This window comes from Podarcis cretensis, assembly GCF_951804945.1.
Source record: "Podarcis cretensis genome assembly, chromosome: 7".
NCBI classification, from domain to species: domain Eukaryota; kingdom Metazoa; phylum Chordata; class Lepidosauria; order Squamata; family Lacertidae; genus Podarcis; species Podarcis cretensis.
This window is the reverse complement of record NC_137176.1, coordinates 78,176,755-78,416,032: the sequence shown is the minus strand read 5'-3', so window position 1 is coordinate 78,416,032 and position 239,278 is coordinate 78,176,755. Positions and strand designations below refer to the sequence as shown.

At 45.0% G+C, this 239,278-nt stretch overlaps 2 protein-coding genes and 2 long non-coding RNA genes across 10 annotated transcripts; all 4 read right to left on the bottom strand.

Annotated features, from left to right (window-relative positions):
• Window positions 1–9,459: 9,459 nt before the first annotated feature.
• COL14A1 (collagen type XIV alpha 1 chain) lies at window positions 9,460–147,660 on the bottom strand. Of its 5 annotated transcripts, XM_079984088.1 has the most exons (49): window positions 147,394–147,660; window positions 141,321–141,447; window positions 129,390–129,506; window positions 124,551–124,694; window positions 118,894–118,995; window positions 102,139–102,294; window positions 101,464–101,583; window positions 97,654–97,818; window positions 96,963–97,124; window positions 96,719–96,870; window positions 95,527–95,656; window positions 88,369–88,514; window positions 85,202–85,331; window positions 82,275–82,414; window positions 80,950–81,076; window positions 80,175–80,314; window positions 78,132–78,264; window positions 77,052–77,123; window positions 76,304–76,455; window positions 72,066–72,195; window positions 71,817–71,939; window positions 71,061–71,210; window positions 70,639–70,755; window positions 69,108–69,254; window positions 67,718–67,792; window positions 67,343–67,482; window positions 65,867–65,990; window positions 65,584–65,727; window positions 63,871–64,035; window positions 60,938–60,976; window positions 58,804–58,942; window positions 54,303–54,445; window positions 53,880–53,989; window positions 53,491–53,649; window positions 48,048–48,125; window positions 47,831–47,917; window positions 44,957–45,010; window positions 44,295–44,390; window positions 42,819–42,872; window positions 42,181–42,234; window positions 32,337–32,390; window positions 31,226–31,297; window positions 30,596–30,631; window positions 30,187–30,253; window positions 29,508–29,696; window positions 16,041–16,118; window positions 15,649–15,804; window positions 11,253–11,331; window positions 10,234–10,368 (listed from the first exon to the last, which is right to left on the bottom strand). In XM_079984088.1, exons 2-48 carry the CDS (start codon window positions 141,421–141,423, stop codon window positions 11,294–11,296), a joined length of 5,409 nt encoding a protein of 1,802 aa, XP_079840214.1. In that variant the 5' UTR covers window positions 141,424–141,447; window positions 147,394–147,660; the 3' UTR covers window positions 10,234–10,368; window positions 11,253–11,293. The 5 variants fall into 5 exon arrangements, with proteins under 5 accessions (XP_079840211.1, XP_079840212.1, XP_079840215.1 ...); XM_079984085.1 differs by lacking the exon at window positions 11,253–11,331 and having other exon boundaries at window positions 9,460–10,368; window positions 147,394–147,658; XM_079984086.1 differs by lacking the exon at window positions 11,253–11,331 and having other exon boundaries at window positions 9,460–10,368; window positions 76,313–76,455; window positions 147,394–147,658.
• Window positions 107,462–114,176, bottom strand: LOC307220615. The gene is made up of 3 exons (XR_013840992.1): window positions 113,514–114,176; window positions 112,335–112,682; window positions 107,462–107,521 (listed from the first exon to the last, which is right to left on the bottom strand). It is a non-coding gene; the product is annotated as an uncharacterized lncRNA (long non-coding RNA).
• Window positions 147,661–169,629: 21,969 nt separating the features above from the next.
• On the bottom strand, window positions 169,630–234,946 carry DEPTOR (DEP domain containing MTOR interacting protein). Of its 3 annotated transcripts, none has more exons than XM_079984425.1 (10): window positions 234,559–234,946; window positions 233,450–233,550; window positions 221,761–221,939; window positions 218,496–218,619; window positions 206,811–206,989; window positions 190,541–190,726; window positions 188,846–188,980; window positions 185,069–185,139; window positions 184,576–184,680; window positions 169,630–170,289 (listed from the first exon to the last, which is right to left on the bottom strand). In XM_079984425.1, exons 2-10 carry the CDS (start codon window positions 233,536–233,538, stop codon window positions 170,161–170,163), a joined length of 1,197 nt encoding a protein of 398 aa, XP_079840551.1. In that variant the 5' UTR covers window positions 233,539–233,550; window positions 234,559–234,946; the 3' UTR covers window positions 169,630–170,160. The 3 variants fall into 3 exon arrangements, with proteins under 3 accessions (XP_079840551.1, XP_079840553.1, XP_079840552.1); XM_079984427.1 differs by having other exon boundaries at window positions 233,450–233,545; XM_079984426.1 differs by lacking the exon at window positions 234,559–234,946 and adding an exon at window positions 234,005–234,281 and having other exon boundaries at window positions 233,450–233,858.
• Window positions 170,296–184,569, bottom strand: LOC307220585. The gene is made up of 3 exons (XR_013840955.1): window positions 181,405–184,569; window positions 170,783–181,059; window positions 170,296–170,479 (listed from the first exon to the last, which is right to left on the bottom strand). It is a non-coding gene; the product is annotated as an uncharacterized lncRNA (long non-coding RNA).
• Window positions 234,947–239,278: the final 4,332 nt, after the last annotated feature.

Genomic DNA, 239,278 nt, shown 5'->3' with positions numbered 1-239,278 from the left:
GTGCCGTGCTTCCTTTTGCCAAAAAGGAGAGTGAGGCTAAACTTGGATTCAGGGTCCCTTGTCTCACCTATAAGGTAGATTACCAGTGTATAAGTTCCATCACCAACCATTTATTGGGTAGCTAGCTATAGTTGGAATTTGTTTTGTTTGCTGCACTTTCTCCATAGGCCCCTAGAGCAGCATGCATGCAAACAATTAAAGCAGAAACAATAAAAATGCATGCAATTAAAGTACAAACAAAAATAAAAACCACAGCAATCCAGCTCAGTACACCACAATGCAGTAACCAGTTACCATATTTTTCGCTCTATAAGATGCTCCCAACCATAAGACGCACCTAGTTTTAGAGGAGGAAAACAAAAAAAAATATCTCTCCATCTCTGCGCAGCGCCATTCTCTCCATAAGACGCACACACAATTCCCCTTTTTAAGAGGAAAAAAGTGTGTCTTATGGAGCGAAAAACACAATACATAGAAGCAAGGAGACTAGAGAAGGAACACAGCAGTATTCTGATGCCCAACAAAAGAGAATGGTTTTCGCCATCCACTGAAAGACAAAAGTGTAGTGACAAGTAGATAGAAACACTCAGCACACTGCTGTTAGGTGCATAGCTCTGGATTAACGCCAGTGTAGTTAACTCGGGGTGTAGCTCTGTTCCTGAGGTCCGCTGGGCTGAAAAGCCTTGAAATGCCACTCTGCTTACGGGGAGAGTTTTGCAGCGGTGAAATGAGGTCTACTGTCGGACCTCTCCTCCAGCATATTGGAACAGTTCCAGGAGACTCTTTGACAGCAAAATTCCAGCCATGGAATGCAAGGTGTGTCTTGGCAGCATATGGAATGAGCACACCTAGACTGAATCTGAACTATTTGTTCGGCAGGAATCTTTTGAGAGGACAAGATCTGGTGTAAGTAATTCCCCTCCCATTGACTCCCAACAGAGGGGAGCGGTACAATGATTGCTTCTCTGGCCACGCTATTAATGTGTCTGTCTTGAGGTGTGGGTGTTTGGACCACCGGTAGACTGGGAGCAATGCTCAGCGCTGTTGAGATTCCCAGATTGCTCAGTCTATTGAAGAATGTATTTTGAACTGCTTCGGTAAAACGCAGCATCTTTTCCTAAACTACAGTGTAGGTGTTTGAGTTAGGCCCTCTCAGTCGTTCCTCCTGTGTTAAATGCTTCGGAGTTGCTCTGACTTCTTAGAACATCTGGCAAAATCGGCAACTCTCCTAAGATTAAAAAGTGACTGAGTTTTGGAAGAAATCTTGAAGCTACACATCTGCCTCTTGCTTCTTTTGGCACATGTATAAAATGATAAATAAAAATGTTCTAAAATCTGCAAAATGGGCATTCTTACTGAACTGTTTTCAGAGGGCATGAGGTTTTCTCCTTTCCTGGGTGCAACACACAAATCGAATATAGTTATCAAGGGTACAGGTATGATTTAGTTCTGACACAACAAAAAGTCAACCCCAGTGGCCATAACAAATGTTTTGGCAGTTGTTCCTGTTTTATGACATGCAGTTAGGTCTTAACACTGTTGGCTGGAGTTAAAGAAGCCAAGTTACGAGTGATAAATTTTGGCCAAGGGGAAAGAACGTGTGAGATTAATATGCGGTGTGAACTTCATACAGCCTGCATAGCACAGCCGTCATTAAAAATTATAGCTCACTGTTCATTATTATCATTCTCATGCAAAAGCTGTGGCTTGGGCACGCTGCCCTCCTGGTGAACTATGGTCAGTTTCTTTTTCTTTTCTTTTTTTTAAATAATTTTTATTAGTTTTCCAATTTTAAAACAAAACAACCACAACAACATAAAAACATCGACAAATACAAACAAACACACAAATATAAGTTCTTAACCTCATTTTCATAAGCCTCCTTTCTCGGGCTTCCCCATACCTCACCCTTTTTACATCCTTGTTTTACAATTTTTCAGCAACCATTTTAGCCAATTAAATTTAAATTTGTTATCTTTCTCAATTTCACCTTAAATCATCAAACATTTTCGGCTGTAATTCTGCATCTTCCTTCCCCTTGACATTTTAACACTCATCAATATTGTAACAGTTCTTAAGATAAGCTTTGAATGAACTATGGTCAGTTTCTCTCTGAGCATTTTCCCAAGTCTACTCAGTTGTCCACATAACTGTGCTCTATTGCTTCTTGAAAATCTTTGATCCAAGCTGGTCAAACAGGAATGTGTTACTTTCCACAGATAGGTAGGTAAGGCCAGCAGTATGCTCAAGTATACATAGGTCCTGCTTACGGAATGCAATGCATTCCCTGGAAATCATTGGGAGAGTGTTTGTATAACAATCCACGATTCCCATTGATACCTGTGGGAATATTTCTAATCTCTGCTTTGTCCAACCTCCCTCCCTCCCTCCCTCCCTGCATGGTCTGCCTGAAAATGATGGATGCCAAACAGCAAAGCACAAGCATGTAAGGAAATGGGCAAACTCTGGCTGTTTGGATATCTGAATGTGCAGAGTATTACAGCAAGGTTTGGGCATAATCCTATACAGTATCTTACTTTACTTTCTTTGTCTTTCTGAGTTCTCCCTCTGCTTGCTGTTGGGATAGTGAGCCATACTCAGTGAGGAAGTTTTTCAGAGAAAGTTCTGGCCCTCTCCTATTGTCAATCCTGCATAACTGTTTATGCAAATATTTACATTGCAGGCCATTTAGCAAATTGGTCTTGCACTGTGCGTAATCCTGCACAGCATATGAAATACTAGGAGCCGTTCCCTCTCACGTTTAATTTTGGGAGCAATTCCAAAAGGTCCTAGCATATCCTTGGATGCTGTCTACAGCCAGTCAGCGATTTACACTGCTTTCAGATTGCTTGTTAATACTGTATGCTTAGCTAATAGACCAGATATTCATCTAAGGTAAATCTTAATCACTGCAAAAAAAAAACCCCACCAGCTGCAATATTAGGTCATGATTTTGTGGGGCGCTGGGTTAAAACATACTGTCAAAATCTTGGACAGGATATTATGGAGTATGTAATTTTAGGAACCTTACCAGACCAACAAAAATCAGCATTAAGGAACATAATGTGGACCTATATGTGTGTCTACTGAGGCAATTTGGGCGCAGTGCATCTTTGGCCAGGGGTGTGTGTGCATACTAAGCCACTATACAGGGATTCCATTTCATTTTGGGTACAAAATTGATCTTTAGCCTACAAACTAAGATGTCTTCATTAAGAGGCAGCACTGATTTATTACCACCTCTAGTGCGTTGTTTTCCAGACTTTGCCATCTGGTGCAGTGTTTTTCCCTCCGAAACTGAAACCAGAGCCACACTTAATTCCCTTCATATTTGAAGGGACGCAGGTGGCGCGGTGGGTTAAACCACAGAGCCTAGCACTTGCCAGTCAGAAGGTTGGCGGTTCGAATCCCTGTGACAGGGTGAGCTCCCGTTGCTCGGTCCCTGCTCCTGCCAACCTAGCAGTTCGAAAGCGTGTCAAAATGCAAGTAGATAAATAGGTACCGCTCCGGCGGGAAGGTAAACAGCATTTCCGTGCACTGCTCTGGTTCACCAGAAGCAGCTTAGTCATGCTGACCACATGACCCGGAAGCTGTACACCGGCTCCTTCGGCCAATAAAGCGAGATGAGCGCCGCAACCCCAGAGTCAATCACGACTGGACCTAATGGTCAGGGGTCCCTTTACCTTTACCTTTATTCATATTTGATCCAGATTAACTGAGTTTCACTTCGTTTCATACCATCGTAGAACTGCAGCGTTGGAAGGGACCCAGAGGGTCATCCAATCCAACTTCCTGCATGGCAGGAATCGGCTAAACCAACCTTAGCTGGGAGCCAACCAATGTATCTGCTTAATTTGCCTAATCAGTTTCCAGAGCAATCGGAAGGACTCCTGGCAACTGTAGGATAGTGCACTTAACTAGTCCCTGCTAGTATCTTACTATTCCATTTGCCATTTACTGATGGATGGATCCTAATTTGGGCCAATTTGGACCAATGGTGACGTTTCTAGGGCAGCTCTCCCTGTGCTTATCAGATGCCGTGCAAGCTGTTGCTATGGCATCTTTGGTACCTCCTTACTCCCACTTGATGATGCATGTTTGTTGGTCTAGAGGAGGCAGATCACGGCAAGAGTATTGTTAGCCCAGAAATGGAAGCAAGAAGAAATCCCGACGAAAGAAGAATGGCAGACGAAACTAATGGACTACGCAGAATTAGATAAAATGACAGGAAGGATTTGAAACCTGTGGGACCAGAGATTCACAGAAGATTGGAAGAAATATATGAACTATTTGAAGAGCAACTGTAATCAACAAATTACGCTAGTAGGACTACAAGAAGTTTTGTAAGGAAAAATATATGAAACCTTGCAAAGTACAAAAAGAATAGAGATATTAGTTATGAGATTTAAATGTAATAGTGGAAGTAAGAAATGTATATCAAGTGGATAGATTGGAAAATTTTCAGATGTGATTGATGGAAGTAAAAAAAAAAGGTGTAAGATTTGAAAGTATGTTTAATTATTGTTGAAAATGATATGTTGAAAAATTAATAAAAATTTATATTTTAAAAAAAGAGGAGGCAAATCAGTACCAAATAGGTTCTCCTCACTCTCCCTGGCCCTGACTTCAATGCTTCTGACAGCCATAGAATGCTGGCTGCCCAACATGGTGATTTACTTTTTACGGCACATCTCAGGCCGTAAAACCTAACTTAACCTGGGGAGAAAACAGCAAAGACCTGATGAAGAGAGCACAGCAGAGAATCCTCTGGAAAAACAATCTCTCAAAGGACCTGTTGATGGCATTTTACCATTGTACTGTGGAGAGTGTATTAACTTATGGTCTGTGTGTGTGGTTTGGGAGCTGCACGGGCAGGGGAAAAATGCTGTCCAGGGTTGTAAAGACTGCAGAGAGAATAATTGGGTGCACTCTTCCCACCTTAGATCAAATCTATGCTGTGAGGTGCCATAAGAAAGCTGCAGAGATAGCGCAGGATAGTGCACAACCCGGAAATGATCTCTTTCAGCTTCTGCCTTCTGGAAGAAGGTACAGGGTTATAAAGACCAGGACTAGTCGCCTGAGAAACAGTTTCTACGCAAATGCAATTCTGGTTCTAAACGCAGCATAAGGAGTCTCTATAGTATATTGTATTTTAAAATGGGGTTTCAGAGTTTTTAGGGGGTTTTGAATGTTTTATATAGATGTCAGGGCTGCCCGAGGTCCCAGCTCACAAAGGACCAACGCCAGTCCGTTGTTATATACAAAAGTCTTTATTGAAACGCAGTTTCGATTTCAAAGCCACAGCGTGCAGCCCTACGTCTTAAACCCTAGACCGCTGAAGCTCCGTCTGAATCTCCACCCCCCAGACACCAGTTTAAGACTCTATTTTTTATATATATATAAAAAAATTTATTGAGTTTTCACATTTTATAAACACAGACACACACACACAGACAAAGACAACACATATAAAGTTTCTCTCATCCTTTACATATTATTTACATACCTCTCATCCTTTACATACATATATTATTTACATATCTCTCATCCTTTACATATTATTATTATTATATGTATATATTTTTAAAGAAATACTTAATTCTTAAAGTTTCATATCCTTACTTTCCTAACCCCAGTTCTTGACCTCCCCCCACCCCCCCTTCATACATCCTAATTCAATTAAATTAGCTCAGCAAGTTCATATCTCTCATCCTTTACATATTATTATTATATGTATATATTTTTAAAGAAATACTTAATTCTTATTACTTGGCCAAATTTTACTTATCCAGTTTTCTTATAAATATTAAATCCTTTTCTAAGGTCGACTCGAATTCCTTCCACGAATTTCCCTTTTATCTTAAAAATAGGTCATAATAATCAAACACAAAGGTCATAAACATATTTTTAAAAATTCTTTCCCCCCACCCCCGCTCCAGTTTCTGTCCCTTCCCAATGTCCCCATGTCCACAAAAACAGTTTTTAGCCTGGATTCCTCACATCTGAGGCCTTTAAATCTCTGTCAGTCTCTCTCTGCCGATTTTGTTGGTAGCCCTCTTTGTTGGTCCTCGGGTCTCGAAGGAGTTCTAGCTCAGTCTCATCTGATTTTCTTCCATCCAAAGTACTTGATACCAGCTGCTGCGAAAGGTCAGCTAATCCATACTCAAAGAGGGAGCCCCAATCATATTTCTTATCAGTTTAAGACTCTAGCCTTGCTCCACCTCTTCCTTTGCTCTTTCCTCCTCTGGGTCCGCCTGTCCGCTGGGGTCTTGTCCTTTCTAGGCTCTTCTGACGCTGAGTCCCCTGAGTCTTCCCCCTCCCTCCGGCGGGCTTTAGGACCTGGTTCCCAATCCGGGTTACCTGCTGTGCCCCGCGCCTGTACATTTGAACTTGGCGTGCGTGCTCAGCCGGCAACCTTCCTCCTAACCGTTACACTGCTCCTGTCACTGCTTCCCCCTTCGGGGAGGCTAGCTGGACCTGACTTCCCCTCCGTTCCCTCACTCTGCGATGGAGGCGTGGCCAGCCCTGATTCATCTTCTCTCCCTGCTGGAGGAGAAGCTGGTCCTGATACATGGGATTCTTCCCCCCCACCACGCTCTGGTGGAGGAGCTGGTCCTGATCTCTCACTGCTGCTTTGGGAGTCCCCGCTGGCCCCTTGCTTCTGGTGTGTCCCCCCTGGGACCCCCCTTGCCCTGGCCGTCGGCGCCCCCCTCTGGGAATCTTCTGATTCGCTGGAGAAGCTTATGGAATCTCTCAGGCCACTCTCATACTCCCCTATGCTGCCCTCAGATTCTTCCCCTTCACTCTCCATTTCCTCTCTCCCCTGTGCCTCTGCTCCTGAGCCCCTGACAATAGATTTTCAATTTCATTGTTCTGTATGGGACAATGACAATAAAGATATTGTATATTGTATATGTATATCTCTTGCAGCATCTTAGTTTGGGAAACACATACATGGACTTATTTCAGAAGCTGGCACTCATCTGACCTCGGGAGACAATGGAATGCAGTCAAACCATTGGAGAGCCACAATGCCTGCTGTGGCTGTAGAGACCAATGTAGGAGAGACATGTTTTGTTGAAGCCAAGGCAGGTGAAGGCCTCCGGTTGTGCTGATGCAGGTGTACCATGGTGTTTCTTCTGTCTGCGCTCCTCCTAGCCATCATTCCTCTGCTGGTCACTGCTGCAGATGCACAACCTGGCTGCCTCCAGGCACTGAGGTCGTCTGCAAGGGATTCCCACACAGCAGGGTTGATGTTGCCAGCCTTCACATCTTGTTTGCAGACATCTTTGTAGCGCAGAGTTGGTCTGCCAACAGGCCTTGTACCTGAAGCCAACTCCCTGCAGAGCACATCCTTGCCATCGTCCATTCTGGGGAGGTGACCAAGGCAACACAGATGAAACAAGAATGTGAACATGCTGGGAATGTGGACTTGGGAAAGCACATCTTTGTCCCTGCTATTTGCACTGGAAATAAAAGTTCCTCTTGGACCAAATGGAAGCTTTAGCCTCAATGCAAACAGCATGTGCTTGAGGCCTGATGATCTGGATCAGAACTCTAAGGTAAAGGTAAAGGGATCCCTGACCATTAGGTCCAGTCGTGACCAACTGGGGTTGCGCGTTCATCTCACTCTATAGGCCGAGGGAGCCGGCGTTTGTCCGCAGACAGCTTCCGGGTCATGTGGCCAGCATGACTAAGCCACTTCTGGTGAACCAGAGCAGCGCACAGAAATGCCATTTACCTTCCCGCCGGAGTGGTACCTATTTATCTACTTGCACTTTGATATGTTTTCGAACTGCTAGGTTGGCAGGAGCAGGGACTGAGCAACGGGAGCTCACCCCGTCACAGGGATTCGAACCACCGACGTTCTGATTGGCAAGCCCTAGGCTCTGTGGTTTAACCCACAGCGCCACCCACGTCCCTACTGCACGGCAAAGGGCCAAGGCCTCCTGTTCTAGATCCCAGTGTAGATCAAGCTACCAAGCCACCAATTTGCTTTTAAAATCTAGAAGAAAGACCCTCGTTTATTTCTTCTGGTGTGCAGAAGCTTGAGAAATCAGCATTTTCTGGCAAAGAATATCAGCATAAGAATGTACATACATCATGGCATGAAATGTAATCAGAATCAATTAATCTATATTATATCATTCCAACATTTCTGACATAAATTATCAGTGGGGAAAATAATCAGAGTCTTTCAGCAGCCTCAGATTTCCAACATATTCTGACCTAATTATAAGAGAATGAGAGGAATGAGTTGGCTACAAGGGACACCATTTCTGGAATAAATATGCAGCACATAGACATATGTGGCCATCTTGCTGGAGAATAGCTCATGGCAGTCTTTAAGCAAGTTTTATATGGGAAAAGGTTTTCACTTGCAGGGGAGGTATTTTCCTATAGTAATGCAATATACAGGCACGAGACATCTAAAACACTCAAGGCGAGCATGACTTCAGATAAACAAGATAGATGTTTGTAGCATACTAGGCTGGGGAAAAACAAAGATTAGATGGGTGATAAGTGGGAGTTATTGTACAACAAATGCCAGGTTGCTTACCTGCAACTGATGTTGTTCGAATGGTGCATTTGGGATCCATGCCAGCGTTGTGGAAAGTGCCAAAAACCAGCAACAGCATTGCCCCTCTGCTAAGGCAGAGAAACCCTCTGGAAACGTAGGGTGCTATTCAACTAGTGTGCCTCACAGAGGACACAGGAGGGACAGGGATGGTTGCCTGGGGCGCAAAATTGTTAGGGGGTGCAAAATTTCAACACCCAGTTGTGTCTCAATACAGCTGTGTGTTTCTGTCACTGGGCTCTGCTGGGCTTCTTCATGTGAACCAGGAAGTGACCACTCCAGACAACAAAACGACCCCTCTTTTCTTATCTCTGCGGCTGCGATCTCCTGGGTGAGGTGGATGCTGTTAGGCAGTTAAATGCACATGTGTACTCCATCCCTTTCCCTCCCTCCCACCCCCTTGGGTACTGGCAACCCACGCTACACCACTGCCATCAGTGCAAGGATTTATGCACTTACAACAGAACTTCCCGTCCTCTATTTCCCCCGTGCGTGCAACGTGTTCTCCCCAAATCTGTCCAGAACAGATTTAGGGTTGATGCAGCGGAGAGGTACATCTTGTGAGCTGTGAAATGGCCCTGAACTGTCTGACATACGTATCCCAATCCAGCAAAGAAAAACCTGTACATTGAATTAGAAGAGTCGTTCCGTTTTAAGCGAAGTTTGAAACATGTAAAATCATCTAGTCCAACTCCCAGCAATGCAGAAATCACATCTAAGAAGGCAAGCAGAAATACTTCCATGGACAGAGCAATCTCACAACTGGAACTTGCAAGGATTGTGGGATGGTGTGTGGTTTTTTTATAGATCTCAGCGACCCCCAGATTAAACTTCATACCACAGTCGTGGGCTCTTAAAAATAATAAATACAACAGACGAAATTATTTATAAAAGTTTGCCACGTTTATTTGTATATAAAATAGAGTAGTGATAGACCCACAATAAATTATTAGTGTGTTTCTAATAGGTATTTAATAAGAATGCTGTGGGAAGAAAATCCCACTTTATATAAATCTTCGAAGGAAATGATTAAAAATAAAATAAAATCAACCAACACAGTTGGCTTCAGAAGGGTTACTTTGCAAGTAAAGCACACAATCAAAATCCAGGCAGAGAAATTCAGAAAGCAAGAAATAGTGGAATGAGCTCCTTGACTTATTCAGATATAACAGCTGGTGATGGAGTGTTTTGAAATGTGCATCGAACCATTCTAATGCAATAACTACAAAGATCTACAGAAATGTCCCTTGGAGTTTCCATCTAACAATAAACCCCTACAAAGCTAATAACTTCTGGCATGCAATGTAATTAGCTATCCCCACCCCACCCCTCGTTCTGCCAAAGTGGTAATGTACAATATAATTTTTTCCCTTTAAGATATGAGCCTGTAAACAATTCCCACGACAACATTAGGCAACTGGACAGAGGCCTAAAAGATTCATGTATATAATGCACACAGAGAGAAAGAGAAATAGTTCGTTAAGAGGTTTTCTTAACCTTCCTCTTGAGCCTCAGAGAACTGGCGCTTCTTTTGGAGATTCTTCTTGAAAGCCGGCTTATTCCGGGGGATCTCAGTTCGAGAGCTCCCATTTCTTCCCGCACAGGTGTGAACTCTGGCTGAGCCAGGCGAGGTGCTGGGTAGGGGGACTGCGGGTGATGGTAGGATCCATGCACTAGATAAGGCTCTTGATCATCGTCATCGTAAAGGTCCTCGGAGTCATAGAGCTGGTAGGAGCTGTGCGGTAACGGCACGACAGGGATCTCTTGATCAGTTGGGTCCCCATAGCCACCTTAACTCGCCAAGAGGAGCCGCACAGTTAACGCAAGAGGAAAGCAAAATTGAAGCAATCGTTAGGAGCTTGGTTGAATATTGCTCTCTATAGAGCAACTTTCTTTCTCAACTTTGGGTCCCCAGATGTGGCTGGACTACAACTCCCATCATCCTTGACCGCTGGTCCTGCTAGCTAGGGATGATGGGAGTTGTAGTCCAATATCATCGAGTGGGGAGCCCAAGGCTGAGAAAGGCTGCTCTCGGCTGCTGCTTCTTACAAAGCCTTGCAAGATTAAATCAGCACCAGTGAATGGGGGAAGATTTATGATTATCTTCCTGTTAGTTGGAAACCGACACCAGCAGTAACAGTGCGCTAATTGTATTAGATATGAGTTGTCTGTTACACAGCGTGGTTAGGGGCAGGGGAAACATGGAGCAGCATAAGAACCAATAGACACAACCTAGCCTTGATTAAGTGTGTTTAGCCTTCATTTATTTCGGGGGGGGGGGGAGTTAAAGCAAATGACCCTGATTCGGTGGAAAATCCTGCATATGGGATCTGGCTGACTTGCTGGAGGCCTAAATAGGAACACTCCAACCTGCAATATTTTGTTGCCGTTCCCCCCTGTTTTGCTCTATCTCAAATAAGTGAAGCACTCCCTTTCCAAAAGCTCTCCCAGGGCTTCGATACAATCCTGTTCTGGATAACAGCCTGTCCAGTGGTTGTTTGTGCCTAGCAATGCGCACCGTGGAGAAATGTGCCAAGTGTTTTAATTCTAGCAGAAAGCATAAGAAAACCAGAGCAGGCATCCTTTGTTAGTGGTGATAATAATAATTATAATAATAATAATCAGTGTTGCTGGTGGGAAAGCATCAAGGCTGTTCAGTAGTTGCCATTCTGACCTTCATCCATATGAGAAAGAAAAACCAGACTCTACCCGATTTCACCTTCCGTATGGGTAGCCATTGTAAGGGAATGAGCCTTCGGAAATCGAAAATGAACCAAGATGAAGGGTGGGGGGAAGAGGGGGAGAGGGACAGGAGCAGGTGAACAACAGAGAAATACATACAGGTCAGTAAAACAAACAAAGGTCTCCAAGGCCAGTTCAACTACAGGTTAATCTTGTGACTTAAGCTGTACCCAAGACTGAGTCTCAAACTAATAAGTACAACCTAAAGCTTTGCTTCATGCTTTGCAAAGCGAAACAAGAAGGAATAAAAAACATTCACATGCAGCACATGAACTTGTGTCAAAGTTCCTACACCTTCCTTCCATGGCCCCTTGGATACCAAACAGTGTTTTTCAAGGTCCTCGATGAGTTTTTCCGTATCAGTTTGCTTACCATGGGAACGTCGTATGTTGTAGAGAATTCTGAGGCTTGGTTGACAATTCACCCAACAAACACACACACACATATGTTTGGCAGAAGATGATAATGCCAACAGTGGGTGCGGCCAAAGGCAAAAATGGGCGGAGCCAGTCAAAAATAATGCTCTCAAGGAACACCATTTGAAAACCACTGTTCAAGAAACGTCGTCAAGACACAATCTCTCCATGCAATGGGGGTATTTTAGACCGATTTCTTTCTTTCTTTCTTTTTTTAAAAAAAGACTGTCATTCATGAATTACAACTATATGCCCTGCTGATTCAGATTATTACAAGAGGCTTAGTTAGTGACACTCAGGTCTCCCATGCTGTTTAGACAAACATGAACGAGGAGCTTCTCAGCTAGGGATCTCCCAACCACCCAACCACCCAAGGCAGATCAGGTTAAAACCAGGAGATGGATGACACAAACAGACATTCAAGAAAGTTGGACTGGGTTATTTTAGACAATGTGACAATGGCACATGACAAGCACAAGAGACGAAGAAACAAAACGCCCTGCACTTCACACGCTCTTTGTTTCTTATATGTGGTTCTAATTGTTTCAGTTACAAGGTTAAAAGGTTGTTTTTCCTCTTTGAATGAGATAACTGGGCATGTTCCTGTTAGAATTCCTGCTCCATGATTGCAGTCATGGGATTGTTGTCTTTCACATGACGGTATATGTTTTGACTCCAAAAAGTGGGAAGTGATGGAGACAGGATGTTTGTGTTACTGTGTTCCATGAAGTGGGACTATTGTCCTTTGTTCTTTCTCTTTTTGCTGTCTGATGCTAGAGAGAGAGGGAGCCATGTTGCAGGACTCTGTGTGTGTTTATATGTAAATAAAGTAGATTAGCCAAAATGCTGAGTTGCTGAGGTCTGTCATGCAAGCTGCAAAGACTCTGTGGATCCCTAAGTGTGCCGGTGTCTGCTGGCATCGGTCGCTGAGATGTTCAGGCTGAAGAAAGCTTTTGAAGCTCCCGAACGATTGACCAGGAGGGAGGGAACATGCCAGTCAGGCATGTGTCTCTGCCAGGGTGCTACTCAAGTGTAGGACAAGCTCCTGACAGTTCCCTGACCCAATGAAGTAGACCACAATGTTTATGATTCCCCTCCTCAGCACTGTGGCTGTGCATGATTAGCTCTAGTTAGATATAGTGTTTAGCACTTATTGGCTGCTTGACAGGGACTGAGTGAGGACCATTTTCCTTTCCCTGCCCAACAGGCAACCAGAGCTATTCAAAGTCTGCAATGTAGACACACAGGTGTAGTTATGGCTGCTTAGCCTGTGTATGTGGTTCACACAGGGGAGCACTTCAGATTAATCAGTAATTTTTTTAAAGGTAGGCCTGAGGATTTATAACCATGTTTGGGAAGGATGCCTCTTTGTCCCCGCAGTTGCAATATCATTTTACGATGGTTCCCCTACTGTCACTCTCCAAAATAGTTTCTGCATTTCTGGAAGAGCGCAGGGCAGAAGAACGACAAGGCCATTCTGACGTGCTTCTCAGACCAGGGGAACATGAACATTTGGACACATGTAACGCTGGGCACTGTGACATCAGGGCTGAGTTGCGGTTAAGTGATGTGGCAGAGTTTCAGAAAGTTTGGGGCTTTTTAGTTTAGAGAAAAGGCAAGGAAGAGGTGATATATCGGAAATGTATAAAGGCATGGAGAAAGTGGATAGAGACGAGTTTTTCTCCCTCTCCCACTAACACTAGGACTCAAGGATATCCAATGGAGTTCAATGTCAGAGGATTCGGGACACATAAAATATATCGCTTCTTCAGGCAGAGGGCCTTCTCGGTAGTGGCATCCGCCCTGTGGAACGCCCTCCCACCAGATGTCAAAGAGAAAAATAACTACCAAACTTTTGGAAGACATCTGAAGGCAGCCCTGTTTAGGGAAGCTTTTAATGTTTAATAGGCTATTGTATTTTAGTGTTTTGTTGGAAGCTGCCCAGAGTGGCTGGGGAAACCCAGCCAGATGGGCGGGGTATAAATAATATATTATTATTATTATTATTATTATTATTATTATTATTATTACAATGCAGAGTTAAACTAAGCAGGTCGCTCCCACAGGAGACAGGGATGGCCATCAATTTAGATGGCTTTAACAGAGGGATTAAGACAAATCCACAGAGGAGAAGTTCCTTTGAGCCTCCTATGTGAACAGTATGATCAGTTGACATAATTTTCTCCCGCATTACACTAATGCTGCCACCATTGTGAAGGAAACCAGCAAGGGTTTTTTAGCCCAGTGGCAACAGCTCTCTGGAATTCTCTTTCCTTGGAATGGAAGCCTGCCTCAGTATTATGTTCTCATCTTTGGAACTCCCTGCTTTAGGACGGCCACCCTGGCTACTTTACTGACATTTTTAAAGATTAAAAGAAACCCTAAACTTCTCTAGGATTCACCTCCTTCAACTAAAAGTCCCTACAGTAAAAAAACATGCAAACATGCTCCACGGTTCTGTGATTTTAATATGGCTTTGTTGCTTTTGTGCGCATTGAGATTCTGCGCTTGGATTTCTTTTGAAATGTTTAAAATGGTATTGATGACTGATCAGGAAATGATTTATTTTTATTTGTGGACATGGAGGGGATGCTCAGACAGGTGTATCTGTGGGGAAGAGGAAACCACACTAACTTTGTATCCGTAGTGGCCCAGATGCACATTTGTGTCAGAATACAAGGGTGTGTACTTCAGTGCGCACACAGGTATGTGTCCAAATGCACTTTTGAGGGTCTTCAGAGAGAAGACCCTCTGTTTGCCTGTTTGCCTTCACTGCAGTGACCAAGTAGCTAAGCTGGTTAGGTTGCATGCCCCTATGACACCATCACATTTACAATGAGATCCCTGGTGGGCTGGGGCAATTACAGTGGTACCTCGGGTTACATACACTTCAGGTTACATACTCTTCAGGTTACAGACTCCGCAAACCCAGAAATAGTGCTTCAGGTTAAGAACTTTGCTTCAGGATGAGAACAGAAATCGTGCTCCGGTGGCGCAGCGGCAGTGGGAGGCCCCATTAGCTAAAGTGGTGCTTCAGGTTAAGAACAGTTTCAGGTTAAGTACAGACCTCCGGAACGAATTAAGTACTTAACCCGAGGTACCACTGTAATTACAAGGTCCTTTCAGGTAAAAAGAATAGCTCCAAAATCACTTGGGAGAGCAACAGGTCCAACTACGGGGTGTGTGTGTGTGTGTGTGTGTGTGTGTGTGTGTGTTGTTTCTGATTTTGCAGAACCTTTATATCATTCCCGAAGCCGCAACTTACTCACTGAAAATCGAGCATCACAAAAATTCAGTACAGCGCTAGGATCGTAAAGCTGGAAGGGACCACGAGGCTCAAACCCCCTACAATGTGGGAATATTTCACCCAACGTGGGTGTCAGGGAACTGCCATCAGCTCAGAGGCGAGAGGTGGAAGAGCAGTTGTGTTACAGGGAGCCTCCGAAGATCTTGCGAAGCAGTTCTTCCTCTGGCGAGGAGGGAAGCTCCGCCTCCAGTGGGGAAGGGGCGCAGGGTTCAGAAGATGCTAGGGAGAGCCTCAACATCGAGCCTGAGCAAACCAGAGGGGAGGGAAGTCCCCCTTTACCAGCGCCCGTTCTGCGCAGTAGTCTTCGGCGCAGAGAGGGCAGGAGAAGGTTGGGGGTCACACGGCTGTTATGCTGGGGAAGGTATAAGGACCGCCCACTCCCAGATTCTGCTCTGCACTGTAAAATAGTTTGTAAAGATAATAAAGCCTGGAAAAGACAGATTGGAGTCTTGCCTGTTTGTTCTCGAGCAACCACACCAGCACCTGACAGTGGGACTAGAACCCACGGCCCTGAGATTAAGACTCCCATGCTCTACTGACTGAGCTACCTCATTTTGAAGACATGTGTGTGGCGGGAGGAGGCTAACTCAGAAAAACATACTCACCACCTGTTCCGTATCCAGCACAGGAAGAGGGATCACAGTATCCCGGTTGCCCTGAGGCGCCATGCGGCCCAGGAACACCTGTATGGCCAGGTGGTCCTCTTGGACCTGGTGAACCTGGTGGTCCCGGGGTGCCTGTACGGCTTTCGCCTGGAGGCCCTGCACAGAACACAGAAACGGATGTCAGAACATCACCTTCCCACTGCTGCAGAATGAGACAGCAATGTCAGGTAAGGACTACCTAAGTAACCAGACGTGATTCCACACGTGTTCTTTATTATACATGGGCCAGACTTTACTTGTACCGACTGTTCTTTATTATGCGTGGGAATGCACATTTAATTGTACTGACCGTTGCATATCATTTGGGCATATGGTCACTACGGCGAATTTACCTGCTGCCCCTGGTGGGCCCCGAGGACCTTGGGTCCCGACACCTGGGCTCCCTCGCTCTCCCTTCTCTCCCGATAAACCTGTTAAGAGGAAAGGATAAAAATCAGAACAGATGGGGTGGTGTGGGGGAGAGTTGATTAATGCTTCTCCATGAGCATCTTTTATTAATTAAGAAAAGGAAGGGAGGCCAAGGAGAAATGGCTCTGTTGCGTCTTCTGTTACAGCCTCGTTGGAAGGTGTTGCTATAGCTAGTTTCCTGTTATACAGTGGTGCCTTGGGTTAAGAACTTAATTCGTTCTGGAGGTCCATTCTTAACCTGAAACTGTTCTTAACCTGAGGTACCACTTTAGCTAATGGGGCCTCCCGCTGCTGCCATGCCGCCGCCGCCCAATTTCTGTTCTCATCCTGAAGCAAAGTTCTTAACCCGAGGTACTATTTCTGGGCTAGCGGAGTCTGTAACCTGAAGCGTCTGTAACCCAAGGTACCACTGTAGTGGCTCTTTACGAAGTCCTGTTGGGCCACTTTAGAAGACATTGCTGACATACAGCAAAATAAAGACCCTTGCTGGATACAGTAGTCAGAGGTCGCTAACGTATTTATATTAAAGCTATGTCGATTCACACAACAGTTCTGGTTTGGCCTCCACTTTCTCATTGCATGATCTCCTCAAACTTCTGGTTAAAGCATAAATCCCAATTTTGTACTGTGGTACCTCGGGTTACACACGCTTCAGGTTACAGACACTTCAGGTTACAGACTCCGATAACCCAGAAATAGTGCCTCAGGTTAAGAACTTTACTTCAGGATGAAAACAGAAATTGTGTGGTGGTGGCGCAGCAGCGGTGGGAGGCCCCATTAGCTAAAGTGGTACCTCAGGTTAAGAACAGTTTCAGGTTAAGAACGGACCTCCAGGACGAATTAAGTACCTGAGGTACCACTTTACGCTATTGTTGACATTCATTTTAGCAGAGAGAAGAAACGCCATGGCGCATCTGCAGCGGCACAACCGGATGCCTTCATCTGCCCCAGCTGCAATAAAACATGTCTCTCCTGTATCGGTCTCTACAGCCATAGCAGGTGCTGTAACTCTCCAACAGTTTGACCTCACCCCGAATAGGACACACCTCCACTGTCTCTCAAGACAGGCAGACGCCAAAAATAAAACTAACATAGTTTGCTATGTTTGTCTTGAGCAACAAAAACAACAGAAGTGTCTTGTGGCACCTAAAAGACTAGTTGGCATCCCATTCCTACTTGAATCACACACCCAATATGATCCACATTTAAGCTTAAATAAGAATAAACTATACGTAAAGTGTCATTCTTAAACAGATATTGCATTTATTTGGAATGCTGTCAAACTGATATTATTTTTATTTCAGAATTGGTTTTATTAGAACCACAGAAATATATTCCATGTAGATTTTTGTGGTTCCAATATTTACATATTTAAGAGAAACAAACCAGCAAATTTCAAATGGACAGCATTACAAATACCTGCATCTGTCAAAGAATCAGGTTTGTTGTTCTGATCATTGAACAAACCGCATTTTCTTAAGAACATTGATGTCTTTCTTTAACTCTTAAGTAGCTAGCTCAAGGATTTTATTTTCCTCCTCTGAAACGTAGGAATATCAGAACACTTCCCATAATTTGATGTAACAGTGGCTATTGGATGTTCCTGTAAGCGCAACTCATTCCTTAAGCTGCAAAGGGATGGTTTTAGAATGTTTTTAACAAAAAAAAGGAGCTCAAATAGAGCAGGTGATGCAAGCTCAGCCCGTTAAACATAAAAACAATGTCTTCCTCCATTCCCTTTCACTGCTATAGCTTCGTGAAGTCACTAATCAATGCCAGAAGGTGCAATGGCTCTCATTTATGGCTCGATTATTACAGATGCCCAACTCTTTTGCACCCACCTGTACACAGTTTCTGCAGCGTTTAACTGCACAGCGGGAATATTTCTTCTAATTCAGCACAGTGTTAGACCCGGGTCAAGAAGAATCACCTCACTCACAGCCCAGAAAAGATGCTGAGCAGAGAAGGTGTGAAATTCTAAACTTCCCCTCGAAGAATAAAAAGGCCCCCGGCTGCCAGAATGATTTTGTTTAAAGAATGCGTTCTGTTTCCTTACAGCTCTCAAAGCACAAACCTACACGTGTGTCTCACCAGATCGCAAGCGCCAATGAGCATAACGGGTCTTGACCCCCAAGTACATGGGCAAAGGATTGCAACTTGAGGGGGGGCGGAATCTTCAAAAGACAACCAAGGGACCATGAAGTTTTCAGGGATAGATGCAGAAATTAGAGACTGCTCCTGTTGAAAAGTGACAGCAACCACAAAATTAAAAGACACCTGCTTCTTGAGAGAAAAGCAATGACCAACCTAGACAGCATCTTAAAAAGCAGAGACATCACCTTGCCAACAAAGGTCCGTATAGTTAAAGCTATGGTTTTCCCAGTAGTGATGTATGGAAGTGAGAGCTGGACCATAAAGAAGGCTGATCGCTGAAGAATTGATGCTTTTGAATTATGGTGCTGGAGGAGACTCTTGAGAGTCCCATGGACTGCAAGAAGATCAAACCTATCCATTCTGAAGGAAATCAGCCCTGAGTGCTCACTGGAAAGACAGATCGTGAAGCTGAGGCTCCAATACTTTGGCCACCTCATGAGAAGAGAAGACTCCCTGGAAAAGACCCTGATGTTGGGAAAGATGGAGGGCACAAGGAGAAGGGGATGACAGAGGACGAGATGGTTGGACAGTGTTCTTGAAGCTACCAGCATGAGTTTGACCAAACTGCGGGAGGCAGTGGAAGACAGGAGTGCCTGGCGTGCTCTGGTCCATGGGGTCACGAAGAATCGGACACGACTAAACGACTAAACAACAACAACCTGTTGAAAAAACACTTGCAGCATATCCCTTCCAACCACATTCTCTCTCCTATTATCTTTGCATACCTAAAATGAGTGGCCAAGATCATACACTCCCTTTCTCTTTCAATTTTTCTTTTTTAAAAAATATATATAATAAGATCACACTCTCGCAGGCCCCTTACAAGGTATGGTTTGTAGCAACAGTTCCCAACTTAAGCAAAATATATTAAGATTGAATTCATGTTGACATGGATAGTTGCCTTAAAACCCAAACTAACTAGTGGACGATAAGCTCCCGGGCCTCATCTGGGCGGAGAATGAGGCTGAATATCTTACAGTGTCGTTTCAGAGGCAAGACACAGTCAGGTGATTTGGCACAAGCAGAGCAAAGCTATTAGCAGAAACCAGGCCAAGCTCCTAGGCTGGTATCCCAGTGTTTTTGGAGTTTTTTTCGTTTCTTTCTTTTCTTTTCTTTTTTTTTTTTTGGACCGATGCTATCATATTCAAGCTTACAGGAAAGCTGAGGTCATGGCTTTCTGTTATAATTAAAGATTCAGATATGCATTCAGGAGGCCAGCTTTATGAAATGTGTGCTTTTAAACTCAGAAAGCAGGGAGTACAGGCAAGCGGCGAAAGCACCAGAGTGATTCTCCAGACCTCCGCCTGGACCTAGCGCTATTTGAAACATTTCTATTATTTATACTTTCAGAATCACGTGACCCCAGAGCAGGTGACAAGTCCATTCAAAATATAAAACAATTCTAACAGAATAAAGAGCAAGGAACACAGCACACCTACAAAAATTGACCGCAAAATCTTCAGCTCCATCTTACTAAAAAAAAACCCTAAGATTCCACACACACACAAAAAAAAACCTACAGCAAAAAGGTAGACATTTACATGATGCCAAAACCAGGCCTCTGAAGCCAGGTGGGATAGGACAAAACAACAACAACACGCATTTGTGGTATGAAAAGTTGCAGGATTTCAGCAAGATACACACTGAATGGAAATGAAGCGATACGTCTGCCCCAAAACTTTCGCAAGCAGCGGCCGGGGTCACATATAACTGCCCTGGAACCGTAAAGGTAAAGGGACCCCGACCATTAGGTCTAGTCGAGTTTGACTCTGGGGTTGCGGCGCTCATCTCGCTTTACTGGCCGAGGGAGCCGGCGTACGGCTTCCAGGTCATGTGGCCAGCATGACTAAACCGCTTCTGGCGAACCAGAGCAGCACAAGGAAATGCTGTTTACCTTCCCACCGGAGTGGTACCCATTTATCTAGCACTTTGAAGTGCTTTCGAACTACTAGGTTGGTAGGAGCTGGGACCGAGCAAGGAGAGCTCACCACGTTGCGGGGATATGAACCACCGACCTTCTGATCGGCAAGCCCTAGGCTCTGTGGTTTAGACCACAGTGCCACCTGCATCCCTGGAACCATAAGAAACCACAAATAAACTACCCTCCAAGTCTCCCAATTTTCCAGAGACAGTCCAGGAATTACGAAAGCTTCTGATTTTATCCAGGAATGTCCCTGCTTCCACCACCAATACCGCTGCCACCAAGGTCAGGGAGAAGAATGAGCTGGAGTTTATCCTGAGTAGTGAATTCGAGGGACTGTCCTGTTACCCCTCCATGGTCTCTGCCACTGGTCTCCTCCCTTGGGCAGCTTGTAGCAGCTGCTGGAGAGCTGCTGGGTGAGGAGGAGCCACCACCATCGAGGCCCAGCCTTGTATACTGCACTGTCTTGCTTTTCTTTATTTAAAAAATTGCTTTGTGCATCCATGTCTAACCTTGTTCCTTTCAAAAATTTATTTATTCATGTTTGTTTTTCTTTTTTGTAAATCTACTGAAGAATAAAATAAAATCAGGATTAAGGGGATTTCTAGGAAATGATATATAATGAACTGAAAAAGATGTTTAAAATAACTTTTGCAAAAAACCAAAACAAAAAAACCCAGAAGCTTTCCTTTTGGGAATTATAGGGACAGAACTACTCAAACTGTATAGAGATTTATTCATGTATGTGACTACAGCGGCAAGAATGTTATATGCCCAAAAATGGAAAGAAGAAGAAGTCCTGACAAAAGAAGAATAAATATAAAAACTAATATGAATATACAGAAATGGCGAAACTAACTGGGGGAAAATAAGAAATCAAGATAACAAAGTTTTTTATATAAAAGAATGGAAATTGTTTACTGAATATTTACAAACAAACTGTAAAGAGATAAGAACACTGGTCTGTATAGTTAAAGCTATGGTTTTCCCAGTAGTGATGTATGGAAGTGAGAGCTGGACCATAAAGGCTGATCACCGAAGAATTGATGCTTTTGAATTATGTTGCTGGAGGAGACTCTTGAGAGTCCCATGGACTGCAAGAAGATCCAACCTATCCATTCTTAAGGAAATCAGCCCTGAGTGCTCACTGAAAGGACAGATCGTGAAGCTGAGGCTCCAATACTTTGGCCACCTCATGAGAAGTGAAGACTCCCTGGAGAAGACCCTGATGCTGGGAAAGATGGAGGGCACAAGGAGAAGGGGATGACAGAGGACGAGATGGTTGGACAGTGTTCTCAAAGCTACTACAATGAGTTTGACCAAACCTGGGAGGCATTGGAAGACAGGAGTGCCTGGCGTGCTCTGGTCCATGGGGTCACGAAGAGTCGGACACGACTAAATGACTAAACAACAATAATGGGTGTCAACATCATGAATTCAGTCATAGTCAAGCCATTGCAAAGCTGCTTACTCGCTCGGTTGCTGGCAAGCTAACATAGTTTACCTCTCAGAATTACTAACTTTTTTTAAAAAAAAACCAACAAAAATTTGGAATTGTTCATGAGTATTAAAAATAACTTCTTATCAAGGAAGCATGTGCTTAGTGTCACTAAACTGCTAATGCAGGAATGAATTGTAAGCTATCTAATTTGGCAGAAGCACAAAAAAGGACTTCAGAGAGCCTTTCCCTTCCTTTGCATCATCTTGATTTCATCCCGCCTCTTATCTGCAGTGACAGGGCAGACTGATGGTGCTTTTTGGATAGGAAAAATGCTAATGAGGAGCTCATTTGCAGATAGGAACCAAAGGGAAGCGAAAAGGGAGAGAGCCTCCTTTCACGACAATTTCCACTGCTTTATTAAAACATAAATTATAGTCTTGTTTTACTGCATTCAGTTTAAAGATTAGCATTTTGTGGGCGTAGGAAGGATCAGAGAGTGTGCAGTACCTAAATAATCTGGAACATTATATCGGAAAAGGTGGGATACAAACGAAATAATCAAACAGAGATCAAGGAACACCTCTGCTAAATGCATTCCCACCAAAGCAATGAATCATCCGGGTGAAAATTCATCCCCTTTTGAACAGAACAGTTCTTCTAATAGTCCAAACACCTCTCTGCTCCCGCCCCAACTTCAACTTTAGCTGGTTTCTCCCAATTCCTTTTCACCACCTCGCCTGAAGAGTTACAGCTTCTCAGGCTGAGTGATTGCCCAAAACATGCATATCCAGTCAAATGAATATCTCCTAGCTATTTCGACATTATTTATGGCTTGTTTCTCTCCCCCCACCTCCACCCAAAGGACATTGAGTTCCAAATTCTCAAACAGCCTAAATAAAATTTTAGGCAGGAGACTCGCTGAGATCATATCTAATTTTAACAACAAGGAAGAATCCAGCTTGGGGGATGTGAAGCTAGCAGCCTAGCTCTGTCCTTTTGCTAGAACAACACAGTACTTATACCGGGGTTGCCATATGTCCTGAATTTTCTGGACATAGTCAGGATACTGCAATTGGAAGCAGTGGCCGGATAGAAATAGCTAAAAATGTCCGGGAAAATCCAGACATATGGCAACCCCTGTCAGCAATGTCGTTTATGGCGATTTTCCTTTAAAATATCTGCTCAAAAAACTTCAGTATAATTGTTATTGTTATTTGTACCCCACCCATCTGGCTGGGTTTCCCCAGCTATTCTGGGCAGCTTACAGCACATAATTGGTAAAACATTAGACATTAAAAATTTCCCGATACAGGGTTGCCTTCAGATGTCTTCTAAAAGTCAGATAGTTGCTTATTTCCTTGACATCTGATGAGAAGGTGTTCCACAGGGTGGGTGCTACTACTGAGAAGGCCCTCTGCCTGGTTCCCTGTAACCTCACTTCTCACAGGGAGGGAACCGTCAGAAGGCTCTCAGAGCTGGACCTCAGTGTCCGGGCTGGACGATGGGGATGGGATGCTCCTGAGGATGCTGGACTAGCTGAACCCTTGATCTGATCTACCAAGGCTCTGCTTATGTTCCTAATGGCACAATCAACTGGGAGGTTCAGTGCAAGTCCCACCAAAATGAACTGAAACTGTGCAGCAAGCTCAAGGGTGCTTATTTCCACGGGGCATTTGCAAGTCTACTCTGACATAAGCAGTTTTTAGCCCAAGGTCAGCTTTCTGAACTATGCAATGTAGTTGGCCCTACTTCTGCGTTGGCCCAGGACCAGTTTTTGACATTAGAAAGCATGGCCATTAATGCTGGTGGAGATGTTCTTATATATCAGTTCCAAGCAAGTCCTGCCAAAAAGTCTCTTTTGCTTTGACAGCTGTTTTAGCAACAGAAAGAACGAGAATGAGGGAACTTTGATCCCATGCCTTCTTCTCCTTCTTCTTTTCGTTATCGCAAACTATCGCTCCTTTGCAAAATCCCCTGGCAGGCTCCCTGCAAGCTACAGACAAGGCTATAAAGTTTGTTGTTGCGTGTTTGCGAATTGTTACTACAATCTGAAACATCGTTTGTCCTCCTTTATCTTGTACATCTGCCTAATCCTTGTGTTAAGTTCTCCACACTCCAAGACATTTGCTTAAGTGGCACAAATAATTATGCTTTTCAGGCAGTTTCTCCAGCATCCCACAACTCTTTAGCCCACCCCCTCTAACAGTGAATCGGTCCCTTTCTTGTCTCCAACTTCCCCTTTCCCTCCTACCTCAACGCTCTTTTCCCTTATACCACCAAACAATGTCACTCTTTGTTCAGCTTCGCCATAGAAACCCGGGGCTGACAAGCTCACCCTCCTAAATCTTTTCTCCTCTTACACTGAAGTAATTAGAATTATGGCCTCGGAGACTTTGGTTTTCTTTCCTTTTTCTTCTTCTTTTAAGTGGGAGGCAGTCTCAGAGGTCACTTAAAGGTTTCCTCATCAGAGCCAACAGCATGACTACTGAGCAAGATGTTTGACACACAGAAATGACCCAAGAGCTGCCATTACAGCATGCAAAATGGCTTTCACGCACAGGGAATATAAAACGCATTGCAACCCCCATATTGTGCACTCAAAGTCACTTAGGCTATAATACTATACACATGTTTACTTGGGAATAAGTCCCACTGAGCCCTGTGGGACTTACTAGCATCATTCTGTCAGTTGTATTTGCTCCCAAAAGACTCACGGTGCAATCCTTTGCATGTCTACTCAAAGGTAAGCACCGGTGGGTCATTTTTCAACCACATTTTACTGAAAGGAGACCCAATGAAAGTAATGAACACGACTAATTTGGGTCCAATGATTTCAATAGGTCTGAGTAAAATTTAGTTGAATAACAGTCATTGAGGTTAATGTGGCTTACTCCCGGGAAAAGTGTGCATTGGATTGCAAAACTATAGAAGTATCCTATGCCTGTTTACTCCAAAGTACGGTAAGTCCAAGCTTCTGTTGGAATGGTTAAGAATTTTGGACCAGTCGCATGTTCCAGACTGTTTCTCAGTGCATTGTAATAGTCTAAACTTACACCCAGGGCTGTGTGTTTATGCAGGATTTAAGCCTTAAACTAGTTAAGTGTCAGCAGGCTTAAAACTCCTTGAAGATATTGCCACCTCCACACAAACACACACACCCTTGCTTTTGTGCCCTCTGTACTGCTGCCCCTATAAGTTATTTTTGGCACATTACAGAGCAAACAACTAAAGCAAAACCACCACAAAGAGATTATAAGGAGGGAGGTGAGAGTTAAAGGTAACAATGGATGGACATGAAGACTCAGGGCCGATTAAAAAAAAACCCTACTTCTTCACACAGTGCATAAATTATGGAACTCACTCCCACAAGAGGCAATGGGGACCACCAATTTGGATGGCTTTAAAACAGGATTGGGCAAATACGTGAAGGACAAGGCTATTGACAGGTTCACACCATAATGGCTATGTTCTGCCTACACTTTCGGAGAACTACCTCTGAATACCAGTTGGTGGAAATCAAAGGCAGGCAGGGTGCTGTTGCGCTCATGTCCAGCTTGCAGGCTTCTCTCAGGCATCTGCTGAAATCTGGATGCCAGGCTAGGTGAGCCACAGGCCCAATCAAGCAGGCTTGTATTACGTTCTTATGTGAACAAATGCAATCGCAGGTAAAGGGACCATTAGGTCCAGTCATGGACGACTCTGGGGTTGCGGCGCTCATCTCGCTTTACTGGCCGAGGGAACCAGCGTACAGCTTCCGGGTCATGTGGCCAGCATGACTAAGCCGCTTCTGGTGAACCAGAGCAGCGCACGGAAATGCTGTTTACCTTCCCGCCAGAGCGGTACCTATTTATCTACTTGTACTTTGACGTGCTTTCAAACTGGCAGGAGCAAGGACCAAGCAATGGGAGCTCACCCCGTCCCAGGGATTCAAACCACTGACCTTCCAATTGGCAAGTCTTGGGTTCTGTGGTTTAATCCACAGCGCCACCCGCGTCCCAATCACAGGTACTTAGGATTTATTTCCACTCATTATGAGGACTCTAGGCAAAGGCATATGGTCCATGGACTCCTAGCGGTCTGAAATTTTCATTTGGGCTGTCTGCAGTGTGTTTGCAGGTTTTTGGTTGAAAATGAGAGGCAACGCATCCACTGCTTTAAATATTCACACAGGATGAGATAATTAAACACAGATTGTTAGGCAACGAATTTCAAGAACTTAGTCACCAAATAAGGGGCAGTGTCTGTGCAAATCTGGGGATGGTACGATGTGGATAGCCAATGGCGACTTATCTCTCCCGCTTGACCAACCTGAATCAACGCAGTGCATACATGCGAGTGAGACTGAATGTGCTACCTTTGGCATTGCTACAGGGGAGATTCCAGAAAATGCCACTCGCAGAGAGACGACGCCTCTCTGGACAAAGACATATAGCAGGCTTCCTCAACCTCGGCCCTCCAGATGTTTTGAGACTACAATTCCCATCATCGCTGACCACTGGTCCTGCTAGCTAGGGATATGGGAGTTGTAGGCCAAAAACATCTGGAGGGCCGAGGTTGAGGAAACTTGACATATAGAATCAGTTGTGCATGTTCTTTTGCATTGCCGCTTGATTCAGACAATTCCATCTAAGCTCATTAATCAGGTGGTTCTTAGTAGGGAGTAGCATTCAGATGAACGTAAGGCAGCCTTCCTTAGATCTACTTGGGACGGGGTTAAGATGGAGATAGCTGCCCGATTTCTGCAACACACAATGAGGATTAAGTGGATGTTATACATTATCTTAGGATGCAGGTGGCGCTGTGGGTTAAACCACAGAGCCTAGGGCTTGCTGATCAGAAGGTCGGCGGTTCAAATCCCCACGACGGGGTGAGGTCCTGTTGTTTGGTCCCTGCTCCTGCCAACCTAGCAGTACGAAAGCACGTCCAAGTGCAAGTAGATAAATAGGTACCGCTCCAGCAGGAAGGTAAACGGCGTTTCCGTGCGCTGCTCTGGTTCGCCAGAAGCAGCTTAGTCATGCTGGCCACATGACCCGGAAGCTGTCTGCAGACAAACGCCGGCTCCCTTGGCCTATAGAGCGAGATGAACGCCGCAATCCCAGAGTCATCCACGACTGGACCTAATGGTCAGGGGTCCCTTTACCTTTACCTTTATACATTATCTTAATTGTTAGATGCAGATTTTGCTGAGTAATTTTACTGTACTGAACCTTCCTGGAATCTTGTCTATATGCCAACCAAGGTTTGGGAATTGAGAAATATTCACATAGATTTTAAACTGTATTTTCATTGCTTCTTTTATTTCTAACCTTGTATTTTTGTTGTACTGCGACTTTGAATTCGGTGAAAAATAGCTATACCTGAAATACCTTCTTTCCCTCTCAAAATCCATTCCTTCCACAAAGTCTTTTTTTGGATAGCACAGATTGATTCTGTCTTCAAGTTACTTCAAGTTACTTCCCCCTTGCCATGCCCCCACACCCTCATTCAGGGGGAATGGTGGAAATCATTCATCATATAAGATCCATCATTCACAAATGGGGCTGCAATAATTTCAGGAGGCATATTAAAGGGAACACACACAGACTCCAACTTCCCTTAACTATCAATGGGAAGTAGTCAGCTGAAACTGCCTTAGCTCAGTTACAAAATCCCACCTGCTGTAAAGTTTGGAAAACAAGTTCCTTCCTGTTCAGCCTCAGTGCTACTGACTGGTGTTCAACTTTTATTTGTAGTTACTAAAATTACAAAATGAAACTAGGCCGTAAAAATTATGCAATTATATGAGAAAGACTGCACCAGCGAAGGAAAAATACAGTTCACTGGCTTTCCACTGTAACTATTTCCACAGGAAGAGCAGTGTTAGTCTGTTGCCGCAGAAAACAGCAGAAAAGTCTTTTGGGGCACCTTAATGTTTTATAATGGCATAAGCTTTCTGATGCTGCTGATGAAATGGACTCTAGTCTGCAAAAGTAGGTGCTAGTTTAAATTTGCTGGTCTTTACCAAAGACCCTTTGTTGTATTTGGGAGAAATTCAACATTGTGCTAAAGTGATCGTTCCTTCGTAGGAAGCATTTGGGCATGCCAGGTGGAATTATCCCCCCCTCCTATGGGGCAAGGGGGAAAACCCCATTGCATAAGGAACATCCTTGAACAGGGCCTACTTGGTTGCTGCCCCCAGGTTTTGGAACTCACACCCTAGAAAAGCTAGACTGGCTCCTTCCTCATTGCCCTTCCACTGGCAGATGAAGAACTTTCTTATTCCAACTGGCTCTGGGGAACTGACTGCTTTTAATTAAAGAGTTGGTGCCGTGCTATTTTTATGGTAATTATCTATAAGGTTTTAACAGATTTTTATATATGTCTATTGTTTAAATTCGATCAGTGTTTAATTATTTTTAATATGTTGTTTTCCTTTGTTTTTACTGGTTCCTGTTTTTATCTGTAACACATCTTCAGTCCCATCAGGGATAAATTTATTGGCATTTATTTATTTATTGGCATCCATCTGTCTCGAGAGATAATGGAGTGTGTCTCTGAAGTCAAACTGCTGCATTAGCAGCACTGAAGTGACCTCTATGGGACACAAGCCTGGGAAGTGAGTCTGGAGGTTCTGGGCTGCCCAGATGACAAGACCTCTTGGCCTCACTGATGTGGTCCAAAGGAAAACAGAGCAATATGTTTGGCACCAGTTTGGCTGCAGGAGTTGCTGGAAGGAGCCATATGAGGCGCCATTCAACTGTTTTAAGGACTTCAGTCCAGATTTGTGTAGGGTTTACTCCTTATCCCTGTCTTCTCCTGAAGAGGTCCTGCAAGGCAGCGGAGCTTTAGGATTAGAGTTTTCCTTCTCCTAGCTGGGCTACCTCCCCAGGTGGATGAGCCCCATCAGTCCCTCACTTCCCTCTACAGCACATGCAGAAACTGTTAGAATTCCTGCTCCATGATTGCAGTCATGGGATTTTTGTCTTTCACATGACGGTGTATATTTTGACTCCACAGAGTGGGACATGACGGAGACAGGATGTTTGTGTTACTGTGTTCCGTGAAGTGGGACTATTGTCCTTTGTTCTTTCTCTCTTTGCTGTCTGATGCTAGAGAGAGAGGGAGCCATGTTGCAGTGCTCCATGTGTGTTTATATGTAAATAAAGTAGATTAGCCCAAATGCTGAGTTGCTGAGGTCTGTCACACAATGCTGTGCAAACTCTGAGGATCCCCAAGTGTGCCGGTGTCGGTTGGCATCGGTCGCTGCAATGTTCGGGCTGAAGAAAGCTTTTGAAGCTCACGAATAATCGACCATGAGGGAGACATGCCAGTCGGGCATGTGTCTCTGCCAGGGTCCTACTCAAGTGTAGGCTGAATTCCTGACAGAAACTGCCTTCAGAGGGTCTACTCTAAGCACGACTTAGTTGAATGCAACCCCTAAGCTACAATCCTGACCCTACTTTCCTTGGACTAAGCCCCACTAAATTCAATTTGACTTACTTCTGAGTAGACATGGTTAAGATTATATATATATACACACACACCTATTCACCCAATGCCATGGAAAAAGGAAGGTTTGATAGGCTGTTATCAAGCAATTTGACCCCATTTTCATAAATGCTTTATACAGAATTATACTTGGCATGAAATACTCTTTCTGAAAGGCCAGTTCCCAAAAAGAAACTCTTAATAGTGCTGCTCAGAGATTAATTAATTTTGGAAAAAATCAGCATGGTTTTGTTTTGTTTTTTATCACACTCAATGCTATCCAGGAACTCAAAGCTATTTATATCTCTCCCACTTTTCATGTTCCCTCTGATGTCAGACATAAGTTTATTGTGTTTGGTGCCCTTCATGCAAGCTCCAGTTTTATAAATCTCGATGTTCACAACTCACCTCTTTCGCCAGGTCTTCCAGGCTGCCCGGGACTGCCTGGAAATCCTGGCCTTCCCGAAGATCCTTGTTCTCCTTGAGGTCCAGGTAACCCTTGCCTCCCTGGTTCACCGGGGGGTCCAGGGACAGTTCGTGTTGAGACAGACTGGCTTGGGATTTGATTTAAGATGGAGTTATACCTGGCCAGGTGACCTGCAAAGAAAGGCAGTGTCAGGTGTGTGGGCAGGAGCCAGGCCCTGTGACCAATAGGACTTTGCAGAACTGGGGCCTTCCTAAGTTTGTTCTGAAGAGGCAAGGCGCAGCCTCACAGGTGAGACTGATTGGTAACTCCTTGCTTCTTGATCCTTGGACCCTTGACTTCTTGACTCCTTGCTTCCTGACCCTCAGACCCTTGACTTCTTGACTCCCAGCTCTCTGACCCTCGGGTTCTTGACTCCTGGCTTCTGGAGCCCCATTCCTGCTCCCACCCTGCCATCTTGCCCCCGGTCCTCCCGTCCCCTGCTGGGACTTCGATCACCAGTGAACTGGACCGTGACAGACATATCCTTAAAAATTGCCCTTCAACAACTGGTCCAAATGAAGCGTTATTTTGACGGCCACCATAATTGGGCTGGTGAGTTGTTTGATCACAACTTCTACAACTGTGTTTTAGAACTGTAACACGGAAATTATTTTTACCTACCTTGGATAAGCTGTTCACATACTTGACGGGCTACTGCCCGTACCATGGCATGGGACTGGAGGTCTCCCTGTGTGATAAGAACATTGTAATAACATGTTAACACCTGTGAGCTCCCTTAGATGACCTTTAGACCCTTCCAAGTCTACAATTCTATGATTCCAGATTAATGGTTAATTGAGCCTTTGCCCTGATTAGTTTGCACATAGTAACCTTTGGCTTTCAACAGTACAATCCTATGCAATGTCCACTTAGAAGTAAGTCCCACCAAGTTTCTCAGGGCTGCTTTGGATGAAAGGTGAGCTGTAAATATAGTAGGCAAATGAATAGCTTTTTAAAAAGAATTAAAAACTACAGTAATTCATATGCCTGCTGCGCTCTCTGTACAGTTCTGTATTTACAATGCACTTACACGTTCACCCCTCTCGCCTTTTGGTCCTGGAAGTCCCTGCGGGGGGACAAAAAAGAATAAAAATTAATTTGTGCATGTGCCCTTTCTTCTGCTTCTGTGATTAATAGGGTTGTTTTTTTAATGTACTGACTGCAGGTCAGTGGGCCCGAACCATATTATAGGAGTAGTTATGACAATAGGATTGAATCGTATCTCACTGCACATTTCAAACAAAGCTTCAGAGTTTGGCAGGTGAAGGGCTAGTGTTGTATCATTGTGAGAAGCTGCAATGTGTCCGTGCAGATGTTTAGTTCCCTTGATCAAGGAAGGGTTGTTGTTTTTCCCAGCCTAAGGGCCACATTCCTTTCTAGGTGACAATCTGGGGGCCAGATCTACTGGGAAGAGTTGCTGTGCTCATAAGGCCTGGCACTGCTGAGCAGCTCTTGATTCTTCTAATAAAGGGTTAACTTCACTTACTCCATGTGATTTATTGCTGACCTGCTCCTGACACCACCTAGGCCCTGGAGGGAAGTTGTAATATGTACTGTTGTGAATCCTAAGGTAGAGCTTATCCTGTGTACTGAACTTGTGGTAAATATCTCAAAAAGGATGGCCATAGCGATACATTCAGTAAAGTGCTCTGCAACTTACAGGTGATCCAGCATCGCCTTGTGGCCCAACATTGCCGGTGACTCCTGGTACACCTGGAGCACCAGGTATTCCCTGCACAGAGAGAACAGGACAACACATCCATATACCAATTGAACCATACATTCCCATACAGATAAAGTTCATACCTGCCAAGGGCCCTGGGGAAAAAAACCAGGACATCCCTTTTTTTGCGCAAGATTACAGATGTCATTTTGGGTGTTGTAATCTCACATGCTCTCACACTGCGCTCTTGCCCTGAAAAAAGTACTTTTGGGGGGCCATGGTCCTGCATGGTACAAAAAATGCATGTTTCGGGATGCCACGCAAGATCTTGCCCCCCCCAGCACGTTTTTGGCATGGGCCACGTCCGGAAGCACGTTCCAGAAGACATGCACCCCAATTTTGAGTCCCCCAAAATTGGATGGTATTAAAGTTGTGTTCCATTTAAGTTTCCTAGTTGGCATTTTCTGACCCCAGAACTGAGGATGCACTCAATAGGTCTTGAGAATATGCCTAACCACCTCTGCAGAAGATGGTGAGCTGCAGCCTAAATTTAAGTTTGACACAAGTTGGAACATCAACAGGACTATGCACAACACCAAAGTAGTTTATTCATGGAGGCTTCCCTACATCCTCACAAATAGCTGTATGTTCTGGTGTTTAGCTAGCACATACCATGCTGTAGATACCTTTAAAAGGTAAAGGTACCCCTGACCGTTAGGTCCAGTCGTGGACAACTCTGGGGTTGCATATTCATCTTGCTGGCATTTGTCAGCATACAGCTTCTGGGTCATGTGGCCAGCATGACTAAGCCACTTCTGGTGAACCAGAGCAGCGCACGGAAATGCCATTTATCTTCCCCTCCGGAGCGGTACCTATTTATCTACTTGCACTTTGACGTGCTTTCGAACTGCTAGGTGGGCAGGAGCAGGGACCGAGTAACAGGAGCTCACCCCATTGTGGGGATTCGAACAGCCGACCTTCTGATCGGCAAGCCGTAGGCTCTGTGGTTTAGACCACAGCACCACCTGCGTCCCTTTACATAGTTAAACTTCCTACCATATCAAATACCCAATCCACGTTACCTAGAATTTGGTGTATTTTTACTTACCACAGGCCCTGGTGGCCCTTGAGGGCCAGTGGGTCCATCTTTGCCTGGCAGGCCCTAGATCAGAGGCAAGTACATAAATTAGAGTATTGCTTTTTATCCCACATAAGATGCAGGACCAATTTCCCATAGACTAGAACAGTATTGTTCACTAGACAAGGAAGGCCACGATCCCAGACACCACAGAACTCTTGATGTTCTCTACAGGATGTTCAGAACAAGCACAAAACCAATCAATTCATACAACCTGATTCATTTCTGCAAAGTTTTCAGGGTGGTTAGACGATGTTGACTTTTATTGAGCGTTTGTTCTGATCATTTTGTGGGGAGGTTATATATGATGTTGCGTCAAGCAATTGTTTATCCCGCCCTTTCCCCATTGCTTTCTTTGTCACCAAAAGCCTGTGGGGGTTTTTTTTTTGGGGGGGGAGAAGCAGGTTTGTTGTGCAATCAACTTGAATTGTGTGACCTGGTATTGTGCTGGTTTTCGATGGAATTCCGCTTGAAAATACAGTAGCAACTGTCTGAAAGTCCCCAAGGTCCAAGTAAACTCCAAAAGAACTAGGGATTTGCACGTGGGCAACATACAACACTGATGTGAGCTGGGCAGCCAAAGTTCAGAGCCAACAAAGTAAGTTAGGAATCTGTTTGTCCCTTTACCTGTTGGTGATTGCAAACCACAGTGCCACCTTCAGTTCTTTGAAGATGGGGGTGAATTAACTTTTCTGCCAATTCTTCTTCAAATGAGAGTGAAAAGATATGCTTCTACCTGAGTTTCTTTCTAGCTTTTATTTTAAAAGCATACAACATGATACGTTTTCAGGTTTTGCTGCTTTCTCTTGTTTAGCTGCTAAATAATATATCCATGCAAGCCTTCCGGGCATATTTACTTTGGCACTGTTTCTGTATCTTTTGGCCGTTGACAAATTTCCTCCTACTGTATTTTGTTAGGTGTGAAAATGGGTCTTTTATAAATTAAGTCAAGCAGCAGCCTGTTTGAAGTTGGGGAAGCAGCACTGCTTCTGCAGTCCCTCCAACAAGAGATACATGCCAGCCTTTAGAAACTTTCAGAAGCTGCTACGAAATGTTGCTTCCCGGATTATCAAATGGCAGGTATACATCTTAAACCAGAAATGCAGACTGCAGAGAAGGAAGGGGAATGCGTTTATATTGGGTGACTGCACCACCGCGTTAGATCTGTGAATTAGTGGGAAATATGGGACTTTTCAGATGTTAGAAAATAAAAGAAATTCTGTTCCTTCCCCTTAATGCTATACTTGTATTAGCCTCAAACCAGCTGTAGCAGCACAATACTTCATTCCCATTTATGATTTTTTTTTTGGGGGGGGGTGTTAGATTTTAAGATCAAAATTGGACCATAAGCAGAAAAATGGGGATTCCCAGTCCTGTATTTGCTGGCAACCCTGCCTGTGCAGATGGGAGGAAATCTGCAGGGAAGAAGACGTTGCAAGATATTTTTAACCCCTTCCCACCCATCGGTTTCCACCAGATTTGTTTTCTTCCAGCCAAACCTCTTTCCTGGCTCAGATTCTTTCAACATCTCCATTAGAATGCATTCAGATCTGTTGGATTCTGCACTCTGACCTCTGGTATGTCTCCCATTTGTGGGGAGAAGAGAGCGTTCCTTTCTATTTCTTTCGCCAGTGATGCGATCTATTTGGATACTGTTCCTTGAAGCAAGCAGTAGCCTTCAGCTTTTTCAGACCTGGGATCCAACCAAATCTGCAACAAGGCCCACTTTGACTTTTTAAAAATATGTTTTGGTTGGCCCGCCAGCCTCCATCTGTGTTTCTCCTACCCTCTCCTTTGTATTCCATCTTTTTCTTTAAATAAACGCAAACGGTGGTTGCAAATGCCGGGAGTCCCAGCCAACAAGTTGGAGCAATGAAGGAGATGAAAAGTTCCAGTGTGGGCTCAGGACCGTATCAGCTGCCACTCAGCGTGGCTGCGTCGACACAGTATTTCTGGTAAAAGACCCAAATCCAGGCGTAGGAACTCACTCAGTGCTGTTCTTGGAGCAAGGCACAGAAATTCTTGACTAAACGAAACTAACGTGGTGCGACTGCTGCCAAGTCAATCTTGGACACCATCTGCTCTCCAGAAACACACACACACAAACACAGGCACACACCCCTCATTCACAGCAGCGGCATTGTCTACTGAGCTGACAGACTAATGCAAGCCCTCGCTTCGCAGTGCCTGAATGCAGCGAAAGGCCCGCTACAATAACTGCATGTGGCAAGAAAGGGATTAAGCAAAGAGAGGCTTAGGGGAATAGATCTATATTACCACCTTTCTCATAAGTAACAGATGCCAGAATTCCCCTTGCTTTGAAGGGAGATGGGAAGGGTTTCTCTCAATATTCTCTGTACCTTGTACCTAAGAAGGGTTGCTCTCAAATATTATCTGCAGTAAATTCCTGTGCTTTTGTTGTTGTTGTTTAGTCGTTTAGTCGTGTCCGACTCTTCGTGACCCCATGGACCAGAGAACGCCAGGCACTCCTGTCCTCCACTGCCCCCCGCAGCTTGGTCAGACTCATGCTGGTAACCTCGAAAACACTATCCAACCATCTCGTCCTCTGTCGCCCCCTTCTCCTTGTGCCCTCCATCTTTCCCAACATCAGGGTCTTCTCCAGGGAGTCTTCTCTTCTCATGAGGTGGCCAAAGTACTGGAGCCTCAGCTTCACAATCTGTCCTTCCAGTGAGCACTCAGGGCTGATTTCCTTCAGAATGGAGAGGTTTGATCTTCTTGCAGTCCATGGGACTCTCAAGAGTCTCCTCCAGCACCATAATTCAAAAGCATCAATTCTTCGGCGATCAGCCTTCTTTATGGTCCAGCTCTCACTTCCATACATCACTACTGGGAAAACCATAGCTTTAACTATACGGACCTTTGTTGGCAAGGTGATGTCTCTACTTCTCAAGATGCTGTCTAGGCCTGTCATTGCCCTTCTCCCAAGAAGCAGGCGTCTTTTAATTTCGTGGCTGCTGTCACCATCTGCAGTGATCATGGAGCCCAAGAAAGTAAAATCTCTCACTGCCTCCATTTCTTCCTCTTCTATTTGCCAGGAGGTGATGGGACCAGTAGCCATGATCTTCGTTTTTTTGATGTTGAGCTTCAGACCATATTTTGCACTCTCCTCTTTCACCCTCAATAAAAGGTTCTTTAATTCCTCCTCACTTTCTGCCATCAAGGTTGTGTCATCTGCATATCTGAGGTTGTTGATATTTCTTCCGGCAATCTTAATTCCGGCTAGGGATTCATCCAGCCCAGCCTTTCGCATGATGAATTCTGCATATAAGTTAAATAAGCAGGGAGACAAAATGCAGCCTTGTCGTACTCCTTTCCCAATTTTGAACCAGTCAGTTGTTCCATATCCAGTTCTAACTGTAGCTTCTTGTCCCACATAGAGATTTCTCAGGAGACAGATGAGGTGATCAGGCACTCCCATTTCTTTAAGAACTTGCCATAGTTTGCCATGGTCGACACAGTCAAAGGCCTTTGCATAGTCAATGAAGCAGAAGTAAATGTCTTTCTGGAACTCTCTAGCTTTCTCCATAATCCAGCGCATGTTTGCAATTTGGTCTCTGGTTCCTCTGCCTCTTCTAAATCCAGCTTGCACTTCTGGGAGTTCTCGGTCCACATACTGCTTGAGCCTTCCTTGTAGAATTTTAAGCATAACCTTGCTAGCGTGAGAAATTAGTGCAATTGTGCGATAGTTGGAGCATTCTTTGGCACTGCCCTTCTTTGGGATTGGGATGTAGACTGATCTTCTCCAATCTTCTGGCCACTGCTGAGTTTTCCAAACTTGCTGGCATATTGAGTGTAGCACCTTAACAGCATCATCTTTTAAAATTTTAAATAGTTCAGCTGGAATACCATCACTTCCACTGGCCTTGCTATTTGCAGTGCTTTCTAAGGCCCATTTGACTTCACTCTCCAGGATGTCTGGCTCAAGGTCAGCAACCACACTACCTGGGGTATATGAGACATCCGTTTCTTTCTGGTATAATTCCTCTGTGTATTCTTGCCACCTCTTCTTGATGTCTTCTGCTTCTGTTAGGTCCTTTCCACTTTTGTCCTTTATTATGGAAATCTTTGTACGAAATGTTCCTTTCATATCTCCAATTTTCTTGAACAGATCTCTGGTTCTTCCCATTCTATTGCTTTCCTCTATTTCTTTGCATTGCTTGTTTAAGAAGGTCTTCTTGTCTCTCCTTGCTATTCTTTGGAAATCTGCATTCAATTTCCTGTACGTTTCACGATCTCCCTTGCATTTTGCTTGCCTTCTCTCCCCCGCTATTTGTAAGGCCTCATTGGACAGCCACTTTGCTTTCTTGCATTTCCTTTTCATTGGGATGGTTTTCGTTGCTGCCTCCTGTATAATGTTATGAGCCTCCATCCATAGTTCTTCAGGCACTCTGTCCACCAAATCTAAATCCTTAAACCTGTTCCTCACTTCCACTGTGTATTCATAAGGGATTTGACTTAGATTGTATCTTACCGGCCCAGTGGTTTTTCCTACTTTCTTCAGTTTAAGCTTGAATTTTGCTATAAGAAGCTGATGATCTGAGCCACAGTCAGCTCCAGGTCTTGTTTTTGCTGACTGTATAGAGCTTCTCCATCTTTGGCTGCAGAGAATATAATCAATCTGATTTCGATGCTGCCCATCTGGTGATGTCCATGTGTAGAGTCGTCTCTTGTGTTGTTGGAAAAGCGTGTTTGTGATGACCAGCTTGTCCTCTTGACAGAACTCTATTAGCCTTTGCCCTGCTTCGTTTTGATCTCCAAGGCCAATCTTGCCAGTTGTTCCTTTTATCTCTTGACTCCCTACTTTAGCATTCCAATCCCCTATAATGAGAAGAACATCCTTCTTTGGTGTCACTTCTATAAGGTGTTGTAAGTCTTCATAGAATTGGTCAATTTCAGTTTCTTCAGCACCAGTAGTTGGTGCATAAACTTGGATTACTGTGATGTTAAAAGGTCTGCCTTGGATTCGTATCGAGATCATTCTATCATTTTTGAGATTGCATCCCAGTACAGCTTTTGCCACTCTTTTGTTGACTATGAGGGCCACTCCATTTCTTTTACGGGTTTCTTGCCCACAGTAGTAGATATGATGGTCATCCAAACTGAATTCACCCATTCCCGTCCATTTTAGTTTACTGATGCCCAGGATGTCAATATTTATTCTTGCCATCTCATTTTTGACCACCTCCAACTTACCCATGTTCATGGTTCTTACATTCCAGGTTCCTATACAATATTTTTCTTTACAGCATTGGACTTTCCTTTCGCTTCCAGGCATATCCGCAACTGAGCGTCCTTTCGGCTTTGGCCCAGCCGCTTCATCAGCTCTGGATCTACTTGTACTTGCCCTCCGCTCTTCCCCAGTAGCATGTTGGACGCCTTCCGACCTGAGGGGCTCATCTTCCAGCGTCATAACTTTTATATGCCTGTTGTCTTTGTCCATGGAGTTTTCTTGGCAGGGATACTGGAGTGGCTTGCCGGTTCCTCCTCCAGGTGGATCACGTTTGGTCAAAACTCTCCACTATGACCTGTTCATCTTGGGTGCCCTGCTCGGCATAGTTTATAGCTTCTCTGAGTTCTTCAAGCCCCTTCGCCACGGCAAGGCAGTGATCCATGAAGGGGAATTCCTGTGCTAATCCTGTGCTAATCCTACTTCTGCAATTGTGGTCAGACAGTTAGCACACAGCCGGTGGCTGTTTGCTAAATCTGTCTGGCAGGTCAAGAGTCCATTTCCTGCCTTGTCAGCTAGCAAGAAACTGCAGCTGTTTGCAAATTTAACCAGGCCTGCTAAGGAGGCCGTTTCCTGCCTTGCGCTTCCTGCCTTAGTAATGCAAAGATAAGAAAGACACGAATAAGCAAAAGGGGAGGGGGAGTGCTTAGCCAGCAGAAAGACATGTATGAGGGAATGTTTAGCAAGCAATATAGATGTGCCATATAAGGGAATAAGTTGAACATTTGCCAGCTGATTGGAGAAGTTTGGGGAAGGAATGGGAGGGGGGAGAATGTTCAGAAAGTATAAGAAAGTTTGCTGAAGTGTATTGCTTCACAACCAGTTTTTCAGAACCTATTCTGCTGGTTGTCTCTGTGCACAGATTACAATAAACTCTTTTCTCCAAAGAAGAATCTTTCCTGGTGCTTTTTGCTCTCTCTTCGGTACTGGGGACGCGGGCGAACGATTTCCTGGCAAGGACAAGGTTCAGGCTACAGCTTATTCTTCGTGGTTTAAAAGCTTAATTCCAGAGGAGGTTCAGCAGGGCATATATAAGTTGAGAGGTTTGAGGACTGCAGAAGGTTTTTTTTTTGTGATGCTTAAATGAAGGGAGCAGAGAAAGAGCAAGAGGGAATTGCAGGAGCCCAAGATCTGTTTCAAGACATAGTCTAAGAGCTGATTGTTTTGAACAGCCCTGCAGTCCTGCTCTTAAAAAAAATCTCATGAAATTGGTACCATTGGTTTAAACAGAACTTCTTTCCATAGTTCTCTGCTTAGAATAATTACCTTAATGTGAGTTTGGAATGTGGTCTTATTTAATCCTGTTACCCAGTATGGTTAAGCAAACTCAAGAGTTATACCTCTGAAATCAAGGGACTTCTTAAAGGTAAAGGGACCCCTGACAATTAAGTCCAGTCATGAACGACACTGGGGTTGCGGTGCTCATCTCGCTTTACAGGTCGAGGGAACCAGCGTTTGTCCGCTTCCTCAGACAGTTTCCGGGTCATGTGGCCAGCATGACTAAGCAGCTTCTGGCGAAACCAGAGCAGCGCACAGAAATGCCATTTACCTTCCCGCCGGAGTGGTACCTATTTATCTACTTGCACTTTGATGTGATTTTGAACTGCTAGGTTGGCAGGAGCTGGGACTGAGCAATGGGAGCTCACCCCGTTGCGGGGATTCAAACAGCTGACCTTCCAATCAGCAAGCGGCACAGTGGTTTAACACACAGCAACCACTTCTTAGCTGTGCCCATTGTTTTTGATGGGTCTGTTCTGACTTGATATTCCTCAGTGGATTGAATCTAATTAAGGACAAAACCCCTCTTAAGGGTTTCTTACTTTATTAAAAAAAAAAACACCAAAAATTTGGCTTTTACCATCTTGAATCAGTCTCAAAACTGCAATCCAACCTGCCCTCAGCTATATATTTTATTGTATGTGCAATCCATCATGAAATTGATCTGTTTATTTCTGCAGGCTGGCTTGGGAAATGTGTTATAACTTCTTCCTTGTTGAAAGCACTAATCAGAAAACTTGAGATTAAAAAGAAAGAAAGAAAAATAAATCAACAGAAAGCGATTTATGTGATCGTATAATTACAGGGTGGGAAACAGCAGTAAACATTCACAATCTTTTTGCTGCTTGTCATATATTTGATTGTATGTTTTAAAACCTTAATAATTGTGTGTTGAGTCCCACAATGCCACCCCCCAAAAAATTCACACTTCACACATCAATTTTTGTTTAAGGTTTTTGGCATAATTTTGGCCACAGCTTTATTCAAAATACAAAAAATGTGAGTGGTTGCTTAGGCATTGGTTATGACTATCTGTCCTTGCCCTCAGGGACAGAGCTGGCCTTCCGGACACCAACGGAAGCCAGTGTGGGAAACAAGTATTGGGTGAGAAAATGAAGCTGGGCCCTCACTTCTCACCCTCATGTTCCTGTGGGGCTTGCACGGCCCAAGTCCGACGCCAGGGACAAGGACGAAAAGAATGGCAAGCCCCTGGATTCCTTTAACGGAATTCCCTTTCCGCACCACCATCGGAGGGGTAGGCACTTACCCCTCCACCAACCAATTTTAACCAATGCCTAATCGCCAACCTTACAAGTTGTGACGATTTGCTACGCAGTAGGCAAAAACCAAATGGCACCAGCCAATCAGCCAGATGGCAAAATTCCTACCAGGCCCCCGCTCCAAGGCAGATGACCCCATGGCAGGCATAGCAAGGTCAAGTGATCAAGAAACTCCCCCCCCCCCTATTAAAGGGAGGGAGGGCGGGTGATCCGGTGCAAAATGGCCAAGAGGACGCCCAACGTTGGGCGTCCTGTATTTAAAGACTCTGACCCCTCCTCCAAATTGGCATCAATCAAAACTCGCCAGCAACCCAATTTAACCACTTAAAGGCTTGGGTTCCTCCCAAAATCTGCCCAGTAACAGCAGGGTGGCTTGTCGTCACCCCAACCGCAACACGTGCTCTCTGTTATGGAGAACACGCTTTAAAGCAAAGGAAACAGAAAGCAAAAGGCAACTAGAGAAATCTTCCATCCAAGTTGGCAGTAGTCTTTCTCTTCCGCTCAAGCAGGTTCACATTGCTGCTTCTGCTATTTAAATAATGCCACGCAGGTGTAATGAAATGACAAGGTTTACACTTGACACTGGATGGGGTTCAACTTCCTTTCATCTGTTTTGAACACTCTGCTCCTGCCAGTTACGTGGGACATCTGAGCTGAAGGAAGACACACACTGGTCTCCGCAACCACCCAGGTGACTAAGGGCCACTGAGAGGCTGCATAATAGCAAGGGGGGAGGGAGAGATGAACCTGTCCCCATTCATTAGCCAGTGAAGAAGCAACTGCTTGTTTCTTCTTCTTCTTCTTCCCTCCCCATTCCTTTTTCCTTTTGTGTCATGTCTGTTAGACTGTGAGGTAAGGGATTGTTTTAAGGGGTGCTATGAGGTGTGTGTGGTGATTATGAGAAATGAAGGAAGATATTGGTGTCAGAAATGTTTGTGGGGGTTTTTTTGGAAGAAAAAGCTAGCCAGAAGTGGAGAAGGTATCTGAGCTATATTTCAGACAGCAAAATGGTTCATGCTGGAACTGGGTACAGCTCTTTAGGCAATATAGCAGAACACTGAGAAGAGCCCCTTTCTCTCTCTCTGCTCCATATTTCACATCTGGAATGAAATAATCTACTGCAATGCTCTCTACATGGGGCTACCTTTTAAGGTGGCCCAGAAACCACAACTAATCCAGAATGCGCCAGCTAGACTGGTGACTGGGAGTGGCTGCCAAGACCATATAACACCAGTCCTGAAAGACCTACATCGGCTCCCAGTACGTTTCCGAGCACAATTCAAAGTGTTGGTACTAACCTTTAAAGCCCTAAACAGCCTTGGCCCAGTATACCTGAAGGAGTGTCTTCACCCCCATCGTTCAGCCTGGACACTGAGGTCCAGCTCTGAGGGCCTTCTGGAGGTTCCCTCACTGTGAGAAGTGAGGTTACAGGGAACCAGGCAGAGGGCCTTCTCGGTAGTGGCTCTTGCCCTGTGGAATGCCCTCCCACCAGATGTCAAAGAAATAAACAACCATCTGATGTTTAGAAGACACCTGGACGCAGCCCTGTTTAGGGAAGTATTTAATGTATCGCGTTTTATTGTATTTTTAATATTTTGTTGGAAGCTGCCCAGAGTGCCTGGGGAAACCCAGCCAGATGAACAGGGTATAAATAAATTATTATTATTATTATTATTATTATTATTATTATTATTATTCAGATATTATAAGACGAAAGGCAACACACAGAAGAAAACATAGGAGACCGCTCAGATGAATTTCAGGCACTTAAATGTAGGTGGAATTTGTGCCAGTTCCTGTTGCTGTACAAACCTACAGTCAGTGTGTTGCTGGTCCAGAAAAAAGGAGCCACGGGCCAAGCTTTTCCTCGCCAGGATTTCTTGAGAAGCAGCCAATGTCACATGCACAAAACTGACTCACAGAAGTCCTGGGGTTGGAACATTAACTTAGAAAGGACAACCCAGAGGAAGGAGAAGAAGCAAAAGAGGAGTCACTTGTCCAGTCTTACCCTTTGGCCTTGGCTTCCATCTCGTCCTGGGGATCCAGATGCTCCTGGAACCCCCTGCATGAAAGATAACACATTTCAAAACATACAACAACATTCACCCTCTGCTCAGGGGCGTCTTGCCCATAGAGGCAAGTGGTGCGGGGCGCCAGGGTGCCATGTTCTGGAGGGCACCAGGGAAGTGGTGAGGTCTGGACGCGGCGCCTCCTGGCATCAGCTCACTGCCCTCGCCCGCCTCCGCCATGCCGCGCTGAAGCAGCTCTGCTCCTGGAGCCTCCACCTGCTGTGGCCACCACAGCACGGGTGCCAGAGAAGGGGCGGCAGCTGGGCACAGCACCTCCTGGCATCAGCTCGCCGCCCTCGCCTGCCTCGCTGAAGCAGCGCCGTGCCTGGAGCCTCTGCCTCTTCTGTACCAGAGGAGCCACCCTCCAGCTGCTGCCCGCCTCCTCCAGCCCCGCAAAACTGCCGGCAGTGCCATAAAAAGGAAACAGGGGGGCGGGGTGCCAGAGGAATCTTTGCACCACGGCGCCGGATACACTTAAGACGGCCCTGCCTCTGTTTGCAATTACAACGAGACAAACGGAGTCTCGTGAACAGGCATTTCCAGCAGTTTGAGAGCTGGGAAGCAGAGTCATACCAACCTGTAGGCCAGGGCGGCCCATTTCTCCAATTTCTCCCTTTTCACCAGATGTTCCCTGTTGATAAATGACCACAGAGTTAATCATACCAGTGGCACATTGTTTGTCCAGCTATCCCATTTCTTTCATCAAAATAGAGGTACAAAACTGTGAACTACAGATTTATTTCTGGGGAAGAAGAAGGGGAAAATAGCAAAGGTGAGCTACAAACATGAGGCACGGTCTAACCAGTTTTAGATTGCGTGGCAAGTCCCCCTCCCCCCTTGGGAAATAAAGGCACAGGGCACGGTATTTAAGGTTAATGGGCGGAAAAGGCCACAACTTTATTGATTGCAGGAATTGAGCGGTATTGGCTTAGGCATTGGTCCTAACAACTAACCGGCTTCAGCCCGATTGCATGAAGGCCGGTAAGGGTTAACCACCAGCAGGGGAAGTCCTGTTGATGCACATCAACTAGGAGCTCCCCTGGGGTCACCGCTCTTGGCGTGCCTTAGGCCCACACCTCCATAGGCTTCAGACAGGGCAACGCCCCCTGGAATCCTTTACCGTACTACCCTTATCTTTGGGGAAAGGTGATGGCGCTTCCTTCCCCCCATTGCATTTGCATAACAATACCCCTACCAATGCCTAACCGCCAATGCCGAGAAGTTGTGGCGATTTGCTACGAGGTAGGCGAAAAACCAAATGGCTGGTGCCAATTTGCCAAGTGGGAAAAATTCCTACCAGGCCCCTCAATGGCGACCAACTGAAGTCCATAACAAGGTCAGAGCAGAAAACTAAGGGCGGGCAGAGTGGGAAACCGGAGCAGCTGGAACGGCGAAGAGAGGGTGGTCCTCGGGTGCACCGGCCATAAATAGCCCAGGCCATGCCTCCCTGACTAGCCGATTGGCTGGACAGGGTGGTGACGCGCCCGAGGATTCCCTCATTCTCGCGGGGTCTGTGAGTCAGCCCCCGCGTGCGTGGGGAGGGCATGGGGCCGCAACCCCACCTCCTCTACAGCTCGGAAGTGGCTTTCTACCAATTCTACCAATTTCACGAGTAAAGAAAGCTCTTAATTCTCCCTCTGAAATCAATTGGAATTGAGCTTTTCTGGATCAAAAACATGAATAAAAAAAAGTGCTTTGAATGTGCTTTAAAGGTACAGTGTGTACTGACAGCCTTATGAGGGATAATTCTGTTCCCTTTTTTTGCTAACGATTTGGGAAGACGTTGAAAGACTCTCAAATCAGAGGAGACTAAACAAGATCCCAAATCTGCCTTCAACCAGGGCTTGAACTGTGTAACAAAATTCACCTGGGTCTTCCCGGTTTTTGTCAAATATTGCCCCCATAGGGCAGACCCTCCCGCCGTCCTCTGGAAGCACCTTGTGATTCTAACGCTGCTTTTTTGCAGCTCAAGTATTGCACTGTTTTGCAAAACCCGGCAACTCTAACTGCTATGGTGCAAATAAGACCAGGCTGTCAACTGTTCAGAACCTACCGGAGGTCCTTGGATGGAGTGCCCACTTGGTCCTTGGGGTCCAGGAGGCCCCTGAGGACCAGGAGCTCCAATTTCACCACGAGGTCCATCTGGTCCCTGGAACAAAAAAGGTCATCATATCATGAATCTCTATTAGAGGAACAGCCATCTACTCTGACTAGAAAGCCTCCAGCTCCCTCCAAACTAAACTAAAGTAACACATTAATTAACCCAACTGCTGAGGAGATCTAAGAAAGTTCTCCGCAAAGGCCTGGTTGGATCAAGCAAAATATTTACTGCATGTAGATCTGCTCCTAAATGAAAAATATTCCAATGGATACGTAACGCCAATGAATGTAATTCTACATTCATAAATTCTACATTCATAAAAAATATTCCAATGAATGCAATTCTACATTTTTCTGTAGAAATCCATGCAGTTATTAAAGACTCTTCCTCTCATCACCCTAACAGACAATGAAAGTTTCTGCAAATAGCATCTGTGGTTGAGGAAATGCAATGGAAAAGAGCGCAGACACAAGTCTCAAGTATCCCTTGCGTCAAGGGGAAAATCCCCGTGGACCTGGATTATACCTACAGAATATTCAAATCAATTTTTTTACTATGCAATCACAAACCCATTAAAAAGAAGAAGCAACAGAAGAAGCGACAAGACAAATTACCTTTGGGCCAAGGTCGCCTCGGTTACCTTTTGGACCTCGGAGACCTGGTCCACCCTGCAAAACACATTTAGAGTTAGGAGAAGTTGCTGCACATAATTTCCTCAAAATAGGTGGGCTCCTGTTCAGGTTAAAGCCATGCCTTCCTCCAGGAAACTCCATCCCATTCACTTCCTGTTTTGCCTTTCAGTTGACCCTCAGCATCCCATGGCTACTGAATCTTCACCATCCTCAACAGGCTAGCCTGGTTTTAGGATTTGTTGCCTTTCAGCAAATGTGCAGGCTCCCCAGTGCATGCTGTTACTTCTCTCTTGGTTCTTCATGTCCATGTTTTGGCTCTAGTCCTGGAGACACTCAGCACCCAAGTTCGTTTTTAGGGAGAGTGATGATATCCCGCTATCCCCAATACCTCCATTCTTCCTTTTTAAAGAAAAGTACATATTATTTTCCTCCCTAACTTATTAATGAAAGCAGTACATCAATCTTTGATAAAATGCCTTAAAAATGGAGACTAGGAAGCAGGTTATCTCCTCACATCAAGTTATGGTGCTGCTCTACAGCAGAGACCAGCAAACACATGAAGCTCAAACAAAGATGGGGGCGGGGATTCAGTTCCCAATTTTCATGCAGATATCCCTAATTCACACTTCTTGAATAGTGCACAAACTGAACTGCAGCTCTCCTTTTTACTTTCCTGAATTTTGCAATTGAGTCCTCTGACCGACTTGTACACAATTTGTAAATTTGTATAATTGGATTCCAACCCACTGGATGAAATCCAGTGCTTTAGGATATATCTCTCCCTCCCCTTTCCCAGCACTCTTTCTCTCCCTGTGTGCAACCAGCTCCCAACATTCTGTCAAACCTAAACATGACCAATAGCCAGAATTTGGAATGGGCCTTTACAAATGGAGGCTGGATTGCTAAACTAAGGGACATGAGGCAAGTGGTTTTTTGTTTGTTTGTTTTGCCATTTACTCTTCCGAGGAAAAGTAAACCACAAGGAACATGGTGAGTGAGACCAGTGGGTATAGGCTGGTATACAAATTTAATTAACAGCAGCAGCAGCAGCAGCAGCAGGATTTTCTGGGCTCAGTACACTGTATACAAAAAAGGACACATATTTAAAATTTCCACATGCTTCCACCTTGATTTGCCTGCCGACACACACGCACATAAGTGCATAGCTCTGAAAACCTGTATTTCTTTTTCCACATTTTGATTTAATTTGCTGAACTTAGACCAACTCCAATATTATTAGAGGGAATAAAAAGTCCAAATCACACTTGTTTTCTGTCCAAATTGAAACATGACGAGGAATTAGATTCCCTTCCCCCACCTCCGCCCTGTCTGCCTGGCTGATTTGGGTGGAATGAATGAGACATTTTATCTCCAGTGAAAATTTGTGGTGTGTTTCTCATGGGACTTTACTTAGCGTATCAGTAGACTTGAGAGTTTTTTTTTACAAGCCACAAGCATGCCTGCAAACCAAATTGTAACGCTTAATGTGTTTTAAAGGTATAGTGTGTATGCAGCCACAAATTTGTTTTAAAACATTTTTGGTCATCGTGTAGGATGACTTCTGTCAGGAGAGAGACAGGGGATATAGGTCCCTGCGTGATGGCGCTTGATTTCGACTTCAACCATCAGGTCAGGTTGATTTGATTTCTCTCCTTGTTCCGAAATGAAATCTACACTCACCCCTTCTTCCCTGGCAGTGGGTGCCATTTTGTGGTTTGCCTCAGGTGGCAAAATGTCTTGGCTTGGTCTGGCTAAACTGCAAACCAGCTGAGGCAACATAAACCACCAAACATACAAAACTATACAGTGGTACCTCGGGTTAAGAACTTACCGTATTTTTTGCCCTATAGGACGCTCCGTCCCATAGGACGCACCTAATTTTTTAAGAGGGAAATAAAGGAAACATTTTTTTCCTTTATTTCCCCCCCAAAAGCAGGTCGGGGAAACCGAAGCAGGTCAAGGAACAGCGGGATGGCGGCACTGCGCCTCCCTGCTGTCCCCCGAGCTTGTGGAGCCGGCCAATGTCTGCCCGGCGCGAGGGGCGCTCTGCTTCAGGGCGCCTTGCCCCCCGGGCGGCAGGCTGCTATCCGCAGCATGGGGAGCCCTGCGGGGAACTCCTGCAGGGCTCCCCACGCTGCGGATGTCTGTCTGGCGCGCGGGGCTCTCTGCTTCAGGGTGTTTTGCGCGCCGGGTGGCAGGCTGCTATCCGCAGTGTGGGAACTCCCGCAGGGCTGCTTAGGCTGCGGATGTGTTCCCGAAGCGCCGGGCGCTCTGCTTTCAGCGCGCCCGGTGCTCCGGGAAGCAAGCTGCTATCTGCAGGGCTGCCTAAGCTGCGGGTGTCTTCCTGAAGCCTGGAGAGCGAGAGGGGTGCGCACCAACCCATCTCGCTCTCCAAACTTCAGCGAAAGCCTGCATTTGCCCCATAGGACGCACCCAGATTTCACCTTCATTTTTAGAGGGGGAAATGTGCGTCCTATAGGGTGAAAAATACGGTAATTCGTTCTGGAGGTCCGTTCTTAACCTGAAACTGTTCTTAACCTGAGGTACCACTTTAGCTAATGGGGCCTCCCGCTGCCACCGCCGCACAATTTCTGTTCTCATCCTGAGGTAAAGTTCTTAACCCAAGGTACTATTTTTGGGTTAGTGGAGTCTGTAACCTGAAGCATCTGTAACCCGAGGTACCACTGTACTCAAAACATACTCAAAGCATCAGACCTTTCTTGGTTCAAATAAGTGCATGTTCAACTTTGTCAAGCATGAGATCAAACATGACATGCTGGTCCATGGCAGAGAACCAAAGCAAATACATTATTATTATTATTATTATTATTATTATTATTATTATTAAAACCTTACTGGTGGTCCAGGGGGTCCATTAGCTCCCTTGCTGACTTCAGAACAGGAGCAAGAATGAGGTAGGGCAGGGCAGCTTTCTTCATCCCTCTGGTGAGAAAAAGAAGGCCCTGTCATGGCTGGTTCGGTAGATTCCAAATTAGGCATTAATCTGCATCAATCTTAAATTAAATTAGAACCACATGTCACCAAACAGAAGTTTTAAAAAGCGAGAGCTTACCAAAGCTGGAAGTTCACAACATTTATCTCTGTTGGCCCATGAAGTGGTGCAGACGATGTCAAACATCTGCAGCTGGAACTGGTTTGGAAAAAGGGGAAATATAACATAAGATGTAGCCGCTTCAGAGGATCAGCGAAGGAGAGCCATCTCAAACAATAAAGGAATTGCCTTAGATTGCAGGATGGGGAGGGACCCTCCTGCCTACAGACCTAATTTGGTCTTCCTCACTTGCAGAGGCGTAGCAAGGTGAGGTGGTACCCGGTGCAGAAATTTTGTCACGCACCACCCCGTCTGTGACTCCCAAACCTACAGCAAGCCAGGGGAAGGAAGGGAGCTTTGCCACTGCTTGCTGTAGGCTTGGGAATCACAGGCAGGGGGCTGAATGTCACCCCCCCCAGGATGACACCCAATGCTGCCCACACCCCCTTGCTCCGCCCCTGCTCACTTGACCCACAAGGCTGTTTTGGCCGAGGCACATGCATCTGACCTCATATGTGATGTCAGACATGGAGCAGGTGGAGACATGTCTGGGCCAAAGGCACTTGCACAAGGCAATACAAGCACGATAAAGGTCTTGACAACCAGCTGATCCTTGGTGCGTCCATGGTCCTTTACAAGCCTCAACGATCAGCTGATTGCTCAGTTTGCAAAGCATGGAGCTATGCAGCTGCTGGCACAGATAAGGTAAAGGTAAAGGGACCTTTGACCATTAGGTCCAGTCATGGCCGACTCTGGGATTGCGGTGCTCATCTCGCTTTACTGGCCAAGGGAGCCGGCGTACAGCTTCCGGGTCATGTGGCCAGCATGACTAAGCCACTTCTGGCAAACCAGAGCAGCGCACAGAAACGCTGTTTATCTTCCCGCCAGAGTAGTACCTATTTATCTACTTGCACTTTAACATGCTTTCGAATTGCTAGGTTGGTAGGAGCAGGGACTGAGCAACGGGAGCTCCCCCTGTCGCAGGGATTCGAACCTGCCGACCTTCTGATCGGCAAGTCCTAGGCTCTGTGGTTTAACCCACAGCGCCACCCGCGTCCCTGTTGGCATAGATGCTTGGCTTTTAATAGTGTAGTGGTTTTGACTTGAAGCAATGCTTGCTCATCTGTACTGTACATTTAAAGGGGTATCATACCAGATTGAGCAGTCGTGGCTTCTCCCCCAAAGTATCCTGGAAACTAGTTTGTTAAGGCTGTGGCAAGATGTTAGGAGACCCCTGTTCTTCTCAGAGACCCACAATTCCCAGAAGGGTTTAGCAATCAATCCTTCTTCCCAAGGAACTTTTAACGTACTCCTTCTTGCTTTATGGCAGCTTCTTGTGTATAGGATTGCTTCCACAAGATCCTTACATTTCACATATTATAATATTTTTACAAACTTAATAAAAAGAGTGAATTTTAAAACTAGTATTTAGAAATATGTTCTATGTAAATCCTGTGTGTGTGTGTGTGTGTGTGTGCGCGCGCGCACGCGCTCGCGCTTAGGGGAATCACAGACTAAACATGATAAATTATTTTTTTACATCTTTTCAGCTGTTTCACATAATACGCCTCTTGTTGATACTTCTGGGTGCTCACAGGAATTCATCCCATCACAACAAATGAAAATGATATGCCCTTATTTCCTTATTGTATTTATTTATTTCACAACACTTTTATACTTCTTGTTTGTAATAAAAATCTCAAAGTGGGTTTCTTCTGTTTCATGGGTTAGTATTAATCAGACTAAGGATGCAATGTGATATTGCATTATTTTTTTTAGTAAATTACCAAGAAACAGTGGTTTGAATTGATTTATTACATTGATGCTGAAACCGGCTGAATCAGCCATTCTTCTGACTTTAAACTGTGACCTGGGTTGCTCTTTCTTATTCCAGCTGAGTGGCTAAACAAAGGTTTCTTTGTTTCTGAGGCATTTACTCTTGGACATTTACATTTAAACTTCACGTGGTCAAGATTCAGATGCAGACAAATCCATAGAAATCTGTGAAGGATTGGACCGAACAGCACTAAAACTCATGTGTGTGATTTGGACAGAATAAACAAACAGCCTCTCTAGGGTGCTTTAAGGAACACAACATAAATGCAAAAAATATACTGTCCTAATTTGCTGGTGTCCACATGCAAGCTCTTGCATGTGCATAAGCAGGCACATTCATGGAAGGGAGAGGAAAGAGCTCTACCTGAAGATGCAGAGAGGTCCTCTTCAAAGAATATAAATAGGGAAGCCTTTTTGTGGTCAGAATATGTTCGTGTGAGCATCACAGTCTGCACATATGCAGGGATCAGTTGTCTGGGGTGCTCTTTGAACTTGATAAGTTGATTTAAATATCACAAGGCCTAGCCATCATTGTTGTTGTTGTTTAGTCGTTTAGTTGTGTTTGACTCTTTGTGACCCCATGGACCAAAGCATGCCAGGCACTCCTGTTTTCCATGCCTCCCGCAGTTTGGCCAAACTCATGCTGGTAGCTTTGAGAACACTGTCCAACCATCTCGTCCTCTGTCGTCCCCTTCTCCTTGTGCCCTCCATCTTTCCCAACATCAGGGTCTTTTCCAGGGAGTCTTCTCTTCTCATGAGGTGGCCAAAGTATTGGAGCCTCAGCTTCAGGATCTGTCCTTCCAGTGAGCACTCAGGGCTGATTTCCTTCAGAATGGATAGGTTGGATCTTCTTGCAGGCCATGGGACTCTCAAGAGTCTCCTCCAGACCATAATTCAAAAGCATCAATTCTTCGGAGATCAGCCTTCTTTATTACTGAATATTGATGCTGCTTTGAAAGCATTGCAGTAGATTACAGCAAGTTTGAAGACGTTGGAGCTGCTGGAGTGCTATTTATTTTGATTAACAATGATTTCCGCTGCATTTCTCCATAGTAAGATAGTTCCTAATTTGTAATCAAGGTGCCAGGCATAGTTGAGAAAGCCACTTCCGACCTCAGGAGGAGGTGGTGTTGCGGGCTCCTGCCCCCAACACTCGCGCGGAGGCTGGGTCCCAGCCCTGCGCGATCTGGGGAATCCTCTGCTGCGTCATCTCCCTGGCCAGCCAATTGGCTGGCTTGGGGGTGTGTGGCTTGCCGCATCTAAGGCAAGCGTAGCAGAGGAGCTTCCTCTTTGCCGCCGAAAAGGCACTAGACATCCCCCTGGCTCAGAGAAGACATGAGCACATCTGGGGGTTTACCTGCCTGAACCATAGAAAGCATTAAACCTTTGGATCCTTGAATTTGCATCATACAACACAGGCTTTATTAATGTTTAGGATAACATTGTAACTGATGTAACTGAGTGTACATTACGGAGCTGTGTTTCGAAATGCATGCATGCGGACTTACATAACCACCAACCAATTCACTTGAAGGCAACCAGCATTTTTCTGTGGGTGTAGATTTTGCTATGTCATTTATCTTTCATACAGTTCTGATTCTCTTTAACAAAAGCCATCATTTCTTTCTTTTTCTTTCTACAAAAGGCCCTTTAACTGCAACCTTTTATAAGTTCATCTTTGTCTTTTGCTGTTGGAATGTAGTCACAAAGGTTGTTTTGTTCAATTGTTCTGTGAGGCCTGATGTATTCATTCCCATATTTAAGCCTGAGGCCTGAAAGCATTTCCTCTTCTTCTTCTTCTTCTTCTTCTTCTTCTTCTAGCATAATTTTGGGATAAATATTCCTGACAGGATCACACTTCAAAACAACCTTGACAGATTAGAGAACTGGGCCAAAACAAAGAAGATGAATTTTAACAGGGAGAAATGTAAAGTATTGCACTTGGGCAAAAAAAAAAATGAGAGGCACAAATACAAGATGGGTGACACCTGGCTTGAGAGCAGTACATGTGAAAAGGATCTGGGAGTCTTGGTTGACCACAAACTTGACATGAGCCAACAGTGTGACGCGGCAGCTAAAAAAGCCAATGCAATTCTGGGCTGCATCAATGGGAGTATAGCATCAAGATCAAGGGAAGTAATAGTGCCACTGTATTCTGCTCTGGTCAGACCTCACCTGGAGTACTGTGTCCAGTTCTGGGCACCACAGTTCAAGAAGGACACCGACAAACTGGAACGTGTCCAGAGGAGGGCAACCAAAATGGTCAAAGGCCTGGAAGCGATGCCTTATGAGGAACGGCTAAGGGAGCTGGGCATGTTTAACCTGGAGAAGAGGAGGTTAAGGGGTGATATGATAGCCATGTTCAAATATATAAAAGGATGTCACCTAGAGGAGGGAGAAAGGTTGTTTTCTGCTGCTCCAGAGAAGCGGACACGGAGCAATGGTTCCAAACTACAAGAAAGAAGATTCCACCTAAACATTAGGAAGAACTTCCTGACAGTAAGAGCTGTTCGACAGTGGAATTTGCTGCCAAGGAGTGTGGTGGAGTCTCTTCTTTGGAGGTCTTTAAGCAGAGGCTTGACAACCATATGTCAGGAGTGCTCTGATGGTGTTTCCTGCTTGGCAGGGGGTTGGACTCGATGGCCCTTGTGGTCTCTTCCAACTCTATGATTCTATGATTCCTTCAGAATGGATAGGCTTGATCTTCTTGCAGTCTACGGGACTCTCAAGAGTCTCCTCCAGCACCATAATTCAAAAGCATCAATTCTTCAGCGAACAGCCTTCTTCATGGTCCAGCTCTCACTTCCATACATCACTACTGGGAAAACCATAGCTTTAACAATACGGACCTTTGTTGGTAAGGTGATGTCTCTGCTTTTTAAGGTGCTGTCTAGGTTTGTCATTGCTTTTCTCCCAAGAAGCAGGTGTCTTTTAATTTCGTGACTGCTGTCACCATCTGCAGTGATCATGGAGCCCAAGAAAGTAAAATCTCTCACTGCCTCCATTTCTTCCCCTTCTATTTGCCAGGAAGTGATGGGACCAGTGGCCATGATCTTAGTTTTTTTGATGTTGAGCACCAGTGATTGACATCGCCATTCTGGGCATTGCGCTCAAGCAAGTGGTTGCCACACAACTCCAGAAACAATTAGATGGGACTAGTTTTCTAGATCCACCTTGATTAGGTTTCACCTTTGGTTGGGGGGGGATGGAAATGGTCCCAAGTGATGACTTTCACCGGGACAGGGAGAGCATAACCCTTAACATGCAAAGGATGATTGTTTTAGATTCTCAGCAGCTCCCATTATCACTGTCCAAGGTGCCCTTCTGGCGAAACTATTCAATGTGGGTGTTGTAGGCATCAATGTATCCAGGCATGGGATCATCCCTAGCATGTTAAGAACTTATTAAAAAGAGTTTTCCTGATACCCAAGGCAGATATTTAAATCTTCTCACTGTCAGCTTTCTATATGAGCCAGAATTTCTCAGGCAAACATTTCTTTAAATAACCAAACAGCAGCTTTTTTTCTCATTAAACGCATTACATCATGAACATTATATTAATATGGCAACCCTTTTAAAAAAAGAAAATGCTCTCTTTTAGCTCAAAACACCAAGCTGCTTCACTTACTGGTGCAGAGTTGTCCCTTGGCCCTCTCGATCGAACCATTCTTCCCAGTACCTCTATCCCATCAGAAGAAATATTGCCTGCTGCATTGATCATCTTCTCACCCACTTGTTTGCAATCAATCACAACTTTAGCTGTAGTTTTGCTGATGACAACATGCAACTGAGGGAAGAAAATTATGTGTTTAACACCAAAAAAATGAAAAGAAAGAAAGCCCAGGAAAGTACATATAGTTTTTTAATAAAATCAACAACAGATACACCTCCTAATTCCCCATTTTAGCACTACTTTCGGTAGAGACAAAGCGAAACCAGAAAAAAAGTATTCAGAATATTATCACTTCTTTTTACACAATCACATCCTTTCCCCCCAAATGTCTCAACAATTCTCACCTTATGGAAACTTCCATAAAATATTTTCTTTATATCAGGTCCTTCAAAAGTGACAGTCTGGAATTCACCTTTGTAGTCGTAATTGAAGAAAGTCAATGTTTTGCCACCATCTGTGGAGTGTGAGACAGAAAATGTTTCAGAGATATATGCTTACAGTGTTTTTTAAAGAAGGAACATCAACTTAGATACCTTCGAGTAATTTATTTTCTTTAAAGGCTTCATCAAAATGATAAAATAGAAAATAGAAATAGGTTCTCATAAAAGGGTGTGGGAACAATGTACAGGGGTACAAGTTATAACTTTATTTTGGGGTGTGGCAGGGAATTCAGTAATGGCTTTCTTTGTCTCCTTGAATGGGAAGGCAGAATATAAACAAACCAAATCAATCAATCAAGGTCCGAGATAAAGACACAATGAACATACTATCCAAAATAACTCCAACCAGTGGCTCATATTCTTCATTCAGAATCTCCCAGAGAGCAAACGGTTCCTCGGGCGTTTCAGGGAGTATACGGAAGAGAAACGTAATGGTATAATCTGAAGGAAGTCCCTCTGGGTGTAGATATCTGTAAAAGGAAAATAAGGCTCCAGAAACTGATGTCCTCACAGGAAATGGGGTCCTGAAAGCACACCTCCGCCCCACGCCCCAGTCGTAATTGCTTCTATCTTCTTGAATTAGCACTTCTGAGGTAAAAGGAAAGAACCAAAGAGCACTAATTTCAAACTGCTGCTTTTTTTACTGTTAGGTTTGTTGCTAATTTTTGTGGTTTATATCTTTTATTTGAAAGTCACCTTATGTATGATTTTATTATATGACGATGCATGCATGCATACATACATACATACATATGCATACACTCAACATGTACATTACCAAAAAGCAAACATAGTTCTCAATGCATTTGTGATATGCCCCTTCGCTGATCATTGGATGACAAAACCAGAAGGTTATGGAAAAGAAGACTGGTGCAGATAGGAAGTCTACTCGACTGAGTTTAGAAAGTAGTACAATGCTCTCACTGGCCTCATTCCAAAACGTTTAAACTGGGGAGCCTACGGTATTCTCAGTTTTACATATAACCACCTATTTCTCCTTTAAAACTTTTAATTAAATGACCTGGAGGTCTGGTTACAGTAGACTTCCCTATTCTAGTTAAGCTGCCCTTAAGCTGTTAGAAGATGAGTGGCCGACTGCCGCAAACTTTTTTATAATTATATTTCTGATGTCATTTCACACATCTTGAAACTGACATGCAGAAAAGAGTCTAACCACATTGCAGCCTTCAGACTTGCTCCCGTGGGGCAATTTCATCTCTTCAGGATGACTCCAGAGGAAGTGGTTTGAGGAGGGCAGCCAAGAAGAGATGCTTAATGCCTTTGCTGAAGCGAAGCCTATGATACAGTAACCACATTTCATAGGATTTCATTTCCTCCTCCAGTTACTTGACAGAGACCAACCAGAGAGTTACTGTGAGAGCTATCCACCTTGTGCACAACCCAAGACTCAACACCACTTAAGCAAATAAAACATCAAGCACAGTGTTGCGTCCCAGGTAGCATTTGCCGCTGTAGGGTTGAATTTGAACCTGTTGTGTTTCTCTGCAAGCACTGGAACACAGAATCTGAATTTCAGCGCAACTAAGCTGCACACGCCTAATCAGGTATGGCCCAAACTCAGTGGCAGTAATTTGTTCTCGCATGAATAAAGCAATCTTTTGTCTTGCTCTTACCTCAGAGGTTCAGAGGATCTTTCAAGAACATGTTTTTTAACAATGAATTAAACATATAAGACAGGGGGAAAGGCATCTTGTGAATGGAATAAAGACATTTCTTACTGTCTTTAACTCTCAGCTTGGGGAAGGCTGAAATAAGTGCTGTGTGTGCAGTGCCGACCTGTTTCGTTCCGGCTAAGCATGACTTACATTTGAAAAACAACATGGCATGCTCTACAGAAGGGATGGGGAAATATTTTCAGCTTGAGGGGCACATTTCCTTGTGAGAAACTTTCCAAGATCTGTTTGCCGGTAGTGTGGGGGATCAGAGGCAAAAGTGGGCAAAGCCAAAGCTAATAATAATAATAATAATAATAATAATAATAATAATAATAATATTTATTTATATCCCGCCCTCCCCAGCCGAAGCCGGGCTCAGAGCGGCTAACAACAGTAAAATGATAAAACATTCTAAAATCATTTCATTATAAAATTAATTCCAATCAAATTAATGGCAACCATTGGGCTAGAGTTCTGTGAGGATTGCCAAAGGAGGGGGTCAGGCTGTGCCCTGGCCAAAGGCCTGGTGGAACAGCTCTGTCTTGCAGGTCCTGCAGAAAGATGTCAAGTCCCGCAGGGCCCTAGTCTCTTGTGACAGAGCGTTCCACCAGATCGGGGCCACGGCCAAAAAAGCCCTGGCTCTGGTTGAGGCCAGCCTAACCTCCCTGTGGCATGGGACCCAGGCCTGACTCGTAACCTTTGTACACTAGGCTACATTTCTGTCACACGAAAGCCAGAGCTTTCTAAACCCCAAAACACACACGCCATCTCCATCCAGGCCATCAAGGGGAATTATCACAATCACATCAAGTCAAGAAAAAGGAGCCACGCGAGGAGGGCGCAGAGCAAGATCTGTAAAGGGTGGGGCCTGAGGAGAGGGAGGGTGGCCTGGGGAGCAGGTTTGTCCTAGGGAGAGTTCTGAAGCTCAGATGGAAAGACCTGAAAGGCCACATTTGTCCTAAGGTTCTCCACCAATGCAAGTGGTCTTGGGCAGGATTCACCTAACAAGCCTTGTCTGTGGTAAAGATTTCTGCTTGTGGAGAAAAACAACCCTGCAAGGACTTTTGCGGGGAGTGGATGGTCGTGGAGCATGCCCATTGTCCTTGCTGGGACAGGATAATACTATTATTACTACTGCTACTAATTTATTTGTACCCTGCCCATCTGGCTGGGTTTCGCAACAGAACATTAAAAACACGATAAAACATCAGTCATTAAAACTTTCCTAAACAGGGCTGCCTTCAGATGTCTTCTAAGAGTCAGATAGTTGTTTATTTCCTTGACATCTGATGGGAGGGCATTCCACAGAGTGGGTGCCACTACCGAGAAGGCCCTCTGCCTGGTTCCCTGTAACCTCACTTCATGCAGGGAGGGAACCGCCAGAAGGCCCTTGGAGCTGGACCTCAGTGTCCGGGCTGAAAGACAGAGTGGAGATGCTCCTTCAGGTATACTGGGCCGAGGCCATTTAGGGCTTTAAAGGTCAACACCAGCACTTTGAATTGTGCTCGCAAACATACTGGGAGCCAATGTAGGTCTTTCAGCCACATTGGGATACAGCTTCCTCCCATATGTCTCCTGCATCCCCTGAAATTGGCTTGGGTGTGGGAGCAGGAGAACACAGAGAACAGTGAACAGGGGGAGAGGGGGGATATTCCATCTGGCAAGCACAAATCATTGTGCAGACAGAATAATTGGAAGTGTGCCATGTTGAACCCACCCTGTAAGTTCCCACTTCTTCCAGCACTGAATGCCACGTTACATTCTGTGCTCTCTCACAAGCCTTGCCTTTTCTAATCACCACCATTTTCAGAATCCACACATGGGTTGAGTTAGCTTTATCTCTCCACTTAAGCAGCGTGTTTCCCTTCCCAAGTTAAATCCTGCTCTTGGACTCAACTTTCTCTGAAACTCAATATGCTCCTCTCTCGTGTTTTCAGCACTCAACCCTAATGCCAGAGTGTAACATATGACGAGGGGTTTTAATGAATACAGATATATATATATATATATATATATATATATATATATATAAAGGGGCAAGCACGTTGGTTTGGCCAAGGTAAAGATTAATACTGGTAACATTCCAGAGGCAGTCTGGGCAGACTTGCGTTACAGTAGAGATGCTCACTGTAAATGTTTGGAAGGAGGGTTCTGCCCACGACTTCTTCTTGGGAAGCAAGCAAAAGCTTGGTTCAAGAATAATAATACTATAGCTAGATGCCCTAATTCAGACAGCTTCGAGAACAGTGCTACTCACAGACCTTCCACTCGACCCCTTCCCCTGCCAATCAAATGACTGACAGGAGGCAGGAATGTGACATCTGGAGAACTAAGGAAATCCCCACTCGCCAGTAGTGGGGAGGGATTGTGCCTCCCAAGCCGATTTTGGAATTGGGATACTTATTTCATAATCAACCAGGTACACTGGGAGTGGGGAGAATTCCATAGATCTAGAGAAACTTGCACATGTGATGGGGGAAATTCTGCACATGGAAACATATTCTGTTGTGCAGAAGATCTTGCACTTGATTGTGCTCAAAGATGATAAATCTGGGAAAAACTGAGCATGTGAGTAAGTAACACACAAATAAGTAACTCACTGCTATTCTGCATTTTCCTGAACTGCAAGGTGCTGCAGTTTCTTCATTTCCTCTCCCCAAAAACACCGTCCTGTTTGCTTAGTGAGATTGCTTCATTTGCATCCATAAAAACCCTCACCTTTTCACCAGTGAAAACATTTACTGCCATGCCCCCAAATAACTTGAAACCTTTGCTATTTTTTGTAATGGTTAAATACCATACAGAGCTTCTGAGACAGGCCCAAAATAGATATTTTGCTACCTGAGGCAGAAACTCAAATGTCACTCTCTGTTACTCCAGAGGGTCTTCCAATCATTCAGAGCAGATTTTGGGGGTGCACAGTGAGGCTGCAGAGGGAGGAGAGGAATCAAAAGCCCCATGGGATCTCACTCACAATTTGTCACCCAAAATCTGAGCTTGAGGTGGATATCCTGTCTTGCCTAAAGGTAGGGCCCGCTCTTACAAATCCAGTATTCAGATGCAGATTTAGAAAATGTTGCTATGGTTTAGCTTCCATGAGCTTTGGCTATAATTACACCAACATATTTTAAGAATACATCTAGAGTTCATACTTGGTTGGCTGGGAAACCAAAGCATCCTTATGCAGTCTGTAGCAGGAGTAGGCATTAAATGTTCCAGGCTCCATAGAAACCCCTTCCACAGTTGCAAACTCTTTTTCCACCAAACCAAACATCTCCATCATTTTGAATCCTGAAAAACATAAGACGTGTCACTGACTTCTCTTAATGTGGCTTGGGAGTGAAAATGACTAAAGATTTATACCACCGCTAAGTTTACTAGCATGGGCACATTTCCCTGGGAACTTTCATACCACAAAACCCTATAAAATAATGTAAGAAGGTGGTCGTCAACTTGCTCAAGTGTCACATGTTTTAATGGTGCTTGAAAGGAAAAGTGGAAAAGGTTGTTAGCTAAAAGCGACTGGAAAATGGAGTTGCCTGGTGCTGAGTCAGGCCATTGCTTCAAGTAGCCCAGTACTGAATTCTCCTCCAACTGAAAGCTGCTGAACAAAATGGCAGGAAATGTAGGCGGCGGTGGCATCCATCTGTCTAGAGAGACAATGGAGTGTGCCTCCAGGGGATGAAGTCAAACCACTGCATTAGAAGCACTGAAGTGACTTTCTAAGGTATATTTGTCTGGGCAGCATGTATGGAGGTCCAAAGGGAGGCGAGCAATACATTTGGCACCAGCTTGGCTTAAGGAGTTGCTGGAAGGAGGCGTACAAGGCATCTGACAGGAATTAAACCTTTTTAAATACAAAGCATGAGCTCTAGAGAATGCATATTTATTTATACTGCTGTAAGTTGAGCAGCAGCAGCAGAAAACCCATGGAAAAAAATAGATTCACAATAGAACCATTATGGTCTTTCAGAGCTCGGGTTCTTCAATGGGGTTTGTGCATAAGAGGCCAGCTTGGCCTCGAGAATGAAGTATTTAGGTTGGAGACTTTGTTCCAAGGTCCTTAGTCTTCCCAAACTCTCCTGTGTGACCTTGATCAATCATTGACTGCATTCGGTGTAATGATAAACTATAGTTTATTGGTAAAGGAATGAGTCTCATGCTCACATTCTCTCCCTTCCCTGCTCCTGCAGTGTAGCTCTAAAAAGGTTGGAAGATTTCGGTTCCGTCTTCAGTTAGCCCCAGTTTAGTATTACATCTGAACCCTGACTGTGACTACTGTTGACTATGATTTATTGTTGGCTTCAGAGTTGGCTTGTTTCAGCAAACTATAGTTAAAACTAACCACCAGTTTGATCAGTATTGGACACGGTGCTAAATTGCAACTAGTCAAACGTAGAAGCAAAAGCTTCTGATCTCCTCAAGCCCTTGCCAAAGGGGAATAGAGGAGAACATGAGCCCAAGGTTTGCCCAGACACGTTCAGGCAACCATCAGCCATAAATCATTACTTCCAATGAAGCTGCTGTCTCTTATTATCTGAGCCCAGCAGTAATTTCCTAACTAGATTGGTTGCAAGCTGAAGTCCTGTAGTGTGTGTGTGTGTGTGTGTGTGCGTGCGTGTGTGTGTGTGATGCCATGAATGATTGACACGGCCCTGGCAGAGTGTGCCAGACAGTCTCATTATGTGACTACCCCTTTTAACAGTTGAACAATAAACCTTTCCAGAGCAGTAGTATTTTTAATGTATTTTTAATTTGTTGTTGGAAGCTGACCAGAGTGGCTGGGGAAACCCAGCCAGATAGGCGGGGTATAAATAATAAATTATTATTAAATTTGAGCTGAATCCTAGAACAAAAGGATCCAGAATGCAGCAGTCTGATTGGTCTGGAGGAGCCACCCAATCGAGCTCCAGGTGGAAGTGAATCAGTGACCTGATTGGCCTGCAGGAGCAGCCTGGAATTAGCCAATCATGCGGGGCCCATTGTGTAAGTAATGTATATATAGCTCGTATATTTCAAAAATTTTAGTAGTAGGCATGTCAGTTAGGGAAGGATCTGCAAATGAGAAATATAATCCTTTAAACAATTAACAGAAGATGAAGAGTCTGAGGGAGTGTTAGGGAAGCAGATACAGCAAGGTCTGCTCCAGTTAGTCTCTCTCCACTCCCAATTTCACGTGTTTAAATTTGTGCTTTAAACTTATAAGCCACCTCGGGTGCCTTGGCAGGAAGGCAATATAGAAATGTAAATGAAGGAAGGAAGAAGGAATATATGGAAATACTATACCTGCTAGGCTGTTGCCATCTTTATAAACCAATGGGCAAGCTGCAAAAAGGAAGAAGAGAATATCTTTAAGCCTTGAAAGAGAGAAAAAAATGGTTGGCTACACAACATATTTCTAAATGGAAACCAAAATCTGTGCTATGAGATCAATAGACACCAGGACCTTGATGTGTAGTTTGGCACTGTAAGAACACATGCGTGCGCACACAAAACAAAAACCCCGGTGAACATCAGTAAACAATGATAGTTTTACACTGTTGGTTTTAACTTCAGTCTGCAATAGTATTGTTTTAATTTGGTTCTTAGCTAATTTTATTATTGTGATTCACTCTGGGCTCCCTTTGGCAAGGAAGGGTGGATTATACCTTTTAATTAAGAAGCAATAAAAAATAGTAAGTGCTATGGGGAACCTCTGTTTTCATTCTAGTCCCTGTTAACTGTGGAAAAACAGTGCCTCAGAAACATTCCAGGGCTGTAGTTGTCATGACTCCCTCGACGCCTTCAGGTTGAGATGAGGAGGCTGCTCCTTCCCCTTCTCTTGTGGCAGAGAGAGCACTGTTGGAGTCTGGGCATGACTCAAAGCCACTGCCTGGGGTGGCTGCACAGGGCTCAGTTGGAGAAGAGGGTCTGACACTCTCTCCCCAGACAAGGCAACACCTCTGGAGAAGGAAGAAGATGCACCCACCCAAACATTGTACCCGCTTGCATCCTACGGGAATAGAGATTCTCTCACGTAAGGGCTTTGCCCCAACCTAGCTTTAAAGGCTGGCAGGTGAGCATGAATAACTTGTAGGAACAACCTGTGCAGTCTTGACACTGAGATCCAGCTCCAAGGGCCTTCTGGCGGTTTCCTCACTGTGAGAAGTGAGGTTACAAGGAACCAGGCAGAGGGCCTTCTCGGTAGTGGCACCCTCCGTGTGGAATGCTCTCCCATCAGATGTCAAGGAAATAACTACAGTGGTACCTCATGTTACGTTTGCTTCAGGTTGAATGTTTTCAGGTTGCGTCCCGCGGCAACTTGGAAGTACCGGAAAGGGTTACTTCCGGGTTTCGCCACTCAAGCATGCAGAGATGCGCAAAATGACGTCATGAGCATGCGCAGAAGTGGTGAATTGTGACCCGTGCACGTGCAGACGTGGGTTGTGTTCTGCTCATGTTGTGAATGGGCCTCCAGAACAGATCCCATTCGCAACCAGAGGTATCACTGTATCTGACTTTTAGAAGACACCTGAAGGCAGCCCTGTTTAGGGAAGTTTTTAATGTCTGATGTTTTATTATTCTTTTATATTTGTTGGAAACTGCCCAGAGTGGTTGGGGCAACCCAGTCAGATGGGTTCAAATAATAAAATTATGTTGTTGTTATCTTGGACTGGTGAACCTCGACCCGTGCTCCTAGACCAGGCTCTTCTTTGCCAACGCTATGCCTTGTGAGAGCTCTGAGACCGAATCGGCTCCTTTCCTGCTGCCGAGTCTGTACCATTACTCTGCTTCGATAAAGGCCACTTCCTTATTTACAAATAAGAGCATCTGCTGTCATGTTTTGGAGCCAGGGCAGCAGTGTAGAAACAACTTTAATCTGAAATGTGACAGGATGCACATTCTGCTACATAGGTTTGATTGCAAAAGGATTGCAAAAAAGGTGAAGTACATACCATATTTTTCGCCCCATAGGACGCACTTTTCCCCCTCCAAAAATGAAGGGGAAATGTGTGTGTCCCCTATGGGGTGAATGCAGGCTTTCGCTGAAGCCTGGAGAGCGAGAGGGGCCGAAGGCTGGGCGCGCTGAGCTCAGTGCGCCCAGACTTTGCGCAGCTCTCCACAAGGTGCGGGAGCCCTGTGCTGGGCTCCCACGGCTTGCGGAGAGTTGCCTGTTCTGGGGGCTGGGGTCGGAGGAAGCTCAGGCTTCCCCCACCCCAGCCCCGTGCCAGGGGGAGAAATAATTTTTTCCCCTTTATTTCCCCCCCAAAAAACTAGGTGCGCCTTATGGGACGGTGCGTCCTATAGGACGAAAAATACGGTAATTGTTCAGCGGCTTTTCCTTCGAATGCACAGAGTTCAACTGTTACTATCATACTGCAGGAGTATCATAAACTACCCCAGTTAGCAAAGCATCGTTTTTATATGCTGTTTGGGCAATAAACTTATTATTGAGGGGAAGTGCATGGAACAGGTCTCGGTGTTTCGATTTCTGGGAATGGAGTTGAGAGACGACCTAACCTGGGGAGAAAACAGCAAAGACCTGATGAAGAGAGCATAGCAGAGGTTATATTTTCTGAGAATCCTCCGGAAAAAACAATCTCTCAAAGGACCTGTTGATGGCATTTTACCATTGCACTGTGGAGAGCATATTAACTTATGGTCTGTGTATGTGGTTTGGGAGCTGCACGGTCAGGGAAAAAACAATACTATCCAGGGTTGTAAAGACTGCAGAGAGAATAATTGAGTGCAACTCTTCCCACCTTAGATCAAATCTATGCTGCCAGGTGCCATAAGAAAGCGGCAGAGATAGCGCAGGATAGTACGCACCCCGGAAATGATCTCTTTCAACTTCTGCCTTCTGGAAGAAGGTATAGGGTTATAAAGACCAGGACTAGCCTCCTGAGAAACAGTTTCTACACAAATGCAATTCTGGTTCTAAACACAGCATAAGGGGTCTCTATAGTATAGTGTATTTTATAGTATAGTGTATTTTATAGTATAGTATAGTATAGTATAGTATAGTATAGTATAGTGTATTTTAAAATGGGGTTTCAGAATTTTTAGGGGTTTTTATAGTATAGTATAATGTATTTTAAAATTGGGTTTCAGATTTTTTAGGGGTTTTTGAATGTTTTATGTAGTTTTTCAATTTCATTGTTCTGTATGGGACAATGACAAAAAAGATATCATATATCGTATAAACAGAAGCAGATAAAAATGAAGTCTTAATCGCTAACTTGCTGATGCTGTCTCGCAGACAAAAGTGATCAGTTCATCTTCAATCTTCTTAAAGGCATCAAAGTCGTCCACAAAGAAGACATGCCTGTCACTAGGCTTGCTGCCAATGTTAACCAGTTCTGAATAATCAGCATCTGCTACTCCAATGGCAAATATGCTGAACCCTAGGTTGGAGGGAGAAAAACACACATAAAAAATTCTTCAGATGCAACAACCGTTCTTCCTCTTGCGAATCTTTTAACTAAACGCAGTACGGAAAAATAAAACCAGTTTTCTCCATCGCTCACCAGAAGGCACAAATTCACTTCTCCGCCCCAATAAACATCAGCAGATTACTCTTTCAGCACTTTCATAAAAGGACTCTCCCTTTAGCCAGCCAAGAAAAAGGAATTCTCTCCCTTCAAGCAGCCAAGTTTATTTTAGGAACAGAAACTACGTAGTGTGTCCAATAGACAAAGAAGCACACAGATTAATTTCCCTTTTTTCTTTCAATAACGTATGACCTAATTCTAACACTTGCTTTGCCAACACACCAGTCCTGCAAGTTAGGGTGTCTTGACCATTGTGCCAACACAATGCAACAGACATGGGGCTTGAGCTGTTGGTGCACTGAACCCACAATTTTATTTTCTTTTTAGATTGGTGGATGCTAGTTTAATAGCCCATGCCTCAGATACAGAAACTACTGCATCAGAGAAGAGAAAGAGACCCAAGACTCCAATAATTGCAGCATCTTCTGCATTTTATCCCACACTAGCAAAAATCACTGACACAAATATGTTGAGAAAGCTCATTTGACTCTCTCTACCTGACCTTTATACGGGATGCAGGTGGCGCTGTGGGTTAAAGCCTCAGCGCCTAGGGCTTGCCGATCGAAAGGTCGGCGGTTCGAATCCCTGCGGCGGGGTGCGCTCCCGCTGCTCGGTCACAGCGCCAGCCAACCTAGCAGTTCGAAAGCACCTCTGGGTGCAAGTAGATAAATAGGGACCGCTTACCAGCGGGAAGGTAAACGGCGTTTCCGTGTGCGGCTCTGGCTCTGGCTCTGGCTCTGGCTCTGGCCAGAGCAGTGATGTCACGCTGGCCACGTGACCCGGAAGTGTCTCTGGACAGCGCTGGCCCCTGGCCTCTTAAGTGAGATGGGCGCACAACCCCAGAGTCTGTCAAGACTGGCCCGTACGGGCAGGGGTACCTTTACCTTATCTTTACCTGACCTTTATGAGAGCACCTATAAAAGTGAAAGGTAGGTAGCCGTGTTGGTCTGAAACAAAATAAAAAATTCCTTCCAGTAGCACCTTAGAGACCAACTAAGTTTGTCATTGGTATGAGCTTTCGTGTGCATGCACACTTCTTCAGATGCATGCACACCTATAAAAGTGGTTAATGGATGGCTGAAGAGTCTGCATATATCAGCAAAAGAGAAGCCCGAGAGAGAGAGAGAAAAGCAATTATGTGCCTTGCAAATTGCTTCCTTTTAAAACATACATCAAGCAAACCAATCACAAGGAGCACTACTTTGCCACTTGCTTTTAAATTTTGTATTTTATGAAAGGCCTCCTGAGACAGTTAAGTTGGAACAGGTAATTCTTAAGAGAATGGCCATTTACCACCAATATCAGAGGGAAGATGGGCAACAGAAGCCTATTGCATTCATGTCCTACTTGGGGAGTTTGGCCTGATCAAGGTGAGCTTTCCTTACGTCCCTATCTTCTTACCATCTAGCTGCATCTCTCTGGCGACTTTGTTCACATCATCCTGTGATCGACCATCTGTGATCACTACCAAAACCTTTGGGATCCCCTTTCTGGTCCCTGAGTCAATAGTAAATAAGGCCTGTTGGGCATGTTTAATTGCCTTGCCTGTAAAGAAGAAGACGAGAGTAACATAAACAACACGTAGAAGTGTATTTATTTAATTTCTATCTCTCTCCATAAAAAACATGGCCCCAAAGAAAGTTGAAATCAGCAATGACAAAATCTACCTGCCAATTTAGCTCACCTGTTTTGGTATTTCCTCCCTTGTATGCTATGTGCTGGATGGCCTCCAGAAGTGTTTCTTTCGTTCGGTAGGCATTCAGTTTAAATTCTGTCCTGGGATCATCACTGAACTGAGCAATGGCCACCTTCATAGAAAAGACATCTCACTCATTTATTGCAGACACAGCAGGGGCAAGTGAGAGCTGGTTGGGATCCACACTCTCTCAGACACACTTACACACCTCAGGTAAATTTTGAAGTTTAGGAGCCTCATCATGAGAGCCACCACAGCAACACCTCCAAGGAGAGTCCCAAAATGCAGGCAGTTGTGTGGATCCATTATTACACAAACATCAAAGATCAGTAATATATAATACCAAAGATATTAGGATCAGCATAACTTCAAACTTAGACATAGTTTCCTGTCAGTAAGCTCTACTGCCCTTAGTGGTGTTTACATCTGACTGCATAAGTTCAGCTTGTAGAACACACTGAGCTTTAATAAAAGATCTTCAGCTAGTTGAAATGCAACCTTTAGCTTTGAATTTGCAAAGAAGCATTATCCTTTCAACTGCTGGCATGAAGCAGGTAGCCCATTAAAGAAAAAGAAAGAAGTAATCAGCCTCTGCTTGTTCCTTCTGTGCTAATCTATCACAAACAAACTTGAAAGCCTCCTTATCAGTGCCAAAGGAAGGAGGGCATATCAGTTACCCTGGTACTCTGGCAGATGACAGAACCATTCTTGGTCTGCAGTATCTGGAGATGCATTGCACTGCTGCCCTCAAGAGCTCTATAACTTGCATCAGATGCAAGAAGGATAAAGTGGCAAACCCAACCTGCTCACTTCCTGCTTGGGTCACAAGAAACACAGACACCAGACTCCTCTTTTCTCATGTGTCCACCTTTCTAAAGACCAACATCTAGTCAAAAAAGAATGGATCAGTGGCAAGTGGAAGATAAACTGAATGGGCGTTCACACTGAATCCTTCTCCCTTGAACAGAGGTGACCAGTATAGCTTACAGCTGCTCTCTATTATACTTTGCTCATCAACGCGTCTCACTGAATTCTGTGTAAAGAAAGAGCCTTAGTCCTCCCAGTAGGAGCTATGTGAACACCTGCCATCTCTCAGTCATGTTGAAGTCAGCTTGTGTGGCCCACTTTGAAGACCACAGCAAGCCTTCGAATTTCAGCAGACTTGCTCGGAAGTGTGCTATGCAAAAAAATAACCTACGTCATAAACTTACAGGTGGGTGTGTTTGGAATTGAGGTGTTAGGGGAATTTCAGTAACACAGTGAGTCTCTGTACAGGATTTAATGACACTCTGGAATATAAATATTTACAGATCTAAAGAAAGATCCCACCGCATGCTTTTCAAAAGCGTTCGCCATAATATCGTATTTTCATTCATCCCATTCCAAGCCTCCTTTGAATTAGATGTTTGCTCACGTTTTGAATCCTGTTAATTCTTTCTCACACTCACTCACTCATTCGTTCACCTGAGTTCCATCAGGGCCAATCTTATCAAGAGCTCCAACAGTGCTGTACAGGAAGCCAATGATTTTGTTGAAATTGTCGTCTCCGATACTCCACGAGCCATCCACCAAAAAGACAAGGTCAGCCTTCGCAGCTTTGCAAACTAAAGACATACAAAGTACTTTGGAATAAAGAAAGACAGCAGGTTTCCCATCCTAAAATGATGCCTCTCCTCCTTGACATGTGTAAACCTGCCTATGGAACCCAATAGTTAGGATCTCACTGAGAAACTATGAGCTCTACCCTGGAGGGGTAAAAAACAGCTTTCAAAACAGAAGAATGCTTAAGATAATCATTGCACCATTCACACCTGTTACTCTGCTACAGAAAGAGCCTACCTTCCTTTGCAGGAGGAATTGTAGGTTGTGGAGTGGTGGTTGAAGGAGTTGGTGGTGGTTGGGTTGGGAATGGCACTAGAAACAGAAAAAAAAGAACAGTAAGAGGAAGCTTGACTGTGTAAGCAGGTCAATTGTGAAAGCATTATTCGGATATTGGGAGAATGCAGGAAATGTAAATGTTTTGTTATATGCCCAGCTCATATTGTACTGAGCCCAGAATTTGGCTTGCTGAGAATCTCAGCTTTCATCTGTTTCAAAAGATGGTTGCAAAGATTTCCTGAAATCTGGAAGGCCTCATAGTCCATCTCCACGGGCAAAGTCTAAATGCATATAATTTCACTGATGAAAGAGAACTTGCGGTGCTCCTTCTGGTTCATCTTGCAGGGTTGGTGCAGTCTTTAGCACCACACAGGCAGTTGAGTCAAGTTTAAGGTTATGAGTAAGGTGAGAGCAGTTTGATACTTACCCCCAACAATCAATACACATCCCTAAGGCAGAGGGTAGGAAATGGGAGTTTGGAGGGGGGATTTAATCAATATTAGATATGCATAACATTAGACCCAAACACACATCTGTCTTCTTTGTCTCAAAGCCAGGCCAGGGCTGTACTGAAGCATTTTTCCTCTAGCCCAGAATCCCTGTGATCTGGAATCCCCCTGACATGGTGAAATACCATAGCTCAATATAGTAGAGTAGCCTTTCTCAACCTTGGGTCCCCAGATGTAGTTGGACTACAACCCCCATCACCTGTAGCTTGCAGGACCCATGGTCAAGGATGATGGGAGTTGTAGTCCAACAACACATATGGACCCAAGGTTGAGAAAGGCTGTAGTAGAGCATCTGCTTTGCATGCGCAGTGGTCCAAGGTTCAGTCCCTAGGTAGGAAAACCATGTCCCCCATCTGAAACCATGGGCAGCTTCTGCCAGTCACTGTAGACAACACTCAGCCAAGATGGATGGATGAATGGACTGTCCTGGTAAAAGGCAGTTTCTGATGTCCGGTATTGGAACTGAAGGCTTGGGGTGTAACAGGGAAAAGATCCTGCTATGCTGATTAGGCAAAAGTCAAAAAGCCAAGTTCCTAGTGCCTATACCAGGCCTAGCCAATCCAGAGGCTACATGTGGCCTACCAATCACAGAGGTCAGTGGTGCATCCTTCTGTGTCTGAAGAAGGCTCTGTCTCTGAGGCCTAGCCACGCAAATTCCCAGGTAGCCTATTAAGCTAGACTCTATCCTCAGGTCCTGAGGCACCTGCCTCCAGCCACGGAGTCCCTGATGCAATTGTATCAGATAATGGTGCCAAGTTTAGGAAATCAGGTGTGAAGGAGGTCTTAGTGCCTATGTCTGATGACAGCAAAATGAGCCGGATTCCAATGGGATGTATACTTACAAGTGGTCTCCATTATGCTGACAGCAGGCCCCTCTATTTCTTGAAGCTGCGTATGGATGCTGATTTTGTATTCTGTACCAGGAACGAGTTCAAAGAAGCAATGCCTTGGAGTTCCTCCACCAAGTAATGCTTCCTCCTGTGTCCCATCTGAAATTAGAAATGGAGCTGTTTAAAGATTAGGACTTTGGTCTAAAATAAAGGTAACACAATGAAGTGGAGCACAGAGAAGAAGAAGAAGAAGAAGAAGAAGAAGAAGAAGAAGAAGAAGAAGAAGAGACACTTTGAGCTGGATTCTATTAGCTGGTAATGCTAAACCAAACTATGACTTAGTAAGAATGTGCAAGCGCGCAAGCTTTTGGAGAGAACGCAAAGCATGTTCTCCTTCATGGAGGGCACATGATGCCAAGGGGTCTTACAAGACATCCCACTATTGTTGGACGGGTAAAGGTAGTTGGCCACCCTTGCAATTGGGATCCCCTTGTGGTTGGGGAGAATTTGATGTTGCCATTTTATGACTGACAGCCAAGAAGTTTTATATTCCCTGCTCGCAGCATTGAGCTTCCTCTTTTCATAGCGTGCATCAGATTACCCGCCCACCCTCCCTATATTTAGGGTTGTTCGCGTTGACCTTGCTATGTCTGTCATGGGGTTGTCTGCTTTTGGGGCAGGGGCCTGGTAGGAATTTTGTCCATTTGGCTGATTGGCTGGGGCCACTTGGTTTTTGCCTACTGCGTAGCAAATCATCAGAACTTGTAAGGTGGCGGTTAGGCATTGGTTTTTATTAATTGGTTGGTGGAGGGGCATGGATCGGCTGTGCCTGCCCCTCCAATGCTGTTGCTGCTGCAAGGGTATTCCATTAAAGGAATCCAGGGGCTTGCCATGCTTTTGTCCGAACCCCTGTCAAGGGGCTAGGGCCACGCAAGAGCCCCTGGGAGCATTTGGGGAGAGGTGAGGGCATGGTACCCAGCTCCATCTTTCTCCCCAAAATGTTTTCCCTTTCTGACTTTCACTGGTGTGTAAATGTCAGTCTGTCCCCGGGCGGGGACAGATAGTCTCAACCAATGCCTAAGCAACCAATCACATTTTCTGTATTTTAATAAAGTTGTGGCCAAAATTATGCCAAAAACCTTAAACAAAAATTCTGTGTGAATTGTGTTTTATTGGGGTGGCTTGGGGACCTCGACACGCAACTGCTTTTCTCGTTCTCCAGTCCTGCTGCTGCTGCACTGCTGTGAGCCAAGCCATGGTTTGACTTAACATTTTATCGGAACATGGGACTATGGTTTGTTTCATTCCAGACAAACCAAAAGCCATAACCAAGAAGGACTGGGGAAGGAGTACATTCTTCGTGATCTTTTCCCCGGGAATCCTCACGTTCCGTGCAAGGTGGGTCACTTTCATGAGAGTTCATCTTTGTTTAAGTTTCACTATAATATGGTAAGCAGATATCAATCATGAATCAAGCAACATAGTATCTTAGTAGTTGACAGGTGTTCTGGCATCACACTGATGCTATGTCCTTATGACTTACCAAGAGCTGATTCGATCACAACCCTGTATGCTGTTGCATGTCTTTGAAGTTGCCACTGAGCACAGATACTTGTCATGCGGACTTGATAAGCACTCGGATTTGTCACTCCCAAGTACACTGAAATGGAATACAGGGATAAAAAACATTTGTCATTTCTTTAGATGCAGAACCTACTTGTTGTTGATTTAAAATTTGGGTTTTCTCAACACTTGTCTGCTTTGTTTGTTCTGTGCGTTTTACTTTTTATGTACCTTAAACGTGAAGTAAGAACTTCATGCAGAAGAGCAAGCAAAAGCATTTCCTTTATGAACAGCGCAAAAGAAAAGTGGCTGAGTTCGATACTCTGTTCAAGGCTAAGGTTACCAATGAAATATGGTCCATGGAGATTAGAAATTGGATAACAAGAAGTTGAGGTCTCTTACATGTTTTGGCTACGCCAGCTAAAGCATCGCTGAATCCCGTTGAGTAGGAAGCAAATACTTTAACGCTGTATTCGGTTCCACTGAGCAAATTCAAAATAAGGATGGTGCTGATATCATCTCCCACAAACGTCTCCAGGGCTGGTCCAGGGACTGCAAGAAGTGAGAGGAATAGAAATGACTTAGGCAGGGAAACACAGCTTGAAGACACTGTGAAATTTCATTACTAGCTTCTGATCACATAAAACCATGCTCATTCTTAAAATGAAATATTTTTCTAACTCACTTTATTCCAGTTTACAAAACACACACACACACACACACACACACACACCCTCTGCTAGTTTCTTAAAGGCAATTCTTATTTGTCATGAGTGACTTGAGCATAAATAACCTTGGTCTCGTTGACAGTAGATAAGATGGTATACCTCTGTCTGGACTGCAGTTGGGAATTTGCATGACTGAATGCTCCCCCGTTATAAAAAATAAAAATCCCTGCATGCAGAAAGCTAGCATGTTAGGAAGAAGTGCTCTAGTCCAACATCTTCCAGAAATGCTAGTTTTTTATGGCCAGGAATTCTTTTCCATGGACTGTCAGACTGAAAGTGGGATTCCTTCTCAGGAAGGAATTATTGTAACACAGGTTTCCCACCTTATCTTGTGAGAACTATACCTAGGCGAGTTGCATTCACACACCTGATTTAACATATTTACCACATATTTAAATAAACTACATAAGCAACCATTTTAGACACTCACTGTTCACAGGTTTATATACAATCCTGTATCCCATTGTGGGAGATGGAGGGGCATCCCAGCTAATCCGCAATCGGTTGTACCATTCGTCAGAGACCCTGAGATTTTGAGGAGCAAACAGGGGCACTGCAAAATGAAAACATATTACAAATGAAATGGTTCTCAGTACATCCTGGAGAAACAGCACTTGCTTAAAAAAGGGACAGTTGCTTATATTACGACTTTTGCCGGAAGAGAAACCTTTGTACTCACATGTTTTCCCTGGAGCTGACAGACTGACACCTTCCCCGTCAGAATAGATGGGGGTAACCATAACTTTATATTCAGTGTCTGAGAGCAAAGGCTGAAGAAGCAAACTGTTTTGCCTTGCATTGACCATTACCTAGTCAGGGGAAACAAAACAAAAAAGATTTATGATTAACCTCTGTGTTTTGCATCTGTTTCAGAGCTTCTTGAGCCACAGGACCACTTTAGGTTATTAAACCTCCTCAGCACTGGTGGACTAGGTTCTAGAAAAAGAAAAGCCATGTACATCCATGTACACTCTCCAACGTGAAAATGCCGATACTGTGTGGGTTTGTCATACGTCCATCTCTTTAGAAATAGATGCAGGCTATGACTTCTGAGTTTAACTGCAACACATGCAAGATTATTATGCACAAAGGCATGCACGATGTAGATAGTAACATTCAGTGGTGCCCCAGGAAGGTTCCCCAGGTTCTGAGCTTTCATTTTTAAAAAAAGTAAGTCGAGACTAGGCTGAATAGCTCAGTCGATTAGAGTGTGGTGCTGATAACACCAAGATTGCAGGTTTGATATCTGTATGGGATAGCTGCATATTCCTGCATGATGACTAGATGATCCTGTGGGCTGTGTTATTACTAGAGCAGTCAAGTACAACATTTTCCTGTTGCCTAAAATGGACACCCAGGGGAACGTGGCTCCAGACAGGGAGGACTTCCTGCCATACCTGCTTTGGAGCTTCCTCCCTCTGTGTGAACTAGAAAGCAAGCTATGGGGCTAAACGGGGACCCAACTTCTAAGTGTTTTATGTGATATATTAACTATCTTATCTGTATTTCCTGAAAGGACAAGTGCTATTTGTCCTTTAATTAAACAGCAACAGCATCTCTGTGTTTGTATGTGTGTGTGTTGGTGTGTGATCTACATAACCAGGACATGCAGAACATGGCTGACGTCTTATGGTAAGCACAATGTTGTCAGCAGTGGTTGTCTCTGCTTTTGTGTTATCCCACACTCCCCATGACAGCCATTTTGTGACTGGCGCCCCCATAACTCCCTCAAAACTTGAAATGTGCCCAATAGTCCATAAAGGTTGCCAGTTGTTGGCTCCGTGAATATGCTGGAAGGGCAGAATCAAAGGGAAAGATAGAAGAGTTGAAAATAGGGCTCTGTGGAGATGGAGAGAATGTCCACAGATTAAAAAAGTTGAATGGGGGAAGGGGAGACTAGAAGACGAGAGACAAGGTAAAGGAGTCTTGGAATATTGCTCCAAACAACCTTTATGTTGTGATCAAAGCAGGCAGTTTCAGTTGGGGTTGTTCAAAACCAGAGTTTTCAAACTGTCCCAGGAGAAAACAAGGGTTCCTTGGAAACATATCAAGGATACATAGATGGAAGAATAATTAATGACATATCCCTGAGATACAGCTTGCTCACCATTTATATGTACAGTGGTACCTCAAGTTACAAATGCCTCAGGTTACAAATGCTTCAGGTTACAAACTCCGCTAACCTGGAAGAATTACCTCGAGTTGAGAACTTTGCCCCAGGATGAGAACGGAAATTGTGTGTCGGCAGTGCAGCGGCAACAAGAGGCCCCATTAGCGAAAGCACGCCTCTAGTTAAGAACAGTTTCAGGTTAAGAACGGACCTCCGGAATGAATTAAGTTCGTAACTAGAGGTACCACTGTAATGGGCAGACAAAGGGGAGTGCTTCAATGCATTTTGGGGGCCTATTCTCTGTTTCATGCAGGGGTGACAGTGAGGCTGAACAGGCACTGCCAGCATCCTGTGTCAACAGAGTGCGCACTTGTCTAGAACATGGCCCAGAATCCTTTGCAACATTGAAGAGATTCCATGGCAGACGCTCACTGGGTTTATTGGCCTTCAAGATGATATGGAATTGTTTGCTGAAGGTAGGACTCGCGGAGTTAAGAAAACCAACCGGCTGCTTTAAAAGGTTGCAAGAGCGCTAAGCAATATCATGTGCGACAGTCAAAGGGAAGAACACAAAGCTCCAGCCTTCGTGACTTTATGGAACTGATTTTCATTCATGAAAAGGCTTGGCAACGTGCAGCGTAACCACAGCAAAAGCCACAGAGGCTTGGCGCAACTGGCCACATCGCACATCTGGAGAGCAGCAGCAGCACATTCTAGAACCAAACGCATTGGTCTGAAGCCACACGTGACAGGAACAAATAGAAATTTCAGCTTTACAAAAATGGCAAGCGTTGTCGTCCGTGAACAACGCATTTCTACCGTTTAAAAAAGCTGGACAGAAGATTCTCTGCTGCAGGTGGGGCAACCCTTGGACCTCCAGATCTTGTTGAACTCTGATCTCCTATCAGCCCAGCAAGAACAACCAATGGTCAGGCATGGTGGGAATTGTAATCCAAGAAGAACTGGCAGGCTACCGGTTCCTCAACCCCACTCCACAACCAGCTTACAGAGATGCTAAATCAAGTCCAGGACTGTACCACTTCAGACTGCAGCTGGGGTCTCGCATGATTAAAGGCTGGTAATTATACAATATACCATTGTCTACACGCTTCTCAAAAAAAGATTTTGGAAGTTTGCACGCTTTTTTTACAGCCCGGGGAGAAGCACACATTGCTTTGACAGACGGCTTTTTATTATTATTATTATTAAAAAAGCTTTCTACCATAGCCTCATAAAACCTAGAAGAAACTGAAACAAAAAGGGAGAGATCATCAATTAACACCTCCTGCCTTTTGACGTTTTATTAACAAGAGCTTCCTACAAAATAGAGATCTGATTAAGGCAGCGGTCTGGAAGAAGAAACATGAAGCACTATTCTATGCAGCAAATAATCCTTTACAGTGGTACCTCGGGTTAAGTACTTAATTCATTCCAGAGGTCCGTTCTTAATCTGAAACTGTTCTTACCCTGAAGCACCACTTTAGCTAAAGGGGCCTCCTGCTGCTGCCGCGCCGCTGGAGCACAATTTCTGTTCTCATCCTTAAGCAAAGTTCTTAACCTGAGGTACTATTTCTGGGTTAGCGGAGTCTGTACAGTGGTACCTCAGGTTAAGCACTTAATTTGTTCCAGAGGTCCATTCTTAACCTGAAGCATCACTTTAGCTAAAGGGGCCTCCTGCTGCTGCCACGCCGCTGGAGCACAATTTCTGTTCTCATCCTGAAGCAAAGTTCTTAACCTGAGGTACTATTTCTGGGTTAGCGGAGTCTGTATAGTGGTACCTCGGGTTAAGTACTTAATTCACTCCAGAAGTCTGTTCTTAACCTGAAACTGTTCTTAACCTGAAGCATCACTTTAGCTAAAGGGGCCTCCTGCTGCTGCCGCGCCACTGGAGCACGATTTCTGTTCTCATCCTGAAGCAAAGTTCTTAACCTGAGGTACTATTTCTGGGTTAGCGGAGTCTGTAACCTGGGAAGAGGGATCTGTGGCTAAACCACTCTGAGAACTTTAGGTCTGTGGAGGGGAATAGAGAGTAGCTCTCAGCACTTTAAAAAACTACAGTTCCCAAGTTTCTTTGGGGGAAGCCATGGCCATTTAAAGTGGCATTTGAGGAGGGACGCGGGTGGCACTGTAGTCCAAACCACTGAGCCTCTTGGGCTTGCCAATCGGAAGGTCGGCGTTGGAATCCCAGCGACGGGGTGAGCTCCCGTTGCTCGGTCCCTGCTCCTGCCAACCTAGCAGTTGGAAAGCATGTCAAAGTGCAAGTAGATAAATAGGTACTGCTCCGGCGGGAAGGTAAACGGCATTTCTGTGCACTGCTCTGGTTTCACCAGAAGCAGCTTAGTCATGCTGGCCACATGACCTGGAAAAACTGTCTGCAGACAAACGTCGGCTCTCTCGGCCAGTAAAGCGAGATGAGCGCCGCAACCCCAGAGTCGTTCGCAACTGGACTTAACTGTCAGGGATCCTTTACCTTTACCTTTTATACTGCTTTGAGTGCATAGTGCATGTGAGGCCCAAATTTAACTGTACTTGCTCTCCTTCGTCCCTTGCTATCCTGCCAATTTTTTGCTGCTTCATCCCTTGCTATCCTGCCAATTTTTAACTGCTGAAACTGCAAAATAATACATGCGCTGATGACATTGTAAGCATGCAAGTATCTATAAACTCACAAGCCACACAAGCATAATTATGTGTGAGGTATATCTCAGGGCGTCTGCTAGCATTTAGCCATTGTAGGATAAGTCATTTGCCTCTTTATTATGAAAACTTAGACTCCAAGCTGAACCATACAGAAAATTCATACCAACCGTTCTTACCGCTTCCTCACCCCGATCACCGTCAGCGGTGAGGTACGTCACCCTGAACTGACGAACATTGTAGTCCGAAATGTCCCATTTGACTCTCAAGCTTGAGGTAGTTTCGTCGTCTATGACAAGATTTCTTATTCCTGTTCGAAAGACTGAAATGATATCAAACATGCATTTGTTTTCAAAATCTTTTTTAAAAATTGAATTTTATTAATATCACAGAGAGTTGGGGGCCACACAATACCATGGTTGTCTAGCTCATGAAGATACAGTAAAATACAATAATTAAGAAACATTATAAAACCATTGCAGTGCAAACATTTCCATATAACCGGTAGGGTACAGATTCAGGTTTTAAGATCACAGGTTCCAAAAATCTAAGTGGATAATGAGGTAACCCCTGGGACCAAAAAAATCCATAATGAATGGACCAGGTGAGCCTCTCTGAGGAGACTTTTCCATAACTGGGGTGCCACCACCAATAAGACTTTCTCCCTAAGAGCCATCGGCCACACTTCACTTGCAGGGCTTCTGAAGAGAATTTTAAGTTTGAGGTGGGGATGTGTGAGGAAAATTCACATTCTGAAAATCAGTTTGAGACATATTGGCATGCTTTCCTTTCCTTTCCTTTCTTTTTTACTTTTGCCAAAAAAAAAACAAACAGGCCCAATAAAATTGAGGACAAAAATTGGCTGTGCAAATATTTACGATATTTTTCATCTTCTAAATAAAAAAAAGTAATTTGTACCTGCTGTTGTAGGCCGGAAAGTTGTGGTACTAGTTGTGGTTATGGTGGTCATTTCAGTAGTTGTTACTTCAACTGGGGGGGGGAACACACACAATATGGAACCTTTCATGAGAAACATCATTTTAGCAATCGCATCTTCAAGCCGGTCACACACATTTATCTACTGGCTGTGGAAATATGGGAACATTTTAGTGAATTCAACAGTCTCGCAGGCACTTATAGATTAATAGTGCACTTTTAAATGTGTAAACCCTTTTTCTTTTTATAAGAAAAGCAGATTCAGGAGAGGGAAATTTGAAAAAGAGAAGCACTGAGGAGGAGGAGGAGGAGTGTTTAAGCTTTGCCCTGTCTGCGGTTTCTCTATTCCAAATTCTACCACCCACAACACTTTTTCTCCTGTAGCAAATACACATTATTAATCCAGCAGAAGTGGGGTAGATTTGGGTAAAGCTTCTCCACTCCAAACTTCCCGCTTTTTAAACCTGTGACAGGGTTTCCTTCCACACATCCCAGATATTTTGGTCCGCACAATGGAAGAGAGGATGGGTGAAATTATTAATAGATTGATAATGCCGTTATTTAACATGAGACAATGCTTGATGCATATCCTGGCATACCAGAGGTCAATTTTGAATGCCCAAGCTCATCTTGGAATGCATAGGAACATAGGAAGCTGCCTTTATACTCAGTCAGACCATTAATCCCTATTGCTCAGTACTGTCTAAACTGACTGGCAGCCCCTCTCCAGGTTTTCAGGCAGAAGCCCCTCCCAGCCTTGCCTGGAGATGCCGGGAATTGTACCCGGCACCTTCTGCGTGTAAATCAGATGCTCTACCATTGAGCTACGGAACTTCCCTAAGTGGAGAAAGAGGGAATTGCCCTTGAGAAGGTGCCAAGTGACTACAAAGAGTCATCTTCACCCACCCACCATCCTGTGTATCAGGGAATTGTGGAACTGTGTTTTTGCAGCTCACAGGGCAGTGTTCCCAGACAGACATCTCCCTTTCTAGAAATTAAGCCCCTGGGGAGACAGTGGGAGAGGAGGGGAAGAGAAGGTTGCAGTGTTTTTTCCTGTCGTACGTGTGGTCCCAAGGACAGCAATGACGTCGCTTTCGCTTTCGTCGTCAAAGATGGCCACCAAGGACACCTCATACTCTGTACTTGGCAGTAGGCCTTCAATCTCGTACGTGTCCACCTCTCCGCTGAGGACGATCTGAAGAAGACAGAACAGCAGATAGAAAGACATACAGTGGTATCTCGGGTTAAGAACTTAATTCGTTCCAGAGGTCTGTTCTTAACCTGAAACTGGTCTTAACCTGAGGTATCACTTTAGCTAATGCGGCAGCTAGACTGGTGACTGGGGGCGGCCGCCGAGACCACATAACACCGGTCTTGAAAGACCTACATTGGCTCCCAGTACGTTTCCGAGCACAATTCAAAGTGCTGGTGTTGACCTTTAAAGCCCTAAACGGCCTCGGCCCAGTATACCTGAAGGAGCGTCTCCACCTCCATCGTTCTGCCCGGACGCTGAGGTCCAGTGCCGAGGGCCTTCTGGCGGTTCCCTCATTGCGAGAAGCAAAGCTACAGGGAACCAGGCAGAGGACCTTCTCGGTCGTGGCACCTGCCCTGTGGAACGCCCTCCCATCAGATGTCAAAGCAATAAATAACTACCTGACATTCAGAAGACATCTTAAGGCAGCCCTGTTCAGGGAAGTTTTTAATCTGTGATATTTTAGTGTATTTTTGGTTTTTATGGAAGCCGCCCAGAGTGGCTGGGGAGACCCAGCCAGATGGGCGGGGTACAAATAATAAATTATTATTATTATTATTAATGGGGCCTCAACTGCTGTCGTGCAATTTCTGTTCTCATCCTGAAGCAAAGTTCTTAACCAGAGGTACTATTTCTGGGTTAGCGGAGTCTGTAACCTAAAGCATCTGTAACCTGAAGCATCTGTAACCCGAGTTACTACTGTATCATCCGTCTCAGCTACTCAGCGGGATTTGTTACTCATTCAAACAACTCTGGTACCTGCAATAACATGCTGCAGTGGGGACTGCTCATTTGTCATGCCCATTTCCAGAATACTCCATTCCATTTCATCGCCTTCTCCCTCCTCCAGTTTTCCACTCACATCCCCACTCCTAAAAAAGTCTGAATTCCATGGCCACTGAATATGCTCAGTCCTCACCAAGCTCTTTTTGGGTTTGCCCCCTCCTTAGTTTTGTCCCCCCCCCCCCATCATTGGCTCCCAGGACGTTTCCGAGCACAATTCAAAGTGCTGGTGTTGACTTTTAAAGCCCTAAATGGCCTCAGCCCTGTATACATGAAGGAGTGTCTCCACCCCCATCGTTCAGTCTGGACACTGAGGTCCAGCTCCTAGGACTTTCTGGCGGTTCACTGGGAGAAGTGAGGTTACAAGGAACCAAGCAGAGGGCCTTCTCGGTAGTGGCGCCTGCCCTGTGGAACGCCCTCCCATCAGATGTCAAGGAAATATACAAGTATCCGACTTTTAGAAGACATATGAAGGCAGCCCTGTTTAGGGAAGTTTTGAATGTTTGAAGTTTTATTCTGTTTTTAATGTTCTGTTGAAAGCCACCCAGAGTGGCTGGGGAAACCCAGTCAGATGGGCGGGGTAGAAAAAATAAATTAATATTAAATATTAATACTAAAGGGGGGGTTGGTACTTTTGCAAATCCTGAGTTTTCTCCGAGCCTGCTCATAGTTCTATCTTGTGCATGGATGTTGTTGTTTTGGCCAAAAGAGAAAGGACCAGTACAGTCATACCTTGGAAGTCGAACAGAATCTGTTCCAGAAGTCCGTTCAACTTCCAGAACGTTCAAAAACCAGAACACGGCTTCCGATTGGCTGCAGGAAGCTCCTTCAGCCAATCGGAAGCCACAGAAGCCCCATCAGACGTCCGGCTTCCAAAACATTTGAAAAGCAAAGCACAGCTTCCGATTGGCTGCAGCCAATCAGAAGCCACAGAAGCCCCGCCAGACATTCGGCTTCCAAAAGAACGTTCAAAAACCAGAACAGTCACTTCCGGGTTTCAATTGTCCGGGAGCCAAAACATTCGACAACTAGGGTGTTCGGAAACCAAGGTATGAGGTAAGAACAGTCACCTCTTCAGCTTCTTCCCCACCGAGTGGAATCCATGCCAGTCGAAGAAGGGCGACGTCTGAGGATGGCAGCTTCCAGCTGACTGTAAAGCTATCTGTGGATACTTCGTTTATTTCCAGATACTGGGGAGATGGAACTTTTTCTGCAAGATAGTATCGCATCGGAAAGAAAACTGTGATGTGATGACTGAAGAGAAGCACAACGAAAGCTCTCCATGGCACCCTATAAACACGGTAGAATTAATTGGGCTGTATTTGTTCCATTTCCAAAAACTAGAGCAACCAGGGAGAGGAGGACAGAATCCCATGGAGTGATTGTCAGTTCAGTTCTTTGGCACAAGGGATTGCTTAACCTTAAGAGGTTCAAATTTGACTGAACTGCATTTTTTTTTGCGCTTGAGAACACCCCAATGTAACTGAAATGCTGGAAAGAAACTTTTCTTAAAGGAATTCTGAGGGGTTTACTTCATCTACATAATTTATTCAGCAAACTGGCAAAACCCAACTTGCCTCCAGCTATCCAATATTTAAATGCTTCTCTTTCTTTCTGTAGCCACCATTAGAAGATATCGGACAAAAATGCCTATTTGCATTTCTTTTAATTTCAAGTTTCTAAACTGCTGAGTGAATGAATAGTCGAGGAGTTATTACGTTCCTTTTTCCTTAAAAAAAAAAAAAATTGCAGTGTGAGACTGTTGCAATTACTTTTCTTTCCGGAAAAGCAAAGGAATATTACGGTTGTGCTTGGATAGCTTTCAGAAATGCAGCCAAGACTTACTGGTGGTGAAGCTGCCAGTGAGAGCCTCAGACTGCCCTTCGTCATAGAGGGAGAAAATAGCAACAGTATATTCAGTGAGGGATGTCAGGCTCTGCAGAGTGTGTGTTGAAACACGGCCAACCTCTTCCTGCAAAATAAAAGGAGTGCCGTCAACCATGTGGAGAGTCTCAAGGCAAGACTCAGCTGGCTTGCATCGTCTACATCAGGATGCAAAAGGCAGGCTTGTATTGAGCTGTGTGAGTTTCCTAACAGCTGAAGAAAGCCTTCTGGGTGCCAGAATGTACCCTTCAGTGGTTTGGCAAAAGCAAGAAACGGATTGCTTCCTCTCCTCTCCTTCAGCTACAGGGGAGAGATGAGGGAGAAAAAGGGGGTGCTATACCCCTCTCCTGTTTAACTGTCATAAAATACCAGATCCTGCTGCTGAAATGGACCACCAGGGCTTGGAGGGAAGGAAGAGCACCTGCACGACATGTGTTTTTAAAAGAAACAAACCGCAAAATGGCGCTTCTGTTTCAAGAGCCGTGCAGTTGCTCCTTAACTGCCTTTGGAAAGGTCTGTCCTACCTTCCACTCACAGGGCTGGTAGCGAGGAAGAGGAAAATCTGGCATCAGCGCTAACAGAAAATAAAGATGGACTCAGGGAGCAAGGGTGGAATCCAGGTTATGTACGTTTTTCAAAGCCTTGAAACACATTTTTAGAATGTGTGATTATTTGATTGTTTGATTATTTGATTATTGTTAGCTGCCCTGAGCCCGGCTTCGGCTGGGGAGGGCGGGATATAAAGAAACCCACTTAGGCAGGGGTTATGTTCCTGGGCACCATGCACAAACGTAAAATCGCATATTGGAGGGGGGGAACCTTCTAAAAAGCTTGTAAACACCATCCAACTGGTCCCTCCAAACCTCCTTTCTCAAACTCTAACTCTCCACAGTCCTCAAAGTTCAGTGCAAAGGATCATGGGATTGCAGTTAAAAATACTCCTGAGATTGCTAGCTGTTTTCCTGATCTTTCCGAGTCATTTTTGCAGTTTTCCCCTCTCTTTTCGAGTCAATTTTGCCCCTTCTGTGGCTTTTTGCTGTTTAAATTGATTTAAATATTTCATGGCATCTTCTGAGTTTCTAGAAGGTTATCTTGTGAGTGACATCCCTTGGCATCCCTCTAGGCATGGAGCTTTCTGTAGGTCTTTGAAGTGGTTCTTTACCCAAAGAGAAGTACTAAATCTAATTATGATATCAGTAACTGGCAGATTGCAATCAGATACAGGAATTTCATAATACATTTGCTCCTTTAAAAACAACAACACCTGTTTCTAAAAATCTGCTTACCTCATTGGTTTCTGTTCCATCCGTTTTGACATACATAATCCGATAGCCTTTCACCTTTTTAGAAGCAGGATCCCATGTTACCTTTGCTGAATTGTGTCCCACATTTGAAAACATCAAGTTCTGCGGTGGGCTTAAAGGTACTGCAAAAGGTAGAGGGAAGTTCAAATTACAAACTTTTTTAAAAAATAAAAAAATCTATATCTCTTAAACATGTAGAAAGAAAAAAACACATTGAAAAGAAAACATGAACTCCATATGCTTGAATTCAAGCTGAATTAGTCCCAATGACTTCAATGGAAGTCAGCAATCATTCCAACAGCTGGTATGTAATCAGCCCCTGGGAATATTGACAAAATGTGCAAGTTGTATGCTTTTTTCTCCCCGTGTAACAAAGTACATACATGCCATATACCGCATTTTTCCATGTATAAGACTAGGTTTTTTCCTTTAAAAAATATGTTTAAAATTGGGGGTCATCTTATACACGGATACAATCTCTTCCCATTTTCTTAATTTGGAGTCCCCCAAAACAGGGGGCATATTATACACAGGGGCATGTAATACACGGAAAAATACGGTATGCTATTTTTTTCTGCGTGGAGGGATATTTATCTGTTTTCATCGGAGAGAATCCAAACATACAAATCCCTCTTTCCCTGGCAGTCTAAAGCAGAACTGCCCAGGTAGAGTTTTAAGTGTGGTTTATGTACACCAACACTTACTCAGTGTCCCTCTCGACCAAAATTATGGTTCTCTGTCTGCTACATCCCTCTTCTCATGGAGAAAAATGCATCTAGAATCCCATAGAGCAAGGAGAGGAAACCAGAAACTCTCCAGACAGTTTGGACTACAGTCCCCATCATCTCTGGCTGCAAACACAGCATACATGTTCCACAGGGCGAGTGCCACTACCGAGAAGGCCCTCTGCCTGGTTCCCTGTAACTTGGCTTTTCGCCAGCATACATGACTCCCCCCAAAGAATCCTGGGAACTGTAGTTGGTCCAAGGTACTGGAAGCTGCAATTCTGTAAGGAATAAACCACAGTTCTCAAGATTCTTTGGGAGAAGTCGTGTGCTTTAAATAGTATGATGCGTAGGTACCCTTAGACTTCTGGATGAGAGCTGGAGTCCAGGAATATCTTGAGGACCACAGTTTCTCCCATCCTTGTTACAGTGAAGAAAGCAGTTGCAAGTAATTATGAGCAAAAACAACAACCCAGTCAGCTGGGGAAGGAGTAAACACTGTGTTACCCCCTCAGAAAAAAACCACAGCCTCACAAGGCTGTATTATTTACATTATTAAACCTCTTTTCCTTGCACACATTTGTAACGTTGCATGCAACTCGCTCTCTGATTTCATTACTACATGTTTACTAGCATAAGCTGTTTTGAATTAAAAAGTCTGGATCCTTTCATAACACAACAGAAAAACGTGCAAGCTGAGAAACTTCTGGCTTTAGACACAATTTTCTAGGAAAATGTTCAGGGCAAGCCATGCAAAAATGAAAACACTGGTTTGGCATGAAATCAAAGAGACGGCACACGAGATATTTCCGCTGGAACTGTGCCTTACATGTTATTACACACGTGTAATGACAAGGACAGGGACGTGGGTGGTGCTGTGGGTTAAACCACAGAGCCTAGGGCTTGCCAATCAGAAGGTCAGCGGTTCGAATCCCCGCGACGGGGTGAGCTCCCGTTGCTCGGTCCCTGCTCCTGCCCACCTAGCAGTTCGAAAGCACAACAAAGTGCAAGTAGATAAATAGGTACCGCTCCAGCAGGAAGGTAAACGGCATTTCCGTGTGCTGCTCTGGTTCACCAGAAGCGGCTTAGTCAAGCTGGCCACATGACCCGGAAGCTGTACGCTGGCTCCCTTGGCCAATAAAGCGAGATGAGCGCCGCAACCCCAGAGTCGTCCGCAACTGGACCTAATGGTCAGGGGTCCCTTTACCTTTAATGACAAGGACCTATGGAGTTTCACATGAACCTCCCCCATTAATTGAAAGAGTACATAATGGGGATCGGGCATCTGAGTGGTCTAGCCAGGGCTAACCCTACCATTAGGTAAATTGAAATGACTGCCTCAGGCAGCGGATGCTGAGAGGAAGAAGCAATCACTTTAAAGGCCCCTGACCATTCCTAAGTGATGGAAGACAGAGAAATGTATGGTGCCCAGCTTGCATAGCCACTCCAGACTGTCATGTTTGTTTCAGGTGCAGTGATGTAAGAACTGCTAGTCCAATCGGCTTCTTTATATGGAATGGGGAAGGGTGCTACCTTCTGGAGAACGGCTGCCAATCAGTCCAGAGAATACTGAGTAAATATTCTGAATAAATTCAGAATTCAAAAATCAATTTAAGGGGGAAATCCATCCAATAAACATTAGATGATCATCAGGGCTAGCTGGCTAAATTAGTTCTATTTGGGTCAGCGAGGAGACCAGGGGAGAATTAGCTGTGGGATCCCAGAGTGGTTAATCTTCATAAAAAGGGGAGGGGGAGGGAAGGAAGGGGAATAAAAGGTCAGGCTAAGTTCAAATTGAAAGCCAGGTGGAATAGCTCTGTCTTACAGGCCCTGCGGAAGGAAGTTAAATCCTGCCGGGCCCTGGTCTCATGGGACAGAGCATTTCACCAGGTCGGAGCCATCACTGAGAAGGCCCTGGCCCTGGTGGAGGATAAATTAGCAGGACAATGATCTTCAATATCTTAAAACCAAATACAAACAAAAAGAAGAAGCAATGCATTGTGGTTACTTTGTTCTACTCCATCATAACCAGATATTTTGGTGGTTCTGGGGGATATTCATAAATGGTGCCCACCTGCCCTCCCTAAACGATGGCTGTGGGAATGAATATTCTATGCCAGAAATTCATTTTCAAACACGCAAACCTCTCCTAGAGTTTTGCTCCTGGAGCATTGAATCACCTACATGTTGTTTCTTGTCCTGTAAGCGGGTCACTGGCTTCCTCTCCAAACATGGCGTAAACCGTGACCGTGTATTCTGTGTTGGGCAGAAGACCCTCCAGTTCGATGTCTGTCGAGCTTTCTCCAATTTTCATCTGTGGGTGAAACAAAAGGATGGTTCATCATATATAAACCAAGGAAGCAGCATAAAAAGGGGAGAGGGAAGGCCTTATTCCCCAAGGGATAGCCCTTATTTATTTATTTAGTCAATTTTGGGTGCTTGAAAGTCTCCTCTGCAAAGCCAAGTAAGGAGGGTGTAAAATCTCAGATCCAGAACTCTTGGGAGACAAATGGCAACTGGCCGGAGGTGTGTTATGGGGAAAATGTTAAACACCCCTTTGTCTGCCACTTCCCCTCATAAATCACTGCCTTCTGATACAGTTTTGCAGAGGAGAAGCAGCAACTGAGGTTTGAATATATGAAATTGAGGAAGAACATACAAGGCCAGCCTTGCGATGCATGAGAGTGAAGAAATCTGCCTCAGGGAGCAGTACCAAGATGGAGAAAGAGACAGGGGAAGGTGGGAACCGGTGTCTTAATGGTACAAGAAGACTTTTGAAAGTGTTGGCTTTATCCAGAGGTGGGAGTACCATTTGGGATCTGGTCTTGAGTCAGAACCAGGTACATATTGTACAGTGGTGCCCCGCAAGACGAACGCCTCGCAAGACGGAAAACCCGCTAGACGAAAGGGTTTTCCGTTTTGGAGGTGCTTCGCAAAACGAATTTCCCTATGGGCTTGCTTCGCAAGACGAAATGTCTTGCGAGTTCCTGCGGGTTCCCCCCCTTTCCCCCCTTTTCCTAAGCTGCTAAGCCGCTTATCAGCTGATCCGCTAAGCCGCTTATCAGCTGATCCGCTAAAAGCCGCTAAACCGCTAATAGCGCTAATCCGCTAAGCTGTCAATGGGCTTGCTTCGCAAGACGAAAAAACCGCTATACGAAGAGCCTCACAGAACGGATTAATTTCATCTTGCGAGGCACCTCTGTATTGCCCATAGAGACACAGTACAATGGTTCATTTTAAGGACTAGAAATAACCACCCAGTATACAGGTGAGAGGAGGAGGAGGAGACCTCTGCACAAAAGGCCTCAAGGTTCCTCTTGTGAGATTGCGGTTGTTGCAACAATAAAAGAAAACACACCTCAAAATGGCAGCTGGAACCAGATGGTTGTGGAGATGGCAGCTATGATTAGTGCATTTAAGAATTATTTCCATAGGGCGAGGTTTAGTTACTGCTAATGCAGTTTGCAATTTGAAGTGAGTCTTTCTGTCCCCTTGAGCTTCTTCACTGGGTGTAGTAGTAGTAATAATAATAATAATAATAAAGACTGACTTATTTGTTGAAAATCTGTCTATAGGGTGAGGTTCTCGAGCTTGCTGATTTCAGCAAGTTTTCATTGAAGGGGGTAAATGCCCATAGCTACAGATCATGCAAAGAACAAAGCACAAGTCTATGCGAGCTCTCTACACCCTTACCAGAGCCTTGCATGCCTTTGCATGTTGTTAAGTCTCCTTCTCTGAATGGGAATAAATGCAATTTCAAACACACAAACTGAGCAATGGGGCAGAGATGGCGCCCCTTCACACTGTCTAAAGGGGCAGATTTTGTTCACCAAGTCAAGAAAATGCATACTGGTTCTGACAATGGAGGGAAGGATCTGTAGATTTCAGTCCTCACAGTTTCTCATTCTGCTGATCTTAAATTCAACTCTTTACATTTTGCAGCTATTTGTGATTTTCCCACCCTTTAAAAAAGTCCTAATGAAAATTCATCAGCATTTCAATGAAGTTTTATCCTAATAAATACATTTTATACGCCATCTTAGCTAATGTGAAACATTTCTGCAAATAATTTCCCCTAATTCAATGCATTTTGGTTTTCAATAAATTCTTTATTTTTATGTACACTTTCCACTAATATATTGTTGTTGTTGTTTAGTCATTGAGCAGTGTCCGACTCTTCGTGACCCCATGGACCAGAGCACGCCAGGCACTCCTGGCTAATATATACATACGCCACTAATACATATATTATTTTATAAGCATTGTTCGGTTGGAAAACTGCATTGCAAAATTCAGATGTGTGTGAATTCAATTCACATGTGCTTCGATTCACATGTAGTTTCAGAAAGTGGATTTTTTTTTGGGAAAGTGGAATTTTTTGGGGGTGACTTTAAATGTGTAATGAATCAATACTCTCCTTTGTCTCTAATTCTGACTAAATCTCAGAAATTACCAAGGGCCAAAAAACATGTTTTGTGTGTAGAATGCAGCTACTGTACATCATTGGTTTTTCTTAAATTGATTAATTACAGGTATGGGGGGGTCCCAGTGCTAATTGTGAGCACAGCAAGCTGGGAGGGGAGGAGTTTTACCTCTCTCCTCTGCAGCCACAATCCAGGAAAAAAAAATCTACACACACCCATCCACACAGCAACAAGGCTCAGGCACTGTCTACACATCCTGCTTTGAGAAGAACATCTAAGTCCTAATAAAGTGTCTTGTGGAGGCAGTGGGACTTTTCAAGAAAATAAGGCACACACTTTGAAGAGAAGATCCATCATGTCCTTAGAATCATAGGGTTGGAAGGGCCCGCAATGGTAAATAATAATAATAATAATAATAATAATAATAATAATAATAATAATTTATTTATACCCCACCCATCTGGCTGAGTTTCCCCAGCCACTCTGGGCAGCTCCCAATCAAGTGCTAAAAACAATACCGCATTAAATATTAAAAACTTCCCTAAAAAGGGCTGCCTTCAGATGTCTTTTAAAGATAAGTTAGCTGCTTATTTCCTTGACATCTGATGGGAGGGCGTTCCACAGGGTGAGCGCCACTACCGAGAAGGCCCTCTGCCTGGTTCCCTGTAACCTCACTTCTCACAATGAGGGAACTGCCAGAAGGCCCTCGGTGCTGGATCTCAGTGTCCAGGCTGAACGATGGGGGTGGAGACACTCCTTCAGGTATACAGGACCGAGGCCGTTTAGGGCTTTCAAGGTCAGCACCAACACTAATCCAACCCCCTGCAACGCAGGTATCTTTTGCCCAACGTGGAGCTTGAACCCATGTCATTATTCCACAAACATCCATATCCCACGAACATGTATTCTGGTTGATGCCAAGCTCACCTCCTTCTCATCTGCAGCCAGCCCATCCGTTAGAGGAGCGTACAGAATCATATAGCCGGTTGCACCGGCTACTCTGTTCCATTTCACTCTCATGCTGCTGTGAGACACGTCATACAGCTCCAGATCTGATGCCATTGGCAAGGCGACTGCAGGGGGTGGGAAACAAGATACAGTTACTTAGAGGAGAGCAGCTGAAATAAAAAATCATTCTCTAACAGTAAATTCAAGGCTTCCTTTGTCAGGAATGAACAACCAACTTTGTTTGAACGGTGCTGACCAGGAGGACTTGCAGCAAATTACCGATGCAAGGACTTTAAGATGAATGAGGCACAAAATAGCTTATTTCTTTTGCGCTGCCATATGCATGGGAGGTACTGCCTGAAAATATCATTGCACTTCTAATTCTTCTTCATTTTGGATCATGTTTCTTGTTTTTCTGTTAGATTCCTCATTTATCTTACTGGGATGAATATGGTGATAGAGCCATGGTGCAAAAGGTTTAGGTTTAGTAGATATTAGGATTTCATTAGAACTTGGATGTTATAACTGGGATATGTTATAAGACAGTCTCAATGTGTAATAGAAAAGGGGTTATGAGAGGGGTTTGTGGGGGTTTAATTATTGTGCAAAGCCTGTGTGCCAGACTTTGAGAATGCAGTCAAGATCAGGCATAAGCAAACTCCAGCCCTCCAGATGTTTGGGACTACAATTCCCATCATCCCTGACCACTGGTCCTGTTAGCTAGGGATCATGGGAATTGTAGTCCCAAACATCTGGAGGGCTGGAGTTTGCCTATGCCTGGTCAAGATCCATGTGTAAGTAGGAATGTGTGTGCCTACTTCTGAGCATCAGCGGTTAGAATATGAAGAGTTAATTAACCTGGGTAAACTCTTAAGTCTTTGATCCCAGTCAATCAACAAGTGTTGATGAAGTCAAATTTGTTAGCTAATGCTTGAGGGAATTAGCCCTTAGTACTTCAAAGCATCAAAAGAACTGACCGTTAGAATGCACACAAATAAAGGAGGCTCAGTTTTTAGGAACAGCAGAATTAGGAGATGATGATGATGGTGATGATAATTTATTTATACCCCAGCCACTTTGGGCGGCTCCCAACAGACTATTACAACCATGATAAAACATCAAACATTTAAAACTTCCCTACATTTCGCCAAATATGTTACCATATTGTGGTAGGAGTCAGAATACAGATGTAGCCTTGGATGAATTTTAAACACAGGCAATTCTGTATTTAGGCTTTTTGCACTCTGTATATACATATGATACAAGCAGGGGACGTGGTCTTGGGAATGTCACATTAGCATTATTATTATTATTATTATTATTATTATTATTATTATTACCCCGTCCATCTGGCTGAGTTTCCCCAGCCACTCTGGGCGGCTCCCAATCAAGTGCTAAAAAAATTACAGCATTAAATATTAAAAACTTCCCTAAACAGGACTGCCTTCAGATGTCTTCTAAAAGTCAGATAGTTGTTTATTTCCTTGACATCTGATGGGAGGGCATTCCACAGGGCAGGCACCACTACCGAGAAGACCCTCTGGCTGGTTCCCTGTAACCTCACTTCTCGCAGGGAGGGAACGGCCAGAAGGCCCTCGGAGCTGGACCTCAGTGTCCAGGCTGAACGATAGGGGTGTAGACGTTCCTTCAGGTATACTGCCTTGGTCTCAAGTGCTGTGGGGAACAAGCCCCTCTCGAGAGGACCATGCTGTAAGATCTGGACTCCCTCCATCTAAACTCAGGTGTAAATATGTGAATAAATCATATTTCTTAAAGCTACAACAGTCTGTGCCACGTCTTGATTCTCCAAAGCAGCACAGACTCTAGGTGAGCGCCTGGAATCCCCCTGAAATCTTACTACCGCTTGGTAAAGTGTTGGGGTGGAACCCAACTTCTGTAACAATATATTCCAATTCTTTGTTTCCATAGGCCAACTGAAGCATCACACCTATCTGCATGCCGAAAAACTGGCTGCCCCAGGTATGATACAAGGATTTTCAGACGTTAGCTGCAAAAAACAACAACCCATCACTTCCACATTCCAAAGGGTACTAAGGTATCTTCTAAAGCAGGAACATGTAAATTGTAGTCCTCCAGATGCTGTTAGACTACAACTCCCATCATACCCAATCCCCAGCCATGTTGGCTGGGGTTGATGGGTGTTGGAGTCCAAAAGCATTCAGAGAGCCACACACCTGTTCGAGGATCACGTTCCATTCACACGCAGCATTGGCTAAGCTTGTTGAATCCCTTCACCCTGAACTTATGGGGATTGTGCCCTCTGGGGTTCCCAAGTCTTCCCTATAGGTGCAACACAAGAACTGCAAACAATATAATCCTAAAACAGCTCAGTCGTAGAGTATGACACTCTTAATTTCAGGGCTGTGGGATTTCTGCATTGCAGGTGGTGGAACCAGACAATCCTTTCCAATTCAGCAATTTTAAAAAATGTTATTTGTACTAACATATTCATTTTTATGCCCACCTTCCTCTTATATATGCATTTTTGTAAACATCGGTTGATTGGCGAACTACATCGCAAAATTCAGATAAGTGCAACTTTTGAAGCATGGATGCTTCATATTGCTTTGGAAAGTGTGAATCTCGTATATTCTCATTTAAATGCAAACTAAATCCAATTTCACACACATAACCCATCCCAAGGTCATACTTTCTTCAGGTGCTCTGGAGGGTCTCCCGTGATGTTATTGTTGACCGCTTCTCTCTACACAAGCGCAGGGAACCTGTGTCTCTCCAGATGCTCTTAGATTCCCAAGTCTCAGTAGCCTCAGCCAGCAATATCTAGAGCAGCGGTTCTCAACCTGTGGGTCCCCAGATGTTGTTGAACTACAAGTTCCATCACCCCTAGCTAGCAAGGCCAGAGCTCAGGGATGATGGGAGTTGTAGTCCAACAACATCTGGGGACCCACAGGTTGAGAACCGCTGATCTAGAGAGTCACAGTTTTTCCATCCCTGGTCTGACCACCCCACCACCAACACCAAGTATGCACTTATCATATCTTTAACATTTTCCATGTCTCAAATGCTCATGGCATGAATTAATTTATCTCCATGGCTGGCCGCACTGTTCAGTCGAGATTTCATTTCCTGCAACCTATGCACAAATGTGTGGGTTTTCAAATTTGCCGTTCATTTTAATCTGTCACCATCTTCCAGCGAGGTCAAAAATGTAAACTATATTTCCCCCCGCAAACTCCCAAAGGCAGTATTAATATATATATTTGAAATGGAGTGATTAATTATTTGCACATTTCAAGAGTATTGCTTTATGACACTCAAGCAAAGATTTGTTAAAACGGCGCTTGGAGACATTCAGCCTTGGGCAGTTGTGCGATCAGTTCTGAAAAATGTATAGGGCTGGGCTTAGTCAGAACTTGAAAAGTGACTTTGAAAGTGCGCCAGGTGCTATGGGATGGGATGTTACTGCGTCAGTATGCGGCAATATTACCAGGGAGTTACTCATTAACCAAATCCTGACCGGGATGGATCACATCCTGGCCTACACATAACCTAATTCTTATGCAGTGCAATCCAATGCATGTCAGCTCAGGAGTAAGTCCCACTGGGAACAATGGCGCTGATTCCCAAAGAAGCATACATAGCATTGATGCCCTAGTTCAATAGTTCCCAGTGTTGGGGCACATGAGTGCGCTGGGACCTGCCAGCATGCTGTGATAAATGACAACCCAAATAATCCACCTACACAGATGTTGCCCGCAGTGTCTCTGTATGATTCACTGCCCCTCCCTCGGTGGGAGGCATTTCTGTTGTGTGTGATTCGGGTGTGATTGGATTGAGAGATGCAACAGAGCAAGGTATAGCTAAAAAAGGTAAAAGACCCCTGGACGGTTAAGTCTAATTGAATTCGACTATGGGGTGAATAGTATTTATCTATTCTTAAGGAAATCAGCCCCAAATGCTCACTGGAAGGAAAGATCCTGAAGCTGAGGCTCCAATACTTTGGCCACCTCATGAGAAGAGAAGACTCCCTGGAAAAGACCCTGATGTTGGGAAAGATGGAGGGCACAAGGAGAAGGGGACGAGAGAGGACGAGATGGGTGGGCAGTGTTCTCTAAGCTACCAGCATGAGTCTGACCAAACTGTGGGAGGCAGTGGAAGACAGGAGTGCCTGGCATGTTCTGGTCCATGGGGTCACGAAGAGTCGGACACAACTAAACAACAACAAATGGGGTGCGGCGCTCATCTCTGCTTTCAGGGCAAGGGAACCGGTGTTTGTCCGCAGACAGCTTTCTGGGTCATGTGGCCAGCATGACTAAGCTGCTTCTAGCATGATAGGACACTGCGACGGAAGCCAGAGAGCAGAGAAACGCCATTTACCTTCCCGCCACAGCAGTACCTATTTATCTACTCGCACTGGTGTGCTTTCAAACTGCTAGGTTGGCAGGAGCTGGGACAGAGCAATGGATTCGAACTTCTGGATCTCACGGATTCGAACTGCAAACCTTACGATTGGCAAGCCAAGGAGACTCGGTGGTTTAGACCACAGCGCCACCGCGTCCCTGTGAGGGCAGGGTATAAGCTCAGAGACAGACCACCTGCTTTTCAGGCTCAGTCCTGAAATGTCATTGAATGGCATTTCCGATTAAAGGTTTGGCTAGCAGATGATGGGCCCCAGAGCTTCTGCCAGTCACAGGAGACACGGACCTCCATTTGTAGGCAGATTCTTTTGAGTTTTGCACTGAGGAAGTAGCAAGATGCAGGAAATCTCTCGCATCCAGCTGCCCCATAAAGCAGCAGTTTTTGTCAAAACTGCTTTTTCCAAGAAAAGAAAAGAAATGAAAAGAAAAGAAAAGAAAAGAAAAGGAAGAAATATAAAACCGGGTCCATAGGTAAAACCATGTCAAGACACAAACCTCTTAAAAGCATCTGTGGCATCCCTAAAGATACGGTGCTTAAGCATAAATAAAAAGCCTCTTCTGCATGCTGCTTGGAACGCACACTTCTAGAAATACCATGCTAGGCACAAGCACCACATAATTACTCCTTCCTGGGTGGTAGCTGAGGGTTGGCGCCAGGTATGGAAGCAGACTTCCATTCCCTTACTCACACAACCTAGAATCAATCAGCAGAGAGGAGTTGGAGTGCAAGCTCTTATCAGGAGGCCTGCTGGTTTGTGTCTGGAGGATTAATCTCACTAGTCAGCAACAAGCAACAAGATAAAAGCTGGCCCCCAAGGACAGGTGTGCTTTTCTTGAGTGAAAGCACAACGAGTCTGTGATCCAGTGCATATTTACTTAGGAGTAAGTCCTAAGAAAAGGGACGCGGGTGGCGCTGTGGGTTAAACCACAGAGCCTAGGACTTGCCGATCAGGTTGGTGGTTCGAATCCCCGCGACGGGGTGAGTTCCCATTGCTCAGTCCCTGCTCCTGCCAACCTAGCAGTTTGAAAGCACCTCAAAGTACAAGTAGATAAATAGGTACCACTCCGGCTGGAAGGTAAACGGCGTTTCAGTGCGCTGCTGTGGTTCGCCAGAAGCGGCTTAGTCATGCTGGCCACATGACCCGGAAGTTGTACACCGGCTCCCTCAGCCAGTAAAGCAAGATGAGCACCTCAACCCCAGAGTCGGTCATGACTGGACCTAATGGTCAGGGGTCACTTTACCTTTAAGTCCTACTGAACTGTATTAGACTTGGCATAGGCCTAGGCTGGTCAAGTGAGGCTTCAGGGTTGATTCTGGCCACTTGTTCTTAGTGCAGAAACCAGAGTGTAGGAACTTGCACTGGCAGAGGAAGAGGAAGAGGAGTGCGGGGGGAGCGCACCGCCCCTGGCAGCACGATCCTGGCAGGGTGCCATCGCAGCTGCCCCCCTCCCACGCTGGGCGCCGTGCCCTCAGGATGTGCACCAGCCCCGCCCCTGCCTGCTCTCTGCCCCCTGGTGCTGGAGCATGAAGCTCCGCCACTGGGAACTCATAATGCAAATGTGGGTTATGGCTAATGTGGATTTAACATTCTCATCGGAAGCCAACTGGAACAAGAAATACTTTAAGCCTCATGCATGGTGAAAAGTCAAACTGAGGCTGGAGCTACAGTACTTGGGGTTCTTTTGACAGCAAGGTAAGCCTGTGGTTAATTTTACATGCACTTTTTACAAGGGGTGGCTCTTAAATGAAACAGACTTCACCTGAAAACAAAGAAGTTACTATGTCAGAGAAAACAGTTCATATGCTAACAATTTTCCCGATGCAGAAGCTTTTAGCTTATTCCCAGAGGGGTCTATCTCATGCAAGTACCACTCTATTTGAAAGTAAGGTGGTCAGATCCCAATGAATGGGCTTTACTGCCTCATTAAGAAAGTAAAGCATTTGCTCTGACATGACAGGTTGCCTCTGATGCTCCCCCGATAACTTTTCTTGAGAGAGCACCCATCGCCTGTTCAAATTTCACATTTTAAAAGCAGCATTATATAGCCTGACCATGGGAGAGGGGCACCTTCACAAGTAAACTTATCTAGAGGAGAATGACAGGGGGAAGGAAACAGCAGCAGCCTGAAAGACATGGAAAGAAGCAAACTTTCAAATCTGATGCAATATCAGACACAGGTTTCAACCTATGTGGGCTTCCCATTGGCCACCGGGAGAACAGGATGTTGCACTAGATGAGCCACTGGCCTGATCTGGCAGGTTCTTCTCATGCTCTTAAACCTGGAGTTACCAAATGTACTAGAAGCATTGCAGAAACCCTGTTCAGGTGTTCTAAATCCTTCATGCAATAAAAGAGAGAGAGAGAGAGAAGCAAGGTACCAGCTTCATCAACCAAATACATTCCTGATTCAAATACATTCCTATCACCCTCCACCAGCTGGAGGGAGATCTTTTGAAGTGGGGAGCCTGTTTTTAAACCCATGGAAGCTCTACATGGATTCCATAACCTGGATTTTCCAAGCAGAGCAGGCTTTCCACTGCAGATGTTTGCCTCTAACTTGTGGAGGGTAGTCGGGAAGGCAACAGGGGAGGGAGGCAGGCAGAGCTAGTGAATTGTCACTGTTCTGTCTCATCACATCAAAGGTTTCGAATGCCTGATTAGGGCCGAAAGAATCCAGCTTCGGCACAGCTCAGAAACAGATATGCACCGACTCTTTGTTCTGTTCCATTACTTACGCGTAGTTTCAGTACCCCGGAGGCCCTCGCTGGCAGAAGTAATGTATATGGCAAAAACAGCGATCTGGTATTCGGTTATAGACATCAGGTTTTTCAGTACTGCCGTTGAATCGCTGCCATGCACAACCACCTGTAGGACGAGACAGACCGAATCAAATCAAGATTTTTTTTTCAAATTCATACCAAATCAGGCTTTCCCCTTTGCCTGGAAATGAGCCTTAACACGAGTCCAGGAGAAAGAGAAGTGACTGGTGAAAGATAGAGAATACCAGTTGATTAGCAGTCACTAATAATTTCCACCTTCCCCCCCCCAAAGAGTCCTCTACTCATGCCCTGCCCAAATTAGAGGCATCCCATAACCCACAAGTGTCCCAGAAAAAAACGGGGCATCCTGTTTTCTCGCGCGAGAGCATGGCAGCCATTTTAGATGCCGAAGTCTTGTGACGTTAACATATGAGAGTGCTGGAGGTGAAATAGTTAAACAAGTTACCCAATCAGAACCCAGGGGGATGGAGTCAGAGGGGCTATAAACCCAGCTCTGGGAGGGGCGAAAGGGGGAGTTCCTTGGGTGGTTGGTTGGAGTGGGAGTGAATTGGGATAGAGTCTGTGGGTAGGTTGTTAGTGTAGAGAAATAAGATGAGTCACGAACAGTTAGGGGCTAGCAAGACAAGTAAATATCTGAGAGGTGGTTTAGTGAGTGAGAGCAGGTAGCGGAAGTTATAGGTCTGGATAGGCACCCCATGACTGTAATTGACCGATACCATTTATGAAACCACACGCTTGTTAAACTGCAATAAATAAACAGAAGTTTATGTTCCAATTTAACCCTGACTGGACTCAGTATTGTACCAGGTAGGGCCTGGGTGGTGGCAGCGAGAAATAAAGTGGTGCCACAGGAATCCATAGATGGTGAAACGTCCGGGGACCCTGTGTGATCGTCACAAATCTCACCCCTAAAAAGCCATGAAGTCTAACAGATTGATTAGGCCAAAAGCAGATAAAATGGGCCTGCTTGTAGGCTTCCTGAAGACACCTTGAGTGGCCACAGGATATTTAATTACATGGAAGGATGTCTTGGCCAACTCCATCAAGGCTATTCTTAGGATTTTTTAAGGTGGCGAATTCCATCTCCCTCTCTTTCTATTGAACACATTGAGATGATTAAGTGCATGAGCACTCATTATACCATTACCTCCTCTGGCTGTCCTCCTCTTGTGGGGTAGTAGACAACTCTGTATTTCTCCACTTTGCCTGGCGCATGAGTCCAACTCACACGGAACCCTCTGGCTGTCACCTCGGATGTGACCAAATCTGTAGGAGCCCCCAGAGTGGCTACCAAAGTTCCTAAGTTTTAGGCAATTAAAAACAATCATTTTAACCGTGTGAAATGGAATACCGGCTACTCGTTGCGCTCTGTCGTAAGTTTCCTCATTTACCTTTGATTTCCTTTTCCTGTTCTTCAACTCTTGAGCACACGGTCTTGGTAAGACCTTCCACAATGGAGTTCATGAAGCTGAAGTCGGCAACATTGTAGACGTGAGTGCTGTCTGGTTCAGAGGCGATTTCCTTCAGTTCATTTTCGTCGGCATTCTTTACACCTAGCATTGGAAGAAACGCCACAAGTTGCAAGCCTCAATTCACATTTGCACTCGGGATTCCCAGCCATCACCCCAAATTCCCATATCTGGTTGGCCACTGAGAGAGTGGAATGCTGAACTAGATGGGTCTTTAAAGGTAAAGGGTAAAGGGACCCCTGACCATTAGGTCCAGTCGTGACCGACTCTGGGGTTGCGGCGCTCATCTCGCTTTATGTGGCCAGCATGACTAAGCCGTTTCTGGCGAACCAGAGCAGCGCACGGAAATGCCGTTTACCTTCCCACCAGAGCGGTACCTATTTATCTACTTGCACTTTGATGTGCTTTCGAACTGCTAGGTTGGCAGGAGCAGGGACCGAGCAACAGGAGCTCACCCCGTCGCGGGGATCCGAACCGCCGACCTTCTGATCGGCAAGTCCTAGGCTCTGTGGTTTAACCCACAGCACCACCCGCGTCCCTTAGATGGGTCTTTAGCCTGTTCCAATGAGAGAAAACACTTTCCAAAGCTAATCAATAAGACAAGAATACACACCAATAGCAAACAATTCAATGCCAGCGTCTTTCAGGTTCTTGGCAGGTGGAATGACATCATCTTGGGATTTCCCATCAGTGATCAATATACCGATTTTGGGGACCCCGGGTCTTGCACCTGCTTCTGGCTTAAAGTTGTTTTCCAAAATAAAAGTTAAGGCAAGCCCTGTGTGAAGAGGAAGAGAGAGGAAAGCCTTACTCAAATTGACCATATATAGAGAGTTAAAAGCTTCTGGCTGATTGTAACATGGATTGATAGCAAATAGTCCAGAATAGCTGGCTCATGTTTCCTCAGTGGGAGCTAATGGTTAATAGATAGCTGGAATTGTCACCGTGTTTAAATGAGATGCTGGAAAAGATGGTACTCTCCCTCTAAGGCAGGGGTGGAAAGATGTTATAGGACTTCAGTTCCTATCAGCCACAGCCAATTATTGGATTGTTGAAAGAAAAAACATTGAATACTTCCAATGCAAAGGCCCAAGTACAACTTCCTGCTCTGCCAGAATGACCAGCAGCTACCTCGCAGTGTAACTTATCTCACATTTATAAGGATAAGGGGTGTGTGGTGGGTTATGCTTGGAGGCATCTGCACAATGTTGTGCGGATGCCTGATTAATGTCTTCAAAAGCAACTACTCTATTCCGAGTAAAAAGCAACTACTCTATTCCCAGTTAAAAATGGAAAGCGTAATGCCTGTGGTCAACAAAAGAGGTTCAAAGACACTCTCAGGACAAATCTAAAAACATGCAGTATAAACACTAACAACTGGGAAACACTGGCCCGTGAGTGCTCCAACTGGAGAACAGCCTTTACCAAAGGTGTCATGGGCTTTGAAGACACTCGAACTCAGGACGAAAGGGAGAACCGTGCCAAGAGGAAGGCACGCTTGGCAAACCCTCACCGTGATCAACTCCTGTCCAGAAACCTATGTCCCCACTGTGGAAGGACGTATGGATCCATAATTGGCCTCCACAGTCACTTACAGACTCACTGTTAAAACCGTGTTCATGGAAGACAATCTAACTCGGCTACAAGTGATTGCCAAAGAAGAAGATGATGCTTGGGGGAATAGCTGGGCACAGATATATATTTTTATGCAGCAATCTGCTGTTAAAGGCAAATGAAGCAGATGATCATTGTTCCATCTAGTTCAATATTGTCAATATTGTCTTCTGCACTGACCAGCAGTGACTCAGAGTTTCAGGCAGGAGCTTTCCAAGTCTCACTTTGAGATGCTGGGGATTAAACCTGGGACCATATGCATACATTCTTATTATTATTGATTTATTGATTTCATTTATGAATTGTTTCCTATGACACATCAGTAAGCAATCTCTCTCATCCTCTCCCCCTCTCCCTCACACACACAGCATAAAAAACAGTTCACACAATGGCATAGTAAAAGGTAAAGTGACCCCTGACTGTTAGGTCCATTCGTGGCTGCTCATCTTGCTTTATTGGCCGAGGGAGCCAGCATACAGCTTCCAGGTCATGTGGCCAGCTTGACTAAGCCGCTTCTGGCGAACCAGAGCAGCGCACAGAAACGCCGTTTACCTTCCCGCCGGAGCGGTACCTATTTATCTACTTGCACTTTGATGTGCTTTCGAACTGCTAGGTTGACAGGAGCAGGGACTGAGCAACGGGAGCTCACCCTGTCACGGGGTTTCGAACCGCCGACCTTCTGATTGGCAAGTCCTAGGCTCTGTGATTTAACCCACAGCGCCACCCGCGTCCATATATAACACAATTAAAGCAAACTGAATTGTATTAAAACAATTTCAGATCCAATACAGAGACTGATTAGCATGCAAAGCACATGCTTCACTACTAACTCCCCAGCAACCTTCCCAAAGACAACTGGCATGTTGAAGAGTGAAAAAATTAATTAAATCAAGGATTTGAGAATGGGATAATTAGAGGAATATGTATCCAAATGCTGCATACTAGGGGGAGGGGGAGCCTGTGGTATGTTATGTCAGTGGGAGCGTGAAGCTGGGATTCCACATGACTAATTGAAGGTCTGAGACTCTTAAGCCTGGTATTGTGAATAATCATTACTCATGGGAAAGACTGGATCTTGTTCAGGGCTGAATCACGGATTGCAGTTACTCAAGGGAAATCCTTTAAGCCTCCTCTTTCAGCTTACTAAGATTCTAAAGCTAACAGGTATTATTCAGTATCCTTTTAGATGGGCTGCAGTCAGCCTGAGCCAAACCAAACCAATCTGGGATGCAACCTGGTGCTCCAAATCTCCTGCAGCATTAGTCTGGACAAAATGCTAAAGTTTAGCAGCTACGCCGTGGTTTGGACTATGCAAGAATCTCAAGCTCAATATTCTCGTCTCTTCCTCTGGCACTTAGCAGAGTGGGGGAATGGAACCTTGTTTAAACTAACCACAGTTTGTAAGTTTTGAGCAGGGAACTGTGGTTTGATTGAACCCCTCATGTTGGCGTGCAACATTTTCTCTTGAGGGTTGAATTCCCTTGAATGTAACCTATCAGGGGCTGCACGTTGGTGGTTTGTGAGAAAGAGCCCAAAGTGGGTAATGTTGGTTTCTGTGTGTTGCCACTGTGCAGTGCTTGGAGTCACAAGACTCTGTTTTGCATTCCAGACGTTCCAGGCTGTTGGAAGTCTCATGGAATACAGGAGACGCATGTGATGTTTACTGGTTTCCCGTTCCTTTGTTTCAGTTGCTCTCTGCTTTCACAGAGAGAGGATGTTTCTTTTCTGTCTGCGTAGTTAGAAATAAAACCTAGCATGTAGCTCATATTTCTCGTCTCTTTCGCTGCTGCTTTGATACTCTGCGTAATGAAGGAACGTGCCTGGAGCCTCATCAAAGGCTCAGGTCGTTAATCACCGTCGGAGGACTCGACTGGAGGATGAGCTTTTCCAGCCCGGTCGTAGCGAAAATTCCGACAGGTCGTGCTAACCCTGTTTTCCTTTGCTTGCTCCCAGTTCAGTGGGCTGCAGGGAATGTCAGAGGTTAGAACCAATTGTCTCGTCGAAAGACGGCTGTTGAACTTTAAGCTGAGGGTCACACAGTGGCGTAGCGTGGGGGGTGCAGGGGGGGGGCCGGCCGCACCGGGCGCAACATCTGGAGGGGCACTCACACTCACAGCTCTCTGCCCCCTGCTAAAATCCACCGGTTAGGGGGCGCAAATTACTTGCCTTGCCCCGGGTGCTGACAACCCACGCTACGCCACTGGGGTCACAAGCTGCCTGTTCCTGGTTTAAGCCATCGTTTAAACTAACCACAGTGGTTTGGATGCAATGATGAACTGTGGTTAGTTTAAACAAGAAAGCAGATGCTTCCAACCTTTTCCTTTGAGGTGAACACAGGCCACTGTGTAGTATGCAAGCCCTACAGGAAAGGGGCCTTTTAACCAACATATTCTGTACAGCTCCCAGCATAATGCTGCTGGCTAAAATTAATAACACATCAATGCAGTAAATTAAGCGGGGAACAACATTTTGTAAGATACACCCTTCAAAATTTAAATAATATAACCAATTTGCTTGAATAGCTGGGTTGATGTTTTCCTTCCCTGCCTCCTTCAATGTAGTGTAGTCTTTATTATTATTATTTTAAACCTAATGACACCATGTAGAATGATTTAGAGTTCGGCGCATGAATTCCTGCACATACTGCCGGCAACCCCCCCCCCCACCTTTCACTAACCTTATAACCAAACTACAGCAATAACACAGACGCATTTTTACTCTCCGTGCAAAAGAATGAATAGGATAACAGATCAAAAGGATAACTGGGGAGCTCTGCACATTACTGAAGCACATAAAACCATACTTGTACCTGTTAAGGTGTTCCCACCCTTATAGGGTAGGTTGCGCACTGCATCCAAGACAGCCTCTTTTGTGCTATAGGCATTCAGATGCCATTCTATGCGTGGGTCGCCGCTGTACTGTGCAAGGCCTGGGGAAGAAAGGAATGCACATCATCCCATAAGAAGAGTTTGGAAGAAGAGTTTGGATTTGATATCCCACTTTATCACTACCCAAAGGAGTCTCAAAGCGGCTAAAATTCTCCTTTCCCTTCCTCCCCGACAACAAACACTCTGTGAGGTGAGTGAGGCTGAGAGACTTCAGAGAAGTGTGACTGGCCCAAGGTCACCCAGCAGCTGCATGTGGAGGAGCGGGGAAGCAAACCCAGTTCACCAGATTACAAGACTACCGCTCTTAACCATATGCATTTGGAGAGGGTTTGTATATGGCAAGGTTTGGGCACAATTGTCTGCGTTCAGATAACTGAAATTTCGTATAATGGAGCATTCCGACAGTGGGACCTGCGTGTATAACGTTCTCACCCATTATTTCAGTGTCAGTTTGAAGGCCACCATATTTTTGCTAATTACCGTACATGCAAATAACAAAAATACAGACAAACTGCAGTTACAAAGAACTAGCAACTCAAGTCACAAGGGGCTGAGTCGTCATCCCCCTACACACAAACTACATTTTGAAATATTACCTATTCTTGTTTTTTCAGATCCCACATTGAAGGCAGCAACCAGGTTCTCCAGGAAAAGACGCACAAGCCGAAAGTTGAATCTGCCGATACTCCAGGAACCATCCACCAAGATCACTATGTCTGCGATGGCTGGAGTTTTGCATTTAAATTGATTTTCTGTCAATTACAAAACAGCAAGCGAAAGAGCTTACTCCATGAAAATTTCCCAAAAGAAGGTTTTTTCCCTCCTCTTTCTCCTCCTTTTTTAAAAAATAAAAATATATATAATACTTCTGTAAACACATAACAGAGTTCTTGACTCCAAGGAAGGCTTGCAGAAATTCTCTGCCTTGTCAATAACTTGCTGGGGAGAAAGCAACAACAATTCATTGTAAGGTCAGCAGCTGCATTTTCGCAGGAACAGCCTTCTTGTTAGTCTAGGTTAATGGCCTTGTTATATTAATGGGCAAGTCTCCTGCAGGTGACAAAGGAATTGCTTTTCTGTTTGACCCAATGACCTTGAAATCCCAGTTTATAATACTGAGCCTCAAGTTAGCTGAGAATGCAAAGACTTTTAACAAATAAAGGTGAGTGGATGGATTTGAAAGGAACAGCAGACGAGAGGGACACCTGCCAGGTGCCTGTGAGGAAAGCAACAGAAGTAAAATCAGAATAAAATACATGCACAGTTGGTCAAATGCAATATAAGAGCAGAGAGTCAGCAACAGCAGTTGAAAGGTCAATACATATGCAGCCCTAGGACACTTAATAAAAATTATTAACACCCTATCTCCAAAATGCAGCACTGTCAACACAGCATTAATATTGCTGGCATTATTTCGAAACCAGTAAAAGCAATCTGATGTGCAGAAGGGCTTTGGAAATGGAGGCAATAGCCACCAGTCTTTATCACAATTTATCTGATTATTTTTTTTAAGTAACAATGATAGATAACAATGGATGACGCAGAAGAGGTAATTGTTAAAAGCATATGTGTTTTATCTGTAAAGTATTAGTTTAACAATGAATGACTTAATCTCGCTTTATTTATGATTTTCTTTTTTCTTTATTAAGATTTAACTGTATCAGTGTATGATACTTATTTATGCTTCCGTTTTTCTTTTTTCTTTTCTTTTCTTCTTTTTTTGTAACCTTTCTTAATTTCTTTTCTCTTTTTCAAGTTTGTAAGTTTTGATTTGTACGTATTTGCAAAAAAACAAGAACAATGCAAGCACATAAAAACTAATGCAAATACACAAACGTGTTGCAGTGAAGATGATTTTGTTATAGACACTTACAGCACACAATAAAGCACAATAACTGGACCAGCTTGCAAGTGTGCAATTGCGGTTAGGGTATACAACAGGGATAATCTGATCCAAGAAAAGCAAACATGATCTCATTTTCACAATTTTAGCAGACGCATGCTGCGATGGAAGAAAAGGGAAGAATTAATCAATACCAGAAGTGTGACTGTAAGACTCAAGTGGAACTCATAGGACGGTTCATGACGCCATTCTAAAGATATTAATTTCAGTAGGGATCAGAGTGGAGTGGAGCTGATGAACAAGGTTTACACCCTAAGCAGCTTTTAAAAATGTGTATATTTTCTTCCATTATTTTTATTGCTCTATCTGTAACATAGGCACTGAAAAATGGTCTCAATGAAACCACTGAAAAACCAGTCAGCAACCTGGTGCACTGATGCAATTCTTAATATAAAGGCAGGTGGGCTATTTGGGTTTATAAAGCTGGTTTACCCCCAAATAGTGAATTTTTCATGCTGAGCTCCACACGGAATTGACATGCTTGTTTCAGTGCAGGATCTCTCTGGTCCTGCTACCCAAATGATGGTTTTACATGGGATATGGGGACCAAGCTAGAGAACAGGTTGTTTTCAGCTCAGATTGTTGAAAACAGGTTGTTTTCAGCTCAGGCCTAACTATGGCACCATCTGTTTCTCAAACTTGGGTCTCTAGCTGTTGTTGGACTACAACTCCCATTATCCCTAGCCAGCAGGACCAGCGGTCAGGGATGATGGGAGTTGTGTTCCAACAACAGCTGGGAACCCAAACACGGATATTCTACACAATACATTTAGAGCAGTGTTATGCCATTAAAACAGTCATGGCTTCTCCCACAGAAACCTGTTAGCTACACTTAACAGTCAATCCCTCTTCCCAGGGAACTCTGGGAATTAAATCTCCAGGTTAGAACAGGTAATGCAGGCTGAGTTTGAGACTCAACCACTTAAGCTGGCAACTTACTGTATCCTAAACTGCGCATCCCAGGGGACCTTGCCATAGGATTGCCCCCAAATCAAATGCATCAAATTGTACTTTAATCAAATTGAATTACCCCATCAGTAAGAAATGGGACCAGGTTGAGCTAAAATACTTGCTTCCACCTATGTATTCCACCTCAAGTAATTAGGAGCAAAATGGTTTAGATCTAATTACTCAGTTTTAAGAGTGCTGTGGATCGAAGCATTAGATGCCTCATGTCCCCATTACACATTTTTAAAGTAGGCTAACTTTGGAGTCCACTCATTCTTAGCTCAAAATTATCTGTTTCTTAAGATAGTTACAATTGGCGTGGTGTGTGAAGCTATTACAATTATGCAGAAGAAATAAATTCAGCTTGGTTATATAAATCATTTTGCAAAATGACAGCAGCCGAGAAAATTTACAACTGCGTTCCTCACAATATTTTATTTCAAAATTATCAGAACAAAGCAAGCCATTATTAAATCCCACAAGATTTATATTAACACCCAAGCATTAGTGACTTTGTTCCATATCATATTGCGCTTCCACAGAAGTCTGGAACGTCTATAATTCTTCGCAGTTGCAATGAACTTGCTCAAAGCTTCTATTCATAAAACTTTTGCTACTTCCGCACACCCACTAAATTTATATATTTACCGCCCTATATCTTTACTTAATGTGGATTACAAAATTTTTGCAGACATTTTGGCAAAAAGATTGAAAAGAGTGTTAGCAGAAGAGATTCATAAGGACCAAACAGGCTTTCTCCCAGGTAGACATATGTCAGACAATGTGAGAAACATTATAGACATTTTGGAGCTGCTGGACGTTGATATTAACAGGAAAGCAGTTTTGATTTTTGTGGACGCGGAGAAAGCCTTTGACAACATTTGTTGGACCTTTATGAAAAAGAATCTCCAAGGGATGGGGGTAGGCCAAGGTTTTGAAAACGGTATAGGTGCAATATATTCTCAACAAAAGGCCAAATTAATTGTAAATAACGTGGTAACAGAAGAAATACCTATAGAAAAAGGTACACGACAGGGTTGCCCAATATCCCCTTTGCTTTTTATATCAGTCCTGGAGGTTTTGTTAAACATGATCAGAAAGGACCAGTTGGTTAAAGGAGTTCAGGTCGGAGTTAGACATTACAAATTAAGAGCATTTGCAGACGATCTGGTATTGACTTTGCAACAGCCAGACACTAGCACTAAAAGAGTATTAGAACTAATTGATATATTTGGTCGAGTAGCAGGTTTTAAATTGAATAGACAAAAAACGAAAGTGTTGGAAAAAAATTTAACAATGGAAGAAAGAGAGAGTTTTCAGAATGAAACAGGCTTGGAAATAACAAAAAGGGTAAAATACCTGGGGGTAAACTTAACATCCAAGAATGTGAACTTATTTAAGGATAATTATGAAAAATGTTGGTCAGAAGTTAAAAAGGATCTGGAAATATGGTCAAGGTTGAAACTTTCCTTGTTAGGCCGAATTGCTACTATTAAGATGAATGTATTGCCTAGAATGCTGTTCTTATTCCAGACGTTGCAGATTGTGGACAAGATGGACTGTTTCAAGAAGTGGCAGAAAGACATATCAAAATTTGTCTGGCAGGGCAAAAAGCCCAGAATTAAATTTAAGATCTTAACTGATGCAAAGGATAGAGGGGGGTTTGCCCTGCCGGACTTAAGACTTTATTATGAATCAGCAGCTTTCTGCTGGTTGAAACACTGGCTACTTCTTGAGAACACTGACATTTTGGATCTGGAAGGGTACGACAATAGTTTTGGTTGGCATGCATACTTATGGTACGACAAGGTAAAGGTGTATAAAAGCTTTAAAAACCATATTGTAAGGAAAGCATTGTATAACGTTTGGATTAGATACAAAGATTTGTTGGAAAGTAAAACCCCTAGGTGGGTGTCACCAATGGAAGCTAGGGAAGTAAAAAAACTTAATATGGATTCTAAATGGCCAAAATATCATGAGATTTTAGAATATGATGGCGAAAGGGTGAAACTTCAGAGTTATGAGAAACTAAAGCCTAAGGTTCGAGACTGGTTGCATTACCATCAGATAAATGAGACGTTTAAACAGGACAGGAAAATAGGATTTCAGAAAGAGAAGTCAAAATTAGAAACAGAACTGTTGGAATCCAATACCAAGAACTTATCAAAAATGTACAACTTGCTGTTAAAATGGAATACACAGGATGAAATGGTGAAATCAGCTATGATTAAATGGGCACAAGATATCGGTCATGATATTATGTTTGCTGACTGGGAACAGTTATGGACCACCGGTATTAAATTTACTGCATGTAATGCCTTAAAAGAAAATATTATGAAAATGATCTACCGATGGTACATGACCCCAGTCAAGCTTGCAAAAATATATCATTTGCCTAATAATAAGTGTTGGAAATGTAATGAGACTGAAGGCACTTTCTACCACCTTTGGTGGACCTGCCCAAAGGTTAAAGCTTTCTGGGAAATGATCTATAATGAAATTAAGAAGGTCCTTAAGTGGACTTTTCCTAAGAAACCAGAGGCTTTCCTCTTGGGCATGGTGGGCCAAATGGTGCCAAGGAAGGATAGGATTTTCTTTATGTATGCCACTACAGCAGCAAGAATTCTACTGGCAAAGTATTGGAAGACGCAAGAACTACCTACTCTGGAAGAATGGCAAACAAAGGTGATCGACTTTATGGGACTGGCCGAGATGACGGGCAGAATCCGGGACCAGGGGAAAGAGACAATGGAAGAGGACTGGAAGAAATTCAAAATATATCTTAAAAATAATTGTAAAATTGAGGAATGTTAAGATGTCAGGGGGTAAGAAGTAAAGAATTGCAGCAGTAAATAAAAAACTTAAGAAATTTTTGATGAAAGGGAATTAAGACAATGGACCTAAGGGTTGCTAAAGAATTATTAAATAAGGATGCAGGGTTGGGGAGGTATGGGGAAGTCAAAGAAAAAAGGGCATGAACCGATGAGCTTGAAGTTATACTGTTTTATATTGTTCTTTATTATTTGTGTGGAAAATTAATAAAAATTATTATAAAAAAAAAAAAAAAATTATATATTTGATTTTCTCCTAGCACTTCACTTGAACTTATCGTCAGGTGTTGAGAGATCCTAAAATGGAATGACAATAGTGAGGTATTAAAAACTGCAGATTTATATACAATCACTGTGCTAACGAAACAACAGAGAAAAGATCTTCATCAGAAGCATTTGTTTTTATTTGTTTAAACACCTCAAAAAATGCACTTTCTGACATTTTAAAGTCAATCCCATTTAAGCCATGTAAAATCTTTTTTTAAAAATTCATTATCAAACAGTAAAGTGGTAGCACAGCAATCACAAACTGGTGGTTTGCACAAACAAAATTCTGGCACATGGAGCTACTCAGTTGGAATGTGTCAAATGAATAACACAAGCTGACCCACAAAGAGGTTGGTATCAATACTGCACACATGACCTCATGGCATGCTATCTACAGCATGTTCTACCTGGAGCTCTTGACACAAGTGACTGCTTGGGTGCACTAGTCCCCTGTTATTGCATTCCTACCTGGAAACCTTTCTAATAAGAGATAGCAGGGATTGCACCTGCAACCTCCTTGACAGGAGCGAGCCAGCAGTAAATCACACTGAGCAAGTTCAAATTAACTCTTTATTAGCAAAAACAGGATCTGCACAAGAGTGTCGGGCCTAATGAGCAAAGCAACTCATCTCCAGTAGGTCTTGCCCCCATGAAGCAGTTGCTGAGACTGAAGGTTCCTGCTTCCCAGCAGTCGTCTAAGTCCCCTCCTCTCCAGGGTTTTCCCCAAGCAATCAGAGATTGCGCCTGCACAAAGCAAACTTCTCCTCTGCCCTTTTCAAGCCTCTTCTGGTACTGGGAGACAAAGGGGAGGGGAGCTTGTTGCAGCAGGAGGGGCAGACACCCCTGACTCTTCACCATCCTGATCCATCTCTGCCTCTTGGCCTCCCTCATCCCCTGCTTCAGCTTCTGCCTCTGATTCTGGACTTCTCTCTGCCACAGACTCTCCCCGCTCACTAAGCCCTGTTACCTCTTCAGCTTCCGACACCTCCTTCTCCCAGTCTTCTCCCTCTGACCACTCACTGTCGTCCCACCACCAATCCCAGGGCTCTGAGCCTTCTTCCCTTGGGGGAAACCCAGCTGGTTCCTCCCACCATTCCTCTGTGCCCAACCAGTCCATGACACTCCTACAGATAACCAGGGCTTTTTTTCCCCAGCCAGAACCCATTGGAACTCAGTTCCAGCACCTTTCAGGTGGCCACCATTGCCAGTATAAGAGAACAAGGGAGGTGTTCACGCTGTTTCAGCACCTCTCTTCCTAGAAAAACAGCAATGCAGATAACACAGCTACTTTGGTCACTGGTCCCAAACATTTACATCTGACACTCTAATGCAAGGGTAAGGAACCTCCAGATGTTGTTGCAACTATAGCTCCCATAATCTTTCCCACAATACCATTATGACCATAGACCATGCTGGCTGTGGTTGATGGGACTCGGAGTCCCACAACATCTGGAGGACCCCAAGCATTTCCATCCCTGCTCTACTGGATGATGTCTTCATACTATGCCCATCTGCACTGTGGTGTGTGTTAATAAATACTTTAAATGCTGGTCAGGGTATGACCAACCACAAAGATAGCGTCTTGCTAAATAAGTGATTTCTAGAGAAAGATGAGCAGGGCAATAATTGTTTTCTCTTTGTTGGCATGTAGATAAGAGAAGGTTCCACTGTAAGATTTATGGTCTGGTTTTACTAATCATTCATTGATTGGTGCAATTGGCTGTTATTCAGTACCAAGCGCTGAATAGCTATCAACACAGTTTCCAAAAAGGAGGTATACAGTCCAGAGCAAAGTGTTGCTTCCCCCTCTTTGAAATTTATGGGTAATGCTTCGCCTAAAGATAGATGAAAAGAATCCCAAATAATTTTTTGTAAAATGAAATCAAAAATATATTTAGACTGAACTGATGCACGGTTGTTAACAATCAGAGTAGCAAAGAGGCCATTAATCCACTGAAGATTTTTCTGAGGCTGTGGAGCTTCTACGTCCAACTACTTTTCTTAGGCTGGATTCCAACTCAAACTTGGGTCTTCAAAGCCCTTCATATTTCTTCTTCTTTTCAAGTTGGTGACAGGAGGCCATCTATTTATAACACAGAAGGACAGGGCAGGAGGGTAGGTGCTTGAACTGTCTGCATAACAGCCAATGAAATTCACTTGGGAGAAGAAGGACACAGCGCAACACAACTTTAATGCATTTCGCCTCACCTCAAAATCCTGGACAAAGAGGTACATTTTCACCTGGCTGCAAAATGAAAATAACGTTGAAGCATGACAGCTAAACAGAGCCTCCAGACTGAGCCAAGTTTTGTCTGAATTCAGGGCACTGTGGGCAAGGGCTATTGCTTCCATGTGGGGTTCTCAGAAGCAAGTTGGTTGGAAAAAGCATATGCGGCTAGGCAAATATTTAGTCTGATCCAGGAAAGCTCTTCTTCTGGACGGGTTATTTCCCTCTGCATGCTCCTGGGCTGTGCCACTGCTTTTCCATGAGGGGGCTCAGTCAAGACTAGAAGAGGAAGGAAGCTAGAAATGACTGGCCTACATCAGAAGATGTCATCATGGACTGGTTGGACGTAGAGGAATCATGGGAGGGACCAGCTGGGGAACCACCAAGGGAAGAAGGCTCAGAGTGGTGGTGGGAGAATGATGAGTGGTCAGAGGGAGAAGAGGAGGTGTCAGAAGATGAAGAGGTAACAGAACTTGGTGAGCGGGGATAGTCTGTGGCAGAGAGCAGTCAAGAAACAGAGGCAGAAGCTGAAGCAGGCAAGTGGAATGAGGGAGGCCATTTTAGGAGAAATGTGAACTAAAATACTATTTTTTGCAATGATTTTTTTTCAGAAATGCAGCAAACTGAGCTGAAGACTAGAAAAAATGGGAAGCAGAAAACCCCTGAAATTGCCAGATTTGTTCATCCCTCGTACTAGGTTACTTGTATCTTGTGCTTTTAATTGCACTTTACCATAAATCACCCCGAGCCATGATAAATTCCCGCTGCACCAATCTGAGCTCGTTGTTTTGTGGGCTGTATTTCAACTGAATATGTGAGATGTCTCTTTTGGCAATAATCTAAAGCAAAAACCTCCTCGGAACAAAAGCCACATCTGCCTCTTGCAAGCAGTGCAGCTTGTGCGATGTTGTTTTTAATTAATGCTTCTCTTTCCCAGTTTTCTTATAAACGGCTGTGAATGTTTAACTAAAAGTTTAAACTGTAAGCTTACGGAAAGTTGCCAACACTAACTTTTCACAACCCTCGAACAACAACTGACAATCCTGAATTGATTTAAAGATCCAATAGGGAGTTTTGTTTGTTTCTAACATTAGGACTGCAAAATCAGTTTAAAAAAAAATCAACTTGATCAGAATTGAAATAAGATTAATCACCTTAATCCAGGTATTCCCTAAGTATTTGACTACAAGTCTTATCAGCCCCCAGTCAACACTTCTATGTGAGGTGTGATAGGAAATCTGCCCCGAGGTGCACAGAAAAATGGTACAAAATGGACAGGGGTTGTAGAATTGTAGAACTGTAACATTGGAGGGGACTCCAAGGGCCATCTAGTCCAACCCACTGAAATAATAAATATGTTCCTTTCCTCCAGTGGGGCATAATCACAGTTTTACCAACGAAAACAAATAGCAGCCTTAGGGGTGGGTGCTTTTCAGTGGGAAAATGATAAGGCAGAGGATTAATTCCCCTTTCCTCGTGTCCTGCAGTCCTGAACCAGAGTCATTTCTGGAACATATTTACATTACATTTGAAAGACAACTGTAAGCAATTAACACCACTAGCAGGGTTAGCAGAAGATCTGTAAGATGAAACTGCTACCTATTCAGGTTGAATAATATAATATTTTAGGTAACGATATAACAAGGATGGGAAACGAAGTGAAATGCAAAGATGTAAAATTTAATTTTGTAAACCATCAGACGGGAGGGAGGGAAGTCGCTAGGCTCAGTTGAACCAAAGAGATAAAATAAGAGGATATGGTGTTAAGTTTCTGTGCGCTGCTCTGGTTCACCAGAAGTGGCTTAGTCATGCTGGCCACATGACCTGGAAGCTGTCTATAGACAAATGCCGGCTCCCTCGACCTACAGAACGAGATGAGCGTGCAACCCCACAGTTGTCCACAACTGGACCAAGACCTAACAGTCAGTTGTACCTTTACCTTTTAATGTGATTATATGTAAAACCAATAAAAAACATTTAAAAAAGAACCACAGTCACTTCCTGCCTCCCCCATTTTTTATCACTGCAAAAAAAAAAAGTTTCAGTTTTGCAAAAAAACAGAAACAAAAAACAAAAACAGTTGCAGAATATCCACATCACACCTGGTTTGGTTTTTGACGGAGGCAGCAGCAATGTAGAGCGGCACAGACTAGCACATGCTCACTGCGTTTGTGCCTGCATCCTAACACAGCACAGCACAGCACATTCTGCTTGCTAATGTAGTTTCCAGGGTTGAATAATGTTGGCTGGGAAAAGATGGGGGGGGGGGGAATCAGAGGCATGCAATTCTGGGCTGCAGCTGCTGATTAGACAGCAGCCACCAGCAAACCTTTACAAAAAAAAAAAAAAAGCGTTTCTGAGCAGAAGCAGATTGAATGCCATGAGCCCTTGGAATTTTACCAGAAGTCTTCCTCGAGGTCCACATTCTTCTCTCCCTCCAGTTTTTACTAATGACTCTCACAGGGGTCTGCACAAGGATAACTCCTATTTTATACTTTTAACCCTTTGCGGCCACACACACACACACACACACACCCCAAGTGTGATTTTCGTGGCTCTGATTCCAGGAGGATATTCTGAGCCTGCCCCAGGCATAGAACTGTTGACAGCACTGACCTTAGCTGTACTTCCCTCCTCCTCCAAAGTTCAGCACCCAGAGGGCAGGCAGGTGGTGGCAAAACTACGGCAGATATTTCTGCCTGAAAAAAATTCACACTTTATCATGCTATGCTAGTAATGTAAACTTATAATAATATATTCACTCGTCTACGAGACAGAGAGATACTAATAGTGCATTAACCTGCTTCACTCGTGCTGATACTGTACTGTTACTTTTCACACACACATTTTCTCTCAATCCATCTGACAGTTGAAGTAGTTATGGGCACTTCGTGACATGCAAACAACAAATTAATTAAGCCTGACAACATTCTTTGGAGAGAAGTATTATCATGTTGTCAGGGGCTCAGGAGCAGAGGCACAGGGAAGAGAGGAGATGGAGAGCGAAGGGGAAGAATCCGAGGGGAGCGTAGGAAAAGAGGACAGTGGACCGAGGGATTCCATGAGCCTCTCCAGCGAATCGGAAGATTCACAGAAGGGGGCGCCAGTGGCCAGGGGTAGGGGGTTCCCAAGGGGAACGCCCCAGGAGCAAGGGGGCAGCAGGGACTCCCAGAACAGTAGCTGGAAATCAGGACCAGCTTCCCCACCAGAGCAGAGTGGGGGGGAAGAGTCCCAAGGATCGGGGCCAGTGCATTCCCCACCAGGGAGAGAAGATAAGGCAGGGCTGACCACGTCTCCATCAGAAAGTCGGACAACGGAGGAGAGGTCAGATCCGGCCAGTGTCCCGGAAGAGGGAAGCAGTGACCGAAGTAGTGTAACGGTTAGGAGAAAGGTCACTGGGTTGGCGCGAGAGGCAAGTTCAAATGTACAGGAGCGCGGGACAGCAGAGAATGAGGATTGGGAACCGGGTCCTAAAGCCCGCCGGAGGGAGGGGGAGGAGCTAAGCGACTCAGCGTCGGAAGAGTCCAGAAAGGGCAATGCCCCAGCGGGCAGGAGGACCCAGAAGAGGAGAGAGCAGCGTAAAAGGTGGAGCAGGGCTAGGATCTTAAACTGGTGTCATAGGGGAGGAGACTCAGACGGGACTTCGCCGATCTAGGGTTTAAGACGTAGGGCTGCACGCTGTGGCTTTGAAATGGAAACTGAACTTCAATAAAGACTTTTGTACATTACTACAGCCTAGCGTTGGTCCTCTGTGAGCTGGGACCTAGAGGCAGCTCTGACACATGTGCTTTAAACGCAAGGGTGAATGGACATATCAAGTCCAGCCTAAAAGCTGGCAACTTAAATTAGATGTTTAGTGTATGTGAAGGATGTCTTAAGATATATATTGTGTTTTCTTTTCTTTACTTATACAATTTGGCCAGGGGGACTCTGTGCACCCAGAAAAAACACACATTGCAAGCTACATATTGGGACATATTTGTGACACAGAATGAGTCGAGAGTTCAAAAAGTGTACATATACAGAGATAATGGCTCAAGGATACAACAATGCAAAGTTAGTGGTTTATTTTCTGTATACTACAGAAGTGTACCAAATAACACACAGCTTGATAAAAATCTTCTCATACTAATATATGCTATTCTAACGATCAAGAAAGGGTTGCACATTTTGTTCTCAATATTATCAGAGCATTTACTTTCCTCTGGGATTAGGGCATATGTTACCTGATTGCATATGTTTGTGCGCACATGCTTAGATTAAACCTGAGGGATAACTTAAATTCCTTTTAGTTTAAATGGAAACCCCAACAAGTAAGCAAGATTGTCTTTTGCGGCTCTGTCATTCTGCAATCTTCCTGAGGGCACTTATACCCTTGCCAATCGGGTGAAAAGGTTTCACTATAGTTTAATGTTTTAAGGGGAGGAGTTGCTATCCTTTCAATGAGTACCTTAGCATTAAGTGCACAGGCGGACTAAAGGTAAAGGTAAAGGGACCCCAGACCATTAGGTCCAGTCGTGGCCGACTCTGGGGTTGCGGCGCTCATCTCGCTTTATTGGCCGAGGGAGCTGGCGTACAGCTTCCGGGTCATGTGGCCAACATGACTAAGCTGCTTCTGGCGAACCAGAGCAGCACACGGAAATGCTGTTTACCTCAGACTAAAAAAAATCAACATACAGTAGTACCTCGTGTTATGTACTGTCCCCCTTACAAATGCTGAGGGTTACCTGCTCTGCTAACCTGGAAGTAGATGCCCCTTGTTGGGACCTTTGCCCCGGGATGTGAGCGGAAGTCGCACTCCAGCACCGCGGCAGCAGAGGGAGGCACCGTTAGCGAAAGCGCACCTCATGTTACCAGCGGTTTCCTGTTACGAACGGACATCCAGAACAGATTAAGTACGTAACACGAGGTACCACTGTACTGCTTCTAAAAGTGGGCCTCTGGCTCCTTCCTGGAAGCCTACATGCAGTTTAGGAATGCAACAGTCCAAACGATGTGTTAGGCTTAATGGACAGTGGTACCTTGGTTCTTGAACTTAATCCGTTCTGGAAATCCATTTGACTCCTGAAACCGTTCAAAAACCAAGGCGTGGCTTGCGATTGACTGCAGGACTTCACTCAAGCAGAAGCTGCGTCGGACATTCGGCTTCCGAAAAACATTCAAAATCGGAACACTTACTTCCAGGTTTTTGGCATTCGGGAGCCAATTTGTTTGGCAACCAAACTGTTCAAGAACTAAGGTTTGACTGCACTACATTCAGCTATATCTCTGGTATTTCTTTAATCAATTACAAATGTGTGTGTGTGTGTGTACACAATACACACAGAGAAAAGTTGTTACTGGAATGGCTGCACAAAGGGACTCTGTCTCTAGCTAGAATCCCAATAAAATATTTCCCCTCCCCTTCAGGGAGGAAAGCTCATGTTGGCATAGATGGGAGCTTCTTTCTAAAACTAACTGTGTAAAGGAGTGGAGGGAGGGTTGCTAAGGTGTTTGTTGCTTGGGAGGGCAGAGTATAAATAATAAAATATTATTATTACTATTCTGTCAAAAATGATCTCAAGGCACAATTCAATCAAAGCAGCAGGTTTAGCATCAGACTTTTCCTTTTCCTAGATGGGCTCCCTTCCCAGCTGGGCAAGCCCCTTCTGCCCCTTACTTCCCTCTAGGGCACATTCAGAAACTGCCTTTTTGACCATTAAATCCACCATTGGTTTCATTCACTCAATCCGGCGGAGCCTATCTTCACATGCAGGTGAGGTCCCCAACTCACCAAAGGACCAGACATATGAATAAACATGTGAGAATACTTTCACACTGCAAATGTTGGGTGTGCCTGTCCCTAGTCTCTGTTCCAGCGATGGCAAACCTGAAGCCTTCAAGATACCGTTGAAATCCAACAACAGCAGAGCAACATCTGGAAGACCACAGGGTCCCCATCGCTGTTCTCCATCACACTGCTTTTTCCACAGCTTGTGTGTGGAAAAGAAACAGCCATAAATACACTGACATGTGTTGATTTCTTTTCCATACAGAGAAGTCTATTTTGTGCCTGCATCATAGTATCAGGGGCAAGTCCTTTAAACAGAATTATTATCCCTTGGCCTAAAGAATATAACTAAGTCTCGCACTGATAGTCAAGTCGTCCCCCCCCCCCAAAAAAAAACCATATTTATATGTCTTTTTTTAAAAAAATTGGAACTTGTACAACTTCTAAATGAAAGTGATGCTCTAAATGAAAGAGCCCCTGCGGCTGTCTGCCAAGAAGTCTTGTTCCACCGAAATAACTGGAGCAACGTAGTTGGAGAACCATGACAAGACAACCAGACACAAGGCAACACAAAAGGCTTTTTTGGAGAGGCACCAAAGGCATTTAAGAGTTTCATGCCACGTGTACTCAGGAACGGTGAGAGCAGAAAGAACCCACTGTCCCTTTCATCTTGCACAGAAAAGATTTTTCAACGCAGGGAAGCTCAGGAAAGCGACCAAAGGAATCACTCTCTTGTTTGAAGAGAGCAAAATGACTTGAGTGGATTAATGAGCCATTGAGCTTAAAACTCTGCAAGCGTGAAGAGAAGCTAAGTGCCTGGCCAGGGAAAGTTGAGGATAGAAACCAGAAGAACAGAGACGCTTTTGATGACTGAACACTCTATAAACCGTGGTTACATTTCCAGGGAGCTCCCATCAGTCATTAGTAAAGAAACCATTTGCCTTTCCGGACATCAGAACTGGGCTCACCTGTCCAGGTCAACGTTCATCATTAGCTTTCCAATAGCAGCTACAAAAAAAGGCCTCTGAGCTTTCTAAGGCTGAACAATTATGTAACCTATTCTGCATTTCATGTTTTCATTCATAAATCAACCAGGCTACACTCATTCTGAAGGGTGGCGTATACTCTGGTTTCTCTTTAGCTCGTATAAATCTTTCACCTTTTACATTCCAAATAATGACTAAATAAAGGTGATTGCTTTCCTCCCTTTGGCCCCAGCATGTAGTATTCATTCAAAGTGATACCAACTCTGTAAAAGGGAGGTTTCACTTTGCCATTATAGCATGTTGCCACTGACGGATCAATTCGCCATGAATCTGTGTAACCCTGCTCCTAGAGAGCAGTGCTATGCATGTATACTTGAAAGCACCATTCCACTGGGGTCAATGGAGCTTACTGCCAAGTAAGCGTGCTTCGGACTAGTCCAATGGAGCAATCCAAACTACAGGAAGCCAGCCTGATATACGCTGAGCTAAACTATACCAGTGTGTTGGTGTTGTCGTTTAGTCATTTAGTCGTGTCCGACTCTTCGTGACCCCATGGACCAGAGCACGCCAGGCACTTCTGTCTTCCACTGCCTCCCAAAGTTTGGTCAAACTCATGCTGATAGCTTCGAGAACACTGTCCAACCATCTCGTCCTCTGTCATCCCCTTCTCCTTGTGCCCTCTATCTTTCCCAACACCAGGGGCTTTTCCAGGGAGTCTTCGGACTTCTCACGAGGTGGCCAAAGTATTGGAGCCTCAGCTTCAGGATCTGTCCTTCCAGTGAGCACTCAGGGCTGATTTCCTTAAGAATGGAGAGGTTTGATCTTCTTGCAGTCCATGGGACTCTCAAGAGTCTCCTCCAGCACCATAATTCAAAAGCATCAATTCTTCGGCGATCAGCCTTCGTTATGGCCCAGCTCTCACTTCCATACATCACTACCGGGAAAGCCATAGCTTTAACTATACAGACCTTTGTTGGCAAGGTGATGCCAGTGTAACTCACCTGTATTCAAAACTCAGTTCAGGAGCAGAGCTACTTCCAGCTGAGCCAACATTATTATTATTATTATTATTATTATTATTATTATTATTATTTGTATACCGGTCTTCATCCCAAGATCACAGGGTCATTCACAACATAGAAATACAAAATGAGAACAAATAATACATTATAAAGCAAAATCTATTCCCCTCCCAGAAACACAAAGGTCATATATTGGTTAATCAGCCAAAGGCCTGAATATAGAGGAATGTTTTCACCTGGTGCCTAAAGATATGTCATGAAATCCCAGTATCTATGGCTGAGACAGCTCAGTCAACCTATTCCAAAATCAGCTCATCCCTGGGGATCTTCAGTTTGGATTACTTCCTGAATCCATCTAAAATAATGGACGACGGACATATCTCTAGGTAGTGAATTCTTAGTAAGTCTCTGGCATGGATTCTGGACACATCTCTCTATGTATTCTTTCTGCATTTAAGATACTTACTTGACACTTTAGTATGACCAATACTGCTCAAAAGCAAAGTATTTTTTACTGGTAACCCCAAAATAAGCCAGACTCTCTCCAGGATGGAATAAAAGAGATAAGGACAAAATTTCCCCCACAAGCATACAAACCTGAAAAGACAGAGGATTTCAGAAGTCTTGAGGTTGGAAATCTTAGGCTCTTGCGTGTGCTTAATCTTTGCAAATTACTGGTAATGGGGTCTAATTACTTTGGAATGCTATTTTTTAAAAAGGTGTTTTGAATTCTATAATAGCATGAAAAAATACCTGATTTGCTCCCAGAAGCTATTTAAGCACAAAGCATGTCTCATTATAAACGTACTCTACACTGGCACACAAAGATACCATTACCCTTGGCAAACCTAGTTTGTTAATCAGAAAATGACATCATTCTCACAACAAAAGTGCTCCCTTGCTCAAGGCTTATGTGGACTGGCATGGGGTTAAGCTTGCTGTTTTCCAAGGACACATTCCTGTTGGTTTTTATCTTAATGGACAACTCAACATCCTAACCTTACTTGGCCAAGTCTATGGATGGGGAAGGATTTTGGTTCTTTCCACAATTTGAAGGAAACTTCCCAACTCCACATCTGGTGGACCATGCTCAGATTGGAATGTAGACTTGCAGAACAGCTCTACTTTTACAAACACCACTCCTAAATTTGCTGCTTTAACAGGTGTGCAGAGCACTGAAACTGAACCAAAATACAATATCGTTACTGATGTGTAGCATTTTGTTCTCATAATAATTAACGATGTATTTAAGAAGTCGCCGACGTGAGTAATGGTTGAGAAAGAACAAAACGAAATGTTGACTTGCAACAATACCCACCGTGTATATTACTATGTGGCCTGTTTTAGAAAACACAGAAAACATTGCCATGTTACATTCCTTCCCCACAAACTCTGACCTTCTACTTCTGGAAGTTGTGTACTTTCAATATCCTTCGTTGGGGTGGCAGGCTTCACCTTGGGTTTTCCTGAGGTCTCCTTCTTCTTCTCAATATCTTTAACTGCAAAGGTGGACAGAGTTAAAACAGGGACACCCAAGCATAACAAACCCTGCATCCCAGTGATTAAATGGGCTTCTTTAGATGACATTACCATGTTGTGCTACATGAGGCAGTCTGCGTTCCATTTCTCCCATGCTCTAATTTAGAATTCTGTTGTCGCCAACATATGCCTATTACATATATTAAAATGTTTAGACTCCTTTTTGGGTCCATAGTAAAGGTAAAGGGACCCCTGACCACTTGGTCCAGTCGTGGCCGACTCTGGGGTTGCGGCGCTCATCTCGCTTTATTGGCCAAGGGAGCCGGCATACAGCTTCTGGGTCATGTGTCCAGCATGACTAAGCCGCTTCTGGTGAACCAGAGCAGCGCACGGGAACGGTACCTATTTATCTACTTGCTTTTGAACTGCTAGGTTGGCAGGAGGAGGGACCGAGCCACGGGAGCTCACCCCGTTGCGGGGATTCAAACCACCGACCTTCTGATCAGCAAGTCCTAGGCTCTGTGGTTTAACCCATAGTGCCACCCGCGTCTAAACCCTAAAAGGCTTTATAAACCTAAACCAACCCCTTAACTATTGGCTAATAGTGAATACAGTGTTAATGAAAGTCTTGCCTTTTTTCCAAGCTGTAATGAAGAAAAATGGTTCTTGGCATTTCTGCCGAACTATTTTAATGTTACCCTTTTCTGTTCTTCATTAGACTAGAAACAACCCTTTCAGATGCTTCTTATATCTCTGAATTCTTTTAAAGAAAAAACCAACACCCATTGTCGTCAGTCTCCCCTGAATCCTCTCCAGTTTGTACAGTCTTCCTAAAATGTGGAAAACTACCGGTAAATATAGTCTTACTGCAGCAAGACCATGCCTCTATTATAACCGACTTAATAAAAGCCATCTATTAAAAGCATTTGTTGGGGAGGAGGTGGCTGCATCTTATTAAAAAATCATGTTCTGCTCATGGCGCTCTTTCAGTCATGCTACTGATCTGTCAGTTATACATTTCCCCTTTTATATTTTTCATCCTTCCTTTGGGCCTTTTCACATATTATGGCTTGCTAGCGAAAAGACACTCTTAAAGGCATCACAACCAAACCTTGGGTACAAAGTGAGGATATACACAATACACTTAATTTGCAAACACAAGTTTGTAAAACTCCAGTTTGTTCACACATTATTTTATTCTCTTGTTTCTTAGGCTGCTTTAAATATGCATTTAGTAATGTTTTCTTTTGAAATGTTTAAGGTAGCAAAAATTGTTAACTTTGCTGCATTTGATATGTATTCCGTAGCTTTGTAATGTTTTATTTGGAAATCTTTTAGTTTCCTGTTAGTTCTGTTGCTTTGAATGTATGCTTTCTTCAGTAAAGGTTTTATTCTGGATTGTTTTCTTTCAGTGTTTTAATGCAGCTTGTAAACTGCTTTGAGATTTTGTTCTTAAAAAATATAAAGCAGTATAGAAATGAAATGGAAAAGAATAGTAACAATAATATTATGTGAATCAGCCGCTAAAATAAGGATGAATCTCAGTGGTCTTAAGAAATATTAGCTATCTACTACATTTCTCAGAGAGTTGCTGCTTGTCTCTTGAAGCAAAAGCAGTCACAGGGCACCTTAAAGACTAACAAATTATTAAGTTTTTGTGGACTGCAGTCTACTTTAACAGATGTATGACCTGTTATCCTGATTTTCAAGTATATCTACTCTTGGGGTGGGGGTTGGTGGGGAAATTATTTTATTTTTTAGATTTATATACTGCAATTCATCAAAAGATATTGGGGCGTTTCACAAGGTACAGTAGTGCCTCGCAAGACGAAATTAATCCGTTCCGTGAGGCTCTTCGTAAGCGGATCAGCTGATAAGCGGCTTAGCGGTTAGGAAAAGGGGGAAAAAGGGGGAGAAAACCCGCAGGAACTTGCAAGACATTTTGTCTTGCGAAGCAAGCCCATAGGGAAATTCGTTTTGCGAAGCGCCTCCAAAACGGAAAACCCTTTCGTCTAGCGGGTTTTCCGTCTTGCGAGGCGTTCGTCTTGCGGGGCACCACTGTAATGCATTCTTCATCGTGCTGCATGTGTTAATTGGCTTACCGATGTTGGTGCACCTGTGTTGTCGACACAATTGTGTTTATTTATTTTTTGTGAATTACCACTGTTAATAAGACACTTATCACGGCATCTACGTTTTAGCATTTCATTTCCCTTTGACTTCGCTGTTTCCCACCTCCTCCCAATGCCAACCATGTGTACAGTGGTGCCTCGCAAGACGAAAATAATTCGTTCCACGAGTCTCTTCGTCTAGCGGTTTTTTCGTCTTGCAAAGCACGGCCATTAGCGGCTTAGCGGCTTAGCGCTATTAGCAGCTATTAGCGGCTTAGTGGCTTAACAGCTATTAGCGGCTTAGCGGCTATTAGTGGCTTAGCAGCTTAGAAAAAGGGGGGGAAGGGGAAAAACTCGCAAGACTCGCAAGACGTTTTCGTCTTGCGAAGCAAGCCCATAGGGAAATTCGTTTTGCGAAGCGCCTCGAAAAATGGAAAACCCTTTCGTCTAGCTAGTTTTTCGTTTTGTGAGGCATTCGTCTTGCGGGGCACCACTGTACATATTTACCTGCAACTCAAGATAACAGTTGTCTGCAAAAGCTTATGACATGGCAAACATGTCAATAAACACACAAGACGTAACCGGCTGTACTTTTGAATAAATAAGGTATACTATTCATTGTATCAAATTGTAGATTTCAACAGAAGTAGCTCATAAAGTTCAATGAAAAAAGCAGAAGACCCAGTGGATCAGTTCATTCTCTAATCAGTTCATGCATAAGGTCCATCTGTCTGTTCATAGAGTCCAACAATCCACATGAAAGGTTGTTACAGTTCCACAGAATCCTTTCACAGAGTCTAAGACAAGGATTTCCGGGATATTAGCCTTGTTTCGCCCTCCTGGGCTTCATCAGGAGTACAAACTCTAGGTAATGCTTTATGAGCTACTTCTGTTGAAATCTACAATTTGATACAATGAATAATATACCTTATTTATTCAAAGGTACAGCAGGTAACGTCTTGTGTGTTTATTGAATATGTTTCATGTAACCAGAGGTTTGTTGTTGTTTTGCAAATGGCAAACATGTCAGTCTTTAAAGTGCCCGCAGAACTCTTATCCATTTACAGCACATCCACATTTAAGGCGGGTTCCGAGAGGCACAAGATGTCTGATTTCATTCAGACAAGCCATTATGCTTCCATGCGGACGTCTCGCTGCAGCCAATAAACACAGACCAAAGCCAAGCTTTGGAATATACTGTCAGCCTTTGCATTCTAAATCACACTGTCAATCTTTCCGGTGGAATTAAGCAACTCTGAAAACAACCACAGCTCAGAGCCTGGATCAACCATTCAACAGTTTGCTCTTTAACTTTAAAGCAGCATGTGGCTTGGCGGGTTTCTTGCATCGGGGTGTTATATCAAATAATACAGCCAGTTATGCTGAGAAATGGCTCTGAGAGAGCTTGGCCCAGCTTCTCTTCATCAACAGATATCAGGCCTCTGCCAATGGATGCACGATTTCCTTCTGGGTCCAGACTCATATATTTTAGGGGTCACTGCCAGTGACCCACCCAGGGCCATAGCTGGGGAGGTGAGGTGGGCTCCTGCCAGGGGCACAGGCAATTGGGGCGCACAAAATTGGCTAAAAATATGTTCATAAATATAAATATTGATTAATGCCTGATAAGAAATGGTTTTAAATAGAGGGTGGATTGAATTGGGGGGGGGGGGGTTGGAGGAGAGACGGAAAGAAGAGCTAATTTGTCTGTGGCTAGGGGGCATAATCTGAATGGTTCTGCCAAGGGCGCAAGATCACCTAGCTACAGTTCTGGACCAACAGCACCAATGGGCATGGAAATGAGCTAGAGAGAGCAGTGGCCTCAAGAGGCAGAGACACGGAAGGGAAGATCTGATTGCATACCAGATAAGCGTCCAAGTCACACCACTCGGTTGTAGCAATGGAGAGCCTGCTCTGTGAGTTTGCCAGGGATGTTGCAGGCTACCAAAATCTCTGAGCAAATGCACACACCACACGTACTGGATCCCACCTGTACTCTGGTTTACATCTGACGGGAGAAGTCCACTGATCCATACTGGGCTCTGCACCTAGAGGGTATATGCTAGGGCTGCCATTCGTCTGGGTTTTCCTGGAAACACCCAGGAATTGGGAAGGAAAATGGCGTCCAGGAATATTTTTGCAGAATTGTCAAGGGGGGTGATTTTTTGTTGTTGTTGTTAAATCCTTTAAAAAAATCTGAAAAAGCTCAACAACTTCAACCTAATAAAATAAAATTATAAAGGCTCAACAACTTTGTCCGGATTTTCCACTTTTGGGAATATGGCAACCCTAGTATATGCTCCAGCTCAAAGGTTTTTAAGATCAGTGTCTGGAGTTGGGAGAACTCAGACAGGTACCTTAGGACTCCATATTATGTACAGTGGTCCCTCAGTTTTCGAGCGTCTCCACTGACGAACATTTCAGTTTTCAAACGCCGTAAACCCAGAAGTAAATGCTTTGGTTTTCGAACATGCCTTGAAAGTCGAACATGACCAAGTAGCTTCTGCTGAGGGCAAGATCCTGCACCCTAGCTGTTGGCTATTGAGTTTTTGGTTTTCAAATGTTTCAGAACTCAAACAGTCTTCCAGAACAAATTATGTTCGAAAACCAAGGTATCACTGTACTGTGAATGTCACATAAGAAAAGCAGCATCTGCCATATGCCAGTTTGGGCTGTTGGTCCATTTAGCTTAGTATGGTCTACACTGACTGGCAGCAGCCTTCCAGAGGCCCATACTGGGGCAGCCCTACCTGAAGATACTGGGAATTGAACCTGCAACCTTCTGCATGCAAAGCAGATGCTCTACCGCTGAGCTAAGGCCCTTGCCCAAAGGTAGTGGTTCTCCAGAGTCTTATGCAGGGGTTTTCCCTGCCACTTATTAGTTAGTATTTTAAACTATCTCTTTCCCCATCCTCATTTCTTATGGTGTAAGGGATTGAACTTGCAGCATGCAAAGCATGTGTTCTGCCACGGAGCTATGAGCTGGAACTGGAGAAGCTGGAGTTCTCTAAGTATGAGATAAAGTATGGCTGCATTGCCCAGGGAAGAGCTCAGAGGGTGCAAATCAATGTCACACTATTACAATCATTCCATAATCAGAAGCCAGATGGAATGAACTCCCCACTTTTCCTGCTACGCACTGTTCTGGAGGTTCTCTTGCCCTTCCACCAAGCTGATTTGCGGGTTGTGTTGGAATTGGTGGGTAAGCTCCAGTTACACTAGCAGGACCCATTGCAGTGGCTCCTGCTAACACTACTGTTTAGTTGAATCTGGCTCCCCGTGTCTGACCATCCTTGGGGGCTTTTCTTTTCGACTTTGGATCCTTGATTCCAAGACTCTGCGGTGTGATGACAGGCAAGAAAGCACACATTCCACATTGCAAAACACATTTCAAATGCTCATCTCAAAAACCAGCTTCTTGCAAAGCCCTGTGAGAAACGTAGATAACGGGAGAGAAAACATACTTCGGAACTGGCCTTGAGCCGCTTTGCTTTCCTGATCCCCAGCAAGAGCCACAATCTGAACCGTATAGCCCTGATCGGGGATAAGGCCTTGAATAATTGCTTTGTTTGCATTGTTTTGAAGAGTGAGCTCGTTGGTTTTTCCACCTGCCGGAAAGGAAAAAAAAAAAAAAAGACCAGAGTTGCATTTTTAATTTAAAAACAAAAATAGCACAGAGATCCACATTTTTGTATGTGCATGCAATGTTCCTGTTTCATAAAGGCAACATAAATCCACAGTTAAACTATATAAACATGCAAAGCTGTCTTATAACAAATCAGAACGGTCCCATTTGTTCCAGAACTTTTTTTGTGTAACTTTCCAAGGAAAAAGGCACTCTGCATTCCATTACCCGCACCCCACCCAAACCCCTCCAAAATCCTAAAGTGTTATTAAAGCCTCTTTAGATTCCAGCTTGGATATGGAGATACATAAATAAGTAGCTCTATGCATTCATATATTCTTCAACACAATACGATACATCCTTGGCATAAGTTTAAACTTTAAATCGTGTTTCTACCTGTCTCCTCACTGGGAAATTACTCGTTAATCCTTTGCAATCATAGGCAGCAAAGTTACAGAGCCTTGAGCAATCTGGGATCCCTTTCCATAACGTGAAGCACTACAGTTGAAATGTTTACACTACAAAACAAAAGGGATGGAGTCTGTATGGCTGGATAAAACTAAAGGGACCCCTGACCATTAGGTCCAGTCGTGACCGACTCTGGGGTTGCGGTGCTCATCTCACTTTATTGGCCGAGGGAGCTGGCGTACAGCTTCCGGGTCATGTGGCCAGCATGACTAAGCCACTTCTGGCAAACCAGAGCAGCGCACAGAAACGCCGTTTACCTTCCCGCTGGAGTGGTACCTATTTATCTACTTGCACTTTGACGTGCTTTCGAACTGCTAGGTTGGCAGGAGCAGGGACCGAGCAACGGGAGCTCACCCCGCCGCGGGGATTCGAACCGCCGACGTTCTGATCGGAAAGTCCTAGGCTCTGTGGTTTAACCCACAGCGCCACCCACGTCCCTATGCCTGGATATAAACCCCAAATAAAAAGTGTTGCTTGTAGAAAACTAGCATGTCAAGAAGAAACATTCCTAAGGCATCACTCAAGCATGGTTGCCTGACCCACATTATGAAGCTGTTCATGCAGGTCCTGCTTTATGAACACAATACATTTCCTGGAAGTCGTTCATTACGCAACTGTTTGCATAGGAAGTTGATGAGTTCCGTTCACATAATGAGGTGATGAGTTCCATTGATTCCTATGGTGAAATTTCTAATGTGTTCCCAACCACAGAATCTGCAGTGGTTTGGCTACAATTTCCTTGTGTTGGCATGAGTGAATTTTTGCACAGTGAACATTTGTAAAGTGGGAGCTGTGTGTATTATTTTTGAGAATTCATACCTGCTGAACTTGGCATGTAGCAAGAGGGCATCACTCAGCACCCCTAATATCACCAAATGCAAACGGACAAGGTCTGTTTATAAGGGAGTAGGAAATGGTGGAGAAATCTGATTTGGCTACATTTAAAGTCAAATCTAGAAAATGTGGACTTCCTGAAACTATATGTGGAATGTGCACTTATCTAAATTTTGCAGTGCAATATCCCAACCCAAATATGTTTACAAAGATTCATGTAATGGGGAAAGAGTGCGTTAAAATGATGATATTATTGAAGAATAACAAATACACACCGCATTAATGAAAACTGCTTGCAAAAATGTGTACATTAGTCAAAACTGCATACAGCCGATGTGTTTATTAGGAGAAATTCAGACCAAAATGCTGGTGAATTTTATGAGGATTTTAAAAAAAAGTAATTGCAATTTCTGCAAAATGTGGAGAACTGAAATTTGAAAGAATGAGAGACTCAGAGAAATGAAATTGACAGGTCTTTCCATCCCTATAAGTGGGTGGCTTGCAAGCCTTCACCTCCAGAGAAGACTTATCTGCATCCAATACCTGTCTGTTGTAGAAGATTCTGGTGGAACCAGTTCTATGGCTAGAGAGGGAGGGCTCCTTACAGCCTCCTAAGGGTTCAAGTCTCATGAAAGAGAAAGGAACAGAGACTCTGGCATAGCTTGGATTGCAAAGAATGATAGTTTATTTAGGCATGGACATAATTCTAGAAAGGGAAGCTTAAAGTTGCCAGATAGTGACTCTCAAAAACTTATTATTGTTATTATTTAAATGAGTGAAGGTTAAACTTTTTGGCAGCTAGGTCAAAATCTGTACAAGTCCCATATACCCTCAGAGGCAGCAGAAGCAATGTCCCAATCTGAACACTGTGGGAGAAATGTTTGCATCGATTCATACAGCTAGCATGGCAAGAAGCTTGAGACCATATTGATGGGGTTGGTTGTGAAATGTCTGGTCCTTGGAATTGCTACATGACAATGGCAGTCTCCCACACACAGGCTTAATCAGGCCTGCCAGACCTCCCCATTTGGCCCATGAGGCTGTCTCAGCCAAGCCATGCCTTGTGTATCATACGACATCAGGTGTGAGGAAGTTAAAAGCAGGGCTTTGAGGCATCACTGATCAGTTGCACCTGGAAAGTCCAGTGCACCAAGCTCTGCAAGCCCAGACAATCAGCTGATCACTCAGGTTTGCAAGCACTGTCCCTTTGCCCTAACGGTTTGGTTTTAAGCAGCTCCGTGTTTGCAGTTCAGAACGGTTAACTGTCAAACTCTTCAGAACAGAACAGGCATGTTGCAGACATAAGGCATGCTCTCACTGAACAGCCTTTAACCTTTTGCAAACATTGTCTAACTAGGCGAAAGAGTAGGCTTAGAGGAATAGTCCAAATATATGGTGTTCTCCCCCAAATATACCTTTGATCACTGCAAGAAGCAAGTACAACTTCTTCAATTTCTTTACAACTAGAGTTTCTGCAGCAACAGCCAGAATGATATCTCTTCAGCAAACACTATCCTCAAGGGCAAACTACAAGTTACACAGAGATGTGCGTAAGGAAGCGCCAACTGTTTCTGGGTTTTTTTTTAAGGGCTTGCTAAAGGCTGCAGTTCTGAGCTCAGCAGAAACAGAGGCATGATGCTGAATTTCTGCTGAATTTTAAAAGAATCCAGGCTGCATGATGTGTATAACATGCAATTTCCCCCTCAGTTACAATAATACTGTGAGTGTTGAGCCAATGGAGTCTTGCAGGCTTGCATAACGGTAATTCCAACTTCAGCTGTAAACATTTCCCAAAGCCTTTGCACAAGCAGACTGTATGAGTGAACAAGGTACCTGGGTAGGCCTGGTTTGCAAGTCTCGCCAAGCCAAACCATGGTTACAGCTTGTGGTTAGCCTGGACAGAGTTAAACCATGAGCCCGGGTTCAGTGTGCTATCCCATACTATTCAGAGCATTTCCCTGTCACTAGGGGTGCCAACCTACCATACTTTTCTGTGTATAAGACAAGGTTTTTTTACTCTAAAATAATGTTCACAAACATGCCTCATCTTATAGGTAAAGGTAAAGGGACCCCTGACCATTAGGTCCAGTCATGACCGACTCTGGGGTTGCGGCACTCATCTCGCTTTATTGGCCGAGGGAGCTGGCGTACAGCTTCCGGGTCATGTGGCCAGCATGACTAAGTTGCTTCTGGCGAACCAGAGCAGCACACGGAAATGTCGTTTACCTTCCCACTGGAGCGGTACCTATTGATCTACTTGCACTTTGACGTGCTTTCGAACTGCTAGGTGGGCAGGAGCAGGGACCGAGCAACGGGAGCTCACCCCGTCGCGGGGATTCGAACCGCCAACCTTCTGATCGGCAAGTCCTAGGCTCTGTGGTTTAACCCACAGCGCCACCCACCTCATCTTAAAAATGGATAGTGAATGGGGGGGGGAGAGGGTGATTGGCTGCAGCCGTGAGCAGGAGATTCGGTGGCTGATTGTTAGCTGCTAGAAGAGCTGCTTTGGATTGGCTACTGCTGCTCTAATTGGGTTGGTGATTGGTTTCTGCAGCAAAGACTGCTGTGGATTGGCTGTCGCTGCCGTGATTGGTGGCTTTTGTTCTGGGATGCACGCGATTGTCAGCGGACAGCTTTTCTCAGTTGGGTTAGTGAATTTCTGCAGGGGAAAGGTTCATTGGTGATCAGCTGTTGCTGCGGCAAGTGGGCAGTGGATTGGCGGCTGCTGGCGATTGTCAGCATCGGTGCTGCAGGTGAGCAATTTCTGGCAATTCCCCCCCCCAAAAAAAAGCTGTACAACTCTGGATACCCCCCCCTCAAAAAAGCTCAACAACTCTGAGCCACCTCCCTCCATTTTCTTAAAATTGAGTCCACCCGTCTTATACATGGGGGAGTCTTATACACGGAAAAGTACAGTAAATAAAATATAGGGCAGGGGGATTATGCCCTGCATAACTGATCACATGATGGGGCTCACCCTCACTATTTGAATGACAATGTCCATCAACTTTGAGGGGACCCAGCCCCTCCACATAACTTATTGGGGGGAGGCGAAGGGACCTCAGCCCCTAGGAGTAGGCTCCAATGCCTGTTGTTTTCCTTAGAGCAAAGCATCCAGCAGGAAGTGGGGAGAGGGCAGCTTTGTTGCTGCTGCCAAGACAATAGCTTAGAATGAAAGAACAATGCCTCAGCTATGCCAAGTGTAGAACCAGCCTAGGTTTTTAGCTCAGTGACTTGTAAAAATAAATAAATGGGTCTGGGCTGGGTTGCTGTTGTCCCATCTTCAATGGACAAATCCCTCATCAGGTTCTTTGGAGCTCAGCTTGAAAACTGGCAATACAGGGGAAAGGTAGCATTTCACCCCCCCTCCCCTTACCTGCATTTGGAGTGACGAGGAGTCTATATCCATCAATCTGCCCTTTAGGGGCTTTCCATGAAATCTGAACACTGTCATGAGCAACAACAGTGTATCTTAATCTCGACGGCGGGGCCACTGAAAGGGAAGCAAAAATATAAGCACTGAAGGACTTACCGCACTTTGTTTAAAACTTAAGATTACAGCACATACAGACATTCAAATTAAACAAGAGACGACACAATTTTCAGACAAGACAAAGGATGCGGGTTATCAGGAGAGTCCCGTGATGAGCGTCTATTAGTTTGTAAAACGACGTTGAAATACGTCAAGGTGAATTATCAGTTCCCAAAGACATAAGCTACACAATAAATGTAAAAAAGAACTATTGTCCCCACAGGGAAAGACAAAGAAACGTTGGGGTTAGAGGTTAAAACATCCTAGTTTAGCAAGCAAAGTCGATGCACAAACTTTATTTTGGTGTGTATTATCTGTTCTTTGTTATGTTATGGTGCAGGGAACATTCTAATGGGCTCTTTATAGCTTTTGGGGGTCTCCTGGAGAGTAGGGAGGTGGAGATTGCTCAAGGTCATATTGTGAAAGACTTGGGAAGGCATGAATTTTGAGTATGTTTTATAGTGCATGCAGGAAAAAGGAGCATTGTAATTTTCAAAGGGTGGTGGGTGGACCAAGTTAACAACATGGAATACAATGATTCGCTGGTGCTCCCGAGCCTACCAGTAATTAAGTGTGCTAGAAGTCCCTTAGTTTTAGGCAGAATGTCACTTAGAAGAAGTCTACTCTGTAACTGCTTTGCAGATGACTAAGGCAATAATTTTTAACAAAATAAACATAAATATGCCCAACTTACATGGCTTCCCACCGATGGACCCTACAAATTTTAGTCCTCTGAAATTCTGATCCAGAGAATTTCCAGACTATTTAAAATTGCCAGAATTCCCATGAGAGGTGTGGAAAAGCCATAGCAGTTAATTTATTTGACGTGGCTGTGTAGGCAATCCTGTATGCTGGTACAACATTTTAAAAAGACATCCCATAGTGCACATACCACCACCACCCCCGGCAAATACATCTATTCCTGATATCAGAATCACAGATCTGCCTGTAGCCAAACACTGCACAATTTGCAATCCACTCAATCAAACCAGGAGCTTAACAACCTCTGGTTGGGTGCTGCTTGAGGCTGTAGAGACAGTAGGTTGTCAGAGATCTAGAAAGCCATCATACGCAGCTGGTGCGCTGGGTTTGGCAGGAGAGACAAGTTGTGCAGACTTGCCTTGGAGCTCAAAATAACTAGCAAGGCACAAGCCTCGCAAATTGCCTGGAGTGCGATGGCATATGAGCAACTCTCCTTCTCTACCCAGTACCACGCCTTCCTCTGCTAAACGTGGCAAACCTCCAAGCAATTCCACCTTCACCCTATGCCTGCCTCGCTCATCGTTGCCAAACCAAAAGTTCCAATTTCCTAACCCTACAATATCCTCAAGCTTTCCACTGCAATGCCCTATTGCTCCTTCCCATCTCAGCCATTCAACTTGGTGAGGTTGCTGCATCGTCAGCAAAAGAAATGGGAACCCGTTGTGCTTGAAATGGTATTAAAAGGTTTCTCCGTCTGGTGTGTGGTCCATGCACATCCATGCATGAACTGATCAGGAGCTGCAAAAGTCTTACATGAAGGCACCTTTTGGGCTTCCTTCTCTGTGCCTGAACATCTCAGCAGTTCAGAGCAACTTCACATAATTAATGTATGTGCTAACTTTTTTAAATAATGAAGCTGAGCCCCAAAGCAAACCAGAAAAGTAACATGTACACACACACACACACACACACACACACACACACAGCATACATAAATCCTACCATTAAAACATCAGGCCAGTTTAATGCCCAACCGCACTTCCCCCAGTTCATCTGAGCAACTGTAAGAAGTGACTGGTCTTGTATATAGCCTCAAAAGGAATTTAATATACATGACAGCAACTGAGCAATTCAGGCAAGCAGAGACAAGCAACGTGAGCTGGATAAATGGAGTCAGAGAGGAATTGCAGAGAATAGGCCAGCTTTGTCACATCTCAGTTAGGTGTGCTCCCAGCAACCAAGCTACATGACCAGCAGAATCACATCTGAGATAGCTTTTCCGAGCTCTACCACTCCAGACATATTTGAACTGCCTTTACCGTGACATGGTGCTCCCTTGCTCTCTCTCTCACGCACATACAATGAAACATACAATCTCTTTTCTGCAGTCTGAGTGGTACAGTTTAGAAAGAGTTGCGCTATGTGATTCTGCTGATGAGGGTGAAAATGCCCTAATAGTGGGGTCTTACTATCACCACAGGGACGCAGATGGCGCTGTGGGTTAAACCACAGAGCCTAGGACTTGCCGATCAGAAGGTCGGCGGTTTGAATCCCCACGACGGGGTGAGCTCCCGTTGCTCGGTCCCTGCTCCTGCCAACCTAGCAGTTCGAAAACACGTCAAAGTGCAAGTAGATAAATAGGTACCGCTCCGGCGGGAAGGTAAACGGCATTTCCGTGAGGTGCTCTGGTTCGCCAGAAGCGGCTTAGTCATGCTGGCCACATGACCCGGAAGCTGTACGCCGGCTCTCTCGGCCAATAAAGCGAGATGAGCGCCGCAACCCCAGAGACAGCCATGACTGGACCTAATGGTCAGGGGTCCCTTTACCTTTACTATCACCACCCCAAGCCTTTGGGTAAGCCATACATATGCATTTCAATACAAACAAATAAACAAGACTGAGTACCTGAGCAATCCATGCTTACTCAGAATCTGGTGGAACAATGGTGGAAGTGCCCATAAAAACAAAAGGGTAAAAGACAAGGTTCAGAGCAGAGATCACTTCTTAAGACCTGCCATTTGCATTTCAAAGGAAGCTCACAGTCCTGAGGTTGCTCAGGCTTTTTGTGGCGATTTACATAAAACAGGCATGTCCAACAGGTAGAGCATGATCTACCGGTAGATCACTGGACGTCTGCGGTAGATCACTGGTAGATCATTGACTCCCCCAAAGAAGCTGAACAACTGTGGCTCCCCTAAAACAAGCTCAACATTTTTCCTCCTCCCTGAAAAAACTCAAAAACTTTGACCCGAACCCCCCAAAATGGGCCTTCCTCCTTCCTAAAAAAAAATCTCCACAACTTTGACCTGAACCCCCCAAAAAGGGGGTAGATCACTGTCAGTTTTTAACTCTGAGAGTAGATCGCAGTCTCTTGAGAGTTGGCCACCCCGACATAAAAATTATGTACATTAATTGGATTAACACAAGTACAGTGGTACCTCGGGTTAAGAACTTAATTTGTTCCAGAGGTCCGTACTTAACCTGAAACTGTTCTTAACCTGAAGCACCACTTTAGCTAATGGGGCCTCCTGCTGCCACTGTGCCGCCACTGCACGATTTCTGTCCTCATCCTGAAGCAAAGTTCTTAACCCGAGGTAGTATTTCTGGGTTAGCAGAGTCTGTAACCTGAAGCGTCTGTAACCTGAAGCATATGTAACCCGAGGTACCACATCTAGTATGCTGCCACACTTACACGCTGGCTTGACAAGAGCTGACAGCATCATCAATTTGCACTCATTGGGGCAATGACCTGACCCTTCCTTACCAATAACCCCACCTTTCAAATCTGCAGTGGCAAAGACTGAGGGATCGGCCCTCTCTTGGGTGACCAAGAGTCCAGAGGGGGGTCGTGCTACGCACAGTTGATCAGGGTCATGCTATGATTCTAGTGATCAGCAGTGGCACAAATCATTATATAGCATGCTGATGACTGTGGTTGCTGCTAAGAGGTAGGGTCCTTCCACTTGGCTGTTGCAGAATCTTGGGTTGTACAGAGGTTGTTAGTGGCAGCCTCTGCAATCGGACCAAGATGGTCTGTCCAAATCAATTCACATCAGTATCTGTGAGATTAAAAGGATGCCTGACCTTCTCTGGAATGTGCTCATGGCTTTGCATTTTGGTCATGCTTAAAAGATGCTCACCACACCCACAAATATCCATCAGCTGTAACAACCGATCAGCCAAAAGGGTGCTCATCAATGGTTCCTCTTCATCCTGGAGAAGAGTGACTAGTGGGGTGCCACAGGGTTCTGTCTTGGGCCCGGTCTTATTCAACATCTTTATCAACGACTTGGATGATGGACTCAAGGGCATCCTGATCAAATTTGCAGATGACACCAAACTGGGAGGGGTGGCTAACACCCCAGAGGACAGGATCACACTTCAAAACGACCTTGACAGATTAGAGAACTGAGCCAAAACAAACAAGATGAATTTTAACAGGGAGAAATGTAAAGTATTGCACTTGGGCAAAAAAAAATGAGAGGCACAAATATAAGATGGGTGACACCTGGCTTGAGAGCAGTACATGTGAAAAGGATCTAGGAGTCTTGGTTGACCACAAACTTGACATGAGCCAACAGTGTGACGCGGCAGCTAAAAAAGCCAATGCAATTCTGGGCTGCATCAATAGGAGTATAGCATCTAGATCAAGGGAAGTAATAGTGCCACTGTATTCTGCTCTGGTCAGACCTCACCTGGAGTACTGTGTCCAGTTCTGGGCACCACAGTTCAAGAAGGACACCGACAAACTGGAACGTGTCCAGAGGAGGGCAACCAAAATGGTCAAAGGCCTGGAAACGATGCCTTATGAGGAACGGCTAAGGGAGCTGGGCATGTTTAGCCTGGAGAAGAGGAGGTTAAGGGGTGATATGATAGCCATGTTCAAATATATAAAAGGATGTCACATAGAGGAGGGAGAAAGGTTGTTTTCTGCTGCTCCAGAGAAGCGGACACGGAGCAATGGTTCCAAACTACAAGAAAGAAGATTCCACCTAAACATTAGGAAGAACTTCCTGACAGTAAGAGCTGTTTGACAGTGAAATTTGCTGCCAAGGAGTGTGGTGTAGTCTTCCTTCTTTGGAGGTCTTTAAGCAGAGGCTTGACAACCATATGTCAGGAGTGCTCTGATGGTGTTTCCTGCTTGGCAGGGGGTTGGACTCGATGGCCCTTGTGGTCTCTTCCAACTCTATGATTCTATGATTCTATGATTCTATGAACCAACAGACAACCTTGGGCCAAGAGGAAACACACCAACCACCTCCACAGATCTTTGAAAATGTGGACCTCTTTTGGGGCAGGGGTGAAGGGATGGAAGGGGAGGAGAAATATAACAACAATGAGATAAGTGGCCTGCTGAAAATTTAGTGTATCAGATTCATATTGAAGTAACTGCGGGGTTCTCTGACACATTTTAGAAAACTCAGCCAACTGCTGTTATAAAAGGCAACACTGAATTCATTTTCAAAGTGTGAGACTCTCAATCTCAGGGCTGCAAAAGTTTCCTGCATTGCGGGGGTTGGATTAGATGATTCAGGATCTCCAATGATGGGGTGAACCAGAGAAGAATGAACCAAGAGATATGACTAGCACCAAGAGAGGTTCATTGAAATATGAAATTACATTGACTAATTAATTCACTTTGTCCCTCTTAAGCAAGGGGGAGCACAGACCCCCCCATCCTGTTGATCATCTGACATCATAAATAGGTCAGCTGATTGATAGATGGGCCGTCCCACCCACCTGCCAAAGTTGACCCATTGGGGAGGAAGAGATAGGAACCATCTGAGCTCTCTGTTCATCAGCTGGAGAGCAGAGTTTTCAATCCTGCTCTCTGCAGGGGTCTGAGCAGGATTTAACCCTCCCTGCAAGCTGGGAGGCTAAACTCGTTTGCTTTGGATACACACAGTAGTTTCCTGTGGATAACTGGCCAGCTCAGCCAATGAGGAATTGAACTGTGCCCATCAGCTGACATCACCCACCCGTTAGTGTGACACTACCTGATTGACAGGTGGATGTGACTTTGGGAGAAATGGCCTCACAGGCCAAATTGACATGTAAATAGGAGGTTCCTCACTCCTGCTGTTAAGCGTAAGCCTACTGAGAAGCGGGACGCAGGTGGCGCTGTGGGTTAAAGCCTCAGCGCCTAGGGCTTGCCGATCGAAAGGTCGGCGGTTCGAATCCCTGCGGCGGGGTGCGCTCCCGCTGCTCGGTCCCAGCGCCTGCCAACCTAGCAGTTCGAAAGCACCTCCGGGTGCAAGTAGATAAATAGGGACCGCTTACCAGCAGGAAGGTAAACGGCGTTTCTGTGTGCGGCTCTGGCTCTGGCCAGAGCAGCGATGTCACGCTGGCCACGTGACCCGGAAGTGTCTCCGGACAGCGCTGGCCCCTGGCCTCTTAAGTGAGATGGGCGCACAACCCCAGAGTCTGTCAAGACTGGCCCGTACGGGCAGGGGTACCTTTACCTTTACTACTGAGAAGCAGACATTTCAGTGCGCCTTGGCTTACTCACAAATAAAATTGGTATAGAATTCCAGCCTAAATAAACCTTTGGAGCAAGCACAAAAAAAAAAAAATGATTATCAGGAACTTTTTAATGTTTGGTGCCTTATTATGTTTTATGTATTCTGTAAACCACCCACAGGGTGGGGTATAAATAAAATAAGTTGTTGTTGTTGTTGTTGTTGTTGTCGTTCTTTCTTCTCCACAGAGAAGAAAGAACGACAATGGCAAAAGCATACAGTTGTTGCATTTGCCAGGTAAAACAGTATAGGGGGGGGGAGAGACCTCTCAAATTAAGTAGAAGCAAGGAGACTTGTCTGGATATAAATTAAGAGACCCTGCACAAGACGCAGTCTTGTAATTAATCACTTGCCTGGTAGCCATAGGCAACAATGAATTGAATTCACTTGTTCTCTTCTTCCACCTCCACCCCTTTTGTGTGGTGTCTTTTTAGATAGTAAGCCCAAGGGCAGGGACTGTTTTCACTGATAAGGAAGCTGCTCTGGAATGTTCTAGCTGAGGAGTGGGATACAGAGACTTTGAATGAATGAATGAGAACAAGATGCTAACCCATTGAAGGAGTGGGATGTGTGTGAAAGGATGCAGTGGTCTGTCCTTCCTCTGTGACCAGTACAGAAACCAGGTGGGCTGCCAGAGGACGAAAGTCCCCTTCCTTTTCACCCATTATAGAAAGTCAAAGGCTACTGTGGGAGGGGTGTGGCTCTCCATCTGTCAGCCTCCAGCAGGCTAGCAAAATGTTTTCAGGCTAGTAACTTTTCTAGGCTCCTTTACAAAGTAGCCTTAACTGATTTCATTTCGGTTCCCACCCCCTGGCAAGTAAGCATATTTCGGCCACGTATTTAAAGCACCATGGTGCCACTTTAAGTGGCCATGGCTTCCCCCAAAGAATCCTGGGAATGGTAGTTCACTGAAATTGCATGGAATTGTTAAGAGACCCCAGCAGTCACGAAATTAAAAGACACCTGCTTCTTGGGAGGAAAGCAATGACAAACCTAGACAGCATCTTAAAAAGCAGAGACATCACCTTGCCAACAAAGGTCCGTATAGTTCAAGCTATGGTTTTCCCAGTAGTGATGTATGGAAGTGAGAGCTGGACCATGAAGAAGGCTGATCGACAAAGAATTGATGCTTTTGAATTATGGTCTGGAGGAGACTCTTGAGAGTCCCATGGACTGCAAGAAGATCAAACCTCTCCATTCTGCAGGAAATCAGCCCTGAGTGCTCACTGGAAGGACAGATCCTGAAGCTGAGGCTCCAGTACTTTGGCCACCTCATAAGAAGAGAAGACTCCCTGGAAAAGACCCTGATGTTGGGAAAGATGGAGGGCACAAGGAGAAGGGGACGACAGAGGACGAGATGGTTGGACAGTGTTCTCGAAGCTACCAGCATGAGTTTGACCAAACTGTGGGAGGCAGTGGAAGACAGATGTGCCTGGCATGCTCTGGTCCCTGGGGTCACAAAGAGTCGGACACGACTAAACGACTAAACAACAACAACAATTCCCCTCATAAAACTGCAGTTTCCAGAGTGGTTTGAAAACATATCTGTCTTCGCAGAAAACTCTCAGGATTGCATCTCTGTGAGGGGGGGAACAGATGTCTCCTAAGAACTCTCAGCATCCATAACATACTACAGTTCCCAGAATTCTTTAAGGGAAGTCATGACTGTTACTGCTTTAAATGCAAAGGGTCAATGGGGCATCAGTCATGTTTTTGGCTGAACGAGACTACTTTTCACTGATCTGGCACCACCATAAGCCAGTCCTGTTGTTTAGCATTTTTGCTAATGAACAGTTTACAGTACATTATTTTGTTATTTTTCTATCTTTTTTAAAAAAATAAATTTATTTAATTTTCCAAATTGTGAAATTTACAATCATCAAACAACCAAAACAAAAAGAGAATTCCACAAATTCTCATGGACTTTCCTCCTCCCCTTTGTGGATCCTTATATTAACCTTTTTCCTCCTGCATCTTCTCTGTTAATCCAATTCTATCAAATCTCCTTTACAACCATAGTTAATCATAGTTAACTACAAGCGTCATTCCAATCCTACTAATAATTTTAATGGTCTGCAATGATTTTTAAGATAAATTATATCTTTTCCCCATTCCTTATTTTAAAAAAATTGGTCTTCCTGATTCCTAATTCTTCCGGTCATTTTTGCCATTGCGGCATAGTCCAGGCATAGGCAAACTCGGCCCTCCAGATGTTTTGGGACTACAACTCCCATCATCCTTAGCTAACAGGACCAGTGGTCATGGATGGTGGGAGTTATAGTCCCAAAACATCTGGAGGGCCGAGTTTGCCTATGCCTGGCATAGTCCATAAATTTAATCTGCCATTCTACTCTGGTAAGGACTGTGTCTTCTTTCCATCTCGAGATTTGTGTTTTAAATGGGCAATGTGCATGCCATCTTAGATCAAATAACAGCCGTTTCTTTCACAGGACTATATATGTATGTATGTAAATGTACAATGCAACTATATACGCACAATACACAAATACACGTCTGCCTCTTACTGAGTTAGATCACTGTACCACAGGGACTTTGCAAGGTCCTTTTTTAAAAAACCTCAATGTGCAACCCCACAACACATATTCACATATGGTCATTTATATGTACAGAAGCTGCCCTGTAAGCAATGTAATATTTTTGAAAGGGGGGTGGGGAGAAAGGAGATCTTGGGTTTGGTGTAAAAATCCTGGGGCTTGGCCCAATAGACCATTTCTTTTTTAAAAAATAAAAATCATTTTTATTAAATTTTCCACTTTAACAATCCTATCAAATCACATTAAATATTCCAAATTATACATATACATATATATATACATATATATATCAAATAATCCAAATATTGGCCCAATAGACCATTTCACCCAGGATTTTCTACTCTGACTGGCAGCTGTCCTTCAGGCCAAGGTTTTTCCCAGTACTGTTATTGGAGGAGATCTTTTTAACTCCAGAACCGCGGTTCCCAATATGGGGCATACGCCCTACGGGGGGGGTGTGATTTGATTTTTTAAGGGGGGCAATTTGGAAGCTTGTTTAGACCAGGCTTCCTCAACCTTGGTCCTCCAGATGTTTTGAGACTACAGTTCCCATCATCCCTAACCACTGGTCCTGCTAGCTAGCGATCATGGGAGTTGTAGGCCAAAAACATCTGGAGGGGCGAGGTTGAGGAAGCCTGGTTTAGACCAAGTTAATGACCCTTTAGGCTTCCTCCATGTGAATAGGAGCTCATTTTTTTGAATAATAAGAATTATATGTCATGGGGGGGCATCAGGATTTTAGAGATGCTTAGGTAGGGCATGGCCAAAAAAAGGTCAGGAACCACTGTTCTAGATGTAAGGGACTCTACATGAGCTATGGTCCTTTTCCTATCAGAGAAACAAGAGACCAACATCACTGATAAGAAGCCGTCACCAAACAAACCACATTTCCAGAACCCATGAACCGGTCACTCGTCCAACACAGATAGGAAAAGAAAGACAAACTAAGTCAGGTGTTTCTGTGCATATACTGGAAACCTACAACACAACAGTCTAGAAGAAATGTGCAGAAAAGTCTTTACATAACTAGATTATCTCCACCCAGCGTTTGCTTGTTTCTTCAAATGGAAAGAGAGAAGAAACGAGAGCCGACAATTTCCGTGCCGATAACTGACCATATAAGGGCCAAAACAGTTCCTTAAAGCAAGTATTTAGCTTAGTTATGCAAAGACTATCATTCCTGCACAAGAAAGCACATACAACTAGAGAAAGTGAAAAAATAAAAATAAATCTAACTCTCGGACAAACATAACAATATATTGATTGGAATGACTTCAGGGCCACCAACCTGGAGAGGGAATCTTTATTTCTGTGGAGCACCTTTATAGCCTGTGGAATAAAATCTCACTTCTTGCAAAAGAAGAAAAAGAATCAGTCTACGTATCGGTGAAGTTAGCTGATAAAAATCAGAAGCTCAAGCTTGTTAAGCGATTTCGCAGGAATGTGCAAGCGCATGGCCGGCAGCGACATTAAAGCATTCATCCAAAAGGAGGAGAGAAACAAGTTCAAGGCCTTTGGGTTTGTGCAGATCATATCGAAACTTGGACATTTTTCATTGTTGTTGTTAGTACTCCAGAAACATAATTCCTGATGACAGACGTGGAAGGTGGTCTGAAATGCTCAGTGTGTGAATCAGAAAGCTAGTGGCTTCCCTTACGGAAGAGGACCTCATTTTCTTTTAAAACAGCTCCCCCCCACCCTTTATATTGTTTGAATTGCAGAGTGTACAGACAAGCAAATGCAGACTCTCATTCCGGTTGCTAGCATTGCCATTCCTGGCCCACCTTGCTTTTCTGCCTTACATTTTCCAGAATGCAAGGACAGCATGTAAATTCAGTAGATTCAAATCAGTTTCAAGTAAGCATACATAGCACTGGTCCATAAAGTGCATAAGATCTTGCACTCGTAAAGTAGATTAGTAGAAATAAATTATGAACTTAGGAAACACTTGAGAACACATATAAACAAGCACGCCCATCTCTTTCCAGAAGGGTAAACATGTATTAGTCTACCAATCCTGCTGTTGTAAAGGGTCAGTGGTCTTATTCTGCACACATTTAACAGGCAGTACATTTTTCATTTGATTCCAGCTTTTAGCTTTTTGCACCAATGTGTTTATATACCTGTGCATCCGATAAAATGGACTTTATTACGTCATAATAAATTGGTTAGAGTGCAATCCAAACCATCTCTACTCAGAAGTAAGTCACATGGAATATAGTGGAGCTTACTACCAGGTAAATGGGGTTAGGATTGCAGGCCTGATTTTCTAAAGTACCAGGAGAGTCTTAGTTATTTATGTCCACCTATATTCATAAACCTAAAGGAATAGTCTTTTGCATACCCCTGCACACATCCAGTTGTCAAAAAGGGTCAAAATTCCTAGGCAAACATGGCTGCAGTGTTGTTATATTTGTTAAAAGTAAAACCAGCTGTTATGGAACCAAGCAGAAGTGATCAGTTATTGAAAGCAGGTGCTAGAAAACAGAAACTTTGAACAATACGGAGGGCATGCGTTAAACTGGCAAAGGCTGCATACATTCCACACCTGTTTCATGGAACTGGCAAAAAATAACTTATTGTGGGGTAGAGGAAGAAGGTACCCTGTTATCCAGACCTGCTTCCTAGAACAGTGGTCCACATGCACTCAGAGGTACAGTAAAATGAATAGTATGACCTGCACAAAAACACAAACACGGCATCCTATCTGGGATTCAAAGTAGCCACTCCTCCAATCGCAACATTTTAGTTTGTCTAAATCAGGGGTAGCCAACATGGTGTCCTTGCAAAATTCTGGGACTACAAAACTGCGTTAGCCATTGTGACAGGGAATGATGGGTGTTGGAGTTCATATCTGCCAGCACCACATTGTCTTTCCGTGATCTAAATGTTTCCATATGCACTGCTTAATGAGAGAGCATGAATTGTACACACGAGCCCCTTTTCTGCACATCAGAGAGCCCTAGTGAAATATAATGGTTTCTTAGAGATAAGTTTACCTTGACCCCGGACGTGCGTCATTAACTGAGCTGTGATGGCTATGAAGACAAAGGGGAACCAGCTCAGCATCTTGAACCAGCGTTGGGTCTTCTCCTTTGTCATTGGTTGTATGTAACATCAACAAACCTGTAATCGCACAGAAGTATTTAATCAGCAGATGTTGTGGTCACCCTTTGGGATTTCAGCTGTGGTAAGCAAGATTCTCGTCAAGGTTATTTTCTTGTTAGCTGAGGGGGAAAGGGAAATACACACATACACGTATTTTTTGCTGTATAAGACTCACTTTTTCCCTCCTAAAAAGTAAGGGGAAATGTGTGTGCGTCTTATGGAGTGAATGCAGGCTGTGCAGCTATCACAGAAGCCAGAATAGCAAGAGGGATTGCTGCTTTCACTGTGCAGTGATCCCTCTTGCTGTTCTGGCTTCTAAGATTCAGAATATTTTTTTCCCTTGTTTTCCTCCTCCAAAAACTAGGTGCATCTTGTGGTCTGGTGCGTCTTATAGAGTGAAAAATACAGTATAGTCACATCCACAACATATATTTAAAGCACATTTAAGGACATGGCTTACCCACCCCACAAGAATCCTGGGAATTGTAGTGTACCCCTCACAGAGCTACAATTCCCTTAATAAATTACAGTTTCCAGGTTTCTTCGGAGGAAGCCTCGTGCTTTAAATTTATGGTGTCGTTCACAAACAGCAAGACTTACTTCTTGTTGCAATGCTACATTGTCCAATGAACCCTATAGCTCAGTTTTATTCCTTGGAAGAGACTGTGCATGCCCACCCCCACCCCCTTTTTTCTCCTGCAGCCCTCATCTAGTCAGAACGACTATTTTAAAACTGTAAAATAAATAAATATTAGGGAAACAAGGAACAAAGCCATCCCCTGCAGCAAAAATATGCCCTGTGCTCTATAGGTAGAGGGGACGTCACATATTTGCGATTTTTTTATTTCTTTTATTTTTTGCTTGCTAGAAGCTCAAATATTGTTAGGGCATGCTTGGTGTCTCGTCATGCAGAAAGTCTCATTAGCCTAGTTCTCAGTGAGGTTGTCAGCCTGTGTCTGGGCTGAATCACTTTAGACAACAAATGGGTTGGGTTCTTTTGTATTTTGTGGTTGAGTGCATGGCACACATTAAACCTCCCTGCACATATTCTAGACTTCTCTAGAATTCTTCTCCCTGAAATACTACTTTTCTTCATGCATGGATATTTCTCTCCTTCTTCTTTTTGGTATGAAGGACCACATCAGCAGGGGATTTCCCACCAGAAATCTGACATGGTTCTCCAAAGTGATTTATCGCCTTAGCGATAGCTCAGCCTTAGAATGGGAGAAGCTGAAGGCAAACACTTTAAGAACAAAGTGCCCCATCCAACTAAGATCTACCCAGAGTTAGACTAAGGTTACCAGACGTCCCTGTTTCCCGGGGAAAGTCCCCAGATTTACAAATCAGTCCCCTGACAAAATCCATACATTCCGACTGAAGTTGAAAAGTGCCCCCAGATTCATTGAAAAAAATCTGGTAACCTAAAGTTAGACCCATTAAAATTAATAGACCTAAGTCTTAGCAGAGCTACCATGGAATGCAGCCCATAGAGCAGGGCAAACCATAAAGGCAAAGGTAAAGGGACCCCTGACCATTAGGTCCAGTTGTGGCCGACTCTGGGATTGCGGCGCTCATCTCGCTTTATTGGCCGAGGGAGCCGGCGTACAGCTTCCGGGTCATTTGGGCAGCATGACTAAGCCGCTTCTGGCAAACCAGAGCAGTGCACAGAAATGCCATTTACCTCCCCGCCGGAGCGGTACCTATTTATCTACTTGCACTTTGACGTGCTTTCGAACTGCTAGGTGGGCAGGAGCTGGGACCGAGCAATGGGAGCTCACCCCATTGAGGGGATTCGAACTGCCAACCTTCTGATCGGCAAGCTCTAGGCTCAATGGTTTAGACCACGGCGCCACCCGTATCCCTAATGAAGGGGATACGGGTTTCAAATTAATTCACTACTAGACCTTCAGCTGCCAGGATAAACATAATTTCTCCAGGTATTAGGGGTGTGAATGTGCTAGGGGGCAGAATAGCAGAAAGGTTTGGAATAGAACCATCAAGGAGAAAACAAGGTCAGGTCAAAAATGTTTGAGATTTACTCCTTGGGCCCACCAGTCTCTTGTTGTAACTTGAATGGTTTACCAAGGAAGCTTTCACAAACTTGATGTTAAAACCAATGTAGAATCCAAAGATATTGTCTCTTGGATAAGACAGCATGACCAGCCCAAGGGGGAAGCTTTCTGCACCATCTGTGTTATTTCAAGTTAAAGTGACATTCAATTTGAAGATTTTAAACTCCAGAATTCACTATATATTATTTAATCCCAGCTACTTAATTCAAACTATGAGGGTTATACATACACACATAGCAGGAAAGTTGAGCACATTGCTTGGTAAGGTTTTCAGGATTTTAACCTGAAAATCCAAACTCATCACACCTGGGACAATGGAGGCCAGAGAGACAGGTATGCTTGTGTTTTCTTTATACAACATGGGAAGGTGCCACTGGATTGCTTTTGAATTCTGGTGCTGGAGGAGACTCTTGAGAATCCCATGGACTGCAAAAAGATCAAACCTATCCATTCTGAAGGAAATCAGCCCTGTGTGCTCCCTGGAAGGACAGATCCTGAAGCTGAGGCTCCAATTGCATCCTTAAAACCTGACAATTGATGTATGGCAGGCATGGCCAAACTTGGCCCTCCAGCTATATTGGGACTACAACTCCCATCATCCCTAGCTAACAGGACCAGTTGTCAACAGTGATGGGAATTGTAGTCCCAAAACAGCTGGAGGGCCAAGTTTGGCCATGCCTGATTGTATGGTGTCTTTGGCCACCAAAGGCACTGGATACAAAATACAATATCAATAATATAGTAACACTTGTGCCTGTTGTTCAGGCACAGGAAAGCTACTGCAACAATCTGAGCAGTATCATTCCCCCCCCCCCCCCACTATTATATAAAGCTATTCCACACATGTTGGAAACTCATATAGGACAGGTGAAATACAGCCCTGCTGTTTCAGCTGCTGTGAAGGTTCTCAGAAGCCAACAAAGATTGGCGCCTGCAATGCACTGCAACAGGAAGGCTGGCAGCGGTGATCAGAACAGGAGGGGCAAGACTTTTCTCTGTGCATCTGCTGAGCAGTTGTGTTCATCACACAGTGGCCACACAGGAGAACTCTTGAGCAATGCATATATGGTATGCTATTGGGGAAAAGCCAGCTGTGGGCAACTTGAGGGAAATGCAGAACCGATAGACGTGAGCCCTTTCTGCAAGTGCAACACACAATCCAGATCATGCCATTTGTGTTTGTGTGTGTGTTTACTCCATGGGTAGGCAAACTAAGGCCTGGGGGCTGGATCTGGCCCAATCGCCTTCTAAATCCGGACAGCAGACGGTACTGGAATCAGCGTGTTTTTACATGAGTAGAATGTGCCCTTTTATTTAAAATGCATCTCTGGGTTATTTGTGGGGCATAGGAATTCGTTCATTATTATTTTTCTCAAAATATAGTCCAGCGCCCCCACAAGGTCTGAGGAACAGTGGACCGCCCCCTGCTGAAAAAGTTTGCTGACTCCTTTTCTAATGGCATTAAAAGTTCTGCACTCACTATTAGATCACCAGAAGGATACAGTAGGGATGCATGTGGCGCTGTGGGTTAAACCACAGAGCCTAGGACTTGCCGATCAGAAGGTTGGCAGTTCAAATCCCTGCGACGGGGTGAGCTCCCATTGATCCGTCCCTGCTCCTGCCAACCTAGCAGCTCAAAAGCACGTCAAAGTGCAAGTAGATAAATAGGTACAACTCCGGCAGGAAGGTAAACGCTGTTTCCGTGCGCTGCTCTGGTTCGCCAGAAGCGGCTTAGTCATGCTGGCCACATGACCCAGAAGTTGTACGCCGGCTCCCTCAGCCAATAAAGCGAGATGAGCGCTGCAACCCCAGAGTCGGTCATGACTGGACCTAATGGTCAGGGGTCCCTTTACCTTTAGGATACCACTCGTCATATTACCTGCAACTCTGAATCAAAAGAGAGAGATCCAGCCTGAGCACATTCAACAGGTAAGCTTGCACACTTTTAAGTTTAGAAATATTGGCCTTCATCATGTTAAGGTGTGGGACAGGCCACGTGCCAGAACTGGAAGGGAATGACAGGAGACCCTGGCAGGATATTATTAAATAGTCAGCATCCCCACAAACAATTCAAAAGGAATGCTCCTTAGACAGCTGTCATCTAATCTCCCTGCAAACTAACCGTGATAAATGTACAATAAACAGGCCGTCAGAAAGTTCCCTCAATCAGTTTTTGGCACTTCCCACATCTGTCATGTGAACACAGAGCTTCCAAAGGAAAGAATGTGATCGAAAAACTCTCTCTCTTCCACTTTCTACCTCGATTTAACAGCATTAACAGACTGCAGGGCAAGCCCCCCCCCCCTCAAAAAAACAACAACCCCAAAAACATTTCCACACATGATACTCAATGTGTTTCTTGCATTTACCACATGTTGCAGAATACAAATATAAAAACCTAGGCTGGCTGGAATGTCCATTTCATTTCAGAAAGGCCCCCCTCTGCATTCATGCCTGAATTAACATTCCTGCATAGTTACAAAACAAAACAAGGGGGTTGCAAGGTGCTATTTGCTACACCTGTGACAGGTTCGGATAATCAAGGCAAACCTGAGGACGGATGGGCAGAGACGCTGTATTGACCTTTCTCAAAAAACTGCTAAAACATTCCCACAAGTTACTTATTTTATTGCTTTTCTCTAGTCTCAAAATAAATAAATGGCTTTAATCCCAACAACAAATCCTTGCATAGTGCTGAGGGAAGGCTCTCTGCACTCAGAGGCACTCTGTACTTTCTTACCACTGCACCTACATAACAGGGGTATGCCCTGCCATTGAGAAGTGAGGGGGACGGGGAAAAGACGTGCAGGTCGTTCAGCCCGGGTTCAAACGAAGCCTTGCGTATCTGCACGTGCGCACTGGCACTCTCGCCTTCGATATGGCTTCACTGATGGCCGGGGGAGAGTCCTGAGGGTTTTCCCCACCCGCCGCGGCTCAGATTAAGCCTCGAGGGATTATATTGGGTCAGGATCCGTTTCACACAGCCAGCAGGCCTGGCAAGCTCTCCACCACCATCATCGCCGGCAGAATAGCAGAGCCCCAGGCGCCGAGAGAGGGCTGCTGCTTGCAAGGAAGGAAAGCTATCCATTTATCTGGCAAGGCGCGTTTTTGCGCATTTCTTGGCTGTTCCGATTAGGCAACCGCGCTCAGAAAGCGCACAGCACACCCACCCACCCAAATACACAGCCACGTCTCCAAAACCTACAGATGGAGATATTTCTCGCTTTCCCTTTAAACCAACGCGCGCACCCGCTCACTCCAAATCCCCTTCCCTTCCTTATCTACATCTCTCTGGGAAAATTATTTCTATACCCCATCATTACAGGGCGCACAGATGTGTCTTTGTTCACTGATGAAACGAAGGTAAGAAGAATAGAAAAGGGAGAGGGGATTAGCTATTTAGAATGTTTCGCCTTTCTTTCCACCCACCCCATCCTCTGTTAAGGTTTTTTTTTTTTAGACACACCCAATTACTATTTTATTTCATTTTTTAAATGGTCAATGCCGGATGGGTTGGAAATCAAACAAACCTTTGCAGCCACGAACAATTTTGTTTTAGTGCATTGCAAAGTGGGTGCAATTCCCTGCGAGAAAACCAGACTTTGCAGCAGCAGCGCGCGCGCAAGCTCAAAACCAAGCAGCAAACTCTTAGGAAAAGTTTGTTTCTCTCCCGTCAGTTGCCCTTTTCTTCTGTTTGATCAGCAGCAATGGGAAAGGAAGAAGGCAGCCGGTGAAAGACTGGAAGGTGGAAATGAGGGGAAAGAGGAGAAAAGGGGGGGGAGCAGTGAGGTGGGTTGGTGGGGGAGAGATATACAGCGATTCCAAGACGCAAGAATAATCCCCAGCACCCATTCCCTCTCTCCTTCTGCAAGCCCTCACCCCAATCCCTTACCTTCTCCACTCCGCTCCTGAGTTGAGGAAGGGCAGTCCCGCGGGAGGGTGGGGGGGGTGTTGCCAGGTGTACAATGGGAACGAGGGAGAAATGTGAGCCTTTTGGTTCAAGCGAGAGGGTTTCTCCAAGTATGGGAAATGGGCTTACAAATCCATCTTGGGAGGAGAGGGGAGTGGTCTTTCAAAGGCACGGTTCCCACAACATTCGTTTGGCACATGGACAGCTGTCTCCCCCCCCCCCGTCCCAGGAGGGGGAGGAAATCAAGGCATTTTTAAACACTACGGGTTTTAAAACTGGTTTAAGCTGCTGCACTTCGAAGTACAACTTCGAAGTATAAGTACTCCAATATTTACTTCTGAATAGAAATATATAGGATTGCAGGGTTAACCTTACCTAAGTGCAGGCGTATTTCTCTGTATCCTCCCTTAAATGGAATTCTCATGGGGGGGCTGTCACAGTGAAATTGTTATAAACACTCATAAATGCAGTGCTTTTTCCCCCTGGGGGGACGCAGGGGTACACATACCCCTAAACATTTCGTGAATCTAAGTTTGGTCTCGTTGAAGGGCAGTATTTTAATATGAGTAGGAAAATGAGAGTACCTCTAACATTTTTTTGAAAGAAAAAAAAGCACTTCATAAATGTGTAGCATACATCTGCCCTAAGTGATGCCCAAACAAACATTTTTTTAAAAAATCCATTGCTATTGGAATGGAAGCATGCAAGCTTTCCAGTTGCACAGGACTCTTCAGCAAGCAGAATTCTTCATTTATTGGTTGCTCATGGCTTTCATCCATCTGATCCCCACCCCCGCTAAGCAGTTTACAATTTACATTTTAAAATCAGGGGAGGGGAGAGAGAGAGAGAGAGCTGCATGTTAGCAAAGTTTATGTGTTTTTTAGGCTTGGTTAGGGGCTGGGAATGAGGACTGAGAAGATATTCCAAAGGTTTCATGGAAAGGGGAGGGGGTTAAAAGAAGATTTCCCAACTGCACAAATTCTCTGTCAGACAGCCCTGCATAAAGTAAAGGTAAAGGGACCCCTGACCATTAGGTCTAGTCGTGACCAACTCTGGGGTTGTGGCGCTCATCTCGCTTTATTGGCCAAGGGAGCCGGCGTGCAGCTTCTGGGTCATGTGGCCAGCATGACTAAGCCGCTTCTGGCAAACCAGAGCAGCGCACGGAAACGCCGTTTACCTTCCCGCCAGAGTGGTACCTATTTATCTACTTGCACTTTGACGTGCTTTCGAACTGCTAGGTTGGCAGGAGCAGGGACCGAGCAACGGGAGCTCACCCCGTTGCAGGGATTCGAACCGCCGACCTTCTGATCGGCAAGTCCTAGGCTCTGTGGTTTAACCCACAGCGCCACCCGCGTCCCTAAAGGCATACATAAAGGCACACAAAAGCCAATGGACACAAAATTGCTTTACTTTAGACCCAGTGTTTTCTTTAAAAAGAAAAAAGGTGCTGGAACTTACACCCTGTATAAGAGGCCATTTCACCATAGAAGAAATTCTGCAATTTGTTTATGAACCTGCCTAGGTTCAGTAATGTCACCTGTCCAAAGAAGAGGAGGTTCTGGCCAAAATAGAAGAAGGTACTTTAATAGGAGCATCTTGTTTTAAGTGTGGAAACTGCATGCATTCCATCCATGTGCAATCTGTGCACACACTGTCCCTGAAATTGCCTGTCATTTAAGGCAGTGGTTTTCAACCAGTGTGCTGTGGCTAGAATGATGGTCAGGGATACCGTGGGCAACACTGGCCTCTGTCCCTCCTTTCCCTCCCTCCTCTTCTGCCCTCTCACATCTCTGCCTCCCAAAGACTTGCACAGCTGTTTGTTGCAGCAGCTCTGACTACAGGTTTCCAAGATGAATGGTACCTCTGGGCCTGGCCAGGGGGTCCTGGTTGCCAGGAGCTGAGGCAGCCTCAGAGTAAGCAAGCAAATGGGTGAGGGAGCCTAGCCAGCCAGCCATTCTTCCAGCCCTTGCTGTTGGGAATGGACAGTGTGAGGAGTCACCTCTCTTTGGGACAGGGGTGGGCACCTCAGAGACCAAGGGCTGCAGCAGCAGCTGCCTGGAGGACTTCCCAGGAGAAGAGAGAGGAGAGGAGGTTGAGGGAGCACTCCACAAGGGAGAATGTTTGAAAAAGGGCAAGAGGCTGCCAGCTCTGAGGGCAAGGGATGACAGAACTGGGCTCCTGAGTGCCACAGGGGTGCCACAGAAAGAAGAAGAGTTTGGATTTGATATTAGTCTCAGAGCAGCTAACAATCTCCTTTTCCTTCCTCCCCCACAACAAACACTCTGTGAGGTGAGTGGGGCTGAGAGACTTCAGAGAAGTGTGACTGGCCCAAGGTCACCCGGCAGCTGCATGTGGAGGAGCGGGGAAGCGAACCCGGTTCCCCAGATTACGGGTCCACCGCTCTGAACCACTACACCACACTGGCTTAAAGAATGTAGTTGGTCAAGGGAGCCATGGACTCGAAAAGGTTGAAAACATCTGATTTAAGGGATCTTAACACAGTTAATAAGCCTAATATGTCTAGTTTCCCACTCAGTTTTTCCATCTTCACATTATTAGTGCTCCAACTGTACAACCTTCCTTTTTGACAACTGTACATTTGGTGTCCAACTGCACGCCTGGAGGGCCACACCTCCAAGAGCAACCTATGCACCCATCTCCCAGCCATATATGATCCAGCATTGGATACCACAAGACTCTCGGACATGCTTTGGTTGGGTGGATGGGTGGCTGTTCCCACAAGGAGGTGTTTGTTCAAGGACAATCTTCGCCACTGCACTTCTATGGACCAAACAGAGGCTCCAATGTGTTAATGCAGACTTGCATTCTTCTTCTTTAGCGATCACTCGTAGCCGAGTAAGATTGTCTTCCATAAACACGGTTTTAACAGTGAGTCTGTAAGTGACTGAGGAGGCCAATTCTGGATCCACACGTCCTTCCACAGTGGGGACATTGGTTTCTGGGCAGAAGTTGATCATGGTGAGGGCCTGCCAAACGTGCCTTCCTCTTAGCACATTTCTCCCTTTCGTCCTGAGTTTGAGCATCTTCAAAGCCCATGACACCTTTGGTAAAGGCTGTTCTCCAGTTGGAGCACTCATGGGCCAGTGTTTCCCAGTTGTTAGTGTTTATACTGCATGTTTTTAGATTTGCCTTGAGAGAGTCTTTAAACCTCTTTTGTTGACCACCATCATAACGCCTTTCATTTTTAAGTTTGGAATAGAGTAGTTGCTTTGGAAGATGATGATCAGGCATCCGCACAACATGACCAGTCCAACGAAGTTGATGTTGAAAAATCAAGGCACTGCATGTTGCATCCTTGGTCCATCCAGGACCTCAGTATTGTCTACACTGACTGGCAACAGCTCTCCAAGGTTTCGAACAGATTGGGAATATTCCTGGCCCTAAATGGAGACGTTGGGGATGGAACATGAGACCGTCTGCCTATTGTTAACTAATACCTTGCGTGAATTAATCTGGCCCCGAGAGGCATAATGCAAAACAGACCCCTTTATCTCCATTCTAAAAATAGAATAAAAAGCGCTGCATTCCATGCCCTCTTCCGCAGTACTGTGTGTGGAAATTAAAAGAAGGCATGCCTGGGTTTTTCTGCCCCAGCCCTCCCTGTGATGCAGAAGGACTCTGGACCATTTATTTTCCTCTCTGCAACTGTCACAAGGAACATTCGCTTCAAATGCCTGAAATTGTTGCATGCAGCTAAAGAAAGGGAGGGGGAGGGGAGAGGGAAGGAAGTGAGCAGGTTTAGCCGCAGATTCCTGAAGTGTTCATAAGGATGGAGAGAGAGAGAGAGAGAGAGAGAGAGAAAGAAATAAGTAATCGGGTTCATGCATGGTTGCTGCTTGATGCCCAGTTTCCAATAGAGTGGCTGGGATTCTGAAAGATATTTCAAGGAACTGAAGTGAGGGAGGAGGGCCAGATTTCAAAGAGGAAAGTCTCCGGCTCCCTCTGCCTTTTGTGCCTTTAAAAGAGAGAGAGAGAGGAGGAAAATAGGAAAGTGTGTGACTGCCACCTTGTGTCAGATTTCAACTCTGTCCTGCCTGATTCTTGCAATCCACTGATGCAGCATGTTTCAATGTGCAAAGAACGGTACCTTTCTAATCTTCCCATGATTGTTGTAAAACAGGAGAGAGAGAGAGAGAGAGAGAGAGAGAGAGAGAGAGAGAGAGACTGATTCACCCAAGACTTAGCCTCTGATGCTATAATTCAGGCTTCCTCAACCTCGGCCCTCCAGATGTTTTTGGCCTACAACTCCCATGATCCCTATCTAGCAGAACCAGTGGTCAGGGATGATGGGAATTGTAGTCTCAAAACATCTGGAGGGCCGAGGTTGAGGAAGCCTGCTATAATTCTATTTTCTCCATTGCAGGAGGTTGGGCTGGATGACCGTTGGAGCCCCTTCTGACTCTACAATTCTATGATGCTATTGAGTCCACTGTTTCATTTGCTATTGTATTGAAGTGGCAGTAGGGTAGGCTGCATGCCATGACCCTTCTCATTCCTGGATCCAGTGATTGTAGGCATCTAAGTAAGGATTGAACGGAGTGACGGAACAGCCAGGCAATCTTCTTGATAATGGCCCTCTAAATATGGGGCATTAAGGTAACAAAGGAAGTGGCTCCGTGCCAGATGGGCGGGGCATTAGAAAAGAAAAAGGCCACAGGTGAGTTGCGTGTGTGAGAGCTAGATGCTGGGGGAAGAAGCAAGAAGAAGCCTGTGAGGCAGAGCTATGCGGCCCAGTGCCGGATTTACATATAAGCTAAACAAGCTATAGCTTAGGACCCCGCTCTCTTGGGGGCCGGAAAAAAATGAAAGGGGAAAAAACACCTGGATGTACATTTCCAAAATATAAGATAAAAAAACAAATAAAATAAAACCTACATACAGCAACAGTGTTTTGTGTTGTGTAGGCTCCTATGATGTAAATAATGGGCCCCACCTGCTAGCCTGCTCCCTAAAATATCACTGGTTTGCTCATTTCTATATATAGGGTGCCTACATTCTGCATGTGCAAAAGGCTTTAGATACCTATTAGTTCCATAAATTACCATACAGCATATATTCAACACAAAAAAACAGTGACAATTGGTTGTTGACAAAGGACAGCTGGACATAGAAAGGGCCCCATTACCTTCAGTAGCTTAGAGCCTCGTCAAAACTAAATCCGGCCCTGGCTATGCCTGATTTCTGCTCACATCCAAGCTGTGACTATGGGTGAAGCAAGACCCTCTTGGGGTGTTGATGCTATGAGCCCCTCCACTGTAGGCTCAGGTTGTATATAAACCATCTATCCTAAAAACACCACAGTTTTTGCTGTGCCTCATTCCAAAGTGAGCATGAACCCTGAGTAATCGCCTGCAACCAATCGCCAGAATATTGCACTGCTCAAATATTTTTTTTGGGGGGGGAGGGGTGTCATGCAACATTTTTCTTGTATTCTTTTTATTCCTAGGGAGCGCAAGAAGTGCTTCTGGGATTTCCCACCTCAGGTGCCAAAATAAATTGATCAGTCTTGGGTATTTTATACCTTGAATTTATGTCAGGCAGCAAAATGTTTTGGTCCAGCTTTGCCAGCGTGTGATGTATGGAAGTGAGAGCTGGACCATAAAGAAGGCTGATCGCCAAAGAATTGTTCCTGTTAACAATCCTCTCCCCCCTCCAAAAAAAAAAAAAACATTAAAAATACATGAATTCTGGCACACACCTTTCAGCTAGAGAACTGCATCACAAAATTCAGAGAAATGTGAATTTCAAAAGGTAGCTGTGTTTCAGTCTGCAAATTATGTAGGTTCCTATTGCAAACAAATTCTCTCCCTGGACACCCCATCACTCGCTGTCAAGCCAGACGTGCAATTAATTTGTCACATAAAAGCATAATGAGGGGGGCAAAATTAGTCGAAATACCTAGCATACTAACTGAAACAGTAAATCTCCCGGTGTTTTCTTTGTGCATAAACTTCGTTCCATGCTGTCATTTCTGGAGATGTGAGTTTTTTTTATCAGTACACATACCTAGAAATCTGAATGGGAAGTCCACTTCCCTCCCCCCTTTTATTAGTTGAAATGCTGGTTGCCTGACTCATTTACCTTAATTTCCTCCATGGATTTTACGAGATTTCATCATCCTCAGCTGTGATGACTGAGCTGTGTTGTACTCATGTCAATATGAAATGTCATTTATTAGGTAGCAACACGGTGAGGTATGTGTGGAAAAAAACAGGCTGCAATCAAATCAAGTGCAGTCCTGGATTAAATAGGAGTGCGGTTTTGACAAATCAACCACAGAGGCCTGTGGACTCCTTCACAGGTTTTCGCTGTATTTTGCCATTATAGAATGATAGAATTGTAGAGTTGGAAGGGGTTCTGAGGGTCAACCCTCTGCAATACAGGAATCTCAGCTAAAGCATCTGTGGCGTTCGTACGGAGCCCCTGGCCGTCTCACGGACTATTGACCCATACACCACTAATCCGCTGCCACCAACCAGGTCCTCCCTGGTAAATCACTTAGTCTCAGTCAGGTTCTTAAGTTAACAATGAAGATTGTAAGGTAAAAGTAAAGGGACCCCTGACCATTAGATCCAGTCATGATCGACTCTGGGGTTGCAGCGCTCATCTCGCTTTATTGGCTGAGGGAGCCGACGTACAGCTTCTGGATCATGTGGCCAGCATGACTAAGCTGCTTCTGGCAAACCAGAGCAGCACATGGAAACGCCGTTTACCTTCCCGCCGGAGAGGTACCTATTTATCTACTTGCACTTTGATGTGCTTTCGAACTGCTAGGTGGGCAGGAGCAGGGACCGAGCAACGGAAGCTCACTCCATCACGGGGATTCAAACCGCCGACCCTCTGATCAGCAAGTCCTAGGCTCTGTGGTTTAACCCACAGTGCCACCCATGTCCCGAATGAAGATTGTAGTTTATTGCAAACACAAATAAATGCATTTAAATGCATTTTCTTCTGTCTCTAACTCTTCTCCCTCCCCTCACACAAGAGCCAGCTGCACTAACTGTCTCTCTATTTCTATCTGTCTGCCAACTGCTTTCCCAGCTGCCTTTTCCCAACCAACCAACTAACCAACTCACTCTCTAAACCTCAGGCTAAGCCCTTTTTATAGTCAAGTCAAGTAACCTTTATTGGCATCACATAGGAACATTCAGAATACATTCAGAATAAATAGGCCAGTGCGATCTCGTCTCCATTTCAACAGTACAGTCGTTTGCCAACGAAATACAGTGGTGCCCCGCAAGACGAATGCCTCGCAAGACGAAAAACCCGCTAGACAAAAGGGTTTTCCGTTTTTCGAGGCGCTTCGCAAGACGAATTTCCCTATGGGCTTGCTTCGCAAGACGAAAACGTCTTGCGAGTCTTGAGAGTCTTGCGAGTTTCCCCCCTTTCCCCCCCTTTTTCTAAGCCGCTAAGCCGCTAATAGCCACTTAGCCGCTAAGCCGCTAATAGCCGCTAAGCTGCTAAGCCGCTAATAGCGCTAATCCGCTAAGCCGCTAATAGGGATGCTTCGCAAGACGAAAAAACCGCTAGACGAAGAGACTCGCGAAACGGATTATTTTCGTCTTGCGAGGCACCACTGTAAGAGGTGAGCAATCTGTATCATCTCTGTAGGTTTCCAGCAAGGGCAGGGTCCTGTAGCGTACTTCGGTGACAAAAAATCAAATAGAGGAACTTAGCTACTGTCTTGGTGAGCTCCTGGTCTCTCCCTGTAATAAGAAGCATATGACCTCTGTCTCTGGTTTCCATGTTGGAATACACAGATGGTCCAGAAATTGTTGGTGGAGATCATAATACCTTTTACATTTAAGGGCCATGTGAGCTAGAGTTTCCACCAGGTGGGCATCGCATGGGCAGATCCTATCTCCTTCTGCCATACCCGCAAACCTAGCCCAAAGGAGGTTAGAAGGATTAGAACACGCTGAAGTCACAGAGCGAAAGCTCAATTTCAACCCCGGACAGGTTGAAATGCAGGTGGGAGGAGAAATTAAAACCTGTAACACTTTCTTATAAAACATAAACTTACCCTACCAATTAAGCATACATTATTATCCTGTTTGGCACGCTTGTTACATTTAAATATATAGCCGTCATAATGTTATCAAAGCAATAATTACATGTATAATTACCTTTAAGAGGGAAAGGCTTTTGCTCCTGAGCCTCGTATATCTGGTTTGCATATATCTGGTTCATCATATGCAAGAGCTTCCTTCGTCACTTCAGATTTTCTCTGGAAAAACGCAGGAGCATATTTGGGGAGGGTATGTAGCACACATGAGGTGGAGTCCCCCCCCCCCCACCGCGCAAGCTGAAATTCTTGGACTGATGGGACATGGAATCCCCCCCCCCCAATAAGATTTTATTAAACCTTTTCCATGATGCAGTACAGTGGTACCTTGGGTTAAGAACTTAATTCGTTCCGGAGGTCCGTTCTTAAGCTGGAACTGTTCTTAACCTGAGGCACCACTTTAGCTAATAAGGCCTCCCACTGCTGCCGTGCCACCGCCACGCAATTTCTGTTCTCATCTTGAAGCAAAGTTCTAAACCTGAGGTACTATTTCTGAGTTAGCGGAGTCTGTAACCTGAAGCGTCTGTAACCCAAGGTACCACTGTAATGTAAAAGAAGCTAATTTAAATAAAAACAAAAGCAGAGAAAGAGAAAAGAAAAGGCAGAGCCTTCTCTCAAAGTTAGCTCTTAACCCATGGGTAGGCAAACTAAGGCCTAGGGGCTGGATTGAGCCCAATCGCCTTCTAAATCCAGCCTGCAGGCGGTCCGGGAATCAGCGTGTTTTTACATGAGTAGAATGTGTCATTTTATTCAAAATGCAAATCTGGGTTATTTGTGGGGCCTGCCTGGTGTTTTTACATGAGTAGAATGTGTGCTTTTATTTAAAATGCATCTTTGGGTTATTTGTGGGGCATAGGAATTCATTCATTTCCCCCACAAAAAATATATTCTGGCCCCCCACAAGGTCTGAGGGACAGTGGACCGGCTCCCTGCTGAAAAAGTTTGCTGACCCCTTTCTTAACCCTTGTCACTCGCAGAAAGAGGTGAGCCCTCCCAGCTCTAACTGGGGAGCTTTCCTTTCTTCTATCAGTCTCTCATCCTGGGAGATCTTCCCTTCCCCGCCTCTCACTCAGGGTCATTCCACCAACCATCTAGGGATGTGGTAGCTGAACAGTATTCCATCACTTGAGTGGAGAATTGTGTTGCAAAATTCAGAGATGTGCACATTTTGACAGATCACTGTGTTTCAGTTTGCATATTGTTTTGGAAGATGCGAATTGAATTGAAAATTTCTCCCCCTTTCCTATCAGGAGAAACTGGTATGCATGTGTATGTTGCCACTATTGCCTTCCCAAACATCCCATCACCTGATGCTTGAAATGGCCGCTTGGCTCTGCCTAATGGTAGGACCGGATCTGCCAGGGAATCAATATAGTTTTAGAAAAATTAAAGGCTGTTTGGGACGCGGGTGGCGCTGTGGGTTAAACCACAGAGCCTAGGACTTGCCGATCAGAACGTCGGCGGTTTGAATCCCCACGACGGGGTGAGCTCCCGTTGCTCGGTCCCAGCTCCTGCCAACCTAGCAGTTTGAAAGCACATCAAAGTGCAAGTAGATAAATAGGTACCACTCCAGTGGGAAGGTAAACGGCGTTTCCATGCGCTGCTCTGGTTCGCCAGAAGCGGCTTAGTCATGCTGGCCACGTGACCCGGAAGCTGTACGCCGGCTCCCTTGGCCAATAAAGCGAGATGAGAGCCGCAACCCTAGAGTCGGCCACGACTGGACCTAATGGTCAGGGGTCCCTTTACCTTTACCTAAAGGCTGTTTACAAAAACAAAGCATTTGTCCACACTTCCTCTTTACCCTGATCTTGATTATTATGTACCAATTAATTTCGAAGAGCTTTTCTCATTGTTCCACAGTTGCACCTTGCAGAAATCCGATCTTATCCGCTCAATCGGATATTATCAGATGCTTGGAAAATCTGAAGAGAGCTTTTTGCTTAACCGAGCTTCAGTTCGGCAGGTAAGGTTGGGTTTTCTCAAGGCAAAGCCATAGAACAGCAAGAAAAGCTTGTGGACCCAGAGAAATTAATCGGTACGCAACACGATCAAAATGCAGGTCATGCGAAAGTGTGGCTGGGCTCTAAGCTTTTGAAAAGCCATTTGTAAAAGTTCAGAAGCATTTTAAAGCAGCAGAGGGCAGCATTGTGTAAAATCTGATATTCAGGCTATTAACAAGGCAGTTCTGCAAGGCTCACTAAGCTCAGTGAGGTAAGTGTATATAGGGGTAACACCCACCCAAGGGCTCTAACTTCATTGGTAAAGTTCTGTGCTGAGAATATGCAACAAGATTCTGAAAAGTAATTTTTCGAATTAAAAAAAAAGAGAGAAGCTCTTTGCTTTCCACTGGACAGGCAAAAGGTTAAGGTAAATATGATAAAGGTAAAGGGGTAAAGGGACCCCTGACCATTAGGTCCAGTTGTGACCAACTCTGGAGTTGCGGTGCTCATCTCGCTCTATAGGCCAAGGGAGCCAGCGTACAGCTTCCGGGTCATGTGGCCAGCATGACTAAGCCACTTCTGGAGAACCAGAGCAGCAGCACACGCCGTTTACCTTCCCAATGGAGCGGTACCTATTTATCTACTTGCACTTTGAGGTGCTTTCAAACTACTAGGTTGGCAGGAGCAGGGACTGAGCAATGGGAGCTCACCCCGTCGTGGAGATTCGAACCGCCGACCTTCTGATCGGCAAGTCCTAGGCTCTGTGGTTTAACCCACAGCCCCAGCCACGTTCCAGCAAGGTAAATATGATAGCCATCTTCAAATATCTATAGGGTTGTCACATGGAGGATAGAGCAAGCTTGTTTTCTGCTTCTCCCATGGCTAGGAGCCAAACCAATAGATTCCAAATGACAAGGAAGGACATTCCTACTAAACATTAGGAAGAACTTTCAGGCAGTAAGAGCTACTTCACAGTGGAATGGATTCCTCTAGAAAGTGGTGTACTTAAAAAAAACAACAACCACAATGCATAATTGTATAAAGTATCCTTAGCAATTCAATAAAAGCAGATCTAACATATGGGGCTGCAAACTTTAGTAGATGAATCAAGTAATCCCCTTTAATCGATCTGTTAATTAGTAGGGAGCTTTTCTGTTTGGTGAAAGCACAATTGTTTGTTAAAGGGACCCCTGACCATTAGGTCCAGTCGTGGCTGACTCTGGGGTTGCGGTGCTCATCTCGCTTTACTGGCCGAGGGAGCCGGCGTACAGCTTCCAGGTCATGTGGCCAGCATGACTAAGCCGCTTCTGGCAAACCAGAGCAGTGCACAGAAACACCATTTACCTTCCTGCCGGAGCAGTACCTATTTATCTACTTGCACTTTGACATGCTTTCGAACTGCTAGGTTGGCAGGAGCAGGGACTGAGCAACGGGAGCTCACCCCGTCGCGGGGATTCGAACCACCGACTTTCTGATCGGCAAGTCCTAGGCTCTGTGGTTTAACCCACAGTGCCACCCACGTCCCAATTGTTTGTTAGGTCTGCTTTAAATAAAGTACTAGGTCAGTCAACGTTTTTTGGTTTGATACCACTAGTGGGCACTCAAGAAACTTTTTATCTGTGTCCTGTATTTGTCTAGAAAGCAGCAAACACACCATAAATGTGAAGTGGGAGGACCATAGCTCAGCCAATGATCATCTGCTTGCATGTAGAAGGCCTTTAGTTTGATCCCTAGCATCTCCATTGATCTGTATCTGGAGCGGAACAAGCAAGAAAAAAATGGGGTGCAGGAGAAACCAGGATTTTCAAACGTAGCAGATCTCCCCATATTTTACATGAAAACTGTCTCTTGTACAGACTTTTGCCTACCTGGCACAGTGCTGTCTTTTCTGGCTGGCGAAAGGTCTTTTTAAAGTTCTGTCTCCTGAGATTTTTGAGCTGGGAACCTTGGGCATGCAACGTGTATGAGTTCTAACAACCAGTCGTGACCCCGGCCTTCAATTTAAAACATGATATTAATGACATAATTGCTAGAAGTGAAGATTGCCAGTCTTTTTCCCAGCTCAGTCTGCTGACATTAGCAGGTGACGGGGGGCAGGGGGGAATCGTGTATGGATTACTGCTTTGAAAGTTTCTGGAGCAGCTTAGGGGCTGATTTTTCTGTACATTTGGCAAGCCAAGCTAAAGTGTTGTGGAAGCAGCTTGGCTTGGGTGAAAGCAACTGGGGTTATCAGGTTTCAGAGCTGATCCGCTGAAAATAAATTTGAGGCCATTGGGGTTGCCCTGCGATGTTTATTTTAGATTGTGTCTCTGTAAGCAGAAGAGGACCATAGCTTGGATAACAAGCAGGTCAAGAGCCAGTTCAGTACATGCTTCGGTACATCAGTTGAAAACAACTGATATAAAGTAGAAAGTTGCATGAGTTATAAAACAGCTTGAGAAATGGGTGGCATGAGGTCTATGCTCTGATGGTCCCTATCAGGACTCAGGACTTGCCTCTCGCTGGTAAAGATTGTGCTTATATTTACCCAGTTTTGAAAACCTGGGTTTTACAGTCATTGACTGAGACCCTGCTCTCTGCTTTGTTGGCAAGAGATGCTAGGTTAGCAACTAACACGAACGGGGCCTTTTGGGTGTGGGCCCGCCTTCTGATGGTTCTTCGTCTTTAAACCAGACTTGGTCTAGATGGCCCTTCAAACAGAAAAGGACTGTTCTCTGACAGTCTTTGAAATAGAAGAGTGTCCTCTTTAAAGCAGGGTGCGTGGTTATTGTACTCAGTTCGCATGGGTGAATGTTGAAGGCAATAGGTGCTTTCAGACAACCTGTTTATTGAGCACTTATTCTGATTTGTTTGCAGGAAGGTTAGATGGTGGTTGCATCAAAGCAACCCATCACTTTCCGGGTCACCAAAACTCTGATCTTTTAGGGAAGCAGGTTTGTGGTGCAAGACCTCCCACGCAATCTGAATTTGCAAATATGCGATTGATTCCAACCCCAAAATAGCAGCAGTCTGGATGCACCCTATGAGCTTAGACTCACGAAAACCCATATTTGCCCTGCAATTGCTGGCTGGGGTATGTGATTTGTTGAAAGTCTGCACAGTACAGCAAAGGTTGTTGAGAAATGTGGGACATTGCTTTGTCCTCCCACCCTCAGTTTTGGTTCAAAGCCCACATTCTGAGGAAGGGAGAAGAGGGGAATTGCATCTCTGGAGTTCAGGGTTCATTCTGGAGTGCCATGTCTTTTGTTGGCATTTGTCTGTCTCAGAAGACAGTGGAAGAATGTGCCTTTGCAAGTGAAGTCAAACTGTTGGAGAGTTACAGCACCTGCTGTGGCTGTAGAGACCAATATAGGAGACACCTGTTTTATTGTAGCTGGGGCAGATGGAGGCATCCAGTTTCACTGTTACAGATGTACCGTGGCATTTTTTCTCTGTGTGTTCCTCCCAGGAGTCATTTCATCTGAAATAATTATATATATATGGACGCGGGTGGCGCTGTGGGTAAAAGCCTCAGTGCCTAGGACTTGCCGATCGCATGGTCGGCGGTTCAAATCCCCGCGGCGGGGTGCGCTCCCGTCGCTCAGTCCCAGCACCTGCCAACGTAGCAGTTCGAAAGCACCCCCGGGTTCAAGTAGATAAATAGGGACCGCTTACCAGCGGGAAGGTAAACGGCGTTCCGTGTGCTGCGCTGGCTCGCAAGATGCAGCTTGTCACGCTGGCCACGTGACCCGGAAGTGTCTGCGGACAGCGCTGGCTCCCAGCCTCTACAGTGAGATGAGCGCACAACCCTAGAGTCTGTCAAGACTGGCCCGTACGGGCAGGGGTACCTTTACATATATATATATATATATATATATATATATATATATATATATTCATAAATGTACCAACCAAGCATGTACATCAATATATAAACCACATGTCTGAAACCCCACAGAAAGTCCTGAAACCATTTTGTCCCTCTCAAATAGACCTCAAACGTTTCTGCAAAGCCTCCCCATTGTCTCCTCCTCCACAAATCCTGTCTTAAGGGTATGTCTGTGTATGAATAGGGTGAGCCTGTGACCTGGCTCAGGAACTAAGTATTTGTCATTACAAAAGACTGGCCAGGCTCCCCAGGGTATCCAATCAAGTGACCATTAACAGGGCTGCCAGACAGGAGATAAACAATGCACTCAGATTTCTGTTGTAGACCATCCTTTCTGTGATGTAGGCGTGATGTATCTGGGGGGTGGTCTTGAGCTACACCCTTTCTGTGATGTAGGTATGATGTTTCTTGGACTCCAGGGCGGGCAATTAAAAATGTCTATATAAGGGCGGACACACCTTGGTTCTGGGTCCTCCTCCTTTCCTGCAGGTGAGGGGAGCACCCTGTTGCAACAGTTCAATAAAGATCAGGCTTACTAGCTGTTTTGCTTCTCAATATTCTCTGGCTGGCCTCTGTTATTTTCTCCGACCGATGGAGAACCTACAAAGGACTCTATAAGGGCTCTTGTGTTCCCCATAAGGGAATAAGGGCAGATTTTTGTTTATTACACATTTCTGGAGTCTGGGGCCTATCCTGGAAGGCCATGCGTCTAAGGCAAGATAAACATCTCACTGCTGATCAGATGCTCTTTGGGATGAGAACAAATAAAATGCAACTGCCTAGAAAACAGGCCATGGAGTCTATGTAGTGAAACCAGCTCTTATGAAACCGTGCATTTAACACAAAGGCAAATTCCAAGTCACACATTTGCAAATAGCACTAGTGCAAATAAGAGAGGGTTACTTGCACTTTGTGTAAACAGAAAGGAGGAGTGTTTCGTTTATAAAAAGTCACATCTCGACAATCTATCGTAATTGTGAGGGTGTTTTTTTTTTTTTAAAAAGGAGTTTGTTCACGCATTCAGATTCAGAGCTTGTAAATAGCTGCCATTGTCTAAAGAAACAGGGTTTGGCTGAAGAAAAACATTGTTGAAAAAGTAGGGTCATTTATGGGTCACAGTGCTGTTGTCTTGTGGCACTGTGAAGTTGAATCCAGAAAAGTCAGCAGTTCTTATGGTTGACTGATCCAAGTGATCTTCTGTTTAGCGGTGTGGCCTGCCTGTCCGGCTACCCACACTAGATCTAACCTTTTACAGCTACTGAAGCAATGCTGGAAGACCAGCAAATGAAGGCACAATCACAACCAGGGATCTACCGGAATAAGAAAGCAGTGCCCTTTCTTCTCTTTAAATCTCACAGTGTTCTCTCTGTAACAGAGAGCCAGTCCCATGTTGTGTGGGAGATTCTGTGCCTCCCCATTCCTTTTTAAGTCATGCAAAGAAACACACCTTTGTGTGTGTGATTTCACACAGGGAGGGGTGCACCTGTCGATGATTGTTTCTCTCACTTTCTAATTCCTCAGTTCCTGTGTTCACTTCCTCACATTGCCACATCTGTTTGTGAATTTAGCACAGACCTTGTGAAAATTCAGCAGCATTTTGGTAAAAATTTCACTATTTGGCCAGTGTGGTGTAGTGGTTAAGAGCGGTAGTCTCATAATCTGGGGAACTGGGTTCGCTTCCCCGCTCCTCCACATGCAGCTGCTGGGTGACCTTGGGCTAGTCACACTTCTTTGAAGTCTCTCAGCCCCACTCACCTCACAGAGTGTTTGTTGTCGGGGAGGAAGGGAAAAGGAGAATGTTAGCCGCTTTGAGACTCCTGAAGGGGAGTGAAAGGCGGGATATCAAATCCAAACTCCTCCTCCTCCTCCTCCTCCTCCTCCTCCTCCTCCTCTTCTTCTTCTTCTTCTTCTTCTTCTTCTTCTTCTTCTTCTTCTTCTTCTATGCAATTTGGCCTATCGTGACATTTTTGCAAAGCAATTTCCACTAGCATAATGCATTTGGGTATGTTATTTTCACTTGCATGTGCATATTTATGTGTAGATTTCACTCTACTATATGATTATTATTATTTACTTATTGCACTGCTTCTTTCGATATGGATTTCCTTGCAAAATAACCATCTGCTTTTATTAGCACTATCGGCAGGAGTGGCTTTGATCCTGCAAACATTTTTCCCATATACTTTTCCCAGTCTGTCTTTAACCTCAGGCAGGTGAGACTGAAGCTGTAAGTAGGGAGTTTTAGCCTCCATTTTACCTCCGACAACTGAAAAAAAATATGATTATGCACATTTACTTCTCTGCTTCTACATAACTTTACTCCTCAGCCAACACCTGCATAGCCCAACTTTATATGAGAGACCATTTTCAAATTTATATTGTAAATTATGAAAATTCGTCAGCATTTTAGTAAGATTTTTTTCCAAATAAACACATTTTATATGCAGTTTGCTTTATTTGCATTTTTGGAGGCTTACATTTTGGAGAGCCCACATAGAATGAAATTTTATATATTATTATCACTAATATATGCATTATTATGCACACTGTAGCTCAGAATAGGCATGTTTGTACACAGTACTTGACTGGAGAACTGCACTGCAAAATTCGTAGGTGTGTGAATTTCAAAGGCTGGCTGTGTTTGGGGGGGAAATGTGAATTAAACAGTTTCTCGTTGAAATGCAAAGAAAGTTTAATTTCCTGCCCTATCTGAGAACACAGAACGAGGTACAGTATAACGTGAATCAGCAGGCAAGCAGATAATTCCCAGAGGTTTATACAAGGACCTATAATAACATGCACAAATTCACTCACCCTCACTGTATGGCACTGCAGAGCTAAATTGTGACCCATTTTCCCTAAGCAGCAGAGGGGGAGGGGAAATGGCAAGAGATTATTAAGTAAGTCACAGGATGATATTACATAAAAAGAAATAAATAAATACAAGAGCCAAACTGAGAGTTGGAGGAAAACGCTAGATTGTCTCGGGAACAAAGAAAGCCAGCGGATTTTATGCTGGAGAATAAATTAAGAGACTCTCCAAAGAATATGCTGAGATAAGCATTATCCGTGTCTTTGCACTGTGCCGTTTCCCTTAATGGAATGCAGTGGGAACAGTACCAGCCCCTAAATACTTCATAAAGATGTCATCTCACATAGGCATCAAACATCAGGCAGCTGACTCTGTGAAAGCCCCTTTGCTTAAGCTCTTTTTAAGCCGTAAAATGTGCTTGGAAGAAGGTGCTGCACACATCAAACTGTTTCGTTGCTGTGACAGCACATGGGATGGATTCCTTTGCAATGCAAAGAGCGACGCTTCGTCGTGTCACAGAGAATGCCGTTTCCTGAAACCGTTGCAGATTTTGCCACTGGCTTTAGCAGCAGAGAAATGGTTGCGTCCACCTCTTTCAGTGGCTCTTATTTTTGGTGGGGTGTGTTTATGTGCTTATGTGTTATTGGGTTATTGTTTTTATTTTGATTTTATATAATGTGATCTATTCTGTGAACCACCCTGAGACTTCCGGGTATAGGGCGGTATAAAATCCAATAAATAAAATAAAATAAAATAAATTTTTCAGAGCGTGTGCAATTGCAGAGGAAATCAGTCCAATAGCTGAAGAATTGGTCACTTCATTTTCACACACACCAACCTCCATGGGCTTAACTGTGTTATTATCCCTTCTATGGGTTTTTTTTTTTTTACATATATAAATTTTTATTGGTTTTCAACATATCATTTTCAACAATAATTAAACATACTTTCATATCTTATACCATTCTTTTTTTACTTCCCTCAATCACATCTGAAAATTTTCCAATCTATTCACTAAATATACATTTCTTACTTCCACAATTACATTTAACTCATAACTGATATCTCTATTCTTTCTCTTTCTCCTTACAAAACTTATTGTAGTCCTACTAGCGTAATTTGCTGATTACAGTTGCTCTTCAAATAGTTCGTATATTTCTTCCAATCTTCTGTAAATCTCTGGTCCCGCAGGTTTCAAATCCTTCCTGCCATTTTATCTGATTATCCCTTCTATGTAACCCAGGGCCGACCCACCCATTAGGCAACTGCCTCAGGCGGGGCAGCAGATCCCAATGTCAATCTCCTTCCACCCTTGTTCCTGATGTAGATCTTCCCTCACTCCCCCTTCCCTGGCACTGAGAGAGGCACCATTTTGGAGTCTGCCTCAGATGCCCAAATGTCTTGAGTGGTCTGATATGTACCTCATAAGTATATCAGGACCCCAGTACCTCAAAGACCGCCTCTCCCCACATGAACCAACATGGACCTGCGTTCTTCATTGGAGGCCCTACTTTGTGTGTCCCCTCTGAGGGAGGTATGGAGGTGGTGACAACAGTCCAGACCTTCTTAGTGGCAAACTCACTGTTTATGGGATGCACTCCCCAGGGAGGCACCTCTGGTGCTGAGATGCTGGTGGCAATGTGGTCTAAATCACTGAGTCTCTTGGGCTTGCTGATCGGAAGGTCGGCGGTTCGAATCCCCGTCACGGGGTGAGCTCCCGTTGCTCCATCCCAGCTCCTGCCAACCTAGCAGTTCGAAAAAATGCCAGTGCAAGTAGACAAATAGGTCAGAGCTGTTTCCATGCGCTCTGATTTCCATCACGGTGTCCTGTTGAGCCAGAAGTGGTTTAGTCATGCTGGTCGCATGACCCGGAAAGCTGTCTGTGGACAAACGCCGGCTCCCTTGGTCTGAAAGCGAGATGAGCGCCGCAACCCCAGAGTCACCTTTGACTGGACTTAACCATAAAGGAGTCCTTTTTACCTTTTACCTTTACGTCTGGTGCCATCAGTATATGTGTTTTGGGGGGCAGGCAAAAACATTACAGTCATACCTTGAAGTAGCTTCAGGTTAAGCATTTTCGGGTTGCGCTCCATGGCGACCCAGAAGTAACAGAGCACGTTACTTCCAGGTTTCACCACTCGCGCATGCACAGACACTCAAAATGATGTCACGCGCATGCGCGGAAGCAGCAAATCGCAACCCGCAGACGCACGGACGCAGGTTGCGTTTGCTTCAGGAAGCGAACGGCGCTCCGGAACGGATCCCGCTGACATCCAGAGGTACCACTGTATTGTTCTGTCAGGTATTTGAATCTGATTTTCTTTTAATACATTTTAGTGGGATGGGATTGAGTTGGATTTTGTGTGTGTGTGTTGTCTATCCTTGTTTTTAATGTTCGTATTTTTTAGTGGCTTTGTGTTTGGCTTTTCTGGAAAAAAGTGACTAATAAATATAGTAAATAATGAAATGATAATTCCTCACTCATGGAAAGACATCCTATGGGAGGTGCAGCAGTTGGCTACTATAGAGAGGACTTTTTCAGTGCTGGCACCAAGAGTAGAATGAGGACCCAGACAGGCTCACTTGCCTTTCAGCAGCAGGCAAATACATTATCTCTCCTTTTTTAAAATATCTATTTCATAAAATTTCTATACTGCTTGATTTTATTTATTTTTATTTTCAATTTGGGATTAAGATTGTATCAAAAGAATTTTGATTATAATGAAAAAAAGTGATACAGGGGAAAAAGAAAAACAAGGAAAGAAAACAAAGAACAAAAATGTGTAGGAAGAAACAAATACAAAAGTGCAAATGACTGTAAAAACACCACCACAAAACCTCGAAGAGGCGCTATCACTGATCCTTATGAACATTAGTTACCAGCTGAAAACAGTTTCATTTGCACAAGCATTTCCCTGGTTAAGAGTGTTGGGTTGTTTTCTGATTTATTTATTTTTATTTGGCTTTTATTTTTATTTTATTTTATTTTATTATTTATTTTTATTTGACTTTATTGTTGCTTTCTGATGTTTTGATGAAATGGTTCCATTTTTTAAAAAAATGGTTTTTATTTAAACCTTCTCTGGGATTACTTACCGCTTAAATAAATAAATAAAATGAGTGGGTCAGGAGTCCATGCCCGTTTGCGCTGTGATATGCATTCAGGCGCAAGGTTTCCTGTCACACAATACGCCTGTCGCTCAAGCACTGCCACAGCTTGCCACAACACGGACCACCCCCACTCCCCAAAAGAGAGGGTCAGTGAGTATACAGAGCACTCTTGACAAAATTTTGACCGAATCCTGCCCCACAGGGTGTGGCTTGCCAAGTTTGGCCCATGAGTCAAAGATCCCCTTTCCTAGAGAAGAACGCCGAGATAGTAACGTTTTCTTTTGCACGTGGCCACAAACAAATCACGTTTTTAAAAAGGTTTATTCAAAAACTCAACTGACATATAAATCGAACAGTACCAGAATACAGATAGGTAGCCGTGTTGGTCTGCCATAGTCAAAACAAAAAAAATTCCTTCCAGTAGCACCTTAAAGACCAACTAAGTTAGTTCTTGGTATGAGCTTTCGTGTGCATGCACACGAAAGCTCATACCAAGAACTAACTTAGTTGGTCTTTAAGGTGCTACTGGAAGGAATTTTTTTAGTACCAGAATACCTTTGCTATGTATAGCTTACACGGTCTTGTGGAAACATATAAATATGTATACATTCAAAAAAATTATGGCACACCTTTCCTCATCGGAGCGAGAAATTACAAAGCTGGCGCAAATATTTTCCCCTCTTTCGAAATTTATCACATTTTACTGTAGCTCAAAGCAAGCCTATGTCCAAATGTGCATTTTCCCTGCACAAACAGGAGTGAATTTCTCTAAAGTCACATCTGAAAGGGTCAAGTACAAGTATTAAAGTGTTTGAATTTTGCTGTTGAAGTCATGCTGCCAAATTTTAAACACACCCGCACCCTCACACACACACACCTTTCTAAAAGCTTCAACCAGGAATTGGGTTGAAGGGGGATTCAGACATTTCAATCTAGGGGCTTCATCATGGTCTGTGAATCCAAATTTATGCTGAAAACAGACAATATTTTGGATTTGGACCTAATGTGAAAAACCTTCTTATTGCAGCAGAAGTGAATTGAGTGTCCACATCATGAGAAATAATTCATTCCCCCCCCCCCAACTACCTTCAACAACCTGAAAAAAACAACAACCCCCAAATCCTGTTGCCTAACCCCCTTAATATTTTGGCTCTAAGGTAGGATTGGCTCTGTGGTTTGACGTAGTTCATTCAGCATTCTTCAAAACAATGATTCGGATGCGAGATTACAAAAAGTGAAAGCTCTGCTCTTTTAAAAGCAAGCGTGTATTACTCAGCAGTGAGAGAAGCACATTTTAATGCAGGTATGGCTGCAGCTTCCTCTATTTTTAGCGTTTCGAAAACGAGGCTAAACAAAGCCTCTCAGATCCAGTCATTCCACCCAAACTGTATACGTAATAGGTTCTTTTAAGCCACTGAGCATCATACTGTTAGTTATCGCTGTGCTATTAAAGCCACGCCTTTCAAGGAACTATATGGCCTGTGAAAGCTCAGTTAATGCATGAGTTTGAAGGATTTTTACATTCACCACAATCCCGGGAGGTAGATCGTTATTGTCCTCATTTTTAAGATGCGGCATCAAGACTGAGAAATATTTTATTTGCTCATATTTACATCCTGCCACTTCTCCAGAGCTCAGGGTAACACGCAAGGGGTTTTTCCCATTTTATCCACACAATGATGCTCTGACATGGGCTAGGATGAGAGATAGTGACTTGCCCAGGAAGCTTGAGGAGAGATGCAAAACCCAGATCCTCGCAGTGGATCTCCAGGGACTCTGCCAGAAGCTTTTCTCATCGCTACTTGCTTGGCCGTAGCCGCCAAGAGTTGAGTCTGGGACCTTCTACGTGCAAAGCATGTGCTCAGTCACTGAACAATGGTCAGTGGATAGAGCGTGGGACTCTTGGTCTCAGGGACGTGGGTTCAAGGCCCCACATTAGGCAAACGTTTCCTACGTTGCAGGTTGTTGGACTAGATGACCCTCGGGTCCCTTCAAACTCGACGATTCTGCAACTTAAGACTTAATGCCAGAAAAATGCACGGGGTGTATCCAAATTGTTCACTTAGGCCACATTTGCTGTATGGCACTGTGGGTTAAACCACAGAGCCTAGGACTTGCCGATCAGAAGGTCGGCGGTTCGAATTCCCGCAACGGGGTGAGCTCCCGTTACTCGGTCCCTGCTCCTGCCAACCTAGCAGTTCAAAAGCACATCAAAGTGCAAGTACCACTCTGGCGGGTAGGTAAATGGCGTTTCCGTGCGCTACTCTGGTTCACCAGAAGGGGCTTAGTCATACTGGCCACATGACCCGGAAGCTGTACGCCGGCTCCCTCAGCCAATAAAGCGAGATGAGCGCCACAACCCCAGAGTCAGTCACGACTAGACCTAATGGTCAGGGGTCCCTTTACTTTTACACCTCCTTTTAATTCATTAGAATTTGATGTTCTGCTACAGCATCCTGAAGAAATGCACACACACCACCTGGCAATGCTTTCAATTGGCACATTACAGTTCCGATAACGTGTGAATGAAAATATACGATACTGCCCAATTTCCAAGGTGAAAGTCCTTCGGATGATCTCGGCGGCGGCTCTGTCGCAGAAATAAAATTGTGAAGGAAAAGAGGAGCAGCATAGCATTGGGGAAACCTGTGAGGATGCGATTCCTGACATGATTCTGACCCTTCTGTTGGTACCACAGCCATCTGTGATGCAGGCCACCTGAGCTGGCTTCATCCCGGATATGCAGTTGGCCCACAGCATAGCACAGGTGAGTCTGCACATCAGTACCATGGGTACAAACATTGGCTGAAGAGCGTATCCACCCAAGTATTTATTACTGGTAAACTGGGGGTGGAGGGGAGGGAGGAAAGTACTTCAAAGGCAGGATAATTGTCTTGCACAAGGTGTATGTCCTCATCTCAAAGTGTCCTCCTCAAGGCTCTATCTCCTCCATCACTTCCATGACGATGGTTCGAGGACCAGTCAGGATGAGGTTGCTCACTGTCCTGTAGTCTGCATGGAGGACGTTCAGCCCATTCACTGAAACCACAAACTGGCAGACCTAAAATAAATGGGGGAGAAAGAGGCAAGGATGCTCATAATGTTGGGCGAAGGCAACACATTCTGCTTCAGGGGCCCAACACCAAATGCAGCACAAAACACTTTGAAACTCACAGACAATGTGGGATGAACCATGTCAGCAAAACGTCTGCCGTAATCTTAAATCCCAAGCGCTTCTGGCCATTTTAAACCTGTTATGTACCGAGTTGAATAGGATCCAGAATGCAGCAGTCTGATTGGTCCTAGAACAATAGGATTCAGAATGCAGCAGTCTGACTGGTCCACAGGAGCCACCCAATCCAGCTCCAGGTGGAAGTGAATCCACAACCTGATTGGCCTACAGGAGAATCCCGGAATTAGCCAATCATGTGGGAACCATTGTGTAAATAATGTATATAAAGCAGACATTATGGGGGAACTTCCATTCCTCCTCACCACTATGAGCTGAATAAAGAGCATGAAATCCACTCTCGACTCCGAGTATATTTCAAAACCCATTAACATTACATGCCATTTAATCTGATACACTGCTTACTCAAAGAACCCTGTGAATTTAAACTTTCGCTCCTATGGTTTTTTTAAAACGAAAGCTTATGCTCTGTAATAAATTTGTTAGTCTACATAGTGCCACAAGATCTTTCTGCTGCCATGGGGTAACATGGGCTACCCCTCTGAAAATTGTTAATAAGCTCAATGTGCTAAGCATGAAAGTTTATAATGGCAATAAAATGAAACAAAACAAAGGCTAGGAATGTGGAAGGCCTTGGCAAGGGCAAGGCTGCAGCATTGCATCATTTAACTGGAACAAACCCAAAGCACTTAATTTTACAAAGCTTTTGGGCAAATCTTAACCCATAACTTTTTAATATTTGGTTGGGAGCCGCCCAGAGTGGCTGGGGAAACCTAGCCAGATGGGCAGGGTATAAAATAATAATAATAATAATAATAATAATAATAATAATAATAATAATAATAATAAATCATTACAGTGAGCCAACTGATAGTCACCAATGTCAGCATGATCTACTGTCAACAAGGGCACCTGGTTTTTTTCTTGTACAGCAAGTCAGCTGGAGAAAGGGAGGAATCGGACACAACCTTATTACAATTCAGCAGAACGCCAGCACTTCCATCGGAGAAGCTTCAAAGATACTGACTGTGGAACCTGAACAAACCTCTGTAAACCTAACGCTGATTTCCCATTACATGCAACAAGGAAGCAATTCCCACCACCGCCTTGGTTATTCCCAGAGGGCCTCTTATTAGAACTGGCTGTAGAAAACCTCAAGGCCAACAAAAATAATATTATTTTTAACATCTTCCTCTCCAACACAATGGTCAGCTTGCAAATCTGGGGTGCTGTGCATTTCCTATCAAAGGTTCATTAATGAAGGAATGAATAACTAAATGTATTTATATACCAGCATCTCACAAAATATCAGGGTGGTGTTATTAGTTCTGTAAATTTTAAGTACTGCAGCTTCTCCTGCCCTGTTCTTCCACTGGTCCCCTTGCCCGCCCTTCCCCCAACTTGTTATGGGGCAAAAATCTGACTCCTTATTTTATTTACTAAATTTATATTAAAAAATTACTGCTACAGTGAGTGGGGAAAGGGGACGGATGGAGAAACAGGGCACACCACGGCTATTTCACAAATAAACACACTAATTTGTGGTTCTCTGGAGGCAGGATCAGGCAGTGCGACTGACAAGGGTTGCCCAGAAACATCAACTGGAAAAAAATATTGGCTGCTAATTGATGCCAGTTTGTTGTTGGCACCCATCTGTCTTGAGATACAATGGAGTGTGCTTCCAGAGGTGAAGTCCAAATGCTGGAGAATCACAACGCCCGCTGTGGCTGCAGAGACCGGCAATTCGTGAATGCTGCCTCCCACGTTGCTTTTGTTGGTGCAAAGCTGTGCAGTGTGTATGTAGGTCCTGCGCTGTCTAGATGACAAGGCTCCACTCTTAGGCTTGCTGACGTGGTACAAAGGAAAGCAGAACAATACATTGGGCACCCCTTTAGCAGGAGTTTCCAGAAGGAGGCATACAAGGCACCCTCCAACCACCTTAGGGACTCCACTCTGGACGCCAGGTAGTTGGAACATATTACGCCAATTTGCACCTGTTTGTGCTCATTGCAGCTATGTTCCTGGGCTCAATTCAAAGTGCTGGACATGATCTGTTGGGAAACACCCTGGGGTTGCCTGCAAACCCCCGGAACCCCAAGTGTCCTCTGATGTGCGCAGCACTGGAAAAGGCATCTCCCTTCTTCTCTAAGGAGCTCAGCGACATATACAGTGGTACCTCTGGTTACGTACTTAATTAGTTCCAGAGGTCTGTTCTTAACCTGAAACTGTTCTTAACCTGAAAACCACTTTAGCTAATGGGGCCTCCCGCTGCCGCCGCACGATTTCTGTTCTCATCCTGAAGCAAAGTTCTTAACCCGAGGTACTATTTCTGGGTTAGCGGAGTATGTAACCTGAAGTGTCTGTAACCTGAAGCGTATGTAACCCGAGGTACCACTGTATTAGCTTGATATATGCACACTAAATTTTCTGGTATAACAGCAAGAAGAGCGAGACATCATAGATCTAAACTACTATTTATTTACACACTATAGGGACGCAGGTGGCGCTGTGGGTAAAACCTCAGCGCCTAGGACTTGCCGATCGCATGATCGGCGGTTCAAATCCCCGCAGCGGGGTGCGCTCCTGTCGCTCGGTCCCAGCGCCTGCCAACCTAGCAGTTCGAAAGCACCTCTGGGTGCAAGTAGATAAATAGGGACCGCTTACCAGCGGGAAGGTAAATGGCGTTCCGTGTGCTGCGCTGGCTCGCCAGATTCAGCTTGTCACACTGGCCACGTGACCCGGAAGTGTCTGTGGACAGTGCTGGCTCCCGGCCTATAGAGTGAGATGAGCGCACAACCCTAGAGTCTGGCAAGACTGGCCCGAACGGGCAGGGGTACCTTTACCTTTACCTTTTTACCTTACGGACTACAGCATAATGGCGACCGTTCTCCTCAGTTCCGAGAAAACAAAAAAAAAGTGAAAGTACGTTACAAAGTACACACAGCGGACGAGAGATAAGGCTGTCTTCCGTTCCCACAGTCTTCTCAGACAGGCATGTGATTCACACCAGTCACATGTGCAGCATTGGCTGCATGAAATACTAACATGATCTTCCCTGTTTCAGTCTGCCAGGATCCTGAGATTGACATAAAATGACAGTGAAGTGTCTGCCAGTGAAGAAGAGATGTGGCTGTGGGAGGGTGGCACTGCTAACAGGGCCTTTTTTGTGGTGACCCCACAGGGCTCATCCATAGCTGCCTAGGCCTTGAAGGCCTCTCTCTTCCCTAAGGCCTTTGCTTTCCTGTGTGGGTTGTTAGGCTTTTAATGTCAGGAAATAGCTGTTTTAAAATTACTAGAGCCCATTTGAATCTCAATTACATTTTATATCTGCTGTGATACCACTTTGTTGACCATAGTTCTCAAAGTGTGGATCCTAAAGCAATAAATAAATGAGTAGGGCAGGAGCATGGCCCCACTCTCTTGCAAGTAATATGTGAAAGAGGCTTATATGCTTGTCTAAAGCATCGTATAAACCTTTTTCGTGTGTGCCAAAGGTCTAATCTGATTAGTCTCCAGAGAACTCCTTCCTTCTTCCTCATCTTCAGAGTGAAACTTTCTGCAGACGGGCTCATTCACCATGCTCTACACCAGTATAATAATAATAATAATAATAATAATAATAATAATAATAATTTATTATTTGTACCCCGCCCATCTGGCTGGGTTTCCCCAGCCACTCTGGGCGGCTTCCAACAAAGATGAAAAATACACTAAAATGTCACATATTAAAAACTTCCCTGAACAGGGCTGCCTTCAGGTGTCTTCTGAATGTCAGGTAGTTGTTTATCGCTTTGACATCTGATGGGAGGGCGTTCCACAGGGCGGGCGCCACTACCGAGAAGGCCCTCTGCCTGGTTCCCTGTAACTTGGCCTCTCGCAGTGAGGGAACCGCCACAAGGCCCTCGGAGCTGGACCTCAGTGTCCGGGCAGAATGATGGGGGAGGAGACGCTCCTTCAGATATACTGGACCGAAGCCGTTTAGGGCTTTAAAGGTCAGCACCAACACCAACAGTAATGTATTTTGCTCCCCATTCCTTTAAAATCCACCCTTGGGAGGAATCTTTTTCTGCATACTACATTTTACTATGTATGTATGTCTAGCTAGTGCGCCATTGGCTAAAAAGAGTGGGCGGTGTGGGTGCAGGCAGCAATCCAGCTCTTGCATAAACACAAGATTGCATCTCCAGAGAACAGGCATTCGCTTTCAGCCTTTAAGGCTCAAAACATGCCTGGTGTCATGTTCGAGACTTTCTGCCGAATGCTTGCTGCAAACTAGGTTTCAATTTGTGGAGGTGAGAAAAAACAACTTTGTCTAAGGAGAAATAAACAAACTCCTGTATTATTACTCCTTCTGTCCCGAGGTGCTATTTTCATTCAGATAAAACCCATCGCCGAGTGCTTACTGCTTTGGCAAAAGGGGAGAGAAAGCAGCCTGTTTGTAGGAAAGCTGCGCTGAGAGCTAAAACGTCTACAGTTTGCAGCCAGTTTGCTGAGTCAAGGCAATTTTGGAGTGCCAAACGGGGAGGGAATATGCATAGACAGGTTAGAACAAAACATTGGTTATTTACCACGAACATTCTCCAATAAACCGTAGAACAACACCCCCACTGGCCTGACTTTCTGCCTTCTGTTCTGACCATATCTGAGCCAGAGACAGAGCAGGCAGAGAAGTACAGGTGGACAAAGGCAAGAAGACAGCCTAAGAAAGAAGCGAGGAAGAAGTAATCTCTCTGAACAAACGTGGCACAAACCAAATGCTGGAGGGTCAAGTCCATATTCAGCCACCTGTATAGGGTGGGTAGGGCAGGATGTTTAGAACTTGCCTAAACGAAGGTTCGGGTGGGATGCAGGTGGCACTGTGGTCTAAACCACCAATCCTAGGGCTTGCTGATTGGAAGGTTGGTGGTTCAAATCCCCACGATGGGGTGAGCTCCTGTTGCTCGGTCCCAGCTCCTGCCAACCTAGCAGTTCGAAAGCACACCAGTGCATGTAGATAAATAGGTACCACACCGGTGGGAAGGTAAACAGTGTTTCTGTGCACTGCTCTGGTTCGCCAGAAGTGGCTTAGTCATGCGGACGAATGCCGGCTCCCTCGGCCTATTGAGCAAGATGAGCACGCAACCCCAGATTCGTCCGTGCCTGGCCCTAATGGTCAGGGGGGTACCTTTACCTTTAAACAAAGCTTCATTGGAAGCACATGACAGGTGGCTATCCTAGAATGCTGCACCGGCCATTCATTAGCTGGAGTACCAGCCATTCAGAGAAGTAGTCCATCTTCTTCTGCAGGGGTTGGTTACTATGCCTATCTGAGCACCATTCTTTGCAGGGTGCCTTGGGATCTAGCTGCCATGTGCCATGAGTCATGGCTTTCTGATAAATCTCCAGAACTGCTGCCTCTCTCCCTCCCAGAGCATCAAGCATCTGGGAGATCACATACATACCAGACAGGACCAACTGTTTCTCCTGGAGGAGCAGATTCGGAAGATAACTCAGGAATGTCCTTACTCAATGCATAGACTTCAAAGGATCTGATGAGTTTACCTGAGCTCCCAGGATCAAGATATCCTGCACTGAGGATCTCACACGCTCCCATTGTAATAGTTGCTCTTATCCCATCAGCCTAGCATCTGCCCTCTCCTCCTGAGGTTTGCCACTCCTTCAGCTGAGGGAAAGATCCAACTACAGTCGTAGCTCGGGTTAAGAACTTAATTCGTTCTGGAGGTCCGTTCTTAACCTGAAACTGTTCTTAACCTGAGGTACCACTTTAGCTAATGGGGTCTCCCACCGCCACCGCGGCGTGATTTCTGTTCTCATCCTGAAGCAAAGTTCTTAACCCGAGGTACTATTTCTAGGTTAGCAGAGTCTGTAACCTGAAGAGTCTGTAACCCGAGGTACCACTGTAACCTGTTGAAAAGCTCACCGCTTCATGGTCCTTCCTGGATATCGCGGGTAACCAGTGCAAACTTCTGACGCCCAGAATTTCATCTCAATGTAAAAAGCCTAATTAAATAATTCTAATGGCGAGGGTGCCTTTAAGCATGTGAAAAATGCCTCCCTTCACACACTGAACAGTCACAACAGGACCCACACATCTGGGATTATAAGGGAAGATTTACAGGTCAGAGGACAGCAGTTCTAAGCAGAGGTAAGCCTGGCACTTTCTACTTTAAAGATCAAGCAATTTTGTTAATACTATTGTTTAATTAATTGATATGACGCCAAACCAGAGTTTTTCAGATTAGAACAGTAAGGCTAACGAGGCTCTTTTAAGTTCACCGACATCAATTTCCAAGTTAACAATTTAGGGAAGTAAATATGTCAGCTAAGCAGAACACAAGCCGTAAACTTGTTGACCTAATTTAATGCACAGGTTGTAAATTTGACGGTGTAATGGTTAGTTTTTTGGGGGGGTTTTCCAGAGAAATGACAACAAGAATTGTTGTTTTCATTTCCTGCACATGTGAATGAAGCGGGTGGGAAGACCCAAATGGATCACAGCATCCATTTCATGCAAACTAGTTCATTTCTGTTTTCCAGCGGACATTAACAACACCCATAGTTTATGATAAGACTAACCCTGAAATAATTGTAATAAATAATTAAGCTTCCGGTTCCTTTTTAATAAGCTGCAGCAGGTAATTTCCCTTTTGCTTCATAACCGACTCACACTGTGTTACTATTCTCATTGAGTTATTTGCTCCAACATCAATATCTGCATTGAAGGGGGACGGGGCCAAATGGCCTTGAGGTCCCTTCCAACGCTATGATTCTGCTTAGCCACCATCAGTTCAGAGCCACCACTACATGCAGCACATCATGATGTGGCACAGAGGAGAAGGCTGTATCCTCCTACCTCTTTGACAGAAGCCCAGCAGGTGGACCACACAAGGTACATTTTCAACCTTTGTATTGCTGGTTCTCCTGAGGGCTGAACATCTGCATGTAGAAAGGGAACAGGTGAAATTTTCCCTGTCACTGGATCTAACATGGTGGGTAAAGCTATACCAGTAGAATTTTTGCCTGCATAGCAGGACTTCAGGAAACAAGGGGTGGCAACCTTAGCTCAAGGACAGCAATAGCAGGGCCAAAGAAACCGGGGTTGTCTACAACGCTATTAAGTTTCTGCATGAGAACAACACTCTTCCCAAACTTCCAGTGTCCAAATTGTCTTCCCGTTTGTTATGTACTGAGTTGAATAGGATCTAAATTGCAGCAGTCTGATTGGTCCTAGAACAATAGGATTCAGAATGCAGCAGTCTGATTGGTCCACAGGAGCCACCCAATCCAGCTCTAGGTGGAAGTGAATCTGCAACCTGATTGGCCTACACGAGAATCCCAGAATTAGCCAATCACGTGGGGCCCATTGTGTAAATAATGTATATAAAGCAGACAGTGCGGGGAAACTTCCATTCCTCACTACTATGAGCTGAATAAAGAGAATGAAATCCACACTCGACTCATAGTATTTTTCACGGTTGCAGCAAAAGCTGTTGGCCAAGGGCTATTTTAAGTAGTCAGCAAATGCTCTGAAAGGGCAAAAGGTCTCAGCTGTGCAGTCTGGCAACACGATGCATCTGTAATTGGGCTGTGGCCCAGGCAGGAATTTACAAGCTGAATTAACACATAAGCGCAGCACTGTTTCTGCGCTGGCATATGCACTCGGAGCGGCTTTGACACAATTTGAATAGGTACGGCTGTTGCGGCTCCCAGAACTCATGACGACAAACAGCCCGAGATGCCTTCATATCTTATGCATTCCTAATCTAAATGGCCCTCCAAGCATCTTCTTACAAAAACTTTTAGAAAAAGTACTGTAGCCTCAAGATTGTCCTTGTTTAAAACTAATCCGAAAAAGATAAGTGGCTAGTAACAGTCCTGTTGGTTTGACAAAAGCAAGCCAAAATGGTGGGTTTATCAGAATTGTTCGGTTTTTTAAGGTTGTTTTCTTTTAGAAGAAGAAGAAGAAGAAGAAGAAGAAGAAGAAGAAGAAGAAGAAGAAGAAGAAGAAGAGTAGTTTGGATTTGATATCCCGCTTTATCACTACCCTAAGGAGTCTCAAAGCGGCTAACATTCTCCTTTCCCTTCCTCCCTTACAACAAACACTCTGTGAGGTGAGTGGGGCTGAGAGACTTCAAAGAAGTGTGACTAGCCCAAGGTCACCCAGCAGCTGCATGTGGAGGAGCGGGGAAGCGAACCCGGTTCCCCAGATTACGAGACTACCGCTCTTAACCACTACACCACACTGGCTCTTTAAAAAGGGGGGCGCTGCTGAGATCCGCACATGGGGGCGCCACTGTGATCCACGCCTGGGGGTGCCGCAGAAAGCTGCCCATAGTGTCTACGTGGCAGACGCAAGCCCCACGCTGCTGTTTTGGGCAGTGGGGGCCCCGAGCCATCGCCTCACTTCCAGGAGAGATGCGTGGCTCAGGCGAGCTGCAGGCCAGGCCCCACGGTAAGTGCTGCCCCCCACGGTGTGCCATTTGGTCACCCCCTCAGAGATGACACCTGGGGAGAGCCGCAACCCCCCCCCATGCCCCTGACTTCATAATAAAATAATAATAATTTTTTATTTATACCCCGCCCTTCCCGGTTCAGAAACCGGGCTCAGGGCGGCTAACAACAAATTTAAAACACTTAATTGATGCAACAAAAAAACAGCATAAAATGCAGTATAAAACGTGAATAACAATAAATTCAGAATTCAAAAATCAAAAATCAATTTAGGGGGGAAATCCATCCAATAAACATTAGATGATCACCAGGGCTAGCTGGCTAAATTAGTCCTATTTGGGCCAGCGAGGAGACCAGGGGAGAATTAGCTGTGGGATCCCTGAGCGGGTAATCTTCATACAAAGGGGAGGGGGAGGGAAGGAAGGGGAATAAAAGATTAGGCTAGGGTCAAACTCAAAGCCAGGCGAAATAGCTCTGTCTTACAGGCCCTGCGGAAGGAAGTTTAATCCTGCAGGGCCTAGGTCTCATGGGACAGAGCATTCCACCAGGTCGGAGCCATCACTGAGAAGGCCCTGGCCCTGGTGGAGGATAATCTGACTTCCTTAGGGCCCGGGACCTCTAAACTGTGATTATTCATGGGCCTTAAGATCCTATGCGGGGCATACCAGGAGAGGCAGTCCCATAAATACAAGGTGGCGTTAGCTACCCCTCCCAGTTTGCAAATTTGATGAGCATCCCCTCAATTCCTTCATCCAAGTTGTTTATAAAGTTAAACAACAACGGCCCAGGACAGAACCCTGCAACACTCCACTTGTAACTTTTTTCCAGGATGACAAGGAATCATTAGCGAGTACAGTTTGGGTTCGGTCCATTAACCGGCTGCAAATCCACCTAACAGTTACCTCGTCCAGCCCTCCTTTTGCCAGCTTCTTTGCAAGAATATGATGTAAGTGTAAGTAAGTATGATGTCACCAGAGAAAGGACATGATTCAGTAGCACTTTGCTGATTAGTAGCTATATATCAAATACTTATAAAGATTCTTCGGCTATGCTCATTCTCTAGTGTAACAGCAGGTGAAATCTATTATACTCCTGGCAGAGAATACAACCGACAGAAGAAATTCAGAGCCAAACTGCACAGTCAGCAGAAATCTGGAGACATTAATTATCAAAAAAGTGATGGAGGGAGGGTGCCATTTAGAAAGGAGAAGTGGCAGTGGAGAAAAGAAGTGAGCAATCCTTCTTCCATCTTCCACAGTCCACCTGCACTTCCCTTCAGCAGATGTTTCTGTCTCTGATACAGGATTCTCTGGAGCTTCTTAAATGTGTGGGGTGTGTATACGATTCACAGACTCAGAACTTCTGCCAAAGCTCCATTTTGGTCCTCAAACCAGCTGCAAAAGTGCTACTAGACCATAGCTGTCAAGTGTCCCTTATTTGAAGGGACAGTCCCTTATTCCAGCGCCATGTGCCGCTGCTGTCCCTTATCGATGGATGTCCCTTAGATGTCCCTTAAATTTCAAAGGAAGCAGCTCCCCTCCCTCCCTCCCTGCTGGCCAGGCAGGAGGGAGGCTCCAAACTGTGTTGTTTGGCTGTGTTGCTTACCCAATAACAAGTCCAAGAACGACTGGGGGGTGGAGATTGCATGCCTTGTGTGTGGCTAGTTAATGCAAGCTGAGGGGTTTTTTGAATACTGGACACCATTTTGTTGCACATGCTGCTGCAAACTTTGCAGTGCAAAGCCAGGCCAGGGAGTTGAGGCTGCATAGGCCTTGTGGTGCATGTGATTCGGATTCTATTCAGTTGGACAGTGTTCTCAAAGCTACCAGCATGAGTTTGACCAGACTGCAGGAGGACAGGAAGACTGGAGTGCCTGGAACAGGGAGGCAGCAGGTCCCTTATTTTGGCTGCTGGTCCCTTATTTTCAAATCTGTAAGTTGACAGCTATATACTAGACCAATGCCAGTTCTGTTTCATCTGTCGTATTATTTAAAGAAAAGCCATCGAGTAAAACCATATCGGAAAACAGCTGATGTTTGTTCAAACTCGCAGACAACAACAAAAAAGTAGGAGAGATGTGTCACCCAGCTTACACTATCTGCTCTGTCTCCAAAGTAAGAACCAGCGTGGTTTTTCATTGTACAGCTAGCATATTGGCCATATTTAGCAACACAAGGAGATTAAAATAGCCTGGCGCTGTGGGTTAAAGCCTCAGCGCCTAGGACTTGCCGATCGAAAGGTCGGCGGTTCGAATCCCTGCAGCGGGTTGCGCTCCCGCTGCTCGGTCCCAGCGCCTGCCAACCTAGCAGTTCGAAAGCACCTCCGGGTGCAAGTAGATAAATAGGGACCGCTTACCAGCGGGAAGGTAAACAGCGTTTCCGTGTGCGGCTCTGGCTCGCCAGAGCAGCGATGTCACGCTGGCCACATGACCCGGAAGTGTCTCCGGACAGCGCTGGCCCCTGGCCTCTTAAGTGAGATGGGCACACAACCCCAGAGTCTGTCAAGACTGGCCCGTATGGGCAGGGGTACCTTTACCTTTACCTAAACCCTGAGCAGGTGGTTTCACAGTTTTCATGCTGGAAACAGACGTGTCTATTTCTGTGCAATCTTTACATGGTGTGTCTTTAACATAGGGAGTGAGTTGCTGGTGTTTGCTGCAATCACAATGTTATCGCTGTGTCAATATTTACCCCACTTCAGTTTCAGTCTTGTGATGTAACGCCCAACCCTGTAAAGTGAACGAGGAAAACAAAGAGAGTTTTCCACTTCTCACCAGACTTATTTTCAAAGAGCTTGCAAGGACCTGGTGGGAAGACAGCCAAACAGCCTTTCCAGACCTGCCCAACCTCCTCTGAACTTCTTTCTGCAAGAAGCAGTAGATCCACTCCATTGCCAACAGGAGAAGGCAGATGCTGTCCTTCTGCCATGGTTTTTTCATTCCTCTGGCCACATAGCCCATGAGCAGCCCTCAGAAAGGGAAGAAGATGGGCTATGCAGGAGCAATGCCAGCAATTGCTAAGGATCCAGAATCTGCTTTCAATGCCAAAAACTCGCTCTCATCCTTATGAAAAGCCACCCCACTGAGAAAGTACAGAGCACATTTCTATCACCACTAGGCTACTACAGAGTCGTGCACACACCATAAATGAAGGCCTTCTAGACAGATACAAGACTCATTTTTCTAGAAATTAAAATCCTGGCAATTTTCATCGCCATTACAAAGGCTTGGTTCAGGCCTCTCTCTTTGGAATCCACTGAGATTGATGGCTTTTGAATAAGTCTTCTTATGGAATGCAAGACACACAGCGCTGGCTTTGTAAGTATATCTTCCTTACAGCTTTCTGGAACAAAAGGCCTTCGAGTGCACATGCAGAGCGGCGGGCCAAAAGTCCTGCCCCAGGAGTTTGCTCCACGCAGTGCAAAGGAGAGAAGCGTAACATGTGGAGCGTGGAGGGAAGGAAGACTGCAAGTTTTCTAAACAACCACAGCATGCAGCCAACGTCCAGAAATGTGTAGACTTCTGGGTGCATCTCAACAAGGCAGGGAAGAGGGTGTTGCCTCGGTGCCAAGGACACTTCTAGAAAGCAAAACGCTGAGCTTTGGCTGCTCTTCAAATTCTTGCCCTTTCCCTCTTCGCCAAGTTTTCTTGGTCTGGTCTCTTTTGGTTGGTTGCTCCAAGCAATTCTGGCAGACAAAGCTTCTTAGAGCAGGACAGATTCTTCTTCGCTGCCAGCTCTTATTACTGTTGCGCTGAGCATAAAGAAGCCTAAAGGAGACTCGCGTCAGGGAAGGAAGACGCAAACCTGGCAATGTCCTAGGCCAGCTTAAAACTCCTACAGGAATACATTTCTGCCAGGAAGGAGTGTGAAGATCCCACGTAGATAGTGGCATGCAATGATGGGGAAGGGCTGTAGCTCCGTGGGAAAATATCTGCATTGCATGCAGAAGGTTGAGTCCCCAACACCCTTAAGGCAGGGCTGAGAAAAGACCCTGGTGAGCTGCTGTCAGGCAGTGCAGGAAGCACTGAGTGAGATAGTCCAATGGTCTGAGTCAGCATAAAGCAATGTCCTGTGTGGCATTATGTACAGTGGTACCTCGGGTTAAGTACTTAATTCGTTCTGGAGGTCTGTTCTTAACCTGAAACTGTTCTTAACCTGAAGCACCACTTTAGCTAAAGGAGCTTCCTGCTGCCACCGTGCCACCGGAGCATGATTTCTGTTCTCATCCTGAAGCAAAGTTCTTAATCTGAGGTAATATTTCTGAGTTAGCGGAGTCTGTAACCTGAAGCGTCTGTAACCCAAGGTACCACTGTAATTACAGTCATACCTCTTGTTACGTTTGCTTCATGATACGTTTTTTCAGGTTGCGTTTTTTCAGGGTTTCGCCACTCGCGCATGTGCAAAATGATGTCACACGCATGCACAGAAGCGGCGAATCATGACCCGCGCGTGTGCAGATGCGCAGGCGCGAGTTACGTTCCTTTCAGGTTGCGAACGGGGCGCCAGAACGGATCCCATTCTCAACCAGAGGTACCACTGTATATAGTTCATATGTAATTACTCGGGTGGCGCTGTGGGGGACACGGGTGGCGCTGTGGGTTAAACCACAGAGCCTCAGACTTGCTGATCAGAAGGTCGGCCCTTTGAATCCCCGCAACAGGGTGAGCTCCCGTTGCTCAGTCCCTGCTCCTGCCAACCTAGCAGTTCGAAAACACATCAAAGTGCAAGTAGATAAATAGGTATCGCTCCAGCGGGAAGGTAAACAGCGTTTCCGTGCACTGCTCTGGTTCGCCAGAAGCGGCTTAGTCATGCTGGCCACATGACCCGGAAGCTTGTACGCCAGCTCCCTCGGCCAATAAAGCGAGATGAGCGCCACAAGCCCAGAGTCGGCCGTGACTGGACCTAATGGTCAGGGGTCCCTTTAACTTTACCTAATTACTCATGGAAATCCTTACGTATGCTTCAAGTGTGCCGATTTCCCCGGGACAATCCTGGAATTACAGAAACCATCCCAGTTTCTGATTTGATCCCAGAATGTCCTGTTTCCCACCAGTGGCAGAGCATATGTCCACGCTGCCCAGGACGGGTGCGCTTCCAAGGTGGGCGGAGCACAGAGGGTGCCCTCCCAGGAGCGGGATAGCCACTCGGGAGCATGGAGCGGCGCATGCGCCCTGCAGACGGGGGGCGGAGTGAGCTGCCAATGGCGGACATTCGGCGTACCGCCCACCCGCGACTCCCAAGCCTCCCCCAGCTGTCAAAACAAAGGGGGAAGGGGGGAATGCTGCTGGCAAAACGGCGCAGCTCCCCCTTCCCCTGTTGGCTTGGGGTAGGCTTAGGAGTCACGGGTGGGCAGCGCGCCAAATGTCACTCCTCTCAGCGAAGACACCCGGGTGCACAGTCCGCCCCCACTGCCCCCTCCTTCCTCCGCCTGTTTCCCTCTCCAGTGTGGCTGCCAAGCTCAGGGAAGAGGGCAAGATGGCGCTTGCTGTGATGCTGCGCTTTCACACGAATCAGCTGGCTCCCACAAGAGCATGTCAGCAAAAGACAAGCGTGCTGATTCTCATCAGAGGAACGCTGGAGGGTATGTCCCCACACCAGGTGTATAGAGTTGTGTTGCATGGTGTCACATCTGAAGTAGTCCTGACTTCATGTCAACACATCCCCTCTCCCCTTTTTAAAGTACTTAACCTGCATTCGTTAAAATTACCTTCATTCCTGCTGCAGCTGCTGGGCCGCTGGGATCCACAGCTTGAACGTGGCAAGGCTTGTTCCCACGCACCACAAATCCCCACCCGACGGCATCGCCTACAATCTTGAGAGGGAACAAGAAGGTGCGACAACAAATGCTTTAGCAATTCTCTTTGTTGCTGTTTTGATAGCAAGCCAAAACAACACAAGCACATTTTTGTGAATCCTCAGTGATTCACCAGATTCTAGGGTTGCTCAGGGATTTTAGGCAAACCAAGCCACAATTTTAAGAAAGCTGGCCTGATTCACACACTTCCTGGACTAATAGGAACACAGTTTTCATAGTCCTTCAGATTTTGTGATTAAACACCCTCGGCTCAAAATTGTACCAAAATGCGAATGAAAATATCCCTTTATCTATTTTTGCATCCATTATTATGTCTGAATAATGGATCAAAATGTCATGAAGTACAATACACAACAGAAGATAATTGAGGTAATTGGAGACATACTGTGAAGGTTCTCCTGGCATATGGTGCCCCAGGCATCAGAAGTTCATCAGGAGTCACTGGTCTCTTCAATACTGCAAATACACAAGGAGGATATTAAGTAAAGACTTTCACAAGAGCCGGGATTGCTTAGTCTGAAATCACCATGTCTACTTTACTCACGTTGTCAACGACATTGTCATCCAGCTGTGATTCTCCTATGTTGCTTCCACATTAAAAAACAAAAACCAATCTTCTAATTAGCAACGGAACACTACAATATTAGCAAAATACTGCTGAAATGAAAAACTATTGTTGCAATATTGGTGGGGTAGGAGAGCTGGAAAAACACAGCAACAAACCTGGCAACCAATGCTTGCTTTGGGTTTAAGCCTCCTAGAACACAATATACATCAGGGAGGCTTAGTTTGGTCAGAATCAAGTACACACTTCCAGAGTTAATGCTAAATACATTATTTCTGGTAAATGAGCCTCCCCAGCTGCTAGATAGCTGTGACAATTTGTGTCCCAGGCTTTTTAGATTCGCCTATGCGGGTGGCGCTGTGGGTTACACCACAGAGCCTAGGGCTTGCCGATCAGAAGGTCGGTGGTTCGAATCCCCGCAATGGGGTGAGCTCCCGTTGCTCGGTCCCTGCTCCTGCCAACCTAGCAGTTCGAAAGCATGAAGTGCAAGTAGATAAATAGGTACCACTCCAGCGGGAAGGTAAACGGTGTTTCCGTGCGCTGCTCTGGTTCACCAGAAGCGGCTTAGTCATGCTGGCCACATGACCTGGAAGCTGTACGCCGGCTCCCTCGGTCAATAAAGCGAGATGAACGCTGCAACCTCAGAGTTGTCCGCGACTGGACCTAATGGTCAGGGGTCCCTTTACCTTTATGGGATAGGATCCTAGGCTTGGCTCCTGTCATCTTATGGTGTGGCAACATCAGCTCAGGTTTGCCACTGAGCTTCACGGCTATGGCAGGATCTGAACCCTGGCCTCCCAGGTCCTAGCCCAGGGGTGGAGAACTGGGTCCAGACAGGGGTCCCTTTACCTTTACCTTTTACCTATGTACTATATGGAACCAAAGGGGCACATGGGTTGCCAGGTGTGAAATACATTGGCATTATTTTCAGCTCTCTTACCTATCTATCTTTCTATCTGTGCAAAGATCTTTTTCCTCAATTAAACACTTGCAATCTAATCTTTGGATCTAAAATGAATGCTATACCCTTGTTTCTTGGCACAAGGGTGGATTGTAGTGGGCAATAAAGGAATGATTGCTTACTGCTAAATAAATAATTTGTGCTTTTGTGTTCCTTTTAGGTGCACTTCCCTGCCACAAGATATAAAACAGCAGAGCATCGCTGACAGGTACAGTTTCTGATTTTTGCTCACTTTTCAGAGGCCAGCGTGTTCACTCCCACACTTAACTGTACAGCCAGGACGTGCCCAGATTCTAAAGAACGCAGATAAATAAATTTTAAATAAAACCACAGCAAGGGGGAAAGGAGAGGGAATTGCACCATTAATCATGAGTGACGTCACAAGCGCTGTCCTATAGTTGCCGGAGACACGCCTGCACCGTGTTGTACACAGGGCAAGTCTTCAATCCTATCCCTGCTCACTTGAGTTGGAGCCCTCGTATTCGCAGGTTAATGCCTTTGCAGGGCTACTGAAATCATCTTCAGAACACGCCGAGTATATTTATACGTAACTGAAGGGAAGACTGAAGTGAGAAAGGAGAGTGTGAGAATTCCCTTTGACATTCTGTTCTCCCTTTGAAGCAGATAACAGTGTGGATGGGAAAATGCATATTTCTTTACTGCCCTCCTCCGCCTTTTAATATCAGTCGGAAGAGCACAAAGGGGGGATGTTTCGTCTTTCTAGAGGCACAGGAAATAGCTTAGAAAGAAAACAATCTTGGAAGCTGACAGTTTTCATCTTATCATAGAGGGGCTTGTTGAAAATGAACCGATTGCTGAAGTATTCCTAATTCCTCTTAGCAAACAGCATGATCGCATCGTTGCTATCCCCTTTCCTGTGCTGACCTCATTCATTAATGGCTTGAATAAAGTAAATGTCTTCACATGCCGGCCACTGCTGTCACTGTTCTCTCTGTGTAATGGAGAAGAATGACAGATTGATCTATAAAGTGTTTCTAAGCGGGTCAGAAAACTTGGATTGTCAGCCGATTTAGGGCTGGTTGCCACAACCAGTGGGGGTGTGAAAGCGCTCCGTCGAGCAGCTGGTGTCATATGCCTAAGCTGACAAGGTACATAATTCCCTTCCGCGTTTACTTTTAGCCGGCTGCTGAATTCTGGCTATATTAGATTTAAGGGAACTGGCCTGATTTATTTACGTATATAATTTAGAAACTGCTTAATATAAAATGAAATCTCTGAACAGTTTAGGTAAGAGGTAATTTGGAGGAAAGCAGAGGAAATTCACAAAGTGCAACAACAATCAAACCGAAGCTTTCAAAACTTGGAATAAAAATGGAATAAAACTATACACCATTGATTAAAATCTGAGTCATGCACAGAAAAGCTTAAGAATTAGGAATCAGAGTCCAAGAAAACTTGGACAGCTTTTGAGAGGTCTGTTGCTGGGCTAGACCAATTCAGGTTAAGCTTTGAAGATGAACACTTTCACGTGTTAAACTCCTGTATATTCAAACATAGCCTATTAGAACTCTGGTCAAGCCTTTCCTTAGTTTTCAGTGTACATAAAAATTTAGTTATTTTTTAAGATGGGGGAACATGCAAACACTTAGTCCTCCCCTCCTTAAATGTAAATTGGTTTAGGCCATATACACATAGTACATTTAAAGCACATTCAAAGCACATTATTTCCCTCAAAGAATTCTGGGCACTGTAGTTTACCCCTCAGAGAGTTACAGTTTCTGGCAACTCATAAGAAACAACGGTGCCCAGAATTCTTTGAAGGAAATAATGTGCTTTGAAAGGGTATTTGGTTTTGCAAAGACATGCCCCTTCATTAAAAACAAATATATTCCTGCTATCTCAAAGCCAAATTGCCTGGGTGTTTTCTAAGGGGTAAAGTATAGGTAAGGGGTAAAGTGACCCCTGACCATTAGGTCCAGTCATGACCGACTCTGGGGTTGTGAGCTCATTTCGCTTTATTGGCCGAGGGAGCCAGCGTTTGTCCGCAGAAAGCTTCCGGGTCATGTGCCCAGCATGACTAAGCCGCTCCTGGTGAACCAGAGCAGCGCACGGAGATGCCGTTTACCTTCCCGCTGGAGCGGTACCTATTTATCTACTTGCACTTTGACATGCTTTCCAACTGCTAGGTTGGCAGGAGCAGGGACGGATCAACGGGAGCTCACCCCATCGCGGGGATTCGAACCGCCGACCTTCTGATCGGCAATTCCTAGGCTCTGTGGTTTAACCCACAGCGCCACTCGCGTCCCAAAGGGGGTAAAGTATATGTGGATTTAAATGCATATTTGCATTTATAATGCAGTTTACAAAAATACTAACAGTGGGTGCTGAAGGTAGGGAATTACAGAAGGGGGGGGCGTTTAATCATTTCTTCCCCCTCAAAAGCTGCTATTTGCATTGGTAGGAAAGCTAATAGCAGCTTTGGAGGAGCAAGCGCCACCCAGACTGCAGCCCCGTCCCTTTACAGTCATTCCAATTATCATATCAGCAGTTGCTCTTTCTGGTTTGTTTTGTTTTTAAAGCATGCATGTGCAATGCGAAGGTGCATCTAAAAAAGTGCATGGTATCTAACTTGACTGCAACACTCGCCAATGCAAACAAGTCTTAGCGATCCTTACCAGATTTGGGGTTGCACAGAACTGGAGGACTGCCGCTGATCGTTGGGCTGCTGCTGAAGTACCCACTGCTGCTACAGCTACTCATACTGCTCCGTCTCACTGCTGAGACAATCTTTATCTCCTTGGTGGGGCTCACTTTCCCAAGCGGAGGAGGAGGAGGAGGAGGAAGGGAAATAGGCAGGAGGACATAAATTAATTTATCTCTCTCTTATGATTCTCTTTACCATCATTCATAACAGGGGTCAGCAAACTTTTTCAGCAGGGGGCTGGTCCACTGTCCCTCAGACCTTGTGGGGGGCCAGACTGGACTATATTTTTTTTTTTGGGGGGGGGGGAATGAACGAATTCCTATGCCCCACAAATAACCCAGAGATGCATTTTAAATAAAAGGACACATAATACTCATGTAAAAACACCAGGCAGGCCCCACAAATAACCCATATGCATTTTAAATAAAAGGACACATTCTACTCATATAAAAACACACTGATTCCTGGACTGTCCACAGGCCAGATTTAGAAGGCGATTGAGACGGATCTGGCCCCCAGGCCTTAGTTTGCCTACCCATGATTCATAACTTCAGAGGTTTCTAGTGCAGGCACCCCCAAACTCGGCCCTCCAGATGTTTTGGGACTACAATTCCCACAATCCCTGACCACTGGTCCTGTTTGCTAGGGAAGATGGGAGTTGTAGTCCCAAAATATCTGGAGGGCCGAGTTTGGGGATGCCTGTTCTTGTCACCTTCAATAGTTCCATCACTTTGATGATGAACTGCTCATTTAGTACAATGGTGCTTTTCAAAACAAATAAGCAAAGCATTTGGGTTTTTGGGATGGCCTTTTAAGTCCATTTCACCTGTATATTGTTATATTAGAAATGCCACTGCTCTGATTTTATATCCAGTGGTCACCTAAATTTCTAAAACTTGTGTTGCCCATTCATGAACAGCTACATCTTAGAAACATTTAGGGTACTTCCATACACAAGTAGTTTTTTGTTTTGTTTTGTGCTTCAGGCTGCAATGCCGTATGAACCCAACGGGACTAACTTTGGGCTAGGTATATATAGGATTGTGCTATGAGTCAGTTGCGCAATATAAAGACTAAACTGGCCAGAATGCTCGCTCACATTACTAACGTTTTTCTTCTGCTTTCTCTTCTAAATTAAGAAAAGATTTATGCTTTCATAAATAGCACAAAAGAGGATCAACTTCAATATGGGAAGCTGCCGTCTTGTACTAGATTGTTTACAGGGCACCTGCATAATGTAATGATTGAAACATTCTCCTCCCATACTTCCCCTTTTCAGCTTCTGGATTTTTTCCAGGGCACAGAAAACCCAACTTCTGGAAAAAATGGAACAGCTGAACAATTTTCTCAGGGATAGATGACCTGTCCTAACACACAGCTAATCCAAGGTGGCAATGACTTGCATAGATTGTGCTCTAACCATTTATTCCTCTCCTCTCTAGAACTCTATCACTTTAACCCTTCCTTTTCAAACAGCATTTAATGCATACTCTTCATTCCCCTCAAAGCAGTCTGCAAGTGCTCAGAGGCACATATTCCAGGTTCTGTGAGTGAGCTACAGTGAATCTTGTTGAATCTTGGTTGAAAGTACTATAGAAATGGATAAATTACTATTTTTTTCCTACTAATACCACGAAGACTTCCTTCTGCTTTGGTACTCAAATACCTGAGAGGAAACTGGTGTGCTTTTTATTGTCATGGTTCTGCTTTCGTAGACAAAAGGGACTGTCGTGACTCTCTGGCATCAATCGGGACTTCTCAGCGAGCAGCTCCATCAATCTCCTCCTCCGGCGGAAATTCATTCGGAACTGGAACAGCAGATTGCTGTCTATAAAATGGTGTTTGTTGCACACTGGGAAGGAAGGTAGGTGAGACGGAGAGAGAAGTGGAAAGGCCTTTTTAGTGGTATAGAGAACACAGAATGTGTCAGGAATAAGGGGACAATGCTTGCAGTAAGCTACTTGAACTGGGGTGGAGAGGTCATTGGCAAAAATGGGAAGACGCAAGCAGATTGGGATGAAGGCAAGAGAAACGCTTATTGCACGTCGAGGTCCCCCAAGCCACCCCAATAACTCACACTTCACACATCAATTTTTGTTTAAGGTTTTTGGCATGAATTTGGCCACAACTTTATTTAAATACACACACGTGAGTGGTTGCTTAGGCATTGGTTATGACTATCTGTCCTTGCCCCAGGGACAGAACTGACCTCCGGATTCCAGCGGAAGCCAGGCAAGGGGACAGGACTGACCTCCGGATTCCAGCGGAAGCCAGTCAGGGAGAACCATATTGGGGAGAAATGAAGCTGGACATCAGTCCCCCATTTCTCACCCTCATGCCCCCTGGGGCTTGCACGACCCAAGTCCGATGTCAGGGACTAGGATGAAAGGGATGGCAAGCCCCTGGATTCCTGTATTCTCCCCAGCAACACTCCTTGCCCAATCACAGCATGAGGCCAATTTGCCCAACAACAGTGGGGTGGCCTTTTTGGCCCCCACCGCAACACGTGCTCTCTATTATGGAGAACACGCTTTGGTGTGCAGGTGCCCCACAAACAAATCAGAATGGATGATCAGTGAAGACAAGATACAATATAACCTCCATGTAAGCTTTGTGCAAGGAAAGGATGAATGCTCAATAAACAGGTCATCTGGAGAGGCCACAGACTCAGATGTCATTGCTCTCTGTAGAGTCTTCCAAGCCGTATATTAGAACTTACCCATTTGGAGTGGGAAAACTTTTTAAAAAACCTGTTATCTTTGGCATTATGGGTCTATCAAGACTTGAACTGGGTGTTTTTTGGTTTGCATACTAATGCCTTTGTCGGCCATTGGAGGCTATAGAATGAATGGAGGAAAGATCAACATTGTTTGTCTTTAGGCTACAAAGTGGCGCCATCCCCCAGAGAACAGATTGAGTCTCTATGTACTGATATGCCTTTAAATATTTCCAGGTAAGTGTTAGTGATACCTATCTAACTCACAACCTTCCTATCTCCCACTCCATTTAGACAGATGCTTTCCTTTTGAGCTTGGCCAGCCAACCTGAGTTTTGGACTTCCCATTCCACATGAAGCTCTGAACGTCTGGCTCCTGGAACTCCTTAGTAATACCAGTCTCTGCTCCTGTACACACTCATAGTATGTCTCTGTGCTAACAGGGCCCCAGGACCACAAAACCTGGTGTTTATTATTTAGATCAGCCTTGATAAGTCAGGACAGGCTTTGCTATATTACATTTTTCAACATGCACTCTCTCAACAGAGACATCAGTTCATTCTCACTCCTCGCCCTTAAGGCAGCAAGAGCTACTCACAACCAGGTGTGTTTCCTACCTATCTGCTGTTATAACTTCTGGAAAGGTCTATGCCAGGTTTGAGAACATGTTTGGTGCCAAGACGGACTCAATTTATATCCCATCCTTCCTCCCCAAGTTGCCCAGGGCAGCAATGATCTCTTTACTTTTTGCAAAACTTTACACAACATGCTTTGATGTTGAATAAGAATGCCAGGCTCAACTCTGCACCCAGAAGTAGCTGCAGTGTAATAAATGCATCTACGTTATTATTGCAGCAGTAATTGTCCAGAACCACTAGTTCTTAAAAGCTGCAATCCCTGAATACCTTAGGCAGCAGGGAGGATAAACTTCCATTTCCTAAAAGCATTGCAATTAACAATGGAGATAAATGTGTTGGACATTCGCCTATATATATATATATATATATATATGAGAGCGAATGATGGACTTGAAGAAAGAATACAGAGTAGGGTTCATTTCTACTGCAAGGAATGTTCAAAACTGCTGAATATTGAGACTCATGTGAATGCCAACTATCCTAGATGAATTTTGTGACTGTCTAAAGATACCTGTTCCTCACTTCTCATTAGGCATGCACCTATGAACACTGAGAGTCACATTTAGGTTACTGTCAGCTTTCATATGTATATGTTCTTTGGACATTTATTAGTTTGCTTGGGGTTGCCAAGATTCCTTCACAGTATCTGTGCGTGATGTCAATTTTTCAAATGGAAGTTTTGTACACAATATTGCAAAATGCTATGCAAAACAAAACATTTCATAAGCAAAAGCATGAAAAGCAGATAAAAATCAAAAGTAATGAATAAAAAATGCTCATAAGAATGTACCTTACCACATAGTAATACGATAATGTAACCTGAACGTCCACAATTCACCAAATTTTGGACAAAAACTACAACATCAGCATTAAATATATCATTTTGAATATTACCTATTTGGTACTTTCACAGTTAATCATTAACCAGAGTATATTTTCATTCTTATGAAGTTACTGAATGTAGAAACATCGCCTACCATTCCATCACACCACTCCATTTTAAAAAGACTCTACGGCTATGCTCACACATGCTCTTTACTTGATGACTCAAACATCAAGCGATGACTTGCAAGTGTAGAAGAGCTATCAAATCAAATATTAAGAATAAATTGTTTAACTCCTAACAATACTGCTTGAAGGAGATAGTTAACATGGTAAACTGCAACTCCATCTTGTGTTAAGTTTTCTTTAGTGATTTATTTAAGATGGTCTGATGTTTCCTCAAATTTATGACGCTGCTGTAAAATATTAGAATTCAAGCATTTCCGTCCTGCTTAGAAAAGTGGAATAAGCCAAGTACTGTACTGGCTGGACATTGGTTAGCCACCATTTCACTTATGCAAATAATAGCTCGTGCCAACGGGTTGCATCAGAGCAATGAATTCACGCAAACTCATGTCTTCTTCATGGAAGACAGCAGATATCTTTCATTAGCCTACAGCTCCAATACTACAGATGATTAGGCCATTCACATGTTCTTGGACTCAAACTGATGGGTCACTACTGGTTGTCTGAAGCACCATTCAGACTATGGAGGGTGAGGACTAGATACCAAAAAAGTTACCTAACTATAAGGACATATACTAACATGGTTCTCAAAGCTGGAGCATTATTGGAACAGTGGAATCATCACCCAGTCCAGTCTAGGTGTACATTTTTAATGATTAAAGGTAAAGGTAAAGGTACCCCTGCCCGTACGGGCCAGTCTTGACAGACTCTGGGGTTGTGCGCCCATCTCACTTAAGAGGCCAGGGGCCAGCGCTGTCCGGAGACACTTCCGGGTCACGTGGCCAGTGTGACATCGCTGCTCTGGCGAGCCAGAGCCGCACACGGAAACGCCGTTTACCTTCCCGCTGGTAAGCGGTCCCTATTTATCTACTTGCACCCGGAGGTGCTTTCGAACTGCTAGGTTGGCAGGCGCTGGGACCGAGCAGCGGGAGCGCACCCCGCCGCAGGGATTCGAACCGCCGACCTTTCGATCGGCAAGTCCTAGGCGCTGAGGCTTTAACCCACAGCGCCACCTGATTAGCCCCATGGAATTTCCAACCATGAAATTGATTCATAAAGTCTAAGGTGGCCCTAAGATAATGACCACACAGCAACTTTCTATAACCTCAATTTTGTATGCAGCACGACACTAGGAGAGAGAGAAACAGCAGGTTACAAGCAGTGTGGCATTTATGCACTGCACGCTTCCATGGTGGCTGAACTAGTGATGGGGATAACAGCACGGAGGAGATCAGGACATCTAAAGCTATCTTCTTGGACAATTGAGATGATATGGAAGTTAAGGAAGACAAAGATTGGCGCTGCCAAAATTTCATTATTCCAAGGGCTGACAAAAAGACAAATTGCTGCGCTCCCTGTCATTCGCTTCTTCAACTGCCGCTTGCAATTGCGCGTTCAGACCCAGAAACCTCCCCCCTAAATAAATTCACACTTGACTCAAATTTTGGTTTTGGTTTTTGGCAGAATTTAGGCCACAACTTTATTGATTACAGAAAGTGAGTGGTTGCATAGGCTCTGGTTCGACTAGCTCCCTGCCATGCAGGTAGCGCTGACCCAGGGTTCCAGCATAGGCCAACCTAGGGTGAACACCTGGATAAGCAGAAAGCTGGGAACAGGCTATCTCCACCAGCCAAATGTCCCCCTGGACTCAGGCACAGGCACAACCCCCTCTCAGGGGTTGACCAAACCATCAAGTCCCTGGATTCCTTTAACGGAATACCCTTCACATAGGGATGGCGAGAGCATTCTCCCATCCCTATCACCTGAACCAGAGCCTATCCCGCAACCTTACAAGTTGTGACGATTTGCTACGCAGCAGGCGAAACCCAAATGGCAACAGCCAATCAGCCAAGTGGGGAAAATTCCTGCCATGCCTCTGTCCCAACGACAAATGACACATGATGGCATAGCAAGGTCAAGCGCACAAGTCCTAAAAGTAGGGAGAGGTGGGTGGGTATTCCGAATGCACGCACCAAAAGAGGAAGCTCTGGGTCACATGCATGGGTATAAATAGGTCCCTCGAACTGTTTGGGCTGCATCCCATTGGCCAGATTGCACCCAGCTTTGAGGGACCTACCAATTGGGTGTTGTGGCTGACCAATCGTACCCACCCACAACACAGGGTGTCAGTTTTCCAGGTCTCACCGCAATACATGCCCTCTTTAAGGGAGCTCCTGATATGCCAAAATTTCATTATTCCAACCGCTGACAAAAAGACAAATTGCTGCGCTTCCTGTCATTCGCTTCTTCAACTGTCGCTTGCAATTATTGTTATTAAAGAGATTCCATCTCAGCCTGCTTTATTTCAGCTTTCTGGTTTATTTCAGTGGCAACTTTATTGGCTCGCCCCACCAGGTGTGCTTTCCAATTCCCCCCCAAGGCCTTCATTAAGCTGAATAGTTTTAAAATTAAAATTGCAGAGGATGTTACATTTTGTAGCAATTCATTTCCTGGTTCCTAGATTCTAATTACACCATGGATGGTGTCTGACTTCATTATGTAGAAAGCAGGTGATCTCATGGTTTTAAATATATGCAGTGGTAACTGCGGGGGTGAGTGGGTGAGAGTGAAACAGAGCTTCAGCACTGTAAGTAAAAACCAAACTCAGTGGTAGAGAACATAAGGCTAGCTGTCTCCTAAGTCTGATTCCCCCCACCCGCCACGTGCACTGAATATCCACTTTCGCCAGCTACATTATTTTCAAGCTTGGCCCAGCTCACAAAGAAAATATCTGAATAAAGTCCACTTTATTTTCCTGGTGTTATGTACTGGGTTGAATAGGATCCAAACTGCAGCAGTCTGATTGGCCCTAGAACAATAGGATCCAAAAGGCAGCAGCCTGATTGGTCCTAGAACAATAGGATTCAGAATGCAGCAGTCTGATTGGTCCTAGAACAATGCAGCAGTATGATTGGTTGGCAGGAACTACCCAATCATGCTCCAGATAGAAGTGAATCCACAACCTGATTGGCTTACAGTAGAATTCCGGAATTAGCCAATCATGTGCAGCCCATTGTGTAAATAATGTATATAAAGCAGATACCTTGAGGGGACTTTCATCATTCCTCCTCACCACTATGAGCTGAATAAAGAGCATGAAATCACCTTGCGACTCTGAGTATATTTCACTGGCGACGAGGATGGGATCCCGCTGAGCTGACTGCCACACACAGCACCGCAGCACCGCCACCTGCCGCATCGCTGCCTCGCACCGTGTATCCAGGCTTCAGCTCCAGGACACAAGGAACTCAGAATGGCAACCAACAGCAGCTTTTCGCCATTCAACCCAGCATCTGGAGACTGGGAAGCATACGCCTCCCGTTTCACCTTCCTCCTAGAAGCCAAAGGGGTCACCGATGAAGAAGACGCCAAGAAGAGGGCAATATTCTTCAGCGTCTGCGGAGAGGAGACGTTTGAAATCGCCCGGGCTCTCCTTGCGCCTGAAGACGTCGCTACTGTTCCATACAAAACAATAATGGAACAGCTGAAGGGGCACTTTTCGCCACAGCCCTCAGTGGTGGCTCGTCGAAATGCCTTCTACGCAAAGCGGCAAGCCTCTGGGGAAACCATAACTGGGTTTGTGACCTCTCTCCGCCAAGCCGCCCGGTTCTGCAACTTCTCAGAGCTGGAGAACATGCTTCGTGACCGCCTCGTCGGTGGCCTGAGGGATGAGAAGCTGCAACGACGCCTCTACGCTAAGAAGGACCTAACGTTCCAGGTCGCTCTGGAGGAGGCCCTGGCAACGGAAGCTGCCGAGAGGTCGACGCAAGAGGCACGGCCGAGCCAGCCATCCCAACCGAGGGTCCACCATGAAGACCTCACCGACGACTCAGGATCCAACAGGGAGGAGGTGCACCGAGTACAGCAGCGCACTCAAGCAGCCCACATACCACAGCTGCCTCGACGAGAAGGAGGGAACTGCGCAAGCTGCGGAGAAAGTCACGAGAGGAGGACCTGCCGTTTCCGCAACGCAGAGTGCAGGCAGTGCAGAAAATCGGGACACATCGCCCGGGTGTGTCGGGCTCGGCCCACCCGACGCCAGGCATCAGATGACCAATCCAAGAGCCCAGGTCCCGGGGCCCAACGCACCAAGGCAACTCGACTGAGCTCACGGACTTCCAGGTATACCAGTTGCCCCACCCCAACGTAGAGAAAATTTATGTTGACGTACAGATAGAGGGGGCCCCATGCCGCATGGAGCTTGACACGGGTTCAACTCTATCCATAATCTCGGCAAGGACCTTAAGGAAACTGTGTCCTACTGGGGGTCCCAAACTCAGGCCGGCCCCATTCACCCTCCGGGACTTCCAGAAACGTAAGGTCCCCACAATGGGGGTGGGGACCTTCAGGGTGCAATACCGAGGGCGGACGCGGCAACTGGAATTGCTGGTGGTCAAGGGCCCCTACATTAGCTTACTGGGATTGGCATGGTTTGGACCACTGGGGCTAGCCGTCACCGGGGTGAACCACACTAGCTTACAAGTGGACGTGGACGCCATATGCAAGGAATTTCCGGGGGTTTTTGATGGGAAATTGGGACAGTATACGGGCCCCCCAATTGCTCTACAGCTTGACCCCGCAGTACGACCGGTCAGGCTCAAGGCCCGCCGGGTCCCGTTCGCCCTGAAACCCCGTATAGACGAGGAATTGGACCGGCTTGTGGAGCAAGGAGTGCTGGAGCCGGTGCCTAATGCCCCCTGGGAAACCCCAATTGTCACACCCGTCAAGCCTAATGGTTCGGTCCGCATCTGCGCAGACTACAAATGTACCATAAACAAGGCCCTTACGGCCCATGCATACCCAGTGCCAGTGGTCAGCCATGTTCTTGCCACCCTGGCTGGGTCGAAAATTTTTGGCAAGCTGGACTTGGCCCAAGCATATCAACAGCTGCCAGTAGATGAGGCCACAGCAGAGGCACAGACGATTGTGACACACAGAGGAGCATTCAGGGTAAAGCGGCTGCAATTCGGTATCAGCGTGGCACCAGGCATATTCCAGAATCTAATGGACTCTCTCCTTAAAGGGATTCCTGGCGTCACCCCCTTCTTCGATGATGTGTTGATTGCCGGGCCCACACCAGAGGAGTTTGAGGACCGCCTCCGCACCGTTCTGCACCGTTTCCAGACGGCGGGTCTCAAGGTGAAGCGGGAAAAATGTCTACTAGGAGTGCCTCAGGTGGACTTTCTGGGATTTATGGTGGACGCAGAAGGGGTCCACCCGACTGGGGACAAGGTACGGGCCATTTGTGATGCCCCAGCGCCCAAGAACAAGACTGAACTTCAGGCCTTCTTGGGACTATTGAACTTTTACCATTCCTTCCTTCCCCACAAGGCGGCGGTAGCGGAGCCCCTACACAGACTCCTGGACAAGCGGGCCCCTTGGGTGTGGGGCCAGCGCCAGGAGGCCGCATTCCAGGCAGTCAAGGACTTGCTTGTCTCAAACTCGGTCTTGGCACACTTCGACGAGAGGCTGCCGGTGGTGCTAGCATGCGACGCCTCGCCCTATGGAATTGGCGCTGTCCTGGGACACCAACTCCCGGATGGAAGAGAGGTACCAGTGGCATACTTTTCCCAGACACTCAACGCAACCGAGCGGAACTACTCGCAAATCGACAAGGAGGGTCTGGCAATCGTGAAGGGAGTAAAAAAATTCCATGATTTCTTGTACGGGCGGCCCTTCACCGTGGTGACTGACCACAAGCCGTTGCTTGGCTTGTTTGCCCCTGAAAAGCAGACCCCCCAAGTGCTGTCTCCTCGCGTCCTCAGGTGGTCAATTTTCCTTGCCAGCTACCAGTATGCACTGATTCACCGTCCGGGGAAGGCGATGGGCCATGCGGACGCCCTCAGCAGGCTACCACTACCGGAAACAGGCCCCGACCCAGCACCTGCACAAGAGGTTATGAGCCTGGAGCTGCTTCCTGACCGCCCCATTCAGGCACAAGAAGTTGCACACCATTCCAAGAAAGATAGGGTCATCTCCCGGGTCCTGGACTGGGTGTGGAGGGGATGGCCCAGCAGCAGCCCCGGGCCAGAATTCGCCGGCTACACAACCCGCAAACATGAACTGTCAGCCCACAAGGGGTGCCTGTTATGGGGAAGCAGGGTCGTTGTTCCCCAGCCCCTCCGCAAAAGGGTCCTCACAGCCCTACACGAGACACACCCAGGGGTAGTAAGAATGAAGGCCCTTGCCAGGAGTTATGTGTGGTGGCCAGGGATCGACGGAGAGATAGAGGCCTGGGTCAAACACTGCCAGGCCTGCCAAGAATCCCGCCCAGATCCCCCAAGGGCCCCAGTCCAGTCCTGGGAGTCCGCCCGAGCACCATGGTCACGCCTGCATGTGGACTTCGCTGGCCCCTTTCAGGGAAAAACATTCTTCATAGTGGTGGACTCCTACACCAAATGGCTGGAAGTCGCACTGGTACCGTCCACTTCTACGTCCGCAGCCATCCGGGTACTACGCAGGCTGTTTGCAACCCACGGGCTCCCTGACACTCTCGTCTCAGACAACGGGACTGCATTTACGTCAGGAGAATTCCAAACCTTCACAACGCAGAACGCCATCCGCCACATCCGTTCGGCGCCATTCCACCCTGCCACCAATGGCCAAGCAGAACGCATGGTGCGGACCACCAAGGACACCCTTCGCCGCATGACACAAGGGGATTGGGAGTACCGCCTTGCCACATTCCTTCTAGCACAGCACAGCACCCCCAGCTCAACGACTGGCCGGAGCCCCGCTGAACTACTAATGGGTCGGCGCCTTGCAATCAGATTGGACCGCCTTCACCCCGATAGAGCTCAGGATGAGGCAGTGGTGGGGGAAGGCAAGAACCCCCGGACCTTCGAGGCTCAGGACCCAGTGTACGCAAAGAATTTTGGGGCAGGCCCAGCATGGGTACCCGCCACAGTCACCAGGGTCACTGGCCCCGTGTCGTATGAGGTGCTAACGGATGGGGGGCAATGCTGGCGCCGCCACTGCGACCAGATACGGCGACGATTCCCAGGAGAAAACCAGGAGGAGGAAAGGGCAGAGGAGTCCCAAGGGAACAGAGGGGCAGTGAGGCCCATAGAGCAGCAGGGGCCAGCAGGAGAGGCAGAATCAGTAAATACAGAGAGGACCCGTGAGGCCGAAAGGACACCGGAACCAGAACCACGACTGAGCGAGCCGGTTGCGCCAGACCAAACAGCCCCATCACAGCCAGCATCCTTGGAACACGAGCCAGAACCTGAACCCCGGACCAGGGAACACCCCAGGCCGCAACGCACACGTAGGCCGCCGGCGTACCTCGAGGACTATGAATGCGACCTCCCGGGCAGGACTGGAACTTAGAGGGGAGGGGTGTTATGTACTGGGTTGAATAGGATCCAAACTGCAGCAGTCTGATTGGCCCTAGAACAATAGGATCCAAAAGGCAGCAGCCTGATTGGTCCTAGAACAATAGGATTCAGAATGCAGCAGTCTGATTGGTCCTAGAACAATGCAGCAGTATGATTGGTTGGCAGGAACTACCCAATCATGCTCCAGATAGAAGTGAATCCACAACCTGATTGGCTTACAGTAGAATTCCGGAATTAGCCAATCATGTGCAGCCCATTGTGTAAATAATGTATATAAAGCAGATACCTTGAGGGGACTTTCATCATTCCTCCTCACCACTATGAGCTGAATAAAGAGCATGAAATCACCTTGCGACTCTGAGTATATTTCACCTACATTCACTTCCAAGAATCTTCCAAGAACTGAATAAAAAAGATTTTGAAGAAATCACTGTCATTATGGAAAACACCACAGATTTCCAAATCTTTAACTCCTCATCTTTTGAACATTTGGCGCATGAATCTTCTATAAATGCTTTAGGATAGTGACCAATTTTTGAAAATAAAAAAAATACTCATTTCTTTTGCATTTGCAAAATCCTGTGTTTTTCTGCCCTGCCCATATTTCCTAGAGATTGATGACCTGATTTTCACGTTAAATGTGCACCTTTCATCTCTGCATAACCCTGATGTGTCACACACTGACCCACTAAGTACAATAGCAGAAGGGCTTCCCTTCCAATTTTCCTCCCAGTGGAGAATAAATACTGCAAGACAAAAACATATGATATTGCAGAGAGCTTTCCTTCCAAAGGCTTTTTGGTCTTCAGAGCTAATCTGGCATCTGTAAATGTGCTTTAATGGTAGCATCAATTCAGAACATCTACCCTGTCATTAAAAATCCAGACGTTCAGTTACTGGTGTTCAACTATCTTTCTATCCAAGCCAATTCCCAATATTATATCCCACTCTCCTAACATTTCATCATGTTTTACTGGGCTCAAGAAAAGAGACTTTTGGTTGTTCCAGGGGGTTGGACTTAAACCAATGGGTTCAAATTACAAGAAAAAGGATCCAGACGAAACATTAGGAAGAGCTTTCTGAAGATATGAGTGGTTCAGCAATGGAATGGACCACCTTGGAAGGTGGTGGCCTATTTTTGTTAGATTATTTTAAGCAGAGAGTGAATGGCCACCTACCATCTATGCTTTGGTAGTAAAGGTGAAAAGGTAAAGGACCCCTGGATGGTTAAGTCCAGTCAAAGGCTATGGGGTTGTGGCACCCATCTCACTTTCAGGCTGAGGGAACCGGCTTTTGTTGAACTTCCTGTAGAGGTAGGCAGTTAGAACAGACTACTTTTGAGGGACCTTCCAATTCTATGACAGAGGACAGTTCAATCTCTAAAGGCAAGGAACAGTTTGTCCCAATTGCAACCGTGTCTACAGATGCTTTTACTTTTGTCATCCATTCTACCATGGCAGAGACACAGCCTATACCACTCCTCTCCCTTCTGAAGGTAGCTGAAATATTAGGGGAAGGGGCATTGCTACCCAGTCTCAGCGAAGGTGACAGATCTTTAGCTAGTCTGCATTTCTAAAATGCTCGTGCTGCATTCCATAACAGTCTAGTGTCATACCAAGATATAGATCCCAGGGTGGGATTATATGCAGGTGTATAGTGGGGCTGTCAGCATGACACCCTGGGAATGGCTTTGACTGGCCAAGCTAAACCAAGTGAGGGCAGCCAATGGGTCTCAAACCTTTTTGGTGAGTTAGAGACTTCCCATGCATACAAAGACAGGCTCTAGCGCATTGAGTGGACAAGACCAGTAGTGGGTCCAATGGTCAAGAAGGAAGTTTCTGCATGGGCTGCAGAGGGAAGTGAGGAGCAGATGGGGCTCATCAACCTGGGAAGGTAACCCATCTACAAGAAGGGAAACTCTGGTCCTAAATCTCTGCTGCCTTGCAGGAGATCTTTGGGAGAAGAAAAGGCCTACACAAATCCAGGGTGGAGTCCCTAAGACCATTGGATGGTGCCTTGCACGTTTCCTTCCAACAAGTCCTGTAGCCAAGCTCTGCATGCAGTCATTCAGTACATGGTATGCATACATCTCAAGTTTACCAAACTGGGAAAGACCAGGACCAACTTAAGGCACAGAGCATTGCCAGAAAGGGGTGGCATTTTCAGACAGAAGTTCAAGAGGAAACAGAAGGTTCTGGTTAGAGAGGGAGCTGGTGTAACATAGTGGTTAACCTAAAATTCTGGTTGGAACCTTGTCTCTGCCATCAACTCCACAGATGTCTGTCCCCTCGGTCTCACCTAGTGTACCCGCAAAACTGGGATAATAGTACTGCAAGGGTTGTAAAGTAATGCACATGAAATGCTTTGCACACTCAAAAGCGTTATAGAAACACAAAACATTTATTATTATTCAGACAGGCATTTAGATATGAAAGCTCTTGCCTCAATGCTAGAATCTGAACTAAAGTTGACAGTCAGGCCCTTTTCTGTGACAATAAATTAACTAGAGAAGGAAACTGCATGTCATTATTCTTTGTGCTTATTCAGCAATAAGGGAAGTCGAGTTCTATTATAAACTGTGGCAGCAGTTTATAAAGACAACCAATGAGGCACAAAGGTATTTTATCCTACACTCAATCGTCAGCCAAATATCTCATTCAGCTCTTGCCAGGCTACAGCAGAATGCCAATTAGTGTTAATTGAAACTGTATTGACAATGCTGACATATAAGTCACAAAGAATGGCTTGGCCCTTGGAGAGCAGAGGAAACTTGCCAGCGGATCCATGGTATTTACTTGCAAACTGAGCAGACTCTATAAAGATTGCAATAAACAGACAACGGAGTGAAAAGCAGGCAGCTGTTGTTATTTCAAAGTTAGCTTGCAATTTGGAAACAGGATGGGGGGAGGTGAGAAAGGAAAATTTCTAATTTTTTAGCTATGCTAGTTTCAGTATAAGTACAGATGCAGTCAAAACAGATGTTATTTTTGTTTGATACAGCTAAAATCCATAATCATTCCATCTCAGCTGAGTGTAACCAATATCGTTTCTAACTCGGGTGAAACACAATGAAATCTATAGAAACTAAGTCTTTAAACCAAATCTCCTACTGGCAAAGTATTATAAATAAAGAGCTTAGCCTCTCTGGGCTTTAATCAGATTTTACACCAGTCCTTTTCATCCTAAGTTCTTGGAAAGTCAATAAGAACACTCCATTTCTAACATTAAACAGGAACAAGGGAGTTGCATACATTTCCTCTGGCTGCAATTCCAATGTGTTTCAGTTCCCCAGGGGAAATCTTGCATGACTGGGTCAGAACACTGTTGGATTAGCCCATCAGTGCCATTGGTAGCCGGCCAAAAATTATGGTTGCCAGTGGGAGGAAGTTGCTTGTTTTCAGGTGGTGCGTTAGCATGTTTTTGATTTGATTGGGGAAACCTGGGTTGCAGCCCTGTTCCATTTTTTGTTTGTTTGCTTGTTTTAATTTTTAATCACCATCATCCCATAGGATTCAAGCACATCCAAAGAAAACATTCGAATAAAACACAACATGCAATCGCACAATTATTAAAATCTTTTTTTTAAAAAAAGCCTTCAATAATGTATTGAAATTTCAGCCATAACAATTACAGCACAGAAGACTAAATTGGGCTTCACACATCCTTGACCTCTCAAAGGCCCAATGGAAAAGGTATGTGTTCAATTGACACAAAGAATCTGGCAGGAAAAGGGACAGCTTGTTGACAGGACAAACAGGGCTGGCAGATATTGAAAGAGACACTCCTGGCTCAGTCCTGCTCAGAATTAGCTGGGCAGCAGTTCCACTGAACTCAGAGGTGCTTTCTTCTGACTGCAGAGGATGGTTTAACTCATAACAGACTTTGAACTTTAACAAAAGATCTTCGGCCTGCTTTAGCTTTTTAATGACAAATGCAGCAGCCACGAAATTAAAAGACGCCTGCTTCTTGGGAGAAAAGCAATGACAAACGTAGACACCATCTTAAAAAGTAGAGACATCACCTTGCCGACAAAGGTCCGTATAGTTAAAGCCATGGTTTTCCCAGTAGTGATGTATGGAAGTGAGAGCTGGACCATAAAGAAGGCTGATCGCTGAAGAATTGATGCTTTTGAATTATGGTGCTGGAGGAGACTCATGAGAGTCCCATGGACTGCAAGAAGATCAAACCTATCCATTCTGAAGGAAATCAGCCCTGAGTGCTCACTGGAAAGGCAGATCGTGAAGCTGAGGCTCCAATACTTTGGCCACCTCATGAGAAGAGAAGACTCCCTGGAAAAGACCCTGATGCTGGGAAAGATGGAGGGCAGAAGGAGAAGGAAGTGGAAGAGACAGTTTCACTGCTGCGTAAAGGCTCTGGGTGATATTCAACTATGTTTTACTCAAGGGTAGGCCCATTCAAATCAATAAGCCCAACTAAGCTAGGTCCATTCATTTCAGTAGGTCTGAGTGAAACCTAACTGAACATCAGCCACATACTTTCCCCCTCCAAAGCTTTAGTGCAAGTTCTTACCAAAGGTGGCAGGAGGGTCTGCAGAATCCAGTTAGAATGAGGAGAATCTACTGTCTAGAGAAAGCTGGTAAAAGTGGTGCTGTGATACTTTCATTTTGTAAAAGATGGACAGCCCGCCTGAAGCAGGTGGGGGCCTGAAGGGGCCAAGGCTGATGGCTGAACCAGTATCCAATGTGAGGTATATCTGTCTGTGTGATGTGGCAGAATAAGAACCTGCAGTGGCCTCTCTCCCTCCCCCTCTCTCTCTCTCTGCATTATCTTATCTTCACCCTGTTCTACCTCTCCCTTTTATCTCCCATTCCTTGCCTATAGCATGTTCTTGCCACTTCAGAGGCCAAGGGAGTACATTTTACTTGTGCGCTGTGCCATTAGCAGCTGGCACCCTATAAATTACTCTATGGCAGCAAGATTAATTGCACAACTATGATGTAAGTTGGCAAAAAGTCATTCATTGCGTTATTTCCAGCCCAAGTTGAAGAGCAGTAAAATTAAAAAACCAAAGCGAAAACCCTCAGAGCCAGTTGTAATTCGATCCCTTTGAGGGTTGGCATTGCCAAGGGACAAGAAGGAGTGAGCAGATCGCTACAAGTAAATACAGGACAATAAGAAATGATGGATGATGTGGCCCAAGCCCTACACTACCCAACTACCCAACTCTCCCCTGAAAATTACCTTCTGCTGGCAACAACCAGGCAGAATTGGACTTAAGATGTAACTAACTTTTGCTACTCTCACAGTTTGAAGCATTTAAAATCAACTGGACTTAAAAGACAGTCAAGACTATGGGCTTATCCACAGTTTGTCTTGCCCTTCTGCTTTCCCCTGGAGAAAGTCACTCTTTAGTGCTCAATCAGACCAAACAGCAACTTGGGTTTCCCCCCGGATTAACATTTGTTCCGATATATCGCTAAAGAGTGGGTTCTTCCTTGGAAAGGAGCAGGGCAAGGGGAAAACTGCTTGGACCCCTGCTTTCTATGCACAACAAATGCAGAGTGTGGATGAGCACTAAGGTTGCATACACACTCCTGGTTTTTCTGCATTCAATGCACTCCCACCGCTGGTTTGGAAAGCAGGGCACACCTGACATCAGCCACAATCCCTATCTGCCCTGTAGCTGCCCTGTCACTCCTTATGAAATACTGCATTATGATGGGCTTGCCCAGCTTTAATCAAAACTTAGAAAAAGCAAAACCTTGCTGTGTTCTGAGCTGGCAATGTGTACACAGCCCAAGTCCTATGTCGATGTTTTAAACTGGACTCAGGTCGCAACTAACTTTTCCGACTTTGGGCTCTCACAGTTGGCAGCTTGTGCTGAACTCTGAATCACAGGTTTTCCAAAAGGAGGAGAAACCACCACAACCAAACCCTTCTTGGGTACAGCTGAAAAAAGAAAGAAGGATATACTCTTCTCAGAAAAAGAAATATAAGCTGCTCAATAGGACATGGGTCAAAATGACCAATCTAATGATGCCAGATCTACACAAATTGTGACCCACCAAGCTGACCACTAACTACTAAGTATAGTTACTTAATATAACTTTCTGTTTTGCTGCCTGTCTGGGATTGCAAAAGTGAGGAGCATTCACAATATATATGCCCACCACTTAAAAATATGTAGGGTTAAGCAGTCCATGTTAAACCATGCAACCACCTTATGAGATCCTTCACATCTAGACAGAGCTCGCTAATGCAAGGAACATTTCTCACCATGCTGTATAATTCCGTGCTCCAGCAGCCTGCGACCAAGTTGTTCAGCTTCAGGCCTTGTGGTGGCCTCTCCTTCCTGGATCAACCAGTCAATCAGCTGAGATGCCATGAAAGTGCGTTCATATTTTATTCCTTCCTCTTCCCTGGCTTGTAAAAGTGCATTTTCGGTATTCATCAGCCTGCGACAAAAGAAGGGAGGGAGAGGAAACGTGAGCACGTGAAGGTGAAACTGCAGAAATGTCTTTTAATTCCACCTTCGTCCAGGTTTACCCAAGGATGGAGCAAGGACATTGTAAGTAACACAAGTGGTTGCTTCCAGTTGGGAGCATTTAAGAAAGGAGCCGGTGTACAGTTTCTGGGTCACGTGGCCAGCATGACTAAGCCGCTTCTGGCGAACCAGAGCAGCGCACGGAAACGCCGTTTACCTTCCCGCCAGAGTGGTACCTATTTATCTACTTGCACTTTGACGTGCTTTTGAACTGCGAGGTTGGCAGGAGCAGGGACCAAGCAACGGGAGCTCACCCCGTCGCGGGGATTCAAACCGCTGACCTTCTGATTCAGTCCTAGGCTCTGTGGGTTAACCCACAGCGCCACCCGTGCACTGCTCTGGTTCGCCAGAAGCGGCTTAGTCATGCTGGCCACATGACCCGGAAGCTGTATGCCAGCTCCCTCGGCCAATAAAGCAAGATGAGCGCCGCAACCCCAGAGTCGGTCACGACTGGACCTAATGGTCAGGGGTCCCTTTACATTTTTACACATAGATCAGAGGGTGAGGACATGCTTTGTATGCAAAAGGTCCTGAATGCAATCAACAGCATCTGAGCAGACTGAGCCATATAGTAATGAAACAAGGATGTTTTTGTCCAAACACAGCTCCCAGTTCTTCCCTGCAAGGGCCCCTCATCATCCAAACCAAAGCATCTATCTGCTTTGCATTTGAAACCTTCCAGGATCAATCCCCAGGATCTCCCTATAGGACTAGGAAAGACACCAGTGCTCTGCAAGATTCATACAGGTGGTCTGCGGCATATTGGTGGTGGAAGACATGAGACAGCACATCCATCACATTAAACAGTCGATCTATAACTGTATTGCTACAGTCTCCTTAAAAATGTTCCTCTTAACTGCCTTGCAGGTTTGATAAATCAGGCTTATCTACCCAACTTCCTTATGAAATATATGACCAGGAACTCAGTGGAGAAAGCTTGCAACATATTAATTCCACAGTGAAAGCTAAAATTAGACCTATGTCAGTTGTTTCAGTGGGGGGTGGGAACTGACGGTTTTGTTAACCAAGTAATAGGTCAATGAACTCATCCGAAACTTCATGTTACGTGAACTATAGAATAAGTTCACTTGTTCCTTCTCCTGAGTTCTTCTCTTCCTGGCCTACAACGTCAAATAACAGGCTTGCACCATTCGCACTTGACGATTTTCCAGATTCCTTTCAGGTTCACTAATGGCTAAACAGAAGTACTTCTTCTGTTTGTGAAAGGGGCGAAATCCTGTGAATGGAACAAGCTCTGCTGTAGGCATTTTTATAATTCTAATGGTACCAAGAGGGACGCGGGTGGCGCTGTGGGTTAAACCACAGAGCCTAGGACTTGCCGATCAGAAGGTCAGCGGTTTGAATCCCGGCAACGGGGTGAGCTCCCATTGCTCGGTCTCTGCTCCTGCCAACCTACCAGTTGGAAAGCACGTCAAAGTGCAAGTAGATAAATAGGTACCACTCCGGCGGGAAGGTAAACGGCATTTCCGTGCGCTGCTCTGGTTCGCCAGAAGAGGCTTAGTCACGCTGGCCACATGACCCAGAAACTGTATGCCGGCTCCCTCAGCCAATAAAGCGAGATGAGCGCTGCAGCCCCAGAGCCAGTCACGACTGGACCTAATGGTCAGGGGTCCCTTTACCTTTTCCCACTCATACTAAGTGTTTTTATTTTAATAGAATTTATCAGGAGAAAATGAAGCTTGAGCTAAAATACTTCCACGACAGCATCAATAAAAAGCGAATCAGATGCAATAATCATTTGACAAGCCCCTTTCCGTTCAAATGCAATACCTTAGTTCTTGACTGCTGATACAGAATAATAGAAATGGTACGGACAACATTTTAGAGATGATACCTTCGATCACATCCTGTTCTCTCTAAAGCCAATAGACATTAAGCGAAGGCTTTTTCTAAGCAGCTCTTATCCCGGTTTTGTTGACTCTGAGTGGGAATTCTTTGTTAATAGTTCTTTGAGGAGTCTATAAATAACATGCCCGGCTGCTTGGTGTGGCCAGGAAGAACAAGAGAGATGCTAATGGCTGCAATGGACAGGCACATGAAAGGAATCTGGAAAACTGCCAAGTGGGGATTGTTGGTGGCAGCAGGGACCTTGCAGGACTTCCACATCAGGAATCCAGAAGAGATCAGCTAAAGAGCAGGAACGTCGGAACAAAGACTCTGGAACCCCAGACCTATGCTGGTTTTATGCCACTTTAACCACCATGACTTCTTCCGAAAAATTGTTTATGGGCTTGCTGGACAACTGCCACTTGCAGAAAACTTGCCAGACAACTTCAAATGACAATAATGGACTGGCATAACAAGCTACAAGAATTTGCTGAAATGGCGCAGTTGACAAATAGCCTGAGAGGCACTTCAAAACAAAAAATTATGGAAAAGCGGGGTAGATATAAGATATATGTTCAAAAATATAGTAAAGGTGCGCTATCTATGCTAGCATTCGATTGACGTTGGAGAGAGACTGAGTTGAGAAATAAAACCAAGGGTAAATATTGATATAGGAATGTATTAGATAAAATGTAAAGAAATATACAATAATAAGAGTACATTCATTTGTAAAAAAGGAATATACAACAGGATAGACAGGAAGTCCAAAGTGTTGGTACATATATAATTTTGGAATAGTTTTTTGTCCTTGTTTCTTTTCTTTAGGTATATAAACTTTGTATACATGCTGAAATTTATATTATAATAAGCCTTGTGAAGTAATATGATAATGTTTACCGATGTAACATAAGAACGTTAATAAATAAATAAAACTCAAAACAAAGCAAATGAAATAGGAACGAAGCTGTTTAAGAGCTCGTGCACAATTTTGGCTTGTCCCAAGCCAAGAAAGACAGGTGCGGGAGGTTTTCTGCTTGCCCCGTGCTTTCTAGGCATGGATCTGAATGGTTTTTTGGCTGCTTTCTCCTGGAAAACCTGTCTAGTGCCGAATCAGAACAAACATCCAACTGCAGAAAAAAACTGATTCAGCCGTAAACAGTGGCTTTTCCCGGGGGAAAGTGGCAGAACAAGTGGAAGTGTGGGCGAATGCTACGTCTGCAGCGGGGATTTACCCTAACAATCCTGACCGGTATACATATAAGTAGGGCATGAATTTTGACAGATCAGATAAGGCATATCCCCAGAGGACACTTCTGCAGTCATGTCTGTTGTGAAGAAGAAGAAGAAGAAGAAGAAGAAGAGGAGTTTGGATTTGATATCCCACTTTATCACTACCCGAAGGAGTCTCAAACCGGCTAACATTCTCCTTTCCCTTCCTCCCCCACAACAAACACTCTGAGGTGAGTGGGGCTGAGAGACTTCAGAGAAGTGTGACTAGGCCAAGGTCACCCAGCAGCTGCATGTGGAGGAGCGGAGATGCGAACCCAGTTCACCAGATTACAAGTCTACCGGACCTGTGCAAGATCATCAATGAAATGCCAAAGTTGGTGACAAGGAATAACTTGAGCCAGTTGTGTTGCAACACTAGAGATGCGTATCAAAACGAACCTGATAAACCCCAGACATGAAAATATTCTTTTCTCATATCAGTGTAATAGTTAAATCACCATACACACGGGGCAGAAATCTTCAGTGAGCCAGTTTATAGAGGCACTAGAATCAAACCTTCCTGTGGACTGCACCAGTTTCAGCTGCATGTAGTGGCAGCAGAACATTCCATAAAATCAGAGAATTGTTGAGTTGGAAGGAACCCAAAGGGTCTTTTAGTCCAACCCCCTATATTTGAATGGACATAGCAGTTGGTCTCTATCAACTTTCAGTATCTAGAGTAATATAAATTTGTTCAAAGAAGAAGGTTTTGTTCAAAATCTGTGGAAATTCATTATAGGCTAAGAATCCACATATACAGTACATTAAAAAAATATCTCAGCAATGAAATGCAAAACTGAAGATGGTACTTATGTGATCCCTCGTAATATAAAATTGCTGATTTCATGCCCATTTGAGTGGAAACAGTAGGATACCGGATTATACACTAATCCTGGAAGTTTAATATCAAAAACATGTGTATATGCATTGCTAGAAAGATTACAGCAGAAAGAATAAATAATTGATCTGAAACTGAACCTCAGAAATGTCTGAGGTTATTTTTGGGGAGAAAAACCCCATCCTTCCTTCCAATAAAAATATAAGTTCTCATTTCTTGGGATTGCGTCTTATTAACTTTCAGTCTATGGGATGCAATGGGAATGGTTCCTTTTAATTTAGTTTTCAAAATAGGGGCTAGAAAAAAAGGATAATCCAAACATAAATGAATGGCAATATTTGTAAGGAATCTGCTGATTGGGGAAATTTTGAGCAAAACAAAAGTTCTGTTTTTGACCTATAAAGTCTCATATACTGTAGTATGAATCCCCTCCAACACATACACACACAGAGAGAGAGAGAGAGATAGGCAGAGAGATAGGAAGAGGGAGAGAGAAGCTCCTAAAATATATTGTGTGTCTTGGTTTTAATACTCTTAACCAAAGGATGCTTATATTTTTCTGGACATAAATTAGTTTATTCATTAATGTCAATCTTGCCATTTTTGAGCCCCTATGTGTATCACAGCTGATTTTAGGGGATTGGTTTCATTTGGTGAAAAGGCTCTAGATCCTGAAATGGAGCCCAAATGGTCCAGAAGGCTTTCAGCAGCTACACTCCCCCTATGCCTGCCATGTTGTTATTTGAGGGTGGTAAGGTCTCCTTAGGGAACGTGGGTGGCACTGTGGGTTAAACCACAGAGCCTAGGACTTGCCGATCAGAAGGTCAGCGGTTTGAATCCCCGCGATGGGGTGAGCTCCCATTGCTCGGTCCCTGCTCCTGCCAACCTAGAAATTTGAAAGCATGTCAAAGTGCAAGTAGATAAATAGGTACCGCTGCAGCGGGAAGGTAAACGGTGTTGCCGCGCACTGCTCTGGTTTGCCAGAAGCGGCTTGGTCATGCTGGCCACATGACCTGTACGCTGTACGCCGGCTCCCTCGGCCAGTAAAGCGAGATGAGCACCACATCCCCACAGTCGGTCACGACTGGACCTAATGGTCAGGGGTCCCTTCACCTTTACCTTTAAGGCCTCCTTACAACTAGCTACCTTCCCCCTATGGACGTGACCCTGCTTGCTATCTGATTTTGTAACCTCAAGATTCCCCGGTTCTCCTTCTTATTCCATCAGCAGGAGGAAGCTGGGGTCTGATAGTTACACCTTTCAACAGTCCCTGTTCAGGGGAGAAGCTAAACTGAGGCCAGAAAGCTAGCACAATCAATTGTGATTTGAAACCTCTTTACTGAGCAAATCTAGTTAGCTGCTTGCATCATGTATCCAGGTTGTTTACCCCATGTAATTCATGTACTTCGCACACAGACACAAACTCTCGGAAGCTACGCATCTGCATGCGATGATAGCTAATGCCTCCTTAATTTTTGGCAGGGACAAAATGTTCTGGGTTTTAGAAAAGAGGGGAGGGAAAACAAGGATCTTGCCAGGGGGCAAACTGGAGAGTGATGTGTAAATCCAATAAACATTATCAAAAGCTATCTTGTTTTGACTGTGTTTTATCCACACAGGGGACACATCCAAACAGCGGACAAAGAGTTTAAACAGAGTTTAATTTTTAGCTACTCAAGCATGCATGGTCTCGCCATGGTAACAGGAAATCAAAAACAAGGTGCAACAGGGAGATTTTATTGTCCAGACACAAGCCCACTGTGCAAATGAGCCCTGTAATTAAAACTGCTTTTAATTTTTGGTCATTCTAGAGCAGGAGTGGGAAACCTTGTTATGAAGCACTCTTGACCCACATTAAAAGTTTGCTTGGGGGTGACGATCCAGTAGTGGTGGGTGGCGTTAATGGGTGCTGACAGCATAGCTCACACAAATCTGAACTGAACTGACCACCTGCAAGGGTCTGCATGAAATTAGGCTGAAGGCCACCTGCAGCCACAGCTCTAACGTATAACAGGAGATACATGGGATTTTTGTGTGTTAGACAGCTCTGCTTCATCTGCCTTGACAAAGTGATTGCAGGTAGCCTGACAAAGTGGATTTAAAAGTGCTGTTAGTAAGCAGATTTTGTACAGTCTCAGATGATAAAACAGCATCATGGGAATCTTTCAAATGGAAAAGCCTGTTAAGTCATCCTGTCTACTTCCCCCTTTAACACACAGTTACTCCCTAATGACTGTTTCATCCAGTGTAGACTTTAAAGCCTCACATCACCTGATAGGGCATAGAACAACAACCAAAAGAAAGTTGACTGCCACAAAAACAGAGAATGTAATGACTACGCATGGGGGTATAACTTGCATCTGGGTAGTTTGCAGTCCTGGGGGCCTGTGTGGAAAGGGAATAAACTAACTGAAACAGAAAATTATATTAAAGTCACACACTATCACAGTATTTACTGGCACTCAAAGACTAAACCTGAGCTGGTTTTCCACCATTTTATTATTATTTACTCTCGTTTTAAAATGCATATACAGTGGTACCTCGGTTTACGAACTTAATCCGTTCTGGAAGTCCGTTCTGAAACTGTTCTTAAACCGAAACTGTTCTTAAACCGAGGCACACTTTCCCTAATGAGGCCTCCCGCCACCGGTACCCTTCCACTGGTCGGATTCCGTTCTTAGACCAAAGTAAAGTTCTCAAACCGGGACACTACTTCCGGTTTTGCAGAGTTTGTAAACTGAATCGTTCGTAAACAGGACTGCCCTTCAAAAAAGAAAGACCACAGGGCAGTTTACAACACATGCAAGGTTGTAGGTTCGATCTTATGAGTTTGACCAAACTGTAGGAGGCAGTGGAAGACAGGAGTGCCTGGCGTGCTCAGGTCCATGGGGTCACGAAGAGTCGGACATGACTAGACGACTAAACAACAATAAAGGTTTAATTTCCTTTTTTAAAAGGGCCCACATAGCATAGGAAAAACTTCTTACTTAGACCTTGGGATACCAGTTAATGGGCTAGAAAAATCAGTGGTTGGACTGAGTTACCGGTAATTCACATTGAAACAAATATTCGTTTATTTACATATTAGTTAATATTAGTTTATTGAATATGAATTCAATATTAGTTCATATGAATGAAATTAATGCTAACATAACATGTGTGCATTTATTCTGAGCGCAGAAAACACGTTTCCTTGCTGTAGAATTTGGCTTGTCTTAAAACCTATGGAGAACACACAGGCCTTCCTTTACATTAAAAATTTCTGTGGTCGCCATGCACTATTTAGAACACTGTTATTTGAAGTAGGTGGGGAAGGGAGAATCTGAAGGATCTTTCTGCCTTTTAGCACTGGGGCAGAAAGCATCTTTCCCATCTCTTTTAGGCTGAGTTCCAAGTTGGAACATCTAACTTTAACCACAACCATTAAGCCTTGCAGTTTCCCTCTGTTTATGAAAACATTCTTCTATGCCATTAGGGAAGTGTATTGAAAACACAGCATGTCCTTCCATTTGCTGTGTTTGACATTTGAAAAGTAAGGGAAATTTGTTTCACTGGCTACTGCAAACAAACGGAACAAGAAGACAAACACAAAAAGAAGGGAAATTTAAAACAAACAAACAAACAAAAAGCACATCAATCCTACTTGAACTGAGGAACCATTATTGCAGTTTCCTCATGCTCTTCTTATTATATTATTCATTGAATTTTTATACCACCCTATACCCACAGGTCTCAGGGCAGTTCACGGAATAAAATCAGAACATAAAACCACAAAATACATCATCAGAATGAAAACAAAATAAAAACAACAGCAACCCGACTATTCTGACTGCCTCACACATATATCCAAAAAGTCACTATGCTTCTCAGTGTTTTACTAGCCCACTTATTTGTTTACCATCTGTTGTGTGTCAAGTACCTGAGAGAACAGAAACCACCTGAAAAATACAGCCATTGTCAGGGACAAGCGATTAGAGCAGAAGGCGGGGAAGGACATGGCATATATCTGGCCTTGGGAGGGGTCAGAAGCCAGTCGAGTCAACTGACTCCAACAGTGAAGGATGTGTTGTGGAAGCTTGGACTACTATAAACCTGTTATTGAGAAATAAACCTTGGCTACTTAAACTGCCAGTGTTCCATGTCTTGTGTGGGAGAAGCGCTAAACCTGACAGCTAGCTTACATCCAATTGATCATGGCTTTATTACCTGGTGGCCTGGCGAAGATGTTTACTTACCATTGGTGACCAGATGAATAACAACTGACCTACCGTACTTGTTTTCTGTCTCTGTGCCTAAAGATTTACAATCCCCTATCTGGTGACTCTATCACCCAGTAGTGATGTATGGAAGTGAGAGCTGGACCATAAAGAAGGCTGATCGCCGAAGAATGGATGCTTTTGAATTATGGTGCTGGAGGAGACTCTTGAGAGTCCCATGGACTGCAAGAAGATCCAACCTATACAGTCTTAAGGAAATCAGTGAGTGCTCACTGGAAGGACAGATCCTGAAGCTGAGGCTCCAATACTTTGGCCACCTCATGAGAAGAGACGACTCCCTGGAAAAGACCTGATGTTGGGAAAGATTGAGGGCAGAAGGAGAAAGGGACGACAGAGGATGAGATGGTTGGACAGTGCTATCGAAGCTACCAGCATGAGTTTGACCAAACTACGGGAGGCAGTGGAAGACAGGAGTGCCTGGCGTGCTCTGGTCCATGGGGTCACAAAGAGTCGGACATTACTAAACAACAACAACATCTGGTAAAGGCCACAGCTTCTTGCTTCTACAATGGTACCTTGGGTTGTAGACACTTCAGGTTACAGACTTCACCAACCCAGAAATAGTACCTCGGGTTAAGAACTTTGCTTCATGATGAGAACAGAAATCGCGTGGTGGCGGCAGCGGGAGGCCCCATGAGCTAAAGTGGTACCTCAGGTTAAGAACAGTTTCAGGTTAAGAACGGACCTCCGGAACGAATTAAGTTCTTAACCCGAGGTACCACTGTATTTCCCAAGCCCTATTCTGATCTCCTACAGTCCCTTACTAGGGGCAAATATCCTCAACATCATTATTATTAAAATTTGTATATTGCCCACCATCACACAGATTAGCCATTTCTGTTATGCTAGGTAAGATTCCTGAGGACATCTGACAGACAAACCACTGTTTGAGACAGCTCTGGAATGCGATTCTCAGTGTTACAAAGCACCTACTTTTTCATTTCTCACATGCATTTTCCCCCTCTGAGGGCAAGTACATGCCATGCAGTTCCCCAAGAAAGTAACATGTACAAGAATGCAAAAACTGGAGTAAAGAGTCCATGAAAATGCATATATTGGTACGAATATCATCATCAACAACTTTATGACGGTCACAGACCAGCATAAGTTAAAACAGAAAACACAGTAATTTAGGAAATAAAACAGGTAAAGGGGGTAAAAGGGGTGACTCAAAGAAGGGGCAGGGATGCGTGAGGGAGACTTTAAATCAGCTAGAAGGTTGAAAGCAAGCAGTTGCTAAAATAACTATAGAAAGGAGGGTGCAAGAGAGGGCACGGGTCTTGTGTATGAGCCTTCAGTTTAGGTCAGGCGCGTGACCCAAACCATTCTTCGGCGAATGTCCATCATAGCAGCGCAAAATCTGGCTGCTGTGTATGTTACGTCTGGGTTTGCATCTTGAAGTAGCAAGATCGGGTATAGAGTTGCTCTGTCTGTCCAGGGAATTTGTGTAGTATTGGCAGGAAGAACCTGACTCGTACGTCTGCATAATATTGACAGTGGAAGAAAGACATGTTCTGTAGTTTCTAGTTGCCCTGAGCCACAGGGGCATTTCCTCTCCTCGTATGGTACCTTCCTAAAACGGCCTTCCTGGATAGCTGAGGGGAGGGGCCTGGCATCGGGCCAAAGTGAAGGCCCTTAGCTGTTTTGCTATTTCTAAGTTGGTTATGGACGCGGGTGGTGCTGTGGTCTAAACCACAGAGCCTAGGGCTTGCCAATAGGAAGGTTGGCGGTTCAAATCCCTGTGGCGGGATGAGCTTCCATTGTTTGGTCCCAGCTCCTGCCAATCTAGCAGTTCGAAAGCACGTCAGAGTGCAAGTAGATAAATAGGTACCACTCCAGTGGTAAGGTAAACGACATTTCCGTGCGCTGCTCTGGTTTGCCAGAAGCGGCTTAGTCATGCTGGCCACATGACCCAGAAAAACTGTCTGCAGACAAATGCCGGCTCCCTCGGCCTATAAAGTGAGATGAGCGCCACAACCCCAGAGTTGTCTGCGACTGGACCTAACGGTCAGGGGTACCTTTACCTTTACCTTTAAACTGGTTATATACGGCGTTTGGGACCTGAGGTATCTTTTGGTTTATTGGTAAGAGTAACACAGAAAGGATGTGGGTGGCGCTGTGGGTTAAACCACAGAGCCTAGGGCTTGCTGATCAGAAAGTTGGCAGTTCGAATCCCCGCGACGGGGTGAGCTCCCATTGCTCGGTCCCTGCTCCTGCCAACCTAGCAGTTCGAAAGCACATCAAAGTGCAAGTAGATAAATAGGTACCACTCCAGCGGGAAGGTAAACGGTGTTTCCGTGCGCTGCTCTGGTTCGCCAGAAGTGGCTTAGTCATGCTGGCCACATGACCTGGAAGCTGTACGCCGGCTCCCTTGGCCAATAAAGCGAGATGAGCACCGCAACCCCAGAGTCGGCCATGACTGGACCTAATGGTCAGGGGCCCTTTACCTTTAACACAGAAAAATGCTTTGTTTCAGGGGAAATTGTTTTGCAGAAGCGCATATATTAGGCAGAATTCCATACAAACGTGCATGTTAATGAGAAATTCACACTTAAATGCTGGTGCGTTGTCTTGAGGACTTAGGAAAATTGCAGAGTAATGCAGAGGACAGAACCTAAGTTTGTGGAAAAGAGAAAATGAGAGGAAACAAAGCTGACAAGTTGGTCCATCCCTAGCTGCAGTCAGACAAATGAAAACACATTTCACTCTGTTCCTTGCACCTGAAAGAGCCACGTGTGCTGCTCTTGGATGCTAGTGTTGTACCAAAACACCCCTCATGAATTGACCAATGTGTTCACCTTTTGCATATCAATTTCCAGTAAATGTCAGCTCACATGTTGTACTTGTTGCTACTTGCGCCTAAATCAGGCATGCTGCAAACAACCCCTTCAGTCTGAGCAAAAATGACACGGACCTCGTCGCAGGTGGCAAACTCCTCTGTTATTTGACCCATATAATCTGACAGGATATTCAGAATCTCCATCCAACCATCTGTTTCAAATCTTAATTATATGCTCAGGACTCATCTCTGTCAGTATAACCTTTCTCTTGGGAAAACTGAGGAGATGGAAGATGGCGTTCTTAACAAAGGATAATGCATTTCAGCAAGACCATTTTTCTAGTTGTTAATCAACGCAAGCCGATAAAGAGCAGCTAACACTGTCAATGTTCTGTGTGCAACCTACTTTTCATAGAGCCTCTGTCCTCTCATGAAGGCCTTCACTTCGTTGTCAAGTGGGAACGTTCCATCATCTTTCCGAAAGCGGTAGAAAAGTTTGAGGTCCTTGAATTCCTTATGCTCATCGCAAACTGAAGTGCAAAACCCAGAAGAAGAAGAAACAGTAAACACTTCACATCAAGAACTTGCAGTAATCATCATTATGAATCTGGAAGCAATGCAGATACTAAAGCATTGTTTTCCTTTACAAAAAAAAACAGGCTTCAGATAAACCACAAAAACGATTGACCTTTTATTGTACTTCGTTAAAAAAAAAAAACCTTAGTTTGTGAAGCTCTACATGGTATTCCCACTTTATTGTATTATCAGCAGCCATTTATAGGTGGGGGGAATTACTGACCTTTTAAAAAAAAAATCTGTTGATTATAGTTTATTGCATTTTTACCCCACCCTTCCTCTAAGGAGCATGGGGTGGTGTTTCATTGTTCTGTGTCCCCCACCATTTTATCTTCATAGCGCCCTGTGTGATAAGTTAAGCTGAAGGATAACAGAGCTTTGTAGTTGAGTGGGGACTTAGGTTTAAGTCTCCCTGATCCTCTAACCGCTACACTGACTCCAGTAACCCACAAATAGTAATTTGTGCAAAGTTTACAGGCTAAACTTTACCAGGCCCTACCTGGTAAAATACCGAGTCCAGTCAAGGTTAAATTGTAACATAAACTTGTGTTTATTTATTGCAGTTTAACAAGCGTGTGGTTTCATAAACGGTCTCAGTCAATTAAAATCATGGGGTGCCTCTCCAGACCTATAACTTTCACCACCTGCTCTCACTCACTAAACCACCTCTCAGATATTTACTTGTCTTCCTAGCTCCTAGCTGTTCCTGACTCAGCTTATTTCGCTACACTAACTCAACCTACCCACAGACTCTATCCCAATTCACTCCCACTCCAACCAACCACCCAACTCCCAACGAACTCCCCCCTTCACCCCTCCCAGAGCTGGTTTTATAGTCCCTCTGACTCCACCCCCCTGGGTTCTGATTGGGTAACCTGTTTAACTATTTCACCTCCAGCACTCTCATATGTTAATGTCACACTCATTCCTGTTTTAAACCACAACACCAAACAAAAGCCTAAGTGAACAAGTGGACCTTCAGCTTGCATTGTGAACTAATAAGAATCAGCACCAGCCATTTCTTAGAAGGGAGGGCAATCCACAAACAGGGCCCGGCCTTAGGTTTGTACCACTTACCAAAACTCTCTTTCTATCTTGTGATCAATGGCCGTGTTCGCAGGTAATGATAGGTTTCTGGCTTATTGTGGTTTATGACGAATAAGCAATTTGCCCAGTCGCTCCCACTTTGACCCTCCTTTGGTGTGCGCAGGCTAAACAAACCAGGAAAACTTGGCTTCCCCCTTTACGTTCAAAGATGAGATCCTGCATCATTGCTATCTAGAGAGTCATGATCGCTGGCCAACCTAAAACCATAGTTTGTTGCCGACTTTCCAATGGCATTTTGTTCAGAAGCAACAAACCACAATCCCCAGTTTATCCTGCTTACACCAGGGTAGGTGTGAAGTCAAAGCAAGTGGCTAGATCTTCATTTATCGTAAGCTACAAACCCCAGTTTATTGTTACATGTGAACACGGCCAATCAGTTACAGTGGTGCCCCGCAAGACGAATGCCTCACAAGACGAAAAACTCGCTAGATGAAAGGGTTTCCCGTCTTTTGAGGCGCTTCGCAAGACGAATTTCCCTATGGGCTTGCTTCGCAAGATGAAACGTCTCGCGAGTTCTTCCGAGTTTTTTTCTTTTCCCCCCCTTTTTCTAAGCCGCTAAGCCGCTAATAGCCGCTAAGCCGCTAATAGCGCTAAGCCGCTAAGCCACTAATAGCCGTGCTTCGCAAGACGAAAAAACCGCAAGACGAAGAGACTCGCGGAACGAATTAATTTCGTCTTGCGAGGCACCACTGTACTGGTCTTTTTGTCTCTCAGCTTCAGCCTATCTCTGTTCTCAGTTCCTTTGTCCACTTATTTCATTCTCTTTTATGCACTTAAATCTCTGTATATTTCTCTTTAACAGTTTCCTCTATTGTCCAATATTTATCCAAAACGTCTTATAAGTTTCAACTATCTTCAGAGTTCTACCCCTTCTTATCTTCCTTCACTAAACTCCCTTTTGCAATTTCATGTTTTCCATCATTTCTTATGACCCCTTTTTTTTGTTTTTCTCTGCTTTGCTCCCTTTGCTCCTTTTCTTGTCATTAGATTAATTAACACATCTTATTTTAATTTTCTGCAAATTTTCTTTTTTGCTTTCTTGTACTCCTACCAACCTAGTGTTCAGTCTCTTATTTTTATTCCGATCTTGAGACTGTGGGTAAGAGAGACCTATGGATTTTATCTGTGCACGGGGTCTGATAGTATCCAACATGTGGCTTACCATATGTTGTTGGACTTCTACTGCCATAATTTCTGACCCCTGAAAATGTTAGCTGAGGCTGATGGGAGTTGTAGTCCAACATCATCTGGAGGGCAAAACATTGGCTAGCCCTGGGTTTAAGTAATTAAACTCTCTCTCTCTCTCTCTCTCTCTCTCACACACACACACACACACACACACACATATACTGTGTGTGTGTGTGTGTGTGTGTGTGTGTGTGTGTGTATACACATACATAAACTTCCTTCAACAAATGGATAGAAAATATGCACAAACTTGCAACACATGAACAAGTCATGTACAAATGTAGGCTTGTCATGGACAAATTTAATGATTTTTGGAATTCATTTTTATAATGTGTGTTTTATAATGTGTGTTTAAGGTAACTACAATAATAATCTTGTAATGTTTATTTTAAAAATGTTTTCTACATGGGTTTATTTTATCTTTATTATGCTTGTCACGTCTTGTCTTATTTTACCTTGTTCACTTCTAATTTTATACTTTTTCAATAAAGAACATAAAATTTAAAAATAAATAAATGATGATTTAATCCAGCTGCTTTTTCTTCAAAATAAACAGGGCTTTTATTTCTTTAAAAAAAATGTGAATAATGCAATGTTTGGTTTGGCCCTAAAATAACACTTGCTAAACACTCCAAATATAAATGCTATTATAATAGTTAAGCAATCTTCACAATCATTATTTAGGTTTTTGTTCTTTCATATTGACTAACAACACACGACGATCACCAGGTCAGACCTGCCTGTACCCTTAACTATAGTTTCTGGCTATGGGCTCGGGTGTGCTGCTTCTTTCCACCCACCGTGATGAATGATGCTACGATCCAGTAATTTTTGCACCAGTTTAATTGCAGTCTCCCTGTCAGAGGCCTCCTTGTGATCAATCAGCCAGTCAATCAGTTCTTTGGCAACAAAGCAGTTTGGATACGTCTTCAAGTGATGTCTCCGATCTTTAATTATCTTTTCTTCATGCAGTCTGAGCCTGTGAACCAAACAATATCACGCCGTGAGAAATCTTTGCATAGCATCAGCCTCAACATTACAAGCGGGAAAGAAAAAGCTCGTATCAGAGTGGTGTCAGCTAAATAATAATAATAAAAAACATCTTTTGAAGGTATCGCTGGCCTTGTATCCTCACTTCCATTTAACACTTCCCTCTGCTATCTGTAGCCACACCCCTTTTTAACAGAACAGAATTACCTCAGAGCATCTACAAAGTGCCTTTCCCTTCCTCTCTCTGCCCCCCTCCCCAGAAACTGAAGTTTGTGTCAGTACATGTACGCTAGCGTTAAAAAAGCAACAACTAAGAATTGGAAGCATTTAGAATTAAGAAGCAAGCAGGCTTCCATCCAGGGAAGATGGCAAGACTCCCACACAGGCCTGAGCCTTCTTGGCATTTCTTTTGGAAAGTGAGCAATGTCCCCACTTCCCCTGACACTACTAGGAAAACACAATTATACACAAGACGGGAGCCACAGGGAGGCCAGATGTGGTGGAGGTCTTCTTTCAGAGAATTTCCAGGCCCTGTTCCCCCCTTTCCCCCTTTCATTTAAAAAGTAGCTCGCTCTCTGGTGTCTGGAGATCATGGAAGCAGCAGCAAATATAGAACTGAATAGGAAAATTTAAAAAAGAAAACACAAGGACAGTCTGAGAATGGAAAAAGGAGGGCAGACAATAGGCTTGTTCACACAGCACACTGAACACAGTTGTCTCTACCCATGTACAGGTGTTTGTGTGAAAGAACACACACTTGTTGGTTTGCACAGCTCGGGTACTGTGTACACAGGTACTCAGAGTGTACGCTCATGTGAATAACTATACAAGCATTTCAGCTCAAGTATTCAAGTACAGTGGACGCTCGGGTTGCGAACGTGATATGTGCGCGATGCACGTTCGCAACCCACAGTGTTCGCAACCCGCAGCAGTAGTCCGTAACCCGAAAAAACGCAACATGAAGCGTCTGTAACCCGAGGTATGACTGTACACACATACTGAGTGTGAACGCCCCTAGAATTTTGATTTTATTCCAGCTTAACTGTCCTTGCTTCAGTCAATGTATCATCTGCTAGAGATCTCTAGGTCCCCTCACAGAACTAAAATGACCAGAGTTACTTGCAAAGGGGAGATGATGGTTACACAAGTTTAACTCTCCAACAGAGACACACTCGAAGTACTTAAAGACTGTTGTAGGCCTGGCAGATGGTGAGACTGGTTCTTGGCCTGACGGAAAATAAAAACACGAGGAAACATGGAATCAGTTTTCCAGTGCCATATGTTAAAACAAATAAACACACTCCAGTGTGTCTATTAAACGAGTTTGAATGTCGGCAGCAGCCAGGAATAATTCTTCCACATAAGTGTTAACAAGCTTCTCATTACCACATTATTTGCGATACCCAGCTGCCAAAAGTTACATTAACTACATCCAGAGTGACAGGCAAACATTGTGGATGTATGCTGTACTATATACATGCACAGGTAAGTATAGCAGGAGGTTCAAACATCATGATCTGAGGTGCAAATGTGGTGACTGGTATCTAAGACTTTTTTTGTACTGTCCCTGTATATTTATAGCAAGGCTGGGGAACCTTTGGCCCTGCGGATGTTGCTGAAGTACAATTGCCACCAGCCCAAGCGAGCATGGGCAATCATGAGGATGGATGCTGAGGGATCTTCAGGATCTGTTGGTATGAGCTTCCTGGCCTGGGATTTTCCTCTTCTGCCAAATATGCCCCATAGCCTGAGCATTACAGTGAGGAACTCAAAAGGCCTTCCCCTCAATATTTGCTTGAACTACATTGTAGTTGCCCTATAGTTTTCCTGCCTAAGCTGGTGGAGGAGGTCTTGAACATGGTGGAGTACCCTCGTGTTATTTTATTGGGGGACTGCAGCGTTACGTCAGGACTGGGCTCAGGTGTGATGACCTGGGATTCGGACTCAGAGGCTGAACCTGAGGAATCCCAGCCTGCACAGGGGTCCCCGCCTCCAGATCCAGCTGAGCCGGGGCTGGGGCATGAGCCTGAAGGGTCCTCACCTGTGCTGGAACCTCAGGTGCAGGCACCAGCTGAGTGTGCTCTGGCTCCTGAGGTGATGGAGGACCCATTGCCTTCAGGTGTTCCACTCTCAGCCCCGTCAGAGGAAGCTGAGGTTGCCTCTGGGTCCGGTAACCCTCCAGCCTCTCCTGAGCTGTAGAGGCTCAGGGCAGAGAGGCGGAGGGAACTAAGTTCCTGCAGGAGGAGTGCTCACCTCCAGGCCAGGAGAGGTGAGTCACCTGTGGACCGGGGCCACCCTATGCCAGATAAAAGCCAGTCAGCCCTAGTCTCAGGTTGCGGGAGCAATGTTGTTGCTAGCCTGTTCCTGCCTGCACCCTGTCCTGCTCTTCTGCCAAAGTTCCTGACCCCACCTGACTCCCCACCTTGGACCCAGCTACAGCTTTGACGGACAGCCTCTATACCGCAGCATCGACCTTGGACTGGAATCGGACCTCGCCTCTCGGTTAGCCCCCGGGACCAGCACATCAGGACTTCGTGGCAGCTACAAGGCTGTCCCAGAGCATTGCAGGCCTGCTCATATTGCAGGCCATACCATCTCCGTCTTCTGGCCCTTCTCCTCTCCTGCCTCTGAGTCTGGACTGCTTTCTGCCACAGCCTCTTCCTGCTCACTAAACCCTGTTGCCTCTTCAGCTTCCGACACCACCTCCTCCCCATCTCCTCCCTCTTCTCCCTCTGACACCTCATTGTTGTCCCACCACCAACCCCCTGGCTCTGAGCCTTCGTCCCTTTGGGGTTCCCTTTGGGGTTCCCTAGGGGTTGCCTCCAACCAGTCCTCTGCTTCCAGCCAGTCCATGACATTCACTCACTCCTGACTAGGGAATCCAAGTTGACCGTCTGCTCTCTAGCAACATTTTCTGAAGAGCAACTGGGGTCTGAACTGTCACTATGTACAGTATATATAGCTCAGGCTTCTAGCTACATATCCCACGACCATGACTCCATGACTGGAACTTCCTATTATTCCAAGCCATAAGTGGCTTCTGAGGAAGAGACAAGGAGAATATAGTTCTCATGAGTGTCACTTGCTATGTGACCAGCATGCTGCATGCAGTTAGATCACTGTCAGTTTGGACCCAAACAAGGAATCGACACATTAAAATTAGATCTGGTGCTAAGCACACTGTATGGACACCGTATAAATGTTTCCACATCTATTTTTGCGTACGAAAGGCAAGAGGCTTGGTACACAGTTCTTTGCAGCTTTTTTTTAGCACTTTTGGCTGTAGGGAAAGAGATAGGATTTCAGCCTAGACATTGAAATAGGTGTTCTAGAAAATGTATTTTAAAATAAAACAAGACTGGGTAATGCTTAGATAATTTGAAGAGGGGCTTTGGCTCAGTTGCAGAGAAGGTCCAAGTTTCAATATCCCTGGCATCTCAAAGTGGGGAGTTGAGAAAGTCACCAGTCCAAAATCCTGCACAGTTAGATGAACCAATGTTCTGACTCAGAAGAAGATGCTTCATGTGTTCCTAACTGTTCACAGAAGAGTAAAGTGACACCAGAAAGCACTTAGGTTATTTGGAAGAAGTTTGCTTTTAAGTTATTTCACATATGAAGCAGTGCAGCCATTTTGGTTTTGAGCTATGGTATTAACTGAATTGTGTTAGAAGAGGTATGGCAAACCCTTAGCCCATAAGCCCCAATATATTTTCAGTGACAAAGTTTTAATATACCCCGCAAGTGTCCCAGGAAAACTGGGGCATCCCGTTTTTTAATCGCAAGAATACATCAGCCATTTTGGTTGCCACAATTTCGCAACATGCTTTTTACCTGATTGTGCGTTTTAGGGTGCCGTGCCTGAAAAAGTGCGGGTTTTTTTGGGGGGGAAACCATGGCATGAAATCGCAGCAACCAAAATGGCTGCCGTGCTCTCACAAGAGGAAGATGGCATCCCAGATTTTGGCTTCAAAGTGTGGCCTTTTATTTGACACACAAAAGCCAGTTGGCAGAAAACACACGATCTAGGAGCTTTAGGAGGAGGCATTTCAAAGACACAATGCTCCTTGCTTAGGAAAAACTAGTTACATAGTTCTGGCAGCTGACTGCAGCTGGTGTTTGATGCTTTCTCACACCACGTTCCTCTTTCTAGCTGAGTCTCAGCCATGGAGATACTCTGTGTTCCTCAAACAGTGAGCCACCACTGGTGAGCCTTGAGCCACTTCAAGGCTTCAAGTGCCACCACAGTGTGTTTTGGTTGGATGAATGTCAGTAGTAGCAGCTCCTTATATGCTGTGCAGAGGTGGCTGGGAGACAGATGCTCAAGGAGGGAGGTGGAAATGAAGTTCTCCCTCCCTGGAGGGGAAAGGGGCAAAGGAGAAGTGGAAGGAAATCAGAAAGTGAAATAAAAGTTAATATTTAATCACCAAGCAAACAGGGTAGAGAAAGGAGGGAGAAATAAAGAGAGGGAAACTCTAACAGGAAGAAATTGGACCGAGGAGGAGGAATGAAATTGGCAATTTGGAGGGTGGGAATAAGGCACGAAAGAGGAATGGGAGAAGCAATGACAGGAGATGGGTAAAATACTTCAAGGGATAGCAAGGGAAAATATATATTTCAAAGTCTTCTCCACTTAGAATACCTCGCTCAGCAAATTCAGCCTAAAACAGGGCAGCTGAGTCACAATACCTTCAGAACAAATTTGAGGAAAGCTGAGCCATGGAACTCCTTGCTGTGAGGAAAACATGACGGCAAAGAATTTAGCACCTTTCCAAAGTTGGTTAGATAGTAGTAGAAAGTGATGTTTGTTTATTGCCTTAACATCTGATGGGAGGGTGTTCCACAGGGTGGGCACCACTACCAAGAAGGCCCTCTGCCTGGTTCCCTGAAACCTCACTTCTCACAGTGAGGGAACGGCCAGAAGACCCTCAGAGCTGGACCTCAGTGTCCAGGCTGAACGATGGGGGTGGAGACGGTCTTTCAGGTATATAGGACTGAGGCTGTTTAGGGCTTTAAAGATCAGCACCAACACTTTGAATTGTGCTCGGAAATGAACTGGAAGCCAAATTAGCTCTTTCAGGACCAGTGTTATATGGTCCCGGCGGCCACTCCCAGTCACCAGTCTAGCTGCCGTATTCTGGATTAATTGTAGTTTCCAGGCCACCTTCAAAGGTAGCCCCACGTAGAGTGCATTGCAGTAGTCCAAGCGGGAGATAACTAGAGCATGCACCACTCTGGCGAGACAGTGCGTGGGCAGGTAGGGTCTTAGCCTGCGTACCAGATGGAGCTGGTAGACAGCTGCCCTGGATACAGAATTGACCTGTGCCTCCATGGACAGCTGTGAATCCAAAATGACTCCCAGGCTGCGCAGCTGGTCCTTCAGGGGCACAGTTACCCCATTCAGGACCAGGGAATCCTCCACACCTGCCCGCATGAGAACGAGACGGGGTAAAACCCCATGCTGTATGAGGATGGGAAGAAATGAGCAAGATGTTCAGGAAGCAGTGAACTTCACATGTGCATCCACTCATTCTTATGTTAGACAGACAGACAGACAGACAGACAGACAGACAGACAGACAGACACAGAAACGCACATACAGAGAGAGAGAGAGAGAGAGAGAGAGAGAAGCTTAATGCCAGCCATTTTACAAGACCTTCATTAGAACAAACCTGACCCCGTGTTGCTAGCCAGCAAAATTCAATTCAATTTAAGGTGAAGTATAAATCTAGTTGTAATAAAACCTGTTGTAAAAGAGGGCTGGTTGCATGTCAATTGGGATTATAAATGCTATGTGGAATGTGGTTTTTCAACATATTGAAGAGGAGATTCTTGCCGTTAACTATTCTGATTAGGTAGTGGATTGCTTGCAATTAAGGAGCAGGTTTCTAATAGCCACCCTTTCCTCAGAAATGATTTGTTAAGCTCGGTCAAGAATATTATCGATTACTTGCAAATGCCTGGTTTTTTTTTAATTATTGGGAGGTCCACAGGCATGTGGCTATGCTTGTAGAGCCAAGTGCTTTTAAAATGCAATGATAACACTATCACCTCGTTCTTAAAGAATTTCACTCTTACCCTACAGATGGAGACCGCTGATAAAACAGCACCACACAACCCCATTTGAATATATTTCTCCACCACGATATCTAAAGCTATCAGTCTGGCAGAGATCAAACAATAGGCGAACTGTGAAAGAGCTTCCCACCCCCTTGAAAGCCTTCCAAATGAGCCCAAACAAATTGGCAAAATGGCAGTCGCTGGTTCCATGTGAACTTGTGCACCTACCAACACCTCAAAATATGCTAAACAGGAAAAAAAATGGAAATGATCCACCCAAAAAAGCCCCCACCAAGATGACAAAACAGTTGCACAGAATTTGTATGTGCTAATTAAAATGCACAGATGAAAAGTTAGAAACAATCGCTCAAATATAAATGGAAAGACCACAGTGGGATCACCTGTGACCAGGTGAGCTGTGAGCCTCCTCAGTCCGACAAACAGGTGATCACTGTAGATGGGGAAACTCAAAGCTTCTTCTCTCCCTTTTTATGGTTCTTTCTTGTTGTTGTTGTTAAACCAGACTTGGCCTTGACCCTTCAGATAGAAAACTCCTTCAAATAAAGGAGTTTATGAAGCACTTTGACACTCAAAATATGCTAATTCTGCATGTTTGCATTTATTTCTATTGCTAACTATGCACACTATGATCTGTTTTTAAATACTTTGGGGTGGACTTTACTTCCAAACAATTCTCTATAGGGTTGGAATGTTAGTGGTGTCCTGTTGAAGGGTATAGAATCCTGACGCAGACAATTTTTGGACTTCAGTATTAAAATCTCCACTGATTATTGATATGCTTGAGTGGCTGGTCTTCGACACTTCCTCTCTTCTTCCCATGTTCCTCTTTCCAAAGATGCACAGTTTCCATAACAAAGCAAAACAAGAATTAAAGGGGGGTGGGTTCCTTCTTTGGATACAGGCATTCTGGGCGAGGTGGCCAAGAGAATACCTGTGGCAGTGCTGTGACTTTTTCAAACTTAGTAAAGGTAAAGGGACCCCTGACCATTAGGTCCAGTCGTGGCCGACTCTGGGGTTGCGGCGCTCATCTTGCTTTATTGTCTGAGGGAGCCGGCGTACAGCTTCCGGGTCATGTGGCCAGCATGACTAAGCCGCTTCTGGCGAACCACAGCAGCTCACGGAAACGCCGTTTACCTTCCCGCCAGAGCAGTACCTATTTATCTACTTGCACTTTGTGCTTTCGAACTGCTACGTTGGCAGGAGCAGGGACCGAGCAACGGGAGCTCACCCCGTCACGGGGATTCGAACCGCCGACCTTCTGATCGGCAAGTCCTAGGCTCTGTGGTTTAACCCACAGCGCCACCTGCGTTTCAAACTTAGAATCTTTTTAAAGCTTTTAGATTCGTTTTAAAAGCCTTTCTATGGTCCGTGGCAAACATCGCCCAGAACACCTGGACCCCATTTCTCATCGAGAGGCAAGGAAGATAAGGTGGCAGAGAAGACACCTGTGCTGCTACAGATAATGGAATAGCTCTCCACCCCAAAAATGGGGAGGGAAAAGTGGGATGGGGGGGGAGAGGTGGAGAAGAAATGGGATGGAAGGAAGAGAATAGCCTTGTTGCTGCTATTGCTGCAAAGAGGAGTCTGTGGCACAATCTCTTGTGCCAGCCCTGAACCTCAGAAATAAATGGTTAGCAAAAGATTAACCACTCCAGAGAATTTTTAAAAAGAGCTGTATTTACTACTGTTCAATGACTGGGAGTCAGAAATCCTTGCCTTTCGATCAGCCAGAAGTTTACTAGCAGAAACTATTCTACCTTGTGGCCGCTGATGCCCAAGGCAAATTGTGCACCTGTTCTGCCCTACCCAGTTCCATTGCTTATTCCACCATGCCACTCATATTAAAAATGCAACACTGGTTAAAACATTTTTAACCAGTTATAGACATCAGTCCACCTGCCTCACCACAGCATGTCAACAAGCTGTCCTTGAATCTTTTTTTTATAAAATTCAACGTATGCGCAACAGAGTTTTGAAATAAATTTAGGGATGGACGGATCAGACTATTTCAGGCCCAGGTCAGTTTCTCATAGATTTATTCATAAATCCGTTTCATCCTGTTATCACAGTATTTTGTAACCACGCATTAAACAAGAAAGTACAGTTCATATTAAAATCTGCAACAATCAAATTCCTCAACCATCCCCAAGCGTATTTCCTTGCAATGGGTGCAAAATTTAGTAGTGTTACAAAGTTCTTCCTGCAACGGTTTCTTTATGATAATCCCTAGAAGCTGCTAATTTAGCTTACAAAGTTTATACCTTCATTTCTCAGGAACTAGAAGACATAGCAATAGATATGCTACTTTTTCTTACATGGTTATTCTTTTTTTTATTATTGCCGGGAAAATGGCAGGCAAGTGTCAGAGACACCTATCGGCTTTTGCCCGTGGTAACACAATTCCTTCCGTTTGCCATTTTGTGAACTTTCGGTTCTTCTTCTGCCGACTCCTATAAATATTCAGAGCTTTTGATTCCCTCCCCAACAAAGGCTATTTCTGGTCCCCTGCCATTTTGTGGAGCTTTTGCTCTTTAGATGTGTATGTTATGTGTATTTATTTTTAGGCTGTGTCCTTCTCCATACTGTAGCACATACCTCTTCCTTCGGAAAATGAAAGGCAACAAATGGATTTCTCTCCATTTATTATCTGTACAGGCTACTGGCAAAGGGCCCGTATTTACCCAAGTATTTTCTAAAAGGATATTCACTGAGGTTGGAGAAAGTAAAAACCTCTCTATCATTATACTAGAACTGGGGTCCATCCAACAAAGCTGAATGCTGAAACTTAATTCAGGGCAGACAAAACAAATTATTTCTTCATATAATACTTAAACTATGGAATAGTATACCTGAAGGAGTGTCTCCACCCCCATCGTTCAGCCCAGACACTGAGGTCCAGCGCTGAGGGCCTTCTGGCGGTTCCCTCACTGCAAGAAGCCAAGTTACAGGGAACCAGGCAGAGGGCCTTCTCGGTGGTGGCACCTGCCCTGTGGAACGCCCTCCCATCAGATGTCAAAGAGAAGAACAACTACCAGACTTTTAGAAGACATCTGAAAGCAGCCCTGTTTAGGGAAGCTTTTAAGGTTTAATAGACCACTGTATTTTAATACTCTGTTGGAAGCCACGCAGAGTGGCTGGGGAAACCCAGCCAGATGGACGGGGTAAAAATAATAAATTCTATTCTATTCTATTCACTGCCGCAAGAGGTAGCGATGGCCGGCCACCAACCAAGATGGCTTTAAGATGGATTTGGCAAATTCGTGGAGGATAATGGCTTCTAACCATGGTGGCCAAGAATGAGTTCCAGTATGCCTCTTCTTTGTACACCCAGTTTCTGGGGAGTTCAAGTGGGAAGAGTGTTGTTGCATTCCTGTCCTGCTTGCAAACTTTCTGTAGGCATCTGATTGGCGACCGAGAAATTAGGATGCTGGACTAGACGGGCCTTTGGTCTGATCCAGGAGGGCTCTCCTAAGGAGATTTACATTGCTAAGAGAGAAAGGATCAGTATTTAATTGCTTAAAGAGAAGTGAAGTTTTTTAAAAAATATATATGGAAAGGCCCCAAACCACACATTATTATACAGATAACGGGAGTCTGGATATGTGCTTTCCCCCTAATTCATAGAAACACACAATCATTTCCCCTCGCACCAGATATTAGAAAGTTGTATCATAATGACTTCTGCACCTGCAGAATCCCACCACCACCACCGTTACACGCTAGTTCTTAAAAATAGGGAAGGAAATTGGTGGGGGGAAAACATTGTCATTCTGCTTAAGATGTGATCCTTCTTCCTTGGAAGTAAATCCTACTGAGATCAACAGAATTTACTTTTCAGGAAACATGTTCAGGATTGGGTTTAAGGGAGCAATCTTTCAAAATTAAATGTACTGCTGTGGTATTGGCACTTTTCCATTCATTCTTTGGGGGAATTAATTAATTTGGGACCACATGAAAGATGAATAGAGTTTCCATAATGAATTGAATGCCCAAGAGATGCTAAGACCTGCATTCTGATTACTCGCTTCCCCCACTTTCCTGTCTTATCTTATGACCTGGACTTTATGCAGCCTGAAGGGAGCTCAGCATGATTAACAGGTTTGGTCTGATATAAGCAGCTGCCCATGCTAAACACTCATGGCATACAAAGAATGCAGTCACTATCTTTCCTTTCTTACTCTTCCTCCTCCTCCTCCTCCCTTTGCCTTTTTAAATTCGTTGGCTGACCCGCTGTCAAATAACCCATGCAGCAATAATTCACTGGACTGAACTGAAAATTGCACAAAATTACAGTAGATTACAGATACTGCAGGACGCAGCAAGACATTTCTCTACCCTGAAAAGTTTTGCCTATGGTGATTCATGCCATTGAAGAATGCACATATGAAACTGGATGCACGAGAGTGTTCATTTTCTCTGTAAACCTTATAAAAAGACATAAGCAGCAGGACAGTACAGTGGTACCTCGGGTTACAAACGTTTCAGGTTACTGACGCTTCAGGTTACAGACTCTGCTAACCCAGATATAGTACCTCGGGTTAAGAACTTTGCTTCAGGATGAGAACAGAAATCGTGCTCCGGCGGCACAGCAGCAGCAGGAGGCCCCATTAGCTAAAGTGGTGCTTCAGGTTAAGAACAGTTTGAGGTTAAGAACGGACCGCAGGAATGAATTAAGTACTTAACCCGAGGTACCACTGTATTCTCAAAGGCGCAGGTTTTTCTTCTTCTTCTTCTGTTTTCCAATTTCAATGCAGCCTCAGGGCCGGCCCACCCATGAGGTCAAGGGAGGTGACCGCCTCAGGTGGCAGGGACCCCAGGGCCAGCATATCCTGATGTCAATCTTTCCTCACCCCCTGTTCCTGATGTACAGTGGTACCTCGGGTTAAGTACTTAATTCGTTCCAGAGGTCCGTTCTTAACCTGAAACTGTTCTTAACCTGAAGCACCACTTTAGCTAATGGGGCCTCCTGCAGCTGCCGCACCGCTGGAGCACGATTTCTGTTCTCATCCTGAAGCAAAGTTCTTAACCCGAGGTAATATTTCTGGGTTAGTGGAATCTGTAACCTGAAGTGTATGTAACCTGAAGCGTATGTAACCTGAGGTCCCACTGTATATCTTCACCCATCCTGTATTCCCTGATGGGAAGGGGACGGCACCTTGGGGGCCAAAATGTCTCTGTGCAGCCTCTTCCACTGCATCTGAGCACCTGGCCCAGCCCTGTCCAGTGCATCTGAGGTTAGAGAGTCCAGGGCAGTGGCACATGCAACTCTCCCTAGCACCTGCTGCAGACCATTGCCCATGGTAGAGCTCCAGGCCCCCCAAGTAGTGGTTCCTCCCGCCTGTCCCCATCAGCAAAAAGATCTCCCACTCCCCAGTTCACTTTCACGACATTTGTGCAACGGGAAAAGTCCAGTTCTCCTACCGTAACTGCTCCCCTGTAAGCAGGACCTCGGCCATGTGCTCCAGCTCGGTCGCTCTCTGCTGCATGGTGCCCAGGCTGCTTTCTTCCATCTCGCCACTAACCTGGCCAGGTGCACACAAGAGCCAGAAGGTTAAGAGGGAGCAGGTGTGGATTCCTTCCTCAGCCTCTCCAGTGCTCAAAGCTGCTGCTTTGCAATCTAACCTCCCAAACACCAGTTTGCTCAGTTGGTTAGGGCGTGGTGCTGATAGCGTCAAGGCCGTGGGTTTGATCCCCACATGGGCCACCTTGATATACCTGCATTGCAGGGGGTTGAGCTAAATGTCCCTCGGGGTCCCTTTCAACTCTGAGAAACCTCAACATCAACCTGAGCCCCCCTCCAGCAGCCCAATTCTGTGCCTAACCCCCTCCCCTCCGTCCCTCACGGTCAGTGGCGTAGCGTGGGGGTGCAGGGGGGGCCGGGCGCAACATCTGGGAGTTAGGGTTAGGGGGCGCAAATCCACGGGTTAGGGGGCGCAAATTACTTGCCTTGCCCCGGGTGCTGACAACCCACGCTACGCCACTGCTCACGGTGGCATCTTCCACTCTAAGCTTTGCGCTCTCCAGAGACCATTTCTGACCCGCTTCAATTAAAACTTCTTTCGCCCGTTGGCTCGCTGCATCTCTGTTTCACCTCCTGCCCTTGAGCTCTTTCGCAACTGGCAACGCGCAAACGCGTTTTATTCCTCGCTTTCACAAGTTTCCCTTTTCTCCTCGCGCGCTCCTCTCTTCTTTGCAGGAACCGAGGAGCTGCCTCGCTCCGATCTGTCCTGCAAACCTTGCATTCAAGCGCTCTCGGGCAGATTCCTCCCACCCCCTTCTCCCCCCTTCATTTCACGTTGCAATAATTTTGCATGCGGCAGTTTGGGAATGTTAGCTGCGGACGGGTCGAAGGGAACGAACGCAGCCCTTCTCCCTCCCCTCCGATCCTGCCGCAGGGAGAAATATAAAAGCAGATTCTCTGTCTCCGGAGCATTGCATTCTTGCATCATCAGTCACGGGAGGAAAAGCCACCGGAGGCTCTCCAAGCTCAAACAGAAACTACCACCACCCACCCCGGGCTTTCCACTCACCTGGGTTGGGGGAAAGTCGTGCGTTCCTTCTGCAGGCGATCAAAAAAGATCCCCCCGCTGGCTTTCTTGTTGTGGTGTGTGACAGGCAGCTGGCGAGGGAGACACGTGGTTGCAGCAGAGGCGATCCAGCCGAGGCGCCAGCGACCCCCTCCGTCCGGCACTGGCTGGGGACAGGCGCTGCTTGCGCAAAGCGTGCGCTCAATGTCAGCTGCGGCGCAGGATGATCCAGTTCAGGGCAAGGGCGGCGGCGGAGGGGGGTTGGGAAGGCTTGAAAGGCGAGGTGGGGAGAGGGAGGGAGGGCTCACCTCTTCATTTACCACCAGCGACCTTTCACAAGATTGCAGAGCGAGCTAGCGAAATGGAGAGGCGGCGCTTCTTTTTGCGCGCCTTGCCTGCTTGCTGAACAGGGGAAGCAACTCCAGCTGCTTGGGTCCCCCCTCCCCTTCCCCCCTCGACTTAACTGAGTTCTTCCTGTTCTTCTTCCTTCCACAACAGCTGGGGGGGGGGAGAGAGAGAGAGGAGGAGAGAAAAATGGGTCAAAGGGGGATCGTGGTCGATTAAGAAGCTGCGCTGCGTTTCTTCTTCCTAAGTATAAGTACAGTAACAGAAAGGCAATCGGGGCTCCGCCAGCCAGCCAGCCAAGTGCGGTGGTGCAGAATGGGAGATCATGAGCTGGCAAGGTCCAGGTCATAGCTGTCAACCTTCCCTTTTTTTGCGGGAAATTCCCTTATTCCAGCACCGTTTCCCGCTGCTATCCCGGATTGTTAGATATCCCTTAGACTGTCCCCGGGACAGGTGAGGCTGCTGATCCCTTATTTTCGAGGCTGCTGATCCCTTATTTTCAAATCTGAAAATTGACAGCTGTGGTCCAGGTTCAGCTCTCCCCGGGTGACCGTGGGCCATATGCTTATCTGCCTCTACCTCGCAGGGCTGTTGTGGAGCAAAAGGGGGAGGACATTTCTCTGATCAAAATAGGGACGTGTTATTCCACAATAATTTTATTATTTGTACCCTGCCCACTCTGGGCAGCTTCGAACATATATAAAAACATTAAACATTAAAAAAGAAGATGTCTTCTAAAGCTTGTATAGTTATTTATCTCTTTGGCTAGGGGTCACATACCCTCCAACATTTCTCCGATGAAAATAGGGACATCCGATGGAAACGCAGGACATTCCAGGATCATATCAGAAACTGGGATGGCTTCTGTAAATCTGGGACTGTCCCTGGAAAATAGGGACACTTGGAGGGTCTGGGAAGAGGAACAGCTCCAGATGAAACTCTACAGAGGGAGGTCGAAATCTCGGGGGGCCCTCACAAATTATCTCGTCAAACATTTTTATAATTTTCTTTCAAGATCAAATCAATATTACTTTGATCAGTTGTTGTGGGGTCCCATAGGCCAATGCCTACTTTGCAAGCAAGACCTTCATGCTGTGAGTGCCTCCTCCATAAGCTCAGGTTGTTTATATGTAAACCATTTATCATGAAATATATATGCCCCTCATTCCAAGGAAAAAGAGGGCTAGGTAAACATCTGGAATCTCGCACTGCTTGGAGATTGGGGTGTGTACATCAGTAATATATACAGCAGGCATGTCCAACCAGTAGATCATGATCCCTGGCTGTTCCTGGTAGATCATGGGATCATCCCCCAAAAAGGTCAGCAACTCTGCTCAATCCTCCCCAACCCAACCCTTGGCAGAGTCAGTGTGGTGTAGTGGTTAAGAGCGGTGGACTCGTAATTTGGTGAACCGGATTGGATTCCTTGCTTCTCTACATGCAGCTGCTGGGTGACCTTGGGCTAGTCACACTTCTTTGAAGTCTCTCAGCCTCACTCACCTCACAGAGTGTTTGTTGTGGGGGGGGAAGGGAAAGGAGATTCTTAGCCACTTTGAGACTCCTTAGGGTAGTGATAAAGCGGGATATCAAATCCAAACTCTTCTTGGCAACCTTCCCTTTCCACCCACCCACCCCACGCATGCTCCTCCTCCCTCCAATGATAATGGGTAAATCACTACCAGTTGTTTTTTAAAAAAAACAAAACTGGGAGTAGATCACAGTCCCTTGGACATTCCTGATATACAGTATATAAACTTTTGAACCGACCTCTGCTCTGAAGGCTCCTGCCCTCTAATTCCAAATGTGTGTCATGATCTGCTTCACTGCATAAAAGGTAAAGGGACCCCTGACCATTAGGTCCGGTCGCGGCCGACTCTGGGGTTGCAGCACTCATCTCGCTTTATTGGCCGAGGGAGCCAGTGTACAGCTTCCAGGTCATGTGGCCAGCATGACTAACCCGCTTCTGGCGAACCAGAGCAGCGCACGAAAACGCTGTTTACCTTCCCACCAGACCTATTTATCTACTTGCACTTTGACATGCTTTCAAACTGCTAGGTTGGCAGGAACAGGGACCGAGCAACGGGAGCTCACCCCGTCACAGGGATTCGAACCGTCAACGTTCTGATCGGCAAGTCCTAGGCTCTGTGGTTTAACCCACAGCGCCATAGTCTTCCCTTTATCTCTGCTTCTTTTAATTCTCTCTGCATTACACAGGTCCATTGGCTGAGGTAGACTTCTGAGTGCCAGCATGCATTTCCACTCATCCTGGTACGCTTGTGCCACACTGCACACAGATGTGAGAAAATAACCACACCGAATAGAACCAAACAACAAAGACCTTGCAGCACCTTAAATACTAGGGGTTGTGTCCCACAGTAGTCCTACTCAGAGTAGACCTAGCCTAGTGAAATGATTAGGACTAATTTAGGTGCATTAATTTTGATGTATCTTATTTGAGAGGGGGAAATAACTGGATACCACCTTTCTGAGAGTAAGAGCCGTTTGCCAGTGGAATGGTCTCCCTCGGGAAGTGATGGACTCTCCTTCCTTGGAGGTTTTTAAGCAGAGGTTGGGTGGCCACCTGTCATGGATGCTTTAGCTGAGAGCCCTGCATTTCAGGGGGTTGGACTAGATGACCCTTGGGGTCCCTTCCAACTCTACGATTCTATGAACCCCAGCACATTTATTATTATGGCACAAGCTTTCATGGAGTAGACTACCTTTCATCAGATGCATAAAATGTTATCCTGAGTTACAAGTGTACACCTGGGGGTGGGGGCAGAACTGTAAACAGTGCAACCAGAGGGAAATGAAATACAGAAAGTACAAGAAGGATAACAAAAGCATTTGGGGAGCTCCTGCAGACAACCTGTGTATTTCACATTTATCCTGATTTTCTTGGACAAAGCTCATGTGCCAATAGTTAACCTGGGTTTGAATTTACACACACCCTAGTGGAAAAGAGACGACTGTAACAAAATGGTTTATCGATTCACCATGATCAGTCCAGAAACTTTCTGGGAGGGCGACATTTGACCTTGGGTGTGAGGTTCCTGCTGGAGACACATTAGATATCTACATTTCCCCCCCCAAAACAATCCAAGTTTGTTATGGTTTTGCCAACAGCAGTGTTGCCTGATAATGGTCTCCTTGGCATCTTACCAGACATGCTTTTCTTATCAAGTAGCGTCAACACAGGTGCCAAAGTCACACATTGGCTGTCAATTCTCTTCGGTACAAGGTTCGAACTCCCAAGAATCTTGCACGCAGCTGGACTTTTAAATTGGGGTCATCCATTTTAGACCCACCATGGCTGTTCTGACGTTTAATGAATTCAGTGGTGCCTTAGAGCTAGCATGGCTGGAGTAACAGCTATTAAGGTAGCCTATTCCCAGATGTTGCTGGGTCTCTAAAAAGTAATTTTTATTGATTTTATGGAATACAAAGATTCAGAATAACCATACAGTGTGGAAGGCACTTAGTTCAAGAAATAATTAATACAGAAATATGCAATAAACGAAAGAAAAATTCAGGATGCAGGGGTAGGAAGGGTACCGATTAGGAGTTTATTTACATATTTCTTAACTATAAACAGAACACAGAAAGATTTGTCTTGGATTTATGCATTGATGTATATAAAGAGCATAGTGGGAAGGGGGAGGGAAGATTGTCATCTTAGAGCAACCATGGATCTGAATGCTGGTCACAAAGGATGACATGTAAAGTCATCCTTTACATAATTAATAACATCATAACATATTACAAATAATTTGTTTTGCCCTCTTGCTACTCTTAAAGTACAAGTGAGTTTTTCCCAATAAGGCTATCTCCCACGGTTTGTTGTACCAGGTTAAGAGGGTAGCCCCATTTAAATCTTTCCAGTGTTTGGTGATAATTCCACTGGCAGCGAACGTTGAATGAGACACCATCTCTCTGCAGTGTGCGGGTATATCTCCAGCTTCAGACAAACTGAGGTGGGGAAGTGACCACACGGTTAACAATTTAACTATTTCTTGACAAACTGAGTTCCAGAAGGGTTGTATTTTGGGAATCCACCAACCGGTTTCAAACTTCCTGTACTAATGAGAAATAATTTGATTTCCCCCGAGTATTGTCATATGTCCTTTTCTTTTTATTGCTGCTCAAAATGTTCACAGTTTACTCCCTTCCTTCCTTCCGTGGCTTCACTATTCTGCAGCCAGAACCCATTGCTTATTTCTGCCTTATTTCCTGGCTCAATGTAACATCCCTGAGTAATTCTGCTGTCAGTCAAAGTAGAGTGACTGTCCCAGGGAGCAGATGAAGGGTAATGTGGAGGCAAGTGGTCTCTTCCCTGCCCTGGCCCTGTGGACTACATTACATTACCTAAGCAAGCTGA

What these genes read in the sequence shown, in the direction of transcription:
- DEPTOR (XM_079984425.1), bottom strand. Translation starts at nt 233,538, where the DNA reads ATGGAAGAAAGCAGCCTGGGCACCATGCAGCAGAGAGCGACCGAGCTG. An exon ending in TCGTAGCATCATTCATCACG is followed by an intron (nt 218,620 to 221,760) that starts GTGGGTGGAAAG and finishes TTTGCACTTCAG; the next exon opens with TTTGCGATGAGCATAAGGAA. An exon ending in GGACAGAGGCTCTATGAAAA is followed by an intron (nt 206,990 to 218,495) that starts GTAGGTTGCACA and finishes CTTTTGTCGCAG; the next exon opens with GCTGATGAATACCGAAAATG.
- COL14A1 (XM_079984085.1), bottom strand. Translation starts at nt 141,423, where the DNA reads ATGACAAAGGAGAAGACCCAACGCTGGTTCAAGATGCTGAGCTGGTTC. An exon ending in GGCTCAAGGCCAGTTCCGAA is followed by an intron (nt 118,996 to 124,550) that starts GTATGTTTTCTC and finishes CCACCTTTGCAG; the next exon opens with TTAAAGATATTGAGAAGAAG. An exon ending in GGTTGGAGTTATTTTGGATA is followed by an intron (nt 53,990 to 54,302) that starts GTATGTTCATTG and finishes CACACTCCACAG; the next exon opens with ATGGTGGCAAAACATTGACT.